At 46.7% G+C, this 288,358-nt stretch overlaps 1 protein-coding gene and 1 non-coding gene across 5 annotated transcripts; one reads left to right on the top strand and one right to left on the bottom strand.

The window, feature by feature from the left end:
- Positions 1–58,413: 58,413 nt before the first annotated feature.
- On the bottom strand, positions 58,414–249,265 carry LOC146797056 (uncharacterized). 4 transcript variants are annotated; one of them, XM_085629669.1, is made up of 8 exons: positions 248,814–249,265; positions 187,042–187,194; positions 184,973–185,713; positions 182,493–182,599; positions 160,111–160,267; positions 153,402–153,494; positions 73,347–73,456; positions 58,414–60,490 (listed from the first exon to the last, which is right to left on the bottom strand). In XM_085629669.1, exons 1-8 carry the CDS (start codon positions 248,917–248,919, stop codon positions 60,407–60,409), a joined length of 1,551 nt encoding a protein of 516 aa, XP_085485795.1. In that variant the 5' UTR covers positions 248,920–249,265; the 3' UTR covers positions 58,414–60,406. The 4 variants fall into 4 exon arrangements, with proteins under 4 accessions (XP_085485795.1, XP_085485798.1, XP_085485797.1 ...); XM_085629672.1 differs by having other exon boundaries at positions 187,042–187,197; positions 248,814–249,092; XM_085629671.1 differs by lacking the exon at positions 187,042–187,194 and having other exon boundaries at positions 249,180–249,265.
- LOC146797057 (U4 spliceosomal RNA) lies at positions 143,947–144,086 on the top strand. The gene has a single exon (XR_014970201.1). It is a non-coding gene; the product is annotated as a U4 spliceosomal RNA (small nuclear RNA).
- Positions 249,266–288,358: the final 39,093 nt, after the last annotated feature.

Raw genomic sequence — 288,358 nt, 5'->3', positions numbered from 1 at the left:
GAGATGTAAAGTTAGTATAGCATCCAGTATAGGAAGATGAAGGGAGAAGAAATTGCCTGAGATTAGGCAGGGCTATGAGAATACACATATTTGTCATAAACAATATATCACCCAATTTTTACTTCATAGTAACCCTTCAATATGACAGTATTAGATGGTAGTTCCCTTCGACATTTATGATTCATTATGGTTCTTATAGTGGCCACTCATGTGAGGTAGTGTGATCATTGATAAGTTGAAGAGTCTTATAGCTAGTGATGCCACTCCTGGTCTTTATTGAGGCTGGTCTCTACGGTCCCATAACGAATTATATAGGCACTTTCCTTCTGTCTTAAACGTTGTTCCAGGTTACCACCTCTGTCATGTTGTTTAATTTTTTCTAGACCACAGAAAACGAAATTCCGATTATGTTCATGATACAGGTTAAAGTGTTCAACTAAGGGTTGTCTGTCATCTGTTTTGTGGATGTTTCGGTAATGCTCCTGTATTCGTTTTTTAAGAGGACGGGTTGTACTCCCTATATAATGTTTCCCACATGGGCATGTGATTAAATAAATCACATTTTTGCTCTCACAATTAATGAAGTCTTTGATCTGAACGATATGACCATTTATCCTCGTGTTCTGTAATTTTGATTGGCCCAATTTGCATATCGAGCAGTTGGAACAAGTATAGAAGCCATTTGGTCTCTGTAAAAAAGATACAGTTTTTTGTTTAGGTTGAAAGTATGATGGACATAATGAATCTCGTAGATTTTTGCTTCTCTTGAAGCTAAGTTGAGGTTGGTCTTTTACTACAGATCTTACTGTTGGGTTGAGTGTCAGTAGATTCCAATGTTTTTTAAGAACTTTGCGTATGTAGTAGTGGCCATTGTGAAAAGGGGTGAGAAACCGTATGATAGGTTCTGTCTCCTTCTTTTTCCTATTTTGTAAGAGGTTGTTTCTGTCCAGGTGAGAGACTTGTAGTTGGGTATTTCTGAGGGAGCACCTATTATATCCTCGTTGGGTGAGTCTTGATGTGATCTCTCTTGATTTTGCTTCGTAACCTTGGTCTGAGCTACAGTTGATTCTGGCCCTGCGAAACTCTCCTGATGGTATATTCTTGATGGTATGCTGAGGATGGCTACTGGACGCGTGTAAAATCGAATTGGCGGCCGTGGTCTTTTGATGAAACTGTGTTTGTAAGATATTATCTTCAATGTAGATTTTTAAATCCCAAAACTCTATTTCACTTTTCGATATAGTAAATGTAACGTTAATATCCCATTGATTGGGAGTCAGAGTTTTGATGAAGTTGAGTAGACGTTTCTCAGATCCTTGCCATATTAAAAGCATATCATCGATGTATCTGCCCCACATTACTATGTTTTCAGAGAAGTTGGTTTTGTTGTCATTCCAGATCCAATGACGTTCTACTTCTCCCATGAAGATACAGACGTATGGGGGAGCAAATTTAGCCCCCATCGCTGTACCTTGTGTCTGTAGGTAGTAGGTTCCATTAAAGAGAAAATAGTTGTTGTATAAACAGAATTCCAGAAATTCCAAGATCATATTATTCCTTGCAGTGAAGTGAACAGATCTTCCTTGTAAGCATTTTCTTACTGCTGCTATACCATCAGGGTGCCGAATCGACGTGTATAGACTAACAACATCGATGGTAGAAAGAAGATAGTCTGATTGCCATGTAATGTTGTTAAGCTTCTGTAATACATCCTTAGTATCTCGGATAAAAGAGGGAAGATCTCTCATGAACGGCTGTAGTTCCTCATCAATATATGCCCGAATCCTGGAGCATATAGAATCAATACCTGCAATGATTGGTCTTCCTTTCGGAGGTATACCTGGTTTGTGGACTTTTGGCAAGAGGTATAGAGTCGGGGTAACTGGAGTCTCTATAAATAGAAGTTGTTTTTCTGCTAATGTAAGCAAGCCATTTTCATACCATTTATTTAGTAAATAAAGCAATTTATTTTGTATTTCTTTGGTTGGATTAATGGTAAGTTTAGTGTAGCAGGCAGGGTCTCCCAATTGGCGTTCAGCTTCTTGAAGGTAGTCAGTTGTGTCAAGGAGGACAACGTTGCCTCCTTTGTCTGCTTCCTTGATAATTAATGATGGATCATTTTTAAGTTCCAGCAGTGCTTGTTTTTCTTTCCGCGAGGTGTTTTGTGGAAGGTATTTTTGTTTAGACAAGTATTTATGATGTTCAGTTGCCAGATCTTTATTAACTGCAGCAAAAAAAGTATCTATTGTGTTACCAGCTGGTAGGATTGGCGTGAATTGTGATTTACATCTAAGCGCTGTATTTTTACTGTAAAAAATGTCTATATTCAGTTCCTCTGCCGTTGTTAAAGATTCCAGGCCATCCGTAGGGACATCCGTAGATAGGTGTGTCAGTAAGTTGATATCTTCCAGATCTTTGGCTGAGAGTTGACTTGTAATAGTGGGGTGACCTTCTTGTCTCATTTTTTGAGCTCCATCCGAGAAAAAAAGAGTGTAATTTCAACCTCCGAGTAAATTTATATAGATCAACTTGAGTCTGTACCAAGTCCCAGCTCGCTGTGGGACAGAAAGATAAACCCTTGTTTAGTATTTGATGATGTGTTGTGGTCAAGATCTTTTTTGAGAGGTTGACCACCAGGTTACATGGGGTTATTTCTGTTCTGTTGGTGCCGACTTGGTCAGTTCCTTGCTCCGTGCCCGTGTTTGTACTCCCACTGTATTGGGTTTTGTAATTTGTATATTTGGTGGTCGGATTCGGTTGTCTTGTGCATTTCCCAAACGGTGTCTGCGTACTTCCTCGCGAAAATTTACATGTGGTCTCGTATTGAACAGTAAGCTATTAACCGTCATCAAAGAGCTGCATGAAAACTTCGAGGTATAGATTAGAGCGTTATGATTTTTCCCCAGTCTTTCCCTATCCTAATGTTGGAAAATGGGTTCATTAGGATATAAATTAATTCTGATTATTAAAGAGAACCCTCCAACCATGGTGTTATGTTTTACATTCTGAGTTTGTGTTTCTCTAGTGTTGCAAAGCCACCCTGTGCCCTGGGCACTCCCCAACTTTTTGCTGACTGGTACTGGTGGTACCTGACTGACTGACCCTGGCCTCTGCCTAAACAGCCAGTGCTGTTCTGAAAGAGGCACTTAAAAATACAGTGAAAACACCTACATACACTAGGGTGCACTATGGGTTAGGATACCCCTATGATTGGCATGACCTCTCCTATAAGGCCCTAGTACATAATAGGGCAGGGGGATTAGAAGTACCTTTAATTCCCTAGAATATAATAGGGCATGGCAGTTTAGAGGCCAGCAGCCCTTTCTGCGCTTGCATGTGTGCACTGCTGAAGCCTGAGGTCAGTTTAAAAGTAGCCCAGTATTGTAGGACTGCTTTTAAAATGCATATTGTGCCCAAACTCGACTTTTGGGTTTGGGGAACTTACAAATTGATAAACTACAATGTTGGGGCAAAATTAAGTTACGTGGTGCTTTATCATATTTGCCACATAATACATCATCTGCTGCATAATCTAACGATTTCCCCAAAAACAATTTTGTAGCTCAAACGGATCACAAATTACTAAAATAAATGTGACTTATGTTGCTGTGAAGTGTAGGGCTCTTTGCAAAGGTTAGTAAAGAAAACAATTGGTCCCAGGCACTCCTAATTACACTCAAATCAATACCTGTAGGAGAGTGTAGTATGCAATCAATTCATACAACCGAAAATATATAATGTAAAGGCACATTCAACAGGGAAAATCTCATGGATAAGAGGCCAACCAAAGTCAAGGTTGTACCTTCCGAGACACCGACGGATGCGGTACGTCTCCTACTTGTAAATTAAGGATTGAACGTCCCACCGGGACCTATGGCAGCATATGATTAGAAGGTCTCACGCCGCTCCATTTCAGCGGTACCTCGCGGTGATTTCTCCCCCCACCCTGAAGTCATTTCAGGATATTTTGACAGAGAATACAGTCTGGAATTTAATTTCATCACACCACGACCGTGTTCGGGTTCCCTTTCCTTTGTCCTGAGGAAGACCCGCAGCAGAGGAGTCTACTTACCCTTTTGCATCAGGGTCGAAACGTCGACATTTCCCCAGTGAGCCTACACCCAACAGCTACTCCAACCACAGATGAAGTTTCACTGTGTCTCCAATTGAGAAACATTTACCAAAAATTAATATTGCGATTGAGCTTATGGGTAGGCCCAGTACGGTAGGGGTACCGGCCTTGTAAGGAATTAAAGCCGGATCCCTTCTGCTTTAGTGTTTTGAACTGTTCTTTCTAAACGCCTTTTGAAGATCTTCATCTTCCTTCTCTACCCCACACACGAGCACCTACTTTCACTTCTTTCTCCTTCCTTGGAAATAACCGCGCTAATATCACGTGCTGCATTCCATGCCTTTGTGTATGTTTTTCATTTTATGAATATGACTCAGTGGAAAATAAATTGATATTTGCAATTTAATTGACTTTGGTTGGCCTCTTATCTATGAGATTTTCCCTTTTGAATGTGCCTTTACATTATACATTTTCGGTTGTATGAATTGATTGCGTACTACACTCTCCTACAGGTATTAATTTGAGTGTAATTAGGAGTGTCTGGGACCAATTGTTTTCTTTACTGATCGATACCCAGGTCCTTTGACACTATGCTGGGTTACCCCATTTATTATAATGGTTACCTCTGCAAAGGTTGACTGGTCACCTTCCCCACTGCTGCATTTGTATGTTACACAGGTACTAATGAGGCGAAAGCTTTGCAGAGGCTGTTAATATTTATATATATGTCAAAATAATAGTTAAGTAGATCTTTATTTCGATGATTAAAAACCATCATAAAAATACATTGTACAAAATACATTAATTACATTTCTGAACCATACATCATTAAAAGGAGGGTTAAAACATTTAAAACCTATGGCATTATATACATCATTGCTCAGTCTCTTGTATTTCTTAGTCTTACTACTATTTTCAGAAAACTCATAATAGAACACAGGATACGCAGTTCACTGGCCTTTTGCAAAAAGAGTAGGGCAGTCTTGGCTTGACGGAGTTTTACTTCTTTTAAAATATCATCAAGAAATCTGCGGCGGGGAATTCGATAAAATGAACACAAAAGTACAAAATGAAGGGTGTCCTGCGGAGACCTATTGCCGCAGACTCCCTTCTGCTCAATTGTTAAAGTAAAACCTGATGGATAGGCTAAAATATTATGTAACAAATTGAGCCTAAAACGACACATTAAAAATCTATCCTGCTGGTTGTACATTAAAAATAAATAGGGCTCCATGCCTTCTCCATTACTCACTAGACGGTGTGCCACAACCGATTTTTTTTTTTGCCGAGTCGGAGCTTAGTCTTCGCAATTCAAGTTTTTTTAGTAGCTGTTTTTTAATTTGATGTCTGCAAGCGGTGGTAATGGAAGTCGGATCAGTGAATAGTAACGACTGATCGATGATTCCTAAAGTATCCTTGATGTACTTCAGCCAAGGAATTTGGAGGCAATTGTCTTTTTGTAAGCAATCGCCAACTATTACCCTTCTTAGCTCAGCTTCGGGGTTCACCCAAATTCTGAGCCATGTCATAATAGGCCTCACCTTCACCTGGTCTGTGATAAATGGAATCCCAAGCTCAGTGTGTACAATTCCTGCTGGGGTACTCTGTGGTAGCTTCAGGATCCTACGTAGGAATTTATCTTCCTCCAATTGTAAAAGTTTTGCATCCCTGAAGCCCCAGACCTCTGCACCATATAAAGCCTTTGCAGTACTTACAGCTACGTATAGATTCATTACTTGCTCTGGTGACCAGCGACCCAGCCTTCGGGCAAAGTTGAGTATCGCACCGTTTGTGGAGACCAACTTTCTACACCTTTCCTCAATTAAAAAGTCGAACTTTATCTCCCCATCAAACAAAAGGCCCAAGTAGGAGAAGGAATTTACAGTTTCTAGTGTGTGGGACCCTATTTTAAATACAAATTTCCTGCATGGTTTCTTGCCCGCCACCATCACGTAGGATTTGTTCAGATTCACGGACAGGTCTAATTTGTCCATGAATTCCACAAACCCATCAACGAGATGTTGTAGACTCAGAGCTGTTCGAGCAAGCAGGACCGCGTCATCCGCGTACAGCAGTACCGGGATATGACGCGTTCCTGCTTTGGGACAATCCACATTTAAGTCAACCAGTGTTCTCTCCAACTCATTTATATAAAGGGAAAATAAAAAGGGGGCAAGGATACATCCCTGCCTCACTCCGCTGGTGCACGGGAAGGGATCGGTACTCTTCCCCCCCCCCCCCCCCCCCCCGTGTTAAAGCGGACCTTGGCCGTGGTGTTCCAATGTAATTCCTTGAGAATGTTAATAACTCCGGGATCAATTCCCAGATTGCTCATCATGGCCCAAAGTTTACTCCTCTTTACATTATCAAAAGCCGCAGCCAGATCCATAAAGTCCATGCAGAGAGTACCTTTACTAGCCTTTATGTATTTTGCTGCTAATAAGTAAAGGTTGAGGCATTGATCGCTTGTTGATTTACCCGATCTAAAGCCATATTGGGTGTCTGCTATGACGTGGTGCTCTTCTGTCCAGGCCATAAGACGATTTAAAACCGCCTTGCCCAGCAATTTGGCTGACACGTCTATCAACGAAATTGGTCTATAGAATTTAGGATTGTCCCTACTCCCTTTTTTGAAGATAGGGACAATCAATGCTGTAGACCAAGATCGCGGAAGACCAGATTTTATAGCTGCGTTTAGCACCCTTGTCATAATAGGGGCCCAAAGATCGATGTTGCTTAGATAGAGGTCTGGTGGCGTACCATCAGGCCCCGGAGCTTTGTTACGTGTCCGGCCTTGGATTGCTTGGGTGATTTCTTGAAGTGAAAATTCTGATTCACCGAGCCGAACCCCGTCCCAACCCCCTACAGACACAGTATCACTGCTATGATTGTAAAGGCCCTTGAAATGAGCCACCCACTGTTCGGGGAGTATATTATTGCTAAGCACCGGAGCATTACTGTCTTGAAAGCAGGGTCTATTGATGATTTTCCAGAATTCATTAAAATCTCTATTCTCCCAACAATTTTGGGCAAAGATAGCAATTTAAATCACCCATAATCAAGACTATAGGTTCTCCTACCCCTTTCCTCTGACTAATCTCATAATTAAGCCTGTTATCTAGTTCCTGGATTACTGAGTAATTCCCATCCACTGGCCCTGAATTATAAATATTGAATATCAGTAATCTCAGCCCTTGACCTTGAAATACAACTGCCTGGAGGGTGTGCGATGTCCAGGAAGGTTGTGACCATGAGCCTTCTACATCTAGATCGACATACAAAGCCAGCCCTCCCTTAGCTCTGCCTGATCTGCCTTCTAAGAAACACTTGTAACCCTCTATTTGATAAGGGGAGGATTCTACCGCCCATGTCTCCTGGAAAGCTAATATATGATAGCCGCGGAAGTTTTTCTTCCAATCACAGTTTTCAAATGTCCCTGCCAAGCCTGCAATATTCCAGGACAGTAACATCAGACCATCTCTCAGTGCTTTTCCAACCTCTCCTCCCTGGTTGTGTGTCCTTAGATCCAAAGCAATGTCACTCCCTGATCACCCTCACCTACAGATGTTCGATGTACATCCACCCTCTTTGCTTGATAGCTTTCTGGGACCCTCTGTGCACTTAATTTATTGTCCACCCTTTCAGCCATCTTTTCATGACATTTCCCAATTTGGGATAGTCAGTCGTTTTCTTCAAGGGACTGTAGCGGGCTAAACCTGTTTGTTTTTGCCCACTGAGTATAACCCTGTCCTCTCTGCTCTTCCATTCTGGCCCAATGTCTTGTTGGTGTGTTTCCTGTTCTAGCATAAGCATAGACGTTTGCAGCGCATCTTCTCGGTAGAAGTATCCTAATGATAAGGACCGTATGGTGCTCGTATGGTTTTTATTATAGCTGCCTAATATGTATTTCACTAGATCAGCGTTCCTGAAGTTTACTACGATGCATTCCCCTGTGATATCTTTCCTCCTGCTGCCTATCCAGTTTACCCTTTTCACATGGACAATCTCTCCGCACTCTCCTCCCCGCAGGGGCCTGTGTATATTTAACCACTTTATTATTTTGCTTTTCAGTTCCGTGTATGACTCTTTCTCCCCTTCCCTGAGTTCGGGAACCCCTGTAAAAGCAACAACAAAAGGGCATGCTTCAGGGGGCAGATTAATATGTGGTGGTGCGTGATGAACAAATCTGTCATTCGGCTCATGGCTTTTCAGATTTGTGTTAGTGTGGAAATGGGTTATTGGATTTCCTGTTTGAGCTAGCAGGGCATTTGTTCGCTGTTGGGCCTTATCAGTGTCCTTTGTCCCCCCCCTTCTGAGTATTTCCCCTCTCTACCTGGGATGTAGGTTTGGGTATTTCGTGGATTTGTACAATAGTGCATTGCTCATTACTCACACAGTTATTATTAGCGACTATCTGACCAGCTGGCGTGGGGCCTGCTAGGGAACGGTTTGCTGTTAAATTACAATCTATAGGGCCCTTAGATCTTCCCTGCTTTGTCAATTCATTAATCACTTTATCTAGCCTGCGAATTATTGGTTTCAGCTGATTCATAATGAAAGTTTCCATGTGTTTTTGGAGGTCTCCTATTACTTCGTCCATCCATCCAGGTGGAGTTTGATGACGTCTCACTGGAACTTCGGTGACTGCTGCCTCCCTATCTTTCGAACCGTGTGTAACCCTGCTTTGTTTGTTTTTCCGAGGTTGGCCCTTCCTGCTTCCCCCTTGTTTTGTTTTCCTATTTGCGTCTATGACTACTTCTTTTGCCGCCTGCGCACAAGGAATACCTTCAATGGAATTATTGAGAGAGTCGGTATGGGAAATAGCTGATGTGTTTAGAACAGTGGGTTGTGTAGGTGTATTTGGAATAGACAGACTTCTCTCTGTGCGCTCAATCTCCCTATTGACTTTTTGCAACATCAGGTCAATCGCAGTAGGTTGTAACGCAACATTTGGTTCAGACCCTAAAGTATTCAAGGCCCGAGACGAATTTACTTTGCTTGTGACAGAGCGCGTTTTGGTTCTGTTGGACATAACTGAAACAGGAAAGGAGGAGGGTGTAGGAACTTACACTGCAGCAACCCGCCACTACACTACCTCCTTGCCTGGTTAGCTGGTGATTGAATCCTCCATGCTTTACAACAAGATATATAAAAATTCAACCCTCCCGCGATTGCACAATGATCTATAATCCACTGTTTATAATGTCTTTTTGTTTGCAATCAGTTCAAGAATGGGTAGATGTCTGAGTAGCGTGCTACTAGGGTGGAGTTAGTAATATAGTACCTCTGAGACAGTCACAAGGGGGGTGGCCCAGCCCGGCCTCCTCTGGCCTCTGATGGTCGCAGATGGTCCCACCCTTGTCCCGGGCTTCTCCCGGCGTCACCCGCGCGCGTCCCGCGACGCGGGGGTTAGGCTGCCGGATTCTAGCGCCTCCAGGCGCGTGATTGGCTGGTGGCGGCTGTGGGAGGAGCCGCTAGGGAGTCTGGGTGGTGTGGTCCCTGCCTCCTCACTGCGGCCGTATGGTGGATGAACGGCGGCGGGAGGGCGAACCAAACACAGCGGCAGGAAACAGGTGAGGAGCACAGTTGCCCCCAGGAGTTTGTATCATAAAATGTACCGCATTACGCTGCAGCCTTTTTATTGTTGCATAATTTAGTCAACACCTCGACATCATTTTGGCCTCCACTGCTGCATAACTCCAGTGGCCTGAAAGCAGGCTGCACATGTTAAGTGTTTGTGCATGAAGCAGAGACCAAGAAGTTTGGAAACTTAGGGGCTGATTTCGATGGCAGGCGGGCTTCAGTCCGTTCGCTATAGAATCGGGGAATGGGACCGCTGGCCTTCAAGGTGGCGGCCCCACGATAAGCATTACAATGCGACCGCCACTACGGCGTTCGCAGTGCCTATCTTTTACATTGCAGGAGGTGCTGCTGGCTGCATGATCCGCTGCAATGTAAAAAAAGGGACATGTTCCATATATCACTGCACTACGTGGCAGGCACAATGCGGTGCCTGCCACATGGTGCAGTGATATGTAGGCGGGCATCATAGATGCCCCCCAGGTCCCATGTCTGGGGGACGGGGGTAAAGGGGCCTGCTACGGGCCTCCAATGTCCCTTTCCGCCAGCTTTTCCTTAGCGGGTGAACCGCCATGGATAGGCTGGCGGGTAAGGGACATCGTAATCCCTACTGCGGTGCCTGGTAGGCACCACCAGCATTGTAGGAACCACAAGCCCCTCCGCAGCACCAGTGGGCTCAAGTACCCCATCGGGTGCGTGGCGGTTGGTCTTTCCGACCTCCAGGGAACCACCCGCCATTGTAATATGGCGGGCTGTGATGCAGTCACCAATGGCGGTGGGACCGCCACCGACCGGGTGACGTGGCGGTCTCACCGCCATTATAATCACCCCCTAAGTTTGGTGTGCATGCAAATCCTACATTGCCAACCACTGGCAAGTTGCACTACTAGTGCTGGAAAAAGGCCAATGGAGGTACCAATGGGTGAGGTGGACTGGCCTCAAGGGTCTTGTGACTTCAGTGAAAGATTCACTGTGGATCTAGGGTGTGCTTCTTCGTATGCCTGCCCGTAAGACAGGAAGTGAACTGCAGTATGGATTGTGGCAGAAAGGCCTTCAAGGTTAAGTCACACTTGCCACCGTTAGGGTCCACCTGCGTGTGCTAAGACACCTGGGCTTCTAAGGTGTATCAGGCCTTCTAAGGTGTAGTATCAGAATAAGCTCTGTCAGGAGTGTGGACTAGTCATGAAGTCTGAGCATGGTTCTCCAGTTCCAAATTCAGCAGCTCTGGCCAGAGTGCCACATCCCCTCCCACACTGAACACCACACTGCCCCACTGAAAGAAACTCGCACTGCCTTCAGCTACAACTCAATTGTGCTGTGACTAAATTCAAATTATGCACTAGACAACAGTAAAATGCTGCCTGAAAAAAAATGAATAACACCCTGGAAAAAGCAAACACTCATATAGAATGCAAGAATAAGCAAAGCATGTGAACTGTAATCAGTAACAACATGGTTACCTTAACGGTTTTAAACTCATTATTCAGAAATCAGTAAGTGATTTTGCCTGAAAAGTTCAAGACATGGCTACAGGACCAGGAAGGGACCCCTTTCAATGTCCATTGCTTATATCCTTTCAAAATGTATGCAGTTTGGTTTAAAAAAGACCACATCCCCAAACACAGAGCCGCATTTTATAAGCTAAAATAATTAAAACATTTGAAAACGATCATATTAAACGTTTCCACTCTACCCATTCATTTCATTTCATAAGGCTTTATTCGGAGCAAAGAAAAATGTCCATATAAGCACATACATAAAATAACATAATAGCATAACAGATTACCACAATGGTCAACATATGATTAAAAAACAAGAAAGTATTACAAACAGGGGAAAATAAAATATTTAAAAGCTCATACTTTTCCTGATATTAATTGCTTTAAGTAAGAAAGTTGCAGTAAAAAAGCAAATATCAGGATGATGCAAATTAAAATGCAATTTAAAAGAATCATGTACTGTTCTAACGCCGAATTTTATAAAAATGGGTTTTAAAAAAGCTACACGAAGATTCCCATACAGTGGGCACATCAGAAGAAAGTGCATCGTGCTTTGTGCAGACAAATTGTCACAGGGACAAAGACCAATGGGCTGCTTGTTTACAGATGGGAATGCGACCAATTTATGCACAATCCCCATTCTAAATCTGGTTAAAACAAACTTGTGGGAAACTCTGTTCACCATGGTGAGATATGGCTGATATCCCTTCAGTTCATTCAAGGTGTTATATTGCACACAGGTAGAGAGAGATTCACATTTCCCATTCCGACACTCGGATTTACACAGCAGAAAGATGTACTTCATTTCAGCCTTAGAAATTGCTGCGGCCCCATATCTATCAGATTTAATGTTAATCCCATAGAATTCTTGGAAACTGTTAACAATATACTTAATCCATGGTATCTTTAAATGATTATCAGCAGAGAGACAGTCATTAATAATGGCTCTATTTAGTGACGTCTCTTCTTTGAGCCAAATTGACCGCCACAACAATAATGGCCTTAAGAGAATCAAATCATTTAGAAAAGGGATACCAAGTTCGCTGTGGACTAAGTCATTAGAGGCAGATTTGGGTAAATTCAACAATTTTTTCAAAAAGATGTTCTCCTCCACCTGAAAACCCCCTGCCTGGGTAAAACCCCAGATCCCTGCTCCATAAAGCGCAGTAGAGAGGCATCGTGACTGGAAGATCTTGAGCATATCACTTATTCGCTTATCACCTAGTTTAGTAGCAACGGTGAACACCCCATTAGAGCTTCTGACCATCTTGGCTCTGACACTGGTAAGTTCGCTAGCCCATGTACAGTTCTTGGAGAAATTAATTCCGAGATAACTAAAGTTATCAACTACTTTGACCCTATGTTGATCAATGTAATAAGAGTGAGGCTTATTCTTTCCGGTACCGCATTCCATGGTATAGGTTTTGGTTTTGTTAATCACAAGCTTTCTCGATGTAATAAACTGTGAAAACCTATCCATCAGACGTTGGAGGCCTATTGGGGTCCTAGACAGTAATACGGCATCGTCCGCATAAAGTAGAACCGGGACAGTGATGTTATTAACTCTGGGGGCGTCGGCCACGACTGACTGTAGCACAGTGTCCACTTCATTAATAAAAAGGGTGAAAAGCAGGGGGGCTAAAACACACCCCTGCCTTATTCCCCGCCCAATCCCAAATTTAGTGGTGCACTCCCCATTGGAACCATATCTAACACTAGTTCGAAGTTTTTCATACAGTCGGGCCAAAAAGAAAATGATGCCCTCTGGAGCCCCCATATCGATCAGCTTGGCCCAGAGAATAGCGTGATCCACCAGATCAAAGGCACTACTTAAGTCTGCGAAGCAGAGATAAATAGAGCCCTTTCTGGCCTGGGTATAGTTCCCTATCAAAAGTTCGAGATTCAGGCATTGCTCGATCGTCCCACGGCCCTTTCTGAACCCATACTGGCAATTAGCCAAAATGCCATTGGTCTCCGCCCATTCTTCCAGCCTGACCAGGAGAATCCTACTCATAATTTTAACAAAGGAGTCCAACAGGGAAATGGGGCGATAATTCTTCACATCCCCCTTGTCTCCTTTCTTATGAATAGGTATGATAATTGATTCCTCCCAGGTTGGGGGTATCCCATGACTGACTGCTGCATTAAAAACTTTAACCAGAACAGGACCCCAAATCTCCGGGACTACCTTGTAGACATCAATGGGTACTCCATCAGGGCCCTGGGCCTTACCGCCTTTACTTGTGGCAATGCTACCTAAGACCTCCGAGAGACTAATGTTCAGGGGCACGATTGGCCAGCGATCACTAAAATTTAACAGTGAGTTTGCTGAATCAAAAATAATAGAAAAATGGGAAATCCAAGTATCCATGCCAACCACAGAGGTTAGCTCCGGAACCTTCTCATCTTTTAAGAAAGGGCAGTTAACCGTGGCCCAGAAAAGCGAACAATCTTTCAGTTCAGCGGCCTGCGACAATTTGTCCCAAGCCTCGTGTTGTAATTCTGTCTTCCTGCGCTTAACTATATTCTTATAGTTAGATCTGAGCTGACACACCTGCTTCTTATCTCTAGGTTTGGTTGCCAGAGCATCTTTAAGCTCTTTAAGTGCGCAGGTACAGGCACGATCAAACCATCCTCTTTGCTGTTTTAACTTACCATCACTTGATTTAGTAAATTTTTGGTCAATAATGGTCTTGATTCGGACAAAATGTTGGACAAGATCGGCATTGACGTCAACCTGCTCAAGGATCTCGGTAATTTCAGGTAGACAGCTATTAATAATACTATCGGAGGGGCGGAGCCTAGCGCGCAACCAAGATGGCCGCGTAGGTGCGAGGCTCCCGAGGACCTCCGCGACCTCCTGAATTAATCCTGCTTATATCCTGTCCTTGTTGAGGGGACTGTGTCTGTGAACCCGAGCAGAGGCGACACCCGTTTTCCGTTTTCGAATCGGACCCCGGACACCGGTGGGAGCACCGATCGAAGGTTGCGGCCTTCTCCGCGCCGGCCCCCCGGATTGGAGTTGTGGGGCGATCCGGGGACAAAGTGAACAACAGCGGCGGGCAGGGCTGGGCGACTCGCGTACCCCACGCTTTCACTTTCGCTTTTGCGCCCTCCTTGCCCTCAAGCGAGGTAGGGTGCGGTGGTGTGGCCTTGTCCGGGTGCCCGGCTGACCCGCCGGCTGTGAGTCGTCCTGCGGTCCAGTGGTCGCCCTCCCCCCCGGAACCCGTGAACTGGTTTATCGGCCCTTTCGAGGAGATTGGCACGACGGTGGGAGAGCAGACATGTCCACCAAACAAGATGGCGACCGGGCGAAGGTGAAGACGACCCGCCGTGGCCCGGCGCATCAATCCAACAGCATGGACCGCTACACCCTCCAGAAGGGATCTCCGGAGGCATCGCGTACATCCCCGGCGGGCCCGACTGAGGCGTCTGCTCAGCCAGTGGATCTGACCCTCCGGGACGTCATGGGCGCCATCGCCAAGATGAAGGCCTCGGTGGACCAGCGCTTCGACACCCTAGCGCAAAAGATAGACTCGGTCCTTGTGGATGTGAGCCTTGTGAGGGCCGACTTGTCCAAAACAAACGACCGGGTCGATTCCCTGGCCCACACCACAACGAGCCTCACGACAGATGTGGTGGCCCTCCAAAAGGAGGTGCGCCGGCTTGGCCAGGCGAGCGCCCTGATGGACCGTCGATTGGAGGATTCCGAGGGTCGGGCCCGGAGGAATAACGTTCGCATTGTGGGGGTGCCGGAGGGACGAGAGGCGGAGGCGGCAGATCTTTTTGTGGAAGAATTGATCCTTACCCATCTCCAGCCCCGGGGGCTGAGTAAGCTTTTTGCGGTGGAACGTGCCCACCGGGTCCCTGGGGGCAGACCTAAGGCCGGTGCCCCGCCGCGGCCTCTCATTGCCCGGATTTTTAACTTTCGGGACAGAGACGCTATCCTGCAGACCTCCAGGCAACAGGGACCGGTCAAGCTTGATAACATGGACGTGCATTTCTACCCTGACTTTACTCCGGCGGTCCAAAAGCAGAGACTGAGTTTTCTCGGAGTTAAACGTCGCCTACGGGACCTGAACCTTAAGTACTCAATGCTTTTTCCAGCTAAGCTAAGGGTGGAGGTGGATGGTCGCACGCACTTTTTTGACCGACCCGAGGTGGCTGGGGACTGGTTGGACACTCTGCCTGGGGATCGGGGCCGAGGGGGTGGGGGGGGGGGGGGTGCGGTTGGCGGGGAGGGCCCACCGGATCAGAACTGAGGGGTGAATAATAGGCCTTGCTCTGGACAACATTCCTTTACCATTTACTGATCGTGTATGTTCCCCTCCTATGGAGGTCGTACGGGGTCTATTGGGGGCTTCCCTCCTCCTCTGGGGGACTAGTTAGTTTTTCATCTATGGGGCGGCAGGCACACTGCACTTTGGGGGGGCTGTCTGGGCTCATGCAGGGGTGCAGGGAGGGGGGAGTTCTGTTGGGGTGGGGGGGTGTGTTGTTTGTTTGCACCGCAAGGCAAACCCTTTACTGTATTGTTGCTCTCGAGATGCTCTTTGGGGGACGACTGATTGCTTCTACGTATGATGGGGGGTAGGGATTTGACTGTGTTGTCATGGAATGTTAACGGCCTGGGGGACAGGATTAAGCGTGGTGTGGTCCTGCAGTACCTGAAACGTATTTCACCAGATGTTGTCTTCTTGCAGGAGACACACCTTATAGGTAACTCCTTTCATGCCATGAATCGGCGGGGCTATCGTTTGGTGGCCCACTCGGGCTTCACCTCGGGCTCACGGGGGGTGGGTATCATGATCAAGAACTCGCTCCCGTTGGAGATTGATGAGGTGCGCCATGACGAGAGGGGACGCTACACTGTCCTGGTGGGTAGAATGGAGGGTAGAGTGGTTGTTTTTATATCAGTGTACGTTCCGCCTGGGTTACAATCTACTACATTTGCGGACCTGGGGCGCCTTCTCCTAGACCTCCCGGGTGGTCTGCTGGTGGTTGGGGGGGACTTCAATGCGGTAGCTTCTGGGTCTATGGATCGTCATCCCCCTAGGGACCTCCCCCGGGCACAGGCGTGGCTGTCCGGCCTTTTAGATACATTAGGACTGGTGGATTGCTGGCGACTAAAGCATCCCGCGCAGCTGCAATACACCTTCCACTCGGGTGCCCATGGTAGCCTCTCGCGGCTTGATTACGTCCTTGTCCCTGCGGCCTATGCTGGGAGGGTGGGAGAGGTGTGCCATCTGGCGCGGGGTATTTCAGATCACTCCCCATTACTGTTACATTTCGATGTCTTCCCGAGGGGGGAGGGCAGGGTGGCCCCAATCAATGCTTGGTATTTGCGCGACCCCACTATTCGTGCCGACTTGATCAAATCCTTGCAGCGGTACTTTGAGGAGAATGTGGGGTCTGTCCCTTCGGCCATCTCCCTGTGGGAGGCTTTTAAGGTAGTTCTCAGAGGGGAGGCCCTCTCCTTTATCTCCCATGCCCGGAGGCGCGAGCGGGAGGAGGTAACCCGGGTGGAGGCCGAAATTACGGAACTAGAGGGTGACCTGGGGAGCGGGGTGACGGATGCCAAGTTGCATGTTCTACACCTCAAGCAGGCGGCCTATAGGGCCCTCGTCACGGAGGCGGCCAGGGGCCTCAGTAGAGAGCAACAGGGGCGATTGTATGATGTGGGTGATAAGGCTGGTAAATTGATTGCGTGGTTGGACAAGAAGGAGAGAGCGAGTCGTGTGGTTCCTTTGATCGAGGGGATGGATGGTGTGCGTGTCACCGAGCCGGAAGCCATTGTCTCCTGCTTCGCGGATTATTTCCGCGAGGTGTACTCCCCGGTTTCTCCCTGCTCGGAGGAAGATTCCCATGCCCTGCTTCGGGACATCGCGCTGCCCTCCCTTTCGGTGGAGGACAGGGATTCGCTGGACGCTCCTCCCACCTCGGACGAAATTGCCCTTGCTATTCGCTCGGTCGCATCCGGCAAGGCCATGGGCCCCAATGGTATCCCCATCGAGCTGTACAAGCTGCGACCGGATGTACTGGCGCCCCACCTGCGCGCGATGTTCGTGGCGGCCCACTCGCAGGGTTCCCTCCCGCCGGACCAGCGTCTGGCCACAATCGTGGTGATCCACAAGGAGGGGAGACCCCGTGAGCGGGTCACATCCTATAGGCCTATCTCGCTCTTGAACGCGGAGCCCAAAATCCTCGCCAAGGTGTTGGCCAACCGGCTGGTCGGCGTGGTGGGCGATTTGGTCCACCAAGACCAATCTGGCTTTATACCCCATCGCAACACGGCTCTTAACCTGCGACGCTTGCACGGGGTGCTCGCGCGTGTCCCGTTTGTGCGGGAGCCGGCCATCTTGGCGTCCTTAGACGCCACCATGGCGTTTGACACGCTTGAATGGCCATACATCTGGGCGATGCTGGCGAAATTTGGATTTGGACCGGGATTCGTTAGCTGGGTCAAATTGTTGTATTCGGGCCCATTGGCGCAGGTGGTGGTGAATGGGCGAGTCTCGGCCCCATTCGCGCTGGGACGGGGCACGCGTCAGGGTTGCCCCTTGTCGCCGCTCCTGTTTGCACTGGCCTTGGAACCCTTGGCGGAGTGGCTGCGGTGGCACCCTTCCATCCGTGGTCTCCGCTGGACCCCCGAGCATGAGGACCGCGTGTCCCTCTACGCCGACGATATCCTTTTGTATCTCGCCACCCCGCGTAAATCGCTGATTGTCCTGGTTGATGTTTTGCGCTCATTCGGTCGGAACTCAGGCCTTGTCATCAACTGGGCGAAATCCTGCGTATATGTGCTTTCCGGGGAGGCTCCGGCCCTACCACGGGACTGCCCGATCCAGATTGCCTCCCAGGGGTTCCGGTACCTGGGTATATATATTACTCTGGACCCGGAGGCCCGCTACGAGCGGAACTTGCTACCCCCCCTCCAGCGCTTGAAGGAGGACGTTGCGCGTTGGCGGCGTCTTCCGCTTTCGCCGCTTGGCCGAGCGGCCTTGTTTAAGATGATGTCTCTGCCGCGCTTTCTGTACGCTCTCCAGAACACTATGGACTTGGTTCCGGCGCGCTACTTCCGTGAGGTGGAGAGCCTGCAGCGGCGCCTGTTCTGGGACGGGAGGCCACGTATTGCTCTGGCTAAATTGACGCTCCCGTGGTACGATGGGGGGGTTGCCCTCCCGGATATTAAACGGTATTACTGGGCCTCCCAGCTAGCTGCAATTAATCATGGCCTTTACGGGCCCGCCTTGAACCCGGCATTTGAAATGGACAAGATGCTCCTGCCCGGTGGCGATTACAATCGAGCGCTCTACTCGGGCGCGCCCGACTCCCGTCTGACGGGACCGACGCGTGTCATGGTGCGTGTATGGCACGCGGCTAATGCAGCTATGGGGTGGAAGGACCGTTTGACCCGGGCGTCACCGCTATATGCGTCTGAGAGGTTGGGCTCCCTGTGGAGATCGAAGGGCTTCGAGAAGTGGGACACGATCGGAATCAGCACAGTGGGAGATCTCTGGACGAGGGGGGGATTCAAAACTTTCGAGACGCTGCAGACGGAGTTTCAGCTGCAAGGCAGGGAGTACTTTCGGTACTTACAAGTCCGCCACGCGCTGGGCTCCGTCTTCCCGGATGTCGCGTCCATTCCGGAGTCTTCCCCCCTGGAGGACAGAGTGCTGGATGGCCATGTCCCAGACAGCACGATCTCCCTTATATATAAAAAACTGATCAACGACGGATCGTGCCTGCTGACTAGTCTCCGCGAGGCCTGGGTTGCCGACGGGCTGGAACTGGACGACGAGGACTGGATTTCCGCGGTGGCCTCTCCGAAGGAGGTGGCCATCCCGGCTCGCCTTCGCTTCGTCCAGCTTAAGATCCTCCACCGGGTTTACGTGACGGGGCCAAGGCTTCTACGTATGGGCTTTGCTGGGGATGGATTGTGTAAGCGTGGCTGTGGTGCTTTGGCAACCTTCATACATATTCTGTGGGAGTGCCCAAAGGTGGAGCGATTCTGGCGTGGTGTGCATGAGGTCCTGCGAGTGGTTACGCGTGTCGCGCTGTTGCCTGAAGCGAGGAGATGCTTGCTGAATGTGTGGGAACCAAATGACTACTCGGTCCCGCAGACGCGGTGGGTGACTCTGGGATACATGATAGCTAAGCGTGACATTGCTCAATTGTGGGGATCCCAGAGGCCCCCGGCGGTGTCGGCCTGGAAAGAACACATGGATTGGTGTATGTTTCGTGAAAAGGTGGTGTATGTGGCGAGGGGTAAGCCTGGGGCGTGGGTGAAAATCTGGGGCCCCTGGAACGCCTATCGCGGGGGTATTTGTGAGCCGCCACTGCTACCGGCTGCCTCACCAGCTCCGTCCCCCTAGCCGACCCCCTCCCCCAGCCGTGGGCATGTGGGTCCCCAGTCCCGGATCTGCTCCCATTCCCCCTCTTCAGAGTTAGGCGGCTGGTCGGGATCCCCCACTTAAGGAGCACGTGCCGACATCTTGGATTGCGGGTTGCCTTGCGGGTGTGGTTTTTGGTGTTGTTCTGTTTTGATAAAAGGGAACCGTACTCTGGGCTTGGAGCTATGTGGCCTGCGCTATTGCTATCTCCTGATTTACCAATCCGTACCGCCAAGAGACTCTTACTGTATGTATGTCATATGCTTCTGCCACTCTAGCGGCCGGCCGGATGGTTGTAGGCCCATACTTGTAACTATTTTAGAATGCAATAAACGGTTTCAAAAAAAAAAAAAAAAAAAAAAAATAATAATACTATCGGACGTCATTACTGATTTGTCGCCTTTCCATCTCAACCTAGTACCATTAGGTCTATGTGGTTCAATGCTATCGATAATCCCAGATGGAGCTACAGATATTTTGTTCCAGAAAACAACCTCTAAAACTATACAATTATGATCGCTAAGCGCGATGTCCACGACCTTAGGAGCCAAACTCCATGGGACAAGGCTTGAAGACATGCATATAAAATCAATGACAGTGTTAGCCCCCCTCCCTGTAAATGTCGGGATACTTTCTTCAGTGTCATTATTTTTGGTATCCAAAATTTCCATGTCGAAAGCCGCTAAAAGATGGTTCAGAGAGTCCCCATATTTATTATGGGGAAAATGGAGATCCACATCCCCAAAGCGGTTGGAAGTTCCGCACAGACAATGACTAGAGAGGGGGCAAACTATGGTATTAAAATCCCCTGCGAAAATAAATTCAAAAACAACTTTAGAACCATTAATAATATCTTCTAGAGCACTAAACAATGAATTTACCACCGCATACCTGGTGCTATCAAAAATATTATTATAAAAATTAATTAAAAGAATATTTCTACCATCCTTCTCGTACAGCCACAAGATTTGTGCATGGGTCCCCACTAAAACATGCTTCTTAACAGTAATGGGGATTTTGATAGAAATCAGGATCAAAAGCCCTCCCTTGGCTCTGCCAGAAATGGATGCAGTTGCAGGTAGCTGGTAAGAAACAAAACCATTATACCCCAAAAAATGTTTACACCAAGTTTCCTGAAAACAGCAGATATCAAAAAGATTAATAAACTCTGGCCAACCCAAGCTCGCTTCTTTCGAAGTTAAGCCAGCAATATTCCAACTGACAAAATGGCTTCTTGTGGATATTTCAGTGCCTTCATCCGGGGGAGAAAAGCATGGACACTTGCTATTGTTGTTGGTTATATGGGATACTCCTTTAGCCCCCTCAAAAGCATTAACAGAATCGATTAACGGGCAGTGGTCATGGGGGAACTAACGTTTCTTAACAACCCCGGAGTATCTCTTACTGATGCTGCGTCACAGTGTACAACCCCGTCTTCATGGTGCGCTACATCAGAGATCAGTCAGTCATTACAATCTAGACCGCTCAAGCACTGAAACCGATTGGAGTTAACTAGCTCAAACCTATTAGACACATTTGGGGCACTGCCCCCACCCCTAATAGGAACATTAAAAGGTTTGCTGATAACGTGTTGGTAGAAAAACCCAAGTGGTCTAAGTGAAATACCCTGTTCATTCGTAAGTCGAGAGGTGGCTCTGAGCAAAGTAGTAGTAGCTAATTGTGGGTCGCTAAAATTGACGAATCGCCACTAATACTTTTGGGAGAATTCCCTATCCAATTGGCTCTGGTAGTAGTTAAAATTTGATGAGATAGAGCCACTGGGTAGCCACACTCTCGATTTAACCAAGCCACTGTTTTATTCTTAAGGGACTCGTGGCTCTCATGGTTACCACGAGGCCCATTGTCCAAAAGTGGGGGAACGTTAGTTAAAACCACCACGTATGGTGCACATTCCGGGGGTAAATTAGGACAGGAATAACGATAATTTTTAGGCTTAATGGCGATCTTCCAAGGATTATCCACTACCTTAGATAAAGGTGGAATATTAGAACCTGCCGCTAAGTTCGATACAACTGTGGGGTTAGGACAGAGGCTCTCATTAGGAATGTTAAGAGTTGTCGGTTCTGATACCATAACTGTTACAGGATCTAGTGGATCTACTATATTAACCTTGGTCCCCGAATGGGATTCTAGAAGCCCCCCCAGTCTCTTAATTTCTTCTGATAGAATATCAAGTTTGTCCATTAAAGGCAAAACAATTTTGTCAAACTTAGTATCTATTAGACTAACTAGAAACTCTAATTGCTTGGGGTCTAATGTTACTTGAGTGTTTTCAACAACAGTAGGTTGGTTACTCACTGCACACTTAGATGGGGGGTCCAATCTTTTTTTATTATGGTTCCCCCCTCGTTTTGGAATAGTTGACCTAACAGCACCCTTCCCTGATCTTAACACTCTCTGCACTCTCGAGACCGGAGAGCATAAAGCTAATGACGGGTCTGACGGTTCTGACGGTTCTGGCATGATCAGGGTAGAATCAGAATCCGGTACAGAGATCATTATGGGGCGTTCCGAGCACTCTACCCATCAACCAGGTATTGCAGTCCCTTTAGGAATGGTGCACTTCCCCACCCTGGGAAAACAATTTGTTCAAAGAAAGGAGATAAAACGAAAGTAGCGCTTTCACTGGCAAACTCTAAAGTGGCGCTAATGTGTGTGGGTGTAAATAACAGTCTGGCCTGTCTGCCGACCACACTGTATTGCTTTATTTAGGTATTTAATTATTTTTTCTCTCTGTACCGAGGTTTTTCTTTTCAATCGAAAACGGTCAGAAAATGACATTTCCAGCCAGTGTTCCACCTTTTTTAATCCATTTCACAGGGGAACAAATAAAGAAAAGGAGAGGCAAGAGAGAGTACCTTAAGAGCTGCCTCTTGAAATCAGCACGTAAGCAGGAGCGAGACAGAGACAGAAAGACATGGAGGAATAAAGAGAGAGAGAGAGGGGAGGAGGGCAGCTGCCAGATGAAGGAAAAGAGACAGCGTTTTTTTCCCCTTCTCTGCCCTTCAAGCAACGGCTGAGCCTTCCTGCAGCATAACAAAAGGCAGAGGGCGGGTGGCCTCTTTGACTCCAGGCAGGTCAAGTGCAGGGCCATTAGGTAGCGCTTTCCCGCGCTAATGGCCCTGCGAATAACAGAAGGGAGAGGGGAAATGATTTTGTCCCCTCGTCCCCCCCCCCCCTTGTCCCCCGTGTCCCCCACTCCAAAATCTGGGGGGGGGGGGGATATATCCCCTCCGTCCCCCACACTTCCTACGCCCATGGCCGGCTCAAATTAAGCACTGTCCATGCAGGGAGGAACGGACCTGCACCCCCTCCTTGCCGAGTCTGAACTTGAGCGCATGCTCCCAGGAGGTGGCCTTTGACCCCTTCAAGTTCTTTCCAGGGAGCCGGGCTCCGTACCGCCCGGAACACTACAGGGGCAGCAGATTGCGGGCCTGTCTCTGGTCCTTGCCAGAGTTCATCATTCACCCAGTTGCGCGGTCATCGCCTCTTCGAGGCGTCTTCATGAGTCCGGCGACCAGGTGGACGGACCCTGCAAACCCTATAGCCACTGGGGCCTGGAGGCCATGGCGCCCTGCACCTCCAAGGCCACCTGAGGACATCTGAAGGGTCTTCCCGACCCAGTCGGTGCCTGAGGCCAGGCGCCCGCAGTCTCTGACTGGGATTTGAAATAATCTGATTATAACCCGATTGATCCTGGAGCCCAGAAAGACCACGTTTGGCATATTTAAGGCGCTGGCAATTATTACAAGAACCACTAGGTGTCAGCAGCGTCTCATTCAGCGATAGTGAGCGGCTCGGTGCATCCTGTTTACGCCCAGAGGGCGTTGCGCAGCCGAGCACGTTTCTGTTGCGCAAATTTAACCAACACTTGTGGCGCAGCGCAGAGCCCCTGTTTTATGCGCCAGCGGAGTGTAACGTGAATTTACTTGATCCATCATTTTTCGAAGACTACGGGCCGGATGTGTTTGCGACCCCAAAAATGTTTTTCAAATGAACATACAATATGCATTTCTGTAACTTGTTACACAATCGAATTTGCGATTTGGTATTTGGGAGGGGCCTGTTTAAGGTGTCCCCTTCAAATACCGAATCGGTAGGGTAAAGGCGGCTGGTGACATTTGAAAGTGGTGGGCGTAAAATGATTGTTATACTGCACCGTTGCAAGCGAGCGGGGCGAGCGAGCCCGAACCACCATAAGGAGGGGGGGGAGGGGGGGTTCGTTGCGATTCTCTTCCCGTGAAATGTTTGAAAAAAGAGAAGAAAAATGGTGCATTTTCAAGCAAATTTGAGAAAGCAGGAAGGTTAATAAAGCAATTGTGAAAGTGCCTCTGATAACTGTCACTTTTCTCTTTACCTATCTCTCTCCCAGAATTCACCACCTTCACCTGTAAGTGGCTGCGAGCTGCTCTATCGGCGTCACTCTCTTCCAGTGACACTCTCACTTTCCCATCATCTAAGTATCCCTTCCTACCTTATCTCTTTCGCTATCTCAGCATCTCCCCTCCTCTGTCACTGGCTGGGTGCTGCTGACACTGCCCGGTGACTGTCTCTTGCTGCCCCTTCCTTTGTCTCGCAACCCCCCATGCTCTCCTCTCTCCCTATCTTGCTATCTCTTCCTATCTTGTTGCTGTCACATCCATCTTGCTTGCTATCCCTCCCTACATCTCAGTATCCCTTCCTCCCTCGTCTCTTTCTCTTTCTCCGCACCTCCATTCCCCCGTCATAGCAAATGACAAGTAGTTACGACAGAGCACATCTCACACAAGAGTCGGATGACCTATCTCTAGACTCTACTAAAGCGCCTAATATGTACCGGTGATTGCAGGTGGTGGGCACTTAGCGATGCCACTCTTTTAAGGTCCGGCGTCCGGTCTGGGGCGTATTCCTCATCATCGGCCTTCACCCCCAGAGCAAGAGAGAAAAGTCAGGTAACCGGGGAATAGAAAGAGAAGGAAACAGGGACGAGGGTGCAGAAAGGAACGTGTGAGAGTAACGGAGCTGACCTAATGCCCATTACTTATATCATTACAAAACGAAAGCAGAATGGTTTCAAAAGACCACGTTTGTGAATACAGAGCCGCAGTATGCATTCTGTTTTCCCATGCACGCACCCAACAAGCAGGTATTTCAGTACCTCCAGGAGTAGTGTGCTTTCCCACCCAGGGAAACATGGTTGTTCAAAGAGCGAGGAGGCGACAAAAGTAGGGCTTCACTGGCAAACACTAATGTGGCGCTAATGTGTTTAGGTGTGAATAAATCAATATGGCCACCTTGCTTTAGTTAGTTAGTTATTTTTCATAATTTGCATGTTTTATTTCTCTCTACCCTGAGGCTGCACTTAGAAATTGAAAAATGTCAGCAAAAGACTACGTTTCCAGCAAGGGTTCTTCTTTTTTGGATCCATTTCACAAGGAAGCAAATAAACGAAAGGAGGAAAGAGAAGGTAATACCTGTTTCTTGAAGTCTCCGACCGGTTTTTTACTGCATGAGGAGGAGCGAGACAGAGAGGGAAGAGGGGGAACAAAGGAGGGGGGAGGCAGCTGCCAGCAGCGGGAGAACTGGACTCAAGCAGTGACTTACGACAGAGCACATCTCACAATCGGTTGAACATCATGAACTATCTATCTATAGCGCCTAGTGAGACCTAATGCCCATTGCTTATATCATTAAAAAACGAAAGCAGGATGGTTTAAAAAGACCACGTTTGTGAATACAGAGCCGCGCGCGCAGTATGCATTTTATGTTCCAATGCACGCAAAAACATTCTTCAAAGAGTGAGGAGGCAGTCGCGAGGGGGTGTTGTGAGGGGGGGTCGTGCAGGGGTGGGGGGCCAAGGGAACGAAAAGTTACCTGACCGCCTCTGCTCCTGGTCCGCGTTGGCGGCTCTGCCCTCTTCAAACAGGGTCAGCACTGGAGTGGCAACCCCTCAGCCAATCCTGGCGCTGCTGCAGCGCCAGGATTGGCTGAGGGCACCGCTTATGCTTCGCCCGCCGCCTGCCTATTAGGAGACCGAGGGGCTCCTGATGGGCATGCGCAAGGCAGTGAAAACACAAGTGCGCATGACTGAGCACGGGCTAAAAATTAGCTCACCATGCCCACTCATGCACACTTGTGCTGCAGTGCTGCCTGTCCCTGGCTTGTCTGACAATGCATGTCAGCCAACATGACGCCGGACCGCCCACGGTCCGACGTCATGCTGACTGACATGCATTGTCAGTTCTCCCCACCCTCGGCGTCTCTGAACTTAAGTAAACTAAGTTCAGAGACGCCAAGGGAGCTGTGGCGTGGGGGGGGGCAACGCCCCCAATGGACGCACTGCCACTGCGGTAGGGTATGTATTGCTGTTTTGCGACCGAATTCCTATCGTAAAACAGTAATACTTAGCCACCAGTTTAAAACTGGTGATCACCCATTCGCACAGGAGAAGGGACCCCTTCTCCTTTGAGAATGTAAATAATATTTTTAAGACTCCTATTTTCACAGGGTGGACAGCTTCTACCCTGCCAAGAGGTTCGGCCCAACAGAAATGTGCTACATTTGTGCTCCAGGGCACATTCACCAGCTCCGCGCATTGTCAGCTTTCTTTCGGAGCAGCAACATGCAGGTGGGGGGGGGGGGCTTAGGGACTTATCAGATTCCAGTTGGGCTGAAAACACTAAGGTTTTGTTGCAGTATCCTGGCTGGGAGCTATCTAGAGCCTCACACCTAAATGCAATGGAGGAGAAACAAAGGCACACAGCTTACCACTTCACAGATACTTTAGAGAGGCTGCTTTTGACTTTGTATAGTCCCTGTATAAGGGATATGCGTGCACTGTAAGAATGTTAGATGTGTTGGTCTGACCCAGTATTTACCCAAATAACAGTTTATTCCACTATATTATTTTTTTTCATTTCTTTTATAGAGCTACTCCTCCCAGTGCAGGGTGTCTGAGTACTTTGCAGCACAGGTACACATTATACATTGACAATAATCGTGCATAAATCAATGTGTAGGATGAGTTATATATTTCATTTCAAAATCCTTTATTCGATATTTAAAAAATATCATAAAAGTACAATATACAGTTAAAAAACGTCATCTCAATACATTTCATTTTACATTGCCATTAAGGGGACCATTTAACATCACGGTATTCAAAGTAGCCCTCTAGTGTGTCTCAGTCTTATTGCAACTCTGATGAAGTTCATAATGCAAGCTAATGTCAGTGGATTCTCGACCTTTTGTAAGTATAAAAGAGCAACTTTGGCATGTCTAAACTTCATTTGTTTTAAAAACCTTACTAAAAAGCGGCGTCTGGGTACTGAATAAAAAGGGCAAAGGAGTACAAAATGAAGGGTATCCTGCGGAGACCTATTGTCGCAGCCGCAGGTACCCTTCTGCTCAACCATGGCCGTAAAACCGAGCGGGTCAGCCAAAAGATGATGTAAAAGGTTGAGCCTAAAACGGGTAATTAAAAATCTGTCTTGTGCATTATATAATAAGGCAAGATATGATTCCATACCTTCTACTGACTTAACTGAACTATAAGTACGGACTGTGGACTTGCTTTCTTCTGAGGCGGCTCTGCGTGCAATCTCTTTTGCCAGAAAAATTCTTTTAATACTGGTTTTGTCCTCGGGAGGGATTGTTGTGGGTTCAGTAAAGAGATTCTTACAATCTAATCTTGTCAAAGCACCCTTTACATAACTCAACCATGGGATATCCATCCCCTTGTCTCTACCCATACAATCTCTAATTATTTGCCTACTCAGGCCAGCCTCACTATTGGTCCAAATTCTTAACCAGGCCATGAGTGGTCTAACTTTGATCAGGTCCTCCATGTATACCCTTCCCAGTTCAGCATGTGTAATATAAGCTGACGTGCTTTGTGGGATTTGTAAGACCTTCCTCAAAAATTTGTTTTTCTCAGTTTGAATTTGTAGGGTGTTTACAAAACCCCAAACTTCGGCCCCATACATTATTTTGGGACAACAAACTGAGCCATAGAGGTGCATGACCTGTTCAGGCGACCACCTACCCAACCTACGTCCATAGTTCATTAAGGCCTTGTTGATGCCACTACTTTTGCACTTCTCCCTTCCGTTAAAAACTTAAAATTTAAAAGCCCATCAAATAAAACGCCCAGATAGGAAAAGGTTCTAACCTGTTCCATTATGTGTGTGCCGATTTTATAGCAAAACTTTTTACATGGTTTAGACCCCGCCAACAGTACATGTGACTTGGATAAATTAGCCGATAGATCTAAACTGTCCATAAAGCTGACAAACCCATCCAGCAAGGTCTGGAGGCCTTTCGGTGTTCGAGCTAAGAGTACCGCATCATCGGCATATAGCAACACCGGTACTCTTCGTGCGCCTACTCTAGGGGTATCTGCATTTAAATTACATAATGCCTGTTCTAGCCCATTTATGTATAATGAGAAAAGGAACGGGGCCAGGATACATCCCTGGCGCACCCCGCTAGTGCAAGGGAAGGGAGCTGTAGTATCACCCTCCAAATTGTAACGCACTTTAGCGGAGGTGTTCCAGTGTAGTGCTCTTAAAATGACGACCAGGCCTTCTTCCACCCCTAGTTTAATCATCAAGTTCCAGAGCTTTTCTCTGTTGACATGGTCAAAAGCCGATGAGAGGTCCATAAACCCCATATAAACCGACTGGTTACTTGCAATAGTGTATTTGGCTGTTAATAAATAGAGGTTCAGACACTGGTCTGTGGTTGACCTTCCTGTTCTGAAACCATATTGCAAGTCTGTTATTATATGGTGTTCATCAGCCCAGTCTAACAGGCGGTTCAGGACAACTCTCCCCAAAACTTTTGCCGTTACATCAATTAGAGAGATCGGTCGGTAACACCGAGGGTCATCCTTTTTTCCCTTTTTAAAGATTGGGACTATTGTGGCTACAGACAAGGATCTTGGCATACCTGTAGAGACTGCCATATTTATTACTCTAGTGAGAATAGGTGCCTAAAGATCGACTTTACTTAGGTAGAGATCCGGGGAGATACCGTCCGGGCCTGGGGCCTTGTTCTGCGTCAGCCCCTTAATCCCCACTACCAGTTCATCCACCGTAAATTCAACCTTTGTCATCCATGGGCAAATTACCCCTCCCCCCCCCGGTTGCTCATTTGCATGGTTGTACAGTACTTTGAAATGGTCAAACCATTGCTCCGGAAGAATGGTTGTACCAATTTCGGGAGCAACCGCATCCTGGAAGCAAGGGTTGTTTATTATTTTCCAAAAAGCCCTAGAGTCTTTTCTATCTGCAGCCTCCCGTAGGTTTTCCCATGTCTGTGATTGAAGAGCCAGTTTCCTTAATTTAATGGCTTTTTTGTATGCTAACCTACATTGTGCGATGCACCCCTTGTCTCTGGGGACCTTTTTTAAGCTTTCTTTCAGTTCATTGTGGGCCCTAGAACAGTCTCTATTGGACCATCTAGGAGAGCATTTCGTTGGCCCTGACACGGGGGATTTTAGAAGGCCATCAATGAGGTGTGCCATTGCCTCAAAGGCTTTAACCACCATAGGTCCCTCCAGAGAGGGATCTAAACACACCCCAATCATTTCTTTACCGTCCTCCATTAAGGATCTATAAAAGGCATCCCCGTCCACCCTGGCCCATCTGAGCCTTCTCCCATGATCCATAGCCCTCAGAGTACTGTTTGCCTTGTCATTTTTCTTGTTATTACAAGGGGCCCAATTCTTAATCCTCAAAACTAGGGGGTTGTGGTCACTGAATATGCTCCATTCAATACCCGCCTTATTTATCCAATCCACAAAAGGAATAGAGACTGCTATATAATCTATGATGGAGCAATACCCTCTTCCCTTAAATGTTGGGGTAATTTCATGACCGTCTTTAGGCCCCATCAGATCTAATGTGTGCCTAAGTGCATGGTTGTTCAAAACCCTCTCTAACTCCAACCCTTCAGGGGTGTGTTCGAGGTGTGGGCCTTTTATCACTGCAACCGGTCCAGGCGCCCTCCCTCCATCTTAGATTGGGACACAGATGACAATTTAGGTCCCCTGCTAGGATCACATATGGGGCTACTGCTGTCTTCCTCTGCGCTAGCTCATCGGTCAATAAATCGTCTAGGTTTTGTATTATTGAGCTCTTCCCGTTCCCTGCAAAAGCATTGTATACATAAATCAAAACAATGTTCCTCTTCCTGACTTCAAACCCAATGGCTTGTATATTAGCTGAGCTCCACTGCAGGTCCGTCCACACACCTTCAAGCTGTAAATCCACATATATAATTAGCCCTCCCATTGGTCTTCCCGGAGCCGTTTCCGTGCGGGCACAAAAAAACACTTATACCCATCAAGATGAAAAGGGTTATGGTCCACCACCCAGGTTTCCTGTAAACAAATTACACGGAATCTGCTAACATACTGTCTCCACTCCTGATTGTGGAATTTGGAAGCTAGCCCCGCAATATTCCAGGAGACCATTTCAATCCCCTCTTTCCTTACCAATCCTGATGAATCTATATGGATATTGGGAGAGGGAACCTTTACTTCAGTGGTGGCTTTCTTTAATACACACTCAATTTGGGCAACTTGTGCGTATTGTGATTGAGAGGACACCTGTGCTTCTAACTCGGTAATTTTTCCCTCTTGCACGCCTACCTTATTCCCCACCACATTATCCAATGTGTGTTTAGTTACAATGATATTTTCCCGGGATCTCTCCCCGGCCAAATGACTAGGACCTGATTTACTCCGTATAGAGTGGTCTTGATCATTGGCCGTAGGGGGGGATTGGTCAAAGGTCAACTCCTGTGCAATTTGCTCAGCTTGACCTTCCACCCCTTGCAGTCAATCCCACTCTTCCATGAACATGAGGGGATCGAACCTATTTGACAGGGCTAGTCCGCCATGATTTCTAGATGGAGCATATGACTTTATGCCATGGACATCCTTGCTAGTCTGATAACCCTCCTCACTGCCTTGGATTGCCCAATTCCTAGACAGGGGACTTGAGTCATTGGCATAAAAAAACCATAAGGGTGCGGGACTAATACTACTATCGATAACTACCGGGCCCCAGCTTAATATATAGTCTACTGTTCTGCGGGCCCGAAAATGTATCACCACACAATCACCCACTTTGTTTTTTACCTTGTTCCCGATCCACCTGACCCTTCTTACGTGCAGGATTTCCCCCTGTTCTTCCCTTGGCAATGGCCTATATTTATTCAGCCAATGCGTGACTTTGTTTTTAAGCTCGTCATGCGTCTCTATTTGGCCGAGTTTTAGCTCTGGGACCCCTGTAAGGATGATGACATAAGGGGCCGCTTCGGGAGGTAAATTTAAGCATAGCCCCTTGTTGCCTACTTTAGTATAAGGTACCTCTCTGGTATTCTGGCTGGGGTCTTTATTCCGTCCACCAGTGGGAGGGGGGGGTTGAGCATAGGCAAAGGCGGGGATTCTATGTAACCACTCGAGGGCCCTGCTACGGGGTTATCTAGTGGGGTGGTGAGCGAGCTCTTTTTTGTTAATCACTCAGCTTTACTAGGGTTCTCCCTCTGTACAGATGCTGGCTTTGTGATCGCTGTGTCACTGGTTGAAATACTGGGCAATGATGTTACGGGCGTATTACTAACCCCTCCCTTTAGTTTTACTAGTGACACGACTTTGTCCAACCTACTCAGAATTTGTTTTGTCTGGGCATCAATCAATTGCTCAAAGTGTAGCTTCAAGTCGCTAATGATATTTGACACCCAACCCGGGGGGACCTGGATACCCAATGCTTGGTCCCTTGTTTCTTCAACCACTGTGGTTACTATATCATTAGTGGCCAGGCAACCTCTACCCTTTTTAGGCCTAGGTTTCTTTTTACTATTCACTTTCCTTTTACCAGCTTGTGTGTTAGCCCCTTTACCCTTAGCATTTAAACTCTTGTCCGGGGATATCTGTACAGGGGAACTAACAGTCACTGAGGATTCCAAAACCGAGTCCTGAATTGTCAGTGGTAGAATGGGAGGAGGCGAGATCAATTGACTCAATTGGGGTGTTAGTGAAAGTCGCCTCTCCGTGCGTGCGATTTCGCAGGAGACTTCACCAATGGCTTTGAGCAACATTCTGTCAATTGCTGTCTGCGGCGCTGGTGCATGTGGCGGGGTCTTTAATGATTTGCTCCTTTGACTAGGGTTTAGTTGGTCCATAGTGTTCGCTTTTGCCGAGCGTGTTCGGGTTTTAGCAGACATATCGCTGTTACTATAGTGCCGATGCCTGTGTGGGTCTTTACAGTGGTCTGCCCTTATCCTGGTACTCCCAGATCAGCTCTTACATAGCCTCCACCCTCATATATGATAAGCTCAACACAGTACCTTAGTAGACCTTCAGCAGCCTCCTGTGGTTGTTAGGGTACTGGCCCAGCCCAGCCTCTTTTGGCCTCTGACGGCCACAGACGGCCCGTCCTCTGCCCGGGCTCAGCCCAGCGCCGCCCGCGCGCGTCCCGCGAGGCGGTAGGTCGGGCTGCCTTTTGAACGCCACCTGGCGCGCCCTCGTTGATTGGCTCCTGCCTCGAAGGCTCCTGGCTCCTGGGAACTGTAGTCCCCTCGCTGCTCCGCGGCGATGGAGAGGGGCAGCGGCAGCGGGGAGCTTGCGGTCACAGGTCTCCGGGCGTCAGGAAACAGGTAGGTTTGCCCCGATTGAATCTCCCGCTCGCCAGCAGGACGGGCTGCCTTTTGAACGCCACCTGGCGCGCCCTCGTTGATTGGCTCCTGCCTCGAGGGCTCCTGGGAACTGTAGTCCCCTCGCTGCTCCGCCGCGATGGAGAGGGGCAGCGGCAGCGGGGAGCTTGCGGTCACAGGTCTCCGGGCGTCAGGAAACAGGTAGGTTTGCCCCGATTGAATTTGGTAGTGAATCAATGGTTCAGTAGCATGAGGGCTGAACACAGGGCAAGGCAAAGCTAAGCCAAACTGCAGGATGGAAGCAAGAAGGGAGCAAGGAGGGAGTGAGGGACCATAAGACCTTCTCAGTTCTTCCTTAGCCCTGTATTTGCTCAAGCCCAAGCCCGTCACCACCCCTCTACCTCACCGCTCAGCTTCTGTTTTGCCTGTCAATTAACTTTGTTGACTTCGTTAATTTTCACTGCTGGTCACGCTACTCCCCACAACAAAGTCCTTGTCTCTATCAGTGCCGTGAGTCCGCGGGTCCGTGAATTTTCTGTGGCTCAGTATCACTCTGTACAAGAAAATAAGTGAAAAACGGCTCCGCCCGCTTTTCCACCACAACCGCGGTGAATGAAAAATAAATATACGGCTCCTGCAGCTTGTCTTCCCACATGCGGTGAAAGAAAGATATGAAACGTCTCCTGACGCTTTTCCACCGCTATCGCGGTGAATAAATAATAAATATACGGCTCCTGCCGCTTTTCTGCCCACACGCTGTGCCCACAGGTGGTGCAACAGAAAGGTAAATGGCTCCTACCGTTTCCTTGCACACACGCTGTGCTGATGAAAGGCTCACGGCTCCTGCCACTACAAGAGTTAAAGGGTCCCAGCAGAGGGAAGCAGTTGATACACTCTCTCAAAGATCTCCGCGGTCTCAAAGATCTCCGCGATCAATTAGGAGCCCGCTGCTCGGTGTCCGCTCACCGTCTACCGTCTTCCGCCCTCAGGGACCTCTGCCTCAGCTGGGAGTCTGCACCATCGCAGACCGTCAACCCGCCGGTTATATAAAAACTGTGAGGGTTACAAGGTGTAGGAGCCACATGCCCTTCATAGCTCACTGTGCTATATTCGAATGATTGCAATTTATGAACTGCAGGTAACGAAAGGATCTCTGTGTTATAAGCAGTGATCCACTGACCCATTTACATTAAATAAAAAACCATCATCTGCCTGTTATACCTGCTGCAGGAGCTACTGATTCTGTTTGCCTGCACACCCTGGTGGGACTTCCAGTCCCAGGGTGCAACTAGCGCCTCTGCTGTCGTCACGGGGGAGGTGAGACCAGCGCGCATAAAGTGCTGCCTTTCTCACTGCGGCGCGGGCACAGCCCGGGCCCGTCCACGCCAATCATTGCCCGGGAGAGGCTAGGCTGGGCTGGGCCACCCCCTAAGATCTGCATGCGGGGACTCATTGAAGGGACTATGTTTGTTGAAATCCATCTAGGTCCCCACATACATTCTTTGACCAGGTCTGTTCGCCTGGGGGCTCCCCTTGTTATGTTTGAGGGGAACACCCCCCTGCCCATGGAGTGGGTGGTCTAGCCTGTGACCCGGAAGAGGTCAGGTAAATAAATGGGGGCTGGACCGGACGATCCGGGTCAGTGCACCGAAGCACACACACTGCGTAGGTCTGAGTTATTTCCTCTCCCCGAGTCTGGAGACCGTGCTGCCTGCCTACCTGAGTGGCTGCATTCCCTGGGCCCCCGAGCACACAACAACTGGCGACGAGGGGGTGTGTTTGACCTCCTGACCCACGCGGGCTGCTTCCTCGCTGCCTGCTTCCTTCCTGGGCCCGGGTGTGCTCCTGAGCGCCGAAGCGCTGCCTGACCCGCTCTGTCCCGGAGCGCAGATTCTCGCACGTGCGTGCGCCTCCGCGGCCTGTGCCTGCCGCCTCGCTGCTCCCGCTCTTCCTCCACGGCCCGCATCGGGGCCGATGTCGTCACGGTGACGGCGCACGCGCAGAGGCCTGGCGCCGCGCGAACAGCGCGTGTGAAGGAGCTCTCCTTGACCGGCCTGCTGCCTGCTGTTTCCTCGCAGAGCATCGGGTCCCGGTGGTGCTGATTTGCCGGAGAGACGGACGCCTGCTGCTGCCTGCTGATTCCTGAGGTGGTGGTGTGCATTCTGGGCTGCTGGAAGACGGCGGGGTATTCCTGACTGCTGCTTCTGGCCACGGGGGCCGATCCTGCGGCCTCTGATCGCCACGTGGGGCGCGCCGTCCCAAGCTGACCGCCCAGACCCTGAGGCCTGCTTGCTGAGTACCTGGAGGCCGCGATTTCTCCGCTACCTGTGCCGGAGGTGAGGGGTTTTGGTTCTTGTGGGACTGCATCCGCCCCTGTAGCACGTACTCTGTCCCGCGCCGGCGCCTGCTGCATCGGACATCTCGCCCAGCCGGTGTGAGGATGACGACGGTGCCCCCGATTGAGGCGTTCATAGTGGACGGCCCGCCATCCGCCCAGGTGGCTAAGTGGAAAGAGTGGCTGGAGCGCCTGGAGAACTATTATGCCGCAGTCGGCCTCAAGCCCGAACGACATCGGCCCATGCTACTGCATCTGGGTGGTTCGGCCATTCACCGGCTGGCCAAATCCGTGGTGGAAGTGGGCCCTCCCTACACCTACGCTACGCTCAAGGCAGCTCTGACCGCGCATTTTGAACCCCTAGCAAATCCAGATTACGAACGTTTCCTCCTACGTCAAGCTAGGCAACTACCGGAGGAATCGGTTGACACCTTCTATGCTCGGTTGAAGGAGCTGGCGAGCACCTGTACCCTCCCGGACACAGACGACGAGCTGCGGGCCCAGTTTATCCAGGGCTGCTCGTCCGTCAAGTTGAGGGAAAGGATCCTCGAAACGCCCGGCATCTCCATGGCTGACATGCTTACCATGGGCCGGTCTAAGGAGTTGTCCAAAGTGCGTGCCGCACATATGGAGACAGCCCTTCAACGTCAAGTGAAGACGGAGCCAGTGAACGCGGTGGTGGCGACGACCTCGAAGAAAGCAAATTCAAAGAGAGCGGAGCAAAGCAAACCACCATCCTCGTCTCGTTCCTGCTACATGTGTGGAGGACCGTACCCGCACCAAGGTCAATGCCCTGCACAGGGGAAAAGGTGTACGGCGTGTCGTCGTCTAAACCATCTGGCCAAAGTATGCCGCTCGGCGGGACGTCAACGTCAAAGTCGGCAGATCAATGCGGTGGAGACCCCTCTACAGGAGGCGGAGGAAGATGATATGGACGACGATGAGGACGAAGGCACGGTCCATGTCATTCACGCCCTGCAACCGGATGGATGTCCGAGGCGGAGGGCCCCAAAGTGTCACGTCAAGATTGCCGGACATCTGACGCCGGTGCTGATTGACACAGGCACGTCCATAAACATAATGGCCCAGTCCATGCTGAGATCCTTCCCGGTACAGCCTGTCCTAAAGCCCACGTCCATACAGGTGTTTGCCTATGGCTCCGGCACACCGCTTACGGTACTAGGCGTTTTCACCACCGACATCGCCCATGAGGCTCACTCCGTTCGCACAAAAGTGTACGTCACCAAGGAGGGTGCGGGAATGCTGCCGGTCTGTCGTACGGCGGAACATTTGCAACTAGTGGTGTTTGCTTTCGCTGTGCACCTGGAAGATGTTGAGTCACTGGTGGACGAGTTTCGAAACCTGTTTGACGGAATCGGATGTTTAAAGAACCACCTGGTACGGCTACACGTAGACCAATCAGTGCAACCGGTTGCTCTCAAGCACCGGAGAGTAGCGTTCCATCTGCGGCCGAAGGTCGAGGAAGAACTAAGAAAGTTGGAGGCCGCTGACATCATTGAGCGAGTGGAAGGCCCGACACCATGGGTCTCCCCCATTGTGATAGCCCGAAAACCGAAACAACCAGGTGAAGTCCGAATATGTGTGGACATGCGTTTGCCGAATCGTGCCATCAAGCGGGAACGCCATCTGACACCCACGGTCGACGACATCGTTGCGGAGGTCAGCGGATCGCACTGGTTCTCGAAGATGGACCTCCGGGCCGGCTACCATCAACTCCTGCTGGATCCCGAGTCAAGGGCCATAACCACCTTCTCCACCCATGTGGGACTGCGCCGCTACAAGCGCCTCAGTTTTGGGGTGTCCAGCGCGGCGGAAGTGTTTCAGGACACCATCAGGAGTGTATTTGCTGGCCTCAGTGGGGTTATAAACGTCAGCGATGACATCCTGGTACATGCACCGACTCTGGAGGAACACATGACCCGTCTACGATGCGTATTCCGGAGGCTCCAGGACAGTGGCCTGACGCTACATCGTGAAAAGTGCGAATTCCTAAAAAAGGAGATAGCGTTTTTTGGATATCACTTCTCACAACAGGGGGTATCGCCCGACCCCGCGAAAGTCCGTGACATCCAGACGGCCCCTGCCCCGACCACAGTCACCGGAGTGAGGAGCTTCCTGGGCATGGTCACCTACTGTGGTCGGTTCATCCGGAATCTCACGAACCTAACGGCACCCCTCCGGGACCTCACAAAGAGCGCTGCCACATGGGAATGGGGTCCCGCTCAAGAGGATGCTTTTCAGGCCACCAAACACGCCTTGTCTGCTGAAACCACCTTAGCGTATTCTGACCCCGCCCGGGAGTCTGAACTATCGGTGGATGCCAGTCCCATTGGCTTGGGTGCCGTTTTGTCCCAGAAGCAACTGGACGGTGAGTGGGCCCCGATAGCCTACGCGAGCCGGGCTCTAACAGAAACAGAACAAAGGTACTCCCACATCGAAAAAGAGGCGATTGCAATACACTGGGGGTGTCGCCATTTCCACCTCTACTTGTATGGACAGCCTTTCACAGTTCACACTGACCACAAACCGCTGATTCCTCTCTTCATGGGCGTGTCGTCGAAACCACCTCCAAGGATTGAAAAGTGGATCCTGCAGCTGCAAGAGTACCAATTCACCGTCATCTACCGCCCCGGGGCACAAAACCCAGCGGACTTCCTGTCCAGACATGCCCGGCCGGTTACCCGAGAAGAGGAGTCTGAAGCTCAAGAGACGGAGGAGTACGTCAGGTTGGTGGTGGAACGCTCTCGCCCTCTGCCCATCAGGCTAGAGGACATCCTGGAGGCGACCAAACGAGATGATTGCTGGGAGATGGTGATCTCAGCGGTTGCATCTGGAAGGTGGCATTCCCTGCTGGAGAACCTGGCACACCGTACAGTTGATGCACAAGTGGCGTTGAAAGCTCTTCACAACGTCCGGTCCGAATTGGCTGTGTTCCCCGAGGGATGCCTGATGAGAGGCACGCGCCTAGTCATCCCCAGGTCACTACAGCAGCGGGTGGTGGATCTTGCTCACAACGCGCACCAAGGGGTGGTTAAGACCAAATCACGCCTGAGGAGCAAAGTGTGGTTCCCGGACTTGGACAGTGTAGTGGAGAGAACAGTCCGGTCCTGTGCGCTCTGCCAAGCGGCGGGGCCCGCTGATCCGCCTGCCCCAATCCTGACGGAGGACATACCTCCTCACCCGTGGAACCGGGTGAGTGCAGATTTTGGGAGCCTACCGGATGGCCGACACATGCTTGTCGTCATTGACGATTTTTCAAAATACCCCGAGGTTGAGATAATGGACTCCATTACTGCAAGCCACACCATACCTCGGTTCGAGAAAATCATGGCCAGCCATGGGTTAATCAAGGAGCTACGCACAGACAATGGTCCTAATTTCGCCAGCCATGAGTTCTCTGAATACCTCAGGTCAAGAGGTGTCCGACATGTGAAAATCACGCCCCGGTGGCCCCAGGCTAATGGTGAAGCGGAGCGTTTCATGCGCACCCTGAACAAAGTACTCCGGATAGCAATATCTCGAGAACAGAACATGGAGTGTGCCCTGTACAACTTCGTAAAAGAATACCGACTGACACCTCACTCGACCACCATGGCCAGCCCTGGGTCCTTGTGTAACCAACGGATGCTGAATGATGTGTTTCCTCAGGTGACAACATCCTCGCCTGCATATCGTCAAGTGTCCAAACGCCTCCGACAGAGGCGGGCCAAGAATGACCGAATGTCCAAGAGGCGCCATGCCAGAAGCAGCGCGTTGGTGGCCGGTGATTTGGTGCTGGTGAAGAACCGACATCCCCGAGGGAAGTTCTCCCTTCCTTTTGAACCCGAGCCCTGGGTGGTCCAGGCAGTAAAGGGCACGATGGTCACTGCCCAGAGGGGTCGTGAGACAGTCACCAGGAACGTTTCCCAGTTCAAAAAGTACCAGTGCCCTGCACAACCAAGTGAGGTGGGGCCAGAGCTTGAGGATGGCGAAACAATGGGTGACGTCGTCAATGAGGAGAATGACTCACCTGGATCTGCTCCCCCAATGCCCGAGGCAGCTGTGGAACATTTGCCGGGGGCAGCAGGAGCTGAAGGCAGTGGAGCTGGGAGCGAAGGGCGAGGTGGTCACCGATATCATCTCCGAGCCAACCCGGCGGTGTCGTCTCGACTGAAAGGTTTTGTGATGGACTGAGGAAAAGAAATGCAGTGGATTTTCTCGTTTTTTTTCCTCGTTCTTTTTTTTCTTTTTCTTCTCTCTCTCTCTCTATCTCTCTCTCTCTCTTGGTTCTCTCTCTCTCTTCCTCCATCTCTCTCGTCTTCCATACTGGAAGGGTTTTCTCTACCCGGTGTTGGTGTTTGTTTTTGTTTGCCATGATAAAGGAGGAATGTTATGTTTGAGGGGAACACCCCCCTGCCCATGGAGTGGGTGGTCTAGCCTGTGACCCGGAAGAGGTCAGGTAAATAAATGGGGGCTGGACCGGACGATCCGGGTCAGTGCACCGAAGCACACACACTGCGTAGGTCTGAGTTATTTCCTCTCCCCGAGTCTGGAGACCGTGCTGCCTGCCTACCTGAGTGGCTGCATTCCCTGGGCCCCCGAGCACACAACACCCCTCTCCCTCTATATCTCCCATTTCACGAATCCAAGAGTCGCTGGGGGCCGAATGGGGAAATGGAAAGTGGTGGAGGGGGTGGCAGAGGCGGGTGGAGCACACAAAGCACCGAAGAAATCTAAAAAAGTGCAGAGTCCTGAAAGGGGGAGCGGTGTGCTTGATCGCATCGATGATTTACTGTCGGAGTGTGAGGGTCTTTTAGATCCCTCTAGGGTTGACACTGCACCCAAATCGAAGGCTACATCAGTACATGGAACCTCTTTCAAACAAGGGCGTATACCCAGCATGTTCAGGAAAGCGAATACTGGCAACCAGTCCAGGGAAGCCCCAGTCAAGCCCTCAGACAATTCGCAAATTATAGACAGCGAGCTTCCGAAGCCCGCTGATGGAGTTCCATGGAGCAACAGATTCCTGCCTGAAATTACCGTTGCTCTTGGAGGCCAAGGGGACGGGGAGAAGCTAGGAAGGAAACTATGTCCCCGCCTGCAGGGCTTCGAGCTCCAGATCAGTTTTACACAGGGAGATTCAAGCCCTTAAAAATACAATTGTGGTATCTACCGGGCTTATGCACAGGTTGCTTGATAGACTTAGAAATGATCAAACATAGTAACTGCTACTGGGTGCACAAGGGTAGTTGCTAGTGAGAAGCCGCCGTCGCATGCAGTTGTTCATGTTGTGTGTCCGGCAATGGATAATAAAACCGGTCACTGTAGCCGAGCAGCAGCAAGGGCAGATCATGTTAGGGGGGATAAGTCCGGACCAATAGCACATGAGGTGACACATGGACATTACCTACCCCCCAACTAGAGCGAGAGAGGGGAGAGGGGCATTAACTCACCAGCTGGGATTAACTCAGCAACACAAAATCTACATGATGAATGTTCCTAAATGTAGCCATCCTGCAAGATACGAGAATGAGGAATCCCTTTAAAATAAATCCATTCACTGCATTTGGCACGTGAGAGGGTGCAGATCGATGATAAAAGAAGCTATCTTACGCACGAGGAGGTGTGTCTTAGCTAACAACTCAGTAGATCCAACAGAACTCACCCTAGCTGATGAGAATCTTTTTCATAACTTAATTGCTCTGGAAGTCAGGACGTGCCCCCCGGCCAAGTCAAACATCCAATTGAAGCGACAGTTGGCAAATAATAACGCCCTGAACATCCCTAACCTGCTGCTTACAAGGTCCCTTTCCCCATCCCCTTTAATGGATAGTGACTGACTTCAGCCCATCTCTGCACCTACATCCACTGATACTAGTGCCCTCAGTTTTGTTTTAAATACAATTACACCAACATGCTGTCTCCAATAACTTATAGGATTGACTCAAAGCATTCTGAATTACGCAACTTAGAAGATGATCCTCGTATCCAGTCCACCTATGTACTCACACTCACTGAAACCCAAACGCAGCCCCTCTAGCATGTAGGGAGACACCGTCACTAATAGCTGATCGGGTTGACTCGAAGCTCTCTGAACAGCACAACTGAGAAGTTGATCCTCATTTCCTTAATATTGCTAATACCGTCTTTAGTGCAATTCGCCCACAAGAGGAAAGGGGTCGGGATATTCTCCCTTACTCTAAATCCCTACTGCCCATGGGCCATCGCTCGCTTAAATTAATCTCATGGAATGTAGCCGGAATTAGAAGCAAATTAAGCCTTCCTCATTGGGTAAAGCTAATTAATTCCCACAATATATGTATCTTGCAAGAAACCTGGAGTCTAACACCAGATTTTATGCCTGGCTATGTGTCATTCCACAGGCCCGCAGTTGCATTTAAAAGGGTCAACCATCAGGTGGAATGCTGATATGGATTAGTATTGCACTAAAATGTAGAATTGAGGAGCTACCCACAAACAGTCTAGATATTCAAGCTGTTAGACTGAAAGGCAAATCTGGTTACATTGAAGACATTTACGACTTTTATGCTAGAAGCAGTAGAGGGGGAAGTAAATCCCTCACTATGCAATCCCTAGATGAGCTTTCGGATAAGAGGCAGTTTGCCTATCCCCTGATTGTTGGGGCAATTTTAATGCGACCTTTGAACCCTTAGACATGGATGACATTCTTGAAGCAAATGAGGATACATTTTTGCTTGTTGCATCGCTCAGTCTGCCTCAAATCAAGAAAGGGTCTCATCCAGCATTGAAATTAAATGCACTGACCATTGAGCATAGATTAGGAGCCACCAATGGGAGGAGTGATTCAGACAGAGATGGAAAACTGACTTTTAGTGGTCCAACAGGAGCTAGCCGCATTGAATATATCCTAGTGAATCTCAGACTGTGGTCCACTCTAGTTGATATGACTGTAATCAAACCCAGCAATAGTGATCATAACGCGCACCCTGGGACAAAATAGATAGTGCCAGTAGGAGTAATCTGCTTACAAAGGAGGTACTACCCACAAACGATAAACTTCGCCTTAATTGGCCCAAGTTCCTAGGGGTTGCGGCTAAACGTATTAAAATCAAGCAGCATTTACTTACTAGGCTGGCTGAGATCCAATCACACGCAGAGGACATGGAAAACGAGAAAGATGTCAGTGTGCTCCATGTAAAGTTCTTTGAGCAGCTACTCGCATACTTTGTTCATCACTCCAAATGCGTAAAACATAGATACGGTGAATCAAACAAGACAAACCTATGGTTCTCAAGCAAATGTAGATCCCTAAAACGTCAACTCGTTAAAGCTATTAAAATTAAGAACATGCCCCTAGTGCGTGAGCTAATGAGGTCATACAAACTAGCCCTAACCAAGCCCAAGAGGAACTGGGAAGAGGAAAAGTGGAGACAAATTGGGGAGGCCTGTTCCCAGAAAGACAGTAGGAAGTTTTGGACTCTAGTTGGGAGGGGGAACTTGGGACACTAACCGACACTCGCCAATAACATCAAAGCTAGTGCCTGGCAAGATCACTTTTGTGTCCTTTACACCACTTTTATTTGCTACAATAAATGGGGGTCCCCCTTAGATTTATCCTTCAATAGACATAGGGTCCGCTTTACTAAGGAGGAAATAGAGACGTCAATAGAAGACATTGTACCCGCAAAAGCTCCGGGACCGGGCGGAATCCCAGGAGATTTATTTCGTCTAGACAAAAGCATTTGGCCAGACTATATATTGGCACTCTTTAATGCTATCGCAGGGGGGGGGTCCAATTCCAGAATCATGGAAGGGAGCTGAGGTTAGTCCTGTTTTCAAAAGAGGCACAAGAATAACCCGACTAACTACTGGCCTATCAGCCTTATAGACTGTAGACAGACAGTTTTTTTGCCGTACCCTTCTGGTGAGGATCCAGGAATGGACAGCTGAGAATAATATATTGTCTCCACTACAAGCGGGATTCTGACAGAGAACTGGAACAATTGACCAGGTCTTAAGATGTATCCTCCTTTATTGGAAAGTGGTGGTACTAGGCAAGAGGAGTTTATATGTAGCTTTTATCGATCTGGAGTAGCGTTCAGTTCCCGGCAGACCGAACGCTGTGCAATGCCGCGCAGAAAAGGGGTTGTCCTTGCTTCTCTGCCTCTATTGAATCCAGTGACCACGTTTTCTTTGGTTGCCCGGCATATTCAGGCCCCAGAAGCAAATGGCTTATTACTATCTGTCAACGGCTGTGAACGAGATACACCGGTGCAGCATCACGTATTTACGATCTGATGCAAGACCCCTATTCGCCTGTGCAACTGCAACGTTTCTGGGCCATATGTGGGGAACCAGAAGAAAAGCCCTGAAAACAATCCCGCTATTGCCTTCATCATACCCATCGTGATCCCCATGGGCACTGTCAGTGGAAAACCAACTAATGTCCCACTGAAGAATAGTTATTGTGTAGATCTTAGGAAACCAGTAATGTCCAGTAATGAAAGTGCTTTATTTATTAATCAAATGATGAATTTTAATTGGTAAAGATTTAAACTGTTGTATTTTAGTAGGAAATTATGAGTATTGATTAGATATTATTGTTTTAAATGGTATCAATTATTTTTTTGTCTATGGAAATCTTTTAATCGGTGTATATGCACCTCGCACTTTTTAAGGTCTGTTGACCGAAATAAAGTATATTACTACTACATAACGGGCTTTGCAGGAGACAAATTAACCCTCTAATCTACTTTGATTCAAAACTGGGACTTGACAAATCACAGAGATCTCCAGCAAATACGTTACCCGCCGGAGTTATCTTAGCATTATTACGATTCCCTGAGATTTAGGGGCATATCAACAAGCGGCAGCGATAATTATCGCTGGCCGCCCTTAGCGTGAGGAATTTTATCGCCGACAATAGCAGATAATTATCTCCAATCTAGCGCTGTATTACCAATGCTTAGCGCAATGGCGATAATTATTCCTGTGATAGCGATGTTTTCCATGGAACATCGCTGGTTTTCCAGCGATGTTCCATGGAAAACGGCAATATCCTTGTTGATAGGGCTGGGTGGTCTCAGCCCTATAATCCACCACCCATTGACTAACATTGTTTAGTCAAAGGAAAAGCAGGCGTAAGGAAAGTAGCGATAACCAAGGTTAGCGTTACTTTTCTTATCGCTATGCTTGTTAGCGTGCCCATTGATAATTGGAGAAATGTCGGTTAGCAACATTTCTCCGGTTATTTTGGGACGGAATGCCCACTTTGCATCTCATTAGAGATGCAAAGGTGGGCGTTACGGGAAAGGGCGCTAAGGCAAGGATTCACGCGATAGCGTGACCTTGCTGATAAAGCGATAAAATTATTGCCGCTTTCCGTCCAAAAACGGACGCAAAAGCGGTGATAATCTTTTATCGCCGCCTTGTTGATATGCCCCTTAGTTGGCACACAATGATCTCTGCAGCAGGAACCTTAACCCCATAAGAGATTTTAAAATGCAGACGTTGTAAACAATTTATCAGAAAAGATAGATTTACTGCCACGTTTCTCCTTGTTGCCAATATCTTTGTGGCAGTGTTTAAAAAAAATAAATGTATAAGTAGAGACCCAGATTTGGGTCGGTGTTGCGTCACTTTTTTGGCTAAACCCAGATGCAAAATCTCATTTGTTAAATAATGAAATATGCTCAAATGTACTCACGATAGACCTGCTGAACATATGTGTAAGGTCTTAAGATCTAAAGTCACTTCTTGTGATGTCTCTTCCTGTGAGGTCATGGGTAGTGCTGCAACTACCTGTGATGCCACGTGCGATGTCACGTGCCGTGATTCCACATGCTGTGATGTCATGCATCATGATGTCACTTGCATACGGTCTCGCTTGGTTAGCCTTCCCACTTCTGTTTTTTAGGACTGTGTTCTGCAAACCTCACGGAGTTGGTGAAGGACCACAGCATGCTTACCCTAAAAAAAGGCATTTGTGGGTTTCAAGTGCAGCATAAAAAACATAAAAACAAATGAAAAGAGAGGTTTTATACATTTGAAAAGGAGAAGTCTGGGGCTAGCCACTTCCACTTTACCACACACACCAGACCGTTTAACTTCATGTGAAGGGAAGCGGCGCGACGCGACACGTGGTCTAATGACTACGCCGATCTTGTGCTGTCCGTATCTGACATAAGGCTTTTTTTTTTTTATTAGTGTAACACTTTTTGCTCCTCAGGCTGATGGTAAAATAAAGTTGAGTGCATGGTTTTCTTATTGTGGATTTATTTCTCCATGACTCGTGTTTGCAGGAAGCTATCTCTGTTTCTGAGTGAGACCAGGACTCCCGCTGCAGATTCCTTTGCCGTGAGATGAGAAGAGGTGACGTGTGAAGATTCGAGACCCGCTCAGGTTCCTTCTGATTCTGTCACCCCCTCCCCCCCCCCCCGTGACTAGCAGGTGAGACCCCATGAAAGGGGCTGAGAGGTGTGCACAGTCTGCCTCTGCCCCCCTCTCCTGCTTGTGAAGGGCATGTGTCACAGGATGGGTCCTCTCAAGGCCTGATAATCTAAGCCAGAATATTTTGCAGATGAAATTTCATCAGCCTCTAATCCTGCCAGGCACATTTTTTCTATCAAATGCCTCCTCTGCTGTACATCCAATTACCCCCCCCCCCCCCACACTCAACTGCTTTGTGAGGATTTGGCAGCCTGTTTTGAGAATAAGATCAAATATATTCTCACCATTGATCCTAATGACTTAACTTCCTCTCTGTGTCAGGAATAGGGTTGGCCTCCCCCATTGCAGGTTCTTCCTTAATGGTGTTTGATGACTTTAGTCTTCCATCGGGAAGTTCATTTTTTGACACTGCTAGTTCTATTACCTCTGGTTCTCCGTTCGTCCCACTACCACGCAGAATCCGGAAGCCGCATCTGAATCTCTTGCTGGTCCTTTCCCAGCTATATCACAGGAGACCGCCACTGCCCCCCAAAACTGGAAAAGGGCATTAGTACTTCCTCTTTTAAAGAAGCCTTCTGCGGATCCGTCAATGCTTAGCAATTTGAGACCTGTTTCTCTTCTGCCGTCCCCTAGCAAAACCATGGCAAATGTTTTAATTAAGACTCTCACAATTTTTGGGAGAAAACGCCTTATTAGACGAGGCTCATCTTGGGTTTCAGTCTCTCCACGGAACAGAAGGGGCACTGGTGACTGCACTGGACGATGTGTGCATGGCAGCGGACAAGGGTCATCGGGTGGTTCTTGTACTACTTGACCTGTCGGCTGCGTTTGATACTGTGAACCATGATATTTCGATCACCCGGTTGGCTGACTTGGGGGTGACGGGGGGAGGGGCTCTGCAGTGGCTGGTTTTGTTTTTTAGAAGCGATTCACTTACCATCTTTTTGATCCACTCTTGGAGCAGTTAAGCAAGGAGATCCAGAGAACTCAGCTCTCAGCCGAACATTATTTAATGTTTATCTTAGACCATTAGCTAAACTAATTAGATCGCATGGCATAAAATATGTGAACTAAGACGATGATGCACCGTGAATTCTCTCGCCGGATAGTACTCCACACTATCCAATGGCTGCATGAGAGACATCTCGAACTGGTTTCAAGCCAACTCCCTTACATTAAACAGAAATAAGACCAAGGTATTGAACCGCTTTTCAGGTTCCTCTTCTGGTGTGTTTTTTTGGCCTACAGAGGACAATTCTCCTCCGATAATGGTAACATCTGTTACAAATCTGGGAGTTTTCTTGGACAATGATTTATCTCTCTCTACCCAGGCCAATAAATTCTTTCACTTGTTTTGGACTAAGGAGGGCACTTCATAAAATACTACTACCACCACCACCGCATCTTCGACCACTTGTAGTGCAGAGCAGCACCCTTGACTATGGCCATGCTCTGTTTATGGAGTCACCTGAATATCTTCCTCAGCGCTTGCAATATACACAGGCCACAGCAGCAGAACTTGCACTTTCGTTGCCTCTTTATTCCTCAACTTCAGGGGCTTTGGACGCTCTTCACTGGCTTCCTGTAGCTGAGCGAACTGAATTCAAAGCACTATGCCTGGTACCCAGAGCTGGTCGCTCCAGTTGACCACACCCGCTCCATCATAAACTGCAACGTACACACCTCTTGGATCGCCATGCTCAGTCAATGCCAACTATTGAAGGTCCCTATATTTAAAAAAAAGCTCAAACTAGCGGCAGAACATTCTCTGTGCAGGCGGCCGGTCTTTGGAACAGCTTGCCTAACTCACTTCGCTCTTTTGACAACCTTTATCCTTTCAGGAAAGCTTTGAAGACCCGGCTTTGCAATCTATAGGCCTCTGAATATGTTTCAGATTGGTCACTGATAGCAAGCGCCAGGATGCCGATATAGGGAACAGTCTGTGCTTTATAAGTGAACTAATAATAATAATAATATATGGGTCCAGAATTGGGGGACCGTTTGGGAACACCGGTCATTGTGTGGACAGGGCACTGAAATACAGGGGTGAGGTTTGGATCTAGCTGTGAGAGAAGGAGATGTATTATTCTGCCTTCATGCTCTTTTCGGAGCCTTCCATGGCGTTCAGGATGGACTCGAGGAGCAGAGGGAGGGCTTTAGAAGTCATCAACGCTTCTGACCGCTCTCTTCTCGGGGCTGATGTGCGTCTACCTTGCAAGGGAGGAAAAAGCACTGGTGCACAACCCACTATCCGCCAACGTGCTGGTTAGAGGTGGGCCATTGTGTAGGTAGTACTGGCTGGCATCGAAGGTAACCGAATTACCAGGGCTTAGATCAGTAGATCCAGGCATGTGTGGTGACGGACCAACAGGTGCACTGATAGCAACTGAGTAACTAAGTCTTCCATTGGTAGTGTTGTCATGTAACTAAGTCTTCCATTGGTAGTATTGTCATGTAACTAAGTCTTCCATTCGTAGTGTTGTCGTGTAACTATGTCTTCCACTCGTAGTATTGTCATGTAACTATGTCTTCCATTGGTAGTATTGTCATGTAACTAAGTCTTCCATTGGTAGTATTGTCATGTAACTAAGTCTTCCACTGGTCGTACTGTCGTGTAACTAAGTCTTCCATTGGTAGTGTTGTCATGTAACTAAGTGTTCCATTCGTAGTGTTGTCGTGTAACTATGTCTTCCACTCGTAGTATTGTCATGTAACTAAGTCTTCCATTGGTAGTATTGTCATGTAACTAAGTCTTCCATTGGTAGTATTGTCATGTAACTAAGTCTTCCACTGGTCGTACTGTCATGTAACTATGTCTTCCACTCGTAGTATTGTCATGTAACTAAGTCTTCCATTGGTAGTATTGTCATGTAACTAAGTCTTCCATTGGTAGTATTGTCATGTAACTAAGTCTTCCACTGGTCGTACTGTCATGTAACTATGTCTTCCGTTGGTAGTATTGTCATGTAACTAAGTCTTCCATTGGTAGTATTGTCATGTGACTAAGGGCCATATGTAGGTAACAAACTATTTACCGATTCATAAATACCGAATTTTACCGTTTCGATATTTATGAAACGGTAAATAGTATGTAGGTAAATAATCGGTAATTATTACCGATTCGGTAAATATCGGTATTTATGAATCGGTATTTACCGAATCGGTAATAATGCATCCCTTTCCATTCATTCCTATGGGCCTGGAGGCCCATAGGAATGAATGGGAAGCCAGTTACTATTACCGATTCGGTAAATACCGAATCGGTAATAGGGGAGGCATTATCATGGGTGGCAGGGTGTCACATTGACACCCTGTTGCACCCCTGATTCGTGCATGTGTGCACATGTGGCGCACATACATGCCCTAAGGGCATGTATGTCTGCCACATGGCACTTTACAAATAGCACAAAAATGCTTTTTGAAAGGTATTCGTCATTTACCATCAACTTGTAGTTGGTGGTAAATAACGAATCCAGACACCAATAATGCACTCACTTGAGTGCCCCCTACATAGCATTTCTGGATTCGGTATTTACCGAATCGGTATTTTACCGATTTCTTAAAATTCCGATTCGGTAAATACCGAATCCAGAAATCAGCCACCTACATCTCAAGTGCCTCAATACCGGTCGGTAACGGGATATTTACCGATTTTCGTCCGCTACCGACCGGTATTGAGGTACCTACATATGGCCCTAAGTCTTCCGTTGGTAGTATTGTCATGTAACTAAGTCTTCCACTGGTCGTATTGTCATGTAATCAAGTCTTCCATTGGTAGTATTGTCGTGTAACTATGTCTTCCACTCGTAGTATTGTCATGTAACTATGTCTTCCATTGGTAGTATTGTCATGTAACTAAGTCTTCCACTGGTCGTACTGTCATGTAACTAAGTCTTCCCTTGGTAGTGTTGTCGTGTAACTATGTCTTCCACTCGTAGTATTGTCATGTAACTAAGTCTTCCATTAGTAGTATTGTCATGTAACTAAGTCTTCCATTGGTAGTATTGTCATGTAACTAAGTCTTCCATTCGTAGTGTTGTCGTGTAACTATGTCTTCCACTCGTAGTATTGTCATGTAACTATGTCTTCCATTGGTAGTATTGTCATGTAACTAAGTCTTCCATTGGTAGTGTTGTCATGTAACCAAGGGCCAGATGCATCAAAGGGTTTTGCCCATTCTGTGTCTATGGGACACTTTGGTCATGCATGTGGCACGAAGTCTTCCACTGGTTTGTGCTGCCATTGATGGCAGCCGAGGTCCTAATGTTAGTACCGGCAGTTGAAGTAACTGGCTTTCGCTGAAAGTATTAGTACCAATGAGAGGCATTCCTGTGCTTGTATTGTGGTATTAGCATTTATACTTACTGGTGGTACCAACACTGGTATGGATCAAGATACGAAGACGTGCACTAGTGGTACTGACATCGATGGTGATTGGGTTAGAAAGATCTAATAGTGACTCTGTTAATAAGAGTGCCCCGTGATACTGAGGCAATGTCGGTGGCTAGGAGATTATGACTTGCACTGGCATGGATGTTGATTCAGCAAATTGCCAGAGTTAGCAGAAGTGACGTCACATGCCCTCTAACCATCGCTGACATCACACAGATGACCTCCTGAGCAGCCTCGGAGAAGAGCTAAGATTGAAAACAACAGAAAGTAGCCAGAGCTCTGTAGAGCGCTGTTCACAAACTGTTCGAATACTGCCTTTGGGACCCCTGAGCCCAGAGGTGGCAAGGGCAGTGCCAGGGGTGTTAAAGAGCAGGCCGGGTACCAGCCATTGCTGTCTTTTCCTACGCCTACCTGGCTTCTGCAAGGAAAGAAAAAGCAAGGCTGTTGAAACAACATTGGTTTCCATAGACCACTACTTGCGTTCTAGATAGATTTTGCTTATCTTCTTAAATGAAAAAAGTTGCTTTCCTAGAAATGGTGCTTAGTTGTGGCCTTAAAATGTACAACGTCACATTAATGTCCTCTTCCCGCCAGTATTGAGCAAAAAAATGAAGTGGCCATTGAGTCTGCCTGCCGGGGGTGTCCAGGTGTTTGCAGTTACCAGGGGAGTGACCTGCTGGTGACACTGACACATGGACTTCACTGTGATGAACACATCTTGTGATGGGCCATGTGACAAGAACTGTGACCTGCTTCAGCCGAAACTAGTTGCTGCCAACGAGCTGGCTGCTGTGCTGCAGAGACTCTATGCCCACATCAGTTCAGCTGTGCAAAGACAATTCTAAATATTTTGGGGCAATATTTGGAGTATCTGCAGGGAATCCTAGATTCCCCACAGATGCTTCCCTGTGCTTTTTGATACAGGCCAGAAGCAGACTCTTGAAGTTTTCTGCCTTCTCGCGACAGCTGATATCACCGCTAGCCTTCTTTCTATAAGATGTGGCCCCCCGTATCAAGATGCACAAGTTAGTGGGGTTGATTGCTCTATTACTCACTTCTTGTTTAAGCTTCAGAACTCTCCCTCCTTCTATAAAATGTCAATCATTGTTCCTCTTTCAAAAGAAAAGACCGAATGCTGAGTATGCTCTTCCCACCAATGTCGGATTTAGCTTCTCCCTCTTCTAGCCAAATTACTGGAGAAAGCGGTCCTTACTCAATTATTCAGCTTTCTAGAAACCCACGAGATCTTAAAACTGCTTGGTCAGGGTTTCATCCAGCTCACAGGACTGACACCCTTCCGGTGGTGTCTGGTGACGCGGCGCAAGAATCTGGCCCCCGTGGTGTGATCCTCTTAGACCTGTCTTCAGCTGTTGACATGGTCACCCACAGCATTCTCATCTCGCGACTGGGTAATTTGGGTACTAGATCAGGTGCCTTCGACTGGATTCTCTCGTTATTGATTGGACCACATCAGGTAGACTCCCTCGTTTTGAACGGTGGGGTCCCTCAGGGCTCCCCCTTAAGCCCGGCCATGTTCAACAAATGTATTACTCTTGTTGCTTCTTTTATTTCGTAATTTGATTTATAGTTTTTTCTTATGCAGGAGATAAGCAACCGAGTACATGCCTCATCCACCCTCCACAAAACTGCCTCACTGCTGTGGCCAGCTGGATGACAATAACTATAAATTTTCTGAAAAGCAATAAAAAATGCTTATTACGCAAATATCAAGCGAAGAGAATTCCATGTTTTAGCAGCATCGCTGGAGGAAAAACTGACCTTAAATGCGACTGTTCAGGATCTAGGTATAGAAAAACCGTACAGATCTCGTTGGAGTGTCCCCATGAAGAAGGCTAGTGGAGATCTCCACGACCACTGGGTCTTGTCAGGTCATAAGAAGCTGGGTTTTAGCAGGGTTCAATCTCATAAATTTAGCTGACATCCACTAATCGGTCAAAGACAAACCTTCTGCCAAAGCAGAAGTTTGAAGCATGGTGCGAGATTGAGAAAAGATTCATTGGGTGTCATCAGCGTACATATAAAATCTGCTCCCGACACGGTGGAGAAGGTGATTCTGTGGACGCTAGTAAACGTTAAATAAAGGGGGGGGGGGGGGCTATCCATCCGGAGGGAACACCACAATTGAAGTGTTTGTTTTTGGTGTTATGCCCTGAAAGAAAGTAGAGTATCAGACCAATAGAGAATTGTCAGAAATGATCGCACCCCTTCCCCCCCACCCCGGAGCACAGTCCTTTAATGCCTGCATTAGCCAGCCTAGTAGCGAGGATGGTGTCGAAGGCTGCTGAAAGGTCCAAAAGAACAAGCCCCCTATATCACCACTGTCTACCCGTCTGCTTAGTCATCCAGTACTGAGGCCACCACCAGCTCAGGACTTCAATCAGGGTGGGAGCTTGCTTGAAAAAGGTCCACTAAGATCTTCTGCTTAAAAAAACACCAATTTTTTCCAGGAGTTTAACCCAAAATGGGAGATCTGAAATTGTTTGTATTAAAGGACTCTGAGACAACGCGTGCAGGAGTTTTTAACAATAGCAATTTTACAACTAACAGAGAATATGCCATTGACAAGTGAGATACCGAAGGTGGATGAAAGCGTTTTTGTTACCAAAAGGCCTATAGGCAGCCATTTGGCTGGAGGTCCAGAGGGGAGCCTCGCGATGGTCCAGAGGGGAGCCTCGCGATGGTCCAGAGGGGAGCCTCGCGATGGTCCAGAGGGGAGCCTCGCGATGGTCCAGAGGGGAGCCTCGCGATGGTCCAGAGGGGAGCCTCGCGATGGTCCAGAGGGGAGCCTCGCGATGGTCCAGAGGGGAGCCTCGCGATGGTCCAGAGGGGAGCCTTGTGATGGTCCAGAGGGGAGCCTCGCGATGGTCCAGAGGGGAGCCTCGCGATGGTCCAGAGGGGAGCCTCGCGATGGTCCAGAGGGGAGCCTCGCGATGGTCCAGAGGGGAGCCTCGCGATGGTCCAGAGGGGAGCCTCGCGATGGTCCAGAGGGGAGCCTCGCGGTGGTCCAGAGGGGAGCCTCGCGGTGGTCCAGAGGGGAGCCTCGCGGTGGTCCAGAGGGGAGCCTCGCGGTGGTCCAGAGGGGAGCCTCGCGGTGGTCCAGAGGGGAGCCTCGCGGTGGTCCAGAGGGGAGCCTCGCTGTGGTCCAGAGGGGAGCCTCGCTGTGGTCCAGAGGGGAGCCTCGCGGTGGTCCAGAGGGGAGCCTCGCGGTGGTCCAGAGGGGAGCCTCGCGGTGGTCCAGAGGGGAGCCTCGCGGTGGTCCAGAGGGGAGCCTCGCGATGGTCCAGAGGGGAGCCTTGCGATGGTCCAGAGGGGAGCCTTGCGGTGGTCCAGAGGGGAGCCTTGCGATGGTCCAGAGGGGAGCCTTGCGATGGTCCAGAGGGGAGCCTTGTGATGGTCAGCTTTTGTTGATAACGCCCGAGAAGAGGTTTCTCAAATGGGAGTAAAATGACCTCCCCTCCCTCTAGGTTCCTGGAGACGAGGCTTGTTGCGGAGTAGGTGTTATCTCAGCTGACAGTTTTTCTTACATTAAACATTTTTCTCATGGAAAAATTTGCCAAGGTCCCCACACAGTCTTGTCAAAGGATTCATTTTGATTTGAGAGGCAATTGGCTTATGTAGTGCTTCAATACTTCTTTACAAAGCTTTTCCACATTGAGCGCTTCATCACTGCTTCTATTCCTGTAAACGTTTTGCTTCTCTAATCTGGTGCTCATATTTCTTACACTCACAAAAGGTGCCAGCCCAATGCTAACACGTAACACATCGGCAGTACTTTCAATTCACCTCTTCACTGTGCCCTCCCACGCACAAGCGCAGCTTTCCCGAGCTACCCGGCATGCATGCGCGTCACTCTGCTAAAGCGTCTTTGCACACACGCAGGCGCACTCTAGTTGAGCATGACAGGGCAGACCGGAAGAGGGTACCTCCCACTAAATGATTATCGAGCAGGCCAAAATACCGCAGTCCATTACCTACGAGCTGGCGTCTGGACGGGGCAGGTTTCTTGTGCCGACACCCGAGTTAAACCGTGAGTACTCGACGATCGTTATGGAACATCCCCTTCCGAAGTAAGTCTAAGTAAATATTGCTACTGAGTGTACTACGATACTTACCGATTGTTATGCACATGCTTTTTCCTTCCTTATCACTTTGTCCCTGCAGCCCAAGAAGGTGCGGGCACCCTACGCCTTTAGCTCTTGGAGCACTGTTAGCTCCCCTTTTAGGTAAGTATGGATAAAAGCCTTAAGCACACGCACCGAGGACTTTTACTTGTTTTGTCTATTCCAGCAGGACGCTGTTACCTACTTTTCTACACTAGCCCAAGCAGCACAGTCGGGCAGAGAGTGGTCTTGACGTAAAGCGCATCACCCCGATAGCCGGTGTTTGTTTTTTTGTTTTTACTGCTCACCTGTACGCTGCATACTACCACCTACCACCTCCACCCTGCAGATACCTGCGATCCTTGTGACATTCTGGAGTATGTGGGAGGAGGTGTTGACCGGACAGCCGCATAGTTTGTGCCTATGCCTGGGGCGCCCCTCCTGTCATGCTCCCCTATGCAATGACTCAGGATTTGCTCAAATGGGGTAAACTCACCACAAGGAGGCACCTTGACGAGTTCTCTAGACAATGCACCTGAGACTTGTGTTTCTTTCTCTTGTTTCCTCTCCCACTATCCATTCTAGGTCACGATCAAGAGGGCATACCTGACTAGTAAGTCATAGCCGCGACTCTTAATACAATAGGAAGCTGTTCCCCCCTTGAAAATTTAGAGGGCTAATGGCACCCCTCTAATGTTACTACCTTTGTGCACTCACATCACTCCACTTCACCACTGGTCCTGATGAAACGCCAGGGATCTTTCAGACCGACATAGGTGTGAAACATGTCGACCTTATAAAGTTACCCGGGCACATTACGCCTCTGCTGGTAACTCCCAACCTACGGGTTTTTTACCCTGCCAAAGGGCACATGTAGTTTCCAGGGCCACTTGAGCCTATGACACTACACCCTGATCTACATGCTTAGAACTGGGTCAACCTTGCACAACCCATAACGTGATATATATTTTTTGGGGGTAAAGTCATCTCTCCACTCATTCTCCACCAAAGCTCCATTCATTACACTATCAATTTGATTGGTCAAGCAAACTTTCTCATCTTCCTCTGCAACATTTCATCCGATCCATCCAGGGGCGTTCTGGGCAAAAATTCCACTACCAAATTATTTTTGCCCACTACATAATCATATAATTATATTCTTGTAGTTGGTATTGCCACTTAGTAATCCTGGGTGTGGCCTTATTTCCACTCTTTGTGCTGAATAAGTCAATTAGGGGTTTATGGTCAGTGTAGAGGATAAAAGGCACCCTCCACACGTATGTGGAAAGTATTGTGTTCCCCACCATTATCCAATGCCTCCTTTTCGATGTTAGAGTAGGTGTGTCCAGCTCGACGGAGTGCTCTTAATGCAAATGTTACAACATCTCCCATCATCTCTTCTCTGCATTAGAACATAACAAATGTCAAACTTACTGACATCCATAACAATAACACTAACATTGTTGGTCTTGTCGAGTTTGAACAGTTCTGCAGAAGCTGTCTCTGCGTATCCTATCAAAGGCATTCAAACACCCCTCTTCATATAATGTACCATTTTTTTGTACATTTCTTAAGGGATTGGTTTCTTTAGTGAAGGGGCTAACAACTTTTGCAGAAAATTCGGCCAACCACAAGAAGGACCTTAACTGGTCATTGTTGGAAGAAGCTGGGGCCTCAGCAATGGTTTTCAACTACTTTATTTTGGGTCTAACTCCACTCTTGGATCTGTGATGACCCAAGTAGTCCACACCAGTTTCTTCAAATGTATACTTATCAAACTGGAGCGTCAAACCCTCTGTCTTGTAAAATGGTTGCTCCACATTACTCTCAAACACAATAAGTCATTTTGGAAATACCGAACACCTACACAATCTTTGAACATCTCCCTCATGAGCCTTTGGAATACAGAGGATGCGGACACTAAGGCAAATGGCATGCGCTTGAAAGGCAAAGCTCTCCCAAGTGTCACAAAGGAGGTAAGGTGTCTGTTTTCCTCACATCAAGTCAAGAAGAGAGGGGGGACCAGGAGCTAGTTAATGGTCCAGTGCCCGCGCTCCAAAGTAGACCATGAAGTAATCAAAAGGGGGGCACTGTTCCAGAGTGAGTGTTGCAGAAAGTCAGACCCTCACTAAATGGAAAGACAAAGACGGAAAGGAGTAAGAAAGAAGGGTACTAGGTCAAGGACGTTATGAGAAAAGTGGGGAAAAGACAAAAATTGTCTCTTGTTGCCCTCACACACCCCGAAGGATGTCATGCTTCATCATTGGGCAGTTTCGCTTCATCGGGCCGGCGGTGCAATGCCATACGTGTCCCCCGAAGGGTCTCTTTAGCGGAGATCTTTTAGAGAGCTGCCAATGGGTGCATGTGGGTGTGTGGGTAAAGTCCTCTGTGAAGGGTGATATTGTGCGTGCAGTGCGTAATAAAACTGCCTGAGGGTTACCAAAAAAGAGTTTAATGGAGAGGTACCCTTGGCAGGGTAAAAATCCAGTAGGTTGGGAGTTACCAGCAGAGGCATAATGTGCCCGGGTAACTTTATACGGTCGACATTTTTCACACCTATGTCAGTCTGAAAGATCCCTGGCGTTTCATCAGGACCAGTGGTGAAGTGGGAGTGATGTGAGTGCACAAAGGTAGTAACATTAGAGGGGTGCCATTAGCCCTCTAAATTTTCAAGGGGGGGGGAACAGCTTCCTATTGTATTAAGAGTCGCGGCTATGACTTACTAGTCAGGTATGCCCTCTTGATCGTGACCTAGAATGGATAGTGGGAGAGAAAACAAGAGAAAGAAACACAAGTCTCAGGTGCATTGTCTAGAGAACTCGTCAAGGTGCCTCCTAGTGGTGAGTTTACCCCATTTGAGCAAGTCCTGCGTCATTGCATAGGGGAACATGACAGGAGGGGGGCCCCAGGCATAGGCACAAACTATGCGGCTGTCCGGTCGACACCTCCTCCAACATACTCCAGAATGTCACATGGATCGCAGGTATCTGCAGGGTGCAGGTGGTAGCTGGTAGTATGCATCGTACAGGTGAGCAGTTAAAACAAAAAAACAAACACCGGCTATCAGGGTGATGCGCTTTACGTCAAGACCACACTCTGCCCGACTGTGCTGCGTGGGTTAGTGTAGAAAAGTAGGTAACAGCGTCCCGCGGGAATAGACAAAACAAGTAAAAGTCCTCGGTGCCTGTGCTTAAGGCTTTTATCCATACTTACCTAAAAGGGGAGCTAACAGTGCTTCATGAGCTAAAGGCGTAGGGTGCCCGCACCTTCTTGGGCTGCAGGGACAAAGTGATAAGGAAAGAAAAAGCGTGTGCATAACAATCGGTAAGTATCGTAGCACACTCAGTAGCAATATTTACATAGACTTACTTCGGAAGGGGATGTTCCATAACGATCGTTGAGTACTCACGGTTTAACTCTGGTGTCGGCACAAGAAACCTGCCCCGTCCAGACGCCAGCTCGTAGGTAATGGACTGCAGTATTTTGGCCTGATTTAAGTGCTCGATAATCATTTCGTGGGAGGTACCCTTTTCCGGTCTGCCCTGTCATGCTCAACTAGAGTGCGCTTGCGTGTGTGCAAAGACGCTTTAGCAGAGTGACGCGCATGCATGCCGGGTAGCTCAGGAAAGCTGCGCTTGTGCGTGGGAGGGCACAGTGAGAGGTGAATTGAAAGTACTGCCGATGTGTTACGTGTTAGCGTTGGGCTGGCACCCAATAAAGTGTTGGTCCTGAACACATATAGTGTGTAACAATATGCGGCACAATATGTGACAGGCGCACATAGGGTTGATGGGTAGGAGGTACTTAATATAGTGTTAGCGCTGAACTGGCACCTAGTACCCTACAATTCCTGATCAAGTGTGATGTGTAGCGTAATGTGTCTTGTCAGATGAAAGACGCAAATAGGGTAAATTGGCAGGAGGTATGCCATCTCGATGCGGGGTACCCCCAAGCCCAAGTATGAGTTTCACATGGGTGATAATTAAAGATTCCTCAATACAGTTACACGCGTGTGCATGTGTACAGGGGGAAGATGTATTTACAGAAGGTGCCAAAGGTGCACAGCGTGGGTGCGGTGGAGATGTGGCACCACGAACGTGTAGTAAGGTATGATAGATGGTCTTGCATGGCTGCTATGCCCAGTGGCAGTCATATCATGGCAACACACCTCAATAGCTAGTCTCGTGGGTGCGAGGCAGGGAGAGAGGCCGTGGAGAGGTTACAGCTCTGACCAGGGGATTTCATCATTCAGGCCTTGTGTATTGGTACGAAGGCGATTGACCCACCGTTGTTCGCGTCGTAATAGCGAGGAACTATCCCACCCTGGGTTGGCCTCTAGAATGGTCCAGTGAATGGACTCACATGGGTGCCCTTTGTCTATGAAATGGTTGGTAAGCTTGGTAGCTGTGCGGGCTCATCTCACGGTACTCTTGTGCTCACTGATCCTCTTTGTGATCGCTCTTGTTGTCATCCCAACATAGTACAGGGCACATGGGCATGTAATGAGATGTATACAATTGGTAGTATTGCAATTTGTATGTTTGCGTTGTTCCCATACAAAATTACCCAATTGTAGTGGCTTTGTATGTCTCGTGGATGAGCATGCCCCACATGTGCCCGCACGGATAGTGTCCTGTGACCGCAGGGAGATTCCACAGAGTGGTTTCCTTGGCCGTCTGCGGTGTGCGTGTTTTCCTCACATAACACCACCTGATGGTAGGCAGCAGACATATCAAATGTTATGAACACTGAAGCACCTCCAAAAGGACTTAACATATCACAACGTACGCCCAACCATCATATCGTGGAGTGACGGTAACGGTGTCATGCTGTCCTGGTTTTAACTTGCAATCTGTATTATCCTGGACATGAAAAAGTGCCCTACCACCCAAACCATTTTTGTCACTAGGAACAAAAGGAAAACATCAGATATTGGTGACATGGCTTTAATTCTATATGGTTTGCAATGTCTGAGCAAACAGAGCAACATACATTCCTAGCCCTCGTTCAGTCATTTAAATAAACATTACACAGCACCTGAGACATCTGAGAGAGAAAGCATACTCACAAAACTTAATATGAGAGTACATTGGTTGCATCATCGCCCAACATGAACATTTGACTCCAAACGGGCACCCTTCTCGAATAAAGTCTACCTAGGGTAGCTCCTGGTCTTTAGAGAAAAGGCAGCATTGAGATGGATATAATGCGTGCAATGTTCAGAGTCCCGCCTTCCTAGTGTCTTGTATTTAGTGTAATCTTTCCCTGAATGCTGTTGCTACCGCCACCAATCAAAAAAATGTGCATGGTCACATCCTTGCCAGGTAGCCCAGCCTTCGGTGAAATGAGGCTAGCACTTCAGTGAATTGATAAACAGTGATGCCTCTGGCTGGTACTTCTTGGCGCCCCTCAAAGTGTTCAATGTCACCTCCTTCTCTTTGCCCAAGTCAGCTTTGGAACATAGGACATGTAGTGTGACCCAGGCGTGTGATCCAGCCCGGGGCTGTTCAAGCGAGCCACCAGTAGACGTGCCCAGAGATCTCTGAAGAACGCCAAAAAGGGCGCTAAGCACGACTGCCTCAGACTGGGAAGTGCATACAAGGTAAGTAGCGTTCAGAGCGTTTTATACACTTTTGGTCCAAATGTCACATGTTCTGGGCTCTGCCCTGTACGGTCTCTTTTAGTTTTGGAAAGTAAAAAATCGTTGTCGTGATAACCTGCCTTATGAGGCCCGAAGTGGTAAGAGGTGGCTGCCAAATATTTACTGACCTACGACCTGGACCTTCCCATGTTCCATCTTGTTTTAGAGGAACAAAGTGTTTCAGATCTGGACTCTGCCTAAATCTCTTAAAATAAAGCTTGTTGTGAGGTCTCACAGACAGCTAGTGGAGGGGTGGAAAAGGGGTTAAATACCCCCCCCCCATTTCTGGGACCTCTAACCTTGAGTGAGAAGAGGCTAGGTCTGGGGGGGCTCCACCTCGTCCATGAATGCCCTCTCTTTCTGTCTCCCTTCAAGGAGCATAGGGACCACTGCAATGGGGTGTAGGCACCATCTGTCGGCCTAGGCATACATAGTCTCCCTTGAGGTGGTGAACGTCTCCGAGTGTGTCTCACATACGCATGTATGTAATGCCCCAAAGTGTACATTTTGGCTAGGGTGGAGGGGGGTGGGGGGTCAAGACATCACTTCGGCACCTTGCTGCTCGCCCAGGTGTGGCTCATACTCAACCTAGTTCGTCTGTCCTTACCTCCTGCAAACTCAACGTGGGATTGGTCCATCACTCAGTGACTGACAGACTAAAGAGTTCAATCCATACTTCAGCTGTCCTCTAAAAGCACTTAAACAGCCGCCCATTATAACTCGCATGTTTGAAACCTCAGGACTGCTTATATTCTTATCCCAATCCTTCCCAGTGCAATTCAAAATGCCTTTATATCAAATATATTGTTGTCCATATTTCCATTTACTTTCTTTGAGTGAGAGCCATTCCTTCCATCTGCTTCTAACCCCAGTATCTTAAAAATGAACTCCTTAGAACAGATGTGGCACCGTCACCACCACCGATAACCCCATGACCGAGGAATTAAGAGTTACAGCCAGAATGCTAAATTCACTTACGGAAAATTTAGCATTCATTTTCAAAATGGCGGCTGACGGCTTCACGGCCAAGTATCATCAAGCAGGCAAGTGGAAGCCGGGCTGGAATGAGAGGGCCTCTGCGGCTCAAGAAATGCAAATGGAAGGCATGGTGGCTGTGGTATAATCTGTCTCGACAGGAGAAGGATTTCGTGGTGAGGCAGAGAAGGCGACGACCTGGAGCTTTGGCATAGAGTTCTGTTTGGAAGGTTTCTCCAGCCTGTTTCAACGGAGTGCCACCATGGTGCACCACACGGGTGTTAAGAAGCGATGTACCACCTTCGAGTCACAACATGGCGGCCAGGTCTTCGCGGCCCATCTCGAGCATGAGGTCGTAGAGCGTACCCACCGTCGCCTTCGAAATCTTACACTGCCGAGAGGGAGACAAGAGACAAGTCATTATAGATACAGCAAAGAGAGATTGTGTGAGCTTGTGTCAGAAGTTGTTTGTTGGTACGCTACAGCTATTACGTGGACAATATCAGAGAAGTACACAAAGTAACATTCATTGCTAAGTAACACAAGCTTCTGAACTGCATAACTCAAACATATTTTATATGAACTTATGTAATGCGCCTTCTGCTGTTGGTGTTGCCTTGAAGGACCATTTTGGTTCAGATGTACTAAATTTTTTTATTTAGGGTAAAATGATCGCTATCTGTATAGCGCAATCAATTTTTACGTACATTGTTTTTTTTTAGCTGAATAATGTATGCAAAGTTGTAGGGCAGCACTCCACAAACACCAATAGGAACGAATTCAGACCTGCTGCTGCTAATATGACATAGAGTAACACAACCTAGCAATGAGTGGAATACTAGTGTCAAATAAAAACAGAGGCAAAAACTGGGCAGAAGATGTGGTAGCTGTTAGACCTGTCAGCCCTTTGGGTGGTCCCTCCTCATCATTATTTATTTTGTCCCACTTTTGCCTCAAACCCTGTTTGAATTTTTCCTTTTTGGGAACCACCAGACTTTTTAGTGTTGCTGCAGATTCAGGGAGCCATTTTAGCTACCCCTGAAACTTCTGTCTGAGGGCCTGGAGCACAAAATGGTGGCCACCTGTGACATCACCAGCATCCACTGGAACCTGCCAGCACCTTCCAGAACATTCCAGAACCCTGTGACAGTTGGAGGCGGTTTAGAATGTTGGGAAGCTAAGACAGAGAGTTGGCAGTTGGAGCTGGCAGTTGGCACCTGACTGGTGAAGAGAGAGCAGCAGAAACTTGAAGGAGGAAGGAGTGAAGCAGCAGGGGTGGAAACTTGTGCCTGGAGTGGGGTCCATAAACCCACCCTTGATACTAGTCCCTACTGACTGAGCCCAACCTGGAGCCCTGTGTGGGAAGAAGCAAGAAAAACCATCCTAAGGACCTGGACAGCAGGAACAGGCCTTAGAGACAGAGAACAGCAAGATCCTGACCTGGAAACTGGTTTCCCTGGAGTCCGACGTCGAGTAGCCTGAGACCTGGAGCCCGAGGTGGAGAAGCGGCGCCGACTGGAAAGCGGACGTCGTACCCGGAGCCGCCAGAGGTCGAGAGAGGGCGCCGTCAGAGGTCGTGAGGAGTACCAGAGGTCGAGGAGGAAGTCACCCGAGGTCGAGTGAGCGGCGTCATCGGAGGAGTGAAGTCCGCCCTCCGGAGTCGTCGGAGACCAAGGTGAAGTGTACCGGAGGTCGGGAGTGAGGATCGCACTCCGGAGTCGCCGGAACCTGAGAGAATCGTGCCGGAGGTCGGGAGTGGAGGTCGCACTCCGGAGTCGCCGGAAACCTAAGGAGAGGAGCACCGGAGGTCGGGAGTGAGGATCGCACTCCGGAACCGCCGGAAGTCGACAACGAGTCAAGGCCGGCCGACGTCATCGAAGTTGAGGTCGCCATCGGACCGGAGCCGCCCGAGGTCGACATCGAGTAAAGACTGCCCGACGTCATCGAATCGGAGGTCGAGATCGAACCGAGGCCGCTGACATCGAAACCGGAACCGCCTACCGGAGTCGTCAAGAACTGACATTGCGCCGAGGCCGCCGACATCGAATCGGAACCGCCTCACGGCGTCGACACGACTCCAGCGGCGTCGGAGCATCAGAAAAAGGGCAGTAAGTGGAGTAGAGGGCGCCTAAGGCCCTGTGGAGACCTGAGAGACTGCTCTAAGGGGCTAGGGAGGTGCTGGAACCAACCTGACTGTGCCAGGGGTGAGCTGGGACTAATCTAGAGAGGTTGTGTGGAGGGAGAGGGCCAGGTCTCTGGTATTCCCCCCTTGATCTACCTCAGTTTAGGCCTCAGCCTTGTCCAAGCCAGGGAGTAGACACCCTCAAGCCTTCCACATCCCCACAAGCTGTGCCTGGGCCAAATCAGCCCTTAGGAATTCAAAAGTGATCTGATTCTATGAGTGTCACTGTCAGCTTTTAAGTATTTATTAGGGGCACTGTATTTATTGTATTTAACCTATTTATTGCTTCACTGTATTTATTGGTCCACAGTATTTATTGATGCACAATATTTATTGGTTACAGTATTTATTGCCTCAGAATATTTAATTGCCTGTATGTATTGCACTTTTATTTATGCCTTCAGTATTTATGATCACCCCTATTTATTGAATCATTAAGCCAGTATTTATTTGACCTGCACTATCCAAAAAGTTTGTATATTGTGATTGTTATTTATTTTATCCAATCAGCAACTAAGAGAAAAAGAAGATAAAGAAAGATATTTTCATAATTTTTACGGTGTAGAGTCGTTTTTGGAACGGATGCACGCATGGTTATTGTATGGGTATGTCGTATGCTTAGCACGGAGCCTGATTCCTGACCACTCGAGCCAAGCTACCACAGTGTGTTCCGGAAGACCACCACCACCCTTTCAGAGTGGGAGTGTGGTTTTCCAACATAAATTGGTGTTCAGTGGTGGGATAGAGCTGTGCCTACGTATACTCAACAATAACTGTGGGTAGTCCATAGGCCTACACCGGGAGTTTTCTCAAAGCGGCCTTCCTAATTGTGGGTTTTTGTTTTTTCCAAATTTACTCTGGTGGTGGGAGGAGGTATTATTAAAGGTACCCCCCTGCATAGTTACTGCACAAAACCTGTCCTCTGACCTGAGTGGGCGAGATGGAGTTTGTACTAGAAAATCTAGAAACGTACACTGTGGCCCAACTCAGGGAGTTTTGCCAGCGGGAGGGGGTGTACTGTCCCCCAGGAGCAAAGAAGGGTGCACTCCAAACCAGCTTAAGGGCTTGGGGGGAGGCACGCCGAGAAAGCAAGGCTGAGGAGGAGGACAGGGATAGAGAGCCTGACACCGAGGGGGCTGAGATGTACCAACCTGAGGTGGGGAACCTGTCAGCGGGGCCCAGAACCATTTCTAGGAAGGGCAGCAGTGCCTCTAGCGGTGGCTTGTCTGAAGTGGAGTTAACAGACCGGAGGGAGAAAAGACAGCTCACATGGGACTTAGCAAGGCTAGAGAAGGAGAAGGAGGAGCAGAGGATGGCCCATGAATTACGACTGAAAGAAATAGATCTTCAGATCCTGAGAATCGGGGCACAACCTGTTCCTAATGGTGGCAGCCAAACCCAAGAGATCACCAGGGAACCTAAACCATACCTGCCAAAGGACATATTAGCTAGCTATGGAGTGGGCGACGATATCGCCAAGTGGCTAGCGGCCTATGAGGTCTCGTTGAGGGCCCATGGGGTTCCAGAGAAGTACTGGGGAGGGGGATTGTACAAGTACATGCCTCCAGCTGGTAGGGATGCTTTATTGGCCCTCGAAGAGGATGAGCAGACCCACTACCCCACCATGAAACTGGCGCTCATAAGGAAGTTTGGACTAACACCCGAAAAGTACAGACAGAAGTTCAGGGGTAGTCACAAACTGGGCACACAGAATTGGGTGGACTTCCTGGACTATGCAAAGAAGGCACTGGAAGGTTGGATTCAGGGCAGTGAAGTGAGGAACTACGAGGGGTTGTTTGACCTAGTACTGAAGGAACACCTGCTCGAGAAATGTTTCCCTGAACTGCGGCAACACCTGGTGGATAGCAAGCTGACCAGTCCCCGGAAGCTTGCTGAGGAGGCGGACATTTGGGCTAGTACCCGGGTGTCCACAAGGGGGACTGGAGGGGATACTCAAAAGGCCGGACAGGGCGCCCCCCAGAAGAAAGAGGGAGGGGAAAAGAAAAAGGAGTTCTCCAAAGGCCCCCAAAATAACTTCCAAGGGAAGGGAACAGGATTCACCCCTAGGGCTAACCCACCCAGAAACCCTAATCCTGGCCAGAGTCAGCAGCCAAGGGTTGTCCATTGCTATGAGTGCGGTGGCGTTGGACACTATAAAGGAGATCCGAAGTGCTTGAAACGACCACCCCCTCCCACTGGAGGAAAGACCCCCGGAGTAGCTAGTGTAGTGCTCGGGGAGGAGATGCCCTTAACTAAGGGAAGGGAGTGGGCGGGTGTCACTTTAGTGTCCCTGGGAGAACGGGAGATGGTTCCTAAGATCCAGGTGCCCGCAAATACCGCAAAGTATGGGCAGTGGGTCACCATCAACGGCCAAAGAGGGGAGGCTCTGAGAGACACAGGAGCCAGTATGACTATGGTGCGTAGCCAACTGGTGTCTCCAGAGCAGGTAATTCCCGATGTACTCCACCCAGCCGCGATGGCTGACGGCAGAACAGGCCACTATCCCGTGGCCGAGGTTCCCTTTGAATGGGGGGGGGTTGCAGGTTCACTTCGAGTTGCCGTAAGCCCTGCCGTGCCAGTCGATTGTCTGCTGGGGAATGACATGGAGCACAACGCTTGGAAAGAGGTGGAATACCGGACTCACACCGAGATGCTGGGTACACCTGACTGGGCCTGTGTTAGCACAAGGTCCGCGACTACCCGAAGAGGGAGTTCATTTCGGCTGGAGCCTGGAACAAAGGCCCAGCCAGCTGCCAGTCAAGGGAAGAACCGAGGACAGGAGGAGCCTGCCTCGGCGTCCCCACCCCGTAGGACGGATAGGCCACCGGAGGTGGTGGACCAGGAGTCTGCGGTGGGGGACGTTACCAACCTGGAGGACCTACCCATCCCGGCCGAGTGGCATGTGGAGGGAGGCCCGTCCAGGGAGGAATTCTGCCAGGGCCAGAGGGAGTGCCCTACCCTTGAGGGGCTGAGGCGACAGGCCGAAGCCCAGGCAGCAGGGAACGTTGAAGGGAACTACAGTGTTTACTGGGAGGATGGCCTCCTCTACAGTGAACCCAAGGCACCCCTACATGGATCGTCACGAGCCTTGGTAGTTCCTCAATGTTATCGAGCCTTCCTTCTGGAGTTGGCTCACGAGATACCATTGGCAGGACACCTGGGGCAAGACAAGACCTTCGCCCGTCTTGTCCCACACTTTTATTGGCCTCAGATGAAAGTGTCGTCCGATACCTACTGCCGGACATGCTTGTCTTGCCAAGCCAGTGGGAAAACAGGGGTGAAGCTGAAAGCTCCCCTGGAACCACTTCCTGTCGTTAGCACCCCCTTTGAAAGGGTGGGAATCGACATTGTGGGTCCGTTAGATCCACCGACTACAGCTGGTCACAGGTTTATCCTGGTTCTGGTGGATCATGCCACACGGTACCCAGAGGCAATACCTCTGAGGACCATAACAGCACCTGTTGTGGCTAGGGCCCTGATGGGAATCTTTACCCGAGTGGGTTTTCCCAAGGAAGTTGTGTCCGACAGGGGGACCAACTTCATGTCAGCGTACATGCGGGCCATGTGGAAGGAGTGTGGAGTGACATACCGGTTCACCACTCCTTACCACCCCCAGACAAATGGTCTGGTGGAGAGGTTTAACAAAACCTTGAAGGGCATGATCAGAAGTCTGCCTGAAAGCCTGTGGAGGAAATGGGACGTCCTCCTACCCTGTTTACTTTTTTCCTACAGGGAAGTGCCACAGAAGGGAGTGGGCTTCAGCCCCTTCGAGCTTCTGTATGGGCACCCTGTACGTGGACCTCTCAACCTGGTGAGAGACGGATGGGAAAGAACTCCCAGAAAGCTTCCCCAGGATGTGGTGAGCTACATGCTGGCCTTCCGGAGCCAAATGGCTAAGTTGTGGAAGCAAGCTTCTGACAACTTGGAAGCCAGCCAAGCAGTGATGAAGGCGTGGTATGACCACAATGCTCACCCGGTGGAGTTGGAGCCTGGCCAGAAGGTGTGGGTGATCGAACCAGGAGAGCTTAGTGCCCTCCAGGATCGCTGGTCAGGACCCTTTGAGGTGTTGGAGAAGAAGGGTAAGGCTACCTACTTGGTGGACCTGAAGACCCCTCGTCAGCCCCTGCGGGTGCTGCATGCCAACCGCCTCAAACCCCACCACGAGAGGCCCGAAGTCATCTTGATGATGGTGACTGACGGAGGAGAGGACGTGGAAAGCGAGCCTCTCCCTGATCTGTTTGCGTCTCAAGAGAAGGATGGGTCGGTGGAGGGAGTGATTCTCTCCCCATCTCTAACTCCTGAACAGCAGGAGGACTGTCGCCAGGTCCTGGGGCAGTACTCTTCGTTGTTCTCCCTTGTCCCGGGTAGGACTCACCTGTGCGTCCATGACGTGGACACAGGAGACAGCCCACCTGTGAAGTCCAAGATCTACCGGATGTCAGACAAGGTGAAGGCCAGCATTCATAGTGAAGTCACTAAGATGCTGGAGCTAGGAGTGATCGAACCTTCTAGCAGCCCCTGGTCCAGTCCGGTGGTGTTAGTACCAAAAGCTGCACCACCGGGTGCCCAACCAGAACTGAGGTTCTGTGTGGACTATCGGGGACTGAATTCAGTGACCAAAACTGATGCTCATCCGATCCCTAGGGCGGATGAATTGATTGACCGGCTGGGAGCTGCCCAATATCTAAGTACCTTTGACCTTACTTCAGGGTACTGGCAGATCTCTTTGACTGATGGAGCAAGGGAAAGGTCAGCCTTCTCCACGCCCAATGGCCACTACCAGTTCTGTGTGATGCCCTTTGGGCTCAAGAACGCACCTGCCACGTTTCAGCGCCTGGTAAACCAGATCCTCACCGGAATGGAGAGTTTCTCTGCTGCTTATCTGGATGACATAGCCGTCTTCAGTAACAGCTGGGAGGATCACTTGCGTCACCTGCAAGCTGTTCTCCAGGCCCTGAGACAAGCTGGATTGACGATCAAGGCCAGCAAGTGCCAGATCGGGCAGGGGTCGGTAGTGTACCTTGGACACTTGGTGGGTAGGGGAGCGGTGCAACCCCTCCAGGCGAAGATCGAGGCCATCATGGCCTGGGAACCCCCCAAGACACAGACTGAGGTCCGAGCATTTTTGGGCCTCACGGGATACTACCGCCGCTTCGTGAAGGGGTACGGTACCATCGTAGCCCCCCTCACGGAGCTCACGTCCAAGAAACAACCTCGACGGGTAGTCTGGACGGAGGCTTGTCAGCAAGCCTTTGAGAGATTGAAGAAAGCCATGTGCGAGGCCCCGGTCTTAAGGGCCCCAGACTTTTCCAAGGAGTTCATTGTCCAGACAGATGCATCAGAACATGGCATTGGGGCAGTGTTATCGCAACTCAACGAAGAGGGTCTGGATCAACCCGTGGTCTTCCTATCCCGGAGACTACTTCCCAGGGAACAGAAGTGGAGTGCAATAGAGCGTGAAGCCTTTGCAGTGGTATGGGCTCTGAAGAAGTTGCGGCCATACCTGTTTGGCTCGCACTTCCTAGTTCAGACCGACCACAGACCCCTTCGTTGGCTGATGCAAATGAAGGGGGAGAATCCCAAGTTGTTGAGGTGGTCTATTTCCCTACAGGGAATGGACTTTCAGGTGGAACATCGGCCTGGAGTGGACCACGCCAATGCAGACGGTCCCTCAAGGTATTTCCGCCTTAGTGATGAGAACTCCCAAGGGGTTGGGTAGCTCTCCCCACTTTCAGCTGTGGGGGACGCGTGTTAGACCTGTCAGCCCTTTGGGTGGTCCCTCCTCATCATTATTTATTTTGTCCCACTTTTGCCTCAAACCCTGTTTGAATTTTTCCTTTTTGGGAACCACCAGACTTTTTAGTGTTGCTGCAGATTCAGGGAGCCATTTTAGCTACCCCTGAAACTTCTGTCTGAGGGCCTGGAGCACAAAATGGTGGCCACCTGTGACATCACCAGCATCCACTGGAACCTGCCAGCACCTTCCAGAACATTCCAGAACCCTGTGACAGTTGGAGGCGGTTTAGAATGTTGGGAAGCTAAGACAGAGAGTTGGCAGTTGGAGCTGGCAGTTGGCACCTGACTGGTGAAGAGAGAGCAGCAGAAACTTGAAGGAGGAAGGAGTGAAGCAGCAGGGGTGGAAACTTGTGCCTGGAGTGGGGTCCATAAACCCACCCTTGATACTAGTCCCTACTGACTGAGCCCAACCTGGAGCCCTGTGTGGGAAGAAGCAAGAAAAACCATCCTAAGGACCTGGACAGCAGGAACAGGCCTTAGAGACAGAGAACAGCAAGATCCTGACCTGGAAACTGGTTTCCCTGGAGTCCGACGTCGAGTAGCCTGAGACCTGGAGCCCGAGGTGGAGAAGCGGCGCCGACTGGAAAGCGGACGTCGTACCCGGAGCCGCCAGAGGTCGAGAGAGGGCGCCGTCAGAGGTCGTGAGGAGTACCAGAGGTCGAGGAGGAAGTCACCCGAGGTCGAGTGAGCGGCGTCATCGGAGGAGTGAAGTCCGCCCTCCGGAGTCGTCGGAGACCAAGGTGAAGTGTACCGGAGGTCGGGAGTGAGGATCGCACTCCGGAGTCGCCGGAACCTGAGAGAATCGTGCCAGAGGTCGGGAGTGGAGGTCGCACTCCGGAGTCGCCGGAAACCTAAGGAGAGGAGCACCGGAGGTCGGGAGTGAGGATCGCACTCCGGAGCCGACGGAAGTCGACAACGAGTCAAGGCCGGCCGACGTCATCGAAGTTGAGGTCGCCATCGGACCGGAGCCGCCCGAGGTCGACATCGAGTAAAGACTGCCCGACGTCATCGAATCGGAGGTCGAGATCGAACCGAGGCCGCTGACATCGAAACCGGAACCGCCTACCGGCGTCGTCAAGAACTGACATTGCGCCGAGGCCGCCGACATCGAATCGGAACCGCCTCACGGCGTCGACACGACTCCAGCGGCGTCGGAGCATCAGAAAAAGGGCAGTAAGTGGAGTAGAGGGCGCCTAAGGCCCTGTGGAGACCTGAGAGACTGCTCTAAGGGGCTAGGGAGGTGCTGGAACCAACCTGACTGTGCCAGGGGTGAGCTGGGACTAATCTAGAGAGGTTGTGTGGAGGGAGAGGGCCAGGTCTCTGGTATTCCCCCCTTGATCTACCTCAGTTTAGGCCTCAGCCTTGTCCAAGCCAGGGAGTAGACACCCTCAAGCCTTCCACATCCCCACAAGCTGTGCCTGGGCCAAATCAGCCCTTAGGAATTCAAAAGTGATCTGATTCTATGAGTGTCACTGTCAGCTTTTAAGTATTTATTAGGGGCACTGTATTTATTGTATTTAACCTATTTATTGCTTCACTGTATTTATTGGTCCACAGTATTTATTGATGCACAATATTTATTGGTTACAGTATTTATTGCCTCAGAATATTTAATTGCCTGTATGTATTGCACTTTTATTTATGCCTTCAGTATTTATGATCACCCCTATTTATTGAATCATTAAGCCAGTATTTATTTGACCTGCACTATCCAAAAAGTTTGTATATTGTGATTGTTATTTATTTTATCCAATCAGCAACTAAGAGAAAAAGAAGATAAAGAAAGATATTTTCATAATTTTTACGGTGTAGAGTCGTTTTTGGAACGGATGCACGCATGGTTATTGTATGGGTATGTCGTATGCTTAGCACGGAGCCTGATTCCTGACCACTCGAGCCAAGCTACCACAGTGTGTTCCGGAAGACCACCACCACCCTTTCAGAGTGGGAGTGTGGTTTTCCAACAGTAGCCAACACTGCATGTTCTATCAACTCATAATATATTTAACTGTCACGAAAAGTACAGATATTGTGCAGCACACCCTTGAATGGTGTCTTCGTAAAGACAACTGCAGTCCAATTCATGGCTGTAGTACAGAAGTTACATAAGACCGCTTTCGGACTGCGCGCAATGCTACACCGCTTGTAGCTTAACACAAGCATTGCCTTGTTTGCTTTTGTTTTGGCAATGTCATCATCGTGACACAATGTGTTGTAAATATGATGCTGCATTAACTTTGTCACTTTGCGTAACACAAAGACCAGCGAGATCAACAGTAGGGGAACAGAGCAGTTGTATTTTTCATGGGATTAATGCTGGTATTTCAAGACCAGTACCCGCCGGAGCTGTGGGTGACTGCTGGACACTTGTCAAACAGGAGGTGGTGAAGACAGCTGCATTGTGTCTCTACTCTGAAGTACCCCATGAGCATTTTTAACTGTTTTGCTGCATTGTCAAAGTTACTAAATTGTCTATCAAGTAGGCAGGGACCTTTAAGTTTGACAAGTATTCTGGACTTAGTATTTTGGCTCAAAAATACCACGTCCTCCCTCTCAAATGAGTTCAGAGGGGTCCTGTTGACCTCATCTTTCTGTTCTACCTGGTGGAGTTGGCATCTCCACTGAGTCGGGAGATGTTTCGTTCAAGAAGCTCTGACCACTTTCTAGCTCTTTTTCTCATCGTCGGTGAGATGTTGCATGGGAGGTTAGGTTCTGAGTGGTGCGGGGTGGTGTTGATGCTAGATAAACGACCCCCCGCCCCTTGCCCATCCCAGCCCACCCTTGTGCACGTAGCCCAGGGGTCCCTCAGAGATGTTTGAAGACCAGGTTTACCATGGTACCTGGAGCTCCTCTTGTCCGGGAAGTACATCAGCTGTTCGCCCCTGCGTTTCCTGCTCTCCAGGACCTCAGGCATTCAAACTAGTCCCAGGGAAATGCGGTACGCGTGCAAAGGATTTTCTTTGACATCAGTGTTCTCTTTCAATATAAAAAAATAACCTTATAATTTGTGTTTTGACCACCCCATCTAATTTAGACCATCTTACAATAGTGATAATAGATGTTTGTTTTTGGTTTTTTCGAAAGCTCAACATGATAGCTTGAAGGCAAGTGCATCATTATCTTCCAGAATAAATCTATGCTGTGGATTGAGATGTACAATCTACTCCCTATCTCTGGGTTACAAAATACCCTTCTGTCTGTAGAGCATACTTCTCTTTATGCAGTCATAATAGTTCATTTAAAAAACGGATTTCACAACAGGGCCCCCAAAAATATTATTCAATATACACAGTGGCGGCCGGCATGGTATGGTACGATACGGTTGGGGGGTGGGAGGGAGAGCGGGAGTTGAAGAAAAAATTACAGTTCACTTACCTGATCTTGCTGCGTCATTCCTATGTCCCTCACATGACGTGTCTCTTCCAGGAAGCACCCAGGCTCCCCACAGCCAATCACAATGCAGCGTTGTGATTGGTTGGAGCGTCGTGGTTCGGCTCCCAGACAGGGGCTGGGGGCCTGGGCATGTTCTCAACCCAGGCTGTAATGCAGCCTGCATGAAGAACATGCAAAGTGTACATGAAGCTTTGGCCAGCGCGAGACAGCCGGCCAAAGCATCTTGCGCACTTTAGAGTGCAGCAACCCCTCCTCCTCCCCGACATCAGGGGAGCCAAGCCCCGCCCATGATGATACTAAAAACAAAATGATAATAACTGCAGTTATCATTTTATTTTTTTATTTTACACTGCTCCGTGAGCAGTGGGGCGACGCTCCTCCACCTTAGCGGAGGATCAACACTGAATATACATAGTAACGACAATAACCTAGTACTGACAATAGCCAGGTTAACATGCACGCCACCTCTCCCACATTTGTGAACGACCTTTCCTGCTCTGGTGCAACATTGTTCCAGATGTTTGACTCTGCATCCCCTCCTCCCCAAGGTAATCTTTCACATGACATCAGTGCACAATGCCTGTAAAATGGCCATGGTGTTTGAAGCAATCACAACAGGGGCGGCTCCTCCATTAAGGCGCAGGAACGCTGCCCCACTGCTTTATCGCAGTGCGTGAAGCAGAAAATAAAATGGCATTTTAAATACCATTTTAATTTCTGCTTCCCGCGCTGCGAGAAAGCGGAAGACCGGGGTATGCCTGGTTGGGGGCGGGTGGGAGAATATGCCTGGTTGGGGCGGGCAGGTGTGCGGGTCGGGGAGGAATGGCTTGCACCACTCTGAGTACCCTGACTGTTTGGTCGGCCCTGGGGCTGACCAAAGCAGTCATGCGCACTCTACATTTTCTCTGTGTCGGCTGCACTTACCTCCTCACGGCCACCGTCTATCCTCTGTCATTGCTTCTCTCCCGGAGGAGTCACGGGAGCAGGAAGCACACAGGCTCCGCTAAGTCAATCACAACGCTGCAATGCAGCGTTGTGATTGGTCTGAGCCCCGTGGTTTGGCGCTCAGACGGGGACTGCGATGTTCTCCACCCAGGCTGTGTATTACAGCTCGTTGGAGAACATGTTAAGTGCGCATGACTGTTTGGCCAGCACAAAAGTGCATTAACCACTCTTCCCCCTGTCACACCAGCCGCGCCCTAACCCAGACCTGTAGCTACGAAAACTGTTATCATTTTATTTTTCCTTTTTCCTGCTCTGAGAGCAGTGGGGCGACGCACCGCCGACTTAGCGGAGGAGCTGCCTCTGCTAATATGTTGTTATTCAATGCACCACTTACTTGCATTATTTTCAATATCACTGATATGTTATTTTTCAGTGCACCACTTGCTTGCATTATTTTCAATAACACTAATATTGTTATTTTTCAATGCACCACTTACTTGCATTATTTTCAATATCACTAACATTGTTATTTTTCAATGCACCACTTGCATTATTTTCAATATCACTAATCTGTTATTTTTCAATGCACCACTTACTTGCACTATTTTCAATATCACTAATATGTTATTTATCAATGCACCACTTATTAGCATTATTTTCAGTGTCGCTTATTTGCATGATTGTCTGCACCATTTACTTGCATTATATGCAATATCACTAATATATTCTTTTGCAATGTACCATTTACTTGCATTATTTTCAGAATTCACTATAATGGTATTTTTCAATGCACCACTTGCGTTATTTTCTTTGTCGCTCATTTGCATTATTTTTGGCTCAATTTCTTGCGTTATTTTTCAGTACACTCTTTTGAAACCACTAAAATGTTCCTGTGCTCTTTCAGTCCAGTAAATATAAAACCATGCCATACCTCCCATTTCCTCAGCAGTATTTCCGCGGGGTCTTTTTCCGTCTGGTGCCATTTTTTAATGAAGATCATCTCAACGCCCAGATGTTCCGCCAGCCACCTCCAGTCGAGACCTGGGAGAAGAAAAGCACAGACGCGCGATTAGTTGGGGTTTGTCGGTTATAAAGCTTCACAACAGGGGTTTGCATGGGCATGCGGAGGCCCTCGTCATCATTTGGGGATGTCCCTGCTTCTTCACCATGGGCACATCTGGTTACAAATTGGACCTTTGGCAGGAGAATTTATTGAATGTGGATTTTACCAGATTGGTAGTATAGTGCAAACTTGGATTTCGGAAGGCTTAAGTCAGAAACATTAAACAAAAATGCCATAGTTGTAAAGTCATAAGCTTCTGAACATATTTGTTAGAAGATCTAATATCAAAAATAGAAACTAGAAAAAGCATGCACACATACTTTACATTAACCACAAGTTTGACAGCATAAGTTCAAAATAAACCAATAAATATTTCATTCCACCTGGAGCTAACACCATGGATGCACTTGGCCCGATTGACCATGATGGACGAATGACCAGCCTGACTTTCACAAAAAATGCAGAATAACGCAATTGATCAATCCGGGTACCAGCCGCCACCTCACCATCGGACACCCTGTGGCTCCCTCGATGTGAGATGCAACATCTCTGTGATTTAAGCCATGGGAGTTAGAAATGCTCATAGTCACAAAGGTACCCTCTGGGATGTTACGAAAGCTCAAAAGAGACCCCAAAATTGAGTCACGTGGCTGAAGAGGGTACTACATTAGATATATAAGATAGGGTACGAAGAAAGTGTTGGTCATCGTGGTATTTTGCAGACATTTAATGGATGTAATATAGACTGACTAATCAGTGAAATTCTTCAAAGAAACTAAACTAAGTGTGCCTCTTGAACCCCGTTTTTCACACCACTGTTTTTGCACAGTGACGGCTTTACTACATACATACCTTTTAGTGTGTTGTGCTTTACAACCCGACCATGCTCCATGGGAGGGACAAACACGAGATTGCTGGGACACAAATAAGAAGCAGGCAAATGAGAGTGACAGGATAGGTAGCCAACGGGCAGGCTCCAAGCCCCTCTATGTTCTTGGTGAGCGCATGCACTGTCTAGTAGGCTGGACCTAAAAAGTAGATGCGGTTGCAAACCATTGATGAATGCTATTATGAAACAGTAGAGAGGGGAAGATATTTTCATGTCCCATTTCCTAATGATTCGGTGCACATTGTAAGTTACAAATCCATTTGCGATTCGGAACGTATCATTAGTACATTACAACTTTGTTTTTGGAAATTGGCAAACCTGTGAGTTTGGTAACCATCGTCTTTGTGATTGCAAAAACCTTACGTACATGAGACCCACAACAATTAGCTGAACAATGACGCTATCCCTGAACTAGTCTTCCATTCATAGACCAAGCTGGGTATCCATAGTTTATGAGTGATTCACCAGAGTAAATGCATTTGTGTGCGCATGTGACCTGGTGTGACCTCACACTAACCACAACACTAATCCTGATGCAGAAATGACACTATCGCCAGCTCTTATCCTGTTACCCCAAGCCTTATCCTTACACTAACCTGACTCTGGACTTACCCTAATCACTGATCCTACCCCTGATGCTAGTCACAACCCTAAACTGACCATAAACCTACACCAAAGACCAGCCTCAACCATGACCCTAACCGGACTCTAATAAACTAGGCTTGGGCGAAATTTTAATTACTTCATTGTAATATGCATAATTTGGGGAATTTGTGCATTAAAGCTTGGTACGTGAAATTCCTGACATTATGCAATCGTGTCTAATTATGCCACCGATCTCAGTAAAATTATAGCTCAGGAGTGCGGGAACAACTCAAACAACCAGAACGTGAGCAGCTGTTATTCACCACAATCGTGTTTCATGCAAAAAGTTTTAGCTCAAAATGCGTCTTGGTGCAACAAAATCGACACAAGGACAAATTCTGTGTGAAAATGCAGGGATAAATGACAGATTTTGCATATTTACAGATACGTTTCTTTAATTTTCCCGAAACACCAGGTGATTATGAAAAAAGCAAATTAAGTAAATTTTGCACAGCCATACTTTAAACCTACATCAAAGACTAGCCCTAAGAGCGACCCGAACTCTAAACCTACCCTAAGTACTAATCCTACCTGTGATTTCAACCATAAACCTACACCAAAGACAAGCCCTAACCATGACCGTAGCCCTTACCCTATCATAACCCTACAATACACCAATCATAACAATAGCCTTATCCTTATCAGTAACCTTTACCCCCACCCTATTCCTAGCCATAACCCTATCACAAACTCTACCCCTAACCAAGACCATAGCCATATCCCTAACACTAAACCTTACCACACACTGATCGTAGCCCATAACTGACCATAATCCTACCACAAATATTAACCATAATCCCACGCCTCAACCTAACACTAACCTTTACCCCAACTCACATACCACCCCTAGCCTGGCCATAACCCTGCCACAAACACTAACCTTCACCAGAATCCCAGGCCTAAAGCTACCTCTAACCTTTACCCACACCCTGAACCTAGCCCAAACTTGACCATTACACCACCACAAATATTAGCCCTAACCATAATCCCAAATTTAAACCCAAAACTAACCTATATCCCACCCTGATCCTAGCCCTACTTTGATCATACGCTACCACAAACATTAACCCAAAACATTATCCCAGGTCCAAACATAATACTAACTCTTACCCCCAAGCCAGACCAAAACCTAATACTAACTTTTACCTCATCATGGTCCTAGCCCTTTCATGACCATAACCGTACCACAAGCGCTAGCCTTAATACCAGGCCTCAACCTAACACTAATCTTTTCCCCCAACATGATTTTAGACCTAATCTGACCATAAACCTGCCACAAACTTCAATTCTAACCATAAATCCAGGCCTAAACATAACATTAACCTTTACCCCCACCCAGATCCTAACCCTAACTTGACCAAAACCATCCCACAAATATTAACCCTAATCATAATCCCAGGCCTAAACCTAACACTAACCCTTATCCCCACCTTGACCCTAACTCTTACTTGACCATAACCCTACCACAAACATTAACGCTAACCATAATCCAAGGCCTAAACCTAACATTAACCTTTATCCTCTGTCTGATCCTAGTCCTAATCCCATTTCCTCCCCCCGAATGACTTGAAGATTTATCGTCTTCAAATTTTATATTCCTAACTTCAATTTTCAAACATTTCACCAAATAATGCGTGTCTTGAGTTTGGTTTGGATTTTGGGTATGATGGATGGTAGTAGCTATGAAATATAGATGTGGTGAAAACAAAATTCTTATTCACAATAGAGAGTGAGAGAAGCAGATCAGTTGCAATCTCCCGGGTACAATCACATCACAAACAAGCATTTGCAATGCAATAGGTCTCGCATTTGGTGGAGTGTTTAACCTATTGGCATTGTAAATGACAATGCCTTTTATTTACGTTTTAAAAACCAACACGTAAATAAAAGGCATTACCATTTACAATGCCAATGGCTCAAACTCTAACAACTGCGAGGCCTATTGCATTGCAATTGCTTGTTGTATTTTGCGGTACATCCGGTTGTTGTGCAGTGCACCGTGAGCTAGGCTTTGGTTTAACGACCAGTACTCACAAACTATCACCACTGCTAGAGGCACCCGTCAGGGCTGTCCCCTATCCCCACTTATTTAGTATCACAGATAAACCGAATACAGAAAACGAGCCCCTTATAATGCTCGCTGTGTCAAATATTGGAGCTGTGTTGAGCTACTGCAGTGCACCTTGCTAGAATTGTATGTTTTGTGGCCTGTATATTCCTAGTAATCTGAGCAATATTTTTTATTGTTCTGTGTCTAAAGAAACAAGCAAATAAATGTGACAGCTTGGAAGTTATGGCTACACATAGAAAGTAGTACATATCAGACTGAACCTCCAACCCCCCCCTTTTATGTGTGAATTTCTGGAAAGGGAACATCTGGCCTTTACCTACATCGATTCCAAGAAAAGGATCATATAGTGCATAGCACAATGGTCACAGCAGCCAGAAAGACCCATCTCTCAAATATGCTGTTCAGTTAATCATGTACTGTATATCACATAATTGTTGCGCCTTGGGTACACTTCTGGGTGCTATGAAACACAAATGTGGTGGTTTATGCATCATAGTACGTGATTTGTGGAGGAGAAGGTATCTGGCTGTCTCCAGCAGTCTGCCATGGCTCAGTTGGACATTAGAAAACTGAACCCTTAAGAGGAATGCCTCCTTGATAGAAAGGATGAGGGTCAAATGTGCAACGAGCTCACACAGAAATGGTGCACAGCTGGGCGCCGACCATTAGTGAGGTAATACACCAATATAGCGTTCAGGTTTAGGGTGGTGAACGGTTCCTAGCCAATAAATTTCATTTGAGTTATTAACTCGGGGGTGCTCTCGCCTGGGAGAGAAACTTCCAGGGCCCAGCACCCTGAAACCGAAGGCCCTAAAGTAACTTTCATTGGCAGGCAGTCTGTGCCCCCAAGGCGCGTAGCTAGGGGGGGGCGGTCCGCCCCAGGCAGCACTATTGTTGAGGCGGCAGCCGCGCGGCATTGGTGGCCCGTGGTGGCGGCCTTATCATTTGTTTGGACACTCAGTCCACAGTAGTGTCCTATCCCCAAATAAATGATAAAGGCAGCCGCCACGGGCCGCGCGGCGCCGTCTGAACAGCAAGCGCGCGCACCTGCCTTTTAAGCAGCGACGTACCCAGTTTGTGGTTCCTGTCCCAGGGCCGTCAATCTTGTAGCGCGCAAAAGCGCTACCAATGACGGCCCTGGGCATAATGTTTGGCCAGCCCTCGCGCTGAAACGTAGCGCAGCACGGCAGCAGTGACACGTCACACGCTCGCCTCTCCTGAGCGGCCGCCAGCACGAACATAGTAGGTGGTGTTATTATAAAATGTATAATCAGTCTATTTTTATTTGTATTCTCCGTTTCACAGGGTTATTCTAGAATGCATAATCAGTCCAGGGTTATTATATAGTGCATAATCAGTCCATTTTTATTTGTATTCTCCGTTTCACAGGGTACTCGGTTAGAGTCTTTCATTTCTATAAATCGTGTGGGTCTCATGTCCGCCTGCATAACTCTGACCTATTCTTATTGGCAGCGGAAAGCCGTGCAGATTATAGTCCCGCTCACGTTCCCATCAAAATAATATTGCAGACGCCTCCGATTACTTTCAGTGGACGCCCTGTCCAAGCTCCCCTAAAGATGCAGCTCTTTGTCACACTGGGGCAGCCCTGGACAGACTGCGTTTTCGTTCTAGAACAACGGGTGATTAAATCGCCATCTGAAATAACGCCCTTATGGACAGCTAGCTGACTGTATGCGAGACTGTGTTTTTGGGGGTAGGAAAGAAAACGTGACTGCAGTTCTCTTTGTTCAATGACGTATTCTTTGGTTTTGCTTCATAGCTGTTGAAAGTAGTTGGCAGACTCTACTGCTCCCTACGGTGTACTATGTGCTATTTCAATGTCCTGCTACATGCTTCGTGAATGCATACATTTGATATAGCCGTTACTGATTCTCTCCCCTTGTTTAGCACAGCCTCTTTGAATCTTTGCCTAAGATTGGTTTGGGGGAACTGACTAAAGTTGCTTAATAAGGGCCCTTTCCTCAGGGTTTTCTCATCAGCGCAGAGTCAGGCTTGTACTTTTCCCTGTCAGAATTTGGTAATATATGTAATTGGGATTGTGCTGTATTATGAGTTGCCTATTCAGCTGCGGGACTAATTCTTTTTGGGTAAGCCTATTAATTGGCTTGGTAAACTGCTCCGAGTTATTTTTTTACTGGAGTTAATTTAGTAATCATATATTCAGTTAATTAAAACCTTTACATGATGAGAGAAAATGCAAGTAACAAATATTTTTAAAAAGCATGTACTCTATCAAAGAGCTTTTGTAAAAACATGTTTTAAAAAGGCTGTATGTATGCTCTGCCACCCTTCCGAGCGTACACACGAGTGCCAATGATCATTTAAACTTTGTCCTTAATGGAACACGAACGTGCAAGTTAAAGTTAAGATTTTTTCTTGTGTTTTTTAAAATGTATTAATTGTTTCAAAAACAACTAACTACCCACCATTGTGCTGCAGTTGGGTTCCAGATACTATCGACCAAGGGTTGTTAAACGAATGAATCCTCTTCGTTCTTCTCATATGGTCCAGCTGGCCACTGTGGCTTGCCTCACGGCCCCCGAAATGGGAGGGCTCGGGTCACTCGCTCAGGTCACTGATGTAGCAGCAGCTGAGCTTGCATTGTTTTTTTGGGGGTGACCTAGTGGTTAATGCTCTGGGTTTTTGGGGGGGGGAATGAAGTCAGCCTGTTCCGTTCATCGCCAGTAGCTCTGTTAATCACCGAGTGCTCCGATCTGTGAGTTGTGAATTGTAAGGTCTTAGAAGCTACCGAAGTGTGGCTTCATGCCGCACCTCTGGTATTAGTTTCTGCCCAGATACTTCCTGTTGGTGAGCCTGCAAGGCCAGAAGGCGTCCAGCCTTCATCCCCCAATCATAATAGCATTGTTTAGAGTGTAAAAGTATTTTTTCTGCTCTGGTGGTGTACAGAGTGGGTGTAGAGTGTGACCTATGTGGGAGTCGTTTTGGTGTTCTTGATGTCTAGCGGGTGGTTTTACTGCTGTGGTCTTGTAGCAGCAGTCAAGTATGGAGTGGTGTAAAGAGGAGGAAGGGATACATTTACTTATGCGTTTAGCTACCATTTTAGTGCTGGTGGGCCTTCATCAACTGAGACTTGACCTTCGAGGTTTGCTCTATGCTTACGCCGCAGTTTCACACCCTTTCTTGTGCAGTGGAGTAGAAAGTGGCGTCGTAACTTAAACCCTGTCAATCCACCCCTGCTGCTCGCCGTCATTTTTCCCCAGAACCCCCCCCCCCCCAACCCTCTCTGCCGCTACCTGCCATGGGCGGCAATCTGGGGGATAGCCCCGGGCGCCATGATCTCTAGCTACACCACTGGTGCCCCCCCCCCTTTGTCGGAATGCAGTCTGTGGCCCGTTTCTACAGGCGCGCGCACTGTGCTCATCAGTCGCAGACCCCCTGTGCTCTGGAAGTACAACGCTTGACAAAATTAAACACACACTTATCTTTGACTGTTCAATCATTATTACAGTAAAAGACTGAGCTTTCTCAGATTTCATTTTGTTCCTCATGTTTTTTTTTTGCATTAAAAGCCGTATTCTTTGGGCTTCCTCGAAACGCAACTGTTTTGAACAAATATGCATTGTGCTAATTACAGATTATGGCTTTTCATTCAGCGTGTTTAATTTATAGTGCCCATAATGAGATAAACAGGTGCTATTTTCACTCTTTTTCAGCAAAACTGTAGAAGAGGTAAGGAAAAAAGTTAGGTAACCAGAAGTGAAGCCGTACACTGCACGCATACAGTGATCGTGTAATACCGTAACTTTGAACCATCCCTTTAAGTTGCGACTGAGCTCGTGGACCCACCGACCAGTAAAACCTATCTTTCCGGAACTATATTGTACACAGACGTCACTAACATTTAGGATTCTGCATTTTCAAACCAGTAAACACCAATAGTTGCTATCCCGAAAAACGACAAATAATGGGTGTGTTCAAGACCCCAGGCTCCTTTAAGCACATAGGATTATGCTGTTTTAAAAGGGTAAATATCTGAAAATTCACATTACCAGGGGACACGCTTGTTAACTACTTCTTCAAATTAACAGTTTGCAGGATACTTAACCCTCAAACATCCACTGGCAGTTGGTAACTTGAAAACAAGCCCGCGAGCGTGAGCGCCACAGCGAGACATGTGGTTTCAATTATCGCGCCAGTGTCTGGGCACTATAATTGAAACCACATGGCGGCGGTGCGGGTAACCGACACCAATAGGCCATGGGCGGAGCAATGCACCCGCCTTTGGCCAATTGCGTGCTGTCTTTGTTAAAAAGACGCACGCAAAGGCCAATAGCGTGGGGAAAAACGAAAAGCACACGCACAAGGGTGTGCAATTCCTAGGTTAGTTTTAAAACCCCCTACAAGAAGTCTCTCGCTGCGCGAGCAGTGTTGCGCACTGCAACACTAGGCGCGAGACCTAAAAAAACGGTAAGAGTAAATTACACTTGTAAATTACTCACATGTGTAAGTTACCTTTCTGAATAGGTCCAATAGAGTCCTGTCTCCCTGTCCCAACTCTGTTTCTCACAATATCCACTTCTCTGTTTCGCAATATCCACCTTCCAGTGGTGTAATGCAAAATGATGGCCCACCTTCAGAATGTGATAAGGGGCCCCCGAGTCTCCCATATCTCACAGATATTCAATAGCTGCGGGCTGTACCAGTGCCCTTAAGATTACAGGCACATTGAAGATTCGATGGCCTTCATGCACTGCAGGGCCTGCGTTGCACTGAGTTACACCCCTGGCACCTTCACAGTGTCCTCCTCTCTCCTACACAGTTTCCTCTTACAGTTGCAATCTCTCCCTCTTAGATTCCACCACTCCCTCTTGCAGTGCCCTCTCTCCTTACAGTGCACAACTGTATGTCTCACAATTCCACCTCTCCCTCTTGCTGTGCCCACCTTCACAGTTTCTGCCTCTGTCCGTCACAGTTTCCACCTCTCCCTCTTACGATTTCCCCCTCTCCCTCTCAGTTTCCATCTCCCCCTCATACAGTACCCTGTGCCACTCTCTCCTCACAGTGTACAACTCTATTTCTCATAATGTTCACTTCTCCTTCTCACAATGTCCACCTCTCCTGCTCACAGTGCCTACTTTCACAGTTTCTGCCTCTCTTCCTGATAATTTCTACTTATCCCTCCCACAGATTTCACTTCTCTTCCTCAGAGTTTCTACCTGTCAATCCCAGAGTTTCCACTTCTATCTCTCAGAATGTCCACCTCTCCCTCTTACAGTGTCCTGCCTCTCTCTCATGGTCCCTCTCACCTCACAACTTTACTTCTAAGTGTCCACCGTTCCCTCTCACAGTGCCCACCTCCACAGTTCCCACCTCTCTCCCTCACCGTTTCCTCCTCTTCCGCTTACATTTTCAACCTCTCCCTCTTACAGTGTCCTGTCTCCTTCTCAGTGTCCCTCTTTCCTCACAGTGTGCAACTCTATTTCTCACATTATGTCCACGTCTCCCTCACAATGTTCACCTTCACAGTTTCCACCTCTCATCCTCATAGTTTCCACTTCTATCCTTCACAGTTTCTACCTCTCATCCTCATAGTTTCCACTTCTATCCTTCACAGTTTCCACCTCTATCCTTCACAGTTTCCACCTCTTATCCTCATAGTTCCCACTTTTATCCTTCACAGTTTCCCCTCTCATCCTCATAGTTCCCACCTCTAACCCTCACAGTTTCCACCTCTCATCCTCATAGTTCCCACCTCTAACTCTCACAGTTTTCACCTCTCATCCTCATAGTTCCCACTTCTATCCTTCACAGTTTCCCCTCTCATCCTCATAGTTCCCACCTCTAACTCTCACAGTTTTCACCTCTTCTTCTGACACCTCCTGGTACCAGGTAAAAGAAGCCTGGCTCCCACGGGAAGCTGTGGAGTTTCTATAGAGTATAACCTGGTGAATGGGGCACTTTTACACAAGGTCAAGTCAGAGGGGGTCACTAGGGTGGCCCCACACCCTAGACACGACGGGCCTATGACTCGGTATCAGAACGCGTTTTCTCCTTCGGCAGGAACCAGCCTCTCCTCAGAGGTTCTCTCTTTTTGCTTCTGATGCGCTTGGTTATTCTCTGATCACTTTCTTCTGTTCCTCTTTTCTTGCATATACTTCCGGTCTGCCAGCTGTATGTGATAAACTCTCTCCCACCCTCTCTGGAATTCCCCACCTCGTTATCCTCAGGGCCCTTCCTCGGACCATTCATGCCGCAGCTGCATCCGTGTGTCCGTGCAATGCCCTGCCCGGGGCTGCATCTAATCATTAACCCATCTCTGAACCATTAACTCATCTTTAGACCGAGTGTGTGGTGACATTTGCGCTGGATTTTAACCCGCTACAATTAGGGTCCGACCTGCACAAGAGAAGACACACTCCCACGCCGCCTGCTTTGTGATGCTGTCGAACTCCAAGGAGAGCTTCAAGAACCGAGATGTGATTTCACTGAACTTACACTATTACCAGGAGCAAAACACCACTGTGATCACATCGAATACGAGTGTGAGTTACATAAGAGCCAGTATGACCGCATCAAACTCCAATGTGACCCCCTCTAACACTGGTGTGATCCCTTCAATTCAAACACATGCAAGATCAATGTGATCTCACCCAACACTGGTGTGATCCTGTCGAATACAAGTGTGAGTGCAATGAGTACCGGTGTGTCCTTATTAAGGTCAGTGTGCTCTCACTGAACACCAGTAGGATCCTGTGGAATACAAGTGTGAGTGCAATGAGTACCGGTGTGTCCTTATTAACGTCAGTGTGCTCTCACTGAACACCAACATATGTAATAACAACATGCTCCAGGTTGAGGAAAACAAATTTGTCAAAAAACTCCTGTGTTTACCATCTTCTGCCTCAACAAAGCTGATCCATCAGGAGGTTGGTCTAGAACATCTATCTGACTTGATCAGATTAAGACCCCTGTTAGTATGGAGATCTATATGGGCTAAGGAACAGACTGGTTTTACAAGAAAGATTATTTTAGATTGTCTTCACATGGACAAATGTTCCCGCATCCCCTGGCTTAACTATATTATCCGAACATTTAATGATGTTTTTAATCTCACGGTGCGTGATAACCCTTCTTGTGTTTTAGATATCCCGAAGAGTGAGATTAAACATGAATTTCTGAGTGTTAGCATGGTGAAGCGTAACGCAGCTACTGCTCAGTTCTCCTCACATGTTTTTTACGACAGATACACTAAGGAAGAAATGGGGCTTTCAGGATACCTTAAATTGGTTACTATCCGATCCCACCAATATGTATTGACAAGATTACGGATGGGGATTGTTCATTTGCTTGTTGCGTATCCTGTAATGAAGACCTATACTACTGCCCCCTGTCCGTGTGATGGGACCACAAAGCAAAGTACGGAGCATTTTTTATTGTTATGCCCTCTTTATCTCTACCTTCGAAAAGTATATCTGAAACCGCTTTTCAAAAAATATAATGTATCCACTATTGTATCGGCCATGGGGCTTTTATTTGGACTTAATTCACAGGACATCTGTTTATTTACTGCTGTATATATTTTAAAATCGATACGCTTGAGGAAAAGCACCCTTTTTTGATATGTGATTAACTTAAAACCTGCTGTACCCTCATGTTTTATTACTTATGTATGTATGTACTTTTATGATTATTATTCAATGATCGAATAAAGTTTTTGAATCGAATTGAATCGAGTACCGGTGTGACCTTATTAACGTCAGTGTGCTCTTACTGAACCCCAGTAGGATTCTGTGGAATACATGTGTGAGTGCAATGAGTACCGGTGTGACCTTATTAACGTCAGTGTGCTCTCACTGAACACCAGCAGGATCCTGTGGAATACAAGTGTGAGTTCAACGAGTACCGGTGTGACCTTATTAACGTCAATGTGCTCTTACTGAACCCCAGTAGGATCCTGTGGAATACAAGTGTGAGTTCAATGAGTACCGGTGTGACCTTATTAACGTCAATGTGCTCTTACTGAACCCCAGTAGGATCCTGTGGAATACAAGTGTGAGTTCAACGAGTACCGGTGTGACCTTATTAACGTCAGTGTGCTCTTTCTGAACCCCAGTAGGATTCTGTGGAATACATGTGTGAGTGCAATGAGTACCGGTGTGACCTTATTACGTCAATGTGCTCTTACTGAACACCAGTAGGATCCTGTGGAATACATGTGTGAGTGCAATGAGTACCGGTGTGACCTTATTAACGTCAATGTGCTCTTACTGAACCCCAGTAGGATCCTGTGGAATACAAGTGTGAGTTCAATGAGTACCGGTGTGACCTTATTAACGTCAATGTGCTCTTACTGAACCCCAGTAGGATCCTGTGGAATACATGTGTGAGTGCAATGAGTACCGGTGTGACCTTATTAACGTCAATGTGCTCTTACTGAACCCCAGTAGGATTCTGTGGAATACATGTGTGAGTTCAATGAGTACCGGTGTGACCTTATTAACGTCAGTGTGCTCTTTCTGAACCCCAGTAGGATTCTGTGGAATACATGTGTGAGTGCAATGAGTACCGGTGTGACCTTATTAACGTCAATGTGCTCTTACTGAACCCCAGTAGGATCCTGTGGAATACATGTGTGAGTGCAATGAGTACCGGTGTGACCTTATTTACGTCAATGTGCTCTCACTGAACACCAGTAGGATCCTGTGGAATACATGTGTGAGTTCAATGAGTACCGGTGTGGCCTTATTAACGTCAGTGTGCTCTTTCTGAACCCCAGTAGGATTCTGTGGAATACATGTGTGAATTCAATGAGTACCGGTGTGACCTTATTACGTCGATGTGCTCTTTCTGAACCCCAGTAGGATTCTGTGGAATACATGTGTGAGTGCAATGAGTACCGGTGTGACCTTATTACGTCAATGTGCTCTTTCTGAACCCCAGTAGGATTCTGTGGAATACATGTGTGAGTGCAATGAGTACCGGTGTGACCTTCTTAACGTCAATGTGCTCTTACTGAACCCCAGTAGGATCCTGTGGAATACATGTGTGAGTGCAATGAGTACCAGTGTGACCTTATTAACGTCAGTGTGCTCTTACTGAACCCCAGTAGGATTCTGTGGAATACATGTGTGAGTGCAATGAGTACCGGTGTGACCTTATTTACATCAATGTGCTCTTACTCAACACCAGCAGGATTCTGTGGAATACATGTGTGAGTTCAATGAGTACCGGTGTGACCTTATTACGTCAATGTGCTCTTTCTGAACCCCAGTAGGATTCTGTGGAATACATGTGTGAGTTCAATGAGTACCGGTGTGACCTTATTAACGTCAGTGTGCTCTTTCTGAACCCCAGTAGGATTCTGTGGAATACATGTGTGAGTGCAATGAGTACCGGTGTGACCTTATTAACGTCAGTGTGCTCTTACTGAACCCCAGTAGGGTTCTGTGGAATACATGTGTGAGTTCAATGAGTACCGGTGTGACCTTATTACGTCAATGTGCTCTTACTGAACACCAGTAGGATCCTGTGGAATACATGTGTGAGTGCAATGAGTACCGGTGTGACCTTATTAACGTCAATGTGCTCTTACTGAACCCCAGTAGGATCCTGTGGAATACAAGTGTGAGTTCAATGAGTACCGGTGTGACCTTATTAACGTCAATGTGCTCTTACTGAACCCCAGTAGGATCCTGTGGAATACATGCGTGAGTGCAATGAGTACCGGTGTGACCTTATTAACGTCAATGTGCTCTTACTGAACCCCAGTAGGATCCTGTGGAATACATGTGTGAGTGCAATGAGTACCGGTGTGACCTTATTAACGTCAATGTGCTCTTACTGAACCCCAGTAGGATTCTGTGGAATACATGTGTGAGTTCAATGAGTACCGGTGTGACCTTATTAACGTCAGTGTGCTCTTTCTGAACCCCAGTAGGATTCTGTGGAATACATGTGTGAGTGCAATGAGTACCGGTGTGACCTTATTAACGTCAATGTGCTCTTACTGAACCCCAGTAGGATCCTGTGGAATACATGTGTGAGTGCAATGAGTACCGGTGTGACCTTATTTACGTCAATGTGCTCTCACTGAACACCAGTAGGATCCTGTGGAATACATGTGTGAGTTCAATGAGTACCGGTGTGGCCTTATTAACGTCAGTGTGCTCTTTCTGAACCCCAGTAGGATTCTGTGGAATACATGTGTGAATTCAATGAGTACCGGTGTGACCTTATTACGTCGATGTGCTCTTTCTGAACCCCAGTAGGATTCTGTGGAATACATGTGTGAGTGCAATGAGTACCGGTGTGACCTTATTACGTCAATGTGCTCTTTCTGAACCCCAGTAGGATTCTGTGGAATACATGTGTGAGTGCAATGAGTACCGGTGTGACCTTCTTAACGTCAATGTGCTCTTACTGAACCCCAGTAGGATCCTGTGGAATACATGTGTGAGTGCAATGAGTACCAGTGTGACCTTATTAACGTCAGTGTGCTCTTACTGAACCCCAGTAGGATTCTGTGGAATACATGTGTGAGTGCAATGAGTACCGGTGTGACCTTATTTACATCAATGTGCTCTTACTCAACACCAGCAGGATTCTGTGGAATACATGTGTGAGTTCAATGAGTACCGGTGTGACCTTATTACGTCAATGTGCTCTTTCTGAACCCCAGTAGGATTCTGTGGAATACATGTGTGAGTTCAATGAGTACCGGTGTGACCTTATTAACGTCAGTGTGCTCTTTCTGAACCCCAGTAGGATTCTGTGGAATACATGTGTGAGTGCAATGAGTACCGGTGTGACCTTATTAACGTCAGTGTGCTCTTACTGAACCCCAGTAGGGTTCTGTGGAATACATGTGTGAGTTCAATGAGTACCGGTGTGACCTTATTACGTCAATGTGCTCTTACTGAACACCAGTAGGATCCTGTGGAATACATGTGTGAGTGCAATGAGTACCGGTGTGACCTTATTAACGTCAATGTGCTCTTACTGAACCCCAGTAGGATCCTGTGGAATACAAGTGTGAGTTCAATGAGTACCGGTGTGACCTTATTAACGTCAATGTGCTCTTACTGAACCCCAGTAGGATCCTGTGGAATACATGCGTGAGTGCAATGAGTACCGGTGTGACCTTATTAACGTCAATGTGCTCTTACTGAACCCCAGTAGGATCCTGTGGAATACATGTGTGAGTGCAATGAGTACCGGTGTGACCTTATTAACGTCAGTGTGCTCTTACTGAACACAAGTAGGATTCTGTGGAATACATGTGTGAGTGCAATGAGTACCGGTGTGACCTTATTACGTCAATGTGCTCTTTCTGAACCCCAGTAGGATTCTGTGGAATACATGTGTGAGTTCTATGAGTACCGGTGTGACCTTATTAACGTCAGTGTGCTCTTTCTGAACCCCAGTAGGATTCTGTGGAATACATGTGTGAGTGCAATGAGTACCGGTGTGACCTTATTAACGTCAGTGTGCTCTTACTGAACCCCAGTAGGATTCTGTGGAATACATGTGTGAGTGCAATGAGTACCGGTGTGACCTTATTAACGTCAGTGTGCTCTTACTGAACCCCAGTAGGATTCTGTGGAATACATGTGTGAGTGCAATGAGTACCGGTGTGACCTTATTAACGTCAGTGTGCTCTTACTGAACCCCAGTAGGATTCTGTGGAATACATCTGTGAGTGCAATGAGTACCGGTGTGACCTTATTTACATCAGTGTGCTCTTACTCAACACCAGCAGGATTCTGCGGAATACATGTGTGAGTTCAATGAGTACCGGTGTGACCTTATTACGTCAATGTGCTCTTTCTGAACCCCAGTAGGATTCTGTGGAATACATGTGTGAGTTCAATGAGTACCGGTGTGACCTTATTAACGTCAGTGTGCTCTTTCTGAACCCCAGTAGGATTCTGTGGAATACATGTGTGAGTGCAATGAGTACCGGTGTGACCTTATTAACGTCAGTGTGCTCTTACTGAACCCCAGTAGGATCCTGTGGAATACATGTGTGAGTTCAATGAGTACCGGTGTGACCTTATTTACGTCAATGTGCTCTCACTGAACACCAGCAGGATCCTGTGGAATACAAGTGTGAGTTCAATGAGTACCGGTGTGACCTTATTAACGTCAATGTGCTCTCACTGAACACCAGTAGGATCCTGTGGAATACATGTGTGAGTTCAACGAGTACCGGTGTGACCTTATTAACATCAATGTGCTCTCACTGAACACCAGTAGAATCCTGTGGAATACATGTGTGAGTTCAACGAGTACCGGTGTGACCTTATTAACGTCAATGTGCTCTTACTGAACCCCAGTAGGATCCTGTGGAGTACATGTGTGAGTTCAATGAGTACCGGTGTGACCTTATTAACGCCAATGTGCTCTTACTGAACACCAGTAGGATCCTGTGGAATACATGTGTGAGTGCAATGAGTACCGGTGTGACCTTATTTACATCAATGTGCTCTTACTCAACACCAGTAGGATCCTGTGGAATACATGTCTTACTCAACACCAGTAGGATCCTGTGGAATACATGCATGAGTTCAATGAGTACCGATGTGACCTTATTAACATCAATGTGCTCTTACTCAACACAAGCAGGATCCTGTGGAATACATGTGTGAGTTCAATGAGTACCGGTGTGACCTTATTTACGTCAATGTGCTCTCACTGAACACCAGTAGGATCCTGTGGAATACAAGTGTGAGTTCAATGAGTACCGGTGTGACCTTATTAACATCAATGTGCTCTTACTCAACACCAGTAGGATCCTGTGGAATACATGTCTTACTCAACACCAGTAGGATCCTGTGGAATACATGCGTGAGTTCAATGAGTACCGGTGTGACCTTATTAACATCAATGTGCTCTTACTCAACACAAGCAGGATCCTGTGGAATACATGCGTGAGTTCAATGAGTACCGGTGTGACCTTACTAACATCTTCGTGCTCTAACTCAACACCAGTAGGATTCTGTGGAATACATGTGTGAGTTCAATGAGTACCGGTGTGACCTTACTAACATTAATGTGCTCTTACTGAACACCAGCAGGATCCTGTGGAATACATGTGTGAGTTCAATGAGTACCGGTGTGACCTTATTTACGTCAATGTGCTCTCACTGAACACCAGTAGGATCCTGTGGAATACATGTGTGAGTTCAACGAGTACCGGTGTGACCTTATTAACGTCAATGTGCTCTTACTGAATCCCAGTAGGATCCTGTGGAATACATGTGTGAGTTCAATTAGTACCGGTGTGACCTTATTAACGTCAATGTGCTCTTACTGAACCCCAGTAGGATCCTGTGGAATACATGTGTGAGTTCAATGAGTACCGGTGTGACCTTATTAACGTCAATGTGCTCTCACTGAACTCCAGTAGGATCCTGTGGAATACATGTGTGAGTTCAATGAGTACCGGTGTGACCTTATTAATGTCAATGTGCTCTCACTGAACCCCAGTAGGATCCTGTGGAATACATGTGTGAGTTCAATGAGTACCGGTGTGACCTTATTAACGTCAATGTGCTCTCACTGAACCCCAGTAGGATCCTGTGGAATACATGTGTGAGTTCAATGAGTACCGGTGTGACCTTATTTACGTCAATGTGCTCTCACTGAACACCAGTAGGATCCTGTGGAATACAAGTGTGAGTTCAATGAGTACCGGTGTGACCTTATTAACGTCAATGTGCTCTTACTCAACACCAGTAGGATCCTGTGGAGTACATGTGTGAGTTCAATGAGTACCGGTGTGACCTTATTAACGTCAATGTGCTCTCACTGAACCCCAGTAGGATCCTGTGGAATACATGTGTGAGTTCAATGAGTACCGGTGTGACCTTATTTACGTCAATGTGCTATTACTGAACCCCAGTAGGATCCTGTGGAATACATGTGTGAGTTCAATGAGTACCGGTGTGACCTTATTTACGTCAATGTGCTCTCACTGAGAACCAGAAGGATCCTGTGGAATACAAGTGTGAGTTCAATGAGTACCGGTGTGACCTTATTAACATCAATGCGCTCTTACTCAACACCAGTAGGATCCTGTGGAATACATGTCTCACTCAACACCAGTAGGATCCTGTGGAATACATGCGTGAGTTCAATGAGTACCGGTGTGACCTTATTACCATCAATGTGCTCTTACTCAACACAAGCAGGATCCCGTGGAATACATGTGTGAGTTCAATGAGTACCGGTGTGACCTTATTTACGTCAATGTGCTCTCACTGAACACCAGTAGGATCCTGTGGAATACAAGTGTGAGTTCAATGAGTACCGGTGTGACCTTATTAACATCAATGTGCTCTCACCGAACACCAGTAGGATTCTGTTGAATACATGTGTGAGTGCAATGAGTACCGGTGTGACCTTACTAACATTAATGCGCTCTTACTGAAAACCAGCAGGATCCTGTGGAATACATGTGTGAGTGCAATGAGTGCAATGAGTACCGGTGACCTTATTAACGTCAGTGTGCTCTTACTGAACCCCAGTAGGATTCTGTGGAATACATGTGTGAGTGCAATGAGTACCGGTGTGACCTTATTTACATCAATGTGCTCTTACTCAACACCAGCAGGATTCTGTGGAATACATGTGTGAGTTCAATGAGTACCGGTGTGACCTTGTTAACGTCAATGTGCTCTTACTGAACCCCAGTAGGATTCTGTGGAATACATGTGTGAGTGCAATGAGTACCGGTGTGACCTTATTAACGTCAGTGTGCTCTTACTGAACCCCAGTAGGATCCTGTGGAATACATGTGTGAGTTCAATGAGTACCGGTGTGACCTTATTAACGTCAGTGTGCTCTTACTGAACCCCAGTAGGATTCTGTGGAATACATGTGTGAGTGCAATGAGTACCGGTGTGACCTTATTAACGTCAGTGTGCTCTTACTGAACCCCAGTAGGATCCTGTGGAATACATGTGTGAGTTCAATGAGTACCGGTGTGACCTTATTTACGTCAATGTGCTCTCACTGAACACCAGCAGGATCCTGTGGAATACAAGTGTGAGTTCAATGAGTACCGGTGTGACCTTATTAACGTCAGTGTGCTCTTACTGAACCCCAGTAGGATCCTGTGGAATACATGTGTGAGTGCAATGAGTACCGGTGTGACCTTATTAACGCCAATGTGCTCTCACTGAACACCAGTAGGATCCTGTGGAATACATGTGTGAGTGCAATGAGTACCGGTGTGACCTTATTAACGCCAATGTGCTCTCACTGAACCCCAGCAGGATCCTGTGGAATACATGTGTGAGTGCAACGAGTACTGGTGTGACCTTATTAACGTCAATGTGCTCTCACTGAACACCAGTAGGATCCTGTGGAATACATTTGTGAGTTCAATGAGTACCGGTGTGACCTTATTAACGTCAATGTGCTCTCACTGAACCCCAGTAGGATCCTGTGGAATACATGTGTGAGTTCAATGAGTACCGGTGTGACCTTATTAAAATCAATGTGCTCTTACTCAACACCAGTAGGATCCTGTGGAATACATGTCTTACTCAACACCAGTAGGATCCTGTGGAATACATGCGTGAGTTCAATGAGTACCGATGTGACCTTATTAACATCAATGTGCTCTTACTCAACACAAGCAGGATCCTGTGGAATACATGTGTGAGTTCAATGAGTACCGGTGTGACCTTATTTACGTCAATGTGCTCTCACTGAACACCAGTAGGATCCTGTGGAATACAAGTGTGAGTTCAATGAGTACCGGTGTGACCTTATTAACATCAATGTGCTCTTACTCAACACCAGTAGGATCCTGTGGAATACATGTCTTACTCAACACCAGTAGGATCCTGTGGAATACATGCGTGAGTTCAATGAGTACCGGTGTGACCTTATTAACATCAATGTGCTCTTACTCAACACAAGCAGGATCCTGTGGAATACATGCGTGAGTTCAATGAGTACCGGTGTGACCTTACTAACATCTTCGTGCTCTCACTCAACACCAGAAGGATTCTGTGGAATACATGTGTGAGTTCAATGAGTACCGGTGTGACCTTACTAACATTAATGTGCTCTTACTGAACACCAGCAGGATCCTGTGGAATACATGTGTGAGTTCAATGAGTACCGGTGTGACCTTATTTACGTCAATGTGCTCTCACTGAACACCAGTAGGATCCTGTGGAATACAAGTGTGAGTTCAATGAGTACCGGTGTGACCTTATTAACGTCAATGTGCTCTTACTCAACACCAGTAGGATCCTGTGGAGTACATGTGTGAGTTCAATGAGTACCGGTGTGACCTTATTAACGTCAATGTGCTCTCAATGAACCCCAGTAGGATCCTGTGGAATACATGTGTGAGTTCAATGAGTACCGGTGTGACCTTATTTACGTAAATGTGCTATTACTGAACCCCAGTAGGATCCTGTGGAATACATGTGTGAGTTCAATGAATACCGGTGTGACCTTATTTACGTCAATGTGCTCTCACTGAGCACCAGAAGGATCCTGTGGAATACAAGTGTGAGTTCAATGAGTACCGGTGTGACCTTATTAACATCAATGCGCTCTTACTCAACACCAGTAGGATCCTGTGGAATACATGTCTCACTCAACACCAGTAGGATCCTGTGGAATACATGCGTGAGTTCAATGAGTACCGGTGTGACCTTATTAACATCAATGTGCTCTTACTCAACACAAGCAGGATCCCGTGGAATACATGTGTGAGTTCAATGAGTACCGGTGTGACCTTATTTACGTCAATGTGCTCTCACTGAACACCAGTAGGATCCTGTGGAATACAAGTGTGAGTTCAATGAGTACCGGTGTGACCTTATTAACATCAATGTGCTCTTACCGAACACCAGTAGGATTCTGTTGAATACATGTGTGAGTGCAATGAGTACCGGTGTGACCTTACTAACATTAATGCGCTCTTACTGAAAACCAGCAGGATCCTGTGGAATACATGTGTGAGTTCAATGAGTACCGGTGTGACCTTATTTACGTCAATGTTCTCACACTGAACACCAGTAGGATCCTGTGGAATACATGTGTGAGTGCAATGAGTACCGGTGACCTTATTAACGTCAGAGTGCTCTTACTCAACCCCAGTAGGATTCTGTGGAATACATGTGTGAGTGCAATGAGTACCGGTGTGACCTTATTTACGTCAATGTGCTCTCACTGAACACCAGTAGGATCCTGTGGAATACAAGTGTGAGTTCAATGAGTACCGGTGGCCTTATTAACGTCAGTGTGCTCTTTCTGAACCCCAGTAGGATTCTGTGGAATACATGTGTGAGTGCAATGAGTACCGGTGTGACCTTATTTACATCAATGTGCTCTTACTCAACACCAGCAGGATTCTGTGGAATACATGTGTGAGTTCAATGAGTACCGGTGTGACCTTGTTAACGTCAATGCGCTCTTACTGAACCCCAGTAGGATTCTGTGGAATACATGTGTGAGTGCAATGAGTACCGGTGTGACCTTATTAACATCAATGTGCTCTTACTCAACACCAGTAGGATCCTGTGGAATACATGTCTTACTCAACACCAGTAGGATCCTGTGGAATACATGCGTGAGTTCAATGAGTACCGGTGTGACCTTATTTACGTCAATGTGCTCTCACTGAACACCAGCAGGATCCTGTGGAATACAAGTGTGAGTTCAATGAGTACCGGTGTGACCTTATTAACGTCAGTGTGCTCTTACTGAACCCCAGTAGGATCCTGAGGAATACATGTGTGAGTGCAATGAGTACCGGTGTGACCTTATTAACGCCAATGTGCTCTCACTGAACACCAGTAGGATCCTGTGGAATACATGTGTGAGTGCAATGAGTACCGGTGTGACCTTATTAACGCCAATGTGCTCTCACTGAACCCCAGCAGGATCCTGTGGAATACATGTGTGAGTGCAACGAGTACTGGTGTGACCTTATTAACGTCAATGTGCTCTCACTGAACACCAGCAGGATCCTGTGGAATACAAGTGTGAGTTCAACGAGTACCGGTGTGACCTTATTAACGTCAATGTGCTCTCACTGAACACCAGTAGGATCCTGTGGAATACATGTGTGAGTTCAACGAGTACCGGTGTGACCTTATTAACGTCAATGTGCTCTCACTGAACACCAGTAGGATCCTGTGGAATACATGTGTGAGTTCAATGAGTACCGGTGTGACCTTATTAACGTCAATGTGCTCTCACTGAACCCCAGTAGGATCCTGTGGAATACATGTATGAGTTCAATGAGTACAGGTGTGACCTTATTTACGTCAATGTGCTCTTACTGAACCCCAGTAGGATCCTGTGGAATACATGTGTGAGTTCAATGAGTACCGGTGTGACCTTATTTACGTCAATGTGCTCTCACTGAGCACCAGTAGGATCCTGTGGAATACAAGTGTGAGTTCAATGAGTACCGGTGTGACCTTATTTACGTCAATGTGCTCTCACTGAACACCAGTAGGATCCTGTGGAATACAAGTGTGAGTTCAATGAGTACCGGTGTGACCTTATTACGTCAATGTGCTCTTACTGAACACCAGTAGGATCCTGTGGAATACATGTGTGAGTGCAATGAGTACCGGTGTGACCTTATTAACGTCAATGTGCTCTTACTGAACCCCAGTAGGATCCTGTGGAATACAAGTGTGAGTTCAATGAGTACCGGTGTGACCTTATTAACGTCAATGTGCTCTTACTGAACCCCAGTAGGATCCTGTGGAATACATGTGTGAGTGCAATGAGTACCGGTGTGACCTTATTAACGTCAATGTGCTCTTACTGAACCCCAGTAGGATTCTGTGGAATACATGTGTGAGTTCAATGAGTACCGGTGTGACCTTATTAACGTCAGTGTGCTCTTTCTGAACCCCAGTAGGATTCTGTGGAATACATGTGTGAGTGCAATGAGTACCTGTGTGACCTTATTAACGTCAATGTGCTCTTACTGAACCCCAGTAGGATCCTGTGGAATACATGTGTGAGTGCAATGAGTACCGGTGTGACCTTATTTACGTCAATGTGCTCTCACTGAACACCAGTAGGATCCTGTGGAATACATGTGTGAGTTCAATGAGTACCGGTGTGGCCTTATTAACGTCAGTGTGCTCTTTCTGAACCCCAGTAGGATTCTGTGGAATACATGTGTGAGTTCAATGAGTACCGGTGTGACCTTATTACGTCGATGTGCTCTTTCTGAACCCCAGTAGGATTCTGTGGAATACATGTGTGAGTGCAATGAGTACAGGTGTGACCTTATTACGTCAATGTGCTCTTTCTGAACCCCAGTAGGATTCTGTGGAATACATGTGTGAGTGCAATGAGTACCGGTGTGACCTTATTAACGTCAATGTGCTCTTACTGAACCCCAGTAGGATCCTGTGGAATACATGTGTGAGTGCAATGAGTACCAGTGTGACCTTATTAACGTCAGTGTGCTCTTACTGAACCCCAGTAGGATTCTGTGGAATACATGTGTGAGTGCAATGAGTACCGGTGTGACCTTATTTACATCAATGTGCTCTTACTCAACACCAGCAGGATTCTGTGGAATACATGTGTGAGTTCAATGAGTACCGGTGTGACCTTATTACGTCAATGTGCTCTTTCTGAACCCCAGTAGGATTCTGTGGAATACATGTGTGAGTTCAATGAGTACCGGTGTGACCTTATTAACGTCAGTGTGCTCTTTCTGAACCCCAGTAGGATTCTGTGGAATACATGTGTGAGTGCAATGAGTACCGGTGTGACCTTATTAACGTCAGTGTGCTCTTACTGAACCCCAGTAGGATTCTGTGGAATACATGTGTGAGTGCAATGAGTACCGGTGTGACCTTATTAACGTCAATGTGCTCTTACTGAACCCCAGTAGGATCCTGTGGAATACATGTGTGAGTGCAATGAGTACCGGTGTGACCTTATTAACGTCAGTGTGCTCTTACTGAACACAAGTAGGATTCTGTGGAATACATGTGTGAGTGCAATGAGTACCGGTGTGACCTTATTACGTCAATGTGCTCTTTCTGAACCCCAGTAGGATTCTGTGGAATACATGTGTGAGTTCTATGAGTACCGGTGTGACCTTATTAACGTCAGTGTGCTCTTTCTGAACCCCAGTAGGATTCTGTGGAATACATGTGTGAGTGCAATGAGTACCGGTGTGACCTTATTAACGTCAGTGTGCTCTTACTGAACCCCAGTAGGATTCTGTGGAATACATGTGTGAGTGCAATGAGTACCGGTGTGACCTTATTAACGTCAGTGTGCTCTTACTGAACCCCAGTAGGATTCTGTGGAATACATGTGTGAGTGCAATGAGTACCGGTGTGACCTTATTAACGTCAGTGTGCTCTTACTGAACCCCAGTAGGATTCTGTGGAATACATGTGTGAGTGCAATGAGTACCGGTGTGACCTTATTTACATCAGTGTGCTCTTACTCAACACCAGCAGGATTCTGTGGAATACATGTGTGAGTTCAATGAGTACCGGTGTGACCTCATTACGTCAATGTGCTCTTTCTGAACCCCAGTAGGATTCTGTGGAATACATGTGTGAGTTCAATGAGTACCGGTGTGACCTTATTAACGTCAGTGTGCTCTTTCTGAACCCCAGTAGGATTCTGTGGAATACATGTGTGAGTGCAATGAGTACCGGTGTGACCTTATTAACGTCAGTGTGCTCTTACTGAACCCCAGTAGGATCCTGTGGAATACATGTGTGAGTTCAATGAGTACCGGTGTGACCTTATTTACGTCAATGTGCTCTCACTGAACACCAGCAGGATCCTGTGGAATACAAGTGTGAGTTCAATGAGTACCGGTGTGACCTTATTAACGTCAATGTGCTCTCACTGAACACCAGTAGGATCCTGTGGAATACATGTGTGAGTTCAACGAGTACCGGTGTGACCTTATTAACATCAATGTGCTCTCACTGAACACCAGTAGAATCCTGTGGAATACATGTGTGAGTTCAACGAGTACCGGTGTGACCTTATTAACGTCAATGTGCTCTTACTGAACCCCAGTAGGATCCTGTGGAGTACATGTGTGAGTTCAATGAGTACCGGTGTGACCTTATTAACGCCAATGTGCTCTTACTGAACACCAGTAGGATCCTGTGGAATACATGTGTGAGTGCAATGAGTACCGGTGTGACCTTATTTACATCAATGTGCTCTTACTCAACACCAGTAGGATCCTGTGGAATACATGTCTTACTCAACACCAGTAGGATCCTGTGGAATACATGCGTGAGTTCAATGAGTACCGATGTGACCTTATTAACATCAATGTGCTCTTACTCAACACAAGCAGGATCCTGTGGAATACATGTGTGAGTTCAATGAGTACCGGTGTGACCTTATTTACGTCAATGTGCTCTCACTGAACACCAGTAGGATCCTGTGGAATACAAGTGTGAGTTCAATGAGTACCGGTGTGACCTTATTAACATCAATGTGCTCTTACTCAACACCAGTAGGATCCTGTGGAATACATGTCTTACTCAACACCAGTAGGATCCTGTGGAATACATGCGTGAGTTCAATGAGTACCGGTGTGACCTTATTAACATCAATGTGCTCTTACTCAACACAAGGAGGATCCTGTGGAATACATGCGTGAGTTCAATGAGTACCGGTGTGACCTTACTAACATCTTCGTGCTCTAACTCAACACCAGTAGGATTCTGTGGAATACATGTGTGAGTTCAATCAGTACCGGTGTGACCTTACTAACATTAATGTGCTCTTACTGAACACCAGCAGGATCCTGTGGAATACATGTGTGAGTTCAATGAGTACCGGTGTGACCTTATTTACGTCAATGTGCTCTCACTGAACACCAGTAGGATCCTGTGGAATACATGTGTGAGTTCAACGAGTACCGGTGTGACCTTATTAACGTCAATGTGCTCTTACTGAATCCCAGTAGGATCCTGTGGAATACATGTGTGAGTTCAATTAGTACCGGTGTGACCTTATTAACGTCAATGTGCTCTTACTGAACCCCAGTAGGATCCTGTGGAATACATGTGTGAGTTCAATGAGTACCGGTGTGACCTTATTAACGTCAATGTGCTCTCACTGAACCCCAGTAGGATCCTGTGGAATACATGTGTGAGTTCAATGAGTACCGGTGTGACCTTATTAATGTCAATGTGCTCTCACTGAACCCCAGTAGGATCCTGTGGAATACATGTGTGAGTTCAATGAGTACCGGTGTGACCTTATTAACGTCAATGTGCTCTCACTGAACCCCAGTAGGATCCTGTGGAATACATGTGTGAGTTCAATGAGTACCGGTGTGACCTTATTTACGTCAATGTGCTCTCACTGAACACCAGTAGGATCCTGTGGAATACAAGTGTGAGTTCAATGAGTACCGGTGTGACCTTATTAACGTCAATGTGCTCTTACTCAACACCAGTAGGATCCTGTGGAGTACATGTGTGAGTTCAATGAGTACCGGTGTGACCTTATTAACGTCAATGTGCTCTCACTGAACCCCAGTAGGATCCTGTGGAATACATGTGTGAGTTCAATGAGTACCGGTGTGACCTTATTTACGTCAATGTGCTATTACTGAACCCCAGTAGGATCCTGTGGAATACATGTGTGAGTTCAATGAGTACCGGTGTGACCTTATTTACGTCAATGTGCTCTCACTGAGCACCAGAAGGATCCTGTGGAATACAAGTGTGAGTTCAATGAGTACCGGTGTGACCTTATTAACATCAATGCGCTCTTACTCAACACCAGTAGGATCCTGTGGAATACATGTCTCACTCAACACCAGTAGGATCCTGTGGAATACATGCGTGAGTTCAATGAGTACCGGTGTGACCTTATTAACATCAATGTGCTCTTACTCAACACAAGCAGGATCCCGTGGAATACATGTGTGAGTTCAATGAGTACCGGTGTGACCTTATTAACGCCAATGTGCTCTCACTGAACCCCAGCAGGATCCTGTGGAATACATGTGTGAGTGCAACGAGTACTGGTGTGACCTTATTAACGTCAATGTGCTCTCACTGAACACCAGTAGGATCCTGTGGAATACATTTGTGAGTTCAATGAGTACCGGTGTGACCTTATTAACGTCAATGTGCTCTCACTGAACCCCAGTAGGATCCTGTGGAATACATGTGTGAGTTCAATGAGTACCGGTGTGACCTTATTAAAATCAATGTGCTCTTACTCAACACCAGTAGGATCCTGTGGAATACATGTCTTACTCAACACCAGTAGGATCCTGTGGAATACATGCGTGAGTTCAATGAGTACCGATGTGACCTTATTAACATCAATGTGCTCTTACTCAACACAAGCAGGATCCTGTGGAATACATGTGTGAGTTCAATGAGTACCGGTGTGACCTTATTTACGTCAATGTGCTCTCACTGAACACCAGTAGGATCCTGTGGAATACAAGTGTGAGTTCAATGAGTACCGGTGTGACCTTATTAACATCAATGTGCTCTTACTCAACACCAGTAGGATCCTGTGGAATACATGTCTTACTCAACACCAGTAGGATCCTGTGGAATACATGCGTGAGTTCAATGAGTACCGGTGTGACCTTATTAACATCAATGTGCTCTTACTCAACACAAGCAGGATCCTGTGGAATACATGCGTGAGTTCAATGAGTACCGGTGTGACCTTACTAACATCTTCGTGCTCTCACTCAACACCAGAAGGATTCTGTGGAATACATGTGTGAGTTCAATGAGTACCGGTGTGACCTTACTAACATTAATGTGCTCTTACTGAACACCAGCAGGATCCTGTGGAATACATGTGTGAGTTCAATGAGTACCGGTGTGACCTTATTTACGTCAATGTGCTCTCACTGAACACCAGTAGGATCCTGTGGAATACAAGTGTGAGTTCAATGAGTACCGGTGTGACCTTATTAACGTCAATGTGCTCTTACTCAACACCAGTAGGATCCTGTGGAGTACATGTGTGAGTTCAATGAGTACCGGTGTGACCTTATTAACGTCAATGTGCTCTCAATGAACCCCAGTAGGATCCTGTGGAATACATGTGTGAGTTCAATGAGTACCGGTGTGACCTTATTTACGTAAATGTGCTATTACTGAACCCCAGTAGGATCCTGTGGAATACATGTGTGAGTTCAATGAATACCGGTGTGACCTTATTTACGTCAATGTGCTCTCACTGAGCACCAGAAGGATCCTGTGGAATACAAGTGTGAGTTCAATGAGTACCGGTGTGACCTTATTAACATCAATGCGCTCTTACTCAACACCAGTAGGATCCTGTGGAATACATGTCTCACTCAACACCAGTAGGATCCTGTGGAATACATGCGTGAGTTCAATGAGTACCGGTGTGACCTTATTAACATCAATGTGCTCTTACTCAACACAAGCAGGATCCCGTGGAATACATGTGTGAGTTCAATGAGTACCGGTGTGACCTTATTTACGTCAATGTGCTCTCACTGAACACCAGTAGGATCCTGTGGAATACAAGTGTGAGTTCAATGAGTACCGGTGTGACCTTATTAACATCAATGCGCTCTTACTCAACACCAGTAGGATCCTGTGGAATACATGTGTGAGTTCAATGAGTACCGGTGTGACCTTATTTACGTCAATGTTCTCACACTGAACACCAGTAGGATCCTGTGGAATACATGTGTGAGTGCAATGAGTACCGGTGACCTTATTAACGTCAGAGTGCTCTTACTCAACCCCAGTAGGATTCTGTGGAATACATGTGTGAGTGCAATGAGTACCGGTGTGACCTTATTTACGTCAATGTGCTCTCACTGAACACCAGTAGGATCCTGTGGAATACAAGTGTGAGTTCAATGAGTACCGGTGGCCTTATTAACGTCAGTGTGCTCTTTCTGAACCCCAGTAGGATTCTGTGGAATACATGTGTGAGTGCAATGAGTACCGGTGTGACCTTATTTACATCAATGTGCTCTTACTCAACACCAGCAGGATTCTGTGGAATACATGTGTGAGTTCAATGAGTACCGGTGTGACCTTGTTAACGTCAATGCGCTCTTACTGAACCCCAGTAGGATTCTGTGGAATACATGTGTGAGTGCAATGAGTACCGGTGTGACCTTATTAACATCAATGTGCTCTTACTCAACACCAGTAGGATCCTGTGGAATACATGTCTTACTCAACACCAGTAGGATCCTGTGGAATACATGCGTGAGTTCAATGAGTACCGGTGTGACCTTATTTACGTCAATGTGCTCTCACTGAACACCAGCAGGATCCTGTGGAATACAAGTGTGAGTTCAATGAGTACCGGTGTGACCTTATTAACGTCAGTGTGCTCTTACTGAACCCCAGTAGGATCCTGAGGAATACATGTGTGAGTGCAATGAGTACCGGTGTGACCTTATTAACGCCAATGTGCTCTCACTGAACACCAGTAGGATCCTGTGGAATACATGTGTGAGTGCAATGAGTACCGGTGTGACCTTATTAACGCCAATGTGCTCTCACTGAACCCCAGCAGGATCCTGTGGAATACATGTGTGAGTGCAACGAGTACTGGTGTGACCTTATTAACGTCAATGTGCTCTCACTGAACACCAGCAGGATCCTGTGGAATACAAGTGTGAGTTCAACGAGTACCGGTGTGACCTTATTAACGTCAATGTGCTCTCACTGAACACCAGTAGGATCCTGTGGAATACATGTGTGAGTTCAACGAGTACCGGTGTGACCTTATTAACGTCAATGTGCTCTCACTGAACACCAGTAGGATCCTGTGGAATACATGTGTGAGTTCAATGAGTACCGGTGTGACCTTATTAACGTCAATGTGCTCTCACTGAACCCCAGTAGGATCCTGTGGAATACATGTATGAGTTCAATGAGTACAGGTGTGACCTTATTTACGTCAATGTGCTCTTACTGAACCCCAGTAGGATCCTGTGGAATACATGTGTGAGTTCAATGAGTACCGGTGTGACCTTATTTACGTCAATGTGCTCTCACTGAGCACCAGTAGGATCCTGTGGAATACAAGTGTGAGTTCAATGAGTACCGGTGTGACCTTATTTACGTCAATGTGCTCTCACTGAACACCAGTAGGATCCTGTGGAATACAAGTGTGAGTTCAATGAGTACCGGTGTGACCTTATTACGTCAATGTGCTCTTACTGAACACCAGTAGGATCCTGTGGAATACATGTGTGAGTGCAATGAGTACCGGTGTGACCTTATTAACGTCAATGTGCTCTTACTGAACCCCAGTAGGATCCTGTGGAATACAAGTGTGAGTTCAATGAGTACCGGTGTGACCTTATTAACGTCAATGTGCTCTTACTGAACCCCAGTAGGATCCTGTGGAATACATGTGTGAGTGCAATGAGTACCGGTGTGACCTTATTAACGTCAATGTGCTCTTACTGAACCCCAGTAGGATTCTGTGGAATACATGTGTGAGTTCAATGAGTACCGGTGTGACCTTATTAACGTCAGTGTGCTCTTTCTGAACCCCAGTAGGATTCTGTGGAATACATGTGTGAGTGCAATGAGTACCTGTGTGACCTTATTAACGTCAATGTGCTCTTACTGAACCCCAGTAGGATCCTGTGGAATACATGTGTGAGTGCAATGAGTACCGGTGTGACCTTATTTACGTCAATGTGCTCTCACTGAACACCAGTAGGATCCTGTGGAATACATGTGTGAGTTCAATGAGTACCGGTGTGGCCTTATTAACGTCAGTGTGCTCTTTCTGAACCCCAGTAGGATTCTGTGGAATACATGTGTGAGTTCAATGAGTACCGGTGTGACCTTATTACGTCGATGTGCTCTTTCTGAACCCCAGTAGGATTCTGTGGAATACATGTGTGAGTGCAATGAGTACAGGTGTGACCTTATTACGTCAATGTGCTCTTTCTGAACCCCAGTAGGATTCTGTGGAATACATGTGTGAGTGCAATGAGTACCGGTGTGACCTTATTAACGTCAATGTGCTCTTACTGAACCCCAGTAGGATCCTGTGGAATACATGTGTGAGTGCAATGAGTACCAGTGTGACCTTATTAACGTCAGTGTGCTCTTACTGAACCCCAGTAGGATTCTGTGGAATACATGTGTGAGTGCAATGAGTACCGGTGTGACCTTATTTACATCAATGTGCTCTTACTCAACACCAGCAGGATTCTGTGGAATACATGTGTGAGTTCAATGAGTACCGGTGTGACCTTATTACGTCAATGTGCTCTTTCTGAACCCCAGTAGGATTCTGTGGAATACATGTGTGAGTTCAATGAGTACCGGTGTGACCTTATTAACGTCAGTGTGCTCTTTCTGAACCCCAGTAGGATTCTGTGGAATACATGTGTGAGTGCAATGAGTACCGGTGTGACCTTATTAACGTCAGTGTGCTCTTACTGAACCCCAGTAGGATTCTGTGGAATACATGTGTGAGTGCAATGAGTACCGGTGTGACCTTATTAACGTCAATGTGCTCTTACTGAACCCCAGTAGGATCCTGTGGAATACATGTGTGAGTGCAATGAGTACCGGTGTGACCTTATTAACGTCAGTGTGCTCTTACTGAACACAAGTAGGATTCTGTGGAATACATGTGTGAGTGCAATGAGTACCGGTGTGACCTTATTACGTCAATGTGCTCTTTCTGAACCCCAGTAGGATTCTGTGGAATACATGTGTGAGTTCTATGAGTACCGGTGTGACCTTATTAACGTCAGTGTGCTCTTTCTGAACCCCAGTAGGATTCTGTGGAATACATGTGTGAGTGCAATGAGTACCGGTGTGACCTTATTAACGTCAGTGTGCTCTTACTGAACCCCAGTAGGATTCTGTGGAATACATGTGTGAGTGCAATGAGTACCGGTGTGACCTTATTAACGTCAGTGTGCTCTTACTGAACCCCAGTAGGATTCTGTGGAATACATGTGTGAGTGCAATGAGTACCGGTGTGACCTTATTAACGTCAGTGTGCTCTTACTGAACCCCAGTAGGATTCTGTGGAATACATGTGTGAGTGCAATGAGTACCGGTGTGACCTTATTTACATCAGTGTGCTCTTACTCAACACCAGCAGGATTCTGTGGAATACATGTGTGAGTTCAATGAGTACCGGTGTGACCTCATTACGTCAATGTGCTCTTTCTGAACCCCAGTAGGATTCTGTGGAATACATGTGTGAGTTCAATGAGTACCGGTGTGACCTTATTAACGTCAGTGTGCTCTTTCTGAACCCCAGTAGGATTCTGTGGAATACATGTGTGAGTGCAATGAGTACCGGTGTGACCTTATTAACGTCAGTGTGCTCTTACTGAACCCCAGTAGGATCCTGTGGAATACATGTGTGAGTTCAATGAGTACCGGTGTGACCTTATTTACGTCAATGTGCTCTCACTGAACACCAGCAGGATCCTGTGGAATACAAGTGTGAGTTCAATGAGTACCGGTGTGACCTTATTAACGTCAATGTGCTCTCACTGAACACCAGTAGGATCCTGTGGAATACATGTGTGAGTTCAACGAGTACCGGTGTGACCTTATTAACATCAATGTGCTCTCACTGAACACCAGTAGAATCCTGTGGAATACATGTGTGAGTTCAACGAGTACCGGTGTGACCTTATTAACGTCAATGTGCTCTTACTGAACCCCAGTAGGATCCTGTGGAGTACATGTGTGAGTTCAATGAGTACCGGTGTGACCTTATTAACGCCAATGTGCTCTTACTGAACACCAGTAGGATCCTGTGGAATACATGTGTGAGTGCAATGAGTACCGGTGTGACCTTATTTACATCAATGTGCTCTTACTCAACACCAGTAGGATCCTGTGGAATACATGTCTTACTCAACACCAGTAGGATCCTGTGGAATACATGCGTGAGTTCAATGAGTACCGATGTGACCTTATTAACATCAATGTGCTCTTACTCAACACAAGCAGGATCCTGTGGAATACATGTGTGAGTTCAATGAGTACCGGTGTGACCTTATTTACGTCAATGTGCTCTCACTGAACACCAGTAGGATCCTGTGGAATACAAGTGTGAGTTCAATGAGTACCGGTGTGACCTTATTAACATCAATGTGCTCTTACTCAACACCAGTAGGATCCTGTGGAATACATGTCTTACTCAACACCAGTAGGATCCTGTGGAATACATGCGTGAGTTCAATGAGTACCGGTGTGACCTTATTAACATCAATGTGCTCTTACTCAACACAAGGAGGATCCTGTGGAATACATGCGTGAGTTCAATGAGTACCGGTGTGACCTTACTAACATCTTCGTGCTCTAACTCAACACCAGTAGGATTCTGTGGAATACATGTGTGAGTTCAATCAGTACCGGTGTGACCTTACTAACATTAATGTGCTCTTACTGAACACCAGCAGGATCCTGTGGAATACATGTGTGAGTTCAATGAGTACCGGTGTGACCTTATTTACGTCAATGTGCTCTCACTGAACACCAGTAGGATCCTGTGGAATACATGTGTGAGTTCAACGAGTACCGGTGTGACCTTATTAACGTCAATGTGCTCTTACTGAATCCCAGTAGGATCCTGTGGAATACATGTGTGAGTTCAATTAGTACCGGTGTGACCTTATTAACGTCAATGTGCTCTTACTGAACCCCAGTAGGATCCTGTGGAATACATGTGTGAGTTCAATGAGTACCGGTGTGACCTTATTAACGTCAATGTGCTCTCACTGAACCCCAGTAGGATCCTGTGGAATACATGTGTGAGTTCAATGAGTACCGGTGTGACCTTATTAATGTCAATGTGCTCTCACTGAACCCCAGTAGGATCCTGTGGAATACATGTGTGAGTTCAATGAGTACCGGTGTGACCTTATTAACGTCAATGTGCTCTCACTGAACCCCAGTAGGATCCTGTGGAATACATGTGTGAGTTCAATGAGTACCGGTGTGACCTTATTTACGTCAATGTGCTCTCACTGAACACCAGTAGGATCCTGTGGAATACAAGTGTGAGTTCAATGAGTACCGGTGTGACCTTATTAACGTCAATGTGCTCTTACTCAACACCAGTAGGATCCTGTGGAGTACATGTGTGAGTTCAATGAGTACCGGTGTGACCTTATTAACGTCAATGTGCTCTCACTGAACCCCAGTAGGATCCTGTGGAATACATGTGTGAGTTCAATGAGTACCGGTGTGACCTTATTTACGTCAATGTGCTATTACTGAACCCCAGTAGGATCCTGTGGAATACATGTGTGAGTTCAATGAGTACCGGTGTGACCTTATTTACGTCAATGTGCTCTCACTGAGCACCAGAAGGATCCTGTGGAATACAAGTGTGAGTTCAATGAGTACCGGTGTGACCTTATTAACATCAATGCGCTCTTACTCAACACCAGTAGGATCCTGTGGAATACATGTCTCACTCAACACCAGTAGGATCCTGTGGAATACATGCGTGAGTTCAATGAGTACCGGTGTGACCTTATTAACATCAATGTGCTCTTACTCAACACAAGCAGGATCCCGTGGAATACATGTGTGAGTTCAATGAGTACCGGTGTGACCTTATTTACGTCAATGTGCTCTCACTGAACACCAGTAGGATCCTGTGGAATACAAGTGTGAGTTCAATGAGTACCGGTGTGACCTTATTAACATCAATGTGCTCTCACCGAACACCAGTAGGATTCTGTTGAATACATGTGTGAGTGCAATGAGTACCGGTGTGACCTTACTAACATTAATGCGCTCTTACTGAAAACCAGCAGGATCCTGTGGAATACATGTGTGAGTGCAATGAGTGCAATGAGTACCGGTGACCTTATTAACGTCAGTGTGCTCTTACTGAACCCCAGTAGGATTCTGTGGAATACATGTGTGAGTGCAATGAGTACCGGTGTGACCTTATTTACATCAATGTGCTCTTACTCAACACCAGCAGGATTCTGTGGAATACATGTGTGAGTTCAATGAGTACCGGTGTGACCTTGTTAACGTCAATGTGCTCTTACTGAACCCCAGTAGGATTCTGTGGAATACATGTGTGAGTGCAATGAGTACTGGTGTGACCTTATTAACGTCAGTGTGCTCTTACTGAACCCCAGTAGGATCCTGTGGAATACATGTGTGAGTTCAATGAGTACCGGTGTGACCTTATTAACGTCAGTGTGCTCTTACTGAACCCCAGTAGGATTCTGTGGAATACATGTGTGAGTGCAATGAGTACCGGTGTGACCTTATTAACGTCAGTGTGCTCTTACTGAACCCCAGTAGGATCCTGTGGAATACATGTGTGAGTTCAATGAGTACCGGTGTGACCTTATTTACGTCAATGTGCTCTCACTGAACACCAGCAGGATCCTGTGGAATACAAGTGTGAGTTCAATGAGTACCGGTGTGACCTTATTAACGTCAGTGTGCTCTTACTGAACCCCAGTAGGATCCTGTGGAATACATGTGTGAGTGCAATGAGTACCGGTGTGACCTTATTAACGCCAATGTGCTCTCACTGAACACCAGTAGGATCCTGTGGAATACATGTGTGAGTGCAATGAGTACCGGTGTGACCTTATTAACGCCAATGTGCTCTCACTGAACCCCAGCAGGATCCTGTGGAATACATGTGTGAGTGCAACGAGTACTGGTGTGACCTTATTAACGTCAATGTGCTCTCACTGAACCCCAGTAGGATCCTGTGGAATACATGTGTGAGTTCAATGAGTACCGGTGTGACCTTATTAAAATCAATGTGCTCTTACTCAACACCAGTAGGATCCTGTGGAATACATGTCTTACTCAACACCAGTAGGATCCTGTGGAATACATGCGTGAGTTCAATGAGTACCGATGTGACCTTATTAACATCAATGTGCTCTTACTCAACACAAGCAGGATCCTGTGGAATACATGTGTGAGTTCAATGAGTACCGGTGTGACCTTATTTACGTCAATGTGCTCTCACTGAACACCAGTAGGATCCTGTGGAATACAAGTGTGAGTTCAATGAGTACCGGTGTGACCTTATTAACATCAATGTGCTCTTACTCAACACCAGTAGGATCCTGTGGAATACATGTCTTACTCAACACCAGTAGGATCCTGTGGAATACATGCGTGAGTTCAATGAGTACCGGTGTGACCTTATTAACATCAATGTGCTCTTACTCAACACAAGCAGGATCCTGTGGAATACATGCGTGAGTTCAATGAGTACCGGTGTGACCTTACTAACATCTTCGTGCTCTCACTCAACACCAGTAGGATTCTGTGGAATACATGTGTGAGTTCAATGAGTACCGGTGTGACCTTACTAACATTAATGTGCTCTTACTGAACACCAGCAGGATCCTGTGGAATACATGTGTGAGTTCAATGAGTACCGGTGTGACCTTATTTACGTCAATGTGCTCTCACTGAACACCAGTAGGATCCTGTGGAATACAAGTGTGAGTTCAATGAGTACCGGTGTGACCTTATTAACGTCAATGTGCTCTTACTCAACACCAGTAGGATCCTGTGGAGTACATGTGTGAGTTCAATGAGTACCGGTGTGACCTTATTAACGTCAATGTGCTCTCACTGAACCCCAGTAGGATCCTGTGGAATACATGTGTGAGTTCAATGAGTACCGGTGTGACCTTATTTACGTCAATGTGCTATTACTGAACCCCAGTAGGATCCTGTGGAATACATGTGTGAGTTCAATGAGTACCGGTGTGACCTTATTTACGTCAATGTGCTCTCACTGAGCACCAGAAGGATCCTGTGGAATACAAGTGTGAGTTCAATGAGTACCGGTGTGACCTTATTAACATCAATGCGCTCTTACTCAACACCAGTAGGATCCTGTGGAATACATGTCTCACTCAACACCAGTAGGATCCTGTGGAATACATGCATGAGTTCAATGAGTACCGGTGTGACCTTATTAACATCAATGTGCTCTTACTCAACACAAGCAGGATCCCGTGGAATACATGTGTGAGTTCAATGAGTACCGGTGTGACCTTATTTACGTCAATGTGCTCTCACTGAACACCAGTAGGATCCTGTGGAATACAAGTGTGAGTTCAATGAGTACCGGTGTGACCTTATTAACATCAATGTGCTCTTACCGAACACCAGTAGGATTCTGTTGAATACATGTGTGAGTGCAATGAGTACCGGTGTGACCTTACTAACATTAATGCGCTCTTACTGAAAACCAGCAGGATTCTGTGGAATACATGTGTGAGTTCAATGAGTACCGGTGTGACCTTATTTACGTCAATGTTCTCACACTGAACACCAGTAGGATCCTGTGGAATACATGTGTGAGTGCAATGAGTACCGGTGACCTTATTAACGTCAGTGTGCTCTTACTCAACCCCAGTAGGATTCTGTGCAATACATGTGTGAGTGCAATGAGTACCGGTGTGACCTTATTTACGTCAATGTGCTCTCACTGAACACCAGTAGGATCCTGTGGAATACAAGTGTGAGTTCAATGAGTACCGGTGGCCTTATTAACGTCAGTGTGCTCTTTCTGAACCCCAGTAGGATTCTGTGGAATACATGTGTGAGTGCAATGAGTACCGGTGTGACCTTATTTACATCAATGTGCTCTTACACAACACCAGCAGGATTCTGTGGAATACATGTGTGAGTTCAATGAGTACCGGTGTGACCTTGTTAACGCCAATGTGCTCTTACTGAACCCCAGTAGGATTCTGTGGAATACATGTGTGAGTGCAATGAGTACCGGTGTGACCTTATTAACGTCAGTGTGCTCTTACTGAACCCCAGTAGGATCCTGTGGAATACATGTGTGAGTTCAATGAGTACCGGTGTGACCTTATTTACGTCAATGTGCTCTCACTGAACACCAGCAGGATCCTGTGGAATACAAGTGTGAGTTCAATGAGTACCGGTGTGACCTTATTAACGTCAGTGTGCTCTTACTGAACCCCAGTAGGATCCTGAGGAATACATGTGTGAGTGCAATGAGTACCGGTGTGACCTTATTAACGCCAATGTGCTCTCACTGAACACCAGTAGGATCCTGTGGAATACATGTGTGAGTGCAATGAGTACCGGTGTGACCTTATTAACGCCAATGTGCTCTCACTGAACCCCAGCAGGATCCTGTGGAATACATGTGTGAGTGCAACGAGTACTGGTGTGACCTTATTAACGTCAATGTGCTCTCACTGAACACCAGCAGGATCCTGTGGAATACAAGTGTGAGTTCAACGAGTACCGGTGTGACCTTATTAACGTCAATGTGCTCTCACTGAACACCAGTAGGATCCTGTGGAATACATGTGTGAGTTCAACGAGTACCGGTGTGACCTTATTAACGTCAATGTGCTCTCACTGAACACCAGTAGGATCCTGTGGAATACATGTGTGAGTTCAATGAGTACCGGTGTGACCTTATTAACGTCAATGTGCTCTCACTGAACCCCAGTAGGATCCTGTGGAATACATGTGTGAGTTCAATGAGTACAGGTGTGACCTTATTAACGTCAGTGTGCTCTTACTGAACCCCAGTAGGATTCTGTGGAATACATGTGTGAGTGCAATGAGTACCGGTGTGACCTTATTTACATCAATGTGCTCTTACTGAACCCCAGTAGGATTCTGTGGAATACATGTGTGAGTGCAATGAGTACCGGTGTGACCTTATTAACGTCAGTGTGCTCTTACTGAACCCCAGTAGGATCCTGTGGAATACATGTGTGAGTTCAATGAGTACCGGTGTGACCTTATTTACGTCAATGTGCTCTCACTGAACACCAGCAGGATCCTGTGGAATACAAGTGTGAGTTCAATGAGTACCGGTGTGACCTTATTAACGTCAGTGTGCTCTTACTGAACCCCAGTAGGATCCTGTGGAATACATGTGTGAGTGCAATGAGTACCGGTGTGACCTTATTAACGCCAATGTGCTCTCACTGAACACCAGTAGGATCCTGTGGAATACATGTGTGAGTGCAACGAGTACCGGTGTGACCTTATTAACGCCAATGTGCTCTCACTGAACCCCAGCAGGATCCTGTGGAATACATGTGTGAGTGCAACGAGTACCGGTGTGACCTTATTAACGTCAATGTGCTCTCACTGAACACCAGCAGGATCCTGTGGAATACAAGTGTGAGTTCAACGAGTACCGGTGTGACCTTATTAACGTCAATGTGCTCTCACTGAACACCAGTAGGATCCTGTGGAATACATGTGTGAGTTCAACGAGTACCGGTGTGACCTTATTAACGTCAATGTGCTCTCACTGAACACCAGTAGGATCCTGTGGAATACATGTGTGAGTTCAACGAGTACCGGTGTGACCTTATTAACGTCAATGTGCTCTTACTGAACCCCAGTAGGATCCTGTGGAGTACATGTGTGAGTTCAATGAGTACCGGTGTGACCTTATTAACGCCAATGTGCTCTTACTGAACACCAGTAGGATCCTGTGGAATACATGTGTGAGTGCAATGAGTACCGGTGTGACCTTATTTACATCAATGTGCTCTTACTCAACACCAGCAGGATTCTGTGGAATACAAGTGTGAGTTCAATGAGTACCGGTGTGACCTTATTAACATCAATGCGCTCTTACTCAACACCAGTAGGATCCTGTGGAATACATGTGTGAGTGCAATGAGTGCAATGAGTACCGGTGACCTTATTAACGTCAGTGTGCTCTTACTCAACCCCAGTAGGATTCTGTGGAATACATGTGTGAGTGCAATGAGTACCGGTGTGACCTTATTTACGTCAGTGTGCTCTTACTGAACCCCAGTAGGATTCTGTGGAATACATGTGTGAGTGCAATGAGTACCGGTGTGACCTTATTACGTCAGTGTGCTCTTACTGAACCCCAGTAGGATTCTGTGGAATACATGTGTGAGTGCAATGAGTACCGGTGTGACCTTATTTACATCAATGTGCTCTTACTCAACACCAGCAGGATTCTGTGGAATACATGTGTGAGTTCAATGAGTACCGGTGTGACCTTACTAACATTAATGCGCTCTTACTGAAAACCAGCAGGATCCTGTGGAATACATGTGTGAGTTCAATGAGTACCGGTGTGACCTTATTACGTCAATGTGCTCTTTCTGAACCCCAGTAGGATTCTGTGGAATACATGTGTGAGTTCAATGAGTACCGGTGTGACCTTATTAACGTCAGTGTGCTCTTTCTGAACCCCAGTAGGATTCTGTGGAATACATGTGTGAGTGCAATGAGTACCGGTGTGACCTTATTAACGTCAGTGTGCTCTTACTGAACCCCAGTAGGATTCTGTGGAATACATGTGTGAGTGCAATGAGTACCAGTGTGACCTTATTAACGTCAGTGTGCTCTTACTGAACCCCAGTAGGATTCTGTGGAATACATGTGTGAGTGCAATGAGTACCGGTGTGACCTTATTTACATCAATGTGCTCTTACTCAACACCAGCAGGATTCTGTGGAATACATGTGTGAGTTCAATGAGTACCGGTGTGACCTTGGTAACGTCAATGTGCTCTTACTGAACCCCAGTAGGATTCTGTGGAATACATGTGTGAGTGCAATGAGTACCGGTGTGACCTTATTAACGTCAGTGTGCTCTTACTGAACCCCAGTAGGATCCTGTGGAATACATGTGTGAGTTCAATGAGTACCGGTGTGACCTTATTTACGTCAATGTGCTCTCACTGAACACCAGCAGGATCCTGTGGAATACAAGTGTGAGTTCAATGAGTACCGGTGTGACCTTATTAACGTCAGTGTGCTCTTACTGAACCCCAGTAGGATCCTGTGGAATACATGTGTGAGTGCAATGAGTACCGGTGTGACCTTATTAACGCCAATGTGCTCTCACTGAACACCAGTAGGATCCTGTGGAATACATGTGTGAGTGCAATGAGTACCGGTGTGACCTTATTAACGCCAATGTGCTCTCACTGAACCCCAGCAGGATCCTGTGGAATACATGTGTGAGTGCAACGAGTACCGGTGTGACCTTATTAACGTCAATGTGCTCTCACTGAACACCAGCAGGATCCTGTGGAATACAAGTGTGAGTTCAACGAGTACCGGTGTGACCTTATTAACGTCAATGTGCTCTCACTGAACACCAGTAGGATCCTGTGGAATACATGTGTGAGTTCAACGAGTACCGGTGTGACCTTATTAACGTCAATGTGCTCTCACTGAACACCAGTAGGATCCTGTGGAATACATGTGTGAGTTCAACGAGTACCGGTGTGACCTTATTAACGTCAATGTGCTCTCACTGAACACCAGTAGGATCCTGTGGAGTACATGTGTGAGTTCAATGAGCACTGGTGTGACCTTATTTACGTCAATGTTCTCACACTGAACACCAGTAGGATCCTGTGGAATACATGTGTGAGTGCAATGAGTGCAATGAGTACCGGTGACCTTATTAACGTCAGTGTGCTCTTACTTAACCCCAGTAGGATTCTGTGGAATACATGTGTGAGTGCAATGAGTACCGGTGTGACCTTATTTACGTCAGTGTGCTCTTACTGAACCCCAGTAGGATTCTGTGGAATACATGTGTGAGTGCAATGAGTACCGGTGTGACCTTATTACGTCAGTGTGCTCTTACTGAACCCCAGTAGGATTCTGTGGAATACATGTGTGAGTGCAATGAGTACCGGTGTGACCTTATTTACATCAATGTGCTCTTACTCAACACCAGCAGGATTCTGTGGAATACATGTGTGAGTTCAATGAGTACCGGTGTGACCTTGTTAACGTCAATGTGCTCTTACTGAACCCCAGTAGGATTCTGTGGAATACATGTGTGAGTGCAATGAGTACCGGTGTGACCTTATTAACGTCAGTGTGCTCTTACTGAACCCCAGTAGGATCCTGTGGAATACATGTGTGAGTTCAATGAGTACCGGTGTGACCTTATTTACGTCAATGTGCTCTCACTGAACACCAGTAGGATCCTGTGGAATACAAGTGTGAGTTCAATGAGTACCGGTGTGACCTTATTAACGTCAATGTGCTCTTACTCAACACCAGTAGGATCCTGTGGAGTACATGTGTGAGTTCAATGAGTACCGGTGTGACCTTATTAACGTCAATGTGCTCTCACTGAACCCCAGTAGGATCCTGTGGAGTACATGTGTGAGTTCAATGAGTACCGGTGTGACCTTATTAACGCCAATGTGCTCTTACTGAACACCAGTAGGATCCTGTGGAATACATGTGTGAGTGCAATGAGTACCGGTGTGACCTTATTTACATCAATGTGCTCTTACTCAACACCAGCAGGATTCTGTGGAATACAAGTGTGAGTTCAATGAGTACCGGTGTGACCTTATTAACATCAATGAGCTCTTACTCAACACCAGTAGGATCCTGTGGAATACATGTCTTACTCAACACCAGTAGGATCCTGTGGAATACATGCGTGAGTTCAGTGAGTACCGGTGTGACCTTATTAACATCAATGTGCTCTTACTCAACACAAGCAGGATCCCGTGGAATACATGTGTGAGTTCAATGAGTACCGGTGTGACCTTATTTACGTCAATGTGCTCTCACTGAACACCAGTAGGATCCTGTGGAATACAAGTGTGAGTTCAATGAGTACCGGTGTGACCTTATTAACATCAATGTGCTCTCACTGAACACCAGTAGGATCCCGTGGAATACATGTGTGAGTGCAATGAGTACCGGTGTGACCTTACTAACATTAATGCGCTCTTACTGAAAACCAGCAGGATCCTGTGGAATACATGTGTGAGTTCAATGATACCGGTGTGACCTTATTTACGTCAATGTTCTCACACTGAACACCAGTAGGATCCTGTGGAATACATGTGTGAGTGCAATGAGTGCAATGAGTACCGGTGACCTTATTAACGTCAGTGTGCTCTTACTTAACCCCAGTAGGATTCTGTGGAATACATGTGTGAGTGCAATGAGTACCGGTGTGACCTTATTTACGTCAGTGTGCTCTTACTGAACCCCAGTAGGATTCTGTGGAATACATGTGTGAGTGCAATGAGTACCGGTGTGACCTTATTACGTCAGTGTGCTCTTACTGAACCCCAGTAGGATTCTGTGGAATACATGTGTGAGTGCAATGAGTACCGGTGTGACCTTATTTACATCAATGTGCTCTTACTCAACACCAGCAGGATTCTGTGGAATACATGTGTGAGTTCAATGAGTACCGGTGTGACCTTGATAACGTCAATGTGCTCTTACTGAACCCCAGTAGGATTCTGTGGAATACATGTGTGAGTGCAATGAGTACCGGTGTGACCTTATTAACGTCAGTGTGCTCTTACTGAACCCCAGTAGGATCCTGTGGAATACATGTGTGAGTTCAATGAGTACCGGTGTGACCTTATTTACGTCAATGTGCTCTCACTGAACACCAGCAGGATCCTGTGGAATACAAGTGTGAGTTCAATGAGTACCGGTGTGACCTTATTAACGTCAGTGTGCTCTTACTGAACCTCAGTAGGATCCTGTGGAATACATGTGTGAGTGCAATGAGTACCGGTGTGACCTTATTAACGCCAATGTGCTCTCACTGAACACCAGTAGGATCCTGTGGAATACATGTGTGAGTGCAATGAGTACCGGTGTGACCTTATTAACGCCAATGTGCTCTCACTGAACCCCAGCAGGATCCTGTGGAATACATGTGTGAGTGCAACGAGTACCGGTGTGACCTTATTAACGTCAATGTGCTCTCACTGAGCACCAGCAGGATCCTGTGGAATACAAGTGTGAGTTCAACGAGTACCGGTGTGACCTTATTAACGTCAATGTGCTCTCACTGAACACCAGCAGGATCCTGTGGAATACATGTGTGAGTTCAACGAGTACCGGTGTGACCTTATTAACGTCAATGTGCTCTCACTGAACACCAGTAGGATCCTGTGGAATACATGTGTGAGTTCAATGAGTACCGGTGTGACCTTATTAACGTCAATGTGCTCTCACTGAACCCCAGTAGGATCCTGTGGAATACATGTGTGAGTTCAATGAGTACAGGTGTGACCTTATTTACGTCAATGTGCTCTTACTGAACCCCAGTAGGATCCTGTGGAATACATGTGTGAGTTCAATGAGTACCGGTGTGACCTTATTTACGTCAATGTGCTCTCACTGAGCACCAGTAGGATCCTGTGGAATACAAGTGTGAGTTCAATGAGTACCGGTGTGACCTTATTTACGTCAATGTGCTCTCACTGAACACCAGTAGGATCCTGTGGAATACAAGTGTGAGTTCAATGAGTACCGGTGTGACCTTATTAAAATCAATGTGCTCTTACTCAACACCAGTAGGATCCTGTGGAATACATGTCTTACTCAACACCAGTAGGATCCTGTGGAATACATGCGTGAGTTCAATGAGTACCGATGTGACCTTATTAACATCAATGTGCTCTTACTCAACACAAGCAGGATCCTGTGGAATACATGTGTGAGTTCAATGAGTACCGGTGTGACCTTATTTACGTCAATGTGCTCTCACTGAACACCAGTAGGATCCTGTGGAATACAAGTGTGAGTTCAATGAGTACCGGTGTGACCTTATTAACATCAATGTGCTCTTACTCAACACCAGTAGGATCCTGTGGAATACATGTCTTACTCAACACCAGTAGGATCCTGTGGAATACATGCGTGAGTTCAATGAGTACCGGTGTGACCTTATTAACATCAATGTGCTCTTACTCAACACAAGCAGGATCCTGTGGAATACATGCGTGAGTTCAATGAGTACCGGTGTGACCTTACTAACATCTTCGTGCTCTCACTCAACACCAGTAGGATTCTGTGGAATACATGTGTGAGTTCAATGAGTACCGGTGTGACCTTACTAACATTAATGTGCTCTTACTGAACACCAGCAGGATCCTGTGGAATACATGTGTGAGTTCAATGAGTACCGGTGTGACCTTATTTACGTCAATGTGCTCTCACTGAACACCAGTAGGATCCTGTGGAATACATGTGTGAGTTCAATGAGTACCGGTGTGACCTTATTAACGTCAATGTGCTCTCACTGAACCCCAGTAGGATCCTGTGGAATACATGTGTGAGTTCAATGAGTACCGGTGTGACCTTATTAACGTCAATGTGCTCTCACTGAACCCCAGTAGGATCCTGTGGAATACATGTGTGAGTTCAATGAGTACCGGTGTGACCTTATTAACGTCAATGTGCTCTCACTGAACCCCAGTAGGATCCTGTGGAATACATGTGTGAGTTCAATGAGTACCGGTGTGACCTTATTTACGTCAATGTGCTCTCACTGAACACCAGTAGGATCCTGTGGAATACAAGTGTGAGTTCAATGAGTACCGGTGTGACCTTATTAACGTCAATGTGCTCTTACTCAACACCAGTAGGATCCTGTGGAGTACATGTGTGAGTTCAATGAGTACCGGTGTGACCTTATTAACGTCAATGTGCTCTCACTGAACCCCAGTAGGATCCTGTGGAATACATGTGTGAGTTCAATGAGTACAGGTGTGACCTTATTTACGTCAATGTGCTCTTACTGAACCCCAGTAGGATCCTGTGGAATACATGTGTGAGTTCAATGAGTACCGGTGTGACCTTATTTACGTCAATGTGCTCTCACTGAGCACCAGAAGGATCCTGTGGAATACAAGTGTGAGTTCAATGAGTACCGGTGTGACCTTATTAACATCAATGCGCTCTTACTCAACACCAGTAGGATCCTGTGGAATACATGTCTCACTCAACACCAGTAGGATCCTGTGGAATACATGCGTGAGTTCAATGAGTACCGGTGTGACCTTATTAACATCAATGTGCTCTTACTCAACACAAGCAAGATCCCGTGGAATACATGTGTGAGTTCAATGAGTACCGGTGTGACCTTATTTACGTCAATGTGCTCTCACTGAACACCAGTAGGATCCTGTGGAATACAAGTGTGAGTTCAATGAGTACCGGTGTGACCTTATTAACATCAATGTGCTCTCACCGAACACCAGTAGGATTCTGTTGAATACATGTGTGAGTGCAATGAGTACCGGTGTGACCTTACTAACATTAATGCGCTCTTACTGAAAACCAGCAGGATCCTGTGGAATACATGTGTGAGTGCAATGAGTGCAATGAGTACCGGTGACCTTATTAACGTCAGTGTGCTCTTACTGAACCCCAGTAGGATTCTGTGGAATACATGTGTGAGTGCAATGAGTACCGGTGTGACCTTATTTACATCAATGTGCTCTTACTCAACACCAGCAGGATTCTGTGGAATACATGTGTGAGTTCAATGAGTACTGGTGTGACCTTGTTAACGTCAATGTGCTCTTACTGAACCCCAGTAGGATTCTGTGGAATACATGTGTGAGTGCAATGAGTACCGGTGTGACCTTATTAACGTCAGTGTGCTCTTACTGAACCCCAGTAGGATCCTGTGGAATACATGTGTGAGTTCAATGAGTACCGGTGTGACCTTATTAACGTCAGTGTGCTCTTACTGAACCCCAGTAGGATTCTGTGGAATACATGTGTGAGTGCAATGAGTACCGGTGTGACCTTATTAACGTCAGTGTGCTCTTACTGAACCCCAGTAGGATCCTGTGGAATACATGTGTGAGTTCAATGAGTACCGGTGTGACCTTATTTACGTCAATGTGCTCTCACTGAACACCAGCAGGATCCTGTGGAATACAAGTGTGAGTTCAATGAGTACCGGTGTGACCTTATTAACGTCAGTGTGCTCTTACTGAACCCCAGTAGGATCCTGTGGAATACATGTGTGAGTGCAATGAGTACCGGTGTGACCTTATTAACGCCAATGTGCTCTCACTGAACACCAGTAGGATCCTGTGGAATACATGTGTGAGTGCAATGAGTACCGGTGTGACCTTATTAACGCCAATGTGCTCTCACTGAAACCCAGCAGGATCCTGTGGAATACATGTGTGAGTGCAACGAGTACTGGTGTGACCTTATTAACGTCAATGTGCTCTCACTGAACACCAGCAGGATCCTGTGGAATACAAGTGTGTGTTCAACGAGTACCGGTGTGACCTTATTAACGTCAATGTGCTCTCACTGAACACCAGTAGGATCCTGTGGAATACATGTGTGAGTTCAACGAGTACCGGTGTGACCTTATTAACGTCAATGTGCTCTCACTGAACACCAGTAGGATCCTGTGGAATACATGTGTGAGTTCAATGAGTACCGGTGTGACCTTATTAACGTCAATGTGCTCTCACTGAACCCCAGTAGGATCCTGTGGAATACATGTGTGAGTTCAATGAGTACCGGTGTGACCTTATTAAAATCAATGTGCTCTTACTCAACACCAGTAGGATCCTGTGGAATACATGTCTTACTCAACACCAGTAGGATCCTGTGGAATACATGCGTGAGTTCAATGAGTACCGATGTGACCTTATTAACATCAATGTGCTCTTACTCAACACAAGCAGGATCCTGTGGAATACATGCGTGAGTTCAATGAGTACCGGTGTGACCTTACTAACATCTTCGTGCTCTCACTCAACACCAGTAGGATTCTGTGGAATACATGTGTGAGTTCAATGAGTACCGGTGTGACCTTACTAACATTAATGTGCTCTTACTGAACACCAGCAGGATCCTGTGGAATACATGTGTGAGTTCAATGAGTACCGGTGTGACCTTATTTACGTTAATGTGCTCTCACTGAACACCAGTAGGATCCTGTGGAATACATGTGTGAGTTCAATGAGTACCGGTGTGACCTTATTAACGTCAATGTGCTCTCACTGAACCCCAGTAGGATCCTGTGGAATACATGTGTGAGTTCAATGAGTACCGGTGTGACCTTATTAACGTCAATGTGCTCTCACTGAACCCCAGTAGGATCCTGTGGAATACATGTGTGAGTTCAATGAGTACCGGTGTGACCTTATTAACGTCAATGTGCTCTCACTGAACCCCAGTAGGATCCTGTGGAATACATGTGTGAGTTCAATGAGTACCGGTGTGACCTTATTTACGTCAATGTGCTCTCACTGAACACCAGTAGGATCCTGTGGAATACAAGTGTGAGTTCAATGAGTACCGGTGTGACCTTATTAACGTCAATGTGCTCTTACTCAACACCAGTAGGATCCTGTGGAGTACATGTGTGAGTTCAATGAGTACCGGTGTGACCTTATTAACGTCAATGTGCTCTCACTGAACCCCAGTAGGATCCTGTGGAATACATGTGTGAGTTCAATGAGTACAGGTGTGACCTTATTTACGTCAATGTGCTCTTACTGAACCCCAGTAGGATCCTGTGGAATACATGTGTGAGTTCAATGAGTACCGGTGTGACCTTATTTACGTCAATGTGCTCTCACTGAGCACCAGAAGGATCCTGTGGAATACAAGTGTGAGTTCAATGAGTACCGGTGTGACCTTATTAACATCAATGCGCTCTTACTCAACACCAGTAGGATCCTGTGGAATACATGCCTCACTCAACACCATTAGGATCCTGTGGAATACATGCGTGAGTTCAATGAGTACCGGTGTGACCTTATTAACATCAATGTGCTCTTACTCAACACAAGCAGGATCCCGTGGAATACATGTGTGAGTTCAATGAGTACCGGTGTGACCTTATTTACGTCAATGTGCTCTCACTGAACACCAGTAGGATCCTGTGGAATACAAGTGTGAGTTCAATGAGTACCGGTGTGACCTTATTAACATCAATGTGCTCTCACCGAACACCAGTAGGATTCTGTTGAATACATGTGTGAGTGCAATGAGTACCGGTGTGACCTTACTAACATTAATGCGCTCTTACTGAAAACCAGCAGGATCCTGTGGAATACATGTGTGAGTGCAATGAGTGCAATGAGTACCGGTGACCTTATTAACGTCAGTGTGCTCTTACTGAACCCCAGTAGGATTCTGTGGAATACATGTGTGAGTGCAATGAGTACCGGTGTGACCTTATTTACATCAATGTGCTCTTACTCAACACCAGCAGGATTCTGTGGAATACATGTGTGAGTTCAATGAGTACCGGTGTGACCTTGTTAACGTCAATGTGCTCTTACTGAACCCCAGTAGGATTCTGTGGAATACATGTGTGAGTGCAATGAGTACCGGTGTGACCTTATTAACGTCAGTGTGCTCTTACTGAACCCCAGTAGGATCCTGTGGAATACATGTGTGAGTTCAATGAGTACCGGTGTGACCTTATTAACGTCAGTGTGCTCTTACTGAACCCCAGTAGGATTCTGTGGAATACATGTGTGAGTGCAATGAGTACCGGTGTGACCTTATTAACGTCAGTGTGCTCTTACTGAACCCCAGTAGGATCCTGTGGAATACATGTGTGAGTTCAATGAGTACCGGTGTGACCTTATTTACGTCAATGTGCTCTCACTGAACACCAGCAGGATCCTGTGGAATACAAGTGTGAGTTCAATGAGTACCGGTGTGACCTTATTAACGTCAGTGTGCTCTTACTGAACCCCAGTAGGATCCTGTGGAATACATGTGTGAGTGCAATGAGTACCGGTGTGACCTTATTAACGCCAATGTGCTCTCACTGAACACCAGTAGGATCCTGTGGAATACATGTGTGAGTGCAATGAGTACCGGTGTGACCTTATTAACGCCAATGTGCTCTCACTGAACCCCAGCAGGATCCTGTGGAATACATGTGTGAGTGCAACGAGTACTGGTGTGACCTTATTAACGTCAATGTGCTCTCACTGAACACCAGCAGGATCCTGTGGAATACAAGTGTGAGTTCAACGAGTACCGGTGTGACCTTATTAACGTCAGTGTGCTCTTACTGAACCCCAGTAGGATCCTGTGGAATACATGTGTGAGTGCAATGAGTACCGGTGTGACCTTATTAACGCCAATGTGCTCTCACTGAACCCCAGCAGGATCCTGTGGAATACATGTGTGAGTGCAACGAGTACTGGTGTGACCTTATTAACGTCAATGTGCTCTCACTGAACACCAGCAGGATCCTGTGGAATACAAGTGTGAGTTCAATGAGTACCGGTGTGACCTTATTAACGTCAATGTGCTCTCACTGAACCCCAGTAGGATCCTGTGGAATACATGTGTGAGTTCAATGAGTACCGGTGTGACCTTATTAACGTCAATGTGCTCTCACTGAACCCCAGTAGGATCCTGTGGAATACATGTGTGAGTTCAATGAGTACCGGTGTGACCTTATTAACGTCAATGTGCTCTCACTGAACCCCAGTAGGATCCTGTGGAATACATGTGTGAGTTCAATGAGTACCGGTGTGACCTTATTTACGTCAATGTGCTCTCACTGAACACCAGTAGGATCCTGTGGAATACAAGTGTGAGTTCAATGAGTACCGGTGTGACCTTATTAACGTCAATGTGCTCTTACTCAACACCAGTAGGATCCTGTGGAGTACATGTGTGAGTTCAATGAGTACCGGTGTGACCTTATTAACGTCAATGTGCTCTCACTGAACCCCAGTAGGATCCTGTGGAATACATGTGTGAGTTCAATGAGTACAGGTGTGACCTTATTTACGTCAATGTGCTCTTACTGAACCCCAGTAGGATCCTGTGGAATACATGTGTGAGTTCAATGAGTACCGGTGTGACCTTATTTACGTCAATGTGCTCTCACTGAGCACCAGAAGGATCCTGTGGAATACAAGTGTGAGTTCAATGAGTACCGGTGTGACCTTATTAACATCAATGCGCTCTTACTCAACACCAGTAGGATCCTGTGGAATACATGTCTCACTCAACACCAGTAGGATCCTGTGGAATACATGCGTGAGTTCAATGAGTACCGGTGTGACCTTATTAACATCAATGTGCTCTTACTCAACACAAGCAAGATCCCGTGGAATACATGTGTGAGTTCAATGAGTACCGGTGTGACCTTATTTACGTCAATGTGCTCTCACTGAACACCAGTAGGATCCTGTGGAATACAAGTGTGAGTTCAATGAGTACCGGTGTGACCTTATTAACATCAATGTGCTCTCACCGAACACCAGTAGGATTCTGTTGAATACATGTGTGAGTGCAATGAGTACCGGTGTGACCTTACTAACATTAATGCGCTCTTACTGAAAACCAGCAGGATCCTGTGGAATACATGTGTGAGTGCAATGAGTGCAATGAGTACCGGTGACCTTATTAACGTCAGTGTGCTCTTACTGAACCCCAGTAGGATTCTGTGGAATACATGTGTGAGTGCAATGAGTACCGGTGTGACCTTATTTACATCAATGTGCTCTTACTCAACACCAGCAGGATTCTGTGGAATACATGTGTGAGTTCAATGAGTACTGGTGTGACCTTGTTAACGTCAATGTGCTCTTACTGAACCCCAGTAGGATTCTGTGGAATACATGTGTGAGTGCAATGAGTACCGGTGTGACCTTATTAACGTCAGTGTGCTCTTACTGAACCCCAGTAGGATCCTGTGGAATACATGTGTGAGTTCAATGAGTACCGGTGTGACCTTATTAACGTCAGTGTGCTCTTACTGAACCCCAGTAGGATTCTGTGGAATACATGTGTGAGTGCAATGAGTACCGGTGTGACCTTATTAACGTCAGTGTGCTCTTACTGAACCCCAGTAGGATCCTGTGGAATACATGTGTGAGTTCAATGAGTACCGGTGTGACCTTATTTACGTCAATGTGCTCTCACTGAACACCAGCAGGATCCTGTGGAATACAAGTGTGAGTTCAATGAGTACCGGTGTGACCTTATTAACGTCAGTGTGCTCTTACTGAACCCCAGTAGGATCCTGTGGAATACATGTGTGAGTGCAATGAGTACCGGTGTGACCTTATTAACGCCAATGTGCTCTCACTGAACACCAGTAGGATCCTGTGGAATACATGTGTGAGTGCAATGAGTACCGGTGTGACCTTATTAACGCCAATGTGCTCTCACTGAAACCCAGCAGGATCCTGTGGAATACATGTGTGAGTGCAACGAGTACTGGTGTGACCTTATTAACGTCAATGTGCTCTCACTGAACACCAGCAGGATCCTGTGGAATACAAGTGTGTGTTCAACGAGTACCGGTGTGACCTTATTAACGTCAATGTGCTCTCACTGAACACCAGTAGGATCCTGTGGAATACATGTGTGAGTTCAACGAGTACCGGTGTGACCTTATTAACGTCAATGTGCTCTCACTGAACACCAGTAGGATCCTGTGGAATACATGTGTGAGTTCAATGAGTACCGGTGTGACCTTATTAACGTCAATGTGCTCTCACTGAACCCCAGTAGGATCCTGTGGAATACATGTGTGAGTTCAATGAGTACCGGTGTGACCTTATTAAAATCAATGTGCTCTTACTCAACACCAGTAGGATCCTGTGGAATACATGTCTTACTCAACACCAGTAGGATCCTGTGGAATACATGCGTGAGTTCAATGAGTACCGATGTGACCTTATTAACATCAATGTGCTCTTACTCAACACAAGCAGGATCCTGTGGAATACATGCGTGAGTTCAATGAGTACCGGTGTGACCTTACTAACATCTTCGTGCTCTCACTCAACACCAGTAGGATTCTGTGGAATACATGTGTGAGTTCAATGAGTACCGGTGTGACCTTACTAACATTAATGTGCTCTTACTGAACACCAGCAGGATCCTGTGGAATACATGTGTGAGTTCAATGAGTACCGGTGTGACCTTATTTACGTTAATGTGCTCTCACTGAACACCAGTAGGATCCTGTGGAATACATGTGTGAGTTCAATGAGTACCGGTGTGACCTTATTAACGTCAATGTGCTCTCACTGAACCCCAGTAGGATCCTGTGGAATACATGTGTGAGTTCAATGAGTACCGGTGTGACCTTATTAACGTCAATGTGCTCTCACTGAACCCCAGTAGGATCCTGTGGAATACATGTGTGAGTTCAATGAGTACCGGTGTGACCTTATTAACGTCAATGTGCTCTCACTGAACCCCAGTAGGATCCTGTGGAATACATGTGTGAGTTCAATGAGTACCGGTGTGACCTTATTTACGTCAATGTGCTCTCACTGAACACCAGTAGGATCCTGTGGAATACAAGTGTGAGTTCAATGAGTACCGGTGTGACCTTATTAACGTCAATGTGCTCTTACTCAACACCAGTAGGATCCTGTGGAGTACATGTGTGAGTTCAATGAGTACCGGTGTGACCTTATTAACGTCAATGTGCTCTCACTGAACCCCAGTAGGATCCTGTGGAATACATGTGTGAGTTCAATGAGTACAGGTGTGACCTTATTTACGTCAATGTGCTCTTACTGAACCCCAGTAGGATCCTGTGGAATACATGTGTGAGTTCAATGAGTACCGGTGTGACCTTATTTACGTCAATGTGCTCTCACTGAGCACCAGAAGGATCCTGTGGAATACAAGTGTGAGTTCAATGAGTACCGGTGTGACCTTATTAACATCAATGCGCTCTTACTCAACACCAGTAGGATCCTGTGGAATACATGCCTCACTCAACACCATTAGGATCCTGTGGAATACATGCGTGAGTTCAATGAGTACCGGTGTGACCTTATTAACATCAATGTGCTCTTACTCAACACAAGCAGGATCCCGTGGAATACATGTGTGAGTTCAATGAGTACCGGTGTGACCTTATTTACGTCAATGTGCTCTCACTGAACACCAGTAGGATCCTGTGGAATACAAGTGTGAGTTCAATGAGTACCGGTGTGACCTTATTAACATCAATGTGCTCTCACCGAACACCAGTAGGATTCTGTTGAATACATGTGTGAGTGCAATGAGTACCGGTGTGACCTTACTAACATTAATGCGCTCTTACTGAAAACCAGCAGGATCCTGTGGAATACATGTGTGAGTGCAATGAGTGCAATGAGTACCGGTGACCTTATTAACGTCAGTGTGCTCTTACTGAACCCCAGTAGGATTCTGTGGAATACATGTGTGAGTGCAATGAGTACCGGTGTGACCTTATTTACATCAATGTGCTCTTACTCAACACCAGCAGGATTCTGTGGAATACATGTGTGAGTTCAATGAGTACCGGTGTGACCTTGTTAACGTCAATGTGCTCTTACTGAACCCCAGTAGGATTCTGTGGAATACATGTGTGAGTGCAATGAGTACCGGTGTGACCTTATTAACGTCAGTGTGCTCTTACTGAACCCCAGTAGGATCCTGTGGAATACATGTGTGAGTTCAATGAGTACCGGTGTGACCTTATTAACGTCAGTGTGCTCTTACTGAACCCCAGTAGGATTCTGTGGAATACATGTGTGAGTGCAATGAGTACCGGTGTGACCTTATTAACGTCAGTGTGCTCTTACTGAACCCCAGTAGGATCCTGTGGAATACATGTGTGAGTTCAATGAGTACCGGTGTGACCTTATTTACGTCAATGTGCTCTCACTGAACACCAGCAGGATCCTGTGGAATACAAGTGTGAGTTCAATGAGTACCGGTGTGACCTTATTAACGTCAGTGTGCTCTTACTGAACCCCAGTAGGATCCTGTGGAATACATGTGTGAGTGCAATGAGTACCGGTGTGACCTTATTAACGCCAATGTGCTCTCACTGAACACCAGTAGGATCCTGTGGAATACATGTGTGAGTGCAATGAGTACCGGTGTGACCTTATTAACGCCAATGTGCTCTCACTGAACCCCAGCAGGATCCTGTGGAATACATGTGTGAGTGCAACGAGTACTGGTGTGACCTTATTAACGTCAATGTGCTCTCACTGAACACCAGCAGGATCCTGTGGAATACAAGTGTGAGTTCAACGAGTACCGGTGTGACCTTATTAACGTCAATGTGCTCTCACTGAACACCAGTAGGATCCTGTGGAATACATGTGTGAGTTCAATGAGTACCGGTGTGACCTTATTAACGTCAATGTGCTCTCACTGAACCCCAGTAGGATCCTGTGGAATACATGTGTGAGTTCAATGAGTACCGGTGTGACCTTATTAAAATCAATGTGCTCTTACTCAACACCAGTAGGATCCTGTGGAATACATGTCTTACTCAACACCAGTAGGATCCTGTGGAATACATGCGTGAGTTCAATGAGTACCGATGTGACCTTATTAACATCAATGTGCTCTTACTCAACACAAGCAGGATCCTGTGGAATACATGTGTGAGTTCAATGAGTACCGGTGTGACCTTATTTACGTCAATGTGCTCTCACTGAACACCAGTAGGATCCTGTGGAATACAAGTGTGAGTTCAATGAGTACCGGTGTGACCTTATTAACATCAATGTGCTCTTACTCAACACCAGTAGGATCCTGTGGAATACATGTCTTACTCAACACCAGTAGGATCCTGTGGAATACATGCGTGAGTTCAATGAGTACCGGTGTGACCTTATTAACATCAATGTGCTCTTACTCAACACAAGCAGGATCCTGTGGAATACATGCGTGAGTTCAATGAGTACCGGTGTGACCTTACTAACATCTTCGTGCTCTCACTCAACACCAGTAGGATTCTGTGGAATACATGTGTGAGTTCAATGAGTACCGGTGTGACCTTACTAACATTAATGTGCTCTTACTGAACACCAGCAGGATCCTGTGGAATACATGTGTGAGTTCAATGAATACCGGTGTGACCTTATTTACGTCAATGTGCTCTCACTGAACACCAGTAGGATCCTGTGGAATACAAGTGTGAGTTCAATGAGTACCGGTGTGACCTTATTAACGTCAATGTGCTCTTACTCAACACCAGTAGGATCCTGTGGAGTACATGTGTGAGTTCAATGAGTACCGGTGTGACCTTATTAACGTCAATGTGCTCTCACTGAACCCCAGTAGGATCCTGTGGAATACATGTGTGAGTTCAATGAGTACCGGTGTGACCTTATTTACGTCAATGTGCTATTACTGAACCCCAGTAGGATCCTGTGGAATACATGTGTGAGTTCAATGAGTACCGGTGTGACCTTATTTACGTCAATGTGCTCTCACTGAGCACCAGAAGGATCCTGTGGAATACAAGTGTGAGTTCAATGAGTACCGGTGTGACCTTATTAACATCAATGCGCTCTTACTCAACACCAGTAGGATCCTGTGGAATACATGTCTCACTCAACACCAGTAGGATCCTGTGGAATACATGCATGAGTTCAATGAGTACCGGTGTGACCTTATTAACATCAATGTGCTCTTACTCAACACAAGCAGGATCCCGTGGAATACATGTGTGAGTTCAATGAGTACCGGTGTGACCTTATTTACGTCAATGTGCTCTCACTGAACACCAGTAGGATCCTGTGGAATACAAGTGTGAGTTCAATGAGTACCGGTGTGACCTTATTAACATCAATGTGCTCTTACCGAACACCAGTAGGATTCTGTTGAATACATGTGTGAGTGCAATGAGTACCGGTGTGACCTTACTAACATTAATGCGCTCTTACTGAAAACCAGCAGGATCCTGTGGAATACATGTGTGAGTTCAATGAGTACCGGTGTGACCTTATTTACGTCAATGTTCTCACACTGAACACCAGTAGGATCCTGTGGAATACATGTGTGAGTGCAATGAGTACCGGTGACCTTATTAACGTCAGTGTGCTCTTACTCAACCCCAGTAGGATTCTGTGGAATACATGTGTGAGTGCAATGAGTACCGGTGTGACCTTATTTACGTCAATGTGCTCTCACTGAACACCAGTAGGATCCTGTGGAATACAAGTGTGAGTTCAATGAGTACCGGTGGCCTTATTAACGTCAGTGTGCTCTTTCTGAACCCCAGTAGGATTCTGTGGAATACATGTGTGAGTGCAATGAGTACCGGTGTGACCTTATTTACATCAATGTGCTCTTACACAACACCAGCAGGATTCTGTGGAATACATGTGTGAGTTCAATGAGTACCGGTGTGACCTTGTTAACGCCAATGTGCTCTTACTGAACCCCAGTAGGATTCTGTGGAATACATGTGTGAGTGCAATGAGTACCGGTGTGACCTTATTAACGTCAGTGTGCTCTTACTGAACCCCAGTAGGATCCTGTGGAATACATGTGTGAGTTCAATGAGTACCGGTGTGACCTTATTTACGTCAATGTGCTCTCACTGAACACCAGCAGGATCCTGTGGAATACAAGTGTGAGTTCAATGAGTACCGGTGTGACCTTATTAACGTCAGTGTGCTCTTACTGAACCCCAGTAGGATCCTGAGGAATACATGTGTGAGTGCAATGAGTACCGGTGTGACCTTATTAACGCCAATGTGCTCTCACTGAACACCAGTAGGATCCTGTGGAATACATGTGTGAGTGCAATGAGTACCGGTGTGACCTTATTAACGCCAATGTGCTCTCACTGAACCCCAGCAGGATCCTGTGGAATACATGTGTGAGTGCAACGAGTACTGGTGTGACCTTATTAACGTCAATGTGCTCTCACTGAACACCAGCAGGATCCTGTGGAATACAAGTGTGAGTTCAACGAGTACCGGTGTGACCTTATTAACGTCAATGTGCTCTCACTGAACACCAGTAGGATCCTGTGGAATACATGTGTGAGTTCAACGAGTACCGGTGTGACCTTATTAACGTCAATGTGCTCTCACTGAACACCAGTAGGATCCTGTGGAATACATGTGTGAGTTCAATGAGTACCGGTGTGACCTTATTAACGTCAATGTGCTCTCACTGAACCCCAGTAGGATCCTGTGGAATACATGTGTGAGTTCAATGAGTACAGGTGTGACCTTATTTACGTCAATGTGCTCTTACTGAACCCCAGTAGGATCCTGTGGAATACATGTGTGAGTTCAATGAGTACCGGTGTGACCTTATTTACGTCAATGTGCTCTCACTGAGCACCAGTAGGATCCTGTGGAATACAAGTGTGAGTTCAATGAGTACCGGTGTGACCTTATTTACGTCAATGTGCTCTCACTGAACACCAGTAGGATCCTGTGGAATACAAGTGTGAGTTCAATGAGTACCGGTGTGACCTTATTAACATCAATGTGCTCTTACTCAACACCAGTAGGATCCTGTGGAATACATGTCTTACTCAACACCAGTAGGATCCTGTGGAATACATGCGTGAGTTCAATGAGTACCGATGTGACCTTATTAACATCAATGTGCTCTTACTCAACACAAGCAGGATCCTGTGGAATACATGTGTGAGTTCAATGAGTACCGGTGTGACCTTATTTACGTCAATGTGCTCTCACTCAACACCAGTAGGATCCTGTGGAATACATGTCTTACTCAACACCAGTAGGATCCTGTGGAATACATGCGTGAGTTCAATGAGTACCGATGTGACCTTATTAACATCAATGTGCTCTTACTCAACACAAGCAGGATCCTGTGGAATACATGCGTGAGTTCAGTGAGTACCGGTGTGACCTTACTAACATCAACGTGCTCTCACTCAACACCAGTAGGATTCTGTGGAATACATGTGTGAGTTCAATGAGTACCGGTGTGACCTTACTAACATTAATGTGCTCTTACTGAACACCAGCAGGATCCTGTGGAATACATGTGTGAGTTCAATGAGTACCGGTGTGACCTTATTTACGTCAATGTGCTCTTACTGAACACCAGTAGGATCCTGTGGAATACATGTGTGAGTTCAATGAGTACCGGTGTGACCTTATTAACGTCAATGTGCTCTCACTGAACCCCAGTAGGATCCTGTGGAATACATGTGTGAGTTCAATGAGTACCGGTGTGACCTTATTAACGTCAATGTGCTCTCACTGAACCCCAGTAGGATCCTGTGGAATACATGTGTGAGTTCAATGAGTACCGGTGTGACCTTATTTACGTCAATGTGCTCTCACTGAACACCAGTAGGATCCTGTGGAATACAAGTGTGAGTTCAATGAGTACCGGTGTGACCTTATTAACATCAATGTGCTCTTACTCAACACCAGTAGGATCCTGTGGAATACATGTCTTACTCAACACCAGTAGGATCCTGTGGAATACATGCGTGAGTTCAATGAGTACCGGTGTGACCTTATTAACATCAATGTGCTCTTACTCAACACAAGCAGGATCCTGTGGAATACATGTGTGAGTTCAATGAGTACCGGTGTGACCTTATTTACGTCAATGTGCTCTCACTGAACACCAGTAAGATCCGGTGGAATACAAGTGTGAGTTCAATGAGTACCGGTGTGACCTTATTAACATCAATGTGCTCTTACTCAACACCAGTAGGATCCTGTGGAATACATGTCTTACTTAACACCAGTAGGATCCTGTGGAATACATGCGTGAGTTCAATCAGTACCGGTGTGACCTTATTAACATCAATGTGCTCTTACTCAACACAAGCAGGATCCTGTGGAATACATGCGTGAGTTCAATGAGTACCGGTGTGACCTTACTAACATCAATGTGCTCTCACTCAACACCAGGAGGATTCTGTGGAATACATGTGTGAGTTCAATGAGTACCGGTGTGACCTTACTAACATTAATGTGCTCTTACTGAACACCAGCAGGATTCTGTGGAATACAAGTGTGAGTTCAATGAGTAGCGGTGTGACCTTATTTACGTCAATGTGCTCTCACTGAACACCAGTAGGATCCTGTGGAATACATGTCTTACTCAACACCAGTAGGATCCTGTGGAATACATGCGTGAGTTCAATGAGTACCGGTGTGACCTTATTAACATCAATGTGCTCTTACTCAACACAAGCAGGATCCTGTGGAATACATGCGTGAGTTCAATGAGTACCGGTGTGACCTTACTAACATCAATGTGCTCTCACTCAACACCAGGAGGATTCTGTGGAATACATGTGTGAGTTCAATGAGTACCGGTGTGACCTTACTAACATTAATGTGCTCTTACTGAACACCAGCAGGATTCTGTGGAATACAAGTGTGAGTTCAATGAGTAGCGGTGTGACCTTATTTACGTCAATGTGCTCTCACTGAACACCAGTAGGATCCTGTGGAATACAAGTGTGAGTTCAATGAGTACCGGTGTGACCTTATTAACATCAATGTGCTCTTACTCAACACCAGTAGGATCCTGTGGAATACATGTCTTACTCAACACCAGTAGGATCCTGTGGAATACATGCGTGAGTTCAATGAGTACCGGTGTGACCTTATTAACATCAATGTGCTCTTACTCAACACAAGCAGGATCCTGTGGAATACATGCGTGAGTTCAATGAGTACCGGTGTGACCTTACTAACATCAATGTGCTCTCACTCAACACCAGTAGGATCCTGTGGAATACATGTGTGAGTTCAATGAGTACCGGTGTGTCCTTATTAACGTCAGTGTGCTCTTACTGAATCCCAGTAGGATCCTGTGGAATACATGTGTGAGTTCAATGAGTACCGGTGTGACCTTATTAACGTCAATGTGCTCTCACTGAACCCCAGTAGGATCCTGTGGAATACATGTGTGAGTTCAATGAGTACCGGTGTGACCTTATTAACGTCAATGTGCTCTCACTGAACCCCAGTAGGATCCTGTGGAATACATGTGTGAGTTCAATGAGTACCGGTGTGACCTTATTAACGTCAATGTGCTCTCACTGAACCCCAGTAGGATCCTGTGGAATACATGTGTGAGTTCAATGAGTACCGGTGTGACCTTATTTACGTCAATGTGCTCACACTGAACACCAGTAGGATCCTGTGGAATACAAGTGTGAGTTCAATGAGTACCGGTGTGACCTTATTAACATCAATGTGCTCTTACTCAACACCAGTAGGATCCTGTGGAATACATGTCTTACTCAACACCAGTAGGATCCTGTGGAATACATGCATGAGTTCAATGAGTACCGGTGTGACCTTATTAACATCAATGTGCTCTTACTCAACACAAGCAGGATCCTGTGGAATACATGTGTGAGTTCAATGAGTACCGGTGTGACCTTATTTACGTCAATGTGCTCTCACTGAACACCAGTAAGATCCGGTGGAATACAAGTGTGAGTTCAATGAGTACCGGTGTGACCTTATTAACATCAATGTGCTCTTACTCAACACCAGTAGGATCCTGTGGAATACATGTCTTACTCAACACCAGTAGGATCCTGTGGAATACATGCGTGAGTTCAATGAGTACCGGTGTGACCTTATTAACATCAATGTGCTCTTACTCAACACAAGCAGGATCCTGTGGAATACATGCGTGAGTTCAATGAGTACCGGTGTGACCTTACTAACATCAATGTGCTCTCACTCAACACCAGGAGGATTCTGTGGAATACATGTGTGAGTTCAATGAGTACCGGTGTGACCTTACTAACATTAATGTGCTCTTACTGAACACCAGCAGGATTCTGTGGAATACAAGTGTGAGTTCAATGAGTAGTGGTGTGACCTTATTTACGTCAATGTGCTCTCACTGAACACCAGTAGGATCCTGTGGAATACAAGTGTGAGTTCAATGAGTACCGGTGTGACCTTATTAACATCAATGTGCTCTTACTCAACACCAGTAGGATCCTGTGGAATACATGTCTTACTCAACACCAGTAGGATCCTGTGGAATACATGCGTGAGTTCAATGAGTACCGGTGTGACCTTATTAACATCAATGTGCTCTTACTCAACACAAGCAGGATCCTGTGGAATACATGCGTGAGTTCAATGAGTACCGGTGTGACCTTACTAACATCAATGTGCTCTCACTCAACACCAGTAGGATTCTGTGGAATACATGTGTGAGTTCAATGAGTACCTGTGTGACCTTACTAACATTAATGTGCTCTTACTAAACACCAGCAGGATCCTGTGGAATACATGTGTGAGTTCAATGAGTACCGGTGTGACCTTATTTACGTCAATGTGCTCTCACTGAACACCAGTAGGATCCTGTGGAATACATGTGTGAGTTCAATGAGTACCGGTGTGTCCTTATTAACGTCAGTGTGCTCTTACTGAATCCCAGTAGGATACTGTGGAATACATGTGTGAGTTCAATGAGTACCGGTGTGACCTTATTAACGTCAATGTGCTCTCACTGAACCCCAGTAGGATCCTGTGGACTACATGTGTGAGTTCAATGAGTACCGGTGTGACCTTATTAACGTCAATGTGCTCTCACTGAACCCCAGTAGGATCCTGTGGAATACATGTGTGAGTTCAATGAGTACCGGTGTGACCTTATTTACGTCAATGTGCTCTCACTGAACACCAGTAGGATCCTGTGGAATACAAGTGTGAGTTCAATGAGTACCGGTGTGACCTTATTAACATCAATGTGCTCTTACTCAACACCAGTAGGATCCTGTGGAATACATGTCTTACTCAACACCAGTAGGATCCTGTGGAATACATGCGTGAGTTCAATGAGTACCGATGTGACCTTATTAACATCAATGTGCTCTTACTCAACACAAGCAGGATCCTGTGGAATACATGTGTGAGTTCAATGAGTACCGGTGTGACCTTATTTACGTCAATGTGCTCTCACTGAACACCAGTAGGATCCTGTGGAATACAAGTGTGAGTTCAATGAGTACCGGTGTGACCTTATTAACATCAATGTGCTCTTACTCAACACCAGTAGGATCCTGTGGAATACATGTCTTACTCAACACCAGTAGGATCCTGTGGAATACATGCGTGAGTTCAATGAGTACCGATGTGACCTTATTAACATCAATGTGCTCTTACTCAACACAAGCAGGATCCTGTGGAATACATGTGTGAGTTCAATGAGTACCGGTGTGACCTTATTTACGTCAATGTGCTCTCACTGAACACCAGTAAGATCCGGTGGAATACAAGTGTGAGTTCAATGAGTACCGGTGTGACCTTATTAACATCAATGTGCTCTTACTCAACACCAGTAGGATCCTATGGAATACATGTCTTACTCAACACCAGTAGGATCCTGTGGAATACATGCGTGAGTTCAATGAGTACCGGTGTGACCTTATTAACATCAATGTGCTCTCACTCAACACCAGGAGGATTCTGTGGAATACATGTGTGAGTTCAATGAGTACCGGTGTGACCTTACTAACATTAATGTGCTCTTACTGAACACCAGTAGGATTCTGTGGAATACAAGTGTGAGTTCAATGAGTACCGGTGTGACCTTATTAAACTCCAATGTGCTGACACCGAACACTAGTGTGATCTTGTTGAATACAAGAGTGAGTTCAATGAGTACTGTGGTGACCTTATGAAACTCTAGGGTGCTCTCATCGAACACTAGTGTGTTCCTGTCGAATACAAGAGTGAGTTCAATGAGTACAAGAGTGAGTTTGAGGATTTCAAGTGTAGCCTTATTAAATTCCAATGAGCTCTCATCGAACTGTGATCCTGTCGAATGCAAGAGTGAATTCGAGGAGTTCAACTGTGACCTTATTACGCTCAAATGTGATCCTGTTGAATACAAGAGTGAGTTCAATGAGTACAAGAGTGAGTTTGAGAAGTTAAAGTGTAGCCTTATTAAATTCCAATGTGCTCTCATCGAACTGTGATCCTGTCGAATGCAAGAGTGAATTCAAGGAGTTCAACTGTGACCTTATTAAGCTCGAATGTGATCCTGTCGAATACAAGAGTGAGTTCAATGAGTACAAGAGTGAGTTTGAGGATTTCAAGTGTAGCCTTATTAAATTCCAATGAGCTCTCATCGAACTGTGATCCTGTCGAATGCAAGAGTGAATTCGAGGAGTTCAACTGTGACCTTATTACGCTCGAATGTGATCCTGTTGAATACAAGAGTGAGTTCAATGAGTACAAGAGTGAGTTTGAGAAGTTCAAGTGTAGCCTTATTAAATTCCAATGTGCTCTCATCGAACTGTGATCCTGTCGAATGCAAGAGTGAATTCGAGGAGTTCAACTGTGACCTTATTAAGCTCGAATGCGATCCTGTCGAATACAAGAGTGAGTTCAATGAGTACAAGAGTGAGTTTGAGGAGTTCAAGTGTAGTCTTATTAAATTCCAATGTGCTCTCATCGAACTGTGATCCTGTCGAATGCAAGAGTGAATTAGAGAAGTTGAATTGTGACCTCTTTCCAAGCCGGTTTGATTGCTTCAAACTCCGTGATCGTAGTCCGGCGGGGCTTAACAAACACCGGTGTGATTTTATCGCAAACCGGTGTGATTTTATGGAACTTGGCGTCCTGCGTGATTTGATCAATCTCCCGTGTGAGGTCGTGAGCTTGGCGAGACAAGCCGTGCAAGAACAACACTTGTGTGATCTTATCGAGCACCTGTGGATCTTATTAAGGGAAGGCTCCGGCGTCCGGCTGCATAGTGTGCAGAACAGAGTCCTGGCATGACTCCGCTCTGGAGTCAGGTTCATTCCCGCCATTTTGTGGATACAAGAAACCTGGAGACACTCCCTCAGTGGGAAACAGCAGCCTGGGCACAACCCCTCTCCTCCTCAGAGCGTATGCTTTGCTGTTCTGCCTGCCCACAGTCCAGTCTGGCACTTGAGGTGTAGTGAGCATTGTACAAGCTCCAGTTTTAGCCCATGAATTTACCGTCCGAGGTGGTGGTGATTATCAGGGCAAAGTTAAAAAAATAAATAGAAAAAAAATTTTTTTTTTTACCTTTGGTATAATCGCGGCACCCACGCTTTACTTTTAATGTTATAAGTAAAGCGCGGGTGCCGCGATTATACCAAAAGTAAAGGAATAGAAAAAACATCTATTTCTTTACTTTTGGTATAATCACGGCACCCGCGCTTTACTTATAACATGAAAAGTAAAGCGCGGGTGCTGCGCTTATACCAAAAGTAAAGAAAAACAAGTGGCGCGCGTCACACCTGTGTCTGGGCACGAGCATAGCTCCTCCCACGGCCTATTGGTGTCTACTACGTGCTTGGTACGCGTAATAGACACCAATAGGCCATGGGAGGAGCTATGCGCGCCCCTCGGGCCAATTGCATGCAGTCTTTTAGAATAAGACGCACGCAAAGGCCAATGGGGGAGCTGGAAAGGAAACGCACATGCACGAGCGTGTGCAATTCCAGGGTCTATTTCTGAACCCCGGACAAAAGGACTCTCGCCTGCGCGAGCACTGCTCCGCAGTGCAACGCAGGTCAGAGACCTAAAAAGCAATTGCTGTTGTCCGTATATCCCTAAGGATGTCCAGACTGTCAGGAAAAGGAGGAAAGGAAAGTGGAAGCGGTCCCATAGAGGTAGTTTGCTCTCCCTCCAATCAATCTTCGGGGTCTGAGGTATCCAAATATAATGGAACAGACGCCTCACTCACTTATCGTGACATGCTTCATCATAGGCTTCTTTCCACACCCAGGTAAGATGGTACTACCTGGGCGGACTCAACCAAAGTTGTTTTGGGAGTTCTTATACAAGAATAAACTGGCCATACAGGTAACCAGATGAGTGATGTTAAAATACCTCCAGGTATACCCAAACAACACGTTTATTCAGTGGGTACCTGGGGTATAGAATAAAAGCGTGAACCAAACGGGGTTATGTCTGAATATTTTGATTCAGTTATACCCTCTTAAAAGTGCCAACATGTTTCGTCCCACAACGTGAGCCCGCATGGGTCTGAGGCCTTCTTCAGGGCTAGAATATCTACTCTTAAGTATCCCTGCTCTAGAATAAGCGCGCATTCCCTGCAAACAAATGAGGCCTAATGCGCTCACCTGTGTTTTCTGTTTTCCAGTAGTTTCGTTTTTTACTGGGGTATGCTAGTTTGCACCATACGGGTCAGGCAGTTGGTGCAGTCTTTTAGTCACACATTCGTCAAAGTACAGTCACCCCTGGGGTACCTGTGTATCTCGCCCTGCCCTCCACCGAGTCGAAAACAAAATTACCTAAACAAAATGTGAGTGGTGACATTTTTAAAGTGTTTGCTGCAAATATGATCCCTTCTTGGTGCTTGATGTGTTGATGCAGAGGCGCAACTAGAGCCAAATTTCGGGGGGGGGGGGGGGTACAAAACATTTAGCGGGGGGCTGATTCTTCCAGCAATATGCAGAGTGGAGATGCAGGGGCTCTAAGAAGGGGTGAAAACACAACAAAGCCTCTTTAACAAGTAAATGGTCCTTTAAAGACCTGTGAAGTACTCGGGTGCGCCCGGGAAGCTGTCTCAGCTGGGCTGACACACACGACGGGGGGGCTGAAGCCCTTTGAGCCCAATGGGCGTTGCGCGCCTGTGCTGACGGTGGGTTGGCTATGGGGGTAAAGCAACTTACTTTTAAACTAACCATGTCAATAACATACTTATAAATAATTATAGATATGTAGGTATTACTTCTCAGGCCAATGGAGCGTGTCATTTGCATCATCAGAAGTGGAAGTCCACGGTATTGCATGTTTTGAATGGTCTGAAGCTTTAACTTGCCAGTTGAAAATAGGCATATCTCACCTTTACCTGCAGTTTAAGAAGTAGAAATTTCCATATGCCACTCTGTGGATTAGAATGTTTACTGATATCTTGTTTTTTACGTAATCAATTGAATAAAGTTAATGGAAAGATCTGACAGATATCCTCGGTGCTCGTCAGCCCTCTCAGTGGAGCTGGGGATGAACAGCAGATATGAAAGGGCTTGTTGGAAGTAATAAGATATCCCTTCCTTGCCCAGACTCATTAATGTATGAACTAAAAAGGGTTTAATTAATCCAGGGAGTACAGCCTCCGGCTTTAGAATTCTACTAGATGACATGAGGTGGATGAAAATTAATTTGTTGATATTCCTGTTGAAATGTAGTTTGAAAGTTGAAAAAAAAACGAAGAGTTGGAAGGCACTAATTCCAAAGAGACCTAAAGTTTGGTTCCAGTATACCTTACCTAACCCCTGTCGTCGGCCGACTCTCCCAGGAGCCTGCCAGTTTTACTTACAGGTCAGTATGGCATCTGAGGCTAGGCCTTTTTATACTACTTTTAAATCTAGGGGTCTCTCGGCAGCATCAAAGAGAGGAGCATAGGAAGGGACATCATGGAAAAAGGTGCATTTTGTTTTCTCATCATAGTCTATAAATGCTAATTCCTGTTCTATTTGTGCATCCGGTTTGGAAGCGACTCTGATATTGAATCATTAGACCCTTTTCTGTGACCAGTCTCATTTGGGCTATGAAAGATTTAAAAAATGTAAGATTTGCTATAATGATGTTTTAGTATGATGTATTATTAAAATTAATGGTACCTTTCCTGCATGAGGGGAGTAAAGTGCACTATTTTAAGTGAATGTTAATTAAGTGGGTTCTGCATAGGGCACAGTGATAGGGTTTGTGCAGCAACCAGAAGAGGATTCTGAAGACAGCAAGAGAGAAGGCGGGACACCCCACATTCTCCCACTCTGGAGGTTGTTGAAGAAAATAACAAAAGGTAATGGAAACTGAGAGAGGGGCCAGGACAATGCTTGGAGCTGGGGCACATGTGCACCCTAAGATGGGACAGAAGTCCCCCGAGAGCATAGCTGCCAAGGTTTCAGGTTGCTATGTGTGACACTTTAATAATTTCAGTGTAATTATGAGTGACACTCAACTACCATGAGTGACCCTTACTGTGAGAAAAATCAAGCAGTGAAGATGAGGGAAGCATATAAATATCGCCCATTTGAGCAACGAGAAACTCTAAGAAGATCTTAAAACTGCTGCAAAGCACCAGAAATGGACGGGCACTGGACCCGACTGTAGCAAATAGGATGGGAGAGGCCCTAACGCGGATGATCTCAGCTGCCTGCTAATAAATTATCATAATTACTCAGTCAGGACATCTGATTAGCAGAGAGAGAGTGAGAGGCTGCACACACAAAAGTATATTAAATTAGGAAGAAAATACCAGTGACTGTGGCACCTACTAGATTAAAACCAACAAAGTTTTGCCCATGTGCCTAGCAAAATGCACTTTACAACTGAGTTCAAATGAACATCACCGCGTGATTGAAATGTTAAAGAATGTATATAACTGGCAAATATATTAACCTACAGCTACTTATGGGACAACATTTTGAAGCTCGCAATCCGGTGAATCAGCAGAGCTGGCACTCCGTGGAGTCATTCATAAGAAAACTTAATTTCCATGTTTTATGTTCTTAAGAATAAATACAAAGATTTAACTTCCCATCCACCAACCACAAGTAACCATAATAAAAATACTTGCCGCTGACTTCGTAATGAAAGCAAAAGACACACGGTTGATGGACGAAATGCAGAACAAATCAAAACATTCACCCCCAGTCAAGAGATCTGGGTTGAATCCATCATTCTCTTGCTCACCATGCCACCCCAGTTTAGACCCGGCCATATGCAAATCATTCTCGACCCTGTGCCTCATGGGAACAGTCCAGCCCGAACTGCCAAGCCAGGTCCTCCCTGGACTGGCTCTGAGTCTGAAATGCTACAAGTTCAACGGTATAGCTCCCTGAAGCGGCACACCTGCCTAGAGGCTATATCGAACAAGCATTGAAAATGCAATAGGTCTCGCCTTTGATTAAGTTAAAGCCATTTGCTTGCTAATGGTATTGTATAGCAAAGCAAATGGCTTTAACTTAATGAAATGCGAGACCTGTTGCATTTTTAATGCTTGTTCTCTTTGGGAAGAGGCGAATTGACAGAGGCTATTCCGAAGAGTGGAAGACAGGCATCTCCTGTGCTTCCGTCGTTTACAGCAAAGGTTCAGTTACATGACAACAGGCCAATTATGATCTAATTGGTGAACTGGGACAACACAATCAGAGGATGAAAAAAGAAGAACTCCACGTAATCATAATGGAAACATTTCCGGTTATGTTACAGAAGTTCAAGATAGGAGCAAAGGAAAACGCATGATAAAAAAAAAAATGGAAAGCACTCTTCTCTCAATATGACGCAGATTAAAGAGATCGCCGCATGAAGGGAAAGGCGTGTTTCCTCGTATAGCACAGTAGGACGCCACTGTTTATTATTTCACTCCTACAAATACCACGTCTGTTAACAATGTCATATTCAGTAAACGTGGGCGGCTCTGAGCAGACGGCTGAACGGTCAGCACTAAGGGGCATATTATCAAGACAGGCGATACAATTATCGCCAGTTTAGCGGCAGAAAACTGCGGCTAAAACGGCGATAATGGGCTTGATAATATGCTCTATGGAATTCCAATTGAAGCCCATGTTAGATGTGAAGGACACATAGTGGGAGAATTATGAAGAGTCGTAGGCTTGGCTTACAGCTGAGCTGTCGGTTGCAGAACCACATAAAGTAAACTCTAATCTTAGCACCCTCGCCTTCTTAAACTGTGTGACCCCGGGCAGATATTGTGTGCCCCTGTGCCACATTAACAGTAGTGTCCAAAAAAGGTGAAGTACAGCACTAGAATTAAGCGTTTCTATTGCCCAACGGAACTTGACGTAATACAGGTTCCCCCTCACCTCACCTCCCCAGAATATTATTCTAGCTTTTCCAAAATATCTATGTAAAAGCGCAACAAACCATAATGCAGACTGAGTAAACGACATTGGTTTTAACGGAAGGCACATTCAATAATTTTGAGGGAACATATTTACATTTTAAAACTTGGAAGCACTGTATGTGAATTTGTTTTTGGCCTAATCCTTCTGAAAAATGGTGCGTGTTTTTAAAATAATAATCTTGGGAAGAAGCACGGCTTTGGATTCAACATTTTCGAACACTAACTGATGGCAACAGGGGCTACGGAAATGAAAGCCTCCTGATGGATGGACGTGACTGTATAACAACCTACTTAGGTACACGAGGCTACACCGCAATAATAGTTTACAGGCAATAGTAACACGGCACACTTTACGGTTTCAGTAGCATTAGTCGCTCTTCATTTATTTCTTAGATACCACTCCAGTTATTCTCGGTTTCACATAAGAAGGAAAGTAACTCGAGGGAAGGAAAAGGACATTGAAAACAAACACTTCAACATGCATGCGATAATGGTCTTCAACTCCAAACATTTGTCACTTCCGGATTTGCATGGTAATAGTAAACTTCTACAGGGAGGTGGTTTAACCCATCAGCTGTTGTTAATCTTAAATCAAGGTAGCTTTCCAGTCACAAACTCCTACAGTGCCACAGATCGAAGGACCGCCATCCATCAAATAAACATGAAACTTGCTTAATGTTGGTCTTTTCTACAGCGATTCGCAGATAAGGGGGATTGCGGGGTTCAAAGGCAGCCCTTTAGTGTGCAAGTCGAGAACAGAGAAAAGAAAAGCGCGTCAGCCATTGTTGAAGGCAAACGCAGTAATACGAAAAAATAGTGCTTAGCGGCTAATTAAGAGACACTGTCTCCCGCAGCAAGTAAAAGATCAAATCCTGGTGGGTGGGGCCAAAAGCGGACAGGGTGGCAACCCTCAGTGTAATGATTGCCTCCGGTGCAATCATTACAACTGTGTTTTGCATTATCCATGACGCATAACGACGTGCACCAATCAAAATTGGAGGCGGAACCGTGACACGACTTCTGGAATCGTATCGATTCCAAGAAGCCCTCGTATGACGAGAGACGCGCATGCACTGCTTTCGCCAGGTGGAGACCTAAAAATGGCAGTATTATTTATATTTCGCAAAATTATTTCTACGCCTCCTTTGGTATATAGTTAAAGGCCGCGTGCCTGTGACAACGCTGCTGCTTCCATTTATACAAAGCACTGGCTGGCACCAAGCCCCAACATCAAACACCGAATTAGTGTAGTGCTCAGTCTAACAAGCTACTTACCATGCAATTTCCCAGAGTCCTCTGCGCTCCTCAGGTAAACGTTTGGCGCTGGAGAGCTGATCGAAAGTGCAGACATAACGCTACCACATTCATTATTTTGACTACCATAAGTCAACAGTGCTATACCAATGCCTCACACTGATACATGGTTTCCGTGCTCTCTCTAACTTAAGGAACTACGACAAGGGGGCACGTAATTCACAATACATTTCCTAGCTTTGCGCAGTGGCAGTATTGTAGCCAATGAGGTCTAACCGAGGCGCGATTATTGCTTATTGAAAAATTTACCCAATACTCCGCTATGGCGACTTGAAATATAGTCTCTATTGCAATTTTTGACAGTCTCTAAGGAGACGGAATAAACCAGTGAAAAATAAAAGTTTTGATTAAGTCGAGTATGGGAACTTGCATCGAAGAGAGATTACATGGAGATTTAATGTGTCTTTAAATTACTACTTGCCATTTAGATATTCTCTAGCAGGTTTTCTACTCTCTGGCAGTAGTTTCGGGATGTTTTTTCAATGAACAGTTTTCATATTTCTTGTATTTCTTAGTCTTTGTTCCCACCTTTGCTCTCCGGATCTCTTCTTACCGTAGAGCATCCCAAGACTCCCCAGCACCTTTGGCAGCCAGGGGGTCACCCCAGAGACGTTTAAAGGCATGGTAAAAATGGACTCTGGCCCAGGGCCCCTCCCTTTAGGTCAGTCCTGCACTGATGGCTTTGAATGGTTCTTAAACATAGATCGTTTTAAATACTGCTTTCCTTCATTTATTTTCAGTATAGGTTATGTGTGGGAGTCTGTTCAGACATTATGCAGACAAATGTGTTCACGTTTTTTAACAAAATCTAACATCCATAAAAATGTATTTTAGATCAAAACAGGACCTCACATATTTGAAAACGGGAGAGGGTCACAGAGATTATTTGCAATAAAATGAGTGAGCTGATACGTATCAACATATTGAAAACGCCTGTTACTATCCCTGAATATTATATGGAAGCACATTTAGAATCTGGACCTGGGTGCCTGCCAGTGTGTCAGGGACTTGGGCAAAGAGGGCACGAAAGAGCTGTAATTAGATCGCAAATCCATTGCTGTTCTTAACAGGCGCCCCAAAATACGTTTGGTCCGGAGCCCCCCAAAATCCTTAAGATGTCCCCGGGGCACCGCCCTGCCTCACTGAATTTCAAGTGACGCGGCGCAGTGGTGTTTGGTACCATTTGAAGATGGCAGGGAAAGAGCCAAGTTGAAATGCACTGAGTGAGACAGGTGACCCCAACTCTTGGAAGGAAAGTTTGGCAACGAGAGAGGGACTGTTTCTCCCACAAAGCGTCCTGTTGTGCTGTGTGTGGTCTATTCCCAGCCCAGTGTAGGAAACAAGCAACAATACACAGCATACTATGGAAACACTGCACTTTCTCCCCTGCTGTAACACCAGTTTCATGGAGAGCTGATGACAAACATTCATACACTGAACTATAACTATATTTTGATACAATAAAAATCCGGTGCAGCCGTCCAGAAGGAGGCGCTATTTGATGACAGTGCTTCACAACAACCTGTAAATAAAGCACCCGCTGTGCTGGCATTTAGTGGGGATTTCTGAGCGCCCTGAACGATCAGCTGAAACCACAACGCAGCCATTGCGTACAGCATGTCATCTTCGAACAAGCAGTTGCAATGCAATGGCCTTCCTATTGAACTGTACAAACGTCTAGCGTCAAAATTAGCACCCCATTTGCTTCACATGTGGAGGGAGGAAAGAGAAGAGCATATGCGTCCGCCGGCTCAACACCAAGCTCCGATAGTAGTAATTCATAAGGCTGGGAAACTGCCGGAGAGTTGCCACTCATACCGCCCCATCTCTCTTCTCAATGCGGAGGTAAAGGTCCTTGCCAAGCTCCTGGCGACTAGGTTATGCAGGGTCATAACTACCTTAGTCCATCCAGACCAGGTGGGCTTGATGCCCAACAGAGGAACGCGCTTCAATCCGCGCAGACTGCATGGAGTGATGGCCAGCTCTAGAAACAACAAAATATCCAACATGGCTTCGCCCATGGATGCCTCCATGGCATTTGACACCCTCGAATGGACATATATGTGTAGAACACTTGAACGTGTTGGTTTCGGACAAAGTTTTTGGGTTGGATGCGATTACTATATATGGCCCCAACTGCCCAGGTTAAGGTAAATGGCATAACATTGAGCAGTTTCTCTCTGGGTAGAGGAACCAGTCAAAGGGTGCCCTCTTTCCCCCTTAATATTCACGCTAGCCCTGGAGCCCTTGTCGGCATGGGTCCGACAAGATCCGATTGTAATGGGAGTCACGTGGGGAGAATCATGGGAAGAATGCATTTCTTTATATGAGGATGACATCGTTTTCTACATGTCCAACCCCCAGCAATGATTAACCGCCTCCCACACATCCTTCACATTTTTAGACAGTACTGTGGCTACAGGATGAACTGGGAAAAATCCCTCATGCTCTTAATAACTGGTCCCATTCCCACAATACCCAGAAGTGTGGAGTTGACATTGCCAGCGGGCCACTTTTGCTTAGGTATTCACGTCACCATGGACCCCGTCCTGTTTTATCGCTTGAATTTAGCCCCCCTCCTGGAACATTTTAAAGCAGATGTTGAACATTGGAAAACTTTAACGCTCTCACTATTGGGCCGAGTGGCAATGTTAAAAATGATTAAGTTACCCCAAATGCTCTACATTTTGCAGAATACCCCGCATCGGGTGCCAGATAGCTTCTTTCAATCCATTGACTCCCTTATACGCTCACTGTTATGTAACGCAGCCCCACCACGGATTGCTCTAGCTAAGCTAGTACGTGGAGTTTACGACGGAGGTATTGGCCTTCCAGATATAAAAAAGTATTACTGGGCGGCGCATTTAGCGATAGTGAATGATTGGGTGTTTGCCCCCTGGGACGACCCGAATTATAGATTAGAGAGACTCTCCATGGGGCCCGGAGAATTTCAAGCCATTCTTTACAGTTCACCCAAGGGTTAAAACACACACAATAGCTCAGATATGGCGTACCGCCACGTCCTTTTTGGGATGGAAGGGTAAGATTACTAACATGACTCCACTATGGTATAGTGATGCACTTTCACAGGTACATGACCTACGGGGGTTTAAAACATGGGACTTAATAGGCATCTCCACATTGGGAGACGTTTGGAGGGATGGTAATACGTTCACTTGGGAAGAGCTACACACCCAATATGAACTGACTGACACTAAGGCTTTTAGATACCTTCAGCTTCGACATGCATTAAGAGCGCATATACCTGGGGAGACCCCCCTGCCAGAGTACTCCCCCCTTGAAGACAGAGTCCTAACTGAAGCAGTACCAAAAAAGACAGTCTCTCTGATATATAAAAAATTACGAAACAACTCTCCCGACCTCCTTGTTGAGTTGAGATCCAAGTGGGAGGCTGACGTTGGAGAATGTGATGACGGGGAATGGGAGGAGGCACAGGGGACCTTCCAAGAGGTTGCTATACAGAAAGGGTTCAGATAGATTTTCTTGCGAATATTACATCGATCATACTATGCACGCACTACTCTCAGACGAACTGGGCGAGCCCCCTCAGACCTATGTCTAAGGGGTTGTGGAACAGAGGAAACTTTCTTCCACACGTTGTGGACGTGTCCCAAGATCCAAACTTTCTGGATCGACCTGCAGAAAATAATGGGGGCAGCGACTAGGGAACCCCCCCGACAACAGCAAAGAAATGCAGCTTACATATTTGGGGAGAGGAGCCGCCACCTAAATAATCCAGGATCTGGATCTCCTTGGCCTTATAGTAGCTAAGCGAAACATAGCAGGATTGTAGGGAGGGGTTGAGGTTCCGCAGGTGGGCGGCTGGGAGCGGGGTTTGGACTGGTGCATGACCAATGAGAAGCCTATAAATCAGGGACAATGCTGCCCACAAATGTGGGAGAAAGTATGGGCAGGTTGGCGATCCTATAGAGGCCTGGATTTGGGGCCCATCTCAGGAAGAGACGATGATGTACATGACATTTTATGTGCCTAGACATGGTGAGATGGTAAAATGTAACGACTGCCTTTATTTTTGCCTTTCCTTATGTGATTTCTTGAGGTCTCCGACAATAACATGATGTATCAAAAAAATTTATATACCGGTCTCTGTATGCTGCTCTTTGTTTTATATATATTTCTTTATTGCAGTAGGTCTCGCATTTACGCAAGTTTAAGCTTTTGGCATTGTAAATGACAATGCGTTTTATTTATGTTTTAAAAACCAAAACATAAATAAAAGGCATTGTCATATACCATGCCAATAGCTCAAACCCGCGTAAATGCTAGACCCATTGCAAATGGTCGGCATCACAGACAACGGGAGGGAGGGAGGAGGGCGGGGTGGGAGAACGCACGGACAGCTGGCAGGCGGGGGGGACAACGGGGAGGTAGAAGGCACGGACAACGGGAGGGAGGGAGGAGGGTAAACAAGTAACGACAACGGGAGGTGGGTAAAGAAGGCACCAAAGCACATCGTACCTGCAATAAGAGAAACGGAATAACGAAAATAGTGCTCACAGTCTAAAGAACAGGTACCATGTAATAACCGAAGTAAATTGGCCAGTCACCATGGAAGGTGACAAATGAAGAGGAGGCGGTACTAAGGAGGGACTAACAAGCCTCATTACGAATCAGAAGCCAACATTTAGGACACACAATGACACATGCCAATGGCAAATATGGCCGTAGAGTGGGCCAGGCTTCTATTGGCTACTCTACCACAACTTGTCTCGCATAGCAGTGCATGCGTGCTGGCTCTAGGCTCGACACAAAAATTGTAGAGGAGCAGCAGCATTTGGACAGAGTCCCTACAAAAAAATGTTTATGTGCTAGGAGTCTGAGGAAAGTAGTTTGTAGTACGTTCGTTATGAGGCTTAAAAGAAAGGGAATGCGATGGAAATAGCTTATTTGGCAACATTGGAAATAATTTGTGTTATTATTTACACACTGATAGTACACACAGGTGGGTGGCAGTGGCCTTGAGTTTTGCAGCACTGCACACAGCGTGACAGGCATCAGTGACTCTGCAAGGCAGCAGGCTCAGGCCGGGAGCCACCTCCCCCCACGGCAATCAGTTCGGTTTGCCACTCGCTTTTAGTCCAGGCTGCCGGCTGTCCTCATTGCATCCCGTCTGTCCTGGCAGCTGTTGCAACTGGTCACGGTCAGTCGTGACTAAATGATGGCTCTCTCCCTGGCCCTGGGCTCATCAATAATGAATTCGCCGGCCATAAAAGAATCATAATATTACAGTGGCGTGGGCGGCCCGGAGTGAGCAGCAGACAGCACTGCACGCTGAGCGCCAAAGATTGCGGCAGGTGCTGCAGCCTGCAAAGCAGTAGCTTGTTGCCTTTCTCACTAATTCCCAGCTCTGGCAGCCATTGGGCAATACCTCATGACGTCTGTGTGATTCTCAGAGCCCGGGGCCCTGCAGGAAATAATAGCTACATTGTAGTGAGCCTGCCAGCGCCGTAGCTCAACTGTGCAGCGAGCGCCCCAAGCCTACGGTTAAGTGACAGCGGATACACAAGCAAATGCGTGACAATGCATTTTAGTGCGGTGATGCGAAGCACCACACTGAAATGCGATAGTCTAACAACTGATGCGTGGTACTTGGCAGGACTGCGAGAGTGCTGTTGTTTAGTCCGATCACCCCAGATTTTGAAACCTTTCATCCCACTGACTGAAAATAACAACGCCATGGTGTTTTCAAGGTTGTGCAGACATCTTCCTCAGACGACACCCAAAAGTAGCGTTATAAGGACGCAAGTAGCTGAACTGGGTACTGTGTGTTCTTTACAAACAGTTGAAAAACACCGGTATTAGACATATAGCAGTGATGAGACATAAACACAAGCATTTCTACTTTTCTTTGGTTGATCAGGCTTACACTCCCCTTCAGGAAATGGAGTGTGGTCCGTGGTTTCTGAAATGAGTGCTTCAGAGCAGAAGGGAACACCACCAGGTTTTTACACTCTATATTTCAGGTGAGAGGAAGCTCCTGCTGGGATCCCTATTTTGGGTTGTGGCGGTGGGAGGTAAATAGCCTTATTGCCCTTATTTGCAGGAGAATAACGTCTCTTAATTACTCCTCTTGATATGCACCATCACATGTGGCTCGGGCCCATAACAAGCAAGCAGGGTAATTACTAGCTATTATTGCCTGTGGATATGGGTAATAACACTAAACTAAAACTGTTATTGCGCTCTTTGAGATTCTCAACAGCCTTATGCTGATGGTAATAGACAATTTTCTATTGGCTGCTTTACTGAATTGAGTGAAATAAAACTACATCCCCTAAGCTTTAACTAACGGTAACAAGTAGTTCACCAGACGTCGCCTTCCTGACCGAGACCTGGATGAATGAAGCCTCCTCTCCAGACATCGCCATAGCCATCCCCGACGGATACAAGATCGCCCGCAGAGACCGCACCAACGGAGTCGGAGGAGGAATCGTCATCGTCCACAAGAAGACCATCAGGGTCTCAACAAACACCGACGACACTCTCAGCAACGCGGAACACATGCACTTCCAGATCCACACGGACCCCAAGACCACCCTAAGAGGCACCCTCGTCTACAGACCACCCGGACCCCGACCACAATTCTGCGACGCCATCGCCGACTTCATCAGCACGCACGCACTGACCTCCACCGACTACATCCGCCTCGGAGACCTGAGCTTCCATCTGGAGAACAACAACGACAGCAACTCCTCCACCCTGATAGATAACCTCGCCAACCTCGGACTGAAACAGCTCTTCACGACGCCGACACACATCGCCGGACACATGCTCGACGCCATCTTCTCCTCAAGCCCCCACGTCTCCTTCAGCCACGTCCCCGAAACCACCTGTACCGACCACCACTGCATCCACTTCACCTTCCGGAAACCAGTCGCACATCACCGCACCCTACAGATCCCCCGTCGCTCCTGGGGCAAAATCACCGAAGTAAAAATACAGACAAACCTCGCACTCAACCCACCGAACAACCCCTCCAACCCCGACGATGGTGTGCGCACCCTCAGATGATGGATGGACAACTGCGCCAACACCTTAGCCCCGCTGAAAAAACAAACCCTCAAAGGCACCAGCAAGAGAGCCAACTGGTTCACCCTGGAACTCCTAGTGTCAAAGCGCACCTGCCGGAAGTTGGAGAACATATGGCACAGCGAGAGGTCGCCGGGCAGCCGTGCAGCCCACAAAGACGCCATCCACAACCACCACCACCTCATCAGGACCTCCAAGAGGACCTCCTTCAAAGACCGCCTCGACAACAACGCACACAACAGCAAGGAGCTCTTCAACATCGTGAAGGAACTCTCCAACCCCAGCTCCAACGACATCCCGCCATCGCAAGCCCTGTGCGACTCCCTCGCCACCTTCTTCCACCGCAAGATCGCCGACATCCACGAAAGCTTCAACCCCCGGACGACCCTAACAGGCCCCAACATGCCGGACCCACCACACCCCACTGACCACAACCCCCTGACAACCTGGGCCAACATGAACATCGAAGACACAATCAAGACCATGGGCACAATCCACTCCGGCTCACCGTCTGACCCTTTTCCTCACCACATCTTCAACAAAGCTCCATCGCAACCCAATTGCGCAACATCATCAACCTCTCCTTCGAGACCGCAACCTTCCCTGAGAGCTGGAAACACGCAGAGATCAACGCCCTACTGGAGAGACCCAATGCGGACCCGAGCGAACTCAAAAACGTCCAGCCCATCTCCCTGCTTCCGTTCCCAGCTAAGGTCATCGAGAAGATAGTCAACATCCAGCTCACCCGCTACCTCGAAGACAACAGCATCCTGGACCCCTCCCAGTCAGGATTCCGCAGCAACCACAGCACCGAGACCGCCCTCATCGCCGCCACAGACAACATCAGGATCCTACTGGACAACGGCGAGACGGCGGCCCTCATCCTTCTGGACCTCTCCGCCAACTTCGACACCGTCTGCCACCGCACACTACTCACACGACTCCACGACGCAGGAATCCGAGACAAGGCCCTGGACTGGACCTCCTCCTTCCTCTCCGGCAGAACCCAGAGAGTCCGCCTCCCCCGTTCCGATCCGAAGCCTCCGAGATCATCTGCGGCGTCCCGCAGGGATCCTCCCTCAGCCCTACGCTGTTCAATGTCTACATGGCGCCTCTCGCACGCATCGCCCGACATCACGACCTCAACATAATCTCCTACGCCGATGACACGCAACTGATCCTCTCCCTCACCAAGGACCCCCTCACTGCCAAATCCAACCTCCACCAGGGAATGAAGGCCGTCGCCGACTGGATGGAGGATAGTCGCCTTAAGCTGAACACAGACAAGACGGAGATCCTCATCCTCGGGCCCAACCCCTCAGCATGGGATGACTCCTGGTGGCCCGCATCGCTGGGGACACCCCCCGCACCTACCAACCACGCACGCAACCTGGGAGTCATCCTCGACTCGAAAATCACCATGACCAAACAAGTCAACGCTGTCTCCTCCACCTGCTTCAACACCCTCCGTATGCTCCGCAAGATCTACAGATGGATCCCGACAGACACAAGGAAAACAGTCACCCAGGCCCTAGTCAGCAGCAGACTCGACTACGGAAACGCCCTCTACGCCGGAGCCCCGACCAAGCTCATCAACAGACTGCAAAGAATCCAGAATGCCTCTGCACGCCTGATCCTCGACATCCCGCCCGCGACCACATCACCCCCCACCTGAGGAACCTGCACTGGCTCCCCGTCGACAAAAGAATCTCCTTGAAGCTCCTGATCCACGCACACAAGACCGGCCCAGCCTATCTCAGCAGTCGACTCTCCTTCTACGTACCCAATAGGAAACTCCGCTCCGCAGACCTCTCCCTGGCTACCATCCCACGCATCCGTAGAACCACAGCCGGAGGCAGATCCTTCTCCCACCACACCGCCAAGACCTGGAACACCCTCCCCCTCAACCTACGACAAACCGAAGACCTTCTAACCTTCAGTAGACAACTCAAGACCTGGCTGTTCAACCAGTAGCAACAGCACCCCCCCTACTCCCCACCCTTAGCGCCTTGAAACCCTTGCAGGCAAGTAGTGGGCTTTACAAATTATTTGATTGATTGATTTGATTGAGTAGTTCCAGCTGCAACCCGTGGCTTGCCCTTTGTTACCCGCGGCACTGCTCTACCTAGTCCCAGGCATGGGCAGAAGCAGGAAGTGGGGAAAGGGCTGCAACAGCCATCTTCACTTTCTGTAGTTTCCTTTCTGTGTCCTCCTGTTGTCTGTGTGGCTGCAACTTAGAGGTTTCTGAAGGGTTGGGGATTGTGGGTGAACACTGTGATGTCTTCGGGGTCAAAGGATGCTTTATATCACTTCCACAACCACTGGCATTCTGGTGAATGAGTAAATCTCAGGCAGTAGTTCTTCTGCTAATAAACAAAAAATAACAGCAATTTCCAAATCACTCTAATAAGAACCCATTACCAGTTCCAGGCTGCAACTGGAATTACCTGTACGCTTCTTCACAGCAGTTGAGTGCATGCCTACAAACTGAAATGCGATTGCTGGATCCAATTGAAACCATTAGTAAGTGGTGAACTGGACATACACACTTCCTCTCACCTGTGGGATGGTGTAGGCTGAGTGCTGTTGTGAACGGGTACCGGTCTGATAGCTTCATATTTTTGATGGCGAGCCCTTCTGGCAGACGAGGACCTGTAACAGACAGGCTCCAGGTGAATATCGTTTTAGGAACTCGCAGTTGACATTTAGGGCTTGATATAGAGATGAGTGGTATTGGAAATTCCCTCTGCTAATGTATGAAACACAATCAGATTCATTTAACGATTCATAATGAGGTCGCAAACAGACCTACCTCATGAATATTAATGAGGTAGGTTGCAGTTTGCGATCCATTAGGAATTGCAGTAATCACAGGGATGGTGGCTTGCGAGGGTTAAGAGACCACCATGTTTGTGATTACTTTTTAATAAGGCAATCTTTTTTTTATTTTATTTTTAAAGGCAGCCTATTTTCCTTAAAGTACAACGGGATGCATTTAAAAAGAAAAAAATCAACATTTAAGTTTAATTCTTAGGTCGAGCCTGGGCAGCGCATGCTCTGCAAGGCATGCTGTATTGGAGTATGGACTTGAAGCCCCGCCCACTCTCCACCCATATTTGTCATTGACTTTTGTCATTGTCCTTCGTAAAAGCTAGCTTCCGATTAGTTAATAGGCTTGTTAGTACCGCCTTAGTTTACTTCTGTTGTTACACGCCATGTCTTATTTAGTCTGTAAGCACTATTTTCTTTATTGAGTTTTTCCTGCTGTAGGCACAACATGCTTTCCAGTAACATTCAGCACGCCATACGCGCTTTCGCTGTTCAAATAGCCCGGGACAATGGCTGCCACTACTTTGAAATGAAATAGGGCTTGCATATACAAGAGTTTGAGCTATTGGCATTGAAAATGACAATGACTTTTATTTATGTGTCAATTATCAAAACAGATCAATAAAAGGCAATGCCAATAGCTTAAACTCTCGCAAATGCGAGACCTATTGTATTGCAAATGCTTGTTTAAGTGTAGGCAATGGTCTGTGGGACCACGGCCTGCTCTTTAAAAATATTTGTATTAACATTCACTAAGGAGAAAGGGTCCCCAAGGGTCCCCTTCCGAATTGCGAATGGTTACCACCTCCTCTGAGGCGTCAGTAAAAATTGAATGTTTTGCAACCTTAATTTGGTTGCAAAAGATTCATACTTACCACGGCGAATCGGTATTTGGGAGGGACACCCTAAACATGGCCCTTCCAACTGCGATTCACAAACCCAAATTGCAATTCAATCACAATATTATTTTGGTGCATTTAAAAACCTTTTTTGCAGTCGCAAACGGCCTGATTCTGCTAATCAACCTAAAAAAAGTTTCGTACACATAGCCCTAAGTCCTTCAGACATTTACCAGATAAGTGAAACAAATGCTTTTGCTTTCTCAGTCATGCATTTTACAGCAGCTTGGTTCTGCTCATAGGAAATGCAGGTAAGAGCAGCTGTCATCTTACAGCAGATGCTTTCCACTCTGAAGTATTTTGACGATGTTCACTGTATCAATCAAGCGATTCTAGGTTTCCTGCCAGACGCAACCAAAGTGAAGCATACAGTGTGCGGAACCTGCAGTGTCACTGCTTCAGCAACATGCGGCCACGCACCTAGTCCAAGGTTGTCCACTGCACGCACACCTCTGCGGATGTGCTACGATACATTTTTACTCTCCCGCCCAAGTTGCACTCGCTATTTAAACTTCCACTTTTCCACATGTGGCCACAACGAGCCAAACACGTTCGAGATCTGGGAGGGCACACCAGAATAAGGGCCTGATTTAGAGTTTGGCAGACATGTGCTCCATCACAACTACATATACAAATGCACTTGTGATGTGGCGGACGGGATATGCGTCCGGCAAGCTCAAAACCAGGCTATTAATTCCACAATCCTGTGGAACGGGTTGGAGAGTGGTTCCATCAACATTCAAGTGGGGCCCCTCCCCAGAGGGACAGCAGAACATTGAATCACCATTATATTTTGTTGCTGAAACAAAATGCACTCTCTGCTTGTTCAGTACATCATTCCACAATGTGGTTAGATCAAGGAGAGTCTGTGGACCTGATTACAAGTATAGGTGCTATTCAGGGACTCCTCCATTAGGGCAGAGGAGCGTCACCCCACTGCTTTCTCGCAGTGCGAGAAGCAGAAACATAAAATGGTAAAACTATCATGTTATGCTTCTACGAGAAAGCAGAAGGGTATAGTTGCGGACGGGCGGGTGGACGGGTCTGCTGCAGTCCAGGGGAGGAGTGGCTTACTCACTGTGAGGACGCTCACTGTTTGATCGGACTCAGGGCCGACCAAACCAGTCATATGCACTCTGCATTTTCTCCATGTAGGCTGCATGCAGCCTACATGGAGAAAATGGCCTCCCCATAGACGCCAGTGCAGTTGGCGTCCCAGCCAATCACAATGCTGCCATTGCAGCGTTGTGATTGGCTTAGGGGAGGAGGGAAGGCTGGCAGCTCTGCCTGCTTCCTGTTCAAACGCGGGACCCGGCCGGAGCTGAGACGGTGCGGTACCTGGGAAGGTAAGTTTATTATTATTATTTTTAATTAACCCCCCACGCACGACACCCGCGCGACCCCCCCACCAGCGAGTCATGCCAGCTGCGACTGGTGCTATTTATTGTATGGGTATAGTATAGGTGTTAAATAACAATACCACTGAGTTTGTTATTTATTGGGTGCGGTAAATAGCACCTATTACGAGCTTCTGGGGAATAACATGCAGATTTTGGTGTTTAACCTGACAAAATCTGCTTGATACAGCAATTACTGTATAGTTTTCCCTGTTAAATTTCGGCAGGTTTGACCTAATGAAATGTAAAGAAGCTTGAGGTATTTAACGCATTTGATCATCATTGGATGTGTTAAATAAAACTCAACTCGTAATTCCGACCCGTGCGTAAACAGAGGCTGGGAAAAAAAAGACTGACTCATAATCAGGCCCTATGGAGCTTCCCATTCAAGATGGAAGACTGAGTCATGTCTCAGAGTGAAGGTCAGCGAGAGCTCATGTCAGCCCTGACAGAGTATAAATGGGAAACTAAGAAGTAACCCATTGTCTTTACAAATCCTCCTGTGGCTGCTGAGCTAGACTCTGGAGTTGCCTCTTTCTCTTCTTTTGATGTTTTATTCCCTGTTCTGTTGATGCTCCAGTTCCTGTCCTGTCATGGCTGCCAGGAGTTCACTAATGTTACTGAGCTTGGATGTATCAAGGATTGTTGTCTGCTTTAGGGAGCACTCTCTTCGAAAACAGACCTTCAACTTTGAGCAATAGTTCTATTCCAAATTCACTTTCAATGTTAAATGTAATAAATCTTTCTTTGTTTTATAATGTTGCATTGCAGTCACACAAATCCAATTACTTGTAGTTATAAACAAGTGTCGGTCTCAATGGCGTCACTTCATCTGGAGAATGAACAGATGAATAATAAAGAATAAATATAAATGTATATTGATTCTATTTGTAGCATATCACGTGGGATTATTGCCATAAAAACACGGAGTCCTTCCAATATGTCGATATTTTATCTTTCATATGGGATACATACATGTGATTTTATTGTGCATACAAATCAGTTCGACAAAACAGATCGTTAGCCTACTCACAAAATAAATAATAAAATGCCAATTAAAACCCCACAATACTATTCATGCGAAAACCGGTTGACAAAAGAAGATGAGAAATTTAAAGATTCATTAAGGTCATTTTATTTTAATGTGCTACAAAAGTGAATCTATTCCATTTTTCAATAAAATTTCAATGTGTCATACCCTTCAGGGCTCAAAAACATTTTCATAGACTTTTGTAGCTGTATCATTAGTTTCTTCTTATTTTATAAAATACCTTGCAAAACTGAGTTTCATATTCTTGGTTTAGGTAGAAGATTTAAGTTCGAATTTGCTGTCAAACTTTATGGGATGTCTGACTGATTCATCCCAAACACAGGGACATTTGTTCATATAGATTATTCTTTCCTTTTCTCATTTTGCACAGTATCTTAAGGTCACTTTTTAGCATTAGATGGATAAATTAAAGTTGACCTAGTACTAACATTGTTACACTTGATTCAATCCAAGCAGTGGTAACTTCAGAGCCTTTAGGTTCTCCGGTCATCCATACTTTTAAATCTCCTTTAAATTCAGCATTCATTCCTTCCGGTTTTGTTTCCTGGTACAAACCACAAGAAGTTTCCAGCTGCCTTCATGCATTTTGCCAAAGGTGATTACATTTCATCAGACGCTGTGTTTTTTCTATTTCAACATGTTGCACTGTGTTTATAGTCTCTTGGTGGCCGGTATTGTCTTGCATGCGTCTTCAGGGGAGGCATTACATGCACCTTCTCTTGTGGTGGGCTGGCTCACTGTGCAGGTGTGCTCATGCCATCCCTGGGTACAAGAACTTGTTGCATCACAAGCAGACATGCCCTCCTTTGGTGCTGCTGCCTTTGCTGGCCAGAGAACCGTGCCCAGTACACTCCTCTTCCACTCAGCAGTGAGTGCTGACTCTTAGATACAAAGTTGTCTCCTGAAGCATTTGCTCTCACATCTGCTTCTTCTGCAAGCTCTTCCAGTGTGGAGGTCCAGCTATCAAAGTAAGAAGCAGGCGGAAGACCGACATGGGCAGGGTCCCGAAGCATAAGAAGCTGTTGGAGCACTAACATCGTGGCAGGCAGAGGCGGGGGGGCCATGATTAGTAGTAGGGGGCACTGTCACAGCTGTTCTTGTCAATGTACTAAAAGTGACCCCTCAGGCAAGGACACCAGGTTTAAATCTCAGGTGCTGAGCAATCAGGCAAACTGCACACTGTGCCTAGTGTCTAATCAAGCAGCGGCATCACCAAGACCCCAAGAATGCACGTACATGCTTGGACAATGAGCCCTGACTGATGGTTTGTTCATGGTGGAAACAAAAGCCGCTTCCCTGGGGTTGTTTTTGCCCCGGTGACTCTCTCAAGCCCATCATGTGCCAAGTCCATGAGGTGCTGCTGTGTTGACCTTTCCATGGCCCATCTCTCACATGTATTTCATTTGTATTACAGCACCTCTCATACCAGTGTAGGATGCTGGAACACTGTATAGCACACACACATACAGAGACAATTACTCATACATGTGTGAACCAGTGTATAGAAAATGTTACATGAGACAGAAGGGAATACCAGGTGTAGGATGTACCTGTCATCCACACAGGTGGGCATTTTTTACGCGTTTGGTTGGGAGAAGCACAAACTCAGGATTCAAATGCCAGCACAGTAGTTGGGGTTGGATTTACTAATAAAAATGTATTTCTACCCAAACCAATATTAGGATATTTAAAGACAGGGGGGAAAAACATACCTTTTAAACTGGCTCCATGCAGCTTTGGTGGTAGTTCACAGCTCACTGTGCTATATTACGATTGGAGGCTATGAACTGCAAGCTACAAAAGGATCTCCGTGACAAAAGCCGTAACCCACTGAGCTATGCACAATAAATACAGTCCTGTGATCTGCATGGCACGCATTCTTTGCAGCAGGCATAGTAACCCTCTGCCTTACTTTAGATGAGTCAAAACTGCTAATAGACAAAACTTGGATCTCTTTTCAGCAGGAAGACTAATCACAGGAGATATTAACCTTGACACTTTTATTGTTGCCTGGAAATACGAGGAACTCTGCAGCGAGAGCGTGAAGGGAGTGATAATGCTTGACAGGCCTGCTGAGTTTGTTACTGGATGCCGATATTGCAACACTGCTGCAAAACCGACCCCCAGTGATAAAACCGCCGCCTACCCATCCAGCCTCCCTGGGAAAAACCAGAAGCCCGGGACGGCCAGTCCGGCCTTGATTATTTGGTACCTAAAAACGACAAAACCCTATAAGATGCTCTTTGACAGTAGACTGGGAGCTCTCCTTTCAACTGTTGATAATTTCAATATAAAATACGGAGTGAAAAACGAAAATAGGGGCATATTATCAAGACAGGCGATAAAATTATCGCCGCTTTAGCGTCAGAAAACTGCCGCTAAAACGGCGATAATGGCCTTGATAATATGCTCTATGGAATTCCAATTGAAGCCCATGTTAGATGTCCTTCACATCTAACATGGGCTTCAATTGGAATTCCATAGAGCATATTATCAAGCCCATTATCGCCGTTTTAGCAGCAGTTTTCTGCCGCTAAAGCGGCGATAATTTTATCGCCTGTTTTGATAATATGCCCCATAGTTATTAGAAAAACCTGTAACAGGTGCAAAAAGGGGTTTCCTGGTGGGGTTAAAGGCCTGATGTTACAGTGACCGCTAGCACCTGATTGGTTACATTTAAGCCATTGCTCTACACCCTGGGGACTCACAAACATTTGCACAGGGGCCACAAAGTACAGTCTTTGGTGTGACTGAGGGCCGCACTGATGCTAGCTGGGCAGCGGTAGGGGGTCTGGGTGGGTCAGGGTTGTGGAAGGCGGTCTAAAAAATGTAAAATAAACAGGTAAGCATCTATTCGCAGGTTAACTAAAGTTACGGGGTGCAGGACACCATCGTAGTTACTTCATGACTTCATTTAACCTGCAAATAACAGCTTGCCCGTTTATTCATTTTTTTTCTGTATATTAGTGCTCAGCAATAAAGTGCAGCTCGTGCTGCTGTTCACCAGGAGGGCCGCATGTAAAAGTCAGGAGGGCCGCCAGCGCCCCCTGGCTGTGCTTTTGAGCATCACGGCTCTACACGCGGTTCCTTACCCAGACACTGGAGGAGGGATGGCTGGCCGCGCATCACTTTCACGATGTCCATTCTCTGTTCTTTCAGCTTGTTTGCCAGGGGGCGTAGCTTCTCCTTGGACCTATCCATCGCCTGAAGCGTTCGCATGAGCTCCCTCACCTTCAGAGGAAGCGCCTCCTGCGGAAACAGAAAGTTTATCAGAAAGGTCTTGTGTTTTTGTTCCATCAGCTTCATTCAGAAGACAGATTCTCTCACTGAGCACTGTACCACACTACCTCACTGGAGATAATTGGCCTGACTTAAGCTTTAGCAGACTGGCTTTTACTCCATCAGGGCGACGGAGTACAATACTCCGCTGCCCTAACAGACTAGTCCATTGTCCTACAGGAGTCCCCTCCTGCCACATTTTGAGATGTCTGATGGACCAGCAGATATCTCTAGCATTGGCAGGAACAGCAGTCACAGTGGTTCCTGTTAATGAATTGTAAGTTTGACGGACAGCTCTGTCAACATGATGTAGTCACCCAGCAAACTTACAGTGTTTTTTTTTATTATCCAAAACAAAAAAACAAAGTGGGATTTTGTTTTGGAAAATGCCCCTCGGCCATTGGAGTTTTCTCATATGGCCACTTTTCCTTTCCGCCAATGGGCAGTGAAAACTGCCATCATGTTGCCCACTCTAGATCGGGTGCGTGGAGACACTGCCAAATCTCCAACGGCGCTTACTCCGTTGGGCTGCTGGAGGTTTCTGTCAGTGCCAGAGACAGAAAGAAGGTTAGTTTGAAAAGTTTTATGAAGTTTCTTGGAAACCTTTGAAACGTGTGTTAAGGTTAAGTGGTTTACAATTTAGCAAAAACAAAATCTCAGTAAAGCAGGAAAGCTCACTTGCAAAAGCTTATGACACAATTTGTCTCAAACAACTTTACTAGGGGGATTGTTTCCCAAGGTGGAATCCAAAATGGTCGAAGGGCCTCCTTGAACTAATGGTGATATTACTTACAGACACCCAAGACATGCTAATGAAGGTATCCTAAATGCCCCACTGGTATTCTCCATCCCACGATGTTTCATCCCTTCACAGCACTCTACCATGCCACCTGACGCCTGCCCACTCCCCGAACACGACTGTCCACCTAGCCGACCTCCAGTGACCTTGTCATCTTTCTCTCTTCTCCTGGGGTACGCAGGGCAAACCCCGCCCGGACGTATAAACCAGGTATCCTTTCGCATTATTATGTATACACGCTGCACTGGTGTACTGGCTCATGCCATGAAGAACAAAAGAAAACAAAAAAAACAGGAAAGGTACGTGTGTATTCTTCATATCCTATCATCTGTTTTTTATGGACCTCAGAGTTCTCAAATTATGTTTAAATAACTGTTTTTCTTTTGTTTGCTCTTTTCTCCTCTCTTTTCTCTTCTCTTTCTCTTCTCTCTTTTCTCTCTCTTTACACAGTTAAAGGCCGCACAGCAACTCCTGTGTTTACTGCCACAAACGGTTCACTGTTGTAAACATAACTAATGCAGCACATTTACTCTGATGACATATAATGCAAACCTGTATGTATATGATGGAAGCTTCAAAGACATTTGCTGTGACATAATAGCCGCGTGGTCAATAAAAACATTTACAAAAAAAAAGAGGGATTTTAATCCATAAGTGAAGTTTTGAGAAGTTATCAAAACTCTGGGCCTCATTTTCGAGGTTTTGACGTAGGGTAGCGCAGTAAGGAATCTTGCTGCGCTGCCCTACGTCAAAACAAGGATATGGTGCATTCCTGTCCTTTTCCCCAGCGTTGGCGCACAATGGGCTGCCGCGCGCCAACGCAGGCACCCTTGCACCATGGTGCAAGGGTGCCTCCGTTGTGGGACTGATTGATTGTGTGCAGGAAGGGACACCTTCTTGCACAAAATCAATCAATTCAGGCAATTTCCTTTTTCTATGTATAGAAAAAGGAAAGCACTAGGAGAAATTAAAACATTTCTCCTGGTTGCGCCTCCCTAACGCCACCCCTTTACGTGGCCTTATAAATATGTTGTGGCACATTGCGCCACCAGAACCTTAAAAAAGTGACGTTCTGGCAGCGCAAAAGGTAGGGCCTCATAAATGAGGCCCTCTGTACTCTTCATGAGTACGAAGATTGTAAACTTCAACAATTTTCACTGACGAAATGCACATTTTCTCCATTTCCTGATTGAGAAACAACGCCTTTTTTTTCAGAATCATACTGGTTCTTGGAAACATTCGCTCTGCCTTTGTTTACTGACAATGCACCGAAAGGTAATCAGTTGTTTCGCAGCACATGTTACTAACTTGGCAGGTGAATTAAATGTTCTCGAGTACCCGACCTGCAGATCTCTTGTTCAATAGTACATTTGATTTTTTTCTCATGGTGCTAAGGAATTAACCAACAGATATTTAGGTCTCGCCTGACCCAGCGCATGCGCTGGTCTGGCGAGACATTTTGTGAGGGCTCCAAAAAGTGCTTCCAGGCCAGCCTAGAGCTACAGTGCAAGTGCGCGGGCGCGCGCGCCACGCTTGATCGCGTTTACTTTCACTTTCGCGGCCACACGGCCGCTTTGATGTTCTCCGTGAGGCTTCAATAGATTGCAGCAATTAAAACAAGCATTGGCATAGCCAATAGGTCTCGCTTTTGGGACCTTATAAGTGTTTAGTTATGCAACTGTTGCATGGCTAAACACTTATAAGGTCCCAAAGGCGAGACCTATTGCCTATGCCAATGCTTGTTTTGTATTTCTTTCCTATTCTGAAAGGTTCTTGTCCCATCAAGAAATGGCCAGATGGAGACAAAACCTTCCGATCCCTGATAAGGTGCTGGTTACCTACAAGTGGTCATAGTGCTTCGATTCTTTCTTTGTTGCCCCAGTATTTACATTTAGGAGGTGTGCACGGGAACAGGGGGAGTGTCTGGAAAAATGGGCATACTTACTACTACTAAAAGGAAGGGGTTTAGTGAAGGAGGGCCTTGGGAGGAACATGCACTCACAATAAACCAGTAAGGTCATTGCTATTGATAAAACACACTTCTAAGGTTACTACAGCCAAAAGGGGGTTTATTTTAAGTCCCTGTCTCCATTATTTTCTATGGGAGGGTGTTGCAGTATCACTGGTTGGCCATGGATGGTGCTGGACTTAGACTGCTTTTTCAGCAGTAGTAACTTAGACTGCTTTTTTAGGCAGCGAATACATCACTCTACACTTTTATTTAATAATAAATATCTTTATTTGATAGTTAATTAAAACCATTCAAATCTTTTTAAAACACATAAAGTCCTTGTATCCAAAAAAGGCAATTCATGTGAGCTACACTTTTGAGTAACTTTACACTCGGATTTTGTGACTCGCCAAAAGTAGTAGATTTATTCAAAAGTGTAAGATTAAATTACGTATAAACTACTCACAAGTGAAAGTTACCTTTCTTAATAGCCCTTCCTGTGTCAGTTGGCAGGCAAAATACAAAGAGACAGATTTTCAAAAATGTCACGCAGCGCATCCCCCAAAGAGGCTGCGCTGCGTTGCGTGACAGGGAGGGAGCAGGAGAGCGCTCTCTCCTCCCCTTTCCCTAGCGCCAGCGCTGATTTAAGCTAAGCGCTAATGTGCGTACCTGAATCTAGCACCCTTCCTGTACAAAATACTATGCCTAGACAAGTTTCAAAGATGTTCTCCCTTTGTATGTGCACTGCACAGTGCAGCACGCATTCAAAGTCAGAAAAGCACAGAGAAATGAAAACATTTCTCCTGCTAGTCCCTCCTTTGAACGCCCTTGTAGTACCCATGTAACGCTCCCTCGGTACTAAGTAACGCAAAGCAGTACTGAACGCTGCTTTGCACTAATTTTAGGGTGATTTCCAGCACAAAACGAAAGAAAATTCCCCACAAAAACATTTTGCACTGGTTAGTGTCCCTTTTGTGACACTAACTTAGCGCAAATTGTTTGAAAATTTACCCCGATGTCTTAAAGCTCATGCTTGCAGTTGAGAGCAGGCTGCAGAGGCAGCAGGCATGTCCAGTGTCTGGGTATGGTATGTTGTGTTCTCAAAATAAATAATGTCAATCAATCAATCAAACATTTGTAGAGCGCACTACATACCCATGAGGGTCTCAAGGCGCTGGGGGGGGGGGGGGGGCGCTACTGATTGAACAGCCAGGTCTTGAGTAGCCTCCTGAAGGTCAGCAGGTCTTGGGTCTGTCGTAAGCTCAGTGGGAGGGTGTTCCAGGTCTTGGAGGTGAGGTGGGAGAAGGATCTCCTGCCGGTGGTTGTTCTTCGGATGCGCGGGACGGTGGCGAGTGCGACGTGGGCAGAGCGGAGCTGGCGGTTGGGGATGTAGAAGGAAAGTCGTCTGTTGAGGTAGGCTGGGCCGGTCTTGTGGAGTGCCTTGTGTGCGTGGATGAGGAGCTTGAAGGATATCCTCTTGTTGACGGGGAGCCAGTGCAGGTTTCTCAGGTGGGGGGTGATGTGGCCGTGGCGTGGTACGTCGAGGATCAGTCGTGCAGAGGCGTTTTGGATGTGTTGCAGTCGTTTGATGAGCTTGGTCGGGGCTCCCGCGTAGAGGGCGTTTCCGTAGTCGAGTCTGCTGCTGACGAGGGCCTGGGTGACTGTTCTTCTTGTATCTGTCGGGATCCACCTGTAGATCTTGCAGAGCATTCGAAGAGTGTTGAAGCAGGAGGAGGAGACGGCGTTGACTTGCTTGGTCATGGAAAGTGTTGAATCGAGGATGATTCCCAGGTTGCGTGCGTGGTCGGTGGGTGTCGGGGCTGCCCCCAGTGCCGTCAGCCACCAGGAGTTGTCCCAGGCTGAAGGGTTGGAGTCGAGGATGAGGACCTCCGTTTTGTCCGTGTTCAGCTTCAGTCGGCTGATCCTCATCCAGTCGGCGACGGCCTTCATTCCTTCGTGGAGGTTGGCTTTGGCGGTGATGGGGTCCTCGGTGAGGATCAGTTGAGTGTTGTCGGCGTAGGAGATTATGTTGAGGTCGTGCTGTTGGGCGACGTGTGCGAGCGGGGCCATTTAAATGTTGCACAGTGTCGGGCTGAGGGAAGATCCCTGGGGTACGCCGCAGATGATCTCGGAGGCTTCGGATCGGAATGGGGAGGCGGACGCTCTGGGTTCTGCCGGAGTGGAAGGAGGGGGTCCATTCCAGAGACTTGTCTTGGATCCCTACGGCGTTGATGCATGCGCGTAGTGTGCGGTGACAGAGGGTGTCGAAGGCGGCGGAGAGGTCCAGGAGGATGAGGGCTGCGGTCTCACCGTTGTCCAGCAGGGTCCTGATGTCGTTGGTGGCGGCGATGAGGGCGATCTCAGTGCTGTGGTTGCTGCGGAACCCTGACTGGGAGGGGTCCAGGATTCTGTTTTCTTCGAGGTATCGGGTTTGCTGTCTGTTGACGATCTTCTCGATGACCTTGGCCGTGAACCGAAGGAGAAGGGCACAGAGTCATCGGGGTAACGATGGGAACAGAAGGAAAAAAGGGTACAGGAGAAAATACAGGCACAGGGGGCAGACAGACAACAGCAGTCACAGACACCAAAAAACAATAAGGGCAATACAATGAATGACACCGACAATAGGACAGATCTGAGGCCTACCACTGGCCACCAGGGATGAAGCGCAGGTGGTAGCCTGCATGTGAAGGAGGGCCTCAACCTTCCTCAGCGGCGGCAGCTGGGGCAGGGTCAGGACGCACGAGCGGTGCTGTGCAGAGGGGGAGCGACCTACCTAACAAGGTCAAGGGTCGCTCCTCTGGGCAACTGAAGTATCCTCGTCTGCCTGTCCATAAGGGAGACATTTTGCTGACATCCAGGTGCTTGCCTGAGTACCTGCAGATCAGAAGTCCAGTACTTAGCTGGGCAGGGACAGCCTTTCATTCTTCTGAGGTCAATCAAGAGAGCACGACTTAGCTCAGAAATAACACATTATTTAAAAGCTTTAAGACAAGTGCCTCTATTGAAAGAAAAGAAGATAATTCTTCAAACTTTTACTGTCTCCATTTGTTATGATGTACCAATGATTTATAAGTTTTGTTGAATCGATTGAAATTGTGTGTACCCTGACTCCTGAGGCGACCAGGCTTAGGTTGGTTGTGCTGCGAAGGAACTATTATTTTCAGCAGCGCTGAGTGACCGCCACCCATGAGGCATGCACACACAGCTGGGCAGGCTGCCGGGCTCATGGCAGTGAAGGCGCTTCACTACCTTACAGTCAGGAGACCAGCCAAAGAAGTTGGTTTCAGTGAAACAGGGTGGCAGCCTGCCAGGGTGGGGATTTCTCCGAAGGGTGGATGTATTCCCCTGAGGCCACCTCTATGGCGATGCTGAGGTTTGTTGTGCAGTGCACCACACTACATGCTTCTGGCAGGTATCAGCTCTGGAGCTGAGGCGGGGCGATGCATCAGCTCGCCCCGGCGGCTCCATTCAGGTGGAGAGTCTGAACTCATGATCTAACAGGCACCCCAAGCAGGCCTGCTCCCAGTGGAGGCCTCAGCTCTCACTGCTAAACCATAGCAGCAGTGCTTAATTTGGGTCGGTGCTCATATGGGAAGAGCAATAGGACCTATTTTTCAGCTTTGGGCTCTGAAATACAGCAAGAGGGAGTGAAAGACGGAAGAAGGAGAAAAAAAGGAGGAACAGAAACATGGGGAAACGATGACGTGGAGAAACTTTGGGCGAAACCTAGCCTGCAAGAGTGAGCCAAGGAGACAGGGAGTGTAGGGTGGTGGAAGACCGAGACAAGAGGATGAATCAAGACTAGGATATCTTAGCATTCTTCAACTCCTGCATTCCGCAGCGCCACTCCCAGGAAAACCTTGGCCCCTGCACATTTTTTAAACAAAGTAAGCTCTGCAGCATTGTTGGCAACACTAGAGATCCCAGAATTGTGTTGAACTGCTCTCACTTTACGCTTCCACTGCATCATGAAAGCCAAAGCAGCATTTGCGCCCACCAGTGGTGGCTCTTCCTTATGGGCGCTGGGGCTATGCCCTCCTTGTTTTCTGGTGCATTTTTTACTATACCAAAAGTAAATTATAATCTATTCTTCACTCTTGATATAATAAAAAAAAATACCATCTAGCAACAGCTGGAGGCAGCGTGGTTTGAGCCTGTTTGATGTCTGGCACAGGCGCACAAAGGCACCTGATCGGGGCGTAACACAGCCCCCGCATCCCCCGCAGTGCGGGCGGGCCCCCATGCTCCAGGGGGCCCCCTCAGCACTGCACCGTGGCTGGGGAGCTCCTGATAGAGTCCGGAGGGGGCCCCTCTACGTACCTTGCAGGGAGGCCCCCTCAATTATCGTTACGCCACTGCACCTGATCAACCATCAGGGATTACCCAGGGCTGGTGAAATCCCAGCCCTGGCCTCAGGTCCTGCACCTGTGCAGGCAGCGAGGTAAGTAACAATGCTGTTAAGTATTGTGGGGCAGATTTACAAGAAAGTGACGCATCTGTACAGATGCATGTTTCCCTGCGCCTCCCTGCGGAACCCTTGCGCCACCATGGATGCACCGTATTTACAATACGGAGCACCATGGCGCAAGGATTGACAGATGCGTCACAAATTCTCGCAAAAGTCACGCATTGCTGGAGTTGTGTCGCAAGCACAACGCAACCCCAGCAATGCATGGAGAGGCCTATTCCCAACACACTGCGTCACTCCTTACGCCTGCTCCAAGCAGGCGTAAGGTTGTAACGCATGGCGTCCTAGAACTGGCGCAGTGAAATTCACTGCGCCACTTCTGCAAGGCTTTTTTGCGTGGGAACGACCACCCTGCATACATTATACCTGACGCAGGTATACTGTGACGCAGGACTTTACAACTTGACGCATCTCCCTAGATGCGTCACGTGGTAAATGGGCTGCAACATGGCGCATTGTTTTTGCCGCAGCTGCGTCCCAAAAAGAGACGCAACGGCAGCACCAAAGTGACGCAAGGGGCTTGTAAATCTGCCCCCGAGTGCTTTGGGTGAGTGCGCGCATCTGTGTTTGAGAACATGTGTATGTGTTAGTGTATCTGTGTCTCTGAGTGTGAGACAGAGTGAGTGAGAAACAATGTCTGCTTTACTATTAGCTCCCGTTAACAAAGCAAGTGACGTGCTGATTAGCTAACGAGGAAGGATGATTTCTCAGGCTTGAGGAGGCTTACGTCACTAGTACCAGCTCAGGCAGGACAGTCATGCCACACTTGTCCAAAGGTGAGAAAACTCTTCAAAGTGCCGGCTTGAAATCCACTGGTTGTTTTGGTTTTATGATGGTAAGATATGCAGTAGACCCAGAGACCCTTTAAAAAGTGGTGACCCCAATATGTGGTCCTGTATTTATTTGTTGTAAGTCTTTTAAAGCTCCACACGTAACCCCAGGTATTTGGCTCAAAAGCTAGAAAAATCGGGGGGTTGCAGACCGTTGCGTGTCGCGAGCTCCCTGCTACTGAAACAACAATGTTTCATAAAAAGAAATGGGATACAGAGGTTTCTCAGGCTTCGAAGCTAAGATATGGCACTCTCTGCTGCCGGATATTCGCCTAATCTCATCTACCGCCTCCTTCAAAAAAGAAGCAAAGTCATTTCTGATGAACAAGTTTTTACCCTAAGCGATCACCTCTGTGTTTATTGATTGCAGCCATACCAGTGACTCTTTTGTGATGCCGGAACAGTTCATTGCGAACTACCTTTGAGAACACGCTTAGTAATTTGTGCATTCTCAATGCTCTGTACTTCACTCATATATGCGAATATTCTAGTGAGCTCAATTATACCCTACCTTCCCTTCATGTGAAGCGCTGTACAAAACTTTATACAAAAATAAATAAAATAAAATAAAATAAACCTTGACCCCTCCAGAGCGCTGTAACATGCAGAGTACATGAGCGCTTGAGTAGCTGGACACGTAGGGCCATAATATCAAGAACAGCGATAACATTATCGCTGCTTTAGCAGCAGGAAACTGCCGCTAAAGCGGCAATAAGGGGCTTGATAATATGCCGCAGAGAATTCCAATATAAGCCCAGGTTTGTGGTCCTTCACACCAGAACCTGGGCTTCTATTGGAATTCTCAAGGGCATATTATCAAGCCCCTTATCGCCGCTTTAGTGGCAGTTTCGTGCCGCTAAAGTGGCGATAATGTTATCACCCTTCTTGATAATATGGCCCGTAGACTGACCTACATCTATTGTTCTTTGATCGCTCTCGTATAGATTGGTTGAAAAGTTTGTTTGAAAGTTCAGTTTTCCAACGTTTCCTAAATTGAAGATAATCTGGTTCCATTCGGAGGTGGGGACTAAGAATGTTCCATAACTTTCACTTCTATTCCCCAGTCAGATCCTAAAACTGACTAAACAGTTCCAGTCCTTCTCACAACTCTTTTCCACACGTGGAGATATTTTAAACTCTCACTCTCTCATCTTCTTCAAATTTATGCTCTCGCTTCCCTGTCACAAAGGATTGGTTGAGAAGTCCGCTGTCCCCCTATCGCTTTTAGATGACGTCTAGCGGTTTGTCGCGCCTTACGAGGAAAAAAAACACACAAATAATTAAATAATTGTACTCAAGCCCTGGATCCCTGCGGTCCTTCCACCTTCCTCAAGTCTTTTTAAAGCGCATTGTTTGATCATTGAAGCTGAAGAAGAATGTGGGTTTCTGAGTGGCTGGTGGTAGCATTGCAATATGTTTAAGTTAGCCAAGACTTTCACCTCATTATGCTTTGTGCATAATGTAGAGTGCCTTGAACTTGGTTCTGTATCCGAGAGTGAACCAATGGAGAGCTTTCAGGCCTGGCCTAATGTGGTCTGCTTTTCGTAGATCTGGCGCCACATGGCTACCTGATTCTGAATTAAGTGCAGTCTGGTGATGAGATTGCTTGAGTGACCCGTGAAAGAGTCATTACAGCAGTCAAGTCTGGCCAGGACCAAAATTCCTCTAAGCTCAATTTAGTGGTTAGTTTGAAAGGGGGGGGGGAGGATTTTCCAAAGAAAAGAGAGTTGGAAGGTAGTTCACTTGATCGCGCCTTTGTTTGTAGGATGAAATCGAGGTTGGAAAAGTAATTGATCGAGATTTCTAACCCACTGGGAAGAGGCGGGGTGGAGCTCAGGTTAAACGTGCAGTGGCTCTTCACTAACAATTAGTTTTTGTTCTGCTCAGACAAAGGAAACATAGATGAATCAACAAGTAGACCTGGTCTAGGCCGTCCACAACGTGGGTATAATTCGCAGCATTCTGCTACGCACTGATGTGTATCGGGGTGTCATATGCACACATCTGGTGTTTGCTTTGTTCGCCCTAAGTGCGCCTGGTATGCCCAGACGTGGGTCCCTTGCTCACTTTGCCACTGGATTCAATCTAGCCTGGCTGATGAGGGGTGTTGCCCCGAAACCGGTCCCAGCATGCTTCTTTACGGGCCTGTGGAAGACCTGGCTTGGCAGTTCGGGCTGGACTGTTCTCATGAGGCACAGGGCAAGACTGCTTTGCATATAGCTGGGTCTGAACTGAGGTGGGGAAGTGAGCTAAAGAACGATGATGGATTCAACCCAGATCTGTGACTGGGGGTTAGTGTCTGAAAAGTTTCAGCACTCCTTCCATCATCTCCTTGTGTTTATCTAGGACCTGAGCCAACGGATGCATGTAGATAATAAAAGGGAGTTTGGAGAGGGAGAACGCCCGTGTGGGAGTCCACAGCAGATGATTCTGTTAGAATTTGTTTGCTCCTGCATTAAAGAAACTAACAAACCCAATCAATGGCCGTACAAGCTACTGCGCTCATTCCCTAAGCATAATCAATCAGATATTGAGGTTGACGGTGTGTAGGCTGTTGAGTGGTCACGGAGGATCGGAGCTCTTTGCTACCTTCTTCCAGGACAACGAGGAAGTCGTTCCTCCGTGGAAGGCCTGAATGTTTGTAAGAGAGTGGTAGTTGGCAGCCTTTGACGTCTGCAGTAGGTTTCATGGAGGGGGTGAGGAATGCATGTTTTAATAAGTCAGAAATGTGCCAGTAAGTAGAGAAGCGTTGAATATGCTTGTGAAATCTGCGGTAATGGAAGGCGGAACTTTCATCAGGAATGCAGCAGATCACGTGGCCACTGGAAGGCAGGAAGCTTTGATTTTCTTGGCCAAGTATATCACTCCTTCCTCCAACAGGTGGGCAGGGAGTTCTGGGCGGGCTCTGTTAATGACGACTTTGCAGACATTTGAGATCTTTGCTTTATGATATGCCGATCGACGTAAGCATGCCTTTTTTACTTAAGGACAGTGATGTTCGCATTTCTGCGGTGTCCATTCTAAAGCCTTTTTCAACTAGCTGGACAGTGATAACCACACAGCCTGTTTTGTATGAGTTATTCACTAGCAAGTCACATCCTTCGCAATTCGCGCAGGTGAGTAAAACAGAACTGAGTCCTTTTGCCAGAAACCCTTCTGGGAACATAACTTACTATGCATTAAATTGGGAGACCATGCTTCCTCTAACTCACAACAATGCACTATAATAGGAGCAATTATATTAAATCATGTTTCACCATTTTAAATTTGTAATCTTTGCTTAGACCTGTGTTGATGTGTTCATGAAATGCAACGGGTACAAACATTCTACGGTTTACAACTTTGACTCTCCGCCAATCTTCTACGGCATGAGGCCTATAAGCTTTGACAATGCTTGATTGAGCAGTGTGAGGGAGATAGTGTAAAACACCCACATTGATATTATGTTATAGTTAATCAGGAGAACAGATGAACAGTAAAGTGAGTAACAGCAAAGCCAGCTACTTACATCACTTAGAAATGGCACAAGTGCTTTATAAAAATGATTAACTTTTTTTATCAAGGCTGAAAATACCTCTGGTTCTGACATCTGGGCAGCGTTAACCTTAATTCTGCGTGCAAGCCAGTGAGCACCTATTTTTATGTCTTGCCTAGGCAGCACATGCACTGTCTCTTCAAGACATGCTGTATCCACTCTGTGGGCTTACAGCCCGCCCATTTCTTTTGATTTGTTGCTTTGCGTGCCCTTCCCAAAAGCTTGCTTCTATGTGGGTAGTCTGTGTTTTTGTCCCTCCTACTACTGTCTTGCTCCCTCCCAGGGAGCAGTGGCCTATTACTTGCATCTTTTCACTTTTGTCTATCTCAATTTGTATAAGCGCACTATTTTTTTCATTCCTTTCAGCCCGTGTTGTGGGAAGGTTCCCTTTTGTTTCTTTGTAGTGTTGATGTTCCTAGCACCGTTTCTGTAAACAGCCCTGTAAATCATGACATCCATTCTGTAACATTGCATACAGACTTCCATAATTTTTTTAAATACATCTTATTTTATGCAAACACATTATTTCTTTAATTCGTTTTTTTGTTCCCTGGGAGCTGTGTATGTTGGGCCTCCCGCCGACACTCACACCTGGTTGCCCAGCTTCAAAGACGACCACTCCCGCCGTGACGCCACATCCTTTTCCTTTGTCCCCACACTCCATACGAGTGCATGTGTTTAAACTCAATCTCCTCTTTGTTTTATTTTTTATTTTGCACTTTAATATAGAGCGAACTTGACCTGAAGGTATTGGAGCGTTTTATATGAGGAGTCAGTTGCATTACATATGAACACATTCATTTTTAGTTACAGGGAGATTACGTTTAATTTATTTGTACATTTTTATATAGCGCCAACTTGAACCCAGAGGGTATCAGAGCGCTTTACAAATTGTTAAGCAAGAAGAAACAGGTAGAACAACCAACAAACATATATGCTGACTGAGTACGGTGTAAATCAGGAAACGGACAGTAAGTTAATAAAGAAGGACAGTGCAGGAGAGTAATAACCATGTGTGTCGACACTGCATCATCTCAGTGCCCGAATATTGGAGTCAATGGGTTCTTGGGTAGAAATGTGTTCATCAAAAGAACTTTTACTTATTTTTTGAAAGATGTAGTTGAAGGGTTCAATCTGATTTCAGAGGGCAGGGAGTTCCAAATCCTCAGGGCCATTCCAGAGAAAGCTCAGGTGTAGGTTTTCTTTTTCAGAAATTTCTGAGGTTTCGACAGTAGGGTGCTGGAGCTTCCAGAGGATCTGCAACCACCAGACAGCTCGAGTTATTCAGCTAGGTACTTCAGTGTGTTGAAGTGTACGGCTTTATGGGTCATGCAAGCAATTTTCAGTTGAATCCTTGCCTCATATGGGAGACAGTTTAGCGACTTCAGATCGGGAGGGATGTAGTTGTTTCTTCTGGATCCAGTGATGAGCCTTGCAGCAGAGTTAAGGGATGCCCTTAGTGGAGCCAATTGGATCTAGACAGACCGCAGAGGGTAGCACTACCATAGTCCAACCTGGGGATCACCAGAGCTTGCATCGCTGACTTGAAGTCGTCAAGGGGGAGACAGAGCTTTATTTTTCTTAGTACGTTCATTTGAAAGTTTGCTCCTTTGGTGGCTGAACTGATATGTTCCTGCATGTTAAGATTCTTGTCAAAGGTTATTCCCAGTGATCTTGTGAAATCTATAATGTATGGAAGGGCTGTTAGATGCTTCATCCAATCTTTGATATTGAGGGATTATTTGGGTGGGGCAATTAAGCAAAATTCAGTTTTGAGTGTGTTTAGTTTGAGGTAGTTTCAGGTCAGGCAGTTCTGTTTTGTTTTGCAGAGTTATGTTGTGGTATCGCATATCTTCGGGGAACATATTTTTAGGTATAGCTGGGTGTCATCTACGTACAGGTGGTATTGGATATTAGATCGTTTTAGAATATCAGTTAAAGGCTCCATGAACAGGTTAAAGAGAGTAGGTGAGAGGGTGGACCCCTGTGGGATCCCTAATGTGACCAGAGTGGTATTGGATAGGGCGTGGTTAATCTTGATTCTTTGAGTCCTGTCGTAGAGAAATGACGCGAACCCGTATAGAACGGTCCCTGATAATCCCATTCAAGTGTGTCAAATAGACTGTCATGCTTGACCATATTGATAGCTAAGGAGAGGTCTAGAAGGATTAGAAAGCACGATTCAGTCTGATCCATCATTTTTAGGGCATCGTCAACTATGTGTGTAAGGGCTGTTTCTGTGCTGTGACCTTGACAGAAGCCGAATTGGTCTATCAGTCGAGATTGCTCTATGTGGTTTCAAAATTGCACATGGACACATTTCTGAAGAGTCAGAATGGTGGAAATTGGACGGAATTTATTTGGGACCGCATGATCCACGGTGGGTTTTTTCAGAAGAGGGGTTACCTGCCCTGATTTTAGGCAGTCTGGTGTGGCCCCTTGAAGTAGTGAAGCACTCACTATCTTAAGTGATTTGCCAAGAATCACAGAATGTTGTACTGCCAAGACTCGAACCTGGTTTTGAGGATAGGGTCTGTGTGTCTGCCGGGGGTGGGAGGGAAGAGTTGCCACATTGTTCATCGTGTGAGCAAAAGCTGCTCCAGTCATGGCAACAACAGCAAACTTTTGCATAATCATTTTTGCGCTCTACAGTTTTTTGCCCCAAGCTTGATTTTAGTGCAAATGTAAATCAGTTGATGGCTGCTCAAACTTGCACGTAGTGATAAGTACTACTTCACTTCAATGCATCATGACATCCCTCTAATCAAGGTTGTTTTCTTAATAGCCAATTTCTTATGCTTTGAACATGTTAACCTTGTTCTGGTAACATACTGCTGTTTGAAAACCTGCCGTGAAATTGCAATTACAGGGTTTTTCCTGCAAGCGTGTCATCACATGCTTATAAATATAAAATGCCATGCTTGGCGAAAATTGAACACACGCCTCCTAAGGACGTCTCCCGCAGGATGGTGGGGTGATCTGGTCTTTCTAACACCAACCAGGAACGTCATGGCGATTAGTTATCGATTTACACGACAGCGTGACTCTGAGGGCTCCCAAGGGGTGGGATCACGCACACCCTGATCATTTCCAATGATTACCATGATACTGGGATAAAATGTGGGTCTACCAAGATAGTTATGGCAAATCACAGCGGCCTCACTATAGCGTTAGGAAAGGGAGCACTGATAAAGCCAATTGTCCTCACTTTAGTTTGCTTTCATTGTGAGTGGCAGGCATGCCACCGTTTTAGAAAGGTAAATCCTGCTGTCTCGGTTAACTCTTGCAGTGCTGCGGTAAAATGACGATATTTACAGGCGCTTGCTGCTCAGGTTGGAAGAAGCTGGACACTGAGCTAAACAGAGTTACAGCAGGCACAGAAGGCGCTGCTCTGGTCAGTACAATAGTACAGCATTGGCATCAGAGGATGCTTTTTATTGCCTCAGACTGTGTGCGATCATGACAAAAAGGAAAATAGCTTGCTAAAAACCATATTCAAAGTGATTTTTACCTCTCTTTTTAGGTCTCGTCTGACCCAGCGCATGCGCTGGTCTGGCGAGACTTATTGAGAGGGCTCCAAAAAGTGCTACCAGGCCAGCCTGGAGCTACAGTGCATGTGCGCGGGCCGCGCTTTACCGCAATTACTTTCACTTTCGCGGCCGCATGGCCGCTTTGATGTTTGATCGTGATCCCGATCGCGATCACTTTAACTTTCACGGCCGCTTTGCATAGCCAATAGGTCTCACTTTTGGGTCCTTATAAGTATTTAGTTATGCAACTGTTGCATGGCTAAACACTTATAAGGTCCCAAAGGCGAGACCGATTGGCTATGCCAATGCTTGTTTATTTTATGTTGAATCCAGCTTCTGGGTGAATGCATTGTGTTTATAACTAGTATATGTCAAAGCAGCATGGCACAAACCACCTGTGCAGATGTATCACGACAGGCCCTGTGCCTACTCTTTGATCACTGCAGAAGGGCAAGATAATTTGCTGCCGGGAGACCTCAACCCCACTGATCTGCTTGACCAGTCACATGTATGGAATTGTGTTGTTTTACAGAATTTCTTTATTTCACGAACTCGACCGAAACATTCAGGCGCGCTTTACATGAGCATCACTTGCATTTCACAAGGACACATTCATTAGGTCTCGCCTGACCCAGCGCATTCGCTGGTCTGGCGAGACTTATTGAGAGGGCTCCAAACAGTGCTGCCAGGCCAGCCTAGAGCTACAGTGCATGTGTGCGGGCGCGCGCGCCGCATTACTTTCACTTTCGCGGCCGCTTTGTTGTTTGATCGCGATTGCGGCCGCTTTGCATAGCCAATAGGTCTCGCTTTTGGAACCTTATAAGTATTTAGTTATGCAACTGTTGCATAGCTAAACATTTATAAGGTCCCAAAGGCGAGACCGATTGGCTATGCCAATGCTTGTTTATTTTATGTTGAATCCAGCTTCTGGGTGAATGCATTGTGTTTATAACTAGTATATGTCAAAGCAGCATGGCACAAACCACCTGTGCAGATGTATCACGACAGGCCCTGTGCCTACTCTTTGATCACTGCAGAAGGGCAAGATAATTTGCTGCCGGGAGACCTCAACCCCACTGATCTGCTTGACCAGTCACATGTATGGAATTGTGTTGTTTTACAGAATTTCTTTATTTCACGAACTCGACCAAAACATTCAGGCGCGCTTTACATGAGCATCACTTGCATTTCACAAGGACACATTCATTTTTTATAGGCACAGGGAATTTCAGGGATTTGCTCAGAATCACAGGATGTTGAGCTGACGCCAAGACTCGGACCTGGTTCCACAGTTCCAAAGTCAGCAGCTCTTGCCCATACCCCACATCTTCTTCCCAGGGTTTCATCTGAGATTACGTACTGACTTTGCAGCCTTGCTTGATGTACAATTTTAATGACCTGGCTTGATGTTTATAACTTGCTGTTTGGTTATATTTTGCACTGTTTGTGCTGTAATATGAAGATTTTTAATTGTGTGATGTTAATTATTGAATTGGTAATTTTTCGGGGTTGGGTGGTCATTGGAATTTAGCGTGAACAGACGTCTTGATTGGGGGTCCTTTTATACTATGCTGTCTGGAAACACAGTTATTTCCAAGATGCAGCACCTTTTAGTGACTGCAATAAGTATGGCTTTTTCCTACTTACATGCTCTCTCCTCGTTGATATTTGAATTGTTGGCCTTGCCTCACTTATCACATGTATCCAGCTGCAGGACCGAAGACTTTAATTGGCTGACTTTAGAGCTTTTGAAATGTTGAGTACGACTTAATTGAGGAACTGGCATACCAAAGGTTTTTTAATTTTTTTTAGATGTGGATACTGTTAGATGTTTTTAGATGATGACGGTCCTTTTCAAAAGAGTGTTTGATTTGGCACAGACAGAAAACCATTCCAATTTTGGTTGGAATGGCTGACGGGTTCAACCAGTTGAGCCACTTCTAGCTTCCTGTTCCTTAGTTGCATACCGGCACTGTCATGAGCCTGGGTGTTTATTTGGGACACTGGTAACATTGTGCCTTTATTTTCCACACCACCGGCCATTCGTGGTCTCGCTTTATACTCGTGACCATTTATGTAGGATGCTGAAAAAAAATTAAAACACTAAACCCGGGCAACTTTGGCCGCATCATCGCACTTTTTTCCTTGACTTTAACCCATGTTGCACAGCAACTTGCGCGGCTGCACAACATGTCTAAAAAAAAACATTGGCAAAGCCATCAAATCTTGCATAGCCTGCTTGCTTAGCAGTAAAATATAGCAATAATCAGTGTTTAGTGGGTTTCCTAGACCTTCTGGCCCTTGTGCCACTGCACTTGCTGCACCCTTCAAATCAAGACCCTAGTGCCTGCAGGGTAATTGCACTTGTGACTGCTTGTTTAGTAGTAAAATATAGCAATAAAATATAGCAATAAAATATAGCAATAATATTTGTTTCCTAGATCTTTTGACCCCAGTGACACAGCACCAGCTCCAGCATTCAAATCATGATTCTAGTGCCTGCAAGAACAAATGAGCTAATTGTTTATATCCAGTAATAGGTGTGCTCCGAAAAAGGCACTGTTGCAGATGAAATACATAATTACTGTGTGGCTAAACAAAAACAAAAAAGCTTTTGTCAAAATGGATCCATCATTATAATGAACTTTTGCAAATTTAAATAAGCCGGTCAGATAGCAGCATAGATAAACAAAACGGTTGAAACAACGGCGGACTGGAAAAACCGCGGCTCAATCAGAATTCACAATAATAAATAGTCCTGTGCACTGCGCATCCGGTACCTGCCGCTGCTCAGTACCACTGTCCAGCAGATTAATAACAGTAGGAAAGTGGATGGGTGCACCAACAAGAAGTCCGAAGCGTTTCCAAGATGTTAATTCCAAATATGCTTATTTATTTCATCCACCAATTCCAACAAAATCCAGCCACCACGGTTCGTTCCAACAACTAATAGAACTTAGCCGGGGCTTAATGCAATAACATACAAGTACATCCGTATCATGCATAGTAGAATAGTACAAATCCATCCAAGTCATGATCAGAGGTAACTCATGATAAATGTGTCACTGTATCTCGATATGTAGTGGTCGGGATAGTGTAGTTCACGGATCAATAACTAAACTGAAAGGGCACCGTGCCACACACTAGTATGAAATTAAATAAACAAATAGTCCCCAAAGAACACACATGCATAGACTGCAATTAAAAAAATATATGAAAGAATAACAAAGCAAAAAGAAGTAACATAGGTGAAACCTATTGGCTTTGCCAATGTTTGTGTTTCTTTATAGTGTTTGGAGTGACCTCCACCTGGGACAACACCTGGTGGCCCTCAGCCCTCGGGAATCCACCCACCCCTACAGACCACGCACAAAACCTCGGCGTTATCCTCAACTCCTCCCTCTCCATAAATCGCCAGGTCAACGCCGTCGCCTCCACCAGTTTCAACTGCCTGCGCATCCTCCGCAGGACCTTCAAATAGATCGCCCCCGATTGCAGAAGGACCATCACCCATGTGCTCATAACCAGCAGACTGGATTACGGCAGCGCCCTTTACGCCGGAATCAACAGAACTCTTCTACACAAACTCCAAACCATCCAGAACACCGCAGCCAGACTTGTCCTCGGGACACCGCGAAATAAACCCATGACCCAACACCTACAAGACCTTCACTGGCTCCCCGTCGAGAAGAGGATCACCTTCAAACTCCGCACCCACACCTACAAATCCCTCTACAACATCGGACCCAAATACCTCAACAAGAGAGTCTCCTTCCACGTACTCAAGAGGAACCTCCACTATGCCGACCTCATGCTGGCAGAAGCCCCCCCGCATCTGCAGAAACAGAGCAGGCGGAAGAGCTTTATCCCACATCACAGCCAAGACCTGGAACGAGCTCCCGGTGAACATAAGATGCTTCCCGACCCTGCACACGTTCAGGAAGGACCTCAAGACCTGGCTCTTCGACTGATTCTTCTCCCCCCCTCCTCCTGGCACCCTGAGATCCTCACGGGTATGTAGCGCGCTCTATAAAATCCCTGATTGATTGATTGATGCTCCTAGAGCTGTTTCAGTAAGCAGCCCTGTAAATCTTGTCCTTATCCAGTCGAATTTGCTGTTTTTTGAGGGGGTCTGTTTCATCCACCCACCCCTTACCTCATCACTGCTTGCCCCCTCCGTCATTGGCTGCTCTTTCCAACTCCTCCCCTCTGAGTCCAACTTTAGCTTCCTGGCCCCTTGTTACAACTGCTTCCAATTGAGAGCTACACGCACATGTGAGACCGCCAATCATCACACAAAGGCACAATGCATTGACAATAATTATCACAATCATATATGCAAACATAAAACTTTACAGCTATGTATTTTATAAAAGGAACTGTTAGTGCACAGTCTTGCGGCTACCGTGCATATTCCAAAAGTTAAGTTTCAGGAGCAAGGAAAGCAGTTGTGCGGGCAGTCTACACCATCTTCTTCGTGCTGCGTCACACGACTCAAGTTGGCTGACGGGTTGCGCAGAGACGATGCTGCAAGCGGTGATTGATTTACCGACATTGATTCACATGTTTACGTCAACCCGCGTCAGCAATACTCCACAGACCAACTACCACTTCTATCATATGTTGTGATGCTCTGCCTTGACAATATACATAGCTCCTCTGCCTTTTAATTAGATTTATATATAAATACCTTATACATACACCTACTGTACTGAATAGAGGCTAAAATAAGACCCCCTCTCCTACTGAAAGAACCAAGCCTCTGTGTGCTGTGCTAAAATGGCTTAACAAAAGCATGTACTGTAGCTCGCTGAACACAAGCCAAAGGGAGCTTATGTAATCTGCAGTAATAGTTTCCAAAACAGTTGAGGAAGTGCAGGGCATTAATGCTTCAGTTGGCTAACATTGACAAAAACACCCCCTTGATGCAAAGTAAGACAAAGAGCACATATCACAACTTTGTTCCTTTGGGATAGTATCCAAATAAAATCTTGATTTGCGTTGGATAGTACATCCCACCGTAAGACTTTGTGCAAAAGAGACGCAATCCTGGCGCGATAAGTTAGTAAATCTCGGCTTTTTAATTTTTCAACTGTACCTCAAAAGCGTCCAGAATAAAGGCAGCTTGAAGCAGAAAACAGGCAAAGTGAACATGCCTGGTGGGCCCAGTGTGCAACCAGCACATAACAGATAACGTATGCGTTCTGATGCGTGCAGTCCCTGGCTGGCGAATTTACCATCTGCAGATAACAGGTCTGACTTTCCCACATCTACTATGTATAACTGTAGCGTTGAATACCAGATTTAAGACCAGACACCAAAAAAGAACCAGATAAAGGAGCTGAATATACAGCTTCCGTGGGCATCTCGAGAGCATTGGCTGCCATCAGTGCTCCCCTGAGCATGTGGACGGTCTGGCTTGGCACTACCAGTCCCACAGGTTGCGTCCATCAGCTCGCAGTAAGAAAGTAAGGAACAACAGAGGATGGTTTCGAAGCTCTGAGAAAAGAACCAGAGTGTGATTGGCTCAGTGCTTAATTTAAGCCTGTGATTGCAGGTGGGGCCCACCAGTGCTCATTTTTGGAGACTAGCACTGATTTTTCCTTAAAAAACTTTGATCCAGAGCAAGGCATAGAGAAACACAGAAGAGGGATAAAGGAAGCAGGGAAAGATGGGAAACCATGACAAAGGGAGAAAGCAGGGATGAAAAAGAAACTTCACGAGTGAGATAAAGGGGCCAGTAGTGCCTGGTGGAGGATGCAAGAGGCATGATATTTGGCATCTTGCCCTTCGATTGCATCGGCTATGTGCTTCTGAGCAAAACTTTGTGCGCCGGCACTAATTAATTTACAAATTAAGCACTGGATTGGCTGGAATGGTGGATGTCTCCGTGATGCAGCAGCTGAATGCTATACATTTAAATGCAACTGACATATATGGTGCCCAGCTCCTTCTACACCCACTCTGCAGATGCTGCTGCTCGTCCTAGCCCACTGACCGCTCCCAGGGTCCAGTGAGAAGAGCAGGTCCAGTGAAGCCATTGAGAGTTTGTAAAACCCTTGCGTTAGGCCTGGAAGAAACTGTTAAACTCAACCATTCATCATTGTGCTGAATCATGTAGTGTAATCAAAAGCAACAAGTGCCTGTCTGGTGTCATGGTGGAGGGGCACTAGGATCCTGCAGTGCAAAATCCTCTCAGGTCCACAGCCAGGACACTGAAAACACCTTCCTGTTAGGAGACAGAAAACGGCAAGAAGCAAGGGGAACACGGGACAGTCTAGTGCGGGCTAGGATAGGGACAAACTTGGGTGGACACAAGGTTCCCCAGAAGTACAGGAACAACTGTAACAGAGTGCATGATGCCAAAAACAAAGAATAGAGCTAGGCAGTAGCGAAGTCCATGGGGTCTGTTCATATGGCATGAGGATACTCCACCTGGGTTTGTGATGACAGAGGTGCAATCCCCATACTCAACAGCCCAGCAAGACTCCATCTTGTGAATGGCAGTACGTGCATTAGTGTTCGCCATTAGTGGTTGGCAAAAAGCACACCACAATATACATATATTGCCAGTCACAAGAAGGAGTCCTGGGACTTCTGGGATATTGAATACTAAGTGAGCAAGGTGTAGTGTGGTCACACACACAGTATTCAATATCTATTGAGCATGTGCTGTAGAGGTATTGAGGATAAACAGGCACAAAACAGACCCTGAATTGGCGCAAGACAGCACATTGTGCGCCAGCACAAGGAGAGGACAGGAATACCCCATGTTAAATATGGTGCATTCCTGCCCTCTTCCTTTCACGCAGGTGTCTTGCTGCATTGCGTTGCATGAAATATTAATACATCTGCCCCTGAGTGTCTAGATAAATGCTCCTGTGAGACAGAAGTTAGTTAGAAACATTACATGGACGTCAATTAACCAAAATGCTAGGAGTAGCAGAAATGACATCTATACGACGTCCATCAAAAACCACATTAATTTTGGTGTAGTGTTTTAGAACCAGATAACACACAGAGACAAACTAAGCACTTTTGAGAGGTGATGAACCGAGGTAGGCGATACAATAACTAACCTGATGGGTCCTGAACACCTCGGAAACCGTCTTCAATTCCTCCGGCGTAAAATCTCTGAGCTTCCCGAATGCAGTCAAGATCTCCTCATCCCAAAGAGGATCCAATTCTGTGGAGAGAAACCAACAGCACTCGTGTGTGGGGGCCAGCACAGGCAGCCCTGCCCCACCTGGGGTTACAGCATCAAGGGATGACTACGACAAACATGGACCACAGACAATCACAAGGAAGCAATGGTTGCAAACCACCCACTTTTCTAGAATTTGTGAAAGGTCTGGAAACTTTCCTGAGCACAAAGAGACAGTATTGTAGCAAGGATGCCCTGGGCCGTGTGCAAGCAAGGAAAAGGACCTCTTTGACTGCTGTTGGAGTATTAAAATATAGCAATTATCAGGGTCTTTGGGGCTCTGGGCCCCGGTGCCACTGCAATTGCTGCACCAATGGAAGTTACGCCCTAGCAAAGATTATCAGGTAGTGAGCTCAAGTACCGAGCATCCACCACCCGGTTATGAAGGCCCATCAGGACTGTAAAACCACTAGGTACTGCAGGGGGTGAGGAGTAGATGCCTCACTGACCCACTCCCTATAACACTGCCCATTATCCTATGCTCCCTGTTACTCCCCTAATCATCCTTCAACAATTCATTTGTGCCCTCTGACCCAGTGGCAAGAGCTGGAGATGCAGAAGTCAAATCCCTAGAAAAAGTTAACTAGAAGGATCCCATCTAGGAAAACTGGAGCAGAAAAGACATTGGATAGGGAAGCGAAGGAGGAGAAAAAACGCAAGAAGGCTAACACCTTTGGACTTAAGAAACCCTGGCTACAAGTGAGAACCAGTGACTTGGGTCTCATGGGCCCGGCCACTTCCTGGAAACAACAACTGCAACAAGTCTTTTAGGTAGATATGTTCCTTTGAAGGGGTATTAACTTGAGGAGACCCTTTGGGGTGCCGGCCCATGCCCAGTATCAAGTCTTCAAACTCTGGGTTCAGAGACCAGTGAGGACAATAAGTGTCAACCGTATCCGGGGTCCTCCACCAGCGAAAAAAGAAGCCCGGCTGGGTTCCCTCCCTGGACACTGGAAGTGATTCTTGGACTACCTGGACGCCACTGATTGCCGCAGGACCTGAAGAAACGAAACCGGTGTGAACGCGAGGCTCATCCGCTGAGGAAGTAAGAATTGGCGTGTGGCTCTTGTCTCTGTCTGCTTCGTAGAAGAAGGGCTTAAGGATGTGGTGCCCAATAGAGTTGGGGCCAGGTTCCTGCAGCGGGCACCTGTGGTTCTCTCGCCTTGGTCATGTTAAAAGCTTCCGCTCCAGGGGGCATATCATCAAGGACCGGCGATAATTATCGCTAAGCGCGCTTAGCGCCAGGATAATTATCGCTGTGGAATGTTATTGCTGAGATAGCGTGCTATCAGCAACGCTTATCTCAAAAGCGATAAAATTCCAAGCGCTAACTGCCAAATGTGAGATTATCACTGGAAATCCAGTGATAATCTCACAAAGTTTGGCGACAGCTTGATGATAGGGCAGGGCAGACTTAGCCATGATATCCACCTTACATAGGATATCATGGCTAAGTCAAACTAAAAGCAGGCGTAAGGAAAGTAGCGATAACCAAGGTTAGCGTTACTTTGCTTATTGCTATGCCTGTTAGCGTGCCCATTGATAATTGGAGAAATGTCGGTTAGCGACATTACTCCAGTTATTTTGGGATGGAACGCCCACTTTGCATCTCATTAGAGATGCAAAGATGGGCGTTACGGGAAAGGAAGCTAATGCAAGGATTCACGTGATAGTGTGACCTTGCTGATAAGGCAATAAAATTATCGCCGCTTTTCGTCCGAAAACGGACGCAAAAGCGGCGATAATTTTATATCGCCTCCTTGATGATATGCCCCCAGGTTGTTAAAAGATGATAACAGAGAGCAGTTTGATATACATGTACCTGAAGAACACAATCATGAACAGAGCATGGATCTCTTTTGTAGAATTAGCCCAGCCCCAACAAATGAGCCGAGAGAGAAGTAAACCACTTCTCTGAAGTAAACTGTTGGTCCCTCTGAAATCTGTGGCAGCGATGTGCTGCCAGTGACGTGCCAGTCCACAGAGGACATGTCTGAAGGTAAGATCCTTCAAGCTGCTTTAGTTATACCAAGGTACAGGCACATTCTGAAGGACAACGCTGTGGAAAGTGACTTCCAGTCGGTACGTATCTAAAGAGGAAACTAACAGAACAACCTTGAATGAGGGGGAGCATGTGCCCAGGGTTGGCAGCCCTGCAGATTAATCTTGATGCCACATTTGATGCCACCTTGCATCTGTTGCAGTAAGGTCTTGGACACAGACACGTGGAGTGCATAACCAACAAGTACTAGTTATACTTGATAAAAGCAGACTAACATTACACAGCGACATGTAGACATACAGACCACAACATAGACAACTATTAGATAGAGTGGCAGAGGCGGGTTCACCTACCTCGAGACGAGCATACAGCATTCTCGATGGTCGTGTGCTGGCTGTGGCCAGTCTGACAGGTCCAGTCTTCTTGACTGCGACAACTCGAGTCAGGTGAGATCTGCAGTTTATGTAAGCTCAAAATTCCACTACTTTCTTGGTCAGGACACCTGGCGCAGTTGTAGAGTCCGTTGATGTTAGATGACAGAGGGTCTCCTGGTGGAGGGATGGAGGGAGTTTGCAGAACCACACCCTGCTGGGTTGCTATCTTCACTGGCACGACGCCTTCTATATACCTGCTTGCATCTTTGAGAACAGTCTGGTCAACACTTTGAGGGTGAACCGTCTGACCACAGGAAACCCCTGGAACACCCACTAGGAGAGATGGATTCCCTGTTTCTTGCTGGGGCTGGTGACAACTGACGTAGCCTAGGGTGGTGTTGTGAGAGGCACCATGTAAGGTAGGTGCTCGTTGAAAGGGAGGCCCAAATGTTGAACTCTCGACTGTGAGTCCTCGATCCTTGCTTAGATGTTTCGTGCACGATGGAAGTGCAGAGTCTTCTTCATCCTCTTCTGGCTGCAAATTCCTGGTCAGGCCACAGCGCAGCAGATGTGAGACACGAAGATGTACAGAGCTGGGACTTGGCTGAGTAGGCTGTTGTGGTAATGTGAAGGGATCTGGCCTGGGAGCAGTGGTAGTTGTCGCCATCTCTCTGCCGTGCTGCATGCCATCATCACCAAGGCATGCAGAGGCACCAACAGCTGTGGATAAAGACAAGGGTATAGCTATTAAATACAGTACAGAGGGGGCAAACCTAGAGCAAGCCGTGCATCTGCAAAAGAGGTTACAACTGCATTCTTATGGATTTGGAGTCTCAGACATAACATCCAATAATAAAACCCTCATCTACATGGAACTGGTGTAGCAGCTGCCATTTTTCTTGCTGCGCTGCCCTACGCCAATGTGAAAGGGCAGGAATGCAACATATTTATGAAATACGGTGCATCCCTGTCCTTTCCCCCTGTGCTGCCACACATTTTGCTGCCTAGCGCCAACCCAGGTACCCTTGCACCATGGCGCAAGGGTGCCTGCATTGCATGCAGGATTGTTTTTTGCAGGAAGGTCCATATGAGGCAGTGTCAAAATCCATGGGTGTTGCACGGGAAAGTCCACGGCAATGCCCATGGAACGCCTCCCTGGCGCAGAGTAAGGCAACAGAGCGACCTGCGCTGCTTTGTCTTACTCCATTTATCTATGAGGCCGCTAAAGACACGCACAGGGACTTCGCATGGCCTCATAGATGATTGAGAGGCTTGCGCCACCAGAGCGTAAAAAAAATGACGCTGCGGTGGCACAAACCTCATATGAGCCTTACTTTGTATATGAATTCATACCAAACGTCTGCCATGTCTAAGCACTGTACTAGTTTCCAATCCAATGGTGGTCAATTTACAACCTTCATAAGAACAGAGGGTCTCATGTACTATAGATTGACGCACGGCAGTACAGCGAGTCTTCCTGATGCGCTGCCGTGCGTCAAAACAAAAGGGCAGGAATGTGCCTTATCTACAAGACACAGCGCCTTCCTGTTCTTCTACTCTGCACCGGCGCACAAACAGCAGCCGGCCCCCAACGCAGACATCCTTGCGTCACGGTGCAAGGGTACCTGCATTGCAGGGATAATTGTTTATGTGCAGGAAGGGACACCTTCCTGCACAAAAACAATCATGAAAGGGGGTTCGCTCCAGTGTGTGCTGCAAAACGCAGCATACATAGAGAGAGCAAAAAACAACGGCAAATACATTCTGACGCATTCCCAGGTTTATGACACTTTGTAAATCTGGAAATGTGTCAGGTCCCATGAATGTTGCATGGGAACCCTTACAGCAACACCCATGGACACCCTTTTCATGCAATGTAATGTGTGAAAGGGGCCCATATGTACAAGGCCATGACAAGTCACACAAGGTGACTTTACGTGGCCTTGTAAATGTGGGCAGGAACACTGCGCCACCGGTAAATTCTAAAAAAGTGACATACCGGCAGCGCAATGGGTTTGTAAATGAGGCCCAGAGTCTACTTAACTTACCTAGACAAAGAAAATCAGGTTTGTGGACATTCATGTCCAGAATGTTGGGGCTGTTATAGGGTTCGCTGCGACTGATGGACAGATGTGTGTCGAAAGAAGAACTGTACTGGCTCTCACAGCTGGATACCTCTGGTTTACACTGAAAAGATCGTCCTGCTGAGAAGAAAAGGCCAGGCACAGCTTTAGAACATCAGCTTTTTGTAATTAGTACCAAGTCAGATCAAAGCTACAAGAACGTCTCTCCAGAAGCATCAGCCTTCCTAGCTCAGCATCCCTTCGCGACGACCAGTGTCTCACTCACAGTATCCAATAGCATGACAGCTTCTAAGGCTGAAAAGCGGACGCCAAGGGACACAATCAGCCAAAGAAAGAACAAAACAGGCGTTTTTCGACTTTTTGGGGCTGTTTGAGCTTCCCTCAGTGGCAGAGGCCCGGGCAGCCGTCTGTATCTGTGAACCAGTGGCTGCTTCTGAAGTGCCCAGGTGAGCGCTGCAGGAGAATGGTGCTGGTTTTTTAGGTCTCGCCTGACCCAGCGCATGCGCTTGTCTGGCGAGACTTATTGAGAGGGCTCCAAAAAGTGCTACCAGGCCAGCCTAGAGCCACAGTGCATGTGCGCGGGCGCGCACGCCGCGCTTTACCGCGATACCTTTCACTTTCGCGGCCGCACAGCCACTTGGCATAGCCAGTAGGTCTCGCTTTTGGGACCTTATAAGTATTTAGGGGCATATCAACAAAGGCTTTATCTCTGCTTTTTTGGCTTTAAAAGGAGGCGCAGAGAAGTCTCAGGCATAGCCAACAGCTAGTGCGCTATAGTGTTTATAATTTTACAAACGAATCTCTCTCAACACTGAGACAGTTGTTTCCAAGTTCTTCAAGGAAAGGCCCGTTCAACTTTATGCCGCTCAGCACCAATAGTTAATATACAAAATAAACATCCTGCTCTATTTTCCATCCATATGCTCCAATAATGACCTAAACACTCATTATACCGAACAAAAAAAAAAATTGCACAATTTTAATAAAACAACAAGCATTGGCATAGCCAATAGGTCTCGCTTTTGGGACCTTATAATTATTTAGTTATGCAGCACAATATCCTTGGTGCAACAACATCAACTGTTGCATGGCTAAACACTTATAAGGTCCCAAAGGCGAGACCTATTGGCTATGCCAATGCTTGTCTTTTTTACTTTTCCTTCAGGCAAGTGACAGCTCCTGCAGGGCTCCCTATTTTTTTGGGGGGGACGGAGACTTTTAATAGCTGCATTGGCTTTACCAGCCGGGCAAGGCTGGTGATTACCCAAAATGTGGGCTATAATAAGGGCCACTGAAATTCTGCGGCAGAAGAGGGTCAAATTAGGTGGCAAGGTTAGTGAATTTTGCGGCAAGAAACTGAAAATTATGCAGCATTATGCGGCACATTTTGTGATAGTATTACTTCATTATTTAGTCATTTTTAAACTTGTTAACACTGTCTGGGCATTAGTTGTACCTCATTAGTACAAGTTTAACACCAAAATTTAGCAATGAGCTACAGACAGGTAACCAGTCAGCCTTTGCACAGGTCCTTCCACTGCGCAGCAACATGTCACTGCATTTTTACTAACTTTTGAACCGTTTGAGCTAGAAACTATTTTTGTGTGTTAAAATCTGCAGATTATGCGGCAGATGAAGTATAATGTGGCAAATGCAGCAAATCTGCAATTATGCTATAATTGTCGCCGGCATAATAATTCATCAGTTGTGCTGACAAAGGCATGCCCTATAAATGGACAGCTCTGCCACATGACCTTTTTCACGTCGGCCTTGAATGCCCAATGTTAGTTCTTGAGTGAACTCCACAGTCTGCTGATCGCCTTCCATGTGTTCTGACTTTCCACCAGCAGAGCTCAAGGGTGTCCTGTCCAGGCAGTGCATCAGAAGTGAGGACAGCGACCCCTGCCCGTCAAACCGGTGACAGCCGGTGGCAGCGGAATCAATAGTTCTGACCTTTTAACCTGTAAATCTTGGGACAACTGACAGAAAGTGCCCCTAGGGGATAAAGGGCTTTTGTACCCGTTGTTATTGCCTTGTGGCACTTTGGTATTACAGAAGAGGCCGCAGATTTGTGTGTAAACACTTCCTTTGACTGGGCCACATGTGCTCACATTTTGCACCCGTGCGATCCAGAGGGGGTGTTTATTTATTTTTTAATTTATTTTTGTAATTTGAAAGCGCATGGCTACCTTAAAAAAGGTTTCACAGCGCTAATTTCCTCATAGTATCTTCAACAACCGCAAAATACCCATTGCATTCAGTAGAGGAAATGAGCCGGGTGAGAAGAACCCCGTCTTCAGAAGCCTACGGAAAGCTGCAAGGGATCCCTCAGAGAATGCCTGTGCCCTTGCACCTGTCCTAAATGTAAGTCCCGGCGCAGGGGCAAATGGGCTGTTCGGAGACACTGTGATTGTGCAACAGATATGAAGGGGCACACAGTCAGTGCATCCTGAGGGGACCCTTGGGATGGGGGCACGAGCAGGGGCGGCTCCTCCGCTAAGGGGGAGGAGCATTGCCCCACTGCCTTTCAGCAGGCAAAAAAGGAAACATAAAATGATAATCACGCGATGTTATCATCATTTTATTTTTCTGTGCTGGGGCAGTTTTGTGGGGCGGGGCTAGGCTGCACAGGGGGGAGGAGTGGTGGCACCCTCCTAAGTGCGCATGAATGCTTGGCCGGTCCTCTGGGGCCAGCCAAACATACATGTGCACTTTGCATGTTCTCCACCCAGGCTGCATTACATGCCCAGGCTCCCATTCCCCAAACCACGGCTCTCAAACCAATCACAACGCTGCATTGCAGCGTTGTGATTGGCTTAGGGGAGCCTATCCTGCTTCTTCTTCTAACAGAAGCCAGGAAGAGGACGGAGATGACGGAAGAGAGACGGCGTCCGGCGGGCCAGCAGGTGCTTTTTTAAATTCTTTTTTCTCCCCCCCCCCCCCCCTTCCCGCCCCACTACTGCTTCACAGGAGCAGCCACAACTGGGCACGAGGAACTCGGAGACCCTTCGCCCAGGCATCACCCCGCAGGCGTGTGTGGTGAACCACTGCACCCACCTGCTGGGAAACCTGTGCAGTCTTCTCAAAGTGCGGGAAGTTAAAGTGGAAAGGTGATTCCTGCATGCACTGGGGACAGCCCACTGTGCCAGACTGCCCGTCTTCACCTGACATAGCCGACTAAACGAGCGCCCTGTGCATTGGGGGACAGAGTAAGAAGGCTCCTGGTGGGGACCTTCCCGGCCCACCGCTGGAGTCTCTCTCTTCTGTTGCCCATATGTGTGTTGTAAGAGTGGTGTCCCCTGCATGCACATATTGCCTGCACTGGGAATGGCATTCCAGGTTTCTTGTTCTTCAGCAGCCCCCTTGGGTGGTGCCGTGGACAACATTTCTTTTTTTGATAAACAATTTTATTGGTATTTTGATAACAAGCAGAGCCACACCATTGCCAGTCATTATTGGTCACCAACATAGACATCGGAAGCAAAGCGTCGTGTACAGTCAACAGTACAAAGCCTACTGCGTAAATTACATGCAGAAACAGTTTCAGTCAATTTACAACCAAGGACCGAGCCCGAAGTGATCCCACCACTTGCTCCAAATGTTCCCATGTTTCTTTGGACAGCCTTTGGCTTCATACACTGGCCCTTCCTGTTGCGCACACCAGTCCACTCCCTTCCACCAGTGAGACAGCGAGGGTGGGGCGGGAGACTTCCATCGGCTGGCTATGTCCCGTATTGGGACCATGGTGGCCACCCCAATCAACGCTTGCCTCAGACATCCTAATGTACTTATACCCATGATGGATTACAAATATGGCATGTATTCAGACCACAGCCAACCAGAACATAGAATACTGACGTAAACCATTTCCCACCTCAGCTTTCTCAAGGCATTCAGTAAAATCTCAGCTTGGGTAGACTTCTGAGGGACACTGGAAGAGGAACTCTCACCCTAGGAGACCAAAGAGACTTTGTGCAACATGGAGTGGAAGGGCTTTCTTCCTGGCATATTACTGATTCTTAGACAGTGCAGAAGCATTTGCTGTTCGAGCGAAACAGGTGTCGGCTTATCAAACCTCTACAATTTGTCCTTTTGGAAGCCATTTACCTGAGAAACCTACCTCTGTTGTGAATATAAACAAAAAGAGAAAAATAAAAACATCCATTCTTAATTCTAAACACCTTGCTAAGAATTTACAATTCAAACTTTCTGGAGAGTTTTTCTTTTTTCACAAATTACCCAGGCACTACAACTTTAAAAAAAATACTTTTATTTAAACAAAAACAGCAATGTGGGTCTTACAGTACAGATTTAATGAAAAACCTACTTTTAGGAGAGAATTGTCTTGCAAAAAACATTTTGCAGAAAACGTGTTGCACAAATCCTTTTCATCAAGAATTTTGCCTGCAGTCCATTGGCAATGGAATGAAACACCCGGAAGTTCAGAGGGTGAATGAGCAATAAAGCGGCCTTTAAATTTGTTTTCATTTGTCCTATGTTCAAAGACAGAGGTCAAATGTCAGGCTAAGGCAGTCAAAAGCCTGAGAAAATGGTGCTTATTCTTTTAACACGTAGATTGGTGTTTACTTTTCTTTCTCTCACTACGAAGGTAGAGGATTTTGAAAAGTTACCTACCTGATATCTTGCTAGGGTACAGGGGGTGTGAAAGGAAAGGCTGTAAGATGTCAGTTTTTTTCTAAACCACAACATTTAACTACACATAATTGAACTGCACCGCTATTTCAGAATATGTCACCAGTTAGAAAAGCACAAATTAAGAATTTTTTTTGTAATTCTGAAGTGTGGAGTAAACAAAGATTTCATTAGGTCCTAAACAAATCAAGGCACTTTACTTGGAGATGTGAAATATTTGCTGAAACCCAATTTATACACATCCATTTTATCAGTAAAACTGCATGTTAGCGTGAATTTTGTTGCCATTTCAATGGAAAATGTGCCGTCTGTGAATGACACCGGGCTACCACACCTTGCTTTAGTAACGGATTTGCGACAGTGTGCTCGGAAAGGCACCACCGGCTACATACCACACCCTGACCACTCTCCTGCTGAATGCATGTGACTTATTTGCTTCACTTGTTCTTTGTGTGACGATTGGATTTCTCAGAATCCCTATGACTTCAGTGATGTAACATTGAAGTACTGGAGTGAATGTATGACATTGTTCTGCATTCTGTCCATCAACTGTTGTTTTTGCATTTGTCACCCCGAGTGGGACGGGTATGCTCAGATGTGAGTCCCGTGCTCTCCATGCCACTGGAATCAAGCTATCCTGGCTGAAGAGGGGTGAAACCCCGAAACCGGTCCTAGGATGCTTGGTTCCAGTCCAGGGAGGACCTGGCTTGGCAGTTCGGGCTGGACTGTTCCCATGAGGCACAGGGTCAAGACTGATTTGCATATGGCTGGGTTCAAACTGGAATGGCATGGTGAGCAAAAAAACTATGGATTTAGGCCCAGATCTCTGTACTGGGGTGAATGTATTACATTGTTCTGCATTCTGTCCATCAACTGTTGTTTTTGCATTTGTCACCCCGAGTGGGATGGGTATGCTCAGACGTGAGTCCCGTGCTCTCCATGCCACTGGAATCAAGCTATCGTGGCTGAAGAGGGGTGAAACCCCGAAACTGGTCCTAGGATGCTTGGTTCCAGTCCAGGGAGGACCTGGCTTGGCAGTTCGGGCTGGACTGTTCCCATGAGGCACAGTGTCAAGACTGATTTGCATATGACTAGGTCCAAACTGGAATGGCATGGTGAGCAAAAAAACGATGAATTTAGGCCCAGATCTCTGTACTGGGTGAATGTATGACATTGTTCTGCATTCTGTCCATCAACTGTTGTTTTTGCATTTGTAACATTGAAGTCAGCACCCCACTCGGAAAATGGTTCCAGCAGCACCGATGCAGTCTGCATTTTGGAAAGTTGAAAATATGTGCAATCCGCAAACCCCAACATTTGATGTCACAAAGAAGGCAAAATGCTGAAAGCTGGAGCGACGAGAAATACCAAAGTACAACTATAAACAAACTTTGGTGCAATCAGTCACTCACACACAAGTAGATTAAATAAAGGCCAGTCAGTCCAAGGACGGAGCTGAGTAACAAAGAGGGCGGGAGTGGAGCAGTCAGGGGCGCAGCTTGGTCAGTAAGACTGGGAGGGGGGAGGGTGGGCAGGAGTGAGTAAGAGTTTCAGACTTCCCAACAATCACGCGGGTTAACCCCTTGTGTGTGCACGACGGCTCCCGGCCGTCGTGCATCACGGTGGGCGTGTGCGCACGACGGCCGGGAGCCGTCGTGATCCCGCCCACCGTTTATTTCTCCCGCACAGCGCGGGAAATAAACCCGCACACAAGGGGTTAAAATGCATTATACGAGTAGCAGGGTAGGAGGGGGTCCTTAAGGAGCAGTAGAAAGGGAGAGGAGTGTGGATGGTGAGGGTTAGTTATAACTCAATGTTTTGTAAAATAACAATTTTTTAAGACCTTTAAAACTGCGACAAGAGTGCGTGTGTGTTTTTGTCTGCGTATGTATGTAGAAATCCCAAGTGAAATCCGACAAACATATCACCCTACCCAGTCCTATGTTTTTTAATGCAAAAGCATTGACTGACAGACCACTTACTGTGCTTTTATTTATGTCCTATCGGTGTCTCAGCTTCTAACCTACACCACCCCCAAGGAGTAAGCCTTGACGCCTTGCCTTTGTGAAAGTCAAAGTGAGGAGGGAATTGGAAATTCGGGGAGCTCACAGTAGCATATGGCACCTGAGGTTCCAAGGACAACAACACTTATTAACAAGCATTTGCAATGCAATCGGCCTAGCATTTGCTCTTATTTTATTTTACTTTTGTTTTTTGTATGAAGTGGAGTGATGATATTTGCATAGCACTATTGCCAATCGTATGACCTTGCGGCGCTAAAAAACTTGAAAATGGGAAATAGGTTGAGAGAGAGGAGACAAGAGTAATATGTTGGCTGAAAAAACAATATACATTAAACCATTCTAATTCCCTACAGAAAGCGGTGACTTGACTTTCATGAATACTCTATAGAAAGATTTCGAAAATAATTCTGTTGTACCGTGATTAAAACAGAAATAAAGTAAAGGTGAAAAGCAATACAGAAATTTCTATGAAAAATATCTATTCGATTAATACAGTTGGAATTTGAAACAACACAACCCGTTATGTTTAGCAACATGCAAAATAAGTGAGCTGCTGTGCGATATCATGGTGCACGCATCTGAAGTTAAATAAATACATAACGGCTCTTCCTGCTTGGGTTTTGTGTAATGAGTTTCGGGCATGGACTAGGAATATTTTGTGGTGAAAAAAACATTTTAGGCATAAATCCACAAGATGTTGGATAGCAGAACTTAAACCTGAAATGTATGGTCCCTGACATATATCTATTGGATACAAGATTTAGATTCCTTTTTAAAGAAAAATAAGAACTGCATCAATTATGTTCTTTTCACAAATACATGTTAACCCTAAAGGAAATCTCCCTCCCAGCAGTAGAACAAAAGCTCCAGTCATGGAAGAACTTAAAAGAGGTGTTACAGGGACCGTCGTCTGCGGAAGCGGGCAACGATAATGTTGCGTCTACCAGCCAGGACACATAAACATTTGACTAATTTGGCCCATCATGTGCTGGGAGGAATTCGACTTTTTGAAAAACAAACTGAAAATGTGGAACTCCATAACAAAATTGACATTCTTTTGGGCATGCATGGCTTTCAAATGCTTGTAGTAGTTCGAACTATATCTACGGACACATTAGAGCTATGGCTTGAGTGACAATATTCTTTTTGAACTTTTTAAAGATTTTTTAGACCTTCTAAATTATTTTTAAACAATATCTGTTTATTAGAAATATTAGCGCACCAGTGTCTAGTCAACCTAGGAGTATGTTGAGAATTTAACTATGTCGTCCTTTCGGAAGAGGAGTGGGTCTCATGTTTCATAAAGGTACCATAATATAGGCCCAGGTAACTTCACAACCCTTCACCTATATTCTTTCCTACATTACACTTACGGTTTACAGGGACTGACCTTTTACCTAGAAACGACACTGCATTCAGAATGCGGGTTTTCCCTAGTTTGAACTCTCATACATTATGCATGAGGATTCTTGGAAGCACAGCAGGACTACTATCTCTTGTATAATATCTATGTATAAAGTTCATGCCCGATTTCATCCTTAGTCTGACAGAGTAATACAGCGAGGTAGGACCCCTGGGGAGACCTTTGGGTATATATTTACATCACATCTTGCAAAGACAGCGGGAGGAGATGAGGACTTCCCGGCCGACACACTGACCAGAGACGCTGAGGTTCCTGCATGCAGACACTCCAGCTCGCAGTGGTCTAACATTCCTCGCAGGGTGTCCAACTCGAGACCAAGACGGGGTCCCACAGTCTCTCACCTCAGGTAATGGGGTTGACTTTATCCTAGAGGGATTCTTGGCTTAACACCTACACACATGCTAGGTACACTTAGGTACACCTAGTTATGGGAGACATCATAGGAGTGTGCATCTTTTATCATGTATTTTAAGTACTTGCATGTATTCATGATTACTGCAAAATGGTAGAGCTTTACCATCCATTTACTTTCATAGTGCTTTTAATCCTATATATCTGCTACTGTCTAACGGTTGTTGCAGCTCATCTATTTTACACCAGAATAACAACTGTTCAATAAATACTTATTGAAAACGCCCAGCCTGTTTAGTCTGTGTAACTCTATAAGACAGACTAAGTAACCACGAGTGACTGAGTGAAAAGTGGTATATTGTTTCCATGGTTCTGAGGGATCAGGGTTGTCATGTTTGATGGTTGCCAAGAACTATTCTCTCCTTGGTAAGAGGAGATTCTAGTGGCACTGTGAGCTAGCTGGTACAAAAGGCCATCATACCCGGTGGGGGTGTTCGGAATCAGTCTGACACCAATCCTACAGTGTATGTTGTCCAAATGTGCAGAGCCTGTATAGGTTTTATAGAAACTAAACGACATGGCTGTAGGACCCAGAAGATGATCTGAAAAACAAGAGCATGTGGTGTCAGGCACAGATCTGATGCGCCTGCCTCACAGGCGTAATCAAAGATTCAGGACATAAACGACAACTCCCAGAAGTCTTGTAAGGGAGGAGCTAGGGAGTACTTGAGGCTGTTAACGCTAGTTAGCGGCGTGCGTAATTCTACTTTCATGTTCGGAGGTCGGAACAATGCGGGTGCATTGTTCAGCGGCTTTTCCTTGATTCAGATTTGCCGGCCCGGCAAAAGAGTTGGAGACCTGCTGACACTCGGCGCTCTTCAGAAACCGCAGACGGCGTTCTGCAGGCTCTCTTGGTGAGAGTCCTCCATGGAATTCAGATTTAGTTTTCCTTTGAGACTGGCGGCGCACTCTGGGTTAGCGTGTTCTACATTCTGTTTTTGGCTGCGAGGACTATGGAGCGGCCAAAGATTCGTGCTACATTTTTCCTTCCTGTTTGGGCTCGAGTTATAGACAATAAGGGAAAGGAGTATGGACTCCAGCCTTTCCGGGACTCGCTTGGCATAAGGTACGATTGGAATGGACCGAGCTAAAGCTGCATTTAGCGTTTGGTTATTATTTAGTCTACTTTTGATTTGAAGGATTCTTTTTCTCTTGGAGAAACAATTTGTTGTGGGGACTTTGCAATTGGATCCAAGTCCTTATTGTGGATCATACTGGCATATACTGATATCCCCCCCCCCCTACAGAACTATTTATCAGTACCTCTACGCTGTAGAAGAGTGATTCTACTTCTTGTTTTCTTTTCTTTTGTTGGATGGGAAGGCACTAAGTGTATGTATGAATAATGAATGAATTATTGTTACCCGTGTGTGTGAAGTGAGAGCGTACTAATGGTTCTGCTTTGTTGTTATAGGTATGATGATTTGTACCATGATAAGAGCAGTATCTTTCGTGGCTTGTAGGGAGGAACATCGCTTCTTCTTGGCATTTGTTATCAGGTATTTGTCATATTAGTGAGACTAAATGAGAGTAGAGAGTTTTGTTTACCCTGTAGTAATTGTGTGTTCTTTGTCTTCAGGTGTCCCATCCCCGCCGTTCCTACCCTTTTCCCATCCCTCGCTTGATCGCCTTTTAACTCTGTGTCACTTAGTCAGAGTTTGGGGATGTCATGAGGTGGACCCCTTTGTGCATCGCCCGGATTCTGAGGAGTTCCTGGATACGTTATAGAATTACGCACCTACGAATATTACTCCTCCCGATCTGTGTGAATCACTGGGATGGTGACTTTAGAAGAAGTGATGCAGGCACTGGTATTGGTCCAACAGGAACTAGTTACATCACGAGCTAAAACGGCAGCCTTAAGGGACAAGATAGATAGACAACTAGAAACCCTTTTGAAGCCTCTACAGCAGCATCGCAGATACAGGCCAATGTACCTCCACCCACTCCCTTAGCCAGTCCTGAAAGGTAGTCAGGGGATCCCCTCAAAATACAGACATTCCTTACTCAGATCGTGTTACATTTCTCCTGCAAACCCACTTCATTCCTAACAATCACTCTCGAGTGGCTTTTGCTATATCATACATGACAGGAGATGCTGCCAATTGGGCGGTTCCTTTAGTGAAGTATGACGATCCTTTACTGTCTGATTGGAATGCTTTTCGTCGGGAATTTGAGCGAGTGTTCGACGTGCCACCACGTTTAGTGCTAATAGGGAACTTCTAGAGTTAAGGCAGGGAAAGAAAGATCTGATTACCTATCTGGCTGCCTTCAATCGGTTGATAGCCGAAACTGCATGGCCTGAAGAAAAAAGGATGTCACTGTACTACTTAGGGCTAAGAGATGAGATGAAAGATGTGTTAGCCCAAATCGATCCCCAACCAACCACGTATACTGATTTAATGAATCTCACCCTATGTCTGGATCATAGATTGGCGGAAAAGGAAGGGGAACGTAAAAGAGGAGAAAAACCCTATGTTCATTGGGAGAGAGGGACCAGAACTACAGAGGCCTCTAAAGAATCGAAAGCTGTACCCATGGAAGTAGTAGCCATTTGGGCCCCCTTGTCTAATAGAAAGAGAAAGCCGCAGAGCACAGGGCCTATGTATGTATTGTGGTAGGAAAGGTCATTTCGTGAGAGAATGCCCCCATAAACCTAAGACACAGGGGTCGTTTTATTCCAGCAAAAAGGTGGCGGTCACCGCTGTTCATACCACAGAGACATGGGTCACACCTGAGGAGGTCGCGATCGAGGAGAAACTTCCAAAACTGGCACTTAAGGTACCTTCGCTAGCCGGAAGTGAGTCCAAAAATATGGAATCTCATATAGTGCTCTCCATGACCCTCACAAACTGTCCTCATATACACCAAGTGTGGGTGATGATCGATTCCGGACCCACCGGGAATTTTATTGATTGTGGGTTGGTACAAAGGATAGAATTACAAATCGTTCCCAGAGAAGTTCCAGAGAAGGTGTTGGCTGTGGACGGGAAACCACTGATATCAGGTCCCATCACAGAACAGACTGAGATGATGGGGTTAATGCTCAAGGGGGATAGGCAGGACCACATGGAGGACACAATCTTGAATATCATTGAGGCTCCTTAGTATGAGGTAATCATAGGTATGCCGTGGCAACACAATCCCACTATCGACTGGAAAAGGAAGACAGTGGTTTTCTTGTCAGAGGAATGTAAAAAACATTGCACAAGAGTTCCAGGCGAGCACACGTTAGCACTCACACAAGTATTTCACATCGCAACCGCTGCTGAGACAGGTACAGAACTCCCCGCAGAATATGTGTCTTATAGTGATGTTTTTTGTGAAGCCAAGGCGGAAATCCTACCCCCCCCACCGAGACTACGATTGCCGCATAGACCTCATTCCGGGAGCCACTATCCCTTCTTGTAGAGTCTATGCTTTGTCAGACTCAGCGACTAAGAATCTGCGTGAATACTTAGATCACTACGTCGACATAGGCTTTATCAGGCCATCTCGTTCACCAGCAGCCTCGCCTCTGTTTTTCACAGCAAACGCCAATAAAGATCTCAGAACCTGTATCGATTATCGTATGTTGAACAATAACACTGTGAGGGACCGATACCCTCTTCCGCTCATCCCAGTGTTGTTGGACCAGGTGAGAGAATCCAAAATCTACACTAGGCTTGACCTGAGAGGGGGTTATCTGGTTCGAGTACACGAGGGGGATGAGTGGAAGACAGACTTTAAAACACGCTATGGATTATTTGAATACCTGGTGATGCCCTTTGGGCTATGTAATGCCCCAGCGGCATTTCAGTTTTTCTTAAATGATGTGTTCAAAGACTAAGTAGACAGATTTGTGGTCATTTATATAGACGATATTCTGATTTATACTGCCAACCATGCTATGCACTTGAAACATGTTGCCTTGATACTCCAGAGGCTGAGAGAGCATAGTTTGTTTTGGAAGCGGAGCAAATGTGTGTTTCATGTGGAAGAGGTTGAATTCCTGTGAGTGGTTCTAAGTCCCTCAGGTTTATGTATGGTGGAAAGAAAGGTGAAGGCAGTTCAGGAATGGCCTGTTACTAAATGTGTGAGAGATGTTCAATGCTTTTTAGGATTCTCAAACTATTACCGGAGATTCATCTCTCACTTCTCTCATCTGGTATCACCAATAACAAGACTATTGAGAAAGGGAGTGCCTTTTCTTTGGAACACTGAGGCCATGGAAGCCTTCGAGTACCTATTAAAGGCGTTTACCACTGCACCAATTCTGAAGCACCACATACGGAAATTCTGTTTATTGTTGAGGCCGACGCCTCAGATGTAGCAATAGGGGCGGTTCTATCCCAACGAGATAAACATACGGGACAACTCCATCCAGTTGAATTTTTGTCCAGGAAACTCAATGCAGCAGAACTTGATTACACTGTGGCAGAAAAATAGTTATTGGCTATAAAGAGGCATTGCAAGAGTGGAGACATTATCTGTGGGGGGGACTTCATCCAGTCACGGTATATACAGACCACAGGAATCTCCAATACATGAAAACTGCCAGACAACTCACTCAAAAACAGATTCAGTGGATGCTTTTCTTTGCAGAATATGACTTTGTAGTTACGTTTCGTCCTGGGTCAGAAAACTGAAAAGCAGATTCATTGTCTCGACAAGACGACCAGACTATACCTCAGCAGGGGATCACAGAAGCTATCGTTAGCCCCGATAAGGTGATATGTACCATAAAGCTGGAAAACTTTCTGGAAGAAGTCACAAAACATCAAATCCCTGCAGGGTGGCAGACATGGGTAGAGCAATATGCGCATAGAACACTCAAACATGGAATACCATTGTACAGAAACAGATTATATCTACCATCCCAGGAACTCAGACTACGGGCTTTCAATTGGTGTCATGATTCAGTTCTAGCTGGCCATCCAGGTAGCACAAAAACCCTACAACTTGTACGTCGACAGTTTTGGTGGGAACAATTGACCAAAGATGTAACACAATGGGTATCTCAGTGTGAAATATGCGCACGGGCAAAAGGGGAACAATCAGCAAAGAAAGGAAAACTGATGCCAATGCCCACACCATCGCAACCATGGCAAACCATCAGCATGGACTTTGTGCTAGGTCTACCTCTGGATCAGGAATACAATGCCATACTGGTTGTCATTGATAGCCTAACCAAAATGGGCCATTTTATTCCCTGCAGAAATCTACCCACAGCAGGACAAACCGCCCAACTTCTATTAACTCATGTAGTACGGTTACATGGACTTCCACAAGTCATCGTATCAGACAGAGTACCTCAATTTGTTGCAAGATTCTGGCGGATGTGGTGCAAAGCGCTTCACGTGGAAGTAGCCCTGTCTACCAGTTTCCACCCGCAGACAGACGGGCAAACAGAACGGGTAAATCAGACTCTCAAAAAATACCTACGGTGCTACACCAAAGATGCCACCGATTCTTGGGTGTCCTTATTATGGCTCGCAGAGCTTTCCTATAACAACGCTTGGCACAGTTCCATAAAGGAAACTCCATTTAGGGCCAATTCAGGTTTCCATACTAAAACATTGCCACTGTCTATTCCCAGTGATGTGGTCAACCAGCCTACAGTTATGTCGCAAATGAGAAGTCTACAAGCCATGCACAGTAAGGTACAGAACAACCTAAAACGTGCCAAACAGTCCTACAACAAATGGGAGGACTTACACCGCAAGGAGGGGCCCTGTTATCAACCTGGGGATTGTGTATGGCTCTCAACTAAAAACATCCGATTTAGAGTCCGTAGCATTTTCCATCCTAGGTTCATAGGTCCTTTTTAGGTCTCGCCTGACCCAGCGCATGTGCTGGTCTGGCGAGACATTTTGTGAGGGCTCCAAAAAGTGCTACCAGGCCAGCCTAGAGCTACAGTGCATGTGCGCGGGCGCGTCGCGCTTTACCGCGATTACTTTCACTTTCGTGACGGCACGGCCGCTTTGATGTTTGATCGCGATCACTTTCACGGCCGCTTTGATGTTCTCCGTGAGGCTTCAATAGATTGCAGCAGTTAAAACAAGCATTTGCATAGCCAATAGGTCTCGCTTTTGGGACCTTATAAGTGTTTAGTTATGCAACTGTTGCATGGCTAAACACTTAGAAAGTCCCAAAGGCGAGACCTATTGGCTTTGCCAATGCTTGTTGTGTTATGCGCCAGATCAACCCTGTGGCGTATAAACTGAAACTGCCCGCCTCCCTGCGTATCCATCCTGTATTTCATTGCAGTCTACTGATACCAGCAGTGGGTGCCAGACGTCGGGCAGTTCCTCCAGTGATCAGGGATGGTCAGTTGGAATATGAGGTGCAACGGGTGTTGGATTCAAAATACTGAAGGGGTTAGTTGTGGTATCTCATCTCTTGGAAGGGTTATTCTGCAGAAGATGATTCCTGGGAACCATGAACCCATGTCCACGCTCCCCGAGCGGTCCGGCTTTTCCATTTACGCAATCCGGGCAAACCTGGTTCTATGAGGCGCATGGTAGAAGGACATACTGTCAGGCACAGATCTGATGCACCTGCCTCACGGGCGTAATCGGAGATTCAGGACATAAACTACAACTCCCAGAAGTCTTGTAAGGGAGGAGCTACGGAGTACTTGAGGCCGTTAACGCTGGTTAGCGGCGTGCGTAATTCTACTTTCATGTTCGGAGGTCGGAACAATGCGGGTGCATTGTTCGGCGGCTTTTCCTGGATTCAGCTTTGCTGGCTCGGGAGAAGAGTTGGAGACCTGCTGACACTCGGCGCGCTTCAGAAACCGCAGACGGCGGTCTGCAGGCTCTCTTGGTGAGAGTCATCCCGGGAATTCAGATTTAGTTTTCCTTTGAGACTGGCGGCGCACGCTGGGTTAGCGTGTTCTACATTCCGTTTTTGGCTGCGAGGACTACGGAGCAGCCAAAGATTCGGGCTACATTTTTCCTTCCTGTTTGGGCTCGAGTTGCAAACAATAAGGGAAAGGAGTATGGACTCCAGCCTTTCCGGGACTCGCTTGGCATAAGGTACGATTGGAATGGACCGAGCTAAAGCTGCATTTAGCATTTGGTTATTATTTAGTCTACTTTTGATTTGAAGGATTCTTTTTCTCTTGGAGCAACAATTAGTTGTGGGGACTTTGCAATTGGATCCAAGTCCTTATTGTGGATCATACTGGCATATACTGATATTCCCCTTCCCCTACAGAACTGTTTATCAGTATCTCTACGCTGTAGAAGAGTGATTCTACATCTTCTTGTTTTCTTTTCTTTTGTTGGATGGGAAGGCACTAAGGGTATGTATGAATAATGAATGAATTATTGCTACCCGTGTGTGTGAAGGGAGAGCGTACTAATGGTTCTGCTTTGTTGTTGTAGGTATGATGATTTGTACCATGATAAGGGTAGTATCTTTCGTGGCTTGTAGAGAGGAACATCGCTTCTACTTGGCACTTGTTATCAGGTATTTGTCATATTAGTGAGACTATATGAGAGTAGAGAGTTTTGTTTACCCTGTAGTAATTTTGTGTTCTTTGTCTGCAAGTGTCCCATCCCCGCTGTTCCTACCCTATTCCCATCCCTCGCTTGATCACCTTTTAACTCTGTGTCACTTAGTCAGAGTTTGAGGATGTCAAGAGGAGAACCCCTTTGTGCATCGCCCGGATTCTGAGGAGTTCCTGGATACGTTACATGTGGTGCTGAACAGTTTGGTGGTGGTCACATCATCCTAGGAGCACCACATGCAAAGATATGGGCAACATGATTTTTTAAATAAAAGGCCCTGCAAAGCATTATGGGGTGAGTCTCCGTGATGCAGTGAATGTTATAGCAGCAGTTCTCCAGCTGTGCAAGGGAGAGCCATGAAGAGGTTTTTCTTGTTTTTCCCCCTATTTTGCTACCGCTTCACGCCTCGGTTTAATTTTTCTTCGGAGTGTTTCAACAATATTAAAGTAAAAATAGATCGCAGATTAAGTGATTTGCCCAGAATCACAGGATATTGAGCCGGCACCACGACTCGAACCTGGTTCCCATGCTCCGAGGTCAGCAACGCTGCCCGCTACGCCACATCCTTTCCCTTATAAAACGTATAAACACAAATCCTGGGAAATGTAATGAAATGTGCAGAAGCAAAGAAAGAGTCTGCCAAGATGTACAAGCAGTGTGGTGTGGGTGCAGTGTCATAGGCTGTCACTAGGTGTCCCTTGGGACCTCTTTTGGCCACATATGGTACTGCACCCTGCAACATGGCTGGGAAAAGGATATGGCACAGATGTGAGAGCTGCAGACTGCGAAGCTGAGGATTCGTGTTCGAGTCTGGTGTTGGCTCCACACTGAGTGCGTGGATAGGTGCGCTATATAAATAAAAAGGACTCATTTAAAATAACATAAGAATTCAAAGCAGCAATCTCGTGAGCAGGCAAGGAGTGTCATGTCATGTCGTGCACAGGGGTGGGGGCCTGCAAGCAGTGTTGTGTGAGGGGCAAGGGGAGGCAGGGAGATAAGAGACCAAGGCAGTGTTGTGGAGGGGTGAGGGGGAGGGGGAGGCACCCGGCAAGCAAATTAAATGACCTGTTTCATTGCACAAGTAAACAGAAGAATTAATGAGCAAAGTGGCAGACCAACTAAAAACAGAGTTCTCTCGAAGTATAAATAACTTGAACAGTAAGAACACATGTAAGAGGGCCAGTCCTCGTAGAAGGATACAAAATCCCAAAAGGAGGGTCTACTAAATGTATTCACCAATGAAAAGCAAGTATTTCTAAAGGACAGGAACCAATGAAAAAAATAGGCCTTTTTTCAAGCCCATATCCTAGATACTACGGGGCAGATTTACAATAACTGGCGCATCCCTGCATATCAGCAGGGATGCGCCAGTTATTTTGTGTCATGGCAGACACATCTTGCGCCACCATGGATGCGCCGCATTTACAATGCAGCACACCATGGGGCAAGAATAGACAGATGTGTGACGCATCTGCTGCCGTAAAGGTGATGCATTGCTGGAGTTGCGTCGCATGCGCGACGCTACTCCAGCAAGGCTCAGGGTGCCCCTATGCCTAACATGCTGCATCAATCCTTACGCCTGCTTCAAGCAGGCGCAGGGTTTTGATGCAGCATGGCCGTAAATGTGACTGAGTGAAATCTTGTAGATTTCACTCAGCCACTTTTAGGAGGCGTTCCTGCGTCGGAACGCCCCCCCTGCGCCGGAACGCCCCCACATGTGGCGCAGGGCTTTACAACGTGACGCACCTCCCTAGATGTTTCACGTTGTAATACCCCGCAGCATGGCGCTGGCTTTGCGCCGCCGCTGCGTCACAAAAGTGACACAACTGTGGCGCAAATGAGGCGTACGGGGCTTGTAAACCTGCCCCAGAAGGTCTCACAGAGACAACGCATGCGCTGCCTAGGCGAGACCTATAAAGATTCCTAGTTACCCCTGCCCTGAAGGGCTGGTCGGTTTGGAGTCTCCCCGCTCTTACGGTGCACCAATGGGGTGGGCTCCCTTGTGTTCCAAGGACAGCAAGGTTCACAATATGGGTGTACATTGGAATTAGAGGCCCCCCAAACTGAGTAAAAAAAAAGAAAATACAGGAGTTCTTCATGAACAAAACACAAGGGGACTGCCAGCAAAGTCAGCTGGGGATTTTCATCCTTACAGTAAAATGTCATGGTTTCCTCTCCTCCCTAAGGGGAAGCAAAGATCAAAGATAGAAATAGGGAACGGTCATATGATGTCTAAGCCAGTGTTATCTTGCATTATGGAGAGGAAAAAAAAAGATGCAAATACTTCTAATTTGGGGAAGTTGCTCTTTTCTACCCTAAGTCGTGCATTCTGCTCCATACAGAACATCCGATCAGAGATATTTGTAGTGCATGCAACCCATTAAAAGAGCAATTTACACTGTTTGATGACACTTTTGTTTTACATTATCATTTTTATACAGTTTTGAACAGGTTCAAGCACATGGCCTTTCGTGTATAAAATCAGTTGTCAATTACTGTGTTGAAGGGCAAGTAAGTAGGAAATGCAATAACACAATACAGTAATGCTGAAGAAATCAGGTAGGCTAGGATTTTACAACCAGCCACAAGGATAAAATTAGAATATAAAAGTTGCTTGCAACCATTTTTAGGTGTGGCTTGATAGCACTGTTGTTGCGTTACCTACTGTTACCAATTCTTTGAAGTATACATAGAGTGGTCTTTGGATCCGTCTAAAGCAGAGGTCTTCAAACTTTTTTACTCTGAGCCCCCCCAATCAAAATGGTTTGGGGTCGGGCCCCCCTCCGAAACTTTATGGCAAGTATTGGGGAGCAGGAGGGACATGGCTGCGTGCAGGGAGCGGGGCTTATGTGAGGATATCAGGAATACTTTTGCTATAGCTTATGAACTGCACTAAATACGAGACTTATAAAACAGCAAATGCATCAAACAAAAACAGATTTTATCCCAAACAAACTGCTCCCCATAATTGGGAGGTTGTGAGCCCATCACACTTGTTGACCCCCTGGCAACTACACCTGCTGCACTATTGATAACAGCAGTCCTGAGTAGCAGGCTATCTCCTCTGTATCTTTCACCTCTACCCCTCCATGACAGATCATCACCTCAGTCCTAATGTTTGAAAGAAAAATAAGCTCCTATGCCCCCTTTTTAAAAGTAGACAGTCATAACTGTGATGCAGTGAGCCCCTCAAATACCTGGGCCCCAGTCCTGCTGCATCTGCTTCCTTAATGATAACCTGCAGTGGCCACTTACACATTTGGCAGCAGTACCAGCTTCACTAATGAAAGTCCCTTAAAAAATAAAAACACTTATATTGTTCCCTTCTTTGGGGTATCTCTCTGAAGATGTTGTCTCTGGCCATTTGTAAACATGAAAATGAGTCCTCATACTGTGCTCCCTATTCTGGGCCTTCTCTTCGACAATATCTACGAATCTCGCTCCTTACTGGTCTCCTAGACCATTGCTGTGAGGCCCCCAGGGATCAAGAGGATTAGGGTTCTGCATCTGAATGCAACACTGCTGGGCTTCTACCTGCCACCCCATGGACTCTGCTTTCACAAAAACTGCCCCTGAATGGTTAATACTGACTTTGAGGAGTCTCTGCCTGAAAGCGAAGGGTGTGGTGGTAGTGCAGAAAGTGAAAAAAAAAACAGCCTTCTTACCAGCCATTAATTGATTGAGTCACTTAAAGCCAGGGCCACTGGAATTATGAGTTTCTGCAGCAGCAGCTTTTTCACATAATTATCAGTTTACTCACACTGAGTTCTTTGATCTGCATAGTAAACGTTCTTTGCAGCAGGCACATTAACCCTCTGCGCTGTGTGGGTGGCAAGAGCGTCCATGTGAGTGCACGGTGAGCCATGCAACAGTGAGAGAGTAGGGTAAGAGTAGTGACTGCAGGGTGAGTGAGGTGACCGTATGAATTTGGGTGCGGATCTAAGTGCAGAGTGGGACAAATGAATGTAGGGTTAGTGATGGGCTTATTGGGGTGAGATTGCAGAGTGAGCAGTGAGGGGGACAGGTGAGTGAAGTGTCACATGGGTGCAGGGTGAGTAGTGTGCTCGTGTGACTGCAGGGGAGGTACAGGGTGAACAGCGCAAGAGCATTGTGAGTGCAGAGTGGTCACTGTGACTGCAGGGTGGGGGGGTGATTGGTGTGAGTGCATGGGGAACAGTGTGAGGGCATTGTGATCGCTGTGAGTGTAGGGCGAGTGTGAAAGCGAAGGATGAAAATGAGGAGAGTGTTGTCTGAATGCAGGGTGCATTCCCAGACTCTTGAAGTATGTCAGCATGTTATTGATGGCTGCGTAGGGTTTCACATACAAGTTAAACTGTTGCTATTATGGCATTAACCAGGGATCGAGGGTGGAGGCAATAAATAATGTGCTGATCCTGCAACAAATTTCCAGTTTTATGATTAGGATTGCCAGCTCATTATTTTGATGTCAAAGGTGGTCCAAAAATAAGCACTCACCTAAAGCTGTATTTACAGCATTTATATGTGCATACTTCGAAAAGCAAATATAAATAGAAAGCACTTTAAATTGTGTTCTAGGGCTGCCTGAAAGATCCATGACTGACAATTAAAAGGAACAAAGACATAAAGGTCACATTACAAATAAATACATATTTCTTTATTAATAAACCACATTTAGTGCCAAAACAAGGAATTTGCAGGCTGTTTATGAAACACGAGGCTGCCATTTTTCTTTTGGCAACTTGAAGACCTTTCAGCCCTGTGGATGTTGCCGCCTGCCTGTATAATTCTAAAAGAAACTACTAACTTTCCAGCTTGGCTGCTGTGCTCGTCTAAGGCAGCCCAAGTGCAACATTCCACACACTTGCCTGGGAGGCTTATGTAATAGTTGAACTCCAGTCCAGGAATATTTTAGAGAAAGTTAAACATTCTTCAAATATTTACAAACAGGTTTGAAATGGTGTAATCTAGCTTCTCTGTGCAGACCCAGGGGCTGCTGCCCTAAAGGTACCTCTCAAGACAAAGAGTATCTCATAAACCCCAAAAGTACTCCAGCCCTCACAGTAAGCAAAAAAACACTATATAATTGCCAGTGCAATACAGTTTAGGAAGCTAATACATACTTTACTGCCTGTATAATTCTAAAAGACACTTTGTCTCCGTTCTGGGAAACGCTAATCCTCCCAGGTCGGGGTTACATTCCTACAGCTGAAATGCTTCAGATGCAGTGGGAGGCAAGGAGGAGAGGGGAGAGGAGTTGGCCCAATGGTTGGGGCGCTCAACCTCGGACCTAGGGAACTGGGTTCGAGTCTCGGTAATGACGCTGAACATCCTGTGATTCTGGGAAAATCACTTAATCTTCCCGTGCCTAACAAAAAATGAATGTGTGTCCTCATGTAACGTAACTGGTGCTATGTAAAGCGCTCTGATACCTGATTGGATTCGGGTCAAGTTCGCACTATATAAAACTCTGCAAAAAAAAAAAAAAGAGTCTCCTCTGCTAAAAAGCAAATGAACAGACAGCCCACAGTGCACGGTCAGTTCCTTCGCTCTCCGTTTCAGCAGAGGAGACTCCTTGCCTCCCACTGCAGCTGAAGCATTTCAGCTGTAGACATTAACCCCGTGAAAATGCGGGGGCATGGGCACGATTTCCCCTTCTTCCACCCCCTCCATTACCAAGGAAACTCTGCCCAACAATAACCCCCCCCCCCCCCAGACTTTGACGTTCCTACGTGCTGATTGAAGAAAGCCGGAGCAGTAGCAAAACGAAAATCCCCATTTGAAATGGGTGAAGACTTGCAACGTGGCACAGTAGAGGAACAAGCATTGAAAATGCAATAGGTCTCGCCCTCGTTTAAGTTAAAGCAATTCTGTTTGTAATTAGGTGGCTTTTTAGCTTTGCTTTTATTAGTGTTTTTCAAACTTCCATGGACATAACATGCATATGTATGCATATATGTATATATATGCATGCATTTATATTTGTATAGATATGCAGATGTATATATGTATATATACACATACATATATATAAATGCATATGCATATATATACATATATATATGTGCGCGTAGAGAGAGGTAGAGAGTAGTAGAGAGAGAGGTAGAGAGTAGAGAGCGAGTAGTAGAGATTGTAGTAGAGTGAGTAGTAGTGAGTAGTAGAGTAGTAGAGAGTAGTAGAGAATGAGTAAAGTGAGTAGTAGAGAGTGAGTAGTAGAGAGTAGTAGATAGTGAGTAGTAGAGAGTGAGTAGTAGTGAGTAGTAGAAAGTAAAGTAGTAGAGAGTGAGTAGTAGAGAGTGAGTAGTAGAGAGAGTAGAAGAGAGTAGTATAGTAGTAGAGAGTGAGTAGCAGAGTAATAGAGAGTGAGTAGTAGAGAGTAGTAGAGAGAGTAGTAGAGAGTGAGTAGTAGAGTGAATAGTAGAGTGAGTAGTAGAGAGAGAGTAGTAGAGAGTGAATAGTAGAGAATAGTACAGAGTAGTAAAGAGTAGTAGTAGAGAGTAGTAGAGAGTGAGTAGTAGAGAGTAGTAGAGAGTAGTAGATAGTAGTAGATAGTAGAGTAGTAGAGATTGAGTAGTAGAGAGAGAGTAGTGGAGAGTGAGTAGTAGAGAGTGAGGAGTAGAGGGTAGTAGAGAGTAGTAGAGTGAGTAGTAGAGAGAGTAGTAGAGAGAGAGTAGTAGATAGTAGTAGAGCAGTAGAGAGTGAGTATTGGAGAGTGAGTAGTAGAGAGAGAATAGTAGAGTAGTAGAGACTAGTAGAGAGAGTAGTAGAGAGAGAGTAGCAGAGAGTAGTAGTAGAGAGTGACTAGTGGAGTAGTAGAGAGTGAGTAGTAGAGAGTGAGTAGTAGAGAGTTAGTAGTAGAGAGTAGTAGAGAGTGAGTAGTATAATGAATAGTAGAGTTTGTGTGTGGGATGCATTGTATGTTTGTATGGTATTTTGTATTGTGTTATTATTAGCTACTTTGTTGTTATGTGGGTTTTTTATGTGCAGATGGTGGGTTATTTTGAAGGGAATACTTTGTAACGGCTGGCTTAATGCTACACAGAGTTAAGATCTCTTTTTTTTTAAGTTGTGTTTTGGCAATGCTGTTTGTTTCCCTAGTTTTTTTGCGATTACAAGGTAGAGAGTGAGATAGAGAGTGGTAGAGAGGTAGAGAGGTAGAGAGATAGATAGAGAGAGAGAGGTAGAGGTAGAGGTATAGAGGTAGAGAGGTAGGAGGAGAAGTATAGAGGTAGAGAGAGAGTTAGAGAAAGAGGTAGAGAGGTAGAGATGTAGAGAGAGAGAGGTAGAGAGAGAGTGAGAGGGAGAGAGAGGGAGAGAGAGGGAGAGAAAGGTAGAGAGGGGTAGAAAGGTAGAGGTATAGAGGTAGAGAAAAGTAGAGAGGTAGAGAGAGGTAGAGATGGGTCGAAAGGTAGCGAGATGTAGAAAGGTAGAGACAGGTAGAGAGAGAGGTAATGAGAGTTAGAGAGAGGTAGAGGTAGAGAGAGATAGGTAGAGAGAGAGATAGAGGTAAAGAGGTAGAGAGAGATAGAGGTAGAGAGGTAGAGATAGGTAGAGAGGTAGAGGTAGAGAGAGATAGGTAGGTAAAGAGAGAGAGAGAGAGAGAGAGAGATAGAGAGGTAGAGAGAGAGAGGTAGAGATAGGTAGAGAGGTGTTGAAAGCTAGAGAGGAAGAGAGGTAGAAGAAGAAGTAGAGAGGTAGAGAGAGAGGTAAAGAGGTAGAGAGCGGTAGAGAAAGAGGTAGAGATGTAGAGTGAGAGGTAGAGAGAGAGCGAGAAAGAGGTAGAGAGAGGGAGAGAGAGTTGGAGAGGGGTAGAAAGGTAGCGGTATAGAGGTAGAGAAATGTAGACGTATAGAGGTAGAGAAACGTAGAGAGGGTTCGAAAGGTAGAGGTAGAAAGGATGAGAAAGGTAGAGTTAGAGAGAGGTAGAGATGGGTAGAAAGGTAGAGACGTAGAGAGAGGTAGAGAGAGAGGTAATGAGAGTTAGAGAGAGCTAGAGGTAGAGAGAGAGATAGGTAGAGAGAGAAAGATAGAGGTGAAGAGGTAGAGAGAGAGAGGTAGAGAGGTGTATAGAGGTAGAGAGGTGGAGAGGTAGAGAGAGAGTTAGAGAGAGAGGTAGAGAGGTAGAGAGGTGTAGAGAGGTAGAGATGTGTAGAGAGGTAGAGAGAGAGAGCAAGAGCAAGAGAGAGGTAGAGGAGAGAGAGAGGTAGAGGAGAGAGAGGGGTAGAGAGAGGTAGAGAAAGAGGTAGAGAGAGGTAAAGCAGCAGAGAGGTAGAGAGTGGTAGAGAGGTAGAGAGGGGTATAGAGAGAGGTAGAGAGGTAGAGAAAGAGGTAGAGATAGAGGAGAGAGGTAGAAAGAGAAAGAGAGGTAGAGGAGAGAGAGTGGTAGAGAGCAGTATAGAGAGAGGTAGAGAGAGGTAGAGAGGTAGAGAGAGGTAGGTAGAGAGAGGTAGGTAGAGAGAGAGGTAGAGAAAGAGGTAGAGAAAGAGGAGAGAGGTAGAAAGAGAGAGGTATAGAGAGTCGTATATAAAGTGGTATAGAGAGTGGTATAGAGAGAGGTAGAGAAATAGTTAGAGAGGTAGAGAGAGGTAGAGAGGTAGAGACAGGTAGAGAGAGAGAGGTAGAGAAAGAGAAGTAGAGAGAGAGGTAACGCGTTGGAGAGGTAGTGAGGTAGAGAGAGAGGTAGAGAAGTGTAGAGGAAGGTGTAGAGAGGTGTAGAAAAGTTGAGAGAGAGTTAGAGACAGGGAGTTAGAGAGGTAGAGAGTCAGAGAGGGGTAGAGAGGTAGAGGTAGTGAGAGAGGTAGAGGTAGTGAGAGAGGTAGAGATGTAGAGATAAATAGAGAGAGAGGTATAGAGAGAAGTAGGGAGTGGTAGAGAGACGTAGAGAGAGGTAGAGAGAGAGTTAGAGAGAGAGGTAGAGAGAGATTGAGAGAAAAGAAAAGAGTTAGAGAGAGGTTGAGAGAGAGAGAGGTTGAGAGAGGTTGAGAGAGAGTGGTAGGTATGGAGTGAGGTATAGAGAGAGGTAGAGAAAGAGGGGTAGAGAGAGGTAGAGAGAGAGGTAAAGCGGTGGAGCGGTAGAGAGAGGTAGAATGATAGAGAGAGGTATATAGAGGTATAGAGAGAGGTAGAGAGAGAGAAGTCGAGAGGTGTAGAGAGAGGTGTATAAAAGTAGAGAGAGGTAGAGAGAGGGAGGTAGAGAGAGGTAGAGAGGCAGAGAGGTGTAGAGAGGTAGAGAGAGGTAGAGAGAGAGGTCGAGATGTAGAGAGAGGTAGAGAGAGAGGGTGAGAGAGAGTTAGAGAGAGAGGTAGAGGGAAAAAGGTAGAGAGATAGAGAGATAGAGAGAGAAGTAAAGAGGTAGAGGTAGAGAGAGGTTGAGAAAGAGAGGTAGAGACAGGTAGAGAGAGAGTGGTAGGTATAGAGAGAGGTATAGAGAGAGGTAGAGAAAGAGAGGTCGAGAGCGAGAGGTAAAGCGGTGGAGCGGTAGAGAGAGGTAGAATGATAGAGAGAGGTAGCGAGGTATAGAGAGAGGTAGAGCGAGGTAGAGAGAGAGGTCGAGAGGTGTAGAGGGAGGTGTATAAAAGTAGAGAGAGGTAGAGAGGGAGGTAGAGAGATGTAGAGAGGTGTAGAGAGGTAGAGGTAGAGAGAGAGGTAGAGAGAGAGGTAGAGAAAGAGAGGAAGAGAGCGAGAGGTAAAGCGGTGGAGCGGTAGAGAGAGGTAGAATGATAGAGAGAGGTAGCGAGGTATAGAGAGAGGCAGAGAGAGGTAGAGAGAGAGGTCGAGAGGTGTAGAGGGAGGTGTATAAAAGTAGAGAGAGGTAGAGAGGGAGGTAGAGAGAGGTAGAGAGGTGTAGAGAGGTAGAGGTAGAGAGAGAGGTAGAGAGAGAGGTAGAGAGAGAGTTAGAGAGAGAGGTAGAGGGAAAGAGGTAGAGCGATAGAGAGAGATAGAGAGAGAAGTAAAGAGGTAGAGGTAGAGAGAGGCTGAGAGAAAGAGGTAGAGACAGGTAGAGAGAGAGTGGTAGGTATAGAGAGCAGTATAGAGAGAGGTAGAAAAAGAGGTAGAGAGAGTTAAAGAGGTAGAGACAGGTAGAGAGATGTAGAGAGTTATAGATGTAGAGAGAGAGGTAGAAAAATAGAGGTAGATAGAGAGGTAAAGCGGTGGAGAGGTAAAGAGGGTATAGAGAGAGAGGTAGAGAGATGTAGAGGGAGGTGTAGAGGGGTGTAGAAAAGTCGAAAGAAGTAGAAAGGGGTACAGAGAGGGAGGTAGAGAGAGGTAGAGAGAGGCAGAGAGAGGTAGAATTGTAGCGAGAGAGAGGTAGAGAGGGGTAGAGAGAGGTAGAGAGAGATGTAGAGAGAGAGAGAGGGAAAGAGGTAGAGAGGTAGAGAGAGATAGAGAGAGAAGTAAGGAGGTAGACAAAGGTTGAGAGGTAGAGACAGGTAGAGAGAGGTGTAAAGAGGTAGAGTTGTAGAGAGAGAGAGGTAGAGAGAGGGAGAGAGAGAGCTATAGAGAGAGGTAGAGAGGGGTAGAGAGAGAGTGGTAGAGAGAGAAAGAGAGAGGAGAGGGAGAGAGAGGTAGAGAGAGTTAGAGAGAGAGGTAGAGAGAGAGTTATAGAGAGAGGTAGAGAGAGAGGTAGAGAGAGAGGTAGAGAGGTAGAGACCGGTAGAGAGAGAGAGGTAGGGAGGTGCAAAGAGGTAGAAAGGGAGCTGTCTGCAGAGACCTGGAGTAAGGAGTTGCTGATAGCGCTGTAGTTATCCTCAACATTCTCTCACTCTCTTATGTCCACCTCTTCAAATCCTATTTTTCCCTTCTTCTCAATTTTGTATTGAAATGTCGCAATGTAACTTATCAGGATTCTTTAGTCATTTACCAATGTATTTAAAGTAAACTGTCGTCGCATTTTAAACATTCGAACACAAAAGCGTCATTCACAATCAAAATAATAGTATAATCCTAAAAAGAAAAACAACTAAGGCGCCTTGAAACAATCGTGTGAAGCTAAGTGCTTCATTCATTGACTCATTCCACACGCGCTCCAGGAACAGCAGAAAAAGACCATAGAGCATACCCAGTCTCAGCTTTAATCCAACAATGACGGGCCTTTCCGCGGCGAAGCTTGTGGCACTTTCGCTTACATTTAGAAACGCAGGTAGCATGCAGCTTCACACGTGATATTAGATGAGTGGGCGGCATCTGCACTTGTGGCATTCATTCCGCTTCTTGGCATCGTTCGTACATGCGTGCCTTTCCTGCGATTATGTGGCTACATGTGGCCTGTAATTGTAACAATTAAAGAAGTCTTCTGCATGATTAAACTTATAAGGTCCCAAAGGCGAGACCTATTGCCTATGACAATGCTTGTTGTTTTTTGCGCTGAAGTAATGAAAACAATAATTTTGTACGGGGATGCACGTTAATAAGTGGTGAAGCGCGGAGAGTTACAAAATAGGCATCTACTAAAGAACACATATACAGCAAATGGATGCAAGTGGCCTGCAGGCGAGGTGTACTTTATTTAAATGTAGAAGAGATGAATTGTAAAGCAGTAGTGACGCTCTAACAAACATTGCAGTGCGGCGGTGTTTAGTTTAAATTGCATAAATAAACAAGCGATTACTGTACATAGTATGCGTCGGTGTCACAGGAAAAACTATAATCGGGCGCCGCGCTCCAAAATAAAGTAAAGCAGCACTGAAAAGGGGGCGGGTAGCAGTGGGGAGGAATGGGGGGGGATTATAAGGTGAGAAATAAAAGCGCGTTAGCCATTGTTGAAGGCAAACGCGTATTACGGAAAAAAAGTGCTTAGCGGCTAATTGAGAGACACTGTCTCCCGCCGCAAGTAAATGATCCAATCCCGGTGGACGGGGCCAAAAGGGGACAGGGTGGCAACCCTCAGTGTATTGATTGCCTCCGGTGCAATCATTACACTGTGTTTTGCATCAGCCATGATGCAAAATGACCCGCACCAATGAAAAATGGAGGCGGATGGAGGCGGAGCCGCGAAACGACTTATGGAATCGTATCGATTCCAAGAAGCCTCGTATAGAGAGAGAGGTAGAGGGAAAGAGGTAGAGAGGTAGAGGTAGGTAGAAAGAGAGTGGTGGAAAGGTGTAAAGAGGTAGAGTTGTAGAGAGAGAGGTAGAGAGGTAGAGAGGGAGAGCTAGAGAGAGGTAGAGAGGTAGAGAGAGAGTTATAGAGAGAGGTAGAGAGGGGTAGAGAGAGAGAGGTAAAGAGAGAGTTAGAGAGAGAGGTAGTGAGAGTTATTGAGAGAGGTAGAGAAAGAGGTAGAGAGGTAGAGACCGGTAGACAGAGAGAGGTATGGAGGTGCAAAGAGGTAGAGAGGGAGCTGTCTGCAGAGACCTGGAGTAAGGAGTTGCTGATAGCGCTGTAGTTAGCCTCAAGTTTCTCTCGCTCTCTTATGTCCACCTCTTCAACTCCCATTTTTCCCTTCTTCCCAATTTTGTATTGAAACGTCGCAATGTAACTTATCCGGATACTTTAGTCATTTACCATTGTATTTAAATTAAACTGCCGTCACATTTTAAGCATTCGAACACAAACGCGTCATTCACAATCAAAATAATAGTATAATCCTAAAAACAAAAACAACTAATGCGACTTGAAACAATCGTGTGAAGCTAAGTGCTTCATTCATTGACTCATTCCACACTTTTTTGAAGCGCCTACCGCGTTGGCGTCCTTCGGGCGCTCCAGGGACAGCAGAAAAAGACCATAGAGCATACCCAGTCTCAGCTTTAATCCAACAATGACGGGCCTTTCCGCGGCGAAGCTTGTGGCACTTTCGTTTACATTTAGAAACGCAGGTAGCATGCAGCTTCACACGTGATATTAGATGAGTGGGCGGCATCTGCACTTGTGGCATTCATTCCGCTTCTTGGCATCGTTCGTACATGCGTGCCTTTCCTGCGATTATGTGGCTACATGTGGCCTGTAATTGTAACAATTAAAAAAGTCAGCTGCATGACTAAACTTATAAGGTCCCAAGGCGAGACCTATTGCCTATGACAATGCTTGTTGTTTTTTGCGCTGAAGTAATGAAAACAATAATTTTGTACGGGGATGCACGTTAATAAGTGGTGAAGCGCGGAGAGTTACAAAATAGGCATCTACTAAAGAGCACATATACAGCAAATGGATGCAAGTGACCTGCAGGCGAGGTGTACTTTATTTAAATGTAGAAGAGATGAATTGTAAAGCAGTAGTGACGCTCTAACAAACATTGCAGTGCGGCGGTGTTTAGTTTAAATTGCATAAATAAACAAGCGATTACTATACATAGTATGCGTCGGTGTCACAGGAAAAACTATAATCGGGCGCCGCGCTCCAAAATAAAGTAAAGCAGCACTGAAAAGGGGGCGGGTAGCTGTGGGGAGGAATGGGGGGGTATATAAGGTGAGAAATAAAAGCGCGTGAGCCATTGTTGAAGGCAAACGCATATTACGAAGAAAAAGTGCTTAGCCGCTAATTGAGAGACACTGTCTCCCGCCGCAAGTAAATGATCAAATCCCGGTGGGCGGGGCCGAAAGGGGACAGGGTGGCAACCCTCAGTGTAATGATTGCCTCCTGTGCAATCATTACACTGTGTTTTGCATCAGCCATGACGCAAAACGACCCGCACCAATGGAAATTGGTGGCGGATAGAGGCGGAGCTGCGAGACGACTTCTGGAATCTTATCGATTCCAAGAAGCCTCGTAAGACGAGTGCAGCGCATGCGCTGCTTACGTCACGAGACCTAAAAAGATAACAAAGGTAAAATCTTAGGGAGGAGTGCGCGCCCCCCTGGGATGGTAGCGCGCCCCACAGATTGAAGAACTCTGCGAGCTATGCACACTTTTGCATGGCCAGTTGCCAGTAGTAGGTGGTAATTGACTGCGCAGATTAGTAGAGAGCGCAAATTGCATTCATCTCCTAATGGTCGCTGCTGTGAAACTGGATGCAAATTCTTTTTGCTCCTTGTTTTTAGGTCAATCCTACTAGACAGCACATGCAATCTATGTTGCTAGGCATATTACAGGTTACCAAGGACAGAGGGCCTTGGGTTCCTCTCATTGCTTACCATTGATTGGCTCAGTGGCGTAACAGTAGCCTCCACAGCCCCCGCGGTGCAGGGGGCCCCAAGCTTTAGGGAGCCCCCTCTGGCACTGTGCACGGGCGGCGGCTAAGAGCTCCTGAGTGGGTCCAGAGCATGGGGGCCCCCTTATGTACTTTGCAGGGGGGCCCTCACACGTTTTGTTACTCCACTTTATTGCCTTTCTTTGTCAATCCCATTTGCCTGCTTCTTGTTTGCATCCCAGCTTGTCAATCTTATGTTTGTCCCTCCCATGGAGCATTGCATCTTTACAGTCTCTTTGATTGGCTGGTATCACTGCTTGCTTTTCAAGCACCTCTTTTTGTGTTATACAATCCATTACAGTGTGTATGTTTTTGAACGGTCTCCCTCACGTATGTCTCTCCACTCCAGCCCTATTTCTTCTTCTCACCCTCCTCCCCCTTGAGCTTCCCTGTGTACTTCTTCCCATTGCTTCTTCTCACCTACCCCTCCCTGTTGCTTTCCCCCAACCCTTGTAGCATCCCCTTCAGCCCTCCACCCCATTGCTTTCACGTCCCCTCCCATGTTGCTTCACCATTTTCCCTCCACCTTCCCCTGTGTTGCTCCGCCATTACCTGTAACCTCTCGCCTGTTGCTTCACTCCCCATGCCCACCAGCCTGCTTAAAACAAAATGCGCACTTTATTTTCCTTTTAGTTACCAATGCGACTTGGATCAGTAAATAAAAAGAAAAAGAAGCTTCTGAATCATTTCAAAGTCGCCTGCTTGCATGTTGCGTTTGCCTACAAGATGACGTGGGCGGCCACGTCAGAGGCTTTTTTCTTAGCCTTAGCCAAGCTAATACTGTGCAGCCTGACTAAAAACCATTGGCAAAGTCAATAAGTCACACAAGCGAGACCTATTGGCTTTGCCAATGCTTGTTGTTGGTCTAAATTGCCATCTTACTCATTTCTGTTTGGATTTTTCTTCATTCTTCCTTTTCTCTGGGACCTGGGGCATTTGTGTTTAGGTAGTGCCAAGGAAGAAGCGTGAACATTAGCTAAGTGCCTGGGACTGAGAACAGGTTGGAAGAACAGTTCTAGGGTGGATGGCGAGTGGGTGCAGCACATCAGTGGGTTTGGTGGCGAGGAGAGAGCAGAGGAGTTCTTCTTGCATTTTGGAAGGAACCAGGGAACCTCCGACCTTCATAGATTTAGGATTCATCCATTCTTCCGAGCAGGAACAGTGCAGGTGATCACAGTGCTGGTTCCACGTGTATTTCACTTTTCACCATTTGACACAAAATACACATGGGTATCCAAGCCACGCTGCAACAAGTGCAACTGTTGCCCAAATCAAGTGCATTTCATTTTCCAAACTCAAAAGAATGACCCGCTGAATTGATACTGCTAGACTCAAACGTGATACCCATTACCTAAATGAAAGCGTGTGTGCGCGTGCGTGTATGCGCCTGCACATCACAGAGACAGCAGTAGCAGCTCTGTTTCATTTATTATTATTATTATAGATATTTGTAAAACGCACAAATCCCCCCCAGGGGGTCTTTCGGCACTCAAGCAAGGTCAAGTTTACATGAAATTTAAAGATTAACAAGCATTTGCAATGCAATAGGTCTCGCATTATTAAAATTTGAGCTATTGGCATTGCTAAATAATGGAACACCAATAGCTCAAAGTTTAATAATGCGAGATAGAGCAGGTTATGCACATGATAACAACTATATGGAATAAAATGTAGTTATTTGCGAATTTGAATAATGTAGGCGGCATGCAAATATTTTTATGAATATGAAGGTGATACGTATTGTGTATGGTAATAGTTGTGTAAGGTGAGCACATCACGGAGGGAAGTGGGGAGGAAGCACACAAGGGTGAGCACATCATGGAGGGAAGTGGGGAGGAGTACACATGGGTGAGCAGATCACAGAGGGAAGTGGGGAGGGAAGTGGGGAGGAGTACACATGGGTGAGCACATTACGGAGTGAAGTGGGGTGGAGCACACATGGGTGAGCACATCACGGAGGGAAGTGGGGAGGAAGCAGATAGGGTGAGCACATCACGGAGTGAAGTGAGGAGGAAGCAAACAAGGGTGACCACATCACAGAGGGAAGTGGGGAGGAAGCACACAGGGTGAGCACATGACAGAGGGAAGTGGGGAGGAAGCACACATGGGTGAGCACATGATGGAGGGAAGTGGGGAGGAAGCACACATGGGTGAGCACATGACGGAGGAAAGTGGGGAGGAGTACACATGGGTGAGCACATCACGGAGGGAAGTGGGGAGGAAGCACACAAGGGTGAGTACATCATGGAGGGAAGTGGGGAGGAGTACACATGGGTGAGCACATCACGGAGGGAAGTGGGGAGGAGTACACATGGGTGAGCACATCACGGAGGGAAGTGGGGAGGAAGCAGACAGGGTGAGCACATCACAAAGTGAAGTGGGGAGGAAGCACACAGGGTGAGCACATGACGGAGGGAAGTGGAGGGAAGCACAAATGGGTGAGCACATGATGGAGGGAAGTGGGGAGGAAGCAAACATGGGTGACCACATCACGGAGGGAAGTGGGCACACAGGGTGAGCACATGACGGAGGGAAGTGGGGAGAAAGCACACAGGGTGAGCACATCACGGAGGGAAGTGAGGAGGAGTACACATGGGTGAGCACATCACGGAGGGAAGTGGGGAGGAAGCACACAGGGTGAGCACATGACAGAGGGAAGTGGGGAGAAAGCACACAGGGTGAGCACATCACGGAGGGAAGTGAGGAGGAGTACACATGGGTGAGCACATCACGGAGAGAAGTGGGGAGGAAGCACACATGTTGCGTTTGCCTCAAACCTTAACATGCTTCAGAACATGTTGCTTGTAGAGCAAATGTGTGCGACGCACACCGGGAGAAGTGTGGACCTGTCAGCAGAAGTAGAAGGGCTGCACAGAGTGACACTTATTTGCTAAGAAGTTTCAGTACTCAGTTGACTGAGATGGGAAACTACAATATTCTACTACTTAGGTATACACAGTATTGCACTGAGACCAGATGAACGAGGGTGACCTCGGGAGAGCTCTCTGTGGAATTAAATCGCAGATAGCGTGTTGGACTACATTTCCCATATTGCCAATAGGGCGATGATTATACTATCCCGGCTATGGTATTAGTTTGTAAACCTTCCTATAATTCTGCATTGATCTTTCTTTATAGAAATAGACGCAATGATAACCAGTTTGATGAGGCCCCAGCGAGTATCCCTGGCAACATAACTGCTCCAGTGGAAGCGAGAGGACTTGGACTACCCAATCTGCAAAAATATGATGTAGCAGCCCAACTCTACTAAGCATGTGGTTAACTGGCCACTGACTGATGGAAACTGACTTACAAAGAGTTAACCTCACTGACGGCACACTCCTCTAAAGCATCTGAAGGAACGCCGTTTAACTCAACTACCTATTCAGTACCGCACAGCTTTGACAGGTCTAAAGCGAGCCTATTTGCTTCTCAAACATACAATCCCCTACGCACCTTTGACACTGCTGCGGCTCCCGACTCACATTGGGCGGTGTAGGCTCACGCGGCTGCACACATGGCACGAACAGCGCTTCGACACAAACACAGCAGCAATTATTTCCCGAAGGAGAGGAACTAGACTTTGAAACCGGTGACAGGGAATATAATACACCAAGAGGGCAGTTTCGCATGTACCTGCAGATAAAAAGTGCGATCTATGCTTTATGACACACATGACTTGCTGAACCCAATATGCATGCAGTATTACAGATGCTGCCCACAATGGGAGACTCAAGACACTTGATAAAATATATTTATACTTCCTTTACACAACATTAAGATATGAAAGCGACCCAATGAGAAATAGACTCACAAAGACTCCTAATGGAACCCGGATACTGGCATGTCCTCACAAAGTATTGTGTAATGCACATTTTAAATTATTCACCGGGGACACAGGGGCTGTAAAATGGATCCAAAAAAAAAGCAGAGGCTCGCGAGTGGTGCGCGCGCGCCACAGCGAGCCCTGGTTTCGGTTTCAATTATCGCGCCCGTGTCTGGGCACGATAATTGAAACCACACGGTCTATTGGTGTCTAGTACACGCACCAAGCGCATAATAGACACCAATAGGCCGTGGGCGGAGCAACGCGCCCGTCTTTGGCCTATTGTGTGCCGTATTACTGACAAACACGCACGCAAAGGCCAATAGCGGGACACAACAGGAAAAGCACACGCACAAGCGTGTGCTTTTCCTAGGTCACTATCCTAAACCCCGTTTTTCACCTACTAAATGCCTCGTGCTGCGCGAGCACTGCTATGCAGTGCAACGCTAGGCGCGAGACCTCAAAAGCCAAGTTTTAAGAAGTTTTGTAAAAGAGGCTAAATAAACACAGGAGCGTAGATATATTGGTAGCTGGTTCCAATCATGAGAGGCCAAAAAAAAGAGAAAGAGTGGCCCTCGTACATAACTGTACAAATATGCTGGGGGCGTAGTAGCAGTTGCTCACTGGATCTAAGGTTGCTGGTAGGAATGTAGGGTTGCAGCTTATTTTACAGGTAGCGAGGGTCACTTCCATGGAGGGCTTTATGGACCGAACATGGGTTCAGAGGGAGAACGAGAGGATAAGTTGCAAACCAGCCTCGCTGCTGTGTTCTGTATCACCTGGAGCTTTGAGAAGAGACCCTCATTCTTTGCAACCATTAGACAGTTATATGGTCGAGGAGACTCACAATGAGTGCCTGGATAAGGGATTTCTTTGTCTGAACGGGTAGCCACTGAAAGGGTTTGCTGAGCATACGAGCCGAAAACCTTAACTTCTCGCCTATCACAGGTCATTCATAGTGTTGTCTCCATGGGGCAGCACGGTTTAATCCCTGGCAGAGGCGCCATTGAACATATCAGAAGGATTATCTCTCTGTTTGATGCCAGACAGGAGACCCTATGGCTGCAATTTTGTTGGATGCTCAAAAAGCATTAGATAGGGTCTTCTGGCAGTTTCTTTGGACATCAATGTATAGAAAAGGGATAGGGAATAACTCTATGGGTGCGGTTAAAGCCCGTATAAAGAACCTGAGCCTAGAGACTATATAAATGGGGAACTGACGGAAGCCTTTAAAATAACAAGAGGAACGTGACATGGGTGCCCCAGTTCACCGCTCCTTTCTGCGTTATATTTCGATCCTTTCCTGAAGCAGTTAGAACTGGCGGTAGATATTCCCCCTTAATTATGTTTGAAAAGGAAAGTAAGGTGTTGGCTTATGCCGACGATATAACTGTAGTCACTTCCTATCCTGAACAGGATATAAGGGCAATTGAAGAAGAAGCTCAGAGATATGGTGCATTGTCAGGATATGCCCTGAACAAGGATAAAACACAGATAATTATTAATGAATTTGTATCTTTTACTAATTACAGGGTAATAAAAAAAGCAACATATCTGGGGATCACGATAACCTCTGAGTTGGATGAGGTGGTAAAGGAAAATCTGTGCCATGTGCAGAGGAGACCAAAAAAGCGCTAAAAAGAGTGGATAATTTACATCTAACACTGATCGGCAGAGGAAACCTAATCAAAATGGTATTTTGTCCTAAAATACTGTACTTTTTAAGAGCAATTCCTCTTGTTTTCTCGAATTTTTGGATAAAGAAATTTGAAAGCATATTTGCACAATTTATGTTTGCGTATTATACACTAAGAAGATCGATTAAACATTTATCATTACCCAAAGAACGTGGTGGATTGGCCCTTCCAAATCTTAAATAATACTGGTGGGCGGCCTCAATGGTTCAATATACAACACTCCTGGAATTAGACATTAATAGAGGGTGGTCAAATTATCCTTCCCCCATCGAATTGTTGATTGGTCTCGAAGCCTGGTGGTGTCTATTGCACCAACTTGATTATGGCTATTAGAAAAGGGTGCGTTTTAAGACACTGCTCACGGATTTTAAAGTTTGGACCTCAGTACGCCGCCTACTAGGGCAGAGGAGGTTGAATTATTATACTCCACTTTTACAAAATAAGAACCTGCCTGAGATTTTTAGTGACCCTGGATAAAGGCGGGAATGATGTATATAGGAGTTTTTTTTACACCTTATGGCATAATAGCATACAATGAATTGAGTGAAATTTGGTCTTACTAATAGAGAATTGTTTTAATATCTTCAGATTAGAGATTACTTGCAGAGGAAGGGGGGTGGGGTGGACAGATTTGAGATGTGTGAATTTATGGACAAAATAATACAGCCTGTCCCACCCTGTATTGGGATTTTGTATAAGCTTCCTAATGAATATATGAAAGACGATCTGGAAAAGTGCTCCATCGAGTGGCAGGGGACCCTAGGTATTACAGACACAGCTTTTTAAAGTGCTTTTTCAAGTACTCTAAAGACTTTAATGCTTGCCAAACTTCAAACACAGTATTATAAAACCTGTTTTGAACTATATTACATTCCGTATCGGATTGCTAAATGGGGTGAGAGGAAAGGTGTGCATTGCTCGCGCTGTGCCCTGTATAAAGCAGATTAAATTCTAATGTTCGCCACATGTAAAGAGCGTTGGTCACTAATTAAAGTGATTGATGAATTTTTAAGGAGGAAATTACTACTACAGGTCGATGTAACCCCTCCATCATTGATATTGGGTATAACTAATGTGGAAGCAAAGGCTGGAGGAGCCCTTGTCAGCAATAGCAATGGCAGTGTTTAGATTATGTATAGCCTCAGCTTGGCTGGACCCTACTCCTCCCTCATTTCAACAATGGTTAGCTCGATTATTGGTGACCTATAACCTAGAGAAAGCAATATATGCAAAAGGGACATAGGGCTAGAAAGAAAGGGGTTGGAATCTGGCAATACTTTGCCAACAGGGTGGAACAATCGGACGTCTAAACTGCATCTTTACTGTATGAATATTTTAAACTGCTTTATAACTAGAGGATGGAGATAGAGCAAAGGACCGATAACTTTATTGACATTGTGGCTGTTGTATACACTGCGCTACTGCACTTTGAATTTGCACTTTGAATCTGTTGCTAAAAAGATTGGATGGTGAACAGGACTGAATACCTGGGCTGTGAATATGCACTTGCATTTTGTGGATTTTTCAATACTGCTATAAAAATGGTGTAGGATAATCAGATTTAAGCATGGTTGTTAATCACAATAGCACCAACTTTACTGCACTTATTGCACTACGACAGTTCGAATTTGCTTCTAAAAGATGTGATGAAATAAGAGGTGACTCTTTTTTAGTTAAGTGCTTTAGTTATGTAATTAGAAGCCACAGTGTTTTCTATTTTGAATGGTGATTTGCTATACTATTAATGAAATCTACGCTATTTACACACCGCACTAATGCATGTTTGACTTTACTGTTAAGAGAGGAACTGAAAATAAGTTAAACTTTTCAGCTGTGTAATAGAGTCCCACAGTGCCGATGAAATTTTGCGATGGATGAAAATGAAGGGAAGGGTGTGGGGGTGTGAGGGCACTGGGTTGTATCACAAATATATGGGGGGGAGAAACTGTTTTTCTTCTTCCTACTCAATAAAAATATTTACTAAATAAAAAACAACAGTGATACCACAGCTAGCAAAATTTCCCAACCAAATTTTTCGAGGAGCGACTACATGACTTACAAGCGATGGGTTGTTCAATATATTGTACATGCTTGGGTGCAGGAATTTGTGATCATAACACTGAAGGGTCCAAACCCTACAGGAAGAGGTAGTAAATTGCGGGGATGGGATATGCAGGATCTGGATAGGTTTCTGTCAATACCGACCTCAATCAGATCTGGTTCATCTAGAGACCCTCTTCCAACGACTAAGATTAGTACCTTAAACCGAGACAATCTGCAACTCCTGGTGGATCTCCTCAATTCATCTTTAAGGCAGGGTCACATTCCTCTGGCATAGAAACATGCCATGGTTCGGCCCCTTATGAAGAAACCTAATCTAGACCCCAATAGCTGGTCCAATTATAGATCAGTTTCTTTGCTTCCCATCATGACCAAGATAATGGAGAAACAAGTCAACAGACAACTCTCCAGTTTTATGGAATCCCAAGCCTGCCTGCACCACTCTCAATCCAGGTTTAGGAGGGGGCACAGCACATAGTCTGCACTGCTAGGAGTCACATACACCTTAGATGACTCTAGGATCGGGACGAGAACACCGCACTGGTTTTACTGGCTCTCAGTGTGGCTTTTGATACTGTGTCACATGAGACTCTGTTAGAGAAGTTAGCTGAGCTGGTTCTGCAGGGAAACGGCCCTCTTTTGTATTACATATTTTTTAGGGGATTGGCCTTTTCAGATGTTTTCAACCATGACCTTGTCCGTGTGGCACACCCTAACATCAGGAGTTCCTCAAGAATCATCCCTAAGTCCGGTGCTATTTAACATCTATGTGCGCCCATTAGCGGACTTTATGGAAAAGTGTGGGCTTACCTTATTTTCATAAGCGGATGACATGCAAATCATCTTCTCATTGTCATCCGTGCAGAGGCATAACTCGGAGGCCCCCATACTCCTGTTTAGGCGCAATGGCGGAGTGGATGAGTATTCATTAACTCAACCGCAATGGAGATTAAACTGAGGTGTTGTAGCTGGGGAGGAATCCATCCCTTTGGGGTCCCCAACATTGGCCAGAGAGCCTGGGTTCTCTTCTGTCGCCAATGTCCAAGATGAAGAACCTGGGCATTATGTTGGATAAAATATTAGCTATGAAACCCCAGGTGACAGAAGGTGGCAGCGGCATGCTTCGCCGTCCTGAAATGGCTGCGGAAAAGCATGTGGCAGCCCCCATTTTCAGCCCAATGGACGGTGGTACAGGCACTAATAACAGCTGGACTGGAATAAGGAAATGTGCTTTATCTGGGAGCAGATAGAACCGCAATTAAACGGTTGCGGATGGTCCAGAACTCAAATGCTAGGATTCTTTACAGACTCCTGAAAAACTATTCAGGCATCAGAGCTTTTACGGGAACTCCACAGGCTTGAAGTGGAGAAAAGAACCCAGTTTAAAACTCTGTGCTATGAGCACAAGGCAAGTGCAGGTCCAAAGCACCTGCTAGAACTCGTTAAAGTTTATCAACCTTCCCCATGCTCCGTTCCAGTGAGCTCTCCTTGTGGGCTGTTCTGTCAAACGTACACAGATGGATGGCCGGTCATTTGCGTTCCAGGGCCCCAAGCTGTGGACCTCTCTCCCAGAATCTCTGAGAAATGTTTCTTCATTGACAATATTCCAAAGAGAACTGAAGACATGGCCGTTGTGAAGTGGTATATTGGATTCAGACCGTAACTGATGTGTTAGTGCTGGGAAACCCCAATGAGGTAGCTGCACACTATATCAGACAATTTCCACTAACATGACATTTTGTGGCATGGCTGTTGGCTGATGGTGGTTCAAACTTTTATCACATGTCACAACCTAATTCACAAACCACACAAGACGAGAGAAATTTGATTTGTGCAGTATCAGCGCTTTTACCGCAGTTGCCAATAGAAAAGGGATGCACTGAAACTAAATTAAAAGCTTTTTCAGACAAATGTTTATCAATGGACTTACAACCCCAAGGTCACCAGTTATTCATAAATGTGTTGCAATATCTTAAGATGTGCATTTTCTTATTACTCGGAACTGATACAGCGGTAAGGACTGTTCGCAAAATAGATGTATGAGACAAATGGATTTGTTCATCTGCCTGGCCGTGACATTTTGGCAAACACTGGCAGATGGTGTTAAGAGGCAAGAGCAGAGCTTATTTAATCTGGGAAACGGACAGCTGTGGGAATCTCCATACCGGGACACAAACAGAAAACCGTGCTCACCAACGTGTGACATTTAGTCCAGACCGCAGGACCTGATGTTAGCCTGAAGAGGCGACAATCAGAGGGGTTAGAACAGATCTTGACTCAGTGTCCTGGTTTTCACGTCCTAAATTCATCACAAAAAGAAAGGCTCAGAAACCCATTCCTCGTTCGCTTTTCAATACCAACATTTATTCCCTTTGGGCGACCCAAAGTTTGCAAGATACATGAAATGAAATACTGGGAGGTGAAACTGCGCTGGATTACACAATGTAGTGCAATCTTATGTCTCCAGCGTCCATAGCTTAATCAAGTCTACTGCATATTTCAATCCAGATGAATACAAAAAGCATTTTTTTAAAGGAGAGGAGAGGAGAGGACGCAAAACTCGAAGAATATAAAAACATTTTGTTCAGAAAGCGCATTCAGTGCAATTTTACGAAGCTTTTTACATTTAAATTTATGAGCACTACGTCAATCCTTGATAAACTCCCATCAGGCAAACGCGTTTGGATTAGCGCTTTTGATGCAATTTCACAAGGTTTTTTACATTTAAGTTTATTAGCACTACGGCAATCCTTGATGAATTCCCGTCGGGTGAATGCATTTGTATCAACGCATTTGATGCAATTTCACTAAGCTTTTTACATTTAAGTTTATTAGCACTTCAGCAATCCTTGATGAACCCCTGTCGGGTGAACGCGTTTGGATCAGCGCATTCGATGCAAGTTTACGAAGCTTTTTACATTTAAGTTTATTAGCACTATTGCAATCCTTGATGAACTCCCATTGGGTGAATGCGTTTGGATCAACAAGACCACAAAGGAAGAAAAGCTGACATTCCAAAAACACGGGCAGAAACAAAAGAAAAAAATAGTGCGCTTCAACAAACCTACTTCCACAAAAGGGCAGGACTACAAGTAATAGGGCCATGCTCCATATGAGGGATCGAGACACAAAAAGGAGGGACACATAACAAACATTGACCACAGAGAAGCAAACCTTTGCTAAGGACACGCAAAGCAACAAATAAAAAGCGATGGGCAGGCTGTAAGCCCACAGAATAGTTACAACTTGTCTCGAAGAGACAGCGCATGCGCTGCCTAGGAGAGACCTAAAAAGGGAATAAGGCCTTTAAATAATGCAGACCATTTGCACTTCCAGTATTTAGGGGTTCTACTAAACTCTCACCCTCTGAGACTATGTAAATAAGGAAAAGTGCAATGTTTTATTTTCCTTTTTCTCTTTTTATGTATTTTTTTAGTCCCTTATTTTACTTTAATGAAAGGGCGTCCCCAACCGCTAAAGCATAATGTCGGGACGCCCTGAGGGAGAAAATTAATTAATTAACAAACATCCCCTCAACAGCTAGTGCAGGCCGAAAAGGGCGCGCCACCTCACATCGGCAATGCCAATCTAATTATAGTGTGAAGCAACCGTTAGAGCAGGTCAGGAAGCGTAAAGCCAAATAAGATCGCTAGAGCAGATCTCTGCGGCCCAAACTGGTGCAAACAGGAACCTGCTTCGCATAGTCCCATGAATACTTAATAGTTAATCATATAAAAAAAATTAAACTACTTCTACTCGCCCAAAGTAGAACCACTCAGGAAGAGAAATGAACAAAACAGGATGTGGTAGAAGTTACTTCCTCTGTATATAGTGGTGGCAGGAAGCGGAGGACTGCCATATTTAATGTAGTTTTTGTTGATTTTTCTAGCTTGGTAGAACCATTTCGGGGGAGATGATGTCCATCTCACCCACTAAGGACTGGGATGTGGAAGACAGAAAAGGAGATAATGCCCTTTCGGACCTCGCTGATAGCCTTTCAACCATTTGACGAACATGCACATCATCGATGAATCTGCATGTTGCTGGCGAACCTGTGCGCCACTGATCTGATATGTGATCCATCCAGCTCAGATTCCAGGCTTCAGACATATGTGATCGGTTATGATTAATAACGTGGCATGAAGCAGTGACTTTGGTGGGGTGGGACTTATGGGGGACATCAGCCCTACTCAATAGTCGAAGTGGGCTGGGTCTGAGGGGCACGACGTGCCCATACTTTTTAAATTTATGAAAATAAGTTCCCTTACTTTTGTGTGAAAGGGCAACTATCCTGGAATAGTTAATTCCGACAGTTAATATGCTTCAGCTGCAGTGTAAGGCAGGGAGTCTTCTGTGCTGATAAACCAAGGGAGGGGCGGACAGCTAAACAACCCTTCTTGCTAGGGTGCCTGATTGCCTGAAAGAAATGTAAACGTGTGCAACTAGTCAATCTGCAAATGTAAAGGGTGCCTGGAAGCCGATAATGGGCTTAATTGACGGAATCCCTTGAAGATTCCAGATGAGACAGATTTATTCTTTTTGAGTGGTATTGCAAGGGATTTACCAGCTGAGCTGTGAAGTGTGTGCTTTTGAAGAACAGTTTTAAAAGAAACTGCACTATGTACAGTCTGAGTATTACTGAAATCTACATTTTGGAATCCCTTTTTTATTTGTAACTGTTTTGCTCATTTTATAGCAGCCTATCTTCTATTGTGGGTTATGCAAGTTTAAAATAATGACTTACATATTCACAGTGCTTTATGTCACTGCTGGGACCTCCGAGCACTAAACATACACAACCAGGGTTCAATTCTGTGGCTCTCTGGTTACAGATACCGACCTCTGCAGTGCATTAACTAATCGAGGTGTCATAATGTACGAAAGTGTCATTTCCACGGATTAACTTAACTTGCATTTATTTTTCATTTAAGCTGCGTGTTATTATATATGTAATTAACTGAAGGTGAATGACAAAAAAAGTTACACGCCTTTGAACCCACCCACACGCTCATTCACCCTGCCCCCATTTGCGCACAGAATCACAGTTCCCATACTATTTTTAATGCACTTCAATCACTGGCCCTACTGCAAGCAAGGGGAAAAAAACACCTCGACCACCAATTGGGTAGAAACAACAGCCATAACTGAGATAAGAAAGCATTGGCAAAGCCAATAGATATTGTCTATGTAAGAGCTATTGGCTATTCCCAATGTGATTTAGCCATATTGAACTCCAGCGTGGCTGCTGCTCAAATGGCTAAACGTTAGTGGCACAGAGGAGAGATTCTAGGAGTGGAGTGCTGGGGAGTGGCGTAGAGTGGCATAGAGTTGAGTAGGGTGGAGCAGAGTGGAATCGCATGGAGTAGAGTGGAGTGTTGTGTAGTGGTGAAGAGTGTCATGGAGTTGTATATTGGAAATGTGTAGAATGGAGTAGCGTGTCATAGAGTGTAGTGTTGTAAAGCCGAGTAGAGTGTTAGTAGCATACAATGTTGTGGCGTGGATTCGTGTGGCGTAGAGTGGACTAGAGTGTCATAGAGTGGAGTGGCGTAGAAGGAGTTACATACAGTGGAGTGGAATGGCGTACAGGGAATTGCGTACAGTGGCATAGAGTAGAATGGTTTTGAGTGGAGTACAGCGTCACAGAGTGGCATAGAGGGAGTTACATAGAATGGAGTAGAAAGGGATAGAGTGGAGTCGCATAGAGAGAGTTATGTACAGTGGAGTAAAGCAGCATTGAGTAGAGTGGAATTGAGTGGAGTAGAGTGTTGTTAAGTGGCATAGAGTATAGTAGAGTGTCGTAGAGTGGTGTGGCATAGAGTGAAGTAGAGATGTGTTGTGGAGAAAGTAGAGTGTCTTGGGGGCATATCAGCAACAACCGGCGATAATTAACGCTGAGCGCACTTAGCGCTCGGATAATTATTGCCGGCTAGCGCCGATTTTTATCGCTGAGATAGCGTGCTATTAGCAACGCTTATCTCATCAGCGATAAAAATCCTAGCGCTAACTGGCTAACGTGAGATTATCGTTGGAAACCCAGCGATAATCTCACGTTAGCTAGTTGATAGGGACTCACAAACTGAGCCATGATATCCACATTCCATAGGATATCATGGCTAAGTCAGTCCTGAAGCAGGCGTAAGGAAAGTAGCGATAACAGGGGTTATCACTACTTTTCCTGACGCTATGCTTCATAGCGTTAGGCTTGCTGATAGGAGAAATGTCACTTAGCGACATTTCTCCTGTCATGCCAGGTCAGGAACGCCCACTTTGCATCTCATTAGAGATGCAAAGCTGGGCGTTAGGAATCCTGACGCTAAAGCAAGGTTTCACACGTTAGCGTGACCTTGCTGATTAGGCGATAAAATTATCGCCGCTTTTCGGCCGAAAACGGCCGCAAAAGCGGCGATAATTTTTTATCGCCTGCTTGTTGATATGCCCCATAGAGTCGTGTCGAGTAGAGTGGCAGAGACTGGAATAGATTGTCATAGAGTGGCGTGGCATAGAGTGGAGTAGAGTGTTGTGAAGTGGCATAGTGTTGTGGAGTGTCATGGAGGGAGTAGAGTGGTGTAGACTGGAGTAGAGTGTCGTAGAATTGAGTGACATTGAGTGTTGTAGAGTAGAGTGGAGTGGCATAGAGTGGGGTAAAGTGTCGTAGAGTGGCATAGAGAGAGTTTAGTAGAGTGGAATAGATTGTTGTACAGTGGAGTGGCATAGAGTGTCGTAGAGTGGAGTGGAGTGCTGTAGAGTGGAGTGTTGTAGAGTGGACTGTTGTAGAGTGGAGTGGCATAGAATGGAGTATGTCATAGAATGAAGTATGTCATAGAATGGGGTGGCATAGACTGGAGGAGAGTGTTATTGAGTGGCATAGAGTGGAATAGTGGAGCAGAGTACAGTGTCTTAGAGTAGAGTGGAGTGAAGAGGCGTGGAGTGGCATAGAGGGGGATGCTTAGAGCATTGTAGAGTGGAGTAGAGGTGAGTGGCATAGAGTGGAGGGGAATAGAGTGGAGTGGAATAGAGTAGAGTAAAGTGTTGTGGAGTAGAGTGGAGTTGTGTAAAGTGGAGTGGCATAGAGTGCAGTAGAGATGAGTGGCATAGTGTAGAGTGGAGTAAAGTATCACAGAGTGGAGTAGAGTATTGTAGACTAGAGTGTCGTAGAGTGGAGTAGAGTATTGTGTCATAGAGTGTTGTGTCTTAGAGCGTTGGGTCTAGAGTGGGGGGGCATAGAGTGGAGTGGGGTTTCAAAGAGCAGAGTGGAATGACCGAGTCGAGTGGCATACAGTGGAGGGGCATAAAGTGGATTGGTGTGTTGTAGAGTAGAGTGAAGTGGTGTGTCATAGAGTGGAGTGGCGTGTCATAGAATGGCACGTCGTAGAGTGGAGGGGTATGTTGTAGAGTGGAGTGGTGTGCTGTGGAGTGGCATGCTCTAGGCTGGAGTGGTGTGTCCTAGAGTGCACTGGCATGCAGTGGAGTGCAGTGGCTTGTCGTAGAGTGGAGTGGCATGTCATAGAGTGGAGTGAAGTGAAGTGGCGTCTTGTGGAGAGTGGCGAGGAGTGGAGTGTCGTAGATTGTCGTAGAGTGGAGTGGAGTGGCGTGCTGTAAAGTGGAGCAGTGTGTTGTGGAGTGTCGTAGGGTGCAGTGGCATGTCGTGAGGTGGAGGCACATAGAGTAGCACAGACTGAAGTAGAGTGCTGTAGAGTGGAGTGATGTAGAGTGGAGTGGCATAGTATGGCGTATGCATGAATGCAGCAGAATGCCTCAGCCAGACTCATCTTCGGCCTTCCCTACCGAACCCACATCACACCCCCCCCCCTCCCAGGCAACTCCACTGGTTCCCTGTACAGAAGATATGCCAATTCAAGTTGCTGACACATGCATACAAGGCTCTACACAACCAAGGACCTGCCTACATTAACCAACACCTGAACTTCTACCAACCATTGAGAAAACTACGCTCTGCCTCCCTCTCACTTGCTCAGACTCCCTGCATCTACTAAAGCAGAAGTGGAGGACGCTCCTCCTATATCGCAGCAAAGACCTGAAACAGCCTCCCCATGAAACTCCGGACCATGACTCCACTTCCGGAATTCCAAATGGCTCTCAAGATCTGGCTGTTCGAATAAGCCTCTAGGACCTGCAATCGCCTATATACCCTATCGGGTGATTAGCCATGCTTCATAAATCCTGATTGATTGATATGCATAGTGTGGTAGTGCACTGCTATTACAGACAACACATTTTCAATTGAAATGACCAGTACAGTTGCATGAACATACAGTTTTACTGATACAATTATGCAGCACACAAACGATGTGTGGAAATGGAACCACCTAATGTATTGATTTGTTTAGATTGTACTAAAATGTTTGTTTCCACCACACTTCAAAATGACAGAAAATGGGTTTTGTTTGTGCTTTCCCAATTCTGATATATTCTGAAATATCTGCACATTTGAATTACAGACATCTAAATGTTGTCATGTACTAGAAAAAAGCCTTTCCTTTCACAATCACCAGCAGGTTTGTCACAAGAATCCTCTCACTTTGAAGCCAGAGAAATAAAAATAAACATCAATCTCCCTCTGAAGACAGAGCCTGACAATTGACCTCTGTCTTTGAATGCACATCAAATGTGACGAGATAATAACAAAATATAAAAGCCTGTTCACAGAAAGCGAGCACTCATGAAAAAATACAAGAAGCCAGGTAAACACGCTATGCTCCACGGAAGCGACTAACTCAAGCTGGACAGCCTAAAACAAATAAAGGCAGCACATAGAAAGTAATCAACTGTGAGTTACAAAACACAATGCCAGTAGTAAGCAATGGCCGGAATGAATTCCCTGGGAAGCTTTCTGAATGTCCCCAAGGTGTCTTTAGCAAACCAGACAGCTGTGCTGGCTGGTAGGCTACAACCTAAAAGGATGTTTAGCATGGCGTAATGGTAAAAGTAAGGGTTTATTTCGAGTTTACTGGGGCATGAAGCCCCCATAAGTCACCCTGCCATAGTCGCGGGTACCCCATCTCAATTAGAGAGGAAAGAAACTGCTGGGTTTCTGGGCAGTGGGGCCTTTGCTAGATGCTCTTTCATTACATAGATACTGGCCAGGCAGGCAGGGTGCTCTGATCATGGTACGTAGTCCCGTGACCGAGGAGCAGAGGTCAGGACATGGCAGGTTGGCGGGCCATCTGCTCCAATATAAATTACCCACTGCAAGCCTTGTTGCTATGTAATTGGGAGAAACCTTCCACTGGTAGAACAAAAGGTGTAGCAAAAGAGTCCCCCATGCTAGCCTTTCTTGCGGAGGGAAACAAATCAAAATAAGCATTGGCAAACCCAATAGGTTTTGCCTATACAAAATCTATTGGCTTTGCCAATTTTTTTTATATGTTGCACAGCAACAAGGGGTGCAGGTGAACATGGCTTAAAGTTTTTTTAAAAAGCACTGCGTCATAGCATTTTTTTTCTTCATTTTTCTTTAAGTCATGTTGGACAGCAGCCCCCACTGCTGTGCAACATGTAAAAAATAGTGTGTTGGGATGGAGGGGTTGAAGCAACACGAGGGAGGAGGTTGTGAAAGACATAGGAAAACAGGGTTGCACTGATCAAAATGCTAGAGCAACCTATTACCATTACGGAACCAGAGCGGCCATGTGGATTTGCAATGTCTAATATTCAGAATATACCGTGCATAACTGGGGCAAAGTATTTCTATGGTTGTCTGAACTAAAACTAATATTATGTATATGGACAAGGAGGCTGTTTTATAGCGTTTTATAATGTGGTGAAGGGATAAAAATAAATATAGAAATGACAAATCCACCTTGCATGCTTCATACACTTTCATCGAAGTTCAGATAGATAGTTTTTAAAAATAAACATGATTTTAATTAATGACTCAAGGTATTTGGAGGTTGTTTATGACTCCTGTCTTTCTACACGTGCTGAACAATAAGCTTGACTTTACGGTCAGGAACTGCATAGGCAGAAGCTGTGTGTAAATCATTAACAAGAGCAGGCAGGCGTGTGGCCGATGAACAGCAACAAGGGGAGGAAAGTGAGGAAGTGAAGGAGCAGCGACAACAAGCTGGGAGGAGAGAAGACGGCCTGCAGATGCGCTCGCATGGATCGCTTGATAGAAAATGCAAAAAAAAGGACCTTCAGTGTGCTAGCCAGTGGAAGAACACTGGCCAGTAGGCAGTGATCAGAAGCAGTACTTGGGCCAAGCTCCACGGTATGGACAGGCAAAGCAGAGCAGGAAGGCATGCAAAGTCGATATGGTGGCCAATCAGAAGCATGTAAATTAGAGTGAAGTTGGTATCAATAAATGGTAACTTCAAGTACGTTTTTGGCAGATTCTAAACCCCTTTTAAGATTATTTTAGTGTGAATACAAGAGATTTCACAAGCACAGTGCAAGCGCTGAGGTGAAACTTAAAAAGGAGCACTCATGCCAGAGGGGAATGTTCTACCAGAATGTTTCCCACCAGTGGGAAGCATAGGAACCACCCCTCATCTACCCAAAAACACTGAAAGTGCCCTTCCCTTCTCCTCATCACTGATGCCTCTCTTCCCATGCCTTTCTGTGTGAGTACTTCCCTGCAGGCACTCCTGCTTGGTCCATTTGCCCTTCCTCCCATCCCAAGAACTCCCCATTGTTCATAACCCCCCGGGCACTATTGAATTTCCCCTGAATGTGTGCAGGTCTGTGTGCATATGTATGCACACATCTGTGTGTGTGTGTTTGCGCATGAGTGAGGGGTGTTGCAAGTCCACAATTTGGTAAAATGCTGACCCTAATAATGGGGTAAATCTTTGGAACTTGTGGACATTAGTGGGCTTATGCTTTTACCAGTTCTGGTTAAATGCTGGGGCTTGTCTAACGGTGGTCATTTTGGGAAACTCGTGGGCTTGGACAGCATGATTGCCACCCAAGGTAAAATGCTCACAGTACCTGAGTTTTGCGAAGATGCCTTGGCAAGGCAAAACCTGTTGAATTTGTAAGTGCCTGTTTTTTGTTGGATTTCTTTATCTTATACATCTAAAGGAGATAGATCCGTGTGGTGGGAGCCAGTGAAGTAAGGGAGCCCTGTGGTCCTGGGTCGCTGGCAGGGAAAGAGTCTTAGGGTATCTGTGCCACCAGCCTTGCAGTGAGTTCAGTTGTTTTTACTAAATTCCCTGTATGGGTAGGTGTTAAAGTTGGCATTATCATTTGCCCTGGGTGTGTATGAGCGGGAGTTACCCTGTGGACTGGATGGACAGAGGTAGGAGTTACACAGTGCCCTGGTTGGCCAGCGGAGAGGACCGCTTGAAGGGTGCTACTGGATTTATGACACAGGTGAAGTGCCATGTGTTGACGAGTGGTTTGTTTGGCATGGCCAGTTACCCGGTGCTCTGGTTGGCCAGTGGGGGAGGGTGTTTTTGGGGTCTATGATAAGCTAGAAGTGCCTTGTGCAGTTGAGTGGCTTGTTGGCTGTGTTCAGTTTCCATGGTTGGTCAGCAGGGAGGACCAACTGCAGGGTTTAAAGGGTGTATATCGTTGGTGTGCGGTGCCTTGTACTTTTGATATATACATTGGACGAAGTTGATCCGTTGTGTGCTAAAGCTTTTGGCGGGTTTATTGCTTGTAGGGCGAGTGTGATGATTTCAATCAATCAATCAATCAGTATTTGTAAAGCGCGCTAATCACCATGGGGGTATCCAGGCCCTGCATTGGGGGGGAACTATTCGAACATCCAGGTCTTGAGGCCACTCCTGAATTCAGCATAGGAGGAGGTTTGGAGATGGATGGGGGGTCGTTCCAGGCCTTGGCAGCGAGCTGGGAAAAGGTGTGCCCTCCGTCTCGAGTACAATGGATTCGGGGGACGTCGCAAGGGCCAGGGAGGCAGACTGCAGGTGTCTGGTGGGGTTGTGGAAAGTCAGATGGTTGTTCAGGCATTCGGGTCCCGTATTATGGAGGGCTTTTTAGGCGTGTGTGAGCAGTTTGAAGTGGCATCTCTTCTTGATGGGGAGCCAGTGCAGGCTGCGGAGGGGGGGGGTTGATGTGGGCTCGCCTTGGCAGTTCCAGGATGGTTCTTGCCACTACGTTCTGGATGGTTTGGAGGCACTTGAAGAGGAGGGTGGTGGTTCCAGCATAGAGGGTGTTTCCGTAGTCAAGTCGACTAGTGATAAGGGCTTGTGTGGCGGTCCTCCTGGTGTCAGTTGAAATCCATCTGAAGATCATGCGGAGCATTCTGAGAGTGTTGAAGCAGGTGGCGACAACAGAGTTGACCTGTTATCTCATGAAGAGCTCATTGTCGAGGATGATGCTGAGGTTGTGGGCAGGGGTGGGTGCTGGTCCAAGGGTGGAGGACCACCTAAATTCGTCCCACTGTGAGGGGGGTCTTCGGAAGAGGAGAACATCGGTCTAGTCAGTGTTGAGATTGAGGCAGTTGATTCTCATCCAGCCGGCGACGTCAGTCATGGCATTCTGGAAGTTCGCTCCAGTGGTGTCTGTGTCTTTGGTGAGCGAGTATGAGCTGGGTGTAGTCAGCGTATGAGATGAATTTGAGATTGTGGCTGCGATCTTGCTGCGTGGCTTTTCTTGAACTGTGATTGCCCTCTTGTTGTGTGGTGGTCGTCTCGGGTACAATGCCCAGATATGTGTGTGTGTACGGTCTTGTTACAGACCCTCCATGTGTGCAGTTGTGTTGTGGAGTGTATAGGGGTACGGTGCTCGGTTTCCTGTCTTTCACAGTGGGAACAGGGTGGTGTGCAGTCGCGGCCAATATGACCGCAGGTGGGGGGTCGCACGGAGGGGAAGGTTTAATTTAAAAAAAATAAGAGTTAACTTACCTTCGCCGACCTGGTCCCGCCTTGTCTGTCTGTGTCGTCATCTCTGCAACAGGAAGCAGCCGCAGGCAGCCTCCCTCCCCTCCCCTAAGCCCCTAAGCCAATCACAACGCTGCAATGGCAGCAGTGTGATTGGCTGGGACACGGACCACACAGGCATCTATGGGGAGGCCATTTTCTCCATGGAGAAAAGGGAGAGTGGTTTGGTATGGAGAAAAGGGATGACTGGTTTGGTCGGCCCTGGTGCCGACCAAACAGTTAGTGCCCTCAGAGTGGGCAAGCCACACCTCCCCTGCCATAGAGCAGTACCGCCTGCCCCCCTCCCCCCCCCCCCCCCCACCAAACCCTTCTGCGTTTTTCACAGTGCGAGAAGCAGAAACATAAAATGGTATTTATAATGTCCTGTGCTGGAGGGGCTGTTTCAAGTGAAGACCTGAAGGGGGCCGAACAGGCTGGACATGCTGCTTATTTATTTATTTTATTTTGAAAGTTTTATAGAGCGCGAACAAGATCCTTGCGGATATCAGAGCGCTTTACATTAAAACCAACTGTTAGTTATACAAACAAAAAATGTGCAGGTAATATCGTATAAAACAACATTTTGTGCAAACAGCAATAGGGTAGAAAATAGGAAAACGTCCACATTGAGACAAGTCAAGGGCGTGAGTCTTTCTTTTTGAAAGATGCGGTAGAGGCATTCAGTCTGGTTTCAGGGGAAAGTGTGTTCCATATTCTGGGCGCCATCCCTGAGAAGGATTGTGTGTATGTTTTCTTCTTGTGAACCTTTGGGGTTTCAGTAATAGATTTTCGGCACTCCTTGAGGATCTTAGACCACCAGAGATCGTCAGTTTCTGTGCGAGGTAGCTGGGTGTCTTATGATGTAGGGCTTTATGCGTCATGCACACTACTTTTAGGTGGATTCTGGCTTCAAGCGGAAGCCAGTTCAAGGATTTTAAGTCAGGGGAAATGTGTGATCTTCTTTTCGAGCCAGTGATGAGTCTTGCTGCAGCGTTTATAAAGGCTCTTAGGGGCGCTGTTGAAGCTTTTGGGAGGCCACATAAGGAGACGCTTCCGTACTCCACACGAGGGATGACTAGAGCTTGTACTGCCAGCTTGAAGTCATCGACTGGCAGGAAGGGTTTCAGCTTCCTCAATGTGTTTATCTGGAAGTTTGCTCCCTTTGTAGCATTGCTAATGTGTTTTTGCAGAGTGTTGATGCTGTCAAGAGTAATTCCCAAAGATTTCGCTGAGTGCACAATGGTTGGTTGAACGTTGAGTGCAGTAAGCTGTTTGATCAAGTCTTGCATTAAGGGGACTTTGGCACGTGGAGCTATAAGGAGGAATTCTGTTTTTAGAGCGTTCAATTTGAGATGGTTTTCTGCTAGCCAGGACTGGGTGTTCCTGAATGTGGAGTTAAGCAACTTAATGTCTTCTAGGGTGTTGATCTTGAGATAGAGTTGTGTATCGTCCGCGTACATATGATATTGTACGTTAGATGCATGAAGAATTTCGATGAGAGGTTCCATGAACAGGTTAAATAATGTCGGAGAAAGTGAGGACCCTTGCGGAACTCCTAATGTTACAGGTAAGGATTTGGAGAGCGTGTTGTTGACCTTGAATTTTTGTGTACGGTTATGGAGGAAGGAGGTAAACCAGTTTAACACTGTCCCAGATAAACCCATTCTGTGCTCCAGGAGATCTATTAGGTTCTGGTGTTTGACCGTATCAAAGGCTGAGGATAGGTCTCGTAGGATGAGTAAGCACGATCCGTTCTGGTCAAGGATTTGTAACGCATCGTCAATAATGTGTGTCATGGCTGATTCAGTGCTGTGGCCTGCTCTGAAACCTGATTGGTGTTTATTTATGAGGTCAAAGTGATCAATGTGTTTAGTCAATTGGCGGTGTACACATTTTTCAAGTAATTTGGTCAAGGTGGGAATATTGGATATAGGACGATAGTTGTTAAGGACGTAGGGTCAGCTGTAGGTTTCTTAACGATGGGTGAAACTTGACCTACTTTGAGCGAGTCCGGGATGCAACCTTGTTGAAGTGGACTGTTAATGATTTTGGGCCTAAGTGGAAGAAGCCATGGTGTAAGGTCTTTGACAGCGTTTGCAGGGAGAGGGTCAGTGAGGTGATTGGCCGGTTTCAGGGCGTTGAGAATCTTGCCTAAAAGCGTCTTCAGTGTACGTGTCAAAGGAAGACCAGGCTGCGTCGTTTTTTGGGCCAGGCTTAGGGGGGAGTTGGCATGGCGCGGTTAGTGAGGTGGTGGTTTTTGTATGAGGAGCAGTGTGTAGTAATCGGTCATTGAGAAGATCCTTCTTAATGTTGTCAGTCTTCTGATTAAAGAAGGTAGAGAATTCTTCACAGTTGGGTTGTGGGCGAGCTAGGTCTTGTAGCCGTTGAGGTGCGTCCTTGGATTGAGTTTTGATTAATTCGAAAAGTTTTTGGGACGATTTTTTGCTCGGTCTAATTGGTGGCTGAAGAAGTCTGCTTTAGTGCGCTTGATGTTTTCGTAGTAGGCATTTCTCTTTTTCCCTAATACTTTAAGGTGATTAGCAGATGGGACTGATCTCCAGTTGCGTTCCAAGGTTCTGAGGGCCTGTCTATCCTCATGAAGAAGACCGTTGTACAAAGGGCTTAGAGGGAACTCTCTTAAGTTGCAGGGGGGCTACCTCATTGATTATCGTGGTCATAGCGTTGAGGTAGTGGTTGCTGAGATCATGGACGTCAGGGGGCAGAAGCAGGTTGTAACTGGAAGAGGATAATGTGTTGGGGTTGAGTTTTTTCAAGTCTCTTTTCCAGATCTTTGGTTTTGTGGATTGAGCCGAGTTGAATTTTATAGTTTCCTTTATATAGAAGGCGATAATATGATGGTCCGACCAGTCACAGGGTTGGATCGACTCCAACTGAATGACGTCAATTTTGGAGATTATAAGATCAAGGGTTGAACCTTTATTGTGTGTCGAGCTGTTGCAGGATTGGATGAGGGCTAGATCATCCAGGAAGTTTTTGAGGCTGTTGACCGCTGCGTCATTGTTGTCATTCCAATGTAGATTGAAGTCGCCAAGGAATATTTGGGTATTTTGCCGCCAATTGTTAGTAGAGATCATGTCCATGAGGTGTTCGGTGAAGAGGAGGTTGTCTCCTGGAGGATGATAGATTATGTGGAGTGAGCATACTGGTTTGCTATTGCAGCTAATGTCCAGGCATAAGTATTCACACGAGGGGAAAATAGGTGATATGGCTCTGTTTACGGTGATGTTGCTACGATGTATACTGGCTATACCTCCCCCTATCTTGTCCGTTCTGTCTAATCTAATGATGTCGTAGTCGGGTGGTACTAGGATGTCGATGAGAGGGGTGGAAGATTCTGTTAACCAGGTTTCAGTTAACAATAACATGTCCAACTCCTGTGAAATGATGAGGTCAGCTATATGAGCTGCGTGTCTAGAGGCGGATCTACAGTTTAGAAGTGTGCATTTAAGACGGGGTGAGATGAGGGAAGAGGAGGGGTCCTGAGTGAGAGGGATTCTTCTTAGGTTGCTATCACTGACTCCTCTGTTGTTGTGGGTAACAGATCTGAAGGGGTTGAGTGGATAGTCGGGATGGTCATCTGAGAGGACGTAAAGGAGTTGGAGAGAGAGGGTCCGTAAGAGTGCAGAAGAGAGAGAAGATCGCTCTCCGAGAGCGGATTGATGCTACGCAGTAGCATCAATACTGCTGCAGCAGTATTCCCATTCCTTGAAGCTCAGGGCCTGCTGATGTTGCTGCTTCTTGGCCGCTGCCTGATCCTTGCCTGAATGATCCTGAATGCTGCTGCATTCCTCCTTCCAGATCACAGGTTCCTGCCCCGGCTGCTGGCATGGGAGGGTCCATCTTTCTACAGAGACGTTTTTTTTTTGTTTTTGCAGATTTATATAGCGCGAAGTTGACCCGAAGGTATTGAAGCGCTCTACATGAGCTACGTTACACAAGGACACATTCCTTTTTTTTTTGGTAGGCACGGGGAGATTAAGTGATTTGCCCAGAATCACAGGATGTGGAGTCGACCCCGAGGCTCGAACCTTGGTTTCCCAGCTCCAAAGTCGGCAGCTCTAGCCTTAAGACCACATCCTCTCGCCCTGATGGGGATCAGAACCCACAGTTCTCATTGGTGGACGGATGCGCCCTCTCTATTCTGACCACAGAACTTTGGACCTCTGTGCACCGCGCTCTTTGTGAGCAAGGCGGCAATCTTATCATTTGCAATAAGAATTTGCGCCCTCCACCCCCAGCCCTGATTGAGGACCTGTTTTTTACAGCAGGGTGTACAGCAGAGGGTCGAAGTAGGGGCTAAGCTTAGCAGATCACCTCATGTCATCATCAGTAGCGTCATGTTCCAGCCCTTTTCTTTCCTTTCATAAAAAATGTTTTCCAGGTGGGGGGACAACTGTCAGAATAAAAATAAATATTACAAATCCCAGAATGCATTAGGCTGTTAAATTCGAGATGGCGTCCCAGTTACCTGGTAACATTAGAAGGGAGTAAATGGTCAGAGTGCATGGAAGTCAGACACACACACACACACTTTGGCTATGTACTTCGATACATTGCTAAAGGGGAAGGTGCGGAGGCCGCCACGGAGACGCCCAGGAGGGGACAGAGGGATGCACCCTTGCGGAGCCCTCGTGCCAATGGACTCTTGGCGAGCACAACACTTGGCACGTGCTTGGAGGCTGCTGTGACAAACGCAGTGACTTTCAGCACCACAATAGATATTTACAGGGCTTTATGTGGGATGAAAAAACTGGGGGAATCTCTCAAAGGGGCGCGGTCAATGTAATTAAGGGCGTGGCTTAAAAACACATAAGCTAAAAATCTGTGCTTAGTATAGTGTGTCGCCCGACTTGTATTTTGCTGCTCCTGTCCTTCCATCCAGATATATGATACAAGTCAAATCATTTGCTTTGTCAATGGTTGCTAGCTGCATACGATAAATAAGCAGCAACTATAGCTTGTATATAATATTGAAAAAACTTCCACTTAAAGCCCTGGTGACACGACGACAATGTTGCTGCTCCTGAGTTTCAAAAATAGAAGGGAAATCCCGAGAGAAAATGACTCTCTTTAAAGGAGTTCCCTTCCTCTACAACGTTCACCACGCGCACATCGTGGTCACTGCAGTCTGGGAAAAAAACACGGACCGCCTGTGCCAGGGCACAAAACAGAGCCCGATAGAGACCCGTTTCAAGGCCCACTTAAAAAAACACTGCCGGGGCTCAGACCCGGTGAGACCCGGCCCACTTCAAGCCCTGGATATTTATCATCAAAGCGGAGGCGCCATGAACCTGCCACCCAGGCCACCCCTCACATTAGTAGCTCGCGCGAGGGGTGGGGGCGTTACTGGGATGGTCTGTGTCATGACAAGAACTTACAGGGGTGCATATTATCAAGTACGGCGTTAAAATTATCGCCGCTTTAGTGGCAGAAAACTGCCGCTAAAGCGGCGATAATGGGCTTGATAATATGCCGCAGAGAATTCCAATAGATGCCCATGTTGACACCAGAACATGGGCTTCTATGGGAATTCTCTGCGGCATATTATCAAGCCCATTAACGCCGCTTTAGCGGTAGTTTTCTGCCGCTAATTCGGCGATAATTTTAACTCCGTTTCTTGATAATATGCCCCAGGGGTGTTTACAGCTCCTTTGACTTCAGTCGGAGCAGGTCTATGGCAGAGAACTGAATGATGCAGTTATGGGAGGAGCTACAAGAGAGCACACAAGGAAGGGGGTGGGAGGTGAGAGTTAAGGATGAAACATAGATGCGCATGGGGATGGAGAGAAGGGGTGTCGATAGTGGATGGATGGAGAAAAGGATGCGCGATAGAAGTGTGTGTGAATGGAGGAAAGCACAGATAGAGAGAAGGATAAGAGGTAGCTGGGTCAGCGTCTTGAGACCCTATCAGGGGAGTGGCTGCGCTATACAAAATCCTGATTGATTGGATGGAGGAAAGCATGGACACAGAGGAGAATGAGAGGTAGAGGGGCAGGTAGATGGAGAGAAGCATGGACGGAGAGGAGGATGTGAGGTAGAGGGGTAGGTTGATGAAGGGAAGCATGGACTGAGAGGAGGATGAGCGGTAGAGGGGTAGATGGATGTAGGGAAGCATGGATGGAGAGGTGGATGAGAGGTAGAGGGGTAGGTGGATGGAGGAAAGCATGGACGGAGGTGGATGAGAAGTAGAGGGATAGGTGGATGGAGGGAAGCATGGATGGAGGTGGATGAGAGGTAGATGGGTAGGTGGATGGAGGAAAGCATGGACGGCGAGCAGGAAGAGAGGTAGGGGGTAGGTGGATGGAGGAAAGCATGGACGGAGAGGAGGATGAGAGGAAGAGGGGCAGGTAGATGGAGGGAAGCATGGACAGAGAGGAGGATGAGAGGTAGAGGAGTACGTGGATGGAGGGAAGCGTGGACGGAGAGGAGGATTATAGATAGAGGGGTAGGTGGATGGAGGGAAGCATGGACGGAGAGGTGGATGAGAGGTAGAGGGGTAGGTGGATGGAAGGAAGCATGGACGGAGGTGGATGAGAGGTAGAGGGGTAGGTGGATGGAGGGAAGTATGGACAGAGGTGGAAGAGAGGTAGAGGGGTAGGTGGATGGAGGGAAGCATGGATGGAGAGGTGGATGAGAGGTAGAGGGGTAGGTGGATGGAAGGAAGCATGGACGGAGGTGGATGAGAGGTAGAGGGGTAGGTGGATGGAGGGAAACATGGACAGAGGTGGATGAGAGGTAGAGGGGTAGGTGGATGGAGGGAAGCATGGATGGAGAGGAGGATAAGAGGTAGAGGGATAGGTGGATGTAGGGTAGCATGGGTGGAGAGGAGGATAAGAGGTAGAGGGGTAGGTGGATGGAGGAAAGCATTGACAGAGATGAGGATAAGAGGTAGAGGGGTAGGTGGAAGGAAGGGAGCATTGATGGAGTTTAGGATAAGAGGTAGAGGGGTAGGTAGGTGAATGGAGGGAAGCAGGGATGGAGAGGAGGATAAGAGGTAGAGAGGTAGGTGGATGGAGGGAAGCATTGACAGAGATGAGGATAAGAGGTAGAGGGGTAGGTAGGTGGATGGAGGGATGGTGAGGAAGATAAGAGGGCAGGTGGGTGGAGGGAAGCATGGATGGAGAGGTGGATGAGAGGTAGAGGGGTGGTTGGGTAGGTGGATGGAGGGAAGCAGGGATGGAGAGGAGGAAAAGAGGTAGAGGGGTAGGTAGATGGAGGGAAGCATTGACAGATGAGGATAAGAGGTAGAGGGGTAGGTAGGTGGATGGAGGGATGCAGGGATGGCAAGGAAGATAAGAGGGATAGGTGGATGGAGGGAAGCATGGACGGAGAGGTGGATGAGAGGGGTAGTTTGGTAGGTGGATGGAGGGAAGCATGGACGGAGAGGACTATAAGAGGTAGAGGGGTAGGTGGATGTACGGAAGCAAGGGTGGAAAGGAGGATAAAAGGTAGAAGGGTAGGTGGATGGAGGAAAGCATTGACAGAGAAGAGGATAAGAGGTAGAGGGGTAGGTGGCAGGAGGGAAGCATGGACAAAGAGGAGGACGAGAGGTAGAGGGGTAGGTGGATGGAGGGAAGCATGGACAGAGAGGTGGGTGAGAGGTAGAGGGTAGGTGAGTAGGTGGATGAAGGGAAGCATTGACAGAGATGAGGATAAGAGGTAGGTGGATGGAGGAAAGCAGGGATTGCGAGGAGGATAAGATGTAGAGGGGTAGGTGGATGGAGAGAAGCATGGATGGAGATGAAGATAAGAGGTAGAGGGGTAGGTGGGTGGAGGGAAGCATGGACGGAGGTGGATGAGAGGTAGAGGGGTAGGTGGATGGAGGAAAGCATTGACGGGGATGAGGATAAGAGGTAGAAAGGTGGGTAGGTAGGTGGATGGAGGGAAGGAGGGATGGAGAGGAGGATAAGAGGTAGAGGGGTAGGTAGGTATGTAGGTGGATGGACGGAAGCAGGATGGAGAGGAGGATAAGCGGTAGAGGGGTAGGTAGGTGGATGGAGGGATGCAGGGATGGCGAGGAGGATAAGAGGTAGAGGGGTAGGGTAAGTGGATAGAGGAAAGCATGAACAGAGAGGAGGATGAGAGGTAGAGGGGTAGTTTGGTAGGTGGATGGAGGGAAGCATGGACGGAGAGGTGGATAAGAGGTAGAGGTGTAGGTGGATGGAGGGAAGCATGGACGGATGCGGAGGATGAGCGGTACAGGGGTAGGTGGAAGGAGGGAAGCATGGACAAAGAGGAGGATGAGAAGTAGAGGGGTAGGTGAATGGAGGGAAGCATTGACGGAGATTAGGATAAGAGGTAGAGGGGTAGGTGGGTGGATGGAGGGAAGCAGGGATGGAGAGGAGAATAAGAGGTAGAGGGACAGGTGGATGTAGGGTAGCATGGGTGGAGAGGAAGATAAGAGGTAGAGGGGTAGGTGGAAGGAAGGAAGCATTGGCAGAGCTTAGGATAAGAGGTAGAGACGTAGGTAGGTGGATGGAGGGAAGCAGGGATGGAGAGGAGGATAAGAGGTAGAGAGGTAGGTGGATGGAGGGAAGCATTGACAGAGATGAGGATAAGAGGTAGAGGGGTAGGTAGGTGGATGGAGGGATGGCGAGGAAGATAAGAGGGGTAGGTGGATGGAGGGAAGCATGGATGGAGAGGTGGATGAGAGGTAGAGGAGTAGTTGGGTAGGTGGATGGAGGGAAGCAGGGATGGAGAGGAGGAAAAGATGTAGAGGGGTAGGTAGATGGAGGGAAGCATTGACAGATGAGGATAAGAGGTAGAGGGGTAGGTAGGTGGGTGGAGGGATGCAGGGATGGCGAGGAAGATAAGAGGGGTAGGTGGATGGAGGGAAGCATGGACGGAGAGGTGGATGAGAGGTAGAGGGGTAGTTTGGTAGGTGGATGGAGGGAAGCATGGACGGAGAGAAGGATAAGAGGTAGAGGGGTAGGGAAGCATGGACAAAGAGGAGGATGAGAGGTAGAGGGGTAGGTGGATGGAGGGAAGCATTGACGGAGATTAGGATAAGAGGCAGAGGGGTAGGTAGGTGGATGGAGGGAAGGAGGGATGGAGAGGAGGATATGAGGTAGAGCGATAGGTGGATGGAGGGAAGCATGGACGGAGATGAGGATGAGAGGTAGAGGGTTAGGTGGATGGAGGGAAGCATGGACGGAGATGAAGATAAGTGGTAGAGGGGTAGGTGGATGGAGGGAAGCATGGACGGAGGTGGATGAGAGGTAGAGGGGTAGGTGGATGGAGGGAAGTATTGACGGAGATGAGAATAAGAGGTAGAGGGGTAGGTATGTAGGTAGATGGACGGAAGCAGGATGGAGAGGAGGATAAGTGGTAGAGGGGTAGGTAGGTAGGTGGATGGAGGGAAGCATGGACAGAGATGAAGATAAGAGGTAGAGGGGTATGTGGATGGAGGGAAGCATGGACGGAGGTGGATGAGAGGTAGAGGGGTAGGTGGATGGAGGGAAGCATTGACGGAAATGAGGATAAGAGGTAGAGGGGTAGGTAGGTAGGTGGATGGAGGGAAGGATAAGAGGTAAAGGGGTAGGTAGGTATGTAGGTAGATGGACGGAAGCAGGATGGAGAGGAGGATAAGCGGTAGAGGGGTAGGTAGGTAGGTGGATGGAGGGAAGCAGGGATGGAGTGGAGGATAAGAGGTTGAGGGGGTAGGGTAGGTCGATAGAGGAAAGCATGAACAGAGAGGTGGATGAGAGGTAGGAGGTAGGTGGATGGAGGGAAGCATGGACAGAGAGGTGGATGAGAGGTAGAGGGGTAGGTGGATGGAGGGAAGCATTGACGGAGATGAGGATAAGAGGTAAAGGGGTAGGTAGGTAGGTGGATGGAGGGAATCATTGACGGAGATGAGGATAAGAGGTAGAGAGGTAGGTGGATGGAGGGAAGCATGGACGAGATGAGGATAAGAGGTAGAGGGTTAGGTGGGTAGGTGGATGGAGGGAAGCATGGATGGAGATAAAGATAAGAGGTAGACGGGTAGGTGGATAAAGGGAAGCATGGACGAAGGTGGATGACAGGTAGAGGGGTAGGTGGATGGAGGGAAGCATTGACGGAGATGAGGATAAGAGGTAGAGGGGTGGGTGGGTAGGTAGGTGGAAGGAGGGATGGAGAGGAGGATAAGAGGTAGAGGGGTAGGGAGGTATGTAGCTGGATTGACGGAAGCAGGATGGAGAGGAGGATAAGCAGTAGAGGGGTAGGTAGGTGGATAGAGGAAAGCATGAACGGAGAGGAGGATGAGAGGTAGGGGGTAGGGAAGCATGGACGGAGAGGTGGATGAGAGGTAGAGGGGTAGGTGGATGGAGGGAAGCATTGAAGGAGATGAGGATAAGAGGTAGAGGGGTAGGTAGGTGGATGGAGGGAAGCATTGACGAAGATGAGGATAAGAGGTAGAGGGGTAGGTGGATGGAGGGAAGCATGGACGGAGAGGAGGATAAGAGGTAGAGATATGTATGTTGGTGGATGGAGGGAAGCATGATGGAGTGGAGGATAAGAGGTAGAGGGGTAGGTGGATGGAAAGAAGGATGGATCGATGGACAGAGGACGAATGGAAAGAGGTAGATGACAGAAGGGTGGACGGAGAGATAGACGCAGAGATGAGAGGATGGATGGAGCTATGGATGGCTGGGTGGAAGGAGAGAGGGACAGATGTATAAATGGAGAAGTGATGGATGCCTGAGAGAAGGACGGATATGGAGAAGGGTGGGTAGCAGGTCAGATGATGGAGGGAAGGAAAGAAGGGTGGAGAGACGGGCAGATGGAGAAGAGGAAGGGTGGATTAATTATGGATGGAAGGAAGGAGGGGAAAAGATAGGCACAAAATAACAGAATGAAAGAAGGGTGAATGGGTGGAAGAGGACTGAAAGACAGCTGGAGAGAAAGAAAATGGAAGGGTGGGTGGGAAAAGACAATAATTGAGAAATGGAAGGAAAGGACTAAAGAAAGACGGTCCCACACCCTGCTCCCCGGACGAGTGTCGACCTGACCCGCTGGTTCGGTGTTACTTCGGGTACGTTCCAAGTGGGGAGCATTCATTTTTCTTGTGACTCCCCCACAAGCACCAGAATGCAAAGAAGGTGCCATTGCTTGGAGAACTCCCCAGGCCCGGCGTGGGGGCTAAAGTGTGAGTGCAGGGGGCATGGTACCTCCCTCCCTCCCCGCCCTGCTTACCCGGTGGCAGCCTCTGCGCTGAGCCATCCTGCTCCCAGTACCACCTGAGCTGAGCTGCCAGTGTGCCCACCTCCAGCAGGTCGCCCGTCAGCGCGCGCGTGTCCATCCCGTGCCCTGGCACAGTCTCCACTCGCCAGGGATCCGACTCCTCTTCCCACAGCCTCTGACGGGAAATGCCGCCTCGGTGGCGCCGCAGCTGGCACAGCGGCGAAAGTGAAAGCACCCGAGGCCGAGTGGGCAGAGTATCGGTGGCCCACACGCAGATACCAACCCAGAAAAGCCCGGGATAATTTTAGAAGTGGGCTTGCGGTTAATTATCCCGGCTTCCCCAGAAGACAAAGAGAGAGCGTGTGATCCTGTGCATACCGATTTATCTAAGGCGGGCGCCTCAGATACATCGCCCGGCAGCGTTGCAGGAAAGTTACGTGCCAATCAGTGCACACCACGAGTCTGTCAGTGAGAGGTGAGAAACAGCAGGATGCAGCAGGAGGGGGTGGTTCTCACCGTACCACAGTTCATTTATCTGTAATGTCAAGAAATAGACTAAACAGCATTTTCTCTTGACGTGTTCCAGAGGCTCAATTAGCAGCTTAAACCCCAGTGTAATGGGAGGAATAAATACTTGCAAATAGTCAAGCCGCGGACAAACGCTCTGGGATAGGAGGCGGCGTTAGGGCCATAGCTGCAGACGTTGGAGCCAGGGGGCGCAGGCACGCAAACCATTGCTGTTCACGCACCGTGCCACTCTAGACAGAGGCCCGCCTTATGCAGATCTGTGCCGACCCTGCAGCTCATGGGAACAGCCTGGCAAGGCCTCCTCCAGACCTCAGACGGGGTTATGCCCTTAGCTCAGGGTAGCGTTTCAAGCCATCGTTTTTTGCCCACTGTGCCACTCAAACCCAGGGCCCGCCTTATGCAAATCAATCCAATGGTTTGGAATGATACCCGAGCAATTGCCAGAGGTTCGGCCATTTGCAAGGATCCTCCATTACCTTTTGTATGTTTTATGTAACACCCCGAGTGGCCAAGGGTATGTCCAGACATGGGTCTCTTGTTCGCTGTGCCGCACAAAAGGTTGAACCCGGTCTGGGGTTGCTTGTGTTGCCTCCTGCAGCTCTGGGTGGACTTTTCCCCTGAGCAGCAGGGTCAGGACTGATTTGTATAAGGCGGGCCTCTGTCTAGAGTCTGGATTGCCAGTGGTTGGACTGTGTGAAAGTATTCCTCCCATCACCTTCTGTGTGTGTTATGCAACGTCCTGAGTGGCCAAGGATATGCCCAGACGTGGGCCCCTTGCTAAGTGTGCCACAGGATCAAACTTATACCTCATTGACTTGGCATAATAAGGCAGAAAATGGTCTGGCGTGGTGTGGTGAAGATTCTTCACAAAATAAAGAACTGCAGATAGGATCGAGCAAGTTTAGTCTTCAGTAAAATGAACTCCAGCCATCCAGCCTACAGCCGGCTAGAACAAGCGCCCGCCTGTTATCATGCAGGACTCTCATCAATAAATATTCTAAGAACTCTGATGGCACTGCATTGAGAGAACATCATGGGGCATATGTATCAAGTTCCGTTTTTGCAATTCTCAAATAGCTATTTTTAGGGAATCGCTATTTGAGAATTGCAAAACGGGATGGAATAAAAAATTTGCAAATGTTTTGCGATTCCTTGGCATTTCTTAATTGCGATTAACAAATTGCTAATCGCAGTTAAGGAAAACCTTCCCATTCATTCCTATCGGCTAGGGGGCCCATAGGAATGAATGGGAAGACATTCTCATTTTGCGATTCGCAATTTGAGAATCGCAAAATGAGAATGCAATTTCAAGGGTGCTAGGGTGTCAAAAGGACACCCTGTTGCACCCCTGAAATATGTATGTATGCACATGTGGCACACATACATGCCCTAAGGGCATGTCTGTGCGTCACATGGCACTTTGAAAAATGCCATAAAGTGCATTTTTCAATGAAATCGCAAATTAACACCAACTTGAAGTTGGTGGTAATTTGCGATTTCTTACGGCCAAATAGCAATTTTTCTAGGCTTCATACATTGCAGTTAAGGAATCGCAATTTGCGATTCCTTAAATGCAATCGCAAAATAGAGAATCGCAAATTTTGCGATTCTCTAATTTGCGAAGTCCTTTTGGGATGATACATCCCAAAAGGCCTTTTCCCGTTTGCAAACGGGCCGATTCTGAGAATCGGCCCGTTTGCGAACGGGAAAAGGGTTTGATACATACACCCCCTAGTGCGCTAACCGACATACTGAACAGGGATACCACACACCACCACCTACGAAAAGAACAAGACAAAAAAAAGGAGTGAAAAATATTTAGAGGTCAAAACACATACAAACAACACAGACCAGATACCCAGGAAAACACAAAACATATATATTAAAATGGATGCCAATACAATAGATACAGTATATCTAGCACTTCTTTACAATAGCAATGTGGCTCAAATTCCAGATGTGACCAACCTTAAGCTTAAGGGGCCTTTAAACATCTTCATAACTTTAAGGGGAACCCTAAACTGTGAACCCCCTCTTTTCTGTATATTTTACCACCACCGTACCTCCAACACCTACTCCCAGATCACATCCAGCTTTCCTTAAGTAAAAAATCACTTTCCGAGATATTTGTTTCGATAACTCCTTTTCAAAAAGATGTGTAAACTCCCAACATCACCCTTTTGATTCTCCATACTCTCTCTAACCCATGGTGGGCAAACAAATGTATAAAGCTTACTTTCTTTGAATAATTCAAGCAGTGTGAGTCCCGTTGGTGAGAGAGGAGTGTATATGAAAGCTTCAATGGGTACTTTCATTTATTCTTTCCAATTGTTCCCCACACTCCTGGCCAGATACACTTTCCTTTAATTTCCTAATAAATCTCTCATGCATACCATTGGCTTGGGGATGATAAAGTTAATGTGAAGTTAACCGAATGCCTTTATCAGTCACAATTGACCTGGGGTTGCTTTCCCTACTGAAAACCTCCTTCAAAAATTTCATAATTGAGTTACTCGTTATGTCATTTAGCAATGCTACTTCTGGCAACTGAAACAACATGCTCACCAACACTAATAAATAGGCAGCACCAGAACCTCCTTGTAATGGTCCTACTGTTTAAAAAGACACTTCCTCCCATGTGCCTGTAGGTAAACCTCTACATACCATGGAAGGTGTGTTCTGATCTTATACTCTAACCCTTTCCTCAGTCATTTTCTCCACAAAATCCACACCTGGCTACCAACAATCATTTCATAAATGTTCCTTAGTTTATATATACCATAGTGACCAGAATGAACAAGGTCAATTAAACAAGGCCTCAATGTATACAGTGGATACTCATCGGAGACCTAAACTTCCACCCGACAACCTCAACGACCCCAACTCCTCCACCCTCCTGGACAACCTCGGACTGAAACAGCTCGTCACCACCCCCACCCACAAGGCAGGACTCACCCTCGACCCCATCTTCGCAGAAAGGCACAACATCCATTTCAGCCACACCACACAACCCATCTGGACAGACCACCACTGCATACACTTCAACGTCGAGAAACACACCGCCCTCAAACCTGCACCCCACCCACCGTGAAGGAACTGGAGCAAGGTCACCGAAGAGCACCTAAACTCCACTCTCAACCGCGATACCCCCTCCACCTCGACCGACGCCAACCTCGCAGTCAAAGAACTACACAGATGGATCACCAACTGGGCAGACGAACTCGCAACCCCAACAGACAGAGCCCCAGAAAGGCCACCTGGTTCACTGCCGACCTCCATGAGTCCAGATGCACCTGCAGACGTCTCGAGAAGAATTGGCAAACAGCAAAACCTCAGAAGGCCGCACCACATACATGAACGCCATGACAGAATACCACCAACTCATCAGCTCAACCAAAAGGACCTTCATCCAGATCAAGATCACCGCCAACTCAAAGAAACTCTTCAGCATCATCCAAGAATTCACCAAACATCCCAGCGAGGCCACGGACATCACCCCCTCCCAGGACCTCTGCAACAAGCTCACCACCTACTTCCAGCTGAAAATCAAGTCCCTCTAAGACAACTTCAACAAACGGACACCGAAACCACTCCCTCCTCCAACAATGCCAGCCAATCCAGCATCCCCGCCTGGACCCTAACCACCACCGAAGACACCGAATCGACCATGAAAGGCATCCACTCAGGAGCACCCAGGGACGCGTGCTCTCCGCACATCTTCCACAGAGCCGCCGCCCGACCGCACCAGAACTAAGACGCACAATCAACACCACCTTCAAAAGTGGCATTTTTCCCAACGACTTCAAACTCGTAGAAGTCAAGCCACTGCTCAAGAAGCCAACGACAGATCCTTCGGACCTAAAAAACTACCGACCCATCTCTCTCCTCCCCTTCGCGGCCAAAGTGACGAGAAGACCATCAACGCCTAGCTAATGATTCTTCGAAGAGAACTCCATCCTCGACCCCCCCAATCTGGATTCCGCAGCAACCACAGCACTACTCGCCGCCACAGATGACCCGGATCCTACTCAACCTCTCAGCAGCCTTCAACACCATCTTCCACCGCACACTCAACGGCAGACTCCACGATGCCGGCATACAGGGAATCGCCCTCGAATGGCTCCGCTCCTTCCTCACTGGCAGAACCCAAAGACTGCCACCCTTCCTCTCCAAACCCACAGAGATCAAGTGCGGAGTACCTCAAGGATCGTCACTCAGCACTACGTTCTTCAACATCTACATGGCCCCCCTCACCGCCTCAACCTAGTCTCCTACACCGACGAAAACCAGCTCATTCTCTCCCTCACCAAGGATCCCGTCACCACCAGACTCAGCTTCCAGCAAGGAATGAAGGACGCATCCTGAATGAGCAGCAGCTCCCTGAAGCTCAACCCGGAGAAGACTGAGGTCCTCGTCCTCGGACCCTCACCCACCGCATAAAACAACACCTGGTGGCCAACTGCCCTCGGCCCTCGGCAGCCCGCCCACCCCCACGGACCACACCCAGAACCTCTGCATCGTACTCGACTCATCCTTCTTCATGACCCGACAAGTCAACACGGTCGCTTCCACCTGCTTCAACACCCTCTGCATCCTTCACAAGACCTTCAAATGGATCAACCCCACCCTGGAATAAAGAAAGACTTTCACCCACGCACTCATAACAAGCAAACTGGACTACGGAAACGCCCTCTACGCCGGAATCAACAAATCTCTTCTCTGCGAACTCCAGACCATACAGAACACGGCAGCCAGACTCGCCCTCTGCATCCCTCGACAAGAACGCATCACCCAACACCTGCGAGACCTCCACTGGCTCCCCGTCGAGAAGAGAGTAACCTTCAAGACACTCACCCACTCCTACAAATGCCTCCTCAACACCGGACCCCAATACCTCAATGAGAGAATCTCCTTCGACGTACCCGAGAAACTTCTGATCCGCTGACCTCGCCCTCGCCAAAAACCCGCACATCCGCAGAGCCAGTTTGGGTAGAAAAGCCTTCCCCCACATCGCGGCAAAGACCTGGAACGAGCTCCCAATAGACATCAGACCTGCCCCCTGTCTGCACATCTTCAGGAAGACCCTCAAGACAATGGCTCTTCGACTGACCGGAGCTGCTCACCCCTTTCTCCTCCCAGCGCTTTGAGACCCTCATGGGTGAGTAGTGCGCTTGACAATTCCCTGATTGATGAATTGAATAGAGAAATGGACAGCATCTCTAATAGCTTTGAGGAAAGTTCTGGCTTACCTCCAAAATCAGAGGTTTATATACTCCTTTTCTGCATTAGAAAATCAGAGTCATTTTATAAAGCTTCATATTGCCTTTAGTACCTAAGCACTATCCCACTACGTGAATATTGATTCTGCTCACTCTACGCTAATATCATCGAGCGATGGGAGGACAATCTGCAAATTATTGCAGTTACATAAACATGAGTGTCCCCTCAGCTTCTGTAAACAAAATGCGGACGGGACGCGCAGGGTCACAGATGTTTTCATGAATTATGCAGTGACCTTTCAACGATTTGTCCCAACAGAAAGTAACATTTAGAATTGTTTTGATTTGAACTTGACCCTAATTGATTGGGCTAGGTGACTACCAAATGTCTGTCCCAATGGAGACCTACGTATGATTTGTCTAATTAGGGGTCGAAACATGGATTCATAGGTCTAGCCATATCTTTCACTGTTGGATACTCCACTTCAAATATTCACATCATTGTGTTTGTAATTATTTCAGTCTAAAACTCTATGGGAATTGACCATTTGTACATACTGTAAATACTTATCTATCCTTGTACTTTTTCATTATTTGTTAAGGCTCACTGATATTTACTTACCACTGCGACGTCACTTGGGGCACCTTTTGTTATCAACAGCATGAGGATCAATCTTGAATCGAATGCTTCAAATACAAAACTGAAACATCTGCATCTTTGGTTGTACGTGTTCTTTCAGTTGTTACAAAAACGTTTGATGTCTTCTTTCGTAACTTTGAAACGCATGACACTGTCTTTTTGTCAAATCTTTCTAAAAATGATTTGTAGAACACTTGTTTATTCACAATTTAGAAACAGCATTTAAAAAAAATGTGAATATGAGAAACAGGACAGTTGGACAAATCTATACAGCATTCACAGATGTTAATAGTGTCCTAAATATACCACCACCCAAACTATCGATCCATTCACCAACTTTTCTCAACCCCTTTACTGTCTTACTAAATCTGGAACCTACTGCTTTCCACAAGCTATGCTCTTCTGAAGTTTGGACTTCATGAGAAATGTTAGTAATATTATCATAATCATTGCACCCACTGCAATTAGCTCAGAATTAATTTGGGTTAGGGCTCTGGCAGTGTTAGAGGCAAGCCGGTCCAAAAGTGCAGTTAATCTCCTAATTTTCACATCATTCACAGCCATATCTATAGAAAGAATCACAGCTCCTAATATATCTTAACACTATCTGTCCAAAACCACGCCTAATTTTCTTCAAACCAACATCATCATTCATCTGATAGACTTTAGGAAATACTAAAGGCAAATAACAAGAACCCACCCAATCATGAGGCAGGTTGAATTAAGCAGTCTTACCACACACCTAATGAATTAATCTGAGAATTTGTTTTTCGCAAACCAGAAAACCACTACTAGTAGGCGAATACAATCTTGAAGCTGATGTATGGTGATATTGGGAGGATCTTGCTTTTCAGATGTAGAGTATCTTCTCCACCTCGAATGAGAGCACCGGCAAGATCTTGAAAGATGTGATCTAGACCATGACCTAGACATATAGGAGTGAGTCTGGAGTGATGGGTGCAAGATGGACAGGTTACTTACCTTCGGTAATGCCTTATCTGATAGAGACATGATCTAGCTGCAGATTCCTTACCTTTGAACTTCCAGGTGTCAGGCTGGATCAGGAAGATTTTTCTTAGCAGTACCTCTGCACGCCGGTAGGTGGCGTCTGTCAACTTCACATGACGTAGTAGGCATCGTGTTAGTTGTTGTTGTGACGTCAGCGTAGTCAATATAACTGCCACTCGAGTGCGCTGACGTCTGTACTTTTCACAACTTTCCACGCCAGGAACGTGGAACCATGAAGTGACTGACCATGGTGTGTTAAACAAAAACAGCTAGGACCCTGAAGGGGAACATCCCTGACACTAAAAAAAATTTCGCAGTGCAGGGAGGATGGGTGAGTCGGTAAGGAATCTGCAGCTAGATCATGTCTCTACCAGATAAGGCGTTACCAAAGGTAAATAACTTTTCCATCTGGTAGACATCTAGCCGCAGATTCTTTACCTTTGAACAGATACCCAAGCAATACCTTTGCCAGAGGAGGGACTGCGGAAAAGTTTTAGACCAGAAAATCCTGCAGAACAGAGCGGACAACCTGAGAATCCAGGCAATAGTGTCTGGCAAACATGTGCAGAGACGCCCACATGGCAACTTGGCATAGATCAGCAACCAGAACCCCCTGCTGAAGGGCTGTGGTGGCTGCCTTCGCCCTGGTGGAATGGGCCCTAAGGCCTTCAGGAGGCTGTTTCTTTGCCAAGGCGTAACAGATATTTACACAGAGGATGACCCAACGAGAGCTTGCCCCTTCTTTGCTCCCACGTATCCTATAAAGAGTTGGTCATACACACGGAACTCTTTAGTGCGATCAAGGTAGAACGATAACGCTAATTTTGGGTCTTGATGGTGGAGACACTCCTCTTCTACGGAAGGATGTGGCGGTGCATAGAAAGTGGGCAAAGTAACTGACTGTCTCAGATGAAAGGGAGTTACAACCTTGGGCAGAAAGGACGCCCTAGTTCTCAGTACCACTTTTTAAGGAGGCTGTGATGACCATGCCTGCAGTTCACTCACCCTCCTAGCAGGGATAATTGCCACCAAGAATGCCGTTTTGATGGTGAACAACCGTAGGGGGCAGTTGTGCATCGGCTCAAACAGTGCAGACTCTAGGAAGGCAAGGACCAAATGAAGGTCCCATTGTGGCATAATAAAAGGTGAAGGGGAAACAAATAGGTTAACCCCTTCAGAAACCTGTTAACCGAGGGGACTTAAAAAGTGAAGGCTGATTTGGAAGCCGAAGAAAAGTCGAGAGGGCCAAAAGGTAGCCTGTCAAACTGCCCAAAGCAGAGCCCTGCTCGGCCAAAGAAAGAATAAACAGGAGGATATCTGCCAGAGAGGCAGACAGGGGGACAATAGACCTTTCTGTACAATATTTACAAAATTAGTTCCATCTGCAGGCATAGTCCGTTTTCGTAGAGGGCGCCTGGCTGCCAGAAGCACAAGTTACTTACCTTCAGTAACGATATATCTGTAAGAAACATTTGTGAGTTATAGATTCCTTACCTTAGAATTACCCCCAGGCGTCAGACTGGATCGGGAAAGTTTTTTTGTCAGCAGTACCTCTGTGCGTCGGAAAGTGGCACCGGTCAGCTCCGTGTCAGTCGTTGACGTCGCAGGGATGACGTCGCGGCAGCTACTTTGACGCCGCCCTCGTGCGCTGATGTCAGTTCTGTACACGACTTTCCGCACCAGAAACGCAGAGCCATGCAAGACACTGACCACTGGTGCACACAAGTAGGGCCCTGAAAGGATGTCCTTAACCCTAGAAATCAGTTCGGAGAACGGGGAGGATGGGTGGGGTGGTAAGGAATCTATAACTAAGTAATGTTTCTTACAGACATATCGTTACCGAAGGTAAGTAACTTGTGCATCTGAAAGTAACACGTTAGTTATAGATTCCTTACCTTAGAATAGAAACCCAAAGAGGCAGATGGGGCGGAGGATTGATGGCCATGTAGAGCAGCTCGGGATACCAGACTCTTCGTGCCCAATCCGGAGTCACAAGGATGACTTGGGCCCGGTCGCGCCTGATCTTCTTCAGCACTCTGGGCAGAAGTGGTATAGGCAGAAAGGCATACAACTGACGGCAACTCCACTCGCGACGAAAAGCGCCACCTAGCGAGTGCCGCCTTGGAAATTCTAACATGCAGAATTGCTGACATTGCACGTTCTCTTCGTGGCAAATAGATCTAACCAAATCTCTCCCCACTGCTGAAAGAGACCTTGTGCCACCGGCGAGTAAAGACGCCATTCATGATCCATCATGCATCTGCGGCTGAGTTCGTCCGCCCTGGCGTTCAGAGAACCTGCCAGGTGTTGAACTATCAGGGATATGCCCTGATGTTCCAGCCATGTCCAGAGACGCAGAGCCTCCTGACATAGGATCCAGAACCCCACCCGCCTTGTTTGTTGTAATACCACATGGCAGTGGTGTTGTCCGTGAACACCTGCACTACTCTTCCCCGGACAGAGGGAAGGAATGATTTCAGTGAAAGACGGATCGCCCGAAGTTCCAGAAGGTTGATGTGGAGCTCGGACTCCGCCGGAGACCAGAGGCCTCTGATCTCTGCCTCTCCCACGTTGCCGCCTCATCCCAGAAGAGATACATCCGTCACCACAGTATGATCTGGTTGGGAAAGGGAGAGGGACCTGCCGTTGACCAGATCCTGGTTTCTGAGACACCACTGTAATTGTCGTGCAGTGCTCTCCGAGATCTGGACGCAATCGGACAGAGTCCCCTGATGCTGTGCCCACTGGAATTCCAGGTCCCACTGCAGAACCCGCATATGCCACTTGGCATGATCAACCAGCAGGATGCAGGAGACCATGAGGCCCAGCAGCCTCAGAGTCATCCTGACGGAAACCCGGGATAGAGGCTGAAAGATGGGAATCATAGTCCGAATATATGGACTCGCTGTTCGGGAGGATTCACCCGAAACTGCGTTGTGTCCAGAGCCACTCCGATGAAAAGGAGCTTCTGAGAGGGAATCAGGTGCGACTTCGGCACGTTGATGGAGAACCCCAGCAAATGCAGGAGGTCGGCCGTAGTCTGGAGGTGGGAAACGACTGCCTGGGGTGAGCCCGCCTTAAACAGCCAGTCTTCGAGATAGGGGAAGACTGGAACCCCAGATCTGCACAGATGAGCTGCGACTACCGCCATCACTTTTGTGAACATCCGAGGGGCGCTGGTAAGGCCATAGGGGAGCACGGTAAACTGAAAGTGCTTGTGGCCTACCGCAGGTAACACCAGTGGGCCGGCAGGACGGAGATGTGAAAATAAGCGTCCTGCAAGTCCAATGCTACCAACCAGTCTCCCGGGTAGATGGCAGACAAGACCTGAGCGAGCGTCAACATATTGAACTTCTCCTTCCGGAGGAAGCGGTTGACTTTCCTGAGATCCAAGATTGGACGCAGGCCCTTGTCCTTCTTGGGCACCAGAAAGTAGTGAGAATAGCAACCATGACCTACTTCTGGGACAGGAACGCACTCGATGGTTCCCTTGGCCAAGAGAGCCATAACTTCCTGTTGGAGAAGGCCCAGATGATCCTCTGACATGCGGTGGTATCGGGGTGGCATGGCTGGAGGGTAGCCTCGAAGGGGAGGGAGTAGCCCCTTCGGACTATCTGCAAAACCCAACTGTCCAAAGTGATGGTGCGCCAGTGGGGGAGGTGATGGCAGATCCCCAGAGGGGGGGGTTGGTGGACTGGCCCACCAGCTGGCCTCCTGAACCACGGCGGTGGTTCCCATGTCCCAGGACGCGCAAAAATTGGGAAACTTGCTGCGACCTGTGGCTCGGGGCGGTACGCAGTGGGGCACCACTTCCGTAGCCACGAAAGGGGAAAAAAGCAGACTGCGCTGGGTGAGTGGAGAGGTTCAAGGACTTGGCCGTTGCCCGTGAGTCCTTGAAGTACTCGAAAGCGCGGTCCGCTTTGTCGCCATAAAGGCGACAACCATCAAAAGGCATGCCCATGAGGGTACTCTGGACATCCCCAGAAAAGCCATTCGATCTCATCCTGGCGTAGCGGTGAAGGACTACTGACATGGCTATTGGCCTGCCTAGAGAGTTGGCGATATCCAGCCCACAACGGATGGTAAACTTCGCCACATCCCTCCCGGCAGCAACAGCCTGGAAGAGCACTGTCCCAAGCTGGCGGAAGAAAACATCTTCTTCCCAAGATGATCTAGCTTCCTGGAGTCCCTTTCCGGAGGGGCGGAAGGGAATGCGCTCTTGGAAGCGGAGGCTTGAACCACCAAGCTCTCAGGGGTGGGGTGTTGGGAAAGGAAAGTGGGGTCGCCCGGAGCCGGGCGGTGGGGTCGGGCAATCATCCTATCCACGGGAGCCCCCGTGTTGGCCTTGGACCAAGTGCCCGAAAGGACGTCGGTAAGGGCCTTATTAAACGGCAGCAGGGGCTCCGAAGAGCTTGCTGCCGGCCGAAGCACCTCTGTCAGAAGGTTAGCCCTGATCGCCACTGTAGGGAGCTCGAGGTTTAGAGCCTTGCTTGCCCTACGGCACACCACTGCATAGGACGCTCCCTCCTCCGTAACCACGGTAGGAGGAGACAACATGCCAAGGTCAGGGGAGGTGTCTAGAACACTGGCATCCCCCAGTTCCTCTCTCCAGTCCTGCTCAGAGTCGAGCTGATCTGCTAAAGGGTTACCTGACCCCTCCCAGTCCTCCTCCTCATCCTCTGGGTGCCAATCTGGTTGAAAAGGCACTCCTGGAGTGAACAGGGGCACAAAAACCCCTCTTGGTGCCGGATCCGGCTCCACATTGAGATGGAGGGGTCGACTCCAGCCGGGCGCACAACAGGCGTCAGCAGCGGAATCAGTGCCGGAGGAAGCGGCACTGGTGGAGGCGTAACAAGGTCAACCGGCGCCGATCCAGATCCAGGCCTGGATCCAAGGGGGGGCCTGCGGCGCCGAGGCCGGAGCCGCCGACGAAGAAGGCCTAGGCCCCCCCAACCGTGTCCACGGGGCCCAAAGGCGCACCGGCAGAGTCAGGCTGCCCAAAGATGGCATGCATCGCCTCGTAAAATGTATGAAGCTGGGCAGGAGGGAAACGCGGAGTCAACTCTTAGGGCTTCGCGTGCGGAGTCACGAGAGGGGTACCACCCGCATCACTCGTTGCGTCAGCCGCCGACAGGGAGAAGTCGAAGAGCGACGATGCTTCTTCAACTTCTTCTTGTGCTTCGACTTACCTGAGTGCGAGGACTTCGAAGACTTGGACGAATGGTGATGGCTCCACTAACCGGTCCCTCGACCTCCTTCTTGACCGGGACCTTGAACGGCCCGGAGCCGACTGCCGGCACTCAAGAAGCTTTCGGGACCGCTTCCGCAAAGCCTTCGGAGCCATGGAGCCATGGAACCTCAAGCCTTGAGGCCGGGCATCCCTACGTGCACCAGGAGTCGATAGACTCAACAAGATGTGGACAAAAGTCATCAAAAAGTTCGTTCAAAAAAATGACTGGAAGTACCGCTCTCACCGGATCTGCGCTGGCTGGTGCGTAAAAAAAAAGAACTGACGTCAGCGCGCAAGGGCGGCGTCTAAGTAGCTGCCGCAACGAGATGCTGTGCCCATTGGAACTTCAGGTCCCACTGCAGAGTCCGCATGTTCCACCGTGCAAGGTTCACTAGTAGGATGCAAGAGGCCATGATGCCCAACAGCCTCAGTCTTTCCCACCAAAATCCAGGTTAGAGGCTGAAACATTGGTATTATAGCCTGAATATCCTGGACTCGTCGTTTAGGAGGATAAGTCTGAAACTGCAGTGTCCTGAACAGCTCCAATGAAAAGGAGCATCTGAGATGGGGTCAGGTGCGACTTCGGCACGATGATAGTGAACCCCAACGAATGCAGGAGGTACGCCATAGTCTGGAGGTGAGAGACAACTGTTTGGGACGAGCCCGCCTTCAACAACCAGTCATCGAGATAGGGAAAGACTGGAACCCCTGATCTCCGCAGATGGGCTACGACTATCGCCATCACCTTTGTGAACACCCGAGGGGCGTTGGTGAGGTCAAAGGGAAGCATTGCAAATTGAAAGTGCCCGTGGCCCAGCGACGATGGGCAGGCAGGACGAGAATATGAAAATAGGCATCCTTCAAGTCCAGCACTACCATCCAGTCTCCTGGGTCCAGGGCGGATAGGACCTGAGCTAGGGAGAACATCTTGAACTTTTCCTTTTTGAGGAAGTAGTTGGGGGCTCTGAGGTCTAGGATAGGACGGAGGCCTCTGTCCTTTTTGGGGACCAGAAAATAGCAGGAATAACAACCACAGCCTATTTCTGGCCTGGGAACCCTCTCTATAGGTCCCTTGGCCAGGAGAGTCTTTACTTCCTCGCGGAGCAATGCAAATGTGCTCCGTCAGCGGATCGTACACTGGAGGCATAGATGGAGGGGTAGTCATGAAGGGGAGGGAGTAGCCCCTTTGGACTATTTGCATCACCCACCTGTCCGATGTGATGTTCTGCCAGTGGGGAGATGATGGCGTACTCTGCCACCGACTGGCCACGAATGATCATGTGGGATCGGACTAGGATGGTTTTGCGATGGTGGAGGGGATCGTAGCTTGGCTCCACTTCTGGCTTCCTAACCCGTGAGGTCGGGGTGAACCGCGTCCACGGCCCCGCAGAATGTGCTGAACGTGCGGGGCCTGTTGGCCGGAATAGGGTATATAAGGCTACAGTTGGTTTTGTCTGGTAAGGAAAATTGCTTTGAATTTGAAGAACACAATCATTAAACATACATATTAGTTTATATTCACACTCCATTGGTGATTAAGTTGGAACACAAAAGACAGACAATTATGCACTGCATCAAAAATATTTACATGGAGCATTATTATGCATTTTGCGATAGGGCTGTCAACAATCCAATTAAAGATGGGCGTGATGTTAAGTATGATGAGAGACAACGGTGCTCAGTGACATGAGTGAAATGAGTGTCATATATACATAAGTGAGACAATTCTATATACAAATTTCACAAGGGGAAAAAAGAGCTAAAATGGTCAGTGTGAAAGGGAAAACAGTGCCTCTGGTAGATTACACGATTGCTTGTTAATTTGGAACCAGATGGCCTGAAAGGACTAAACCAAAAAACATCGACGTTTTGACCCTGACGTAAGCCCTATTTAAGAAAGCGTCATGGCGGGTCTTCCTCAGGACAAGGTGAAGGATGAAGGGGGAGATCAGCCTAAAATGAAATGTATGTGTATCAGGTAAGTTCCAACTGAGAAAAATGAAATAAAAGAAAGTATGTAAGAAGTGGTATCTTTGACACGATACTCACGTATTGGTGAGATGATACTCCTATGCCTGCATTAAAGTTTGTCGCAACATTAGCTGGTACTCTGGTGGAATTGGAATTGGATTAAAATGAATTCATTATAAAAACCGGCATGGATAATTTAAGGGTGTGATTTGTTAAAAGAAGGGATAGGGAGATCTTACCTGAAGGTTTCAGGAAGACTCCAATTAGAGAATTCTTAAAATGGATATTTGAACCTTTTTGATAGAAAAATAAGGAACCATAATGAATGCAATTGAATTAGGCATGAGCTCTAAATAGGGTGACCAACCGTCCGTAAATTTCACGGACAGTCCGTAATTTCGGCCGTCTGTCCGTTGTCCGTGAAGGATTCTTTAACGGACGCGATTTGTCCGTAATTTTAACCGGGCACCGGTCGCACCACCCTAAACTGGCACAGCTTCCACCCACCTCCCTTCTTGACTCCGATCCTCTGATGCAGCACCAAAGCTCAGATCCCCAGCAGCATTGGGGAGGCACAGCGTGATGGCAAACCTCACACCCTCCGCCCTTGATGAGCTGCTAAGAGGTTCTTGAAGGTGACTGAGAGGAAGGGGCTGCAGCTTCAGGGGCATCCATTCAGATGCAAACAGCCCGGAATGCGTCAATGTCTCTGCAAATTAGAGGGGCCTCACACATTCCCTTTCTGCCCAGGGCCCCAAACACCCTAGAACCGGCCCTGATTACACCAGGCAGCACGTGGTTCTCTTCACAGAGCATAATTCCTGTCAGTAAATTGTAAGCAAACCTCGGTTCTTCAAACATGCTGTGTATAATGTAATAAAATAAAGAAATGGCACAATCGCAGCAACACTGATTAACAAAGTATGGAGGACAATCAGTTAAGTCAGTTCTCTTCCAGTATCTCTTTTAAGTACTGTACATCACAGTGGGGATGGCAAAACTAACATTTTAGAAAGAGAGCCTGTCCTCTCGTTGTCTTGTCCAGGAGGGGGTGAGGAGCCCTACCCCACCCTGGAAGAGACCAAGATGATACTAGAATACTGCATGCCCACCCCTGTGCCCACCCTGGTGGATCCTGTTCCCCCGCCTGTGATAGCTCCTACCCCCCCCCCCCCTCCAGTGATGGCTCCTGTCCCCCCCATGTGGTGGCTCCTGTCCCCCCCCCCTCCGCCTGTGATATCTCCTGTCCCCCCCTGTGGTGGATCCCGTCTCCGCCCTGGGTGGCTTCTGTCCCAGTCCTGGAATGGCTCCTGCAGCGAGGGTGAAGTTCTTGATGGGCCTCTTCTAAAAAAGGCTCAGCTCAATATGAAAAGGTGAACGAGTGATTAAGTGAAGGGATGGGTGGATGGCTGGATGAATTAGTGAAAGGGTGAATGGACGAATGAAAGATTGAATAGATGGCTGAGAGAGGATGGATGGATTGATGAGTGAGTGCAAGGATGGATGAGAGAAAAGGTAAATAGCTGGATGTATGGGTGGAAGGGTAGCTGGATGGGCAAAAGGGTGGATGGATGAGTGAAAGGATGGATGAGCGAAAAGGTGGATGATGAGTGAGTGGGTGGATGGATGAGTGAAATGATGGATGGACTGATGAATTGATAAGTGCAAGGGTGAATGGATGGAGGGATGAGTGAAAGGCGGATGTAAGGATGGATGAGTGAGTGAAAGGAAGGGTAGATGGACAAAAGGATGAATAGATGGGTGAAGGAGTGAAAGGATAGATGGATGAGAGAAAGGATGGATGAGTGATAGGGTCAATGGATGGATTCATGAGTGGACGAGTAGATGGATGGGTGGGTGGGTGGATGGATGGATGGAAGGAAGGATGGCTAAGTAAAAGGGTCGATGGAGAGAGAAAGGGAGGATGGATGGATGACTGAAAGGGTGGATGGGTGGAAGGATGAGTGACTGGGTGGATGGATGAGTAAGTGAAAGGATGTCTAGATGGGTGAAAGGGTAAATGGCTGGATGGATGAGTGGATGGATGGATGGGTAGAAGAGTGGATGGATGAGTGTACAGATGGATAGGGTGAAAGTGTGGATGGATGGATGAATGGATGGATGAGTGTAATGATAGATGGAAGGATACATGATGGATAGGTTTGCAAATGGTTGAATATGTTTGGACATGGCTGGGCTTACTTATATACTATGGCGTGACCTCCTCTGATGTGTCTGTAAAACTTACCTATTGTCCTGACGTTTTGTCCTGAATTTTGACCTCCTGTCCTGAATTTGTGTCCTGAATTTTGACCCTTTGTCCTGAATTTTTACACTCACCGTCCTGAATTTGCACCAATGCCAGTTGGTCACCCTAGCTCTAAAGTTAGAAAAGGGTAAAATCAGGGCCACGGAAGGGCCCGGTCTCACCTGATTAGGATATATTTATATCTTATCCTTTGGGTGGGGCAGCTGTATAAATCAAAGCGCCCAACGCGGAGACAAAGTGATTGCGTCCTCGGCGACCAATCTATGCACTCCGGGATGAGTACTATGTGAAAGAATGACAAAGGACTTGACGGGCTACTATGAAAAGCGTGTGCCGTATGAGGCGAAATTATTACTCAGAGCTGCCGCTTACCTGGAGCGAGAGTGCACGCGTGTCACTTCTAGCAATCTCGGCCGGACTGTTCAGGGACCAGTAAAAAGGAAACATGACGGCCTGACATCAGCTTGACGTCAAGAGAGCCGTGCACGGCGCTTCGCAGCAGCTGGATGCTGTCTGTGGCACTTTAATGTGAAGCGTGACACGTCCGGAGCTGACATTTTGACTGACTAAGAGGTTGGGGGGGCATAGTGTGTAATTCCTGTACTACAATGTGTGACTCATGCACGGATATTATATCAGTTACTATAAAGTGTGGATATGGGTGTCATGGTGCATATTGAAACATAATCCCCAACAAAAATTCCATTCTTTTTTTTTTAACGGAGTTTTATATAGCGCGAACTTGACCCAAAGGTATCGGGTATCAGCGTGCTTTACATAGCAAAAGTGCGTTAGATGAGGACACATTCATTTTATTGTTAGGCACGGGGAAATTAACTGATTTGCCCAGAATCACAGGATGTTCAACGTCATTGCCGTGACGCGAACCCGGTTCCCCAGATTCAAGGTCGACCGCCCTGGCCGTTAGGCCAGCTCCTCTCCCCACGCCAACCCTATTTATAGACATCCCACAGTTCAGAGAGGGCTTCAGCTTTGTTGCAAACAACTGCTCCAGGCACTGGATGGTGCTTGGAGTGGAGACTGCAATTGAATATGTCAAAAAATTGACACGTGAAATAGCTGTGCTTAAAAGGGAGATTCTTGATGATGGGGCTTTAACAAATGCAAAAGAAGCGTTAGAACGTGCTGAGAAAGCTCTAGCTGAGTTTTACACAGTGACACCGAACAGAAAACTGGATAAGCTGTCAAAAGACATACGAAATTACGACAAAAAAGTGACATACTCCTACTTAGCCGACGAGTACTATCAGCAGGATAGTCAGGGGTTCTTCACGAATAGGAGCAGACATGGCCCAAGGTGATTTGCAACCTTCTCTGACTCATCCATAGGTAGTGTTTCAGACACGGAATCTGACAGACCCTTCACAAGCCGCCAAATTAATCAGGGCCAACGCTATCAAGACATACAGAATTCTTTAGGGGAAAGCAATCGGATACCAAACAGGGGAGGGGGGACAAGAGCAGATTTGGGAAATACCAAGAGGCTGGAACAGAGGCAGGAACATCCAGAGAGGCAACTCTCGTGTCAGATTCTACCCACAAGAAACACACAGCGAGATTCAAACACGCCGCCAAACATACAAATGGTAACAACTATGGCTGAATATGCACAACCATTGGGGTTGAGACCACTTGATTTGCTGACGGATGCTACACATACCACTGGGCCCTCCATATACATGCCTCTTCCACTAGTTGTCTTGCCCGTCAGGCCACCAGAACCCTTTGATACAGGACCTGAAGGGGCATTGAATTTTCCAACCGAACCCATAGGAGTCACTACCTATTCTACTTTGGATCCAATCAGAAATCTCTCCAATTATACACTATCTGATGCGGAAAAGGGGATTCTTTCCAAGGGATTGACATTCATCCCCATGAACTGCAAAGATTCTTCAGGAAGATCCAACTGAAGTACTACTTTTCCAAGTATAACCCTCATAATTCAACCACCCCTTTTAGGCCACCCTCTGTATTTACACCAGCAACCTATTTGATGAGCCACACAATTTTGACGTACAAACAAATCGTCCTGAAAGAAATCACAGACCTCTTAGGCAATGGAAGATACATTAAATACAATGTCACCAAAGAGGAGAGACTGGCCCTTAACAGCCTGGGAGCCAACGACCAGATTGTCATCAAGGCAGCTGACAAGGGGGGAGCTGTGGTAGTACAGAAACCCACTGGCGACGTGGAAGAGATATTACAGCAACTGAACGTCCGGGAGAGCTACCTCCCATTAACAAAGGACCCCACACCGGAAGTCAGAAAACTGATCCAATACCTTACCAAGAAAGGCCTCTCTGAAGGTTTTCTAAGCGAACCAGAACATGATTTCTTGAACAAGAAGAAGTCGAGGATCCCGACGATCTACACACTTCCCAAAGTACAAATGCGCCTGGAGAAACCACCAGGGAGACCCATCGTTTCAGGCTGTGGGTCAATCTAGGAACCCTTGAATCAATATATAGACAACTTCCTGCAACCATGGGTGACTGAAAACAAGTCATTTGTAAGGGATACGATGCATATCATCCAGCTGCTGGATGGTCAAGCCTTTGATACATCTACTCAACTGATAGATACTCTTGACGTCTCATCACTCTACACCAGTATTCCACAGAGAAAAGCCCTGGAAGTGACTAGAGAAACTCCAAAGAGACATCCGAAACCAGACTGGGTACCTACTAAGTTTTTGGTGTCATTGTTGGAGATTTCTATGTTCAGGAACTACTTTGTTTTCCAAAAACAGTATTTCTATCAATGTAAGGGTATGGCCATTGGGTCTGGATTCGCACCGCGCTTGGCTAACCTCTTCATGGATTCATATGAAGAAGAACATCTCTACAACTTCAAAAACCCCTTCCTAGATAACATCGCCGTGTGGAAGAGGTATATTGACGATGTGATAATGATTTGGTCAGGATCTGAAAAAAGTCTGATTGACTTCAAGAACTGGTTGAACGATAGATACATTGATATACGGTTCACGATGACGCACAGCAATGAATGCATCAACTTCCTGGACCTTACCTTCAAAGTTGAAGACGGTTTGCTTTATAATGATTTATACAGGAAACTCACTGAATTCAACACGTTACTTAAATATGACTCACATCACCCAAGAACTCTTAGAGACAATTTGCCTTACGGGCAATTCCTAAGGTTGAGAAGAAACTGTGCCCTAAGGGATGACTTCTTTAAAGAAGCCGAGACCCTCACACAATGACTTAAAGAGAGAGGATACCCCACCAGTTTACTCAAACGAGCCAGGATACGTGCCTGGTATTGTCCCTATGACTCCATGCTGGAGGTAAAACCAAAAGAAACAGGAAAAGACAACATCGTCTGCGCTACCACCTTCAATCCCAGAAGCAACAAGATCAAGAAAATTGTGAAGAAGTATTGGACTCTAGTGGCCTGTGAACTTGGAACCATTGACAAACCCATCTTTGCATTCAAGAGAAGCAAAAAAGTCAAGGACTTCATAGTCAAAGCCTATATAGAACCACCAAGATTACCGGACATCAGAAGTCAGTTGAACTTACCACCTGCCCTTGGACACTACAAATGCGGTCATTGTAAGGCCTGTTCTCCAACCATTGAGGGTACCTCATTCACACACCATAACAGGACATAAAACCTTTCAAAGCACACAAACTGCAACAGTGCAAATTTGATATATGCCATCAAGTGTTCGTGTAGCAAGTTATATGTGGGTCAGACTGCTGAGAAGGTGAAGGCTAGAATCCAGCAACACCTCAGTAGACTTAAATGCAAAGTGCAAGGTCCCCCCCTAGTTGAACACTTCACCAATCAAGGACATTCACCTGACAGCCTTAGATGGTGGGTAGTGGAAAAAAATTCATCCTCATCCTAGAGGTGGCAACATTGGCACAACCCTGAACCTCAAGGAGTGTAGGGGGATACACTCTTTGGACACGATTGGGAACGGACTAAATGAAATGGAGGAAATCTCTAGACAAACGGGCCAGCTATAGTCTAGCTGACATGTTCCCTGGTACGCAACTAGCTAGGGGCCAGCGCAGCTACATGTTTTCCTCATTTATGATCGTTCCTTTAATGATATGACATGTTTAATGGCTCTGTTTTGAGCTTCATTTCCGATTGAGTTTCATTGCTACAGTTTCACCTAACTACTTAAAACATGTTAATGGTATTGCATTTTCTTTTGCTCTTTACGAAGCAGTAAATATGTTTTGATCTTTCAATGTACTTTAATCCATTCCCTATTGATTTTCATTGCTTTTATTCCACCTAAGTACTTAAAACATGTTCTTAAAAACATGATTGGTCCATCATTGTGACCACTACCTTTTTACTGAATATTTAACTGTTGCTTTTGAATTTACAACACGATTGGTCCATACTTCACTCTGTTTGGAAGTGTTGTAGAGATATATATTAAATTCTTTCAAGTGTACACAATGAATTGTGGTAAGTAGCCCCCTCCGTAGCCTCTAAAGGAGCGAAAAGCAGATGTGGGCCGGGAAGTTGTGATGAGGCCCAATGACTTGGCCGTGGCCCGCGAGTCCTTAAAACGCTCAAGTGCAGCATCTGCTTTGTCTCAGAAGAAACGGGAGCCATCGAAGGGCATGTACATGAGGTTAACTTAGACATCCCCCAAAAAACTAGATGTCTTCAGTCTGGCGTGGCGACGTACGGCCACCATCGCGGAAATCGCTCTACCCGGCGAGTCTGTCGTGATCAAGTCACATGTGATGGCAAACTTTACTGTGTCTCTCCCGTCTGAAATAGACTGGGAGTAGAGCCTGGTCCTCCTCCAAGACCCTAGGCAGCACTCGCGCAACCGCATCCCATATCGAATGGGAATAATGTCCCAAAAGGCATGTGGTGTTCACCGACCACAATGCCAGACTGGCGGAAAAATCATTTTCTTTTCAAAACTTTCCAGTTTCTTGGACTCCTGTCCGGGGGTGCGGAAGAGAACGCGCCACGGGAAGTGGAAAACTGGACCAACAAGCTTTGTGGGGTGGGTAGTGAGGAAGACTGGTTTGCCCAGTGCAGGGCCATGGCAGCAGGCAATCGTCCTATTTACAGGAGCCCCTTTGCTGGGTTAGGACTAAGTGCCCACAAGGACGTCCGTTAAGGCCTTATTAAAGGGCAGTAAGGGTTCCGAGCTGGAGACCCCAGGCTGCAGGACCGCTGTCAACACGTTAGTCTTGACCGCCACCATAGGGACCTGCAGGTCCAAGACCTCCGCAGCCCTATGCACCATCATAGCAAATGATGCCCCCTCCTCTGTAGCCAAGGTAGGTGGAGACAGCATACCAGAGTCTGGGGAGGTGTCCAAACCATTGGCATCACCCAGTTACTCATAGCAGTCCATATTCTGTGGGTGTGGGATTTCTAAGTGATCCTGCTCCCCCTGCCAATCCTCTTCATCCATCCCCAACACTTCAGAATAGGGCAGGTTGAACAGTATGGAGCCATACGGCTCCGTCATCGCCGGTCTCGGCGTCGGAGGCTGCCCGACCGGCTCTGTATCATTGGGAATGAGGATCAGGGAGGCACCGCTGGTGGGTGTCTCGGCGTTGTACAGAAGGTCACTGTGAAGATGTGACCGGTGCTGGTCCGGACCCGGGAACAGGTCCAATCGGAGGCCGTGGCGCCGGTGCTGGAGCCGCAGGTGTGGGACACACGGGGACCTCTCCATCATCTGAGCGTGCAGAGCCTGAAGGCACGCCGGCAGGGCCAGGATGCCCAAATAAGGTGCACATGGCGTCATAAAATTCCTTAAGATGGGCGGGGGTTGCTCCTCGACCTGGAAAGGCAGGGAAACGTGGAGCCGACCAGGCACCCACTCCGCGGAGTGGAGGCTCGAACACTGATGTTCCTCCACATGGTCACGAGACAGGCGGGGTAAAGCTGAAGCACGCTTTGATTTCTTGTGGTTTTTGTGGTGCCCCTTACCTGACTTTGACAACTTCGACAAAGAGGACTTCGATTCACCAAAGCGGTGCTCGGGCCTTCCTCTTGACCAAGACCTGGACCAGGATCAAGACTGACGAGGCGACCTCTGCTGTGCCGGATGCCGCTTTAGGGACCACTCCCTTAAAGCTTTCGACTCCGTGGCCCAGCAGTCGGAGCACGACTTATAATCATGGTTGTGCTCCAGGCACCAAAGACACACTAAGTGGGAGTCTGTGACTGACATGGCGCGGTGACACATGGCTTCAACCCCGAAGTCTTCTTACTTGACATTCTTCCTATCACACCAAAAGAAGTCGACAAAAAGTCGAGAAAACTCTGTCAAAAAATGACAGGGGATAGCTCTCTTCAACGGATCGGCGCTGGCTGCGTGGAAAGAAAAGATGACATCAGCACGCCGGAGTGGCAGTTATATTGACGATGTGGACATCACGACGACGATGAACACGAAGATGTCACGCGGAATCGACCGACGCCACCTACCGGCACGCAGGGGTACTGTTAAGAAAAATCTTCTGCATCCAGCCTGACGCCTGGAAGTTCAATGGTACGGAATCTGCGGCTAGATTTCTTTATCAGATCTAGGGTTCCTTGGCGTATGTGTCACTGGCTCAGTAGGGTGTAGTGGTGGAGAGACTGGAGAAACTGGCCATGGAGGTGAATCTTCTCATCTCCCTCAAAGTGCACCTGGAAAGGGTCTTGCAGTGGTTACACGTCTTGGGGTCATGAGGGTTTGGCAAACATTATATACAGATCCTGTCCAGGTCTGTTTTCGCCATTATTCTGCCGCAGTTTACGTAGTTTGGAAAAAGAGATGCCAGTTTTGTGAAAAACTTGACACATTTCCTGTCAGGAAATTATCTGAAAATGTTCTACACCCTAAAGGATGTTGAGTTAATCAGTTAAGAAAATCTGATATTGAGATTTTTTGGAACTTTTTTAAAAAAAAGGCAGAGCTCTGCTCCAGGATCCTGTCAGCAAAAGCGGAAAAAAAGAAATGAATAAACTGTCACCTACACGGCATTATGGGACACTGGAGGTCAGAAGGCCCTTAATGCTACAGTGCCCTATTTACATTGTTTCAATGCTGCAGCCTATACATGCTACATTGCTATGATTTATTCCTTAGTTTACTTTAAAAAGAAGCAAAAAGCGTTTGTGAAAGATGTTTTTGAAAGATTACTTTTCATTCTTGTTTACGTGATTTTTAAGGGTATGACTCTTTTTCCTAATAATTTTTAAAGTAATTCCATAAACATTGGCAATTTAGCTTGTTAAAATGTCTGTCACATACGTTTCTTGGCCTTTCCGAAGTAAGACGAAGTAGACGTGTCTTTGAAAAAACTGCTCCGGGAACCCCGAATGTGGGCAGGACTATTCAGTGCTTATGATTATTAATGGAGATCCCCTGAGAGAGAACTGGAGTTACAGGTCAGTAACTCATTTCTTCTCCAGCATTAGATGTTTTATATATTCACATGCTTGAATTAGAAAAGCAAGTAGTACACCTTACAAAAAACCACAAAGTGGGAAGCAGGCTCACCGTTGAGGAAACATGTTTCTCAGTACTGCCTGTCCCACTGCTGCGTCACTTTCTTCGTCCATGTCTAGGCAGTAATGCTTCATGAACGCATGCCTGCTCCTCCAGGTGGCTGCAGGGCAGATGTCATTAAAAGGCACCCCAGCACAGAGTGCTGCAGTTGAAGCCATGCCCCTGGTTGAATGCGGCCTCACCCTACTCTGGAGAGGATGCTTGAGTTTGGCATGACAGAAATCAATACAGGCTGAGAGCCAACATGCTATCCCCTCTTTGGACAGGGCTTGACCTTTTTGTGGTTGACCAAATGACACAAATAGCTGGCCTGATGTATGTATGTCTTTTGTTTTTTTTATATAGAATTTATTTGAGACATCTACGCAAGTTTAGAGAATGTAATGATCTTTCTGCTGTTAAAGATGGATTTGGTAAGAAAGATCTAAGAATAACAGTTCATTTACATGAAAGTCAGTAGGAACCTTTAGAATGCATTTAGGATTGGGTCTGAGTATTACCTTGTCCTTCGTGAACTGGAAAAAAGATTCTCTTATGGTGAATGCCTGATCTCTCCCTCTCTCCTAGTGGATGTCAGAGCCAGGAGTAGTGCTGTTTTCCATGGGACAAATCTTAAGTCTGCTCTATTTATACGCTCAAAACGAGGTAATATCAACTGGCCAACCACTATATTGAGTTCCCATGGAACTGGAGGATGTAGAAGAGGTAGAAATGCTCTGCAGAGCCCTTTCATAAACTGCTTAATGATCTTTTGGGGAAACAACATATTGTTGTGGTTCTGAGGAATACTATTCTTCCTCATAGTATTCCTTGTCATCTTCCTTCTGATATTTTACATTTAACTTGGAAGGGCTATGTGCTGTTCCGAAAGGTCCTCTGTCCTATGACTCTTCCTCATCCAGTAAGTGCGTTGGTTTGGAGAGGGACACTTTACTTGATGAGGTGTGTTCAGGCTTTAAGATGGCAGAATACGTTTTTCCCCTCATCAACGGTATCATTGACGATGTTGTAAACGACCCAACTGCAATCTTTATCATCGGTGTTGGTTTCCTCATCAACAGTGGTGTTGTTGACGGTGTCTTTGTCAACGTTGCCATTGTCAACGGTGTTTTAGTCAATGGTGCCGTCATCGATGTTGCCGGAGACAACAATGTCTTCCATATAAATGTCAACGTCGTTGGAGATGAAGGCGACCTCATCAGATACTGTTATCGACAATTTTTAAATGTGACTTGCTAGTCACTGTGACAGATTTGTCTGTCGACGGCACAGAGGGTGGCTTCTTCAAATCTAATGCCAGATTAGGTGAAGGAGTGGTAGGCTCAGATGGATTAGTTACTTACCTGTAATCCTAGTTCTCATCCAGGGGTATACTCATCAAAGTCATAATCTATGAATAAAACCCGCCCATGTGCGGGATCCCAGAGCATATAGAAAATACATATATATACATATATATGCATATGTGAGAACATATACATGCAGCCTAAAATGTTTCAAACATGGCAAAAATGCTGAAATTACGTAGGTTTGCATTGTAGTACCCCTAACCCATAAGGTAAAAAAGGAAGCACTAAACCAATTGTCCAACAACAATGCTTTATTGCCATTAAGCAAACTTGTAATTGCAGGTATTTGCCTGTAGCCTGCAGCAGAGTATCAAGAAACAAAGAAAACTGACACCTTGCCTTTAAGGCATTAGAGTAGGGGGACCGTGCCTTTAAGTCCTGTAGGAGACCCCCTGCTCCCATGATGCACCACAGGTGACAGTTAGGTCACTTCTTTTTGACGGTGCACATGCACCTGAGTAGATCTGCAATCAATAAACAGTAACTTGAAGAGAATGCTCGTCCGACTTTGATGAGTATACCTCTGGATGAGAACTAGGATTACAGGTAAGTAACTAATCCTTCTCATCCAGGGGATACTCATCAATAGTCATGATTTATGAATAGAGTAGCAAGCCCATACCCAAAGTCCCGCGGACGAGCAACAGAGCATATAGAACATGAAGTAACATCACATTCAAACAGCAGTTATGCAAATAAATTCCTCAAAGAGGCCTGCCCCACCTGGGCATCGGCCTGTGCATCTGAATCTAGACAGTAATGGGGTGTAGAGGTATGTATCGAGCGCCATGTAGCCGCTTTGCAAATTTCAGATATAGGAACGTTGCGAAGGAGAGCTGTAGTACAAGCTTTCCCTCTGGTAGAGTGTGCTCGTGGTCTGCCCTGCAGAACCTTGTTAGCTAGTTGGTAAGACAAGGCTATACAGGAAACGATCCATCTAGAAATAGATCTATTGGAAGCAGCCAGCCCGGTATTTGTTAAACCATAATTGACAAAGAGCCGGTCAGACTTTCTAAGCGAAAGGGTTTTAGCTAGGTAAAACTTTAGTACCCTCCGGAGGTCTAGAGAATGTAAGGCTCTCTCTGGGGGAGTGGTTGGTTGAGGGAAGAAAGTGGGCAACGTGATAACCTGATTTATGTGAAAATCCGAGACCCCCTTGGGCAGGAAGCTCGGATGAGTCCGCAGCACCACTTTATTGGCGTGGAAAACAGTGTAAGGCTCCTTGCAGCACAGGGCCTGAATATCACTTACCCTGCGGGCTGAAGTGATGGCTACTAAGAAAGCAGCCTTCCAGGTCAAATGCTGCAAAGATGCCTTATGGATAGTGTCGCCAGATCCACTGACCTGAAGTGGTGCCCAGTCCACGGGAACAAAGAGAGCTCTCCACACTCCCCAAAGACAGCCCCCCCGATATGGAAAAGCGATTCTCTCATACAGGAAGGCTAGCCCAGGGAGATGCGGGAATGATATCCAACACAGGTAGCCTCTTCTGAATCCCCAAAAGGTTCAAGGAAAGCGAATTCAAAATGAGTGTCCTAGCAGAGAAAACAAGAAATGCCCCAAATGAAATTCTATCCACTTATGTAATTCTCAAAAACTTTGTAAGGATATTATGCCTGTCCTGCAGAGACAGTCGTTCCACTTACCAGCCAGATTTGATAAGGAACGTATGAACTTTGTGAGTGATTCGAAGAACAAGGTAAATCAGGCACATCAGTTATTACCTTCACAGTCCGCAGAAGATCCGAAGAAGAAGAGGCAGATAAATCCAAAAAGGTTTGCTTTCAATGTCCAAACATGTTTAAAGGCGTAAGTTCCACAAAAAGTCAGACTTTACAAATTCGTAGGCCTCTTAAGAGCATTCACAGTCTATTACTGAGAACATATGGAGATTTCCCCACATAGGGACTCTGGCACAAAATAAAAAAGCTGGAGAATGGTTCAATTTCCCAAAAGGCCTTTTATTTCGGGGACGTTTATTCAGCCCAATGTTGCCACTTGATATTGGGGCCAGAAATGTTCATGAATTGGCGCTTAAGCCCAAAAAAAATAATCAGAGAGGTGCTACTGTAATAAACATGGTCGCGCATTAGATATATACGCGACCACGGTTGCAGCGAGAAAAAGGACGCGGCCACGAATTACCTTCAAACGCGGCCGCGGAGTCACACACTGCTCAAATAAAAAAAAATAGGTGCTGCTCACTAAATGCCTTTAGCGCTACTGCGCAATAACAGGTAAACGCTCCATCCACAAAAAGAATCAGGGAGCGGTAGCGTGCCAGCTGGCAAAAGAAAAGGAACAAAAAGGATTGGCAGCCCAAAAGAAATAGGATTTAATACCTCCACAGAAAAACACGTTTCAGCCACAGCAAGGATGATCTCCACGAAGGAACAGGAAGTGGGCGTGGTCTCAAGGGTGAAGTTTCCGGAAGCCAAGCACTGGGTCCATCTGCTGGCCTGCATTTATACCCTTAATGGAAGCGTGTATAAATTCCTGTCCCTCTTCAGCATGGCAAGGGAATCTCGCAAAACGTTCTCTATCTCTGCAGAGCAGGCATTGCTACCCCTGACTAACAGTGGGGCCATTTGATGGCACAAGAGGCTTGAGCTGTGACAGATAGGCTCAAAAGGAGCACCCATCAATTTTGTGAGAACAATGTTAAGCTCCCAGGGAGGAGAAGGTGACCTCACTGGTGGAAACACTTTCTTAAGCCCCTCTAGGAAATCTTTGACTACAGGCAGTTGAAAGAATGAAGTCTGGGTAGGGGACTATAATAAGCTGTGATAGCAGCTACGTGGATCCTGATGGAGGAGTACTTTAGGCCAGACCATGCCAAGTGCAGTAAGTATGAAAGTATCACCTGCTCTTGACCTTGAATCGGATCAAGAGCATTGTCTCTACACCAAAGGTAAAACCTCTTCCACTTGAAGGCATAGGACTTCCTAGTGGAGGGCTTCTTTGCTTCTCTAAGAATGTTCCTACAGTCAGCCGAAAGGTCTAGATGTCCGTACTGGATGACTTCAGGAGCCATGCAGTCAACCGGAGGGAGGGGAGATTGGGATGGAACACTCTCCCCTGATTCTTGGTCAATAAGTCCGGGAGGCAGGGCAACCTCCGGTTTGGAACCTCTGACAGTTGAAGGAGATCCGGGTATCACCACTGGCGTGGCCACTCCGGTGCTATCAGGATCATTCTGGTGTTGGTCCTGTAGAACTTTTGTATGACCGCCGGGATGAATGGGAGAGGAGGAAAAGCGTACAGCAATGTCTGCAACCAGCTGATCAAAAGTGCATTTTCCTGTGATCCCTGCTGGGGGAACCTGGAGGCGAAGACGGGGCATTTCTTGTTTGCCGCGTCTGCGAACAGATCGATGTCCGGCACTCCCCATTGCCGGAAGACCTCTTGGGCGACGTCGTCGTTGAGCACCCAGTCGTGCGCTTCTACGAAGTCTCTGCTGAGGCCGTCTGCCTGAACGTTCAGGGTTCCTGGCAGGTGGACTGCGATGATTGAAAAGCCTCTCGCCAGCAGCCAACGCCAAATGGATTGGGCCTCCAGAGACAGGACTCGTGACCTGGTGCCTCCTTGCTTGTTCAGATAGAACATAGTTGTTGTATTGTCTGTCTGAATCTGAATGTGGCTGGATTGAAGAGACGGGTACAGGGATTTGAGCACCAGATGGACCGCCTGTAATTCCAAGAAGTTGATGTGATAACTTCTTTCTGTCTCGGACCAGAGACCTTGTACCTGAAGCTGGGCCATATGAGCTCCCCAGCCTTGCATTGAGGCATCTGTGACCACTGTCTGTGTTGGAGGCGTCTGATGAAAAGGGCCCCCTTGCAGCAGAAGAGAACGTTTCATCCACCATCTCATGGAGTCCCTGGCAGCTTGGTGGAGGGAAACACGATCTTCTCAGCGACCTGATCTCTGAGACTATTGATCTTCGAGTGCTTATTGTAGAGGCCGCATGTGAAGGCATGCATTGAGCACAATGTAGATGCACGAGGCCATCGATTCCAGTAGTGAAGACACTTGCCTGGCTGTGGGAAGTGCAGTGTCGAGAAGAGTGTGCACTTGAGAAGCACTGATGACAACCTCTCCTCCGAAGGACACACGCTTGCCTCTGCGGAGTCCAGGGAGGTGCCCAGATAGTGTATCCATTGAGTGGGGTTGAGGACCGACTTCTTGTAGTTGACTTGCAACCCCAAGGACTGCAGCAAGTTGAGGCAGTACGAGAGATGGCGCTGGAGCAGCGCAGGTGTGGAACTTTTCAGGAGCCAGTCGTCTAGATAAGGATAGACGAAGATCTTCCCATTGCGGAGGAAGGCAGCCACCACCGCCATGCACTTGGAACGTGCGTGGGGCGGATTTGAGGCCGAACGGAAGCACTCGGTACTGGTAGTGGTGATTAGAGACCTGAAACCTGACGAATTTGCGATGTTTCACTGAGACAGGAATGTGGAAGTAGGCGTCCTGCAGGTCGATGGCACACATCCGGTCTCCCTGGTGAAGGTGCGGAAAGATTTGATGCAAGGCTAGCATTCAGAATTTTTCCTTTCTGATAAACCTGTTCAGCAGGCGCAGGTCGAGGATAGGTCTGTACTCTGTGGTTACTCCTCGCTTTTGAACTAGAAAGTATCGGGAGTATACCCCCTGGTTTCTTTGGAGGTGGGACTTCCTCTATGGCTCTCTTGGAGAGGAGAATAGCTACTTCGTCCTGTAGAAGCCGATTTTGTAGTTCAGAAAGGTGCTTCAATTGCGGGGGCACTTGCGGAGGGGAAGACTTGAACCTTAGCAAGTAACCATGCCGCACAATATTCAGCACCCATTTGTCTCTTGTTATGGTTTCCCACTCTTCCTGGTGAAAAACGATACTAACTCCTACCGGAGTGGCGAACGGGCGCGGAGGAAGTAAAGCCTCACTGTTTGGGAGGCTGCTTCGAGGTGGACTGCTGCTGCTTGGCGTTCCCTCTTCCTCTGCCACTACCCCTTTGCTGGAATTGGGGTCTCTGTTGGTTCTGGGAGGACCATTGAGGGGTTTGAACCCTCTGCTGAAAAGAACGTTTGTCGCCCCGACGAAAGCGCTTCCGATATTCTTTGTGCTTCTCTAGCCCAACAGCCTTGACGGTATCCATTTCTGTTTTCATTTTATTCATTTCGTCATCTGGGTGAGCCCCGAACAAGGAAGAGCCGTTAAAAGGCAGGTTTAGAATCTTCTTCTGCGCATCAGGCTTAAGGCCTGTTAGTCGCAGCCAGGCTGAGCGCCGAGAACAGACGCCATGGGAGTAACCATGAGCGGCGAGATCTGAAGCATCCGCAGCCGCACTTATGATTTGATTGGCTACATGCCCACCTTCAAGAAAAATCTCGTTTAAGTCCTGCTGGTCCTCTTTAGGGAGCTTTTCAGTGAACCTTGAGAGAGAGTCCCAAAGAGATCGGTCATATCACCCGAGAAGGGCTGAGGCACTTGCAACTTTCATGTACGAAGCTGATGTATTGCACATTCTCCTGCCATAGGAGTCCCTCTGCTTACTGTCCTTCTCTGGGGGGACAGAAGATGACACTGACGCTGAGTGCGACCTCATGGCAGCCACCACAATGACTGAGTACTCTGGTGGATCAGTTCCGAGGAATAAGGGATCCTCGGCTGGGGCCTTATATTTTTTGGCGATTCTGGAAGGCACGGAGCCCACCGTAGTAGGGGTGAGAAATGTGGCCATAGCTGGTTCCAAGAGTCCTGGCACCAAAGGAAGCAGTGGTCTGGGAGCTGTGAGATGGTGTAAGGTGTCAAATATGATCGATGTGGGAACCACAGGAGTGTGCAAAGTGATGTTCAGTTTCTGCGCACCTCTACCCAGGACATCGGAGAAGGTAGCGATGTCATCTATGGGAGACACTCGCGATGGAGAAGTCGAGGAAAAGGTCGGAGAATAGTCCCGAACCGAGGACCTCGTGGAGGAAGACCATGTGGGTGATCTGGTGCGTCGTCTTTTGTGGAGACGGTCGCTGTGATGAACCCTGGACCTTGATCGGTGTCTAGAAGGTGATCTTGATCTTCTGGGAGGAGATGGACGATCTCTGGACCGTGATCGGCGTGTGGATGGCGATCTTGTTCTCCCGGTAGGAGACTTGCTTCTCCGCGGTGAGATCCTAGAGGGCGAATACGTGCAAGAGTAGTCCGAGCCCGGACTTCTGCAGTCACCTGTACCCACATCCTCCAGCCAGCAAGGTGAGAGACCATACTTTTCTGCAGCTTTAGGAGATTAATCTGGAGAAATTTGCACGAAATGCAGTCCAGGAGATGATGACTGGTTCCCAGATGACGATCTGGACCTGGACATCACTTTACGCCGGGTTTCCTCTGTGGCCGCTGCCGTTTTATCCCTCGACGTCGATGAAGTCTGCGTCACCATCGGCGTCGATCGAGGGGATCTGCTCTGGGAACGCTGTTCCGATCTCGACGGTGGCCTCGACTTCAATCGCCTACGGCGATGTGGAGACCTCGACTTTCGCCGTCGGCCTGGTGATCTCGACGTCGACCTTCGCCGTCGGGCTGTTGATCTCGACGTCGACCTCCCATGACGTCGAGCCAGCATCGATCTTCTTGACGTCGAGTGATGGGACTTCGACGAAGCTCTCGACGTCGACAAGCCCACTTGCGGCGAGATGTTTGCCGTCGTAACTCTCGACGCCGACCCCCTCGAGTGTGGTGGAGAGTGTCTCGACATCGACGGAAGCCTCGACGTCGACGGAGACTTTCCGGGTCTCATAGGACCAACAGCCTTCGAGCCCGAAGTGCTGTGCCTCGACGCCGACTTACTTGTATGCGGCGGAGAATCTCGACGTCGAATCTCCTGTAGCCTTCTTCTTCCTGGACTCAGGAGAGGTGGTATGTCGCCGTTTTCGGTGTTGTTTGGTTGAAGAAGGTGGTTTGAAGGGTCCATGGTCGCCTCCATGACGGCTTCTTTCCTTCTCCAGCTGGGCATGAAGCTTTATGCGCTCTCTATCACGTAGAGTCCGCCTGGAAAATTTCTGGCAGTGGGGGCACTGGTCAGGATTGTGTGAGGATGGAAGACACAATACACACAGAGTGTGGATCTGCCAGTGCCATCTTATTGCCACAGGAAGGGTATTTTCCTGAACAAGGCAGGCATTCTGACTGGAAAAATTGTAGTAAACCAAAAAAACCAGCAGAATAAGCTTTAAGGAGTCAGAAAATGTCGAGTTTTCTGAGAAAATCTGAAGAAAAATTACTTTCAGTCAAAAAACTGAAGAGCTCAAGCTCCAGGATCCTCATAGAAGGAGCCGGAAAAAAGAACTGACCTAACTGTCACCTGTGGTGCATCATGGGAGTAGGGGGTCTCCTACAGGTCTTAAAGGCACGATCCCCCTACTCTAATGCCTTAAAGGCAAGGTGTCAGTTTTCTTTGTTTCTTGATACTCTGCTGCAGCCTACAGGCAAATACCTGCAATTACAAGTTTGCTTGATGGCAATACAGCATTGTTGTAGGACAATTGGTTTAGTGCTTCCTTTTTTTGCTTATGGGTTAGGGGTACTACAATGCAAACCTACGTAATTTCAGCATTTTTGCCATGTTTGAAACATTTTAGGCTGCATGTATATGTTCTCACATATGCATATATATGTATATATTCACAAAAACTTCCTTTTCAAAGAGGAAAGTCGACGCCTCGTCTGATACGCACACTTATTTTATTTTGTCAGCTAAAAGCGTTAGACGCGTTTCGCCTGCCCTGCAGGCTTGTTCACTAACAATTAGCATAACGTTTTTCAGCCATTTTAAACACACAGTGATTACGTGATACGTGTAGAACTACCCAACCATAACAAGTGAAAACAGACTAGTAGTTCAGTGCAGATTAAACTAAGTACGTAGCTCAGGGATACAATTGTAAACAGTTAATGTGTTAAAGCACAGTTCTATGCATTGAAAACACTTATAATGTTTTACATTACAGCTGTTCTAGAATTTGTAAACATTATTAAACTTGATCCACAATTTAACAGAAAATGAATTAAAGAGATTCGAACCCTGGTCAATAAAACCACAGAGTGATTGCAAAAACAAAAACAAGGACCGCCCCAGTGGGCTAATCAATGGTCACAGTAGCTTGACTGATAAAAGAGCAATACTCAATAACCAAGGTTCAAGTAGTCCAGCCCAAGTGGGCAAATTTGACACTGTTCTGAGCCCTTGAGCAAACTCGTCTTGTCTCTCACTGAATTACGCTAGTCTAAATAAAGTGCTTGTGCTAAAATTTAAATAAGTTCTAAAACTTACGCAGGTTACATGTTAAAATCAGAGTGGGGAGAAGAGCGGTAATGGTCTGCCACTGATCTTTCTGAGTGTCATCTACACTCTGCTTTCATCCACAACAGTCTACTGCATGCACTAATGATTTAGTCCATATCAGTCTTTTGCAGTCTGGCCCTGGGAATGACAGCATTTTGTGATGAATTTGTGTACATCCACCTGAAAACAGCACACTTCAGTGCCAGGGCTGGGTGGCCAGTTCCTTAGCTTTCAGTTTTCTCTTTTCACATTTCCCCTTTCATTCCTCTGCTTCCCCTCTTTTTATTTGAATATTTCTTAAGAGGATGCAACAGCTCTTCAAGTAACAGGTGTGCTGAGAATTTCATGTGTAGTGCACCACATACCATGTGGCCACTTCCTCTAAAGCAAGAGACCATTATGGAATGCTGTTGTTCATATTGTATCATTGTTTTTTGCCATTTCAAGATGGCCAACATGTTGTTCCTAAATGTGGTGGCCATGGTGGAATTTGAAACAATGACAGACAATTTAAAAAACCTCTGCAGGATGGACACCTGCTGCTAGCTTAGTTTTGTTATTGCAAGCATATGCCTGGCTCGTTTAGACGCCAGAATGTTTTCGTTTTTCTACTTGTATTCTTTTAATTTATCTTGCATATGTTGTTGAGTTTATGTGTGTTTTATTACACTACAGTTGAGTCGGAGAGTGAATGCAAGAATGAGTCAGTGGATTGATGAATGGTTGCTTGAATGCAAATGTGAGTGACAGAGTGCATGTATGATGACTAAATATATAAATTACACAAAGGACACTTGCATTCATAAATCAGACTCATTGCATTGCCAATGCTTGTTATTTTATTTTTTAATTACCATGCTCCCTTTTTCGATTATTGCGCGTGGGAAGATAACAACAATCCACACAGACAGCATAGAAAGACTTGGAAACGCTACATAGAGGACATCCTGATCATTTTTTCAGGCTCCCCAATTCATGACTTGGTTAAACAGTTGGGATCATTACTCACAGATACATATCACAAACCAACTGACAAGAACAGTTTACTAAAATTTGACAGTTTTCATCCACATCCCCTAAGAGAGAATCTCCCGTATGGGCAATTTCTACACCAAAGGAGGAACTGCAACAGAGTCTCAGATTACAAAAAAACAGGCAGAAGTCCTGATCAACAAATTAAGGGCCCATGACTGCCCAGAGGGGATAATGCAAAAAAACCGATAGAATAGCCAGAAACCAAAATTGGGAGGCCCTTTTTGGAAACCTCAAATAGAACAAAACAAGAACCGAACCTGCTCTGTGTCTATTTGACATAGCATTAGACAGGGTGAGAAAGATCATTAAAAGGAATTGGCATATTCTCTTTACAGGACCCAAAGCATGGAACTACCCCTTGTTCTCACACAAAAGGGCAAGATGTTTAAAAGACACCATAGTCCACACTAGACCCAAAAGTACAGACATTACAGAAAACATCATGCACAGACAGTGGAGACTTCCTGCTGTAATAGGACACTACCCTTGTGGACAATGCCATGTCTGCCATCTCACATCTCCTACTAAGACAATAGACTTAGACTTATGTAGAATGGCAAATTAAAATACACTAATTGTAACTCAAAACAAGTGATATGTATGATATCCTGTCCCTGGGAGTGCAGATATATTGGGATGGCAACGTGCAAACGTAAAACAAGGATTTGCAAGCACCGGAGTAACATACGTTGAAAACGTGGCAATACAAAAATGGCAGTGGGTAGTGATTGAACAGGTGGAGGGTAACAAGAAAAACCTTAAAAGAATCCTACTTGAAAAGGAACAAAAATGGATATATATATATATAGACTCTCTACACACAAGCAAGGTCTAAATGATGACATTCCTTGGGGAAACATAATAGAAGACTTCCATCGTATACATTTACCAGATTATTTAGAGAACCTGGGGTGTCCGGAAAGGCTGAGGCTAACATGTACCCGCCACCACATAAGACCATTAGATCATCATTCCTCAATGTCCCTGCATGATTAAGAAACCTTGTACCTTAAATAGATATGTTGTTCAATAAACATTTAAAGAAGCCTCTAGACGTTGATAACCCTGGGGAGAACAATGTATTTCTTATAAAAACACCTATAATTGGGGTTGTCAGCAAACGTAATGCACTACATACATTGACAACGTTTGGGTTGGGCCCCAGCAAATTCTATACAAGAATTCTTGTTCTAAAATAATAAATCTTGATTTGGGACAATTAGTACCGGGATTTCCACGGCCATACACTAACCAAAATAGGGTATTTCAAGTCAATTAGGGGAGTGATACATCTTCCTAGTTTCATGGGGCAAAGACTTACATCATAGGTCACACTAGTCCCCCAGTAAACCCACTGAGGCATTTACAATATGAGACTGCATTTCCCAATAAACTCAGGACCGTGAGTTAACAAACGCATGGGCGATCCAAGGGGAATGGGACTAACGCGTGTGTCTGCCTGGGACTTCAATTCCAAGGTGTACACAGGGTGGTGCGACAACCCACACATGTGCAACCCCAGAGGGGCATGTCTCTGTGCTGACCAGTCACGGGGCCGCGTGATGACGCTGAGCAGTGCGTCTCAGTGTACTAACGCTTAAAACCCAAACAAGCATGAGAGCCCGTCAATACGCAGGGCTCAGAGGACACGTCTATGTATTCAGATGTTTCACTAGAAATAGGGGCAACCCAGTAACCCAGGTACCTAGGCTGGACAATTATTAAACAATAAAGTGGTCCCGATGAAGGTAGTGTAGCCCTTGACTACCACAACAATGGTGTTATACTCTTATTTACCAGACTTGTTGGACAAAGAACAATCTGGATTTGTTAAAGGGCGATTCATAACTGATAACACAAGACTTCTTTTAAATGTTCTATCTAAATCTCCACATTTAGATCAGCCTCTTGTGGCGATTGCGTTAGACGCTGAAAAGGCGTTCGACAGAGTTGAATGGAATTATTTGTTTTATGCCCTTAATTGGTTTGGTTTTGGCCCTAAGTTCACGTCTCTAATCTCTCTTCTTTATTCTAATCCCCGAGCGGCTGTTTGTGCCAACGGTTTAGTATCTCAATTTTTTGACTTAGGAAGAGGTGTGAGTCAAGAATGTCCCCTATCACCCTTTCTTTTTAATTTGGCTCTGGAACCTTTTCTATCTAAACTACGTCAGAACCCCAACATTCATGGTTTTCAAACATCACATACGCATATCAAACTTGCAGCTTACGCCAATGATATATTACTTTTCTTATCTAAACCGAATGACTCAATCCCCGCTTTTCTAGCAGAAGTACATGAATACTCTAACATCTCCGTTTACAAATTGAACAATGACAAATGCGAGATTTTGCCTTTAACAAAGCACACTTTTCAATCAGATTTTAGTGCTTCTAACTTCACTTGGAGTCCAAATCATATTAAGTATTTAGGATTACATGTTTCCCCTTCAATTTCAGACACGGTATCACTTTGCATGACTAAATGTACACAAAAAGTTTCGGACCTAACCGCCAAGTGGCATCCCCTTATCATGGTGGGGCCGTCTTGACACAATAAAGATGATGTTATCCCCAATAATCTTATATATTATTTCTAATATACCGGTCCCCATTCCCTCAAAAAATGTTAAGAGGATTAACTCAATTCTTTCCTCCTTCTTATGGAACAATAAAACATCCTGAATGTCTTTATCTAAGCTCATATGTCCCAAGACAGAAGGTGGAGTTAATTTCCCTGATTTTCCGGCGTATCAGAAAGCATTTCTTTTGCGTCAGGCCTCCCTTTGGTTGCGTGATCCCAAAGATGATTGTCCTTTATGGACTACAATTGAACGTCTCTTTTTGTCCCCCTTTTCATTTGCCGAATACCTTTCCTTTTCACGTAAACCACAAACCCTATCTACTCCTATAATTAAACTAACATCTAAACTCCTCCTCACTTCTTCTTCACCCCCCCACAGCACCGTAGACTCCTTCCTTCATTCCACAATCTGGCACAACAAGAACGTACTCATCAGGAATAAACCTTTTTATTGGAAGACTTGGCGCCAGAAAGGATTAATTTGGATATATCAGCTTTTCTCCCAGTCAGATTGTATCCCTTTCTCATTACTTAGTCAATCATTTAGTTTACCTCCCTTATTCATTCACAAACACACCTTGCTTAAGAAAGCTGTGTTGGATACATACACCCAGATATCTGCGATGCATCCTTCTTCCACTATTTCCACTTCTACTTCACATCTTCACATTTTGTTAGAAACAACACCTAAGGCCTCTGTCATATATAGTTACCTACACAGTACGGGTGCTGTTAGGCAGAAATCCAAAACAGAAGAGAATTTGGAGCGCGACTTTGCACTCTCCTGGCCAGTGTCCTTATGGAATAACATCTGCATCAAAATTCGTAAGTCGTCCAGAGCAGCTAATATCACGCAGACACTTTTTTTTGTTTATAACAGACTTTTTTTGACACCAAGCGACTTCAGTAAAAGATTTGGGGAGGCTTCGGATGCTTGTTGGACATGTTCCTCCCCAAATGCAGATTTATTTCACATGTTATTTGCTTGCCCTATTGTGCATAATTTCTGGAAACAAGTGTGGTCCCAAATCAATTTGATTTTTAGAACCAATATTTCTTTTTCCTATACCCATGTCTTTTTAGGTAGTCTGTCATCATATTGGGAAAACGCCACGCTCAATGTCAAAGCTATTGATTTGTTACTAGCAGTTGCGTTTCAGCAAATTACAGCTAATTGGAAAGATTTTTCTAAACTATCTTATAAAGCGTGGTGGTATAATGTCTGCCATAATCACAGGTTGTACACCTCTTTTGTATACCCTTTACATATCTCAACAAAGCGATTGGAGTTATGGTTACCGGTTACAACGTATGTTGATATATGTGCCAGTCGATCCTTTCAGTTGCAGCCAATTCAAGAAGAAGTCTCAAATCCCCCTTGACCCCCTGATACGTTCTCAATATGTTTGACATTCTACTATCTTATATGATTTATGTAAACCATTTTGCTTTTCTTGCTTTTCAAGCCCGATCCATGTAATCCTTTTCGATACAATTTTTCACAGTGATTTCTCTTGTATGAAATGCATTTAATATTGTGAATTTGTATTGACACCCTTATTCTTATTAATAAACTTTTCTGAACTTAAAAAAAAACCAATAGTGTTATACTAGGGTAAGAAGAAAAACTCCTCCAATTAGTAAGTTTCAGTTATGTGTTTAGTGCATGTATTTATGCATATCTCATTTATGAATATATTGATCAATTTACACAGTTTAATATAATACTTATACAAGGTGCTCCTAAAAATTGACTGCGCTGTGAGAGTGATATATGGTAAATAAAAAGTGCATTTGTGCTATGTACAACATATATACATGTGGCTAATACAGTGTATCCTGGACCAACTTCATAGTAGGTAT

This window comes from Triturus cristatus, chromosome 10 (assembly GCF_964204655.1).
Source record: "Triturus cristatus chromosome 10, aTriCri1.1, whole genome shotgun sequence".
Taxonomy (NCBI): Eukaryota; Metazoa; Chordata; class Amphibia; order Caudata; family Salamandridae; genus Triturus; species Triturus cristatus.
This window is presented reverse-complemented; position numbering and strand designations above follow the sequence as displayed.

Coding starts and splice junctions, on each gene's coding strand:
- LOC146797056 (XM_085629672.1), bottom strand. CDS start 248,919: ATGGACACGCGCGCGCTGACGGGCGACCTGCTGGAGGTGGGCACACTG. Junction 185,714..187,041: donor ACCTGATTTTCTTTGTCTAG/GTAAGTTAAGTA, acceptor CTTTATCCACAG/CTGTTGGTGCCTCTGCATGC. Junction 73,457..153,401: donor CAGCCTACACCATCCCACAG/GTGAGAGGAAGT, acceptor TTCTTCTCCCAG/GTCTCGACTGGAGGTGGCTG.